General features: G+C 44.0%; 5 protein-coding genes across 7 annotated transcripts; 1 reads left to right on the forward strand and 4 right to left on the reverse strand.

The window, feature by feature from the left end:
- Window positions 1–11,029: 11,029 nt before the first annotated feature.
- Window positions 11,030–14,070, forward strand: igfals (insulin-like growth factor binding protein, acid labile subunit). The gene is made up of 2 exons (XM_018749684.2): window positions 11,030–11,053; window positions 12,019–14,070. Exon 2 carries the CDS (start codon window positions 12,051–12,053, stop codon window positions 13,848–13,850), a length of 1,800 nt encoding a protein of 599 aa, XP_018605200.1. The 5' UTR covers window positions 11,030–11,053; window positions 12,019–12,050; the 3' UTR covers window positions 13,851–14,070.
- A 17,250-nt stretch (window positions 14,071–31,320) lies between these two features.
- Window positions 31,321–162,694, reverse strand: LOC108932985 (BAI1-associated protein 3-like). Its single transcript, XM_018749756.2, has 34 exons — window positions 162,559–162,694; window positions 112,710–112,856; window positions 84,384–84,471; window positions 83,802–83,882; window positions 74,022–74,129; window positions 73,358–73,417; window positions 72,636–72,702; window positions 71,882–72,095; window positions 71,529–71,573; window positions 70,333–70,410; window positions 70,074–70,179; window positions 69,875–69,982; window positions 69,648–69,740; window positions 69,438–69,541; window positions 65,676–65,793; window positions 65,095–65,219; window positions 55,226–55,316; window positions 55,058–55,114; window positions 53,165–53,262; window positions 52,619–52,670; window positions 50,942–51,093; window positions 50,644–50,767; window positions 50,222–50,365; window positions 48,546–48,641; window positions 47,129–47,344; window positions 46,522–46,590; window positions 46,292–46,371; window positions 45,912–46,020; window positions 45,362–45,433; window positions 45,186–45,269; window positions 44,168–44,288; window positions 43,949–44,072; window positions 35,667–35,872; window positions 31,321–31,582 (listed from the first exon to the last, which is right to left on the reverse strand). Exons 2-34 carry the CDS (start codon window positions 112,841–112,843, stop codon window positions 31,479–31,481), a joined length of 3,528 nt encoding a protein of 1,175 aa, XP_018605272.2. The 5' UTR covers window positions 112,844–112,856; window positions 162,559–162,694; the 3' UTR covers window positions 31,321–31,478.
- Window positions 162,695–188,798: 26,104 nt separating this feature from the next.
- Window positions 188,799–208,530, reverse strand: LOC108932935 (SUMO-conjugating enzyme UBC9-B). Its single transcript, XM_018749658.1, has 7 exons — window positions 208,425–208,530; window positions 198,317–198,393; window positions 198,142–198,225; window positions 197,817–197,889; window positions 197,621–197,730; window positions 189,756–189,835; window positions 188,799–189,647 (listed from the first exon to the last, which is right to left on the reverse strand). The coding sequence occupies exons 2-7, from the start codon at window positions 198,380–198,382 to the stop codon at window positions 189,587–189,589; spliced, it is 474 nt and encodes a 157-aa protein (XP_018605174.1). The 5' UTR covers window positions 198,383–198,393; window positions 208,425–208,530; the 3' UTR covers window positions 188,799–189,586.
- Window positions 208,531–224,284: 15,754 nt separating this feature from the next.
- On the reverse strand, window positions 224,285–236,830 carry LOC114909069 (interleukin-21 receptor-like). Of its 3 annotated transcripts, XM_029252137.1 has the most exons (10): window positions 236,559–236,830; window positions 235,859–235,948; window positions 234,512–234,587; window positions 233,251–233,374; window positions 232,768–232,940; window positions 232,161–232,309; window positions 231,885–232,050; window positions 226,551–226,653; window positions 226,339–226,423; window positions 224,285–226,236 (listed from the first exon to the last, which is right to left on the reverse strand). In XM_029252137.1, exons 3-10 carry the CDS (start codon window positions 234,573–234,575, stop codon window positions 225,727–225,729), a joined length of 1,374 nt encoding a protein of 457 aa, XP_029107970.1. In that variant the 5' UTR covers window positions 234,576–234,587; window positions 235,859–235,948; window positions 236,559–236,830; the 3' UTR covers window positions 224,285–225,726. The 3 variants fall into 3 exon arrangements, with proteins under 3 accessions (XP_029107970.1, XP_029107969.1, XP_029107971.1); XM_029252136.1 differs by lacking the exon at window positions 235,859–235,948; XM_029252138.1 differs by lacking the exons at window positions 232,768–232,940; window positions 233,251–233,374; window positions 234,512–234,587; window positions 235,859–235,948; window positions 236,559–236,830 and having other exon boundaries at window positions 232,161–232,382.
- A 9,191-nt stretch (window positions 236,831–246,021) lies between these two features.
- Window positions 246,022–275,453, reverse strand: LOC108932978 (interleukin-21 receptor-like). The gene is made up of 9 exons (XM_018749735.1): window positions 275,329–275,453; window positions 274,075–274,173; window positions 273,283–273,391; window positions 271,671–271,858; window positions 271,297–271,442; window positions 270,459–270,621; window positions 269,146–269,227; window positions 251,117–251,210; window positions 246,022–247,040 (listed from the first exon to the last, which is right to left on the reverse strand). Exons 2-9 carry the CDS (start codon window positions 274,139–274,141, stop codon window positions 246,258–246,260), a joined length of 1,632 nt encoding a protein of 543 aa, XP_018605251.1. The 5' UTR covers window positions 274,142–274,173; window positions 275,329–275,453; the 3' UTR covers window positions 246,022–246,257.
- Between the last annotated feature and the right edge of the window lie 10,280 nt (window positions 275,454–285,733).

The raw sequence follows: 285,733 nt of genomic DNA on the forward strand, positions 1-285,733 counted from the left end.
AGAAAAACAGATACAAACAAAGAAGACAGTCGACTAATGGCTACCATAATAAAGTACTTTTATAGAGCTATAAGTATGCCTACTGGCCACCGGGGAAAGGAACAAAAACTCCCAACTGAAAGTTGAGGGAGAAAAAAAACCTCTGGGGGTCCACGGGCCAGTGGTTGCCCACCCCTCCTGGGCATTATAGATTAAGTAACTATTGTAAGACAGTTTAACAAGTAATAATGATATTGTTGCTAAATGGTATCTTGGATCCCCAGCTCAGCATGGAACATCTCGTTCATCAGGGCAGTTGGTCATCATCCTCAGTCAGCATGGGATTCGTCTGTCACCACCAGCCAGCCTCCTCAAGTCTTATGTAGCGAGGCAATGCTGAACAAGAAGAAGGAATCTGTAACTGTTAATCTCCTTGGATTTTCAAACACAACAGTCTCTAAAGTTTACATTTATTCACTCAGCAGAAGCTTTTGTCCAAAGTGACGTACATCTCAGCAAAAATATAATTTGTGCATTAAATTAAGAGAAAGAGACATGGCTGTGGACATGTGACTCTTAAGTAAACCTAGTTTGTTACCTTCCACTTGATAAACCGATGTTCATCGCTCGAGTAGGTGTATAAAACGCAGGATAGATGAATCCTGATAACCTCCTACCAATATTTTTTTTTTCAATATCATATACGATACGCAAACACACACACACACACACACACACATTTTCAGAACCGCTTGTCCCATACGGGGTCACGGGGAACCGGAGCCTACCCGGCAACACAGGGCGTAAGGCCTGAGGGGGAAGGGGACACACCCAGGACGGGACGCCAGTCCGTCGCAAAGTACCCCAAGCGGGACTCGAACCCCAGACCCACCGGACAGCAGGACTGCGGTCCAACCCACTGCGCCACCGCACCCCCTGCACCGATACGCAAACAATCACATACAATTCCAGAGTAGCGGCTGTATAAAGGCTAATCTGAGGATGCTCATGAAGTTACGGTGCATGAACATTTACAGCATACATGAGCTGAAGAGATCTTGAGCGAAATGGGTCCGGAAAAGGTGAGTTTTCAGACCCTTCTTCAATGTAGACAGAGTTCTGAGTGAGAGGGGAAGGTCATTCCACCACAACGGAGCCAGAACCGAGAACCTCCGTGCTTTACCTTTTGTGCACGGGACCGTCAAGCAAGCAGAAGTAGACAACCGAAGGGGTCTGGCTGGGGTGTAGCAGTTGATCAAGTCCTGTAAAATAGCTGGGAGCAGTTCTATTGATGCATTTGTAGACAATAACCAGGATCTTGAATTTGATTTGGGCAGCTATAGGAAGCCAGTGCAGAGAAATGAGTTGAGGAGATACTTGGGAATGCTTTGGCAAATCACACACAACTCGTGCAGCAGCATTCTGTAACAGCTGCAGAGGTTTGATAGCAGTAGCAGGAACGCCACACAGGAGAGAGCAGCAGTAGTCCAGACGAGAAGTCACCAGGGCCTGGGCAAGTAGTTGGGCAGAGTCAATTGTGAGATAGGGATGGATCCTATGAATATTATGCAGGATGTATTTGCAGGACTGGGTTGTGGCTTCAATGTGTTGAGAGAAGGACAGACTCGTGTCAATTGTTACTCTCAGACTCTTAGCAAAGGAGGTAGGCGAAATGAGTAAGTTGTCCAGTTTGATCAATAGATCATGACAGGAGGATAGGCCAGCTGGGAGGTGAAGAATCTTTGTTTTGGAGAGGTTGAGTTGGAGGTGGTGATCATACATCCATGAAGAGATGTCCTACAGGCAGGCAGCAATGCATGCGGAAATGTCTGATGCAGCAGGTGGGAAGGAGAGGAAGAGCTGGGTATCATCAGCATAGCAGTGGTATTTGAATCCATGGGAGGCTATGACTGGACCGAGGTGTAGATGGAGAAAAGAAGAGGACCCAATACCGAGCCCTGCGAAGCACCGGTTGAGAGAGGCAGAGGAGAAGAATGAGAGCTCCGCCAGACCACTTGGTAGGATCTGTCAGATAGGTAGGACTCAGACCATCTTAGTTCCGCACATTTGGTCCCAAGCTGACTAAGAGAGGAGAGTGAAATCCGGTGGTTGACTATGTTGAATGCTGCAGACAGATCGAGGAGGATGAGGACCGAGGAGAGGGAGGCGGCTCTAGCAGCTTGGAGAGCATCAGACAATGCCAGAAGGGCCGTCTCAGTGGAGTGATCAACTTTGAAACCAGACTGATAACCATTGAGGAGATGGTTCCGGGTGAGGAAATCAGACAGTTGATCATAGGCTGCCTGCTCTAGGGTTTTAGACAGGATAGAGAGGAGCAAGACCGGTTTGTAGTTTTCAACCAGATTTGGATCCAGGGAGGGTTTCTTTAACAGAGGTGAACCGAGAGCAGTTTTGAAGGCAGCTGGGAAACAGCCAGAGGAGAGCAAAGAGTTGATGATCTTAGAGATGAAGGTGGAGAGTTGCGAGGAAATATTCTGTAGGAGTGATGATGGGGTCGGATCAGGCGTGCAGGTGGTGGCTCTGCGCAAAGGTCAAAGATTTCAGATTTGGAGAGCGGCTTGAATTTGGAGAGGATAGCTTCGCAGGGAGGTCCAGTGCGAACCGGGCAGGGTGATGCTGAGAACTTATCAGTGATTGCTTTGACTTTGTCTCTGAAAAACAAAGCAAAGTCATCAGCAATGAGGGAAGAGGGAGGAGGAGGTGGCTGGGGACATAGAAGGGATGAGAAAGTGGCAATGAGTCTGTGTGGTTTTTTTAGATGCAGACTGTATTTTGTTGTGGTAGAAGGCGGTTTTAGCTGAAGAGACAGCAGAGTGAAAAGCAGCTGAGAGTGACTGGAAGGCATCCAGGTCCAATGGAGTCTTGGATTTACACCATCTTCGCTCTGCAGCCCGGAGTTTGGTCCTGTTAGCTCAGTTTCCTCAGACTGGTGTGAAAAACAAAAACGTCCACTGAGCGACAGTTTTGCGGACGGAAATGCCTTGTTGATGAGAGAAGTCAGAAGAGAATGACCAGGCAGGTTTGAGCTGACAGAAAGGCTACAGTAACTTAGATAACCACTCTTCACAACTGTGGTGAGTGAGCAGAAAAGCATCTCAGAATGACTAACACTTCGAGTCTTGAGGTGGATGGGCTACAATAGCAGAAAACCATGTCGGGTTCCACTCCTGTCAGCCAAGAACAGAAAGCTGAAGCTGCAGTGGGCACAGGCTCACCAAGACTGGACAGTTGAAGACTGGAAAAATGTAGCCTCATCTGATGAATCTCGATTTCTGCTGAGGCACACAGATGGCAGGGTCAGAATTTGGAATCAACAACATGAATCCATGAACCCAATCTGACTTGTGTGAACAGTCTAGGGTGGTGGTGTAATGCTGTGGGGAATGTTTTCTTGGCACACTTTGGGCCGGTTAATATCAATAAATCTTTGCTTGTATGCCACAGCTTATCTAAGTATTGTTGCTAACCATGTGTATCCTTTCATGGCCACAATTTACCCACCTTCTAATGGCTACTTCCAGCATGATAATGCACCATGTAACAAAGCAAAAGTCATCTCAAACTTGTTTCATGAATATGACATTGAGTTCAGTGTTCTTCAGTAGCCTTCCCAGTCACCAGATCTGATTCCAATAGAACACTTACATTTATTTATTTAGCAGATGCTTTTCTCCAAAGTGACTTCCAATTAAATCTATGTAGTGTTATCAGCCCACACACCATCCATCCATCCATCCATCTTCCTCCGCTTTATCCGGGGCCGGGTCGCGGGGGCAGCAGTCCGAGCAGAGTACTCCAGACTTCCCTCTCCCCGCACACCTCCTCCAGTTCCTCTGGGGGAACCCCAAGGCGTTCCCAGGCCAGCCGGGAGACATAGTCTCTCCAACGTGTCCTGGGTCTGCCCCGAGGCCTCCTCCCAGTGGGACAAGCCCGGAACACCTCCCCAGGGAGGCGTCCAGGAGGCATCCGGAACAGATGCCCGAGCCACCTCAACTGGCTCCTCTCGATGCGGAGGAGCAGCGGCTCTACTCCGAGCTCCTCCCGGGTGACTGAGCTCCTCACCCTATCCCTAAGGGTGCACCCAGGCATTCTGTAGAGGAAACTCATTTCTGCCGCTTGTATCCGCGATCTCATTCATTCGGTCATGATCCAGAGTTCATGACCATAGGTGAGGGTAGGAACGCAGATCAACCGGTAAATTGAGAGCTTCGCCTTACGACTCAGCTCCCTCTTCACCACAACAGACCGGTACAATGACCGCATTACTGCGGACGCCGCACCGATCCGCCTGTCAACCTGCCGCTCCATTTTTCCCTCACTCGTGAACAAGACCCCGAGATACTTAAACTCCTCCACTTGAGGGAGCAACTCCCCCCTAACCCGGAGGGGGCAATCCACCTTTTTCCGACTGAGAACCATGGCCTCGGATTTGGAGGTGCTGATTCTCATCCCCGCCGCTTCGCACTCGGCTGCAAACCTCCCCAGTGCACGCTGCAAGTCTTGACTTGATGAAGCCAACAGGACCACATCGTCCGCAAAAAGCAGAGACGAGATCTCGCGGCCACCAAAGCAGACACCCTCCGTTCCCTGACTGCGCCTAGAAATTCTGTCCATAAAGATAATGAACAGAATCGGTGACAAAGGGCAGCCCTGGCGGAGTCCAACATGCACCGGGAAAAGGTCTGACTTACTGCCGGCAATGCGAACCAAGCTCCTGCTCCGGTCATACAGGGAACGAACAGCCCGTAGCAACGAGCCCCGAACCCCATAATCCCGAAGTACCCCCCACAGGATGCCACGAGGGACACGGTCGAATGCCTTCTCCAGGTCCACAAAACACATATGGACTGGTTGGGCAAACTCCCACGAACCCTCCAGCACCCTAGTGAGGGTATAGAGCTGGTCCAGTGTTCCACGGCCAGGGCGAAAACCGCATTGCTCCTCCTGAATCCGAGGTTCGACTATCGGTCGGATTCTCCTTTCCAGTACCCTGGCATAGACTTTCCCAGGGAGGCTAAGGAGTGTGATCCCCCTGTAGTTGGAACACAATCTCCGGTCCCCCTTCTTAAAAAGAGGGACCACCACCCCGGTCTGCCAGTCCAGAGGCACCGTTCCCGAACTCCACGCGATGCTGCAGAGGCGTGTCAGCCAAGACAGCCCCACAACATCCAGAGACTTGAGAAACTCGGGGCGGATCTCATCCACCCCCGGAGCCTTGCCACCGAGGAGTTTTTTGACTACCTCAGCAACTTCAGCCAGGGTAATGGACGAGTCCCCCTCCAAGTCCCCAGCCTCAGCTTCCTCTACGGAAGGCGTGTCGGAGGGATTGAGGAGATCCTCAAAGTACTCCTTCCACCGCCCGAGAACATCCTCAGCTGAGGTCAGCAGCGCACCACTTCCACTGTAAACAGTGTTCGTGGAACACCGCTTCCCCCCTCTGAGTCGCCGGACGGTTTGCCAGAATCTCTTTGAGGCCGACCGAAAGTCTTCCTCCATGGCCTCACCGAACTCCTCCCAAGCCCGAGTTTTTGCCGCGGCGACTGCCAGAGCCGCGCTCCGTTTGGCCCGTCGGTACCCGTCAGCTACTTCAGGAGTCCCATGAGCCAGCCAGGCCCTATAGAACTCCTTCTTCAGACAGGCACCGGAGACCTTATGGCCGCAGCTCCGAACCGCCGCACCGACAATGGAGGAGCGGAACATAGTCCATTCGGACTCAATGTCCCCCACCTCCCTCGGGACCTGGTTGAAGCTCTGTCGGAGGTGGGAGTTGAAGACCTCTCTGACAGGGGCCTCCGCCAAACGTTCCCAACAGACCCTCACTATGCGTTTGGGCCTGCCAGGTCTATCCAGCTTTTTCCCCCGCCATCGAATCCAACTTACCACCAGGTGGTGATCAGTTGACAGCTCAGCCCCTCTCTTCACCCGAGTGTCCAAGACATATGGCCGAAGGTCAGAAGAAACGACTACAAAGTCGATCATCGACCTCCGACCTAGGGTGTCCTGGTGCCAAGTGCACTGGTGGACACCCTTATGCATGAACATGGTGTTCGTTATGGATAAACCGCGACTAGCACAGAAATCCAATAACAACTCACCGCTCGGGTTCAGATCAGGGAGGCCGTTCCTCCCAATCACGCCCCTCCAGGTATCACTGTCGCTGCCCACGTGGGCGTTAAAGTCCCCCAGCAGAACGACAGAGTCCCCAGTGGGAGCGCTTTCCAGCACGCCCCCCAAGGACTCTAAAAAGGCCGGGTACTCTACACTGCCGCTAGGCGCATAAGCACAAACGACAGTGAGAGACCGTTCCCTGACCCGAAGGCGTAGAGAGATGACCCTCTCATTCACCGGGGTAGACTCCAACACATGGCGGCTGAACTGGGGGGCTATTAATAAGCCCACACCAGCCCGCCGCCTCTCACCTTGGGCAACGCCAGAATAGTGGAGAGTCCACCCTCGATCGAGTAGAGTGGTTCCAGAACCCAAGCTGTGAGTGGAAGTGAGCCCGACTATATCTAGACGGTATCTCTCAACTTCCCGCACCAGCTCAGGCTCCTTCCCCGCCAGTGAGGTGACATTCCAAGTCCCAAAAACCAGAGTTGGCGCCCGAGGTTTGGGTCGGCCGGGCACTCGGCCCCGACCACCGCCCAACTCACAATGCACCGGCCCCTTACGGTTTCTCCGGCAGGTGGTGAGCCCACCGAAGAGCGGCTCCACGTTATGGCTTCGGGCTGAGCCCGGCCAGGCCCCGTGGGCATAGACCTGGCCACCAGGCGCTCGCATGCGAGCCCCCCCCCAGGCCTGGCTCCAGGGTGGGGCCCCGGTGACCCCATACCGGGCGGGGTAAACGGACGCCTTGCTTTTTCCTTCATAAGGGGTTTTTGAACCGTGCTTTGTCTCGTCTGTCATCCAGGACCTGTCTGCCATGGGAGACCCTACCAGGGGCATGTAGCCCCAGACAACATAGCTCCTGGACTCATTCAGGCACTCAAACCCCTCCACCACGATAAGGTGGCGGTTCACGGAGGAGTCAGCCCACACACATTATTCACCAAGGTGACTTACACTGCTAGATACATTACTTACCATGGGTTACTCATCCATACATCAGTAGAACACACTCTCTCGCTCACTCTCACGCTATGGGGGAACCTGACACGTTTGGGATGTTGTAGAACAGGAGATTCGCAGCATGAATGTTCATCTGACAAATCGGCAGAAATTGCATCATGCAATAATGTCAACATGGACCACAATATGAAAGGAAAGTTTTCACCATCTTATGAAACTATACCGTGAAGAATTAAGGCGTTTTTGAGAGCAAGGCATTCAGTATTATTATAGTGTTCCTAATAAAGTGCTCAGTGAGTGTATGTCGCTTTGGAGAAAAGAGTGCTAAGTGAATGCACACACACAAACACATACATTTGCTGAAACCACTCGTCCCAAGCGGATTCTCGGCTAACCGGAGCCTGACATGGCAGCACAGAGCATAAGACTGGAGGGGGAGGGAAGACACGCCAGTCCATCACAAGGCACCCCAAGCGGACTCGAACACCAGACCTGCCACAGAGCAGGACCCATCAGGGCCTGCTGTGCCACCAACGCCCCCCCCACACAGTCTGAAAACACGTGTCCTGAGCAGGCTCTCAGCAAGCCGGAGCCTAGCCCGGCAGCACAGGGCGTGGGGCTGGAGTGGTGAGGGGACACACCCAGGGCGGGACTCCAGTCCTTCGCAAGGCACTCCAAGCAGGACCCGAACCCCAGACCCACCACACAGCGGGACCCCATTAAATGAATACATGTACATGTAAATAGTGTAAAAATGTAGCACATTGAAATCAGACTGGGGTCTCTCACTGTCTCTTCAAATTCCTACTGAATTGCAATTGTTGAAAGATTCATCTTATGTAGTTACAATGATAGTCATCTTGTTATTGATCACAAACACAAGATACAAGCTATGAACACCGTAGGAAGGAGTTGGATAACATGGTGTAACACTCCTGTTTGGACTGCTTTACTGCAGTCTATCACTTAGTTGAATACACAGATGACATTTACTTTGCTACAGACAAAAAGTGAGGAAACATATGTGGAGAAAATACTACACACACACACATTGACTGAAAACGCTTGTCCCAAGTGGGGTTGCGGCGAGCTGGAGCCTAACCTGGCAACACAGGGTATAAGGCTGGAGGGGGAGGGGATGCCCAGGACGGGATGCCAGTCCATCGCAAGGCACCCCAAGAGGGACTCGAGCCCCAGGCCCACCAGAGAGCAGGCACAGGCCAAACCCGCTGTGCCGCTGCACCCCCCAGAAAATACTGTTATTAATAAAAAAAAAATTGGAAAAAAACATCTTTGAGAAATTGCAACGGAATCATTTGTAGCATGCCAGGCTAATGTAGATATTTTAAAAACTTTAATGTAAGGTGTTATGCAGCAAAATACTGTACATGTATTACAGTTTGGCTGGTTGCTCAGTAATGCCAGAAACAGCCCTTTTCAAAATGAGATTGGAAGTTTGTGATCTTCAGAAGTCACTGAAAAACATTAAATAACATTAAAGTAATGAAATGCAACACAGGAAAAACAAGAAATCACAATATTCAGAGTGAGCTGCAAAAGTCCAAATGTATTGTGACAACTATTTTCACAAAAAGCATAGGTTTTCCGTAGTACCCCCAAGGTTAGATAATTCATTGTAAATAATGGGATGCATAAAGCAAGTAAAAGGTACGAAAAAGTAATTTTGTTGAAAATCCTTTGTATAAAATAACTGCACTAATCTTCTCTCACGCCCACGGTCTTCCGCATGACGCCCACATCTGCCATAGAGGATGGATATAAAGGGACCGTGCCGGCATACCTGCTCACGGAACCTTGTCCAGAGCAACTGCATCTCCAGTGCGTCTACGTGACCAGTGTTCTCCTTCATCCCTCTCCCTCGTTCCTGCCACCTTCTGTCCTATCAGCAGACTCTGTGCTCTTTTCCCCCAACAGTTAAGCCTTTCCATTACAATGATAGATATTTATTTCACAAAACGATCAACTCAATTGCCATTTGTCCTGCTACTCAAACAGGAAGAGCAAAGGACAATGGCACACCACCGTGCAACACTGAGGTAATATTTAACTGAAAATTAGTTTTTTTGAGACACCGGGGACAAGTTCCACAAATGTGCATGCACTTCTGTAAAGTAACAGAATTCGTCCATAATCTCCTTCTATCGCATACCACACTTTGTGTACCTCCTGGTCCAGGCAATGGCAGTATCTTGCCTGGACTCCTTTACCGCTTGTCTGGTCTGCCAACATCTGCCATTAAGCCTCTTTAACAGTTCTGAATGTTCCTGCATGAGTTACCATGTGCCTCCCAGATATTCTGTACTGAGTTTTAATTAGTCTGTTAACAACATGCAAGAAAACATTTTAGAAATGATAATGCTCTTATAATTATCTGCCTAAAGGGGATTTGTTGCATTAATAAAAATATACAACCCTCTGTGAGTGTGTGTCTATTAACTTACTGTTTAAACACATGGCAGTACATGCACTGTATACAATATACTATACTGTATACAATAAAGTTGTTTGAATTTATGCCAGTGCTGGTTTGCAGTATAATAATAACGACTGAAATCATTTACAGAGGTAAATCTACCAGCATTTTCATATACCTATACTCTCAAAATAAGTGGAAACATTCATCTTTCTGAAGATTTAAACAGCTAGGTGTATTTGTTTTTATAGATAACACGAGGAAATCAAAAGTGCATTTAGGAATTAATGTTTAGAATTAATGATAATCTTTGAACTGTGGATTAATTTACATTAGTCAATATTTAAAAAAATACTATGCTTAAATTCTGTTTAAGATACCAAAAATCTTTACGTTTCTGTTGTTTCTGTTCTTTATTTTTTGATTTTCTGTTGTATGTTAACTGCATGCTTCCATTGTGAAGTTTAAAAACCACTCAACACGTTGTTTTCCTAGAATTTAATTTCAAAGTCCAATACTGTATCCTAGTGACAGCTGAAATTTGCAGGATAGTTCTCTGTGTAAATTAGAGAGGCTCCTAGAACATGACCAGCTCCTAGAAAGCCATGCACCGAAACAAGAGAGAAGAGCAGGAAGTGTTTGTTAGTAATTTCAATGGACACGACACTGATGTGTATGCACTCCCAGATTTGTTCTTTCACCTGCTCCAAGATAAGAAGTAAACATCACTGAAAATATTGCCTACAAATAATGTCGACCATTCAGCAAAACTCTATAGATCTATAGAGGTTACTCTTCAAAAACTGTTCTATCTTCTTAATTGAGAATTTCAGAAGTATATTTTCTTTTGCTCTGAAACAAATGCTCAGCCATGCCTGGGCTATGAAATTATGTTGTGTGGCATTGCTCACAGGTTTCTGAAAGTAAGCACTATTTATTTGGAAGAATGCTGCTGAAAGGGCAGCAGTTTATAGTTTCTTAAAAATATGATTGCTTGATCTTTTCACCAGTTTCATATGGAATTCCCAATTCAGCAATAGAGATATGACATTCATACTTGTGGCTTAATTCAAGGAGATCTAGGAAAGGTTACTGTTACCTGAAAAACTACAGCAAAACACTTTTCCATCTGAACATTTGACTGAGAAAAGTTTTGCAATCTATTTGCAAATTGTCCAGTTTTCTTTCTAGTGTTTCCATTTTTTTTTCATGTTGGTAAATATTTCAGTATTTAAGAAATCCCTTTTCTTGTAAAAATAAAATTTTTCCTGTTATAAACAAATAGCAATTACTAGCCATAACTAACTGTATACTTACATGCTCACATTTGAAATTACCTGGAAAGTTACCATTTAAGTGCAGACTTTATCATTTGGAGGAGGAAGCGAAAAGGTTAACCTTACAACAGTTACACTGTGGCCTATGGAACTAACTTCTTTTTTTGGCAGAACAAGGATAGCAGGCAAGGGCTGTTGGTTCTGTACATAAACCTCTGTACCTTCTATCCTGTCACTGTCTGCCAGATTCTGCTCCAAACTGCTGAAACTGCAGGTAAGAGATCATGCAGTTACAGCGGCAACGTTTGTGTGCGCGCAGAATGTTTGTTGTAAAATACTATTTCTGCTTTGATAAGCATGCAATAATTAATTCAAAAGAAATAGTATTGTTTTTGTATGGTCATTCATGAAATAACAATGTATTTAATAAACTGGCTCTAATTATACCTTTTTGAAAACACAACTATTAATAGAAAATTATGCTGAAAATGAAAATTGAAAATTTATAAGCATGTCAATCAGCATTATCAAGAACTGTGAGCAACCAGAGGAACCAAAAGTGGTTTTCTCTCTCATTTAACCTGGCTTAATTTTGTTTCCCCTCCTCCGACATGTGTTTTATAACAATCTATTACTGCTGTTTTGTCGAATGCTACATGTACTTTTGCGCTATGCTGCATTGAGTTCTCTGGAGCAACATACTGGAAGAGGCACTATGAAAACAAGTTCAATATAAATTAAGAAAACATTACTTATTTTATATGTTACATGATGTGGGAGTGACAGGGTGGCGCAACAGTAATATTTCCACCTCAGAATGCTTGAGCTGTTCGGGCATAGGTTTGTATCTGTATTTTCTCATTGTGTCAGTGTTGGTTTCCTCTGGGTGCTCCAGTTTTCTCTCACACTCTCAAAATATGGATCTCATTAATTGGTGATTCTAAATTACTCATTACTGTGCAAATGTGTGAGTGAACGTGTATGTCTGGCTACCCTGTGATGGACTGACATTCAGTTCAAGGTGTACCATCCACAGCCTTGACCCCCCTGCTTTCAGTAAAGGTTCTGGACTGCCTCAATTCTAACTTGTATATGCAGTTACTGATAATGAGTAACTGACTGATATGAAGTGCTAGATATAGTATCTGACAGTATCAAAATAATTATTTACAATGCATAAGAACAGCAGAGTATTGCTATCATGGTTCTTCACATGTAAAATTTATTTGATTATTGCAGAGCCTATACACCTGTCCTTTTCCTCATCTGGGATGATCTTCTCTGTGCTGACTCACTTGTGGGCATTGGGACTGCTTGGGGTGTCAACAGTTAGCACCCTGGAATCAGGAGGGTCCACTGAGCCTACCCCTTGCTCCAAAGGCTGTACCTGCCTGCATGATGATTACAGCGCAGAACTCAATGTGTACTGCAGTATGTGCAATCTCACTGAGGTACCCTCTGATGTGCCACTTTCCACACGCTCCCTGTGGCTAGATGGAAACCTATTTACCTCTCTGCCTGCTGGCTCCTTCAAAGATCTTAGCAATCTGGACTTCCTGAATCTGCAAAGTGGTCAGCTGGCCACAGTTGATGCCCAAGCTTTCAGAGGTCTGCACATGCTGGCACACCTACACCTGGAGCGCAATCGACTCCGTTCTCTACCACCTTCTGTCTTCCAGAACATGCCTAATTTAGCATCCCTTAGTCTTCATAACAATCAGCTATTACGTATTGAGGACAAGCTTTTTTCTAGCCTCTCCAATTTGTGGCTCCTCAATCTTGGTTGGAATCAACTAGTTGTGCTGCCTGAAATGGGTTTTCAGGATCTACATGGCCTCAGAGAGCTTGTTCTAGCAGGGAATCGGCTAGCTTATATACAACCACAACTATTCCAGGGCCTGACTGAGCTCAAGGAGCTAGACCTTACTGCAAACTCCCTAAAGGTCATCAAGGCTAATGTGTTCCTGAAATTGCCAAAACTGCAGAAGCTATACCTTGCCCAAAATCAGATTGTCACTGTAGCACCCAGAGCTTTTCTAGGTATGAAATCCCTCCGTTGGTTGGATCTTACTAACAACCGACTCACAGCATTACATGATGAGACATTTTTGGGCCTGCATAGCCTTCATGTTTTACGACTTTCCAACAATTCCGTTAGCAGCCTTAGACCAAGAACCTTTCGTGACCTTCAGTATCTTGAGGAGCTGCGTCTGAGTCACAACAAGATCCGTGTTCTTGGTGAAAGGATCTTTGAGGGTTTAGGTCACCTAGAGATGCTGGAGCTAGAAAACAACTTGGTAACTGAAGTACGTGGTGGCGCCTTTTTGGGGTTATCTCGTATAGCTGTAATAAATCTGTCTGGCAGCTGTTTTCAAAGTCTTCCAGATCAGGTTTTTAAAGGTCTTTCAAAGCTTCACAGCCTTCACTTAGATAAATGCTGTCTTATCAAAATATCGTCCCAAGCCTTCATGGGACTCACAGGTCTTCGACGTCTCTTCCTCCAACAAAATAATATATCTGTGGTGGAGCGCCAGAGCTTTATAGACCTCCAGGTTCTTCAGCAGCTTGACTTGAGGTTCAACAAGCTTGAGTTCCTATCTTCTCACACCTTCTATGGCCTGAGGAACCTTGACTATCTGCTTCTATCAGGCAATTTAATTCGTCAGATTACATTAGATGTGCTTCACCCACTGCAGCATATTTCTTGGTTAGATATCTCTGACAACCAGATTGAGTCCCTACAGAATGGCACGCTACAACTGCTGCCAAGGCTACGCTACCTGAATCTCAACAACAACGCTCTCAGCAGCCTTCCTGTTGAGTTCCCTGACAACCTGGACCAACTGTTACTGTTGGGAAATCGCTGGAGATGCGACTGTGTGGCAAAACCCCTCAGAGACTATATCCTTAGTAAGCCCCATGTTGTACCAAGACAAGTGGGGGTGCTGCCAGAGGGAGAGGAACCTCGCACACTTGTTAACATCTACAACAACATCACCTGTAGAATCCCACCCAGTCTGACTGGTATGGATTTGAGGGACATTCACAGTGAACATTTCCATGACTGCTGATTCCCCTAATGTCCCCTAATTTGGGTTTATGCCACAAAAAGTAAATATTTAATGAGTTCCTTGTTTCTATAAAAAATCTTCTAGCTATTTTACTGATACAGTTTCAAATAATTTAATTATTTTGAAGGATAAATATTTTTTTGCCAAACATTCTTGGGTAGTGTTTCTCCTGTATTTTACTTTTTTAATTCACCACAACCCTTGTTTACATTATGCTCATTCTTGCTGCCAAAATAATCGGACCCAGATGGAGGGTCCTGCATCCTCTGCAAAGTCCATTTCCACAAATGACTTCTTTAAGATCACATCATTTATAGACGTGTACATGTTTAATTGAGCTGGTTTGGATTTTCTATTTTATAGCTACAGATTTTATATTTAGAACTACTAATCTAAATATAAACTGAGGGCTTTGTGAAAGAATATCAAACATGGGACTTTGTCCTATGATTGGTTGGCATAAAAACACACTATGTTCAAATTTCTCATGCATTCAACTAATTCTAGTGCTATGCAAGTGCTCTAATTTATAAGTTTCAAAGGAACCTGGTAGAAGTATGTCTTGTTAGTTGTAATCATCAACATTACTCTGGTTATTGGCTGCACCGAATTATGAATATCATGCATTTGCTTGTGTACATTTTCTTTGTATAATATGAAATTCACTAGAAGTATAAATGTGTAGTTATTAAATATATATTATATATATATTACAACAAGAGTTTTGTCTTCTTATTGTTCTGTCTATTTACTATGCATGCAACACCAAGATTGCAGTTTACTAATCACTTTTAGTTTAGTAATTAATAATTGTGGCTTTTAAAATGCCTGCAAAGGAAAACCAGACTTAACTTGCTGTTTATATTTATTGGCATTAATAGAATACCATGTAAAATACTTAAATATACACATTATCTTTCCTCTTAAAGGGGGGTGCGATGGCACAGTGGGATTGGCCGGGTCCTGCTCTCTGTCAGTCTGGGGTTCAGGTTCTGCTTGGGGTGCCTTGTGACAGGTTTGTGTTCCGTCCTGGGTGTGTACCCTCCCCCTCCAGCCTTGCACCCTGTGTTGCTAGGTTAGGCTCCAGTTCACTGCAACCCTACTTGGGACAAGTGGTTTCAGACATTGTGTGTCTTTCCTCTTATTTCTAGCAACTTACTTGAAGACAAACATAAATTAATCTGCTCACAACAGGAATAAATGTCTGCCTGATGTTGACGATTTTCTCTGCCTTTCGCAAAATAAAATGGTGCAACCGCACTTAGGTCTGTCGCCTCCTTGCAACGACGACATAAGTTTCAGCCTCACCTTTGGACCTAGCGGTGCTGGACCGCCTAAAACAAGCGCTCTCGTCCCAGGGTGCACTGCTAGGCTCCCACGAGCAGACTTTGACTAGATTCACTGAAGCATTTCAGGGACTGTTTCAAGTTCTGCAGGAGAAGGGAGTAGTGGATCTGCACACAGAGGATCTCCCACAGCGGGAGCCACGGCAGCACTGGCACAACCTGCCCCACCTGTTTCGGCTCATGACCCACATCTAGCCACCCCAGAGTGCTACGATGGCTCTCCGGATCGGTGTCAGAGTTTCTTCTTGTAATGCAAGCTCATCTTTGCCAGCATGCCTCACGTGTACTAGACAGCTGAAAACAGGATCACCTACATCCTTGTGTTGCTGACTAGCCCGGCACTAGAGTGGGCTACAGCTGCATGGGAGAAACGCTCCCAGACCACCTATGGGGAGTTCAAGAAGCACTTGAAGGCAGTGATTGGCCTCTCCCTGTCGACCCGTGCCACCAGCGATTGTTTGATGTAGATCCAGCAGGGGAATCACTCAGTGGCTGACTACTCCCTTGAATTCTGGACCCTGGCGGAGCAGAGCGGCTGAAATGAGACATCCCTCCTGGTAAGTTTTTGGCATGGGCTGAGTCGCCAGATCCAGACCGAGCTCCAGTACTGAGGGGAGGACTGGACACTGAACCGATTCATTGAAACACTAGTGGCCATTGACAACCTGGCCCATGACCGAGAGCCCAGACCCTGACTGCCGTCACCAACTCCCTGTGTCTCTGGAGAAGCACTGGAGCCAATGCAGATCGGACACGGGCGTCTGACCCCTGAATAGAGGCTACTCCGTTTCCTACACCGCCTGTACGTGTACTGTGGCAGGTCACTTCCGAGCAGTCTGCCCAGCTCATCACGGACACAAATTAGTAGGTGTCACTGTATGGGCATGCAATTAGCACAACTCCCCAGAAGCAGGACACCCCGGTCTCAGTTAAATGCTCTCCCTTCTCTGAAAACAGTTCTGGTGACTCTCCATCCGAGAAGACATTTGGGACTACAGCAGTGCATGTGTCACATGTGCACAAGCAAAGACCCTGACCCAGAAACCAGCAGGACTCCTCGAACCCCTGCCGATCCCGGCCCGTCCCTGGTCCCATGTTTCCATCGACTTTCTCGTGGATTTTCCTCCATTGGAAGGTAAGACCACAGTGCTCATGGTAGTCGACAGGTTTTCCAAAGCACGCCGTCTTGTCCCTCTCCCCAAGCTCCCCACAGCCTTGGAGATAGCAGAACTGCTGTGCGATAATGTGTTTCGTCTCTATAACCTTCCAGAGGACATCACGTCGGACCGAGGACTCCAGTTCACTTCCCAGGTATGAAAGACTTTCTGGTAAAAGCTGGGTATCTCGTTAGTCTGACATCAGGCTATCACCCTCAGGCCGATGGGCAAGTAGAGAGGCTACAACAAGACATCGGTTGTTTCTTGCGGTGCTATTGTGGCTACAAACAACATCACAGTAGGTTCGGTACTCACCCTGGGCAGAATATGCCAACAACATATTGACCCACACGACCACGGGGCTCTCACCTTTCCAGTGTGCGCTGGGGTATCAACCCCTCCTTGATGCCCTGGCACCCCAGCTTGAGTGATGTACTGGCAGTGGATGCCTGGTATAAGGAAAGTGCGGAGACCTGGCGAGTAGTCCGAGACCATCTCCAACACCGCACCCATACGTACAGGCAACAAGCGGACCGACACCGGCATCTGCTCTCCTTTGTGCCAGGTCAGAGAATACAGCTGAAGCTGCCGACAAAGAAACTCAGCCCCCGGTATATCAGCCCGTTCAAGGTTCTCCGCCGTGTTACCCCGGTTTCCTACGGGCTTCAATTGCCACCACAGTTGTGAATGAACCTGACTTTCCATGTGTCCCTCTTGAAACCTCATGCAGTGTCCCTTCACTAATCGCCTGTGGCTGCGGCTCCGCCCCCGCCTGTTCAAGTCGACAGGGGGCCGGCTTATGCTGTCTGGGAATTCCTTGACTCCTGCCACAGGCGGGGGGAATCACAATACCTCTTAGACTGGGAGGGTATGGCCTGGAGGAGGAATGCTGGGTGCCAACGTGGGATGTGTTGGATCTTATCTTGTTTCTGATTTTCACAGGGACTACCCGGACTGGCCAGTGCTCAGGCCCAGGGATCGCCCCCTCAGGGTCTGTAGAGTGGCTGGTGCTGCTCGTACGGGGGAGGGTACTGTCATGCCCATGACCTCGCAACGAACCGATGCACCTGTGTCTGATCAGGGAGAAGGAGTATAAAAAAGATGGCATTGGACTGCCTAGACTGTGGAACCTCTTTGAGCCATCCACTCACCCACACCTGTACTCTCCTTTGCTATCACCCGTGTTCCTGACCCTGTATCCCTGTCCCGACGATTTCCTGGTGTTCTGACCTTTAGCTTCGTTTCCTGGACTACAACTTTGGATTCTCCCTTTGCTTTGACGTTTGCTCATTGGTGACCCCTGCCTGCTGTTGACGATTCTCTCTGCCTCTCAAATGAAACGGTGCAACCACACCTGGGTCTCATTGCAACCATGAGATAAATATCTTACAGTAGGGGTCAAACTAAATTCAATATCTATTTTTACAAAGATTATGATAAAAAAACTATTTTCAGAAATTAAAGGAAACCAACCAATATTTCATGTTAAGTCTACAAGTTATACCTTTGTATTACAAGAAAATTATGCTAATTAATCACTGTCCTGTGCACTTTATTTTTTTATTGATTTTACATTGGAGGGGGTGCGGTGGCGCAGTGGGTTGGACCGGGTCCTGCTCTCTGGTGGGTCTGGGATTTGAGTCCTGCTTGGGGTGCCTTGTGACAGACTGGCGTCCTGTCCTGGGTGTGTCCCCTCCCCCTCCAGCCTTATGCCCTGTGTTGCCATGTTAGGCTCTGGCTCCCCATGACCCTGTATGGGACAAGCGGTTCAGAAAGTGTGTGTGTGTGATTTTACATTTAACTTTCCATTTATTCATTTAGCAGACACTTTTCTCCAAAGCAACACACATCTCGTAGTGTACATGTGTTCTGGGAGAGGAATTGAGATAGATGATCACAGGCCGCCCATTTTAGGGTTTTAGAAAAGGGAGGAGGGAGACTTTTATATTATCATAATTAAGGTTATTATATTAAAATTTCAAGTTACTGAATACACACACACACACACATTTTCAGAACCGCTTGTCCCATACGAGGGTTGCGGGGAACCGGAGCCAACCCGGTAACACAGGGCGTAAGGCCAGAGGGGGAGGGGACACACCCAGGACGGGACGCCAGTCCGTTGCAAGGCACCCCAAGCGGGACTCGAACCCCAGACCCACTGGAGAGCAGGACCCGGTCCAACCCACTGCGCCACTGCGCCCCCCCCTGCTGAATATACAGTGGTTTGTAATAGTAAACGGGCGCCACTTCGTGAAGTGCATCAAAACATTGCGTGTCTACAGCGATTTGCCGGCTCATGGGCAGGGCGCGTGAGCCCGAGGTAGGACATACTTCCTTCTTTTCCTGTTAACAGTGTCTCTTTTGTTATTGTATTTGGCTTTAATATTTTTGATTTCGTGCCTTGTGACAGACCAGCATCCTGTCTTGGGTGTGTCCCCTCCCCCTCCAGCCCTACGCCCTGTGTTGCCGGGCTAGGCTCTGGCTCCCCGCAACCCCGTATGGGACAAGCGGTTCAGGCAGTGTGTGTGTATGTGTGTGTGTGTGTGTGTGTGTGTGTGTGTGTGTGTGTGTGTGTGTGTGTGTTTGTTTGATTTTACCCTCCGAACCAGGGCACCAAAACATAAATGTGATTCAGGTGATGGTGAATCATCCAAGAAAAACGATCACGATTGAAACTAAAGAGGAAATAATAAAGCGAAAGGTGAAATGCCAATGAACAATGGAAAAGTGAACATAAAATTTTCTTTAATGTTTTGCAAGCGTGTGCGTGCCGGCATGCACATACACGCGCACACACACACTGTCCCTCTGTCTCTCTGAGAGAGCACTCGGCTATAAAAGACAATTCTTCCCAGTTGCGGAATGTCGCTCCAGAACCCCCATGTTTTCAAACCTCCCTCGCTCTGCTATTCAAGCCCTATCCCTCATTGCTCCCCAGATCCGTTTCACATCTCTTTGATAACGACCGCCCACTTTGTTCCCTGACCATGATTTCGGATCATCACTGCTTTTCAGTTCGCCGATCAACCGACCATTTGCCCGTCTCCGACCACGAGAACATGTCTATTCCTTTGATTCTGAATAAACGATCCTGCACTTAGGTCCAGTCTCCTCCATGTCCTTGTCATGGTTTCCAAAGACAACACACCAGAGTCTTTGGGAGGTTTGCAAATGCAAGTAGGCTTTATTACAAAGTAACTAAGCTGAGTTGGTCTGCAGAGTAACTGCCAGAAAATTCACAAACAGCACCTTTTGTACAATTTCAGACTGATCAGACATTCCCTTTTTTGGTAATTCAGATCCCCCTTGGATCTGCGCCACTATCATCTTCACAGCTGCTTTGCTTAATGGTTCATCAGTCACAGTGGCATCTGCAATAGTCTGCCTAATTCTTGCTGGTGGCTTGGATTCTTTAACTGGGGTTAACAGGGGTTGAACCTCGGTGTAGTAAGTGGTAGGGAACAAACTAGGTTTGCTTGAGACTTTCATGTCTACAGCTATGTCTCCTTCTCTCAATGTAATGCATGAATTGTACTTCTGCTGAGATGTACGTCGCTTTGGACAAAAGCATCTACTAAATGAATAAATGTAAATGGGGTGCTATTTCCTCATATGCTGTTTGCATTACACCACTAATATGTTTCCAGCACCTGCCTTCAATGGATACTGTCACGCCCACGAACTCGGCGACAAGCAACACCGGCAGCCCAGACCTTAAGAAGCTGTGGAACCTTGTTTCAGCCTCGTTACTCACTCGTGCTCCTAGTAATTGCTCCTCGTCCTGCTCCTCGTGATTGACTCCCTGGTCTGCCTCGACTCCTTGCCTGTCTTTGAATTGTTCCTCTCGGATTCTCCCTTCGGACTACGTGCGCACATCGGTTACTCTTGCCTGCCTCCTTGACCATGTCTTACAGATCGCCCCTTAAACCAGCTTCCTCTGCTCCACGCTTGGGTTCGACGCACCCGCCCCGGGGAAACACTGTGACAGATCCCATTGTTTGTTCAATGGATTGCGTTGTCTATTCCTTGTTGAACATCACCCTCACCCCAGGGCACACACCCTGTTATCTTTGCTTTTGCCTGGGTCATTTTCAGGTCATGCACACAAATTACAGTAAATGAATTATCATAATTACACCTTATGGTATAATTACACTTAACGGATTAAAAATTAACTTGATGCATTACCATATCCTCAATTCATCTTCACAGTAATAACATTTATTAGTATCTCTTTCTATGTCTTTCTATTATAAATGCTGTAGTTATATGTATTATTATTACTATCATTATTAGTAGTAGTAGTAGTATTATTGTCCATCCAACCATCCATCCATCCATCCATCTTCCATCCCGCTTGTCCTAGTAGGGTCGCGGTGGCAGCAGGGAGAGCAGAGAGGCCCAGCCACCCCTGTCCCCCGCAACTTCCTCCAGCTCAGCCTGGGGGATCCCCAGCCGTTCCCAGGCCAACTGTGAGATATAGTCCCTCCAGCGGGTCCTGGGCCAACCTCAGGGCCTCATCCCAGTTGGCCGTGCCCGGTATACCTCCAAAGGGAGGTGCCCAGGGGGCATCCTTATCAGATGCCCGAACCACCTCAACTGGCTCCTCTCAGTGTGAAGGAGTAGCGGCTCTACTCTGAGTTCCTCCCGGATGTCCGAACTCCTCACCCTGTCACGAAGAGTGAGTCCCAACACCCTGTGGAGAAAATTCATTTCAGCCGTCTGTATCCGCGATCTTATTCTTTCAGTCATTACCCAAAGTTCATGACCAAAGCTGAGGGTAGAGACATAGATCGACCAGTAAATGGAGAGCTTCGCCTTATGGCTCAGCTCCCCTTTCACCACTACAGTCCAGTACAGCGACTGCATTACTGCTGCCGCTGCTCCCAGTCTGCAGCCGATCTCATGCTCCCTTCTCCCCTCACTTGTGAACAAGACCCCAAGATACTTGAATTCCTCCACCTGGGGCAAATTCTCTTCCCTTTATTTATTTTATTTATTTTGTTTTTGGAGAGGGGTGCGGTGGCACAGTGGGTTGGGCCACAGTGCTGCTCTCTGGTGGGCCTGGGGTTCGAATCCTGCTTGGGGTGCCTTGCGACGAACTGGAGTCCCGTCCTGGGTGTGTTCCCTCCCTCTCTGGCCTTATGCCCTGTGTTGCTGGGTAGGCTCCGGTTCCCTGTGACCCTGTATGGGACAAGCGGTTCTGAAAGTGTGTGTGTTTTTTATAGAGCGCTCTTCTCACACAGTGACACAGAGCGCTTTAACACAGACATAAGGCAAGAAAAAGATACAAACAAAGAAGACGGTCAACTAATGGCTACCATAATGAAGAACTTATTATAGAGCTACTGGCCACCGGGGAAAGGAACAAAAACTCCCAACTGAAAGTTGAGAGTTATACAGTCATACTTTGTAGTTCTAGTGACAATTCTCACAGCAGCATTTTGTCCAACTGTAGCCTGGATACAGTATGGTACGGACAACCCAACAGTAAAGCATTACAATAGTCCAGCCTGCTTGAAACAAAAGCATGAGCCAGTTTCTCAGCATCCCGTATACATAGGAATCACTGTAATTTAGCTATGTTTCTTAACTGAAGGAAGCATGACTTAGTCAAAGCATTTACATGAGATACAAATGACAGATTCCCTTCCAACAGGACACTCAAATCCTTGATGTAATCCGTACGCTTGAAGCTAATACCATTTGTTGTAGAGATTGGGATGATTATGTTGAGAGTTTTGGCTTCATCACCCACCACAAGTACTTCTGTTTCACTGGCATTTAGAAATAAAAAATTTTTACTCATCCATAATCTTATACTGGTAAAACAATTAGCAGGGGCGCGATGGTGTGGTGGCGCAGGGGGTTTGGCCAGGTCCAGCCATCTGATGGGTCTGTGGTTTGAGTCCCGTTGGGGGTGCCTTATGATGGACTGGTGTCCTGTCCTGGGTCTGTATCTTCCCCCTCCAGCCTTGCACCCTGTGTCGCTGGGTTAGGCTCCGGCTTGCCGTGGCCCTGCTTGGGACAAGCGTGTGTGTGTGACTAAAACTTAAAAAAAAAAAAAAATTAGCTAACGACACAACATGTGATGGATCATCAGGCTTAAACGATACATAAAGCTGTGTGTCATCGGCTTACTAATAGAAATTCACACTGTGTTTGTGAATAATGTCACCCAATGGTATCATATAGAATGAGAACAGTAATGGCCTCAACACATAGCCCTGTGGCACACCATATTGAACCATAATTGAGATGGAAGGGGTGCAGTCATCAGATTTCAGTACAAATTGTTCACAGTTAGCTAAATACGAGTCAAACGACTTCAGATCGGTACCGCTTTTTCCAACCAGGTTTTCAAGTCTATTCAGGATACTATGGTCTACAGTATCGAATGCAGCACTCAAGTCCAGTAACATAAGAATAGAGATCTGACCAGCATCAGAAGAGATTAAAATATCATTAACAACACATGTAAGCGCCGTTTCGGTGCTGTGACCAGTGCGGAAACCAGACTGAAATTTTTCAAATATATTATGATGATTAAAATATTTTACAATTTGGGAAGCTACGATTTTTTCTAGAATTTTGGATAAAAACGGTAGATTGGAGATAGTTTATAATTACATGGGTTATTACAATTCAGATCCGATTTCTTTAGTAATGACCTATTAACAATATTAACAATAGGGTCTGCAAGCACGGAAACTACGGCTTTCAGTAATTTAGTGGGGATTGGGTCTAAAGGACAGGTTGTACCTAATTTATAGAGCGAATTAGCACAATAATTTCCTCTACAGTTATTACATCAAAGCTACTGAGATGGTGTAGGGGAGGAGCTCGGAGTACAGCCGCTGCTCCTCCGCATTGAGAGGAGCCAGTTGAGGTGGCTCAGGCATCTGTTCTGGATGCCTCCTGAATGCCTCCCTGGTGAGGTGTTCCGGGCATGTCCCACTGGGAGGAGGCCTCGGGGCAGACCCAGGACACGTTGGAGAGACTATGTCTCCCACCTGGCCTGGGAATGCCTTGGGGTTTCCCCAGAGGAACTGGAGGAGGCGTGCGGGGAGAGGGAAGTCTGGGGGACTCTGCTTGGACTGCTGCCCCCGCGACCCGGCCCCGGATAAGTGGAGGAAGATGGATGGATGGATGGTAGCAGAAATACATTGTTTATCTTTGTGTTTACCAGTTAAGTAAGAGATGGTACTATAAACAGGAAGCAAGGGTTCTTCTGATTTTCAATTAACTTTGCATAGCATTTGGATCTGGCATGAAAAAGTGCTTTTTTATATTTTTTTAGACAATCAGACCAGGCTACATAATTAATAAACGTTATGTTGAACGCCATTTACACTCTAATTTACAACACACACACACATTTTCAGAACCGCTTGTCCCTTACGGGGTCACGGGGAACCGGAGCCTACCCGGCAACAGAGGGCGTAAGGCCGGAGGGGGAAGGGGACACACCCAGGACGGGACGCCAGTCCGCCGCAAGGCACCCCAAGCAGGACTTGAACCCCAGACCCACCGGAGAGCAGAACTGCGGTCCAACCCACTGCGCCACCGCACCCCCCTAATTTACAACATTCTAACTTTATTGCACAAGTTGATTTATTGAACCATGGTGAGTTTCTTACAGTTCGAATAAGTTAAAGTTTAGTTTTTGGTGGAGCCACAGAGTCTAGGGCGAATTTTACCACTTAATTATACTCAAAAGTCGTTTGATCAATATCTATGCTCGTTCTAAATTCAGAGCTTCTAATATAATCAACAATTTCAGCAGTAGTATTTTCATCAATATGCCGCATGATTTTTGGTCTTACTGTGGTTAGATAGCACCGGCAGGTATAGATCGAAGGTTAATAAGTAATGATTAAAAATAGCCACGTTTAAAGGAATAATATTTACATGATGAACATCTACGCCGTAGGTTATGACGAGACTGAGCGTATGGTTATGGGAATGAGTAGTTCCATTAACAACCTGAGTAAAACTGACGGAGTTTAAAAGAGACATGAAACTATTAGTGAGAGTATCCGACAACACGTCTATATGAATATTGAAATTACCCATCAAGATTATTTTGTCATGAGTAATGACTAAATCGGTTAAGTTACTAAATTCCTTGAAAAAAGAGGAGTACGTGCGGCAGGTGGACGGTAGATAAGGAATATAATTATATTTGGTTTTGACTTGAAATCTAGTTGTGGAACTTCAGATGAGCTAAAATTTTCTGGATTTGTAATCTATTTGTAATCTATTATTGAAGAGAACGCCGACTCCACCTCCACAACGTACAGAACAAGATTTATGGAAATAATCATATCCGTCCGGAGTGGCTTCTAACAATGCGATAAAAAGATTTACATATAATGTAAGTATAATATATATACAAAAGGCTATATGGGACATGTAATTTAACTGTAAACTAGAACAATAAAGCATTAAACACTGGAGAGCTAACTAGCTAGAGGAGCAGTAAAAAGTCATATAACTGTTTTAAGTATGTTTTGCTAAAGTGACATGTTCCTTGTACAAAGTAGCATTTGCTTTGTTCAGGTCAGTAGTGCAGACTTCTTTTATTTGCGTGGGGGAAAAAAAACAATAGGCTGTGTTAGGAGATGGGTGTGCAAATGGTATAGAGGTTCGTGCTGTTCAGAATTCTCACAGCCTGATGGAAGAAGCTGTTGCACAGTCTGGAAGAGGAGGTAAAGATACTTTATTATCTCCTTTCAGAAGGCAGAGGTTAACATTAGTCTGTTGTTAAGTCTGTTGACTTTGTGTTGTTCTGGGGAAAAAATGGACAGGAAAGCATGTTATGTGACCTATATATGCAGCACATAGGTTTCAGCAGGGGAGCACAGTGGTGCAGGGGGTTGGACCGGGTCCTGCTTTCTGGTGGGTTTGGGGTTCGAGTCCTGCTTGGGGAGCTTTGCGACAGACTGGCTTCCCGTCCTGGGTGTGTCCCCTCCCACTCCAGCCTTGCGCCTGTTTTGCCAGGTTAGGGTCCAGCTTGCCGCAACCCTGCTCGGCATAAGTAGTTTCAGACAGTGTATGAGTGTGTGGGTGTCTCCTGAGGGTGTACCTTTGAAAAATATTACTAATTTTTTCAGTGATAAAAGTTTTTACTCCACATTTGGCTTGTCTAAAATGATACAAACTGATCTGGGGATGAACTTTTCCTCAAAGCACTTTTCCTAAGTATTGCAGTTATTAAAACTTAAAAGACAAAGTAAACTGCATATTTTCCAGAATCACGGGGCAATAGCAAGTTTTCACCAGAACGTTTTCAGCAGCCTTCGAAAAATGTATTGAATTTACTACCTTGATAATGATCGGGATGATAGGATCCCTTTTGAATTGTTTGTTGTTTGGGAGTCCGTATAGGAGTCATTAGGGTGTAGTACAGCTGAGCTGGTGTTTGGACACCCTTTTAAAAGTCCTTTAAATCTATTAAAGAAAAATTTTCTGGATCATTATGTATTACCTAGAATTACACCACTTGAATTTTTAAGGTATCTTCAGCTTAAACTGCATAAGGCTTGTGAATAAAAGACATTCAAAAGCAGTCCAAAGCAAAAATGAAGCGGTGGTATGATGGAGAGTTTAAACTATATTCATTGAAACCAGGAGGCTAGGTCTTGCATTTGTGTCCAAATGCAGACTCTGCTTTGTCTACTTTAACTGGACACAAAGTGTTTTTTCGACCTTTGTGGATTCTGTTAACTAGTAACCTCAGGTTTTGCAGTTAAACCACATAATTGCCAGTGTGTAATATATTTTACAAAGAGGAATAGAATGAAGGGGAGCGCAATGGTGCAATGGGTTGGACCGGGTCCTGCTCTCCAGTGGGTCTGCGGTTCAAGTCCCGCTTGGGGTGCCTTGCGGCTTACTGGCGTCCCGTCCTGGGTGCGTCCCCTCTCCTTCTGGCCCTATGCCCTGTGTTGCCGGGTAGGCTCCGGTTCCCCGTGACCCCGTATGGGACAAGCGGTTCTGAAATTGTGTGTGAGTAGAATAAAATGCTTGCGAGACAAGAGAAAACTGGCTGCTGTAGTGACTAAGAAGTATAAGCTTCTTTGCTGCCAAGAAACAAAAGGAAACTATAACAAGAAGAGGTATAACCAGTGACTTCATAATACACTAACTTGACTATTAACAATATAATTTTTAACAGAGGGAAAAAAAAAAAAAAAAAAACCACAAAAAGACTGTGTAAGTCAATATTTGAATAATGCTTTTATTTTTTTTGTTTAATACAATACTACTTTCTGCAAGCTTCACAAGCAGGAAACATTCAACAATATTTATCTAAATTAACAGTTTGATGTTGTTGTGACAGAAAGCATTAACAGCTATAATTTCTTATTTTCTTTAAATATCACTAATTTTTTATGGTTAAGAGCAGATGTCTCAGTAATCTTTTTAAAGTAAAACTTTTACTCTGTGTGTATGTGTGTGTGTGCATACGTTCAGGACATTTATGCGGCATCCTTATTCTGAAATTAAATTAATTTACCACCCCATCAACCTTCATCACTTAATTTAGATGACAATTTTTCTCCAAAGTGATCTAATTGTTAAGCTGCGTACAATTATTTACAGATACAGCTGGGTAATTTTTATTGGATTAATTTTAGATAAGTACCTTTTTCAAGGGAATTACAGTTGACTTTCTAAGCCCTTTTGGGTTCAAAGGCAGCAGCTCTAACCACAACACTACAAGCTGCCCCTACACTCAACCTGCACTCAAGATACTAAAATTACAAAGTGAAAACAGGATTTGAGAAATGTCTGCAAATACATGAAGAAAAAAACTGAAACATTAATTTGACATTGGTATTCAGACTCTTTGGTATGGAAGTTTATTTAGCTCAGGTGAATCTCATTTCTATTGTTGATTTCTAAGATATTTATTGACCATATTTGGAGTCCACCTTTGGTGAATTTAATTGATTGGAAATAATTTGGAAAGGCACACACCTGTCCAGATAAGTTCTCATTTTTGACAATGTGTATAAGAGCAAATGTGTATCAAAACAAAAGCCAAGCCATGAGCTCAAAGGAATTGCGTGCAGATTTATAGACAGGACTGCGTTGAGGCACAGGTCTAAGGAAGGCTGCCAAAAAATTCCTGCAGCATTGAATGTTCTCCCTTCCTGGATCGGGGCTTTGTTGTGGCAGAAGGGCTTATGTGACCTAGGGATTTCTAGAGCTATATCGTCAGGAAGAGAAGCTCCTGATAGGGTCTCCCATGGCGACCAGGTCTGGAGTGAATATCCAAATTAATATGATCCAAAAAACTCCTATGGCAAATGGGAACAAGAGAGCCCCTGGTGGCCGGGCAGCCCATGAAACCTAGCCGGGCTCAGTCTGAAGGGGGGGCCATGTGAGCCCACCACCCGCAAGGTCCACCATGGGGGTCAGGTGCGATGCCTTTCAGGCTGCAGAAGGGGGCAGGGTGGTGCGTAGCATCACAGCCCCTCATGGTAGAAACTGGTTCTTGGCACGTGGAATGTAACCTCACTGGAAGGGAAGAACTTGTGCAGGAGGTTGAGCGATACCAACTAAATATACTGTAGTTGGGCTCATCTCCACTCACAGTGTTGGCTCTGGAACCAAACCCATCTCTCTCCTACTCAGGAGTTGCACAGGTTGAGAGGCTCTGGGTGGGTATGGGGATACTCACAAGCTGGCTGCCATACAGTTGGAGCTTGTCTTAGTGAACTAGAGGGTTGCCTCAATGCGACTTAAGGTCGCAGAGAGGAAAACTTTGATTGTTGTGTGTGCTTATTCAAACAGCACCTCAGAGTATTTGACCTTCTTGGAGAGAGTGGGTGGGGATAGGAACAGGGCACCACCTACAGACTCCATAGTCTTGCCAAGGAACTTCAAAGCTGCTGTCGGCAATGACTGGGAACTCTGGAGTGGGGTGATTAGCGAATAAGGGTTTGCCCAATCTAAGCCCGAATGGTGAAATATTATTGGACTTCTGTGCTAACCATGGTTTGTCCATAACAAACACAATGTTCAAACACAAAGATGCTCATAAGTGTACTTGGTACCAGAGCCTCTTGGGCCAAAGGTCAATGATCGACTTTGTAGTTGATTCAACTGACTTGATGCCACATGTTCTGGACACTGGTGAAGAGAGATGGTGAGCTGTCAACCGATCACCATCTGGTGGTGAGCTGGATCAGATGGTAGGGAAAACTGAAGGATAAACGCTATACACCCAACCATATAATGAAGGTGTGCTGGGAACAACTGTCAGAGGACCCTGTCCAGAATGATTTTAACTCCCACCTCCGTGAGAACTTCTCCCATGTCCTGGAGGAGGTTGGGGACATGGAGTCTGAATGGACTCTGTTCAAAATCTCCATTGTGGAAGCAGCCAGGCACAGCTGTGGCCAAAAACTTGTTGGTGCCAGTCACAGCAGCAACCCAAGAACCCACTGGTGGACACCAGTGGTGAGGGAAGCTGTCAAGCTGAAGAAGGAGATCTTTAAGGCCTGGTTAGCGCTGGGGACTCGTGACTCAGCAGATATGTACCAGCAGGCACTATCGGGGTATCACACTTGTCAGCCTCCCTGGGAAAGGCTATGTCAGGGTGCTGGAAAGGAGACTCTGGCCGATAGTTGAAACTCAGATTGAAGAGGAACAATGTGGAATCCATCCTTGCCGTGGAATAGTGGACAAGCTTTTTACCCTTTCACAAATAATTGAGGGGGTCATGGGAGTTCGCTAATCCAGTCTACATGTGTTAAGCGCTCTGTGTCACTGCGTGAGAAGAGCGCTCTATAAAAATAAATTGAATTGAATTGAATTTTGTGAACTTGGCGAAGGCCTTCAACTGTGTTCCCCGAGAAATTCTGTGGGAGGTGCTTCGGGAGTATGGGGTGCCGGGGCCACTACTGCGGACCATTCGGTCTCTGTTCACATGGATCAAGAGCTGTGTTCACATACTCTGCATTAAGTCAAGCCCATTCAGTGTGGATGTTTGACTCCACAAAGGTTGTGCCTTATCCCCACTCTTGTTTCTTTTTTTCATGGACAGGATTTCAAGGCGCAGCTGAGGTCAAGAGGGCGTTCTATGTGAGCCCGGAACATGATGTCTCTACTTTTTGCGGATGACGTTATCCTTTTGGCATCATCACATGGATGCCTCCAGCACGCACTGGAATGGTTTGCAGCTGAATGTGAAGCGGTTGGAGCAGTCCATGGTTCTCTCATGGAAAAGGATAGCGTGGCCCCTTCAGGTGAGGGGAGAGAATCTGCCCCAGGTGCCCCAGTTTAAGTATGTTGGGGTCTTATTCATGAGTGAGGACTAGAAGTGTGAGATTGGCTGCAGACTGGGAGCAGCGACAGCAGTTTGCAGTCGTGTGACCCTTAAGTATAGTTAGTTTGTTTCTTTCACCATATACACCAATTTTCATCACAGAAATAGCTGAGAGAGGCTGCTCCAGCTGCCTGGAGAGCATCAGACATTGCCAGGAGCGCCATCTTCATGGAGTCATCAACTCTGAATCCAGACTGCTATCCATCGACTAGATGGTTCCAGGTGAGGAATTCAGATAGTTGATCACAGGACGCGAAGTGAATTAAGAAGTGCAGTGCTTGTCGCATCATACCCAAGAAGACTTAAGAGTGTAATCACTGCAAAAGGAGCTTCAACTAAGTAGTAAGAAAGGATCTGACTACTTATTTCAATGTGATAGTTTTTTTTTTTTTTTAAATGTGCAAAAATGTATAAAATCCACTTTTCCCTTTGTCATTATGGGGTATTGCATGCTATATGAGGGAAAAATGAATTTAAATGATTTTAGCATAAGACTGCAACAAAAAATGTGAAAAAAGTCAAGGGGTTTGCATACTTTCTGAATGTGCTGTGAATATATACATATAAAAACCATCTTACACGACACAGATATCACACATTGCACCCTAAAACATCTGACAAAAAAAATCCTCTATTTAATAGGAATGAATACTATTTTAAAATTCCATTATTGATTCAGAATATTACATAACTGTTGATTGTTATTTTAGTGAATTTAAATAGTTTTGGTGGGGCTTTTCTTTATTGCATTGTTTCTGAGTTTTTGTTATCCTTACTATGTGAATTTTGGCACAGTGGCGCAGCAGATTGTGTTTCTGCTCCACAATGCCTGGCTGTTTGAAGTCTGAATAAAGCTCAATCTGTCTATATGGGTTTCCTCTGGGTGCTCTGGTTCCCTCCCACAATCAATGAGCATTAACTGGACAATCTCAGTTGGATATGTAACTGCATGAGTGGCTATTCTCGGATGGGCTGGCATCCTGATCAGGGTTTTCCCTTTCTTTGCCTTGCCCAAAGTAATTCTGGGATAGGGTCTAGACTGTTGTGACCCTAACTAGGACAAAGAGGCATGGAAAGTGAGCACTTCTGTTACTTATTTCGTTATCAGTTGCTTTGTGCCTATAATTATACCATTAATTACAAGTATGTTTTTTTTTCTGTTTTTCCTTGAGAGTTGATTTGCTGTTTAAGCCAAAATATATTTTTCAAATTCTGACAAAATAAAAAGGTAAACAAATAAATTCGGTATAACGCTGTTTTCTAAATGTGTACATGCATTCACGTTTACATGTAAAAACTGTATAATACAACTGTGCTGACTTCTTATGACAATTAAAAATAATAAAATTAAACACTTTGCCAACAGTTTTATAGTACTCCTCACATTTAACTGGAAAAAAGGTAACAAAACGAAATCAAGTCTAAGGACAAATACTTAAAACAGATAAAAACTTTGTTTACCAGTGGTCTCTGAAGAATGAAACAATGTATTATATATTAATTTTTAAATCAGTTAGTACGAAAAACAATACACACAACCAACCTTTTGAAGAACATACTTCTGACGCAATAAAATTTTAAAAAGCCAATTCACATATGGTATGTGATGATAAAAGTGTTGGTACAATATGATTAAAAAGAATTCATCTGAAGACTAAATGCTAGAAACATCTGAAAATACACATATAACATTTTTTTTCTTTCTTTGTAATTATTAAACAGTACAGGTAGAAAAGCAAGCAGATGTGCCACTAAATCACAGAGACATTCTGGTGAAAACAAATTACTCTTCTTCCATTGACTTTTCAATCTCCTTCACCCTTCTAGAGAACTCCTGGGCTCCATTGTCTCCAGTCCTTGCCTCTAGAATCTTCACAATAAGTTTCTCTGTATTTGTGGAAAAGACAGATTTAAAAGAAATACTGGGTGATGAAAACTATAGCAGAAAAGTAGAGAGTACCGTCACAAAAGGAAGCATCAAACTGCTTTTATTTTAAAAAGTAATAAGAGGTGTAGTCAATAAGTTATAAAACTGGTTCTGGTTACAAGCCATTGGTGAATGCATTTTACAAAGAATATTATAACAGCTCTATCTATAGCACCAAACCTTTGATTGCTCACACATCTTCAGGAGTTGCTCAGTGGGATTGAAATTAAAGTATGCATTGCACATCAGCAAAATGAAAAATGCCTACTTTTTAACACTGAGCCAACATCTAATTGGACCTGGCAAAACATGGAAGAATGCTGCTTCTACATCCAGCATGCTCTCCAGACATTTTGGCCTGCAATATTTGTTTCTTAAGTTCAAAGATGTGTTTTATTGCTGTTGTTCTTGCAACGCTATCCATCCATCCATCCATCCGTCCATCTTCCTCCGCTTTTATCCGGGGCCGGGTCGCGGGGGCAGCAGTCCGAGCAGAGTCCTCCAGACTTCCCTCTCCCCACACACCTCCTCCAGTTCCTCTGGGGAAACCCCAAGGCGTTCCCAGGCCAGCCGGGAGACATAGTCTCTCCAATGTGTCCTGGGTCTGCCCCGAGGCCTCCTTCCAGTGGGACAAGCCCGGAACACCTCCCCAGGGAGGCGTCCAGGAGGCATCCGGAACAGATGCCCGAGCCACCTCAACTGGCTCCTCTCGATGCGGAGGAGCAGCGGCTCTACTCCGAGCTCCTCCCGGGTGACTGAGCTCCTCACCCTATCCCTAAGGGTGCGCCCAGCCACTCTGCGGAGGAAACTCATTTCTGCCGCTTGTATCCGCGATCTCATTCTTTCGGTCATGATCCAGAGTTCATGACCATAGGTGAGGGTAGGAACGTAGATCGACCGGTAAATTGAGAGCTTCGCCTTACAACTCAGCTCCCTCTTCACCACAACAGACCGGTACAATGACCGCATTACTGCGGACGCCGCACCGATCCGTCTGTTAACCTGCTGCTCCAGTTTTCCCTCACTCGTGAACAAGACCCCGAGATACTTAAACTCCTCCACTTGAGGGAGCAACTCCCCCCTAACCCGAAGGGGGCAATCCACCTTTTTCCAACTGAGAACCATGGCCTCGGATTTGGAGGTGCTGATTCTCATCCCCGCCGCTTCACACTCGGCTGCAAACCTCCCCAGTGCACGCTGCAAGTCTTGACCTGATGAAGCCAACAGGACCACATCATCCGCAAAAAGCAGAGACGAGATCTCGCGGCCACCAAAACAGACACTCTCCGTTCCTTGACTGCGCCTAGAAATTCTGTCCATAAAGATAATGAACAGAATCGGTGACAAAGGGCAGCCCTGGCGGAGTCCAACATGCACCGGGAACAGGTCTGACTTACTGCCGGCAATGCGAACCAAGCTCCTGCTCCGGTCATACAGGGAACGAACAGCCCGTAGCAGCAAGCCCCGAACCCCATAATCCCGAAGTACCCCCCACAGGATGCCACGAGGGACACGGTCGAATGCCTTCTCCAGGTCCACAAAACACATATGGACTGGTTGGGCAAACTCCCACGAACCCTCCAGCACCCTAGTGAGGGTATAGAGCTGGTCCAGTGTTCCACGGCCAGGGCGAAAACCGCATTGCTCCTCCTGAATCCGAGGTTCGACTATCGGTCGGATTCTCCTTTCCAGTACCCTGGCATAGACTTTCCCAGGGAGGCTAAGGAGTGTGATCCCCCGGTAGTTGGAACACAATCTCCGGTCCCCCTTCTTAAAAAGAGGGACCACCACCCAGGTCTGCCAGTCCAGAGGCACCGTTCCCGAACTCCACGCGATGCTGCAGAGGCGTGTCAGCCAAGACAGCCCCACAACATCCAGAGACTTGAGAAACTCGGGGCGGATCTCATCCACCCCCGGAGCCTTGCCACCGAGGAGTTTTTTGACTACCTCAGCAACTTCAGCCAGGGTAATGGACGAGTCCCCCTCCAAGTCCCCAGCCTCAGCTTCCTCTACGGAAGGCGTGTCGGAGGGATTGAGGAGATCCTCAAAGTACTCCTTCCACCGCCCGAGGACATCCTCAGCTGAGGTCAGCAGCGCACCACTTCCACTGTAAACACTGTTGGCGGAACACCGCTTCCCCCCTCTGAGTCGCCGGACGGTTTGCCAGAATCTCTTTGAGGCTGACCGAAAGTCTTCCTCCATGGCCTCACTGAACTCCTCCCAAGCCCGAGTTTTTGCCGCGGCGACTGCCAGAGCCGCGCTCCATTTGGCCCGTCGGTACCTGTCAGCTACTTCAGGAGTCCCATGAGCCAGCCAGGCCCTATAGAACTCCTTCTTCAGCTTGACGGCATCCCTTACTTCCGGTGTCCACCACCGTGTTCGGGGATTGCCGCCGCGACAGGCGCCGGAGACCTTATGGCCGCAGCTCCGAACCGCCGCCCCGACAATGGAGGCGCGGAACATAGTCCATTCAGACTCAATGTCTCCCACCTCCCTCGGGACCTGGTTGATCTCTGTCGGAGGGGGGAGTTGAAGACCTCTCTGACAGGGGCCTCCGCCAAACGTTCCCAACAGACCCTCACTATGCGTTTGGGCCTGCCAGGTCTGTCCAGCTTTTTCCCCCGCCATCGAATCCAACTCACCACCAGGTGGTGATCAGTTGACAGCTCAGCCCCTCTCTTCACCCGAGCGTCCAAGACATATGGCCGAAGGTCAGAAGAAACGACTACAAAGTCGATCATCGACCTCTGACCTAGGGTGTCCTGGTGCCAAGTGCACTGATGGACACCCTTATGCATGAACATGGTGTTCGTTATGGATAAACCGCGACTAGCACAGAAATCCAATAACAACTCACCACTCGGGTTCAGATCAGGGAGGCCGTTCCTCCCAATCACGCCCCTCCAGGTATCACTGTCGCTGCCCACGTGGGCGTTAAAGTCCCCCAGTAGAACGACAGAGTCCCCAGTGGGAGCGCTTTCCAGCACGCCCCCCAGGGACTCTAAAAAGGCCGGGTACTCTACACTGCCGCTAGGCGCATAAGCACAAACGACAGTGAGAGACCGTTCCCTGACCCAAAGGCGTAGGGAGACGACCCTCTCATTCACCGGGGTAGACTCCAACACATGGCGGCTGAACTGGGGGGCTATTAATAAGCCCACACCAGCCTGCCGCCTCTCACCTTGGGCAACGCCAGAATAGTGGAGAGTCCACCCTCGATCGAGGAGAGTGGTTCCAGAACCCAAGCTGTGAGTGGAAGTGAGCCCGACTATATCTAGACGGTATCTCTCAACTTCCTGCACCAGCTCAGGCTCCTTCCCCGCCAGTGAGGTGACATTCCAAGTCCCAAAAACCAGAGTTGGCGCCCGAGGTTTGGGTCGGCTGGGCACTCGGCCCCGACCACTGCCCAAATCACAATGCACCGGCCCCCTACGGTTTCTCCGGCAGGTGGTGAGCCCACCGAGGAGCGGCTCCACGTCATGGCTTCGGGCTGAGCCCGGCCAGGCCCCGTGGGCATAGACCTGGCCACCAGGTGCTCGCATGCGAGCCCCCGCCCCAGGCCTGGCTCCAGGGTGGGGCCCCGGTGACCCCATACCGGGCGGGGTAAACGGACGCCTTGCTTTTTCCTTCATAAGGGGTTTTTGAACCGCGCTTTGTCTCGTCTGTCATCCAGGACCTGTCTGCCATGGGAGACCCTACCAGGGGCATATAGCCCCAGACAACATAGCTCCTGGACTCATTCAGGCACTCAAACCCCTCCACCATGGTAAGGTGGCGGTTCACGGAGGAGTCTTGCAACGCTAAACGCAATTTTGACAGATATTCGCCATGCATTCGCTCAAAATATTTTGCATACTTGATTCCAGAAATTATAAGCGAGGTTGCAGAAGTGCATTGTAGCTAAGGGAACTGATTTTTGAAGATGGGTGTGTATGAAACTACAATTACCATATTTTTTTGGTACTAGTGACCCCAATCTTGGAACTTTCTGACGGCACCTCATATTACTGTGGTTAGAATTGTATTGTCAAAGCCCTACTTTACCGCTAGGTTTGCTGCGAGTCAGGTGTAGGATGACAGGTGGTAAATTCTTGGCTGCACTAGATGTGCTGGGCCGGCCTGGCCAGCAGAAGTCACTGAGTGGCACTATGGCATCCCCAGCAAAATCATTTGTGGACAGCCAGTCATAGTCCATCACAGTGAAAGAGACGCAGGCACACCTGTGTCTGTACTGCTCCGGGCTGACATGGCTGTGGAAGGTGGAATACAGTGGAAGCCTTGGGAAGTGGAATACAGTGGAAGCCTACAAACTCTAGGGTGGTCTGCATGGAGGGAAAACTAGCAAAAATTTGCATGCACAAGCAAACAAAAGCAAAGACTGAGATCAGGTCATATGTTCATGAATTTAGGCTTTTGTCAAAATATAGAGAATTGTCATGCATCTCAACACAGTGCGGAACACCACACAGGGCAAGGCAGAATTCTGTTATGTTCTGTGGTTATCTGTCTTGGGTTAGTTAGTTTTTAGTACTGCCTTTGGTACTATTTAGTACTGCCTTCAGTATTTGCTATGCTGTGTTTTTGACTGAGTCACTTCTCTGGTAGACTGGTTGCTTTTTAACTAATTCTGGTCAGGGAAGGTGAAATTTTGAGCTTAGAGAGAGTTTAAAGAGACATCTACCACTTTGTGATTTGTATGGCAGCACGAGAGGATTTTTGATGTCCACTATTACTTTTCATGCTTATATTTTCTCTAGTGCTCTCTGATACTTATGTAGAGTGGTAGAAAAAATATTGTCAACCCTTTTGAATTAGGACAGTGAAATCTTGAAAAGCGAGCAGATAGCTTACAAATGGAAGACATTCAGCTACTCTTGTTATGAGCTGGCATCCTACAAAGATCAGTTCAAGGGTATGTCATACAAAGTGACAAAAAATCTTTCAGTGACACCAAAGGATCTTGCACTTGATAACATTGGTGTTCCTGAGTCTACCATAAGAAAAACACTGAACAAGAGTGATGCTCATGGAAGGTTATTGCAGAGGAAACCACTATTCTCCAAAAAAGCATTACTGACCATCTCAAATTTACTGAAGGCCATCTGGATGTTCAGTACTACTGAAAAATTTTCTATTTACTGATGAGGCAAAAACTGGCAAAATCTGCCTGTCCTTCAAGTGTTCCTCACCATCTGATCCAGCTCACCACCAGATGGTGATTGGTTGACAGCTCAGCACCTCTCTTCACCCGATTATCCAGAACATCTTCAAGTCAGATGAAATGACTACAAAGTCAATCACTGACCTTTGGCCCAAGGAGGTCTGGTACCAAGTACAGCAGGAAGGTAGAATCAGAGTTTGACTGCAATCAAAATGCACGTAGGCTGTGGCAGGGAATCCACACTTTAATAGATTATAAACCACAAATGCGGACATTGACAGGTGCCGCTGCGTCTCTCCCTGACAACTGAACGTGTTTTAAGGCCGTTTTGAGCTTGCGAACAAAGACCCCCCAGTGCGAGCTCCCTCAGCGCTGCATGACTCCAGTCTCACCGTCTCTGTGGCACAAATGAGAAAAACTTTTAGCTGAGTCAACACCCGCAAAGCTGCTGGTCTGGACGGAATTTCAGGGCGAGTTTTAAAAACATGAAGAGAGCAACTGGCTAGTCTTCACGGACATATTTAACACCTCCTTAAAAAGCTCAACTGTACCCACCTGCTTCAAAAACACCACCATTATCCCCGTTCCTAAGAAAAACAAAGTGAGCTTCCTTAATGACTATCACCCAGTGGCACTGACCCCGATTGCAATGAAAAGCTTTGAGAGGCTGGTGCTGGGACACATTAAGGACACCATCCCAGACACTTTGGACCCACTGCAGTTTTGACTACCGCCACAACAGATTCACTGAAGATGCAATATCACACACACTTCACACCACTCTGGCTCACCTTGACAATAAAAACTGCTATGCAAGGCCATTATTTGTGGACTATAGCTTGGTATTTAACACAGTCATCCTAACCAGGCTGATTCACAAATTACTAGGTCTGTGACTGAGTGCCACATAGTGCAACTGGATCCTGGATTTCCTCACCACCAGACCTCAGTGTGTGCGGATTGGCAGTAATACCTCCTCCCTATTGACCCTCAACACTGGCACTCCACAGGGAAGGGTCCTGAGCCAGGTGCTGTATTCTTTGTTCACACATGACTGTGTGGCCAGACACAGCTCCAACACCATCATAAAGTTTGCTGATGATACCACCATTGTGGGTCTGATCACCAACAATGATGAGACAGCCTACAGAGAGGAGGTGAGGCTCCTGGCAGAGTGGTGCCAGGACAACAACCTGTCTCTAAACGTCAGTAAAACTAAGGAGGTGGTTATTGATTTCAGGAAACAGAATACGGTTCACGCACCCATCTACATAGCAGGGGACATTGTAGAAAGGGTCAACAGCTTCAGATTCCTAGGGGTCACCCTTACTGCGAAACTCACATGGACTGAGCACACAGCATCAACCATCAAAAAGACCCATCAATGTCTCTACTTCCTCAGGTGTCTGAAGAAAGGCAAGATGTCCACTACAGTCCTCACCACTTTCTACAGGTGTGCTGTGGAGTCCATCCTCACAGGGTGTATTACATCCTGGTGTGGCAGCTGCTCCATACAGGACAAGAAAGCCCTACAGATGGTGGTCAAAACAGCTCAGGAAATCATCAGCACACAGCTAACAGCAGTACAGGATGGCACTTCTGCGTCCAGAGCAAGGCAGAGCTTCCAGAGCGAGGCAGAGCGTGGAGTCACATACCGGTTGCTGAGACGGTGTCTTTGGAAAGTATGGAGTCCCCGTTCGACGTAAGTTCTATCCGGAATGTGTCGTCTGACGGCATACCTGTGTGTTGTGTATCATGTAACATGTTTTGTTTGGTTGTACCTGCTGACATTGTAGAACACTTCATTTGCTCGAAATGCGTAACAAATAATGGCTTGGTGCGGAAGGTCCGCGATTTAGAACAGCACATTGAGAATTTGATTTCTCTACGAGAAACGGAGAGTTGGTTGGACTCAGTGTGTCCCGATGCCTCCGTAGTGTCGAACTCGGCGTCGACACTTACAGGGCCCAGTACAGCTAACGAGAAGCCAGGTACACCGGAGCGCTCTCATGGCGACTGGGTTACGGTTCGGAGTAAGAAGTCGAATAAAGCGAAGCCTAAGGCACGGGTTCCTGGTTTGGGTTCTCCTGTCCAAACCCAAAATAGATTTTCAGTTCACCTAATAATAATAATAATAATAATAATAATAATAATAATGTGCTCAATTTGGGGATTCGGCTGTCCGAAATTTTAAGGTTCGTGGGCCTGGGGATTGAAATGTAAATGTAAAGGTAAAGTGTTTCCCACGCGCACGTGTGTCTGACATGGCGGCTCGTGTCAGTTCTCTGGCCGATAATGCCGTGTCGACTATGATGGTGCATGTTGGTGGTAATGATACTCGTTATCAGCAGTCTGATGTGTTAAAGAGCCAATTTATTTCTATGTGTAACAAGGCCAGAAGGAAATGATGTAATCTAATAGTGTCTGGTCCTTTACCTAGACTCTTCATGGAGGATATAGTGTACAGTAAATTGGTGTCTTTTAACAGGTGGTTAGAGACGTGGTGCAGCTCTAATCGTATATCATTTGTTAATAACTGGGATGATTTCTGGGAAAGGCCCAGATTTTTCATGCGTGATGGTGTACACCTCAACTGGAGGGGTTCGTTTGTTTTATCCCAGAACTTGGCCTGCAAGTTGCAGGACTGACTCATGGTCCATGGATCATCTCCTTTAGCAGCTTTGTGTATTGATGGGTCTGTTGCTTGTTCTGATATCAGTAGTCATTTCTCATGTGATGTAGTTTCTTGTGCCTTGTCCAGTATGTGCCTAAAAATTTTAAATAAAAGCGTTAAGTGCAGTGAGGAGGCGTGGTGGCGCAGTGGGTTGGACCGGGTCCTGCTCTTCTGTGGGTCTGCGGTTCGAGTCCCGCTTGGGGTGCCTTGCGACGGGCTGGCGTCCCGTCCTGGGTGTGTCCCCTCTCCCTCTGGCCTTACGCCCTGTGTTACCGGGTAGGCTCCAGTTCCCCGTGACCCCGTATGGGACAAGCGGTTCTGAAAATGTGTGTGTGTGTGTGTGCGTTAAGTGCAGCCCAAACATACAAACTATCATAAGGCCACGGTGTTTAACTAGACTTAGTAATAGGAGCGTTTGCACCAGAAACCTAAAATACATTAAAACAAACATTCTCAACTTACCACCGAGGCTAAACTGTAATATAAAATGCTGTCTGTTAAATATTCGTTCACTAACAAGTAAAGCTGTCATAGTGAACAACTTAATATTAAGTTACAAGTCCGATTTATTCTTTCTTACCGAAACCTGGCTCGGTGAGTCCGATACAATTCTGCAAATAGAAGCTGCTCCAGACGGATATGATTATTTCCATAAATCTCATTCTGTGCATCGTGGAGGTTGAGTTGGCGTTCTTTTCAATAATAGATTACAAATAACACAGAGAAATCGTGATAATATCACCTCGTTTGAAGCTCTACAATTAAATTTCAACTCAAACCCCAATATAATTATATTCCTTATCTACTGTCCACTCTTTTCTCCAGGAATTTAGCAACTTCATAACCGATTTAGTTATTAATCATGACAAAATTATCCTGCTGGGCGATTTCAATATTCATGTAGACGTGTCGTCATATACTCTCGCTAATAGTATTCTGTCTCTTAAACTCCATCGGTTTTACCCAAGTTGTTACCGGTCATACTCATTCCCGTAACCATACACTCAATCCCGTCATAACCTGAGGCGTAGATGTTCATCATGTTGATATTATTCCTTTAAACGAGGCTATTTCTGATCATTATTTAGTAACCTTTGATCTACACCTGCCCGTGCTGTCGGAGAATAGTAAGACCAAAATCGTGCGGGATATTGATGACAATTCTACTGTTAAAATCATTAATCATATTAGAAGCTTGGATTTTGGAATGAGTATAGATATTGATCAAATGGCTTTAGATTATAATTCGGTGGTAAAGTTCGCCCTAGACTCTGCGGCTCCACCAAAAACTAAACTTATTCAAACTGTGAGAAACTCGCCACGGTTCAACGAATCAACTCGTGCAATAAAGGTAGAATGTTGTAAATTAGACTGTAAATGGCGTTCAACTAAACTAAACGTTTATTATGTAGCCTGGACCGATTGTCTAAAAAAATATAAAAAAAGCACTTTTTCATTCCAGAGCCAAATACTACGCAAAGTTAATTGATGAAACTCACGAGAACCCTCGCTTCCTGTTTAATACCATCGCTTACTTAACTGGTCAACACAAGATAAACAATGTATTTCTACTACCATTACTAATGATGAATTTATGTTGTTTTTCAGTAATAAATTAGAGAATATGAGCAAATCCATAGTGCCCTCTAGTTCAGTTTTAGCAAACATAAGCGCTTCTGACAATGATATTAATTGTCCGCACCATCTCAGTAACTTCGACGTAATAACTGTAGAGGAAATTACCGTGCTAATTCACTCTATGAAGAGTACTACCTGTCCTTTAGACCCAGTCCCCACTAAATTACTGAAAGCCGCAGTTTCCGTGCTTGCAGACACTATTTTTAATATTGTTAATACCTCGTTACTAAATGGCTGTGTTCCAAAAGCTCTTAAAATCGCCGTTATTAGACCCCTACTAAAGAAATTGGATTTGGACTGTAATAACCCATGTAATAATAGACTGATCTCCAATTTACCGTTTTTATCCAAAATTGCTGAAAAAATCGTAGCGTCCCAAATTGTAAAATATCTTAATCACCATAATATATCTGAAAAATTTCAGTCTGGTTTCCGCACTGGTTACAGCACTGAAACGGTGCTCACACGTGTTGTTAATGATATTCTCATTTCTTCTGATGCTGGTCAGATCTCTATTCTTATGTTACAAGACTTGAGTGCTGCGTTTGATACTGTAGACCATAGTATCCTACTGAGTAGACTTGGAAACCTGGTTGGACTAAGAGGTACTGTTTTGAAGTGGTTTGAATCGTATTTAGCTAACTGTAAACAATTTGTATTGAAATCTGACTACTGCACCCCCTCCATCTCTACTACAGTTCAGTATGGTGTGCCACAGGGCTCTGTGTTGGGTCCACTACTGTTCTCACTTTATATGCTACCACTGGGTGATATTATTCGCAAGCACAATGTTAATTTCCATTCGTATGCTGATGACACACAGCTTTATGTATCGTTCAAGCCTGATGATCCATCACATGTGGTGTCGTTAGCTAATTGCTTTACCAGTATAAAATTATGGATGAGTAATAATTTTTTTATCTCTAAATGCCAGTAAAACAGGGGTACCTGTGGTGGGTGGTGATGCTAAAACTCTCGACATAATCACACCAATCTTTACAACAAATGGTATTACCTTCAAGCGTCCGGATTGTGTCAAGGATTTGGATGTCCTGCTGGATGGAAAGCTGTCATTTGTATCGCATGTAAATGCTTTGACTAAGTCGTGCTTCCTTCAGTTAAGAAGCATAGCTAAAATGCAGCGATTCCTTTGTAGACGGGATTCTGAGAAACTGGTTCATGCTTTTATTTCCAGCAGGCTGGATTACTGTAATGCTTTATTGTCGGGTTGTCCGTACCAGACTGTATCCAGGCTACAGTTAGTACAAAATGCTGCTGCGAGAATTGTTACTAGAACTAGGAAGTCTGACCATATAACACTGGTACTTAAATCCTTGCATTGGCTCCCGGTCTCTTATAGAGTTGATTATAAAATCCTACTTTTGACCTATAAGGCAATACATGGCATTGCTCTGGCTTACCTGTGTGAGATCATTAATTTTTATATCCCAAGACGATATCTCTGTTCTTAGATGCAGGTTACCTTAAAGTACCTGTGATCAATAGGAGGTTGCGTCTTTAGTTATAGAGCACCTAAACTGTGAAACAGTCAGTAGGAGGTTGCGCCTTTAGTTATAGAGCACCTAAACTGTGGAACAGTCTACCAGTTACTGTCAGAAATGCCCCGTCTGTTTCTGTTTTCAAATCCCAACTAAAGACTAAAAATGTTCTCTCAGGCATTCCACCTCGTAATGTAATTCGACCTGCCTTTACAAAAATGCATTTTAAATTTACTTAAGTAACAAATTACTAACTCTCCTATCCTCTCGTTGAGCACTACCTCGCTACATAAGACCTGAGGAGGCCGGCCAGTGGTGACAGACGAATCCCGTGCTGACAGAGGATGATGTCCATCTACCGTGACGATCGAGACATTCCATGCCGAGTTGGGGATCCAAGATGCCATTCACCAACATTATAATTACTTGTTAAACACTGGCTTACAAATTGTTATTTTCTAGAATGCCCAGGAGGGGTGGGCTACCACTGGCCCGTGGACCCCCAGAGGTTTTTTCTCCCTCAGCCTTCAGTTGGGAGTTTTTGTTCCTTTCCCCGGTGGCCAGTAGGTATACTTATAGCTCTATAATAAGTTCTTCATTATGGTAGCCATTCGTTGACTGTCTTCTTTGTTTGTATCTGTTTTTCTTGCCTTATGTCTGTGTTAAAGCGCTCTGTGTCACTGTGTGAGAAGAGCGCTCTATAAAAAATAAAAAAATAATAATAATAATAATAAAAAGGAGTTTGGTTCCAGAGCCAACACCGTGAGTGGAGGTGAGCCCAGCTATATGTAGTTGGCATTTCTCAGCTTCCCGCACCAGTAGATTCAAAACTGAAAGTCCATATTTTCACAGCTCCATAAATTTGCACTATGCCATCTCAGGATCACCTTTGCATTTCCTGTCTGACTCAGCTGTATAGGCAGCTACTTGTCTAACACATGCTGGCAAAAAAGGTGGTATCGGAGAAACTCATTGTACTCTGACAATTACATTTGTATATAACATTTTGGTTTACTCTATGTTGTATGCCATTTTGAGGAAAAGTATGAAAAATATAATAATGTAAAATATCAGTTTTGCACAGCTAGGAAAGCCTCTTCGAGAACACTGAGCTTTTGTGGTGTGTGTTGCATTATGGGCACTTATTGGATTAGTATCTATCTTAAGCGTACTGCAGCAGGAGCAATGATGTAAACACATGTCCTTTGACTGCAAGGGGATACCTGTAATTAATAATCTACGTGCTGTTTTCTTTTGAAATGTATGCCCAGTTTTTTTTGTTGAAGTATTTTTTCCACAGAAGAATCTATACTGTATTTTTGCTCACATTGAGATGGGAGAAACTGTCACTCACAAGTAGAAGACTTCATCAAAGACAGGATGCAGGGTCTTGGTCTTCACTTGTGTGCGCTGGCTTTTGGCATTAGGGAAGAGGTGCAGAGGACAAAGCTCCACAATGACAAAAGGGTCACTTAGACCTGCCAGAAGGACCAAGAAGCATGACAGGTAAAGTTAGATGTCCAGGGTCATCAGGGCACCATGTTACACACAGACACCACACATGTACACTAACCGTTGGCATCCAGGGCAATGATGTCAGCTGCATGCAGAATCTCCACAGTCAGCCGCTGGTCAGTAGGCTCATAATAAAACTTGACACTGATCCGTCCAAACCTACTGTGCTTGAGTGTTTTCTACAAAGTAATTGTATAAACATAATGTTTCTGATAACAAGATTACACAATGCAGTTGGGGAGAATGACTGCCGATTTGTTATGCTGTTGGAAATATGTTGTAATGATTTGAAAAAAACTGATTTCATTTGATTCTGATTTTGATGATTTATCTAAAGCTGTCATCATGCCAGGGGGGTGCAGTGGCCCGGGGGTTGGACCAGGTCCTGCTCTCCGGTGGATCTAGGGTTTCAGTCCTGCTTGGGGTGCCTTGTGACGGACTGGCATCCTCTCCTGGGTGTGTCCCCTCCCCCTCCAGCCTTCCGCCCTGTGTTGCCGGGTTGGGCTCCAGCTCCCCGCGACCCCGTATAGGACAAGCGGTTCAGATGGTGTGTGTGTGTGTGTGTGTGTGTGTGTGTGTGTGTGTGTGTGTGTGTGTGTGTGTGTGTGTGTGTGTGTGTGTGTGTGTGTCATCATGCCTAATGTAAACATTGTTGGACTGAGACCTGCACTCCCAAGAGGGAAAGGTAGGTGGCTTCAGCCCTTCAAAATGTTCTTTTTTGTAACTTGAAAACTCTGGTAGTACTAATAGCAGTATTAACTCCAGTATTAATCTTGGTTGTTCATTTTTGCATGTTTCTGTGGTTTTTGAATTTCTATTCTCTGTCAAAATGTTTTGAGGGAACTTGATGGGAAGGGAGCTATACAAAAAAATATAATTAATTAATGGCATCAACTCCAAGAATATTAATATAACATTGACTAATGAGTACATTTATTAGTCTGTCCACTATGACCATGTACTCTTAAATTTAATAAGCTGGAACATTTAGCACTTAAAATCTCCACAAGAAGAAACATTGGATGTACTGCAACTCCCATACTAGGCTATGCATGATAGAGAGAGCCATTCTCTACCTGCTGTGAGATTTTTTCCAGAAAGTACTGTTCAATTAGGTCAGTAGATGAGCACTTATTTAGTCGTAGTTCTTCCTCCAGGGCCTGCAAAACACAGAGGAACTAAGTGAAGTGAGTCTGACTTGGCAAGAGATAAATGAAGAGTTTATACACAAATACCACCCTAGTATTTCTACCTTGAAGTCAGAATTGCAGAGGTCCTCCAAAGTCATCCATTCTCCTTCTGCATGGAAGAACTGTAGAAGGGCCTGCAAGATTAAAAAAGGTTTACTGACTATTTCTTGGGTACTTATCTTATGCAAAAAAAAAAAAAAACTACAGAAGCCTGCAGTTGTAAGAACATTTATATCACAATTATATCCATTATGACTTTTCCTGTGTATAGTCAATACCCCTATTTATGAAACGTTCTTAGCTTTTATGAATGATTTTTTTTCTCCAAAGTTGAATAAAAGAATTTGAATTATTAAATCACTGAACTGTAGTCATTTTAAGTAAAAGGTAAGAAGATTGTGGTCCTGCTGGAATATCTTTCAGTCAGTTCCTATCTAAAATTGCTTGAAGTAGAATCTTTATTATTGGTCTCCCATAAATGCTCTCGTAAATGGTAGCCCTGAATTAAGAACTCTTTAACTAAATGACATATATTATCTCAAAATAGTGTATGGCTAGAGAGAGCAAAACACTCAGTTCTTGAGAGACACGGTTGGTATGTCCTGTGCTGACCTCTACAGTGTATTGAAACCTTCCATAGAACTCCACTTGTACACCTCGGTTCTCTACAATGGTGTCAAAAATCATTCTAAGGAGTAGGGTCCACAAATCCTGCAGAACTCTAGGAATATAGAGGAATAAATACTATTAATACCCTGTCAAAGAAATACCATCCATACATATCCATTAATCATATGTAATATACAGTACATGCAGATACACATATATTAACATTTCAGTACTATAGACAATAGAAACATATTATGTTATGTTTTAAACCATATATACTGTTTATCATATAAACATAGAAAATATTATGTATATATGTATTGTATGGATTAAGTGTAACAAACATACATTATACACTTTAAAAAACTGCAAAAGTCACTTACCTGCTTAGATTTCCCTTTACAAGTGACCCACTGAGAATAATTAAATTGTCATTTAAGTACTTCATCAGGGGGGCTACAGCCTGAAGGAGAGAAAAACAATACTCTCTAAAAAGTATCCAGACTAAAATGAATAAGCTACAGACTTAGGTGAAGTATTGCGACATGCATGACTTGAAGAATCAGCTGGCTACATGATGTATGGAAAGGACATATCGAGTTAGCCAACTTACTTCATCATTTTGGATGGAGTCAGGAGAGAGGCTGATGTGCTGAATGTATCTCTTCAGATCTGAAAGCATCTGCCCAGACAAGTGTGTTGGCACAAGGGTACAGCATAAGCACTTGTTAGTCTTCAAATGTAGATTGTGGGCTGTAACCCTGGATCTTAATATGCCACAGCCATATTACATATGCTTACAATTTTACGTTTTACATATGATGTTAACTTCTTCAGTCACATATTAAATGCCATGGTTCATGCAGTGCCTCATTACTGAAACTACTCCCTCAAATTTGCAGAGGTTGTAATAAAATATTAAAAGAAAAGTGAAACACTTCCACTTCCTCTTTTCAAGATACTAAAACATGACAGATATATGTATCTGTATGACTTTCCCGGATATTAAATCTAGTATTCGGTGATGGTACCTCATGTTTTGGTTGCTATTTGTCACAAGTATAAAATGCAGGGGGCATCTCAGTATTCAAGAAAGCCTAATGTTCTCTGCAATATCTGTGTATAACTTTACTGAATATCATTGCTAGTATTTTTTTGTCCTCCCGCCACCCAATACCAAACAAGTTGTTAAGCCACTGCAATACTAATATTTACGCTACCTTGTCAGTAAGGCTTGTGATTATACGCTTGGCCTCTCTCTGCAGGTCCAGGTCAATGTTATACAGCTGGACACTGAGAGCCTTGTTGATCTGCTCTTTACCCTCAGCTCCACAAGAGTCTTCCATGGCTAACTGAAGGCCCCTCGAGTCCCAGTCCTGGGGCAAGTTGCCCAGAAACACTCGCACATGCTCAATGTTGTTCAGGGCAATACACAACTGATAGGTGGGACCAGAACACAGGAAAAGAGGGAGGTAGAACAACAAAGGAACACTGAATGGTGATCAAGCTGTAATAAATAATTAACAAAGATAAACTGAGCGCATATAAATTTACAATCATCTGACAGATGCTTTTCTTCAAAACAGCTTATAACTCAGAGTAAATAAGAGTAGAGCAGTTTCAATGCCTTTAGATAAAAGTATAATTTAGAGTCAAACTATCCATCCATCCATCCATCTTCCTCCGCTTTATCCGGGGCCGGGTCGCGGGGGCAGCAGTCCGAGCAGAGTCCTCCAGACTTCCCTCTCCCCGCACACCTCCTCCAGTTCCTCTGGGGGAACCCCAAGGCGTTCCCAGGCCAGCCGGGAGACATAGTCTCTCCACCGTGTCCTGGGTCTGCCCCGAGGCCTCCTTCCAGTGGGACAAGCCCGGAACACCTCCCCAGGGAGGCGTCCAGGAGGCCTCGCCCTCACCCTATCCCTAAGGGTGCGCCCAGCCACTCTGCGGAGGAAACTCATTTCTGCCGCTTGTATCCGCGATCTCATTCTTTCGGTCATGATCCAGAGTTCATGACCATAGGTGAGGGTAGGAACGTAGATCGACTGGTAAATTGAGAGCTTCGCCTTACGACTCAGCTCCCTCTTCACCACAACAGACCGGTACAATGACCGCATTACTGCGGACGCCGCACCGATCCGTCCATCAACCTGCCGCTCCATTTTTCCCTCACTCGTGAACAAGACCCCGAGATACTTAAACTCCTCCACGTGAGGGAGCAACTCCCCCCTAACCCGGAGGGGGCAATCCACCTTTTTCCGACTGAGAACCATGGCCTCGGATTTGGAGGTGCTGATTCTCATCCCCGCCGCTTCGCACTCGGCTGCAAACCTCCCCAGTGCACGCTGCAAGTCTTGACTTGATGAAGCCAACAGGACCACATCATCCGCAAAAAGCAGAGACGAGATCTCGCGGCCACCAAAACAGACACCCTCCGTTCCCTGACTGCGCCTAGAAATTCTGTCCATAAAGATAATGAACAGAATCGGTGACAATGGGCAGCCCTGGCGGAGTCCAACATGCACCGGGAACAGGTCAGAGTCAAACTATTTTAAAGAAATTTCGAGAAATCAATTTCACCTGAATCAATCATAAACACATATGCATTCTATTAGCCATAATACATTCTCAAAACATTACCTGGAGAATGAGGTTCTTGTGTTCCTGTCCTGGCTGATTTCTCTCAATTTTTCGTTTGATCAGCCCACAGTACCACACAGCAGCCCTGCAAAAATCCTGCAATCCAACAAGTACATTTATGTACAGGAAGTCAATCAGTCTGTCTGTCTGCCTCTCTATCATACTTATTTAAAACAACTGAGAACTGTACTGACCGCTGAGCTCTACGACCTGTTACAGACTTTAAACCATACTATCCTGTACAGAAATCTAATTTCCACCATTTTCACAAATCACTTTGTTCCTTCTGTCAGTACTCAGAGCTTGTGATTTTAGACTGAATGGAAAATTAAAAGGTTTGTCCAAAGACTCAGCTGCCACTTCGCCATAACTCTGTAACTCTGTACAGAATTTATAAGTCTGCAGTTTGTAAATCAAGCCATTGACCAGTTTTACAGTCTGTCTGCAGTCATTTTGTCAAAAGGACATCTAGGTAGTTAAACTCCTGCTGAGCTGGTGTAAACAATGTACAACAACGTACCTCATACCTGGTGAAAACCATAACCTCAGTTTTTGACAGTGATGGTCTAGATACAAATATGTTGAAGATCACATTTTTATGAGGCTAACATGACCCCATAATCTACAAACAAGAGTGATAAAATCCTGGCAAAATTATTGCTGACCCTTTCAAAGCCAACAAAGCTTATATAGAATAGACCTGCAAATTCCCATGACCTTCCAAATATTCTTGCAAAGAGTAAAGGTTTGGTTCACTGATAGCCAGAATAAAATCTTCATTGTTCCTCCTTAACCTGAGGCTGGAGGATTTCTCCACATTCTCCTCTTCAACACTCCAGGAAGGTTAAGAAACATGATCCCTTAATAGAACTCATCTTTTGGTCCTCCTTTTTGAAAATTTTTTCAAACAGTCTTAATGTAATATCCAGACTTCCACCCAATAACAAAGAGACATCTTCAATGACAAACTCTAACAAGACCTAGTTCTTTCAGCTTTCATCTACACCTGCAGCCCAATGGAATTCTTTCACTACTGAAGGAACTTTGGTCCAAGAGATGGACCTCAGCCCTTCCGACTGCTGCCTTTTTTAGCTTTATGTGTGCACATGCAATGGATTCTTGGATTGTTCTTTAACCTGATTACTTCTTTTACAGTTGGTTTTCACCAGTTGGTTGCTGTTGTACCCATATGTAATATTGAAATGGAATTCATATTTCCAATAGTTGCAGTTCTTGCACTATGCATCTTTAATAATCATTGTTTATTTTATTAATCAATTTAATGATGCCATATATTAAGCCTGTTTGATTATGAAATAAGTAGGATAACAGTCTACACTGTTATACAGTATACTGTACATACTGTATATACCATAGACAAAGATGTTAAGCAGCCCTAAAAAACATCTGGAAAAAAAAAAAACTTTCAGATGCTGTTATATAATAATAATTCAGGCTCCATTCATAATATTTTTTTATCTTTTTTTATTTTGTGGACATAAATCTCAATATCTTAATGATATTTAATCAATTTTTGACAAAATCTGCAGTAGAGCCAGTATGCTTCTTCCTAGAAAAATGTGTGGACCTTAGTCATGTATGGACTTTGCAGTAGGCTACCTGAAGGGAGCTATATATGAGCGCAAACATAGGAGGAGTACAGAGAAATCACTCACATCTGTCAGGTGTGTTACAAAGGTGAAGGTCTCCGCAGAGTCTGGCCAGGCCAGCTGTGTCCAGTACTCTCTGATTTGGTTGAAGCAAGCAGTGATGTCGATGGCAGAGGTACTGTGTTTGACCTGGCTATGGACTGGCAGTAGCTGCTCCAGCCAGAAACACATAGACTCAGCAACTTGGTCAGTCATCAGACAGGCTTTAAAGTCTGCAGCCTGACTTTAAACTACTGCCAAAATCAGGTGCAAATGAACAGTGATGAAGCGTTCTAAAACAGTAACTACTTCAAATCATCTTAGAAATAAAATGGTCCATTTCAGAGCATTATGATAATTTTTTTCACAAGCAGAAATTTTACCATTCACTTCCTCATTCACTTTGACCATTGCTTTGAGTTCCCACCCCTCCAAATGCACCCACTCACATGGTCCATCTCAACTGCTCTGCTGATTCTGTCACATGACTTCTCATGAACTATCTGCAGCCACTTGTGAATGGAAGTCTTGAACCACTCATGAAACTCTGTCAGAGCCAATGTCTTCGTGTCCCTGAAAGGATTTATTACACTAAAACTGCAAAGCAAAAGCTATGTGCATAATTGATCTTGGGAGATCCTGTGAAAGCCTGTTTTTCCATGCAAGCTTTCAAATAATGTGTAATTATATAGCTTTTAAATTAATGAATCATTACACTACGGTAGGAACGTATAATGCAGATCTCACCTGAGGGGTAAGAATTCACTGTACAGCCTGAGGGTCTTCAGGGATATGTAGAGCTCAATGAGGGTCTCCCCCATGGTCTGGGTTAGCCGGAAACCCTCCTGTTCTAGGGTCCAAGACACCTTCTCCATGGTCACTCTCACATCATTGGCCACCTCAGAATGCACAAGGAATAAAATGGGTTTACATTTATTCAGTTTAGCTGATGCTTTTTTCCAAAACAACTTACAATGTTAAGCTGGTAGTGTAGTGGTTAATGCTGCTACCTTTGGATTCAAAGGTTGCAGGTCTGATCCCTACCTCTGGCTGTAGTACCCTTGAGTAAGGTAGTTACTCTAAATTGCTCCAGTAAAATTACCCAGCTGTATGAATGGATAAGTAGTTGTAATGTTAACATTGTAAGTTGCTTTGGAGAAAAGCATCAAATAAATGAATAAATGTAAGCTATCAACAATTACTTATTCATTTACAGAGCTGGAAAATTTTACTGGAACGATTTAGGGCAAGTACCTTGCTCACAGATACTACAGCCAATGGTGGCAACCAAACCTGTGACCGTTTGGTCCAAAGACAGCAGCACAAACTATTACACTACCAGCTGTCCCATACAGATTTACAGAAGAAGACATAATTTGAATCTTACATAAGCTGTTCTGGAGAACGTAACATTCAGAAAAAGTCCAATTTTTATTTATGCTTTCACAGTTTACTTGTATACTTATACCCCCATTATTCCATCTCTCAAGATCTCCTTTTTCTCATATTCTGCTCAGGAACATTAATAACATTTTCTATTAATCAGTCCTGTTTTTAATTTATACAGTCTTCCACATTTGGTTTGGGGCTGCAACATTTGGTACAGCATGATAAACTGAGACTCCTTTAGAAAATTAAAAATTACAAACCTTTACTTTGTGTATTTATTAATAATTGTAAGTTGTAAAAAAAAAAAGAAGTTGCATATTAAAAATAATAAAATGAAAAAAATCATTCTTCATTCTTGTCACAATTCCAAAAACAGAATTGTGGAAAACTTATTATTTACAGGCCCATGCTTGCTACTACATTTACTTGGCAGATACTTCTCTCCAAAAAGACTTACAACAAACTTTATGTAGTATTGTCAGCCCACACCTTATTCACCAAGGTGACTTACACTGCTAGATACACTCACCCATATATCAGTGGAACATACATGCTCTATCACTCACACACTACGGGTGAACCTGAACAGTATCTCTTCAGACTGTGAGAGGAAACCCACCCAGACATGGTGAGAGCATGCAGACTCCACACAAACTGAGTGGAGATCAAACCCACATCCTCTCACACCACCAAGGCACTGTGAGATAGCAGCACTACTCGCTGTGCCACCCCTACACCCACACCACACAATTTTTTTATCTGGAAACAAACCAAGAAGGGAAAATTGCACAAAAGTTGAACATGTTACATATTACCATGTTCATCATTTAAATCATTGTTTAAGTGATTTTATGTTGAACTTGAGATGGAGTTGAAATTAACTGGAATTTTCTCATAAAAATTATGCAATAAGAAATTTCATTATCCTGTTTTTCAATATCTTGTCAGTTTTTCTTAACAAACTGGGACCATTTAATGGGGGATAAGTATATACTGAATTTATCTTATGAGGGTTAAAATGGGCTGAATTCTTACCAATTTTTCCAGCTGACAGTAAGATGCACTGAAGAAATCCACTCTAACGGAGCTGGGTTTACACAACAGAACACCGTTATTTTTTCCTTTCATGTACATCTAAGATTTATTGTAAAGTAGGTAAATGTAATTCTGTCAGTGTTCTACAATACTTAAAACCAACCATATGATATAAAAGCTTTTCATTTATATCAGGACATGTTAAAGGTTGATTTTTTGATTGAGTTCCGAGAATAGTAGAAATTAAGAGGTATAAATTCCTAGTAACAATACACACACACACATTTTCTGAACTGCTTATCCCATACAGGGTTGCAGGTAACCGGAGCTTAACCCGGCAACACAGGGAATAAAGCTGGATGGGGAGGGGACACACCCAGGACAGGACGCCAGTCCGTCGCAAGGCACCCCCAGCGGGACTCGAACCCCAGACCGACCAGAGAGCAGGACTCGGCCCAACCCACTGCACCACCGCACCTCCCTAGTAACAATAAAAAGGGCCATAATCACCAATCCCTTAGTCACAAGAATGTAACTTGAAAATACCTCAAGAATATTTTATTATAAATATTCTTTCCTTTCCGCACATCAGTACACACAGCATCCACTATCAGGACCAGCTGTCTCAGTTGCTGCTCCAACATCTGTAACAAAAGTCAGGGCAACTCTTGGTCAGGCAAGACATTAAAAAGCTGAAACTTCAAGAAACTACAGAAACCTTTAATGTATCTCTTAAATACCATCTAATAAATTTGTTTACATTGTTTACAGTATTATCATATGATTTCCTAAGTGGCTTGAATATACACTGCTCAAAAAAATTAAAGGAACACTTTGAAAACACATCAGATCTCAATGGGGAAAAAAATCATGCTGGATATCTATACTGATATGGACTAGGTAATGTGTTGGGAACAAAAGGATGCCACATCATTTGATGGAAATGAAAATTATCAACCTACAGAGGGCTGAATTCAAGGACACCCCAAAAATCAAAGTGAAAAAATGATGTGGCAGGCTAGTCCATTTTGCCGAAATTTCATTGCAGCAACTCAAAATGGTACTCAGTAGTTTGTATGGCTCCCACGTGCTTGTATGCATGCCTGACAACGTCGGGGCATGCTCCTAATGAGACGACGGATGGTGTCCTGGGGTATTCCCTCCCAGATCTGGACCAGGGCATCACTGAGCTCCTGGACAGTCTGAGGTGCAACCTGGCGGTGTCGGATGAACTGGAACATAATGTCCCAGAGGTGTTCTATTGGATTTAGGTCAGGCGAGCGTGGGGGCCATTCAATGGTATCAATTCCTTCATCCTCCAGGAACTGCTTGCATACTCTCACCACATGAGGCCGGGCATTGTCGTACACTAGGAGGAACCCAGGACCCACTGCACCAGCGTAGGGTCTGACAACGGGTCCAAGGATTTCATCCCGATACCTAATGGCAGTCAGGGTGCCATTGTCTAGCCTGTAGAGGTCTGTGTGTCCCTCCATGCATATGCCTTCCCAGACCATCACTGACCCACCACCAAACCGGTCATGCTGAACGATGTTACAGGCAGCATAACGTTCTCCACGGCTTCTCCAGACCCTTTCACGTCTGTCACATGTGCTCAGGGTGAACCTGCTCTCATTTGTGAAAAGCACAGGGCGCCAGTGGCGGACCTGCCAATTCTGGTGTTCTATGGCAAATGCCAATCGAGCTCCACGGTGCCGGGCAGTGAGCACAGGGCCCACTAGAGGACGTCGGGCCCTCAGGCCACCCTCATGAAGTCTGTTTCTGATTGTTTGGTCAGAGACATTCACACCAGTGGCCTGCTGCAGGTCATTTTGTAGGGCTGTGGCAGTGCTCATCCTGTTCCTCCTTGCACAAAGGAGCAGATACCGGTCCTGCTGATGGGTTAAGGACCTTTTACGGCCTTGTCCAGCTCTCCTAGAGTAACTGCCTGTCTCCTGGAATCTCCTCCATGCTCTTGAGACTGTTCTGGGAGACACAGCAAACCTTCTGGCAATGGCACGTATTGATGTGCCATCCTGGAGGAGTTGGACTGCCTGTGCAACCTCTGTAGGGTCCAGGTATCACCTCATGCTACCAGTAGTGACACTGACCTTAGCCAAATGCAAAACTAGTGAAAAACAGTCAGAAAAGATGAGGAGGGAAAAAATGTCAGTGGCCTCCACCTGTAAAACAATTCCTGTTTTGGAGGTCGTCTCATTGTTGCCCCTGTAGTGCACCTGTTGTTAATTTCATTAACACCAAAGCAGCTGAAACTGATTAACAACCCCCTCTGCTACTTAACTGAACAGATCAATATCCCAGGAGTTTAACTGACTTGATGCTATACTCTGATTAAAAAGTGTTCCTTTAATTTTTTTGAGCAGTATATTTATCAGACTTTCAGCTTATTTGTTGAACATTGCATTCATTGAAACTCACCCCTTCATCTAGTTCAGAATTTGAAATGATACCTTCATACCACTCCACAGTACTTTTCTGTTGAAGAAAAAGGAGCAAAAGCCTTAAAGTACAATACCAAAGGCCTGAGATGCAGAAAAAATAAAAATATGCATGCATGATGGTCAGTTGGTGTTTTGAATATAATACCTTTATGACAGTAGCAATCTCCAGAGGGAGTTCATTGCGACTGGGGCACACTGTTTTAAAAGCTTGCATGCCTCGAAGGTAATCCAAGCCCCTGTGTTAAAAACCAAACGGGAACACACAATAGCTATTACTGAGGTACAAAGAAAACCTCAAAAGAAGGCTATTACTATATTTTATTTTATTGTCCCAGGATTCAAATGCACAAAGTGACAATTTTGTTAAAAATGTTTTCATTTATAGTCATGGATAAAGGAAAAGTGCCACACTGTAACATGGTAGCATAGTTAAGTTTCCATATTGACAGCGAGGAATTGGGTTTCAGTGTCACATCTTGCTGTTGTACCCTTGAGTAAGTACTTACCCTGATTTTCTGTAAAAATTCTCAGCTGTCTAACAGAGTAAATCATTATGTGCTACTATGAAGAAAGTTCTGCCCCGAAAAACTAACATACATTTTTTTCAGAATGAACATCAATGCATGTCATCTAGTATGTGTCACGCCCTCAGCCATTAGCTCATTGGCGACGCCTGGAACCAATCACGGAGGAACGGTATAAGAAGGTGTGTCGAACTCTGTTCAAACCTGGAACCTCCCCAGAGCAACTACAGTGGCTCATCTGTACTTATTGATGACCTGTCTGCTTTTCCTGGCTGTGACCTGTGTTTCACGTTTTCTTCGATTACGATTCAGGTGTTCTCCCCGGTGACATTTGCCACGCGATCAACCTGTGTCTATCCCTGGATTTCCCTAGTTGCTTTTCCCTTTGGCTTTTCACTTCTGGCTATTCGCCGAAGATGAGCGCGCAATTGAGTCCGTCGCTCATTTCCATTCAGGTGGCAATGATGCACATAACAATATGAAGAAATCTGAATGGCTTTAACCTGTCCCACTTCAAATAGAACATAAATAAACTGACGAGACAGAGGAACTAGTATTGCACTGGTGTCAAGTCCTGAGATATCAAACAGCAAAGCAATTTGAGCTCCTGTTGGCATTTGCTTGTATTTACTTTGGCTTTTGATTTACAAGCATCTTTCTCAAGCTTTACATCTGAGAAATTTTAATATGCTGATATAGAATCAATAATTCAATCATTAATTGACTAATAGGAAATTCCTGTCAAATTCATGCTCCATGGATCAGAATCCTGGGTCTGCATGTTAGCGCATGTGGGAGAGTATTGTTGCTACTATGTTAGTTGTTTTCAATGGTAACAGAAATAAACATATTTACACTCTATTAAGCCTCCTCTTATCAGCAAAGCCATGCACCAATTATAAAATAATGGAACCAAACACAAAGAGTCCACATTTGTTATTAGTATTTGAATGTAAATAAATATTCCCTTCTAGATGTGAATATCACTGATTATCAATAACTGCTTACCATAATTGTTATAGCCTTGATGTACAGGCCTGTAATATTTTGTGGTTTTGGTGTGTATGTTGCTTTCTCTATGTAGAGGTAGAGCTGGGGTGACTAATTGACATCCAACTGGTATTGGCCAGCAGAAACAGAAGAAGGCTGATACGCCAAGTGGCTACCTGACCACCAAAAGGCTGACTCTACCAAATGCTAAGCATCAAGTATTCGTGATACCTCTGTCTCTGCGTTTTACATGACAACAGATATTGCCTTGATTCCTCCATTTTGAGAATCTGACGTAGATACACAGATACACACACGCACACATTGGCTGAAGCCACTTGTCCCGTGCGGGGGCGCAGCGAACAGGAGCCTAACCCGGCAACACAGGGCATAAGGCTGGAGGGGGAAGGGACACACCCTGGACGGGATGCCAGTCCGTCACACAAGGCACCCCAAGATGGACTCAAACCCCAAACCCGCGAGTGAGCGGGACCTAGGCCAAGCCTGCTGCAGCACCACGCCCCCCAGGAGATATACATTTTATAGCTTTTGAATGGGTAGCTGCAACACTGCGTTGGCTGAAAAAGACGTGGGTTTTGCTATTGCAACACAAATTAGTTTTCAAAATCCCAAGAAGTGTGTTTTTCATAGTAGAAGAAAGTCTTGACTATGATGTGATGAAAAGTTCAGTCCTCCAAGCGCATGAGTTGGTGTCAGAAATGTACAGGCAAAGGTTTTGGTCACATTCAGTTCAATTCAATTTATTTTTATAGAGTGCTCTTCTCACACAGTGACACAGAGCTCTTTAACACATGTGAAAACTGATCATCAAACTTTTGTTGAATATGCTTGTGAAAAGTTTTTTTTGAAAAATGGCATCATGTTTTGAAAGTGACAACATTTGAGCAACTTAAAGAGCTTGCCCTTCTAAAGGATTTTAAAAACTGTGAGAATGTATTGTGGTTAATTTGAATGAGTAAAATGTAACATGTTTGTCAGATGCTGTGGTATTAACAGATGAGTTTGTTTTAACTCACAGTTAAACACTCACAAAAAACAGTTTTTAGTTCTCCTTGTACCAGCAGAGACTTTTTTAAAGAAAGAAAGGAAGTTTTAAAACAGTTGTTAGGATGAGTAAAAGTGGTTTATCAATCGTTTAAAAGAGTAAAGGGTTGGTTCACAAGATAAGCGTGCCTGCTTTTGTCAGCCTGGTTGTTTAATTGCTAATTGTGATGTACACAACAAAAAGAAACACAAACCAATGAATGGCGCATTTGTGAAAACAGACTGTAAACGTGTTTCTTGTCTTAAAAGGCTATGTTTTACTGTCTGGGGGGAAAAAAGTTATGCAACTGTTATCATCCAGCAAGATAGGTGTTGGATGCTGGTAAGGTGCTGCATAGTCATGTATTCTTGCTAATTTATGGGACTTCAATGAACAAACATTTTGTGGGTCACATGTAGTTTTTTGCAGAACTGAACTCAGCCCCATGGCAGTTCCATTGAAGAATGTTCACTTGACCTCTGATCTGGTGTCTGGTTGTTATGCCCCAGACCAAACGACCAAACAACCACACCTCAGAGCAGTGGGACATTAAAAGGAGCCACGCCAACTCACTGGATCACAGAACCTTATAGTTTCTCACTGCTCTTGCCTGAGACCCTGCACGTACGCGTCGTCCCACTTTCTTCCTGGTTTTCCTTGCCCCTTTGTCCTTGTTGTTCTTAGTTCTCGAAAAGTCCAGGTTCCTGACCTCCTGCCTAGTTAAACGGATTCTGATTCTTGTCTCATCCCCTGGATGACATAAGCATTTTGGAAGGTCCCCGTCTGTCCCTGACCTCGATTTTGGATTGTCCCTTTGTTTTTTCTAGAAAACAAACATCCCCACTACTGGGTCCACAACCTCATCCTCGGTCTCCGGTCTGAGTTCCCTGACAGAAGGTTCCGCCTACCAATGTAGTCATTGGAGACTGAGCGCCTGTGAGTTACAATGGCTTTGCAGGAGAAGAGGTTCAGTTCACAGGACCAAACCCTGCGCCAGATTTCGGAGACCCTCCAGGGACTGGTGCAGGTACTCCAGCTGCGACAAGTTGTTGGGTCGGCTGAAACCGCCGCTGCGCCCACTGAGAGCACTGCAAGTCCTGTCCCGTGCCGGACATCATCAGCTGATGCCACATGTGCATCCACGATGGACCCCTGGCTAGCCACCCCTGAGAGGTATAATGGGCCTCCTGACAATTGCCAGGGGTTTCTGCTCCAATGCAAACTTGTGTTCTCCAGCTTACTTCACACTTTCCGAATTGATGACGGTAAAATCACCTATTTAATCACACTACTGACAGGACCTGCGCTTGCATGGGCCACTATTGTATGGAGAAAGCGAGTGCCCACTACATATGAGAGCTTCTGTAAACAGTTCAAAGTGGTGTTTGACCACTCGCTCTGGGCCTGCACTGAAGGCAACTGCCTCCTGATGACCCAGCAGGATGATGGCACAGTGGCAGCATATTCTTTGGAGTTCCAGACTTTGGCAGAGGAGAATGGCTGGAACTCTGCTGCCCTATTGGTCTGTTTCTGGTATAGCTTGCACCCTCGGGTTCAGGCAAAGCTGGCCTACCAAAGGGAGGACTGGTCTTTGGACCGCTTCATTGAGGCCACAGTCATGACTGACGACTTGGCCTGGGAATAGATGTTTCGTCCTCAGTTATCCTCGTCAGTGGCCATGGTTCCGGAAGCTTCATACTCCCTGCCCCTGGGACAGGGGCTCCTAACTCCAGACGAGGGACAGCGACGGCTGGAGGAACAGAGGGACTTCACTGGTGGAGGTTCCAGTTTTGGCCGGAGAAGACAGTGCTGCACGACCGCCCTCTCCAGAACCAGCTGACTGTGCCTATCCAAGTGTCCAGGGGAGGGAATCTAGTGAATACATGCGTGCTGATCGACTCAGGGGCCGCCAGTAGTTTCATGGACTCCACCTTCGCCTGTGAGCATGGTTTCCCCATACGGGACTGTGAGGTCACCTTATGGATAAGCGCACTCAACAGACAGCCACTAGGTACGGGAATTGTGGATTCACAAGCAGAACCAGTACAGGTACAAGTTGGGGCATCCCACAAGGAGGAACTCATCTTTTACCTGATCAGGTAACCCGATACTCCGATAATCCTGGGATTTTCCTGGGTGGTCAAACAAGACCCAGTTTTCTTGTGGACTCCCAGCAACCTTGTTGTATGGGGGCTGTGCTATGTGGAGACATGTTTGTCCCTACTGTGTCGAGGTACCTCCATAGAAAGCCCCGACACTGCACTTACTTTTGAGATTCCAAAAGAGTATCAGGACCTTGCTGAAGTTTTCGGCAAGAGCAAGGAGTCTGCTGTACCCCCCCATTAGCCTTGGGATTGTGCCACAGATCTCTTGCCGGGCACCACTCCCCCATGGGGACGCGTGTACCCCTTATCAACCTGTAGCATGCTGAGGCGGCGGGGGGAGAGGGTGGAGATGGGGACAAAGCAGCCGCAGCTGGGGTCAATCACTTACCCTATTTCTTCCCCTGTGCCCAGCAGCAAGAGCGAGAGATGGCAGAGGAGAGCCGAGGCCGAGAGACATGAGAACAGATGAGAACGATCACGATCATGACTACGACTACGAGCACGAGAACAAGAGTGAGCCCGACCCTGACCCCGAACCCAAGCCTGCGGACGACGCCACCAAGACCGGGCCAAGTCCCCATTGTACTCGTTCCCGGTTCCCCCTGTCCCCTCCCTTTCCTTCTCCCTGACGAGGGAATAAATAAAACCCACGTCACACAAATGAGCACCGTACCTGTCGTCCTGTCTCATCTGTTACACAACCACAAAGAAAAGGGGGCACTGGAGACCTTCAAAACCTTGAGAACTTGCAGGCGGCCTGATGTTTGAATCCACATCAAGCATGATGGGCATTGTTTTTCACACGGTTCCAATTCACCGTGTCCTACAGACCAGGTACAAAAAATGCCAAGGCTAACACCATTTCCTGCATGTTCGGTGAGGACCCCGGTCTAGAACCCCCATAGCGCATCTTACCTGAATGGTGTGTAGTCACTCCAGTGCGGTGTCAGTTCTTGCAGAAGCTGCGGGCAGCAGAGAAACATGAGCCTAGACCCGCAGAAAAATTATAAGGTAAGGAGTACGTCCGGGTCAACATGAGGCCTACCCTTCTCAAGTGGGTATACAACTCCCCGGCCGTTGGGCACCCGGTTCACCGCCAAACACTAGCCCTTCTGCAAGGGCAGTTCTGGCAGCCTTCTATCCGTGGGAACCTCCAGGAGTATGTGGCTCAAACCCCAAATCAGAAGCCCGCAGAGCTGCTACAGCCATTGCCGGTCCCCACGCACCCCTGGTCCCATGTGGCAATCGACTTTCTGGCCGACCTTACCCCGTCAGATGGGAACACCGTGGTCCTGACCATCGTAGATCGGTTCTTCAAGGCGTGCCGCCTGATTCCCCTTCCTCGGCTTCCCACAGTTCTGGAGACTGCAGTGGCCCTCTTCCAGTCCATCTTCCACCTCTTCGGTCTCCCAGAAGACATCGTGTCAGACAGAGGCCTATAGTTCATGTCGAGAGTGTGGAAGGCATTCTGGCGCTGGCTAGAGGGTCTTAGTGAGCCTGACCCCTGGGTACCACCCGCAGGCAAATGGTCAAGTGGAGAGAGTTCATTGGCAGGTTTCTGCACCGCTACTGTGGCCAGAAGCAGCAACAGTGGGCCTGGTTTTTGCCGTGGGTGGAATATGTACACAATCCCTGTCTCACTGCTCCATGGGCATCTCTCCTTTTCGGTGTATGTGTGCCCAGGGGTGGAGGGTACTGTCACGCCCTTGGATGTAACGACTGCACCTCCACCCCATTTCCTGCCATCGGACCAAACAACCTCACCTGCAAAGGAGCCACATCAACTCACCAGGTCGCAGAACAGTTACCAGTCCCACTTTTTCCAATGGCATCTAGGATCTGATGACGTGCCCGCGGTTGTCGCCTGGTACTGGATCAATGAGGAGACATGGCCTTCAGTTAAGGACCATCTCCAGTGCACCTCCCACAGGTATAGGCAACAGGCAGATCGTCACCACTGACACCTCTCTTTCCGTCCAGGGCAGTGGGTCTGGCTCTCCACCAGGGACCTTTGGTTGCGGCTTCCTTCAAAGAACCTCAGCCCACACTACATAGGGCCCTACCAAATCCTTTGCCAGATTACTCTGCTAACGTACCGCCTCCAGCTGCTCCCACACCTGTGAGTATGCTCCTCACTCCATGTGTCTCTAGTCAAGCCATACAGGACTTCTCAGCAGTACCTGCTGGATTGGGAGGAGTACAATTCGGAGGAGAGGTGCTGGGTGCTAGCTCGAGACATCCTGGACCCAAAGCTGATTTCAGATTATCACAGAGACCACCTTGACCGGCCGGCAACCTGGCCCAGGGGTGGAGGGTAGTGTCACGCCCTTGGATGTGACGACTGTACCTCCACCCCATTTACTGCCATTGGACCAAACGACCACACCTGCAAAGGAGCCACATCAACTCACCAGGTCGCAGAACAGTTTCTCACCGCTCTTGCCTGAGATCCTGCACGCACGAGTTGTACCTCCTTCTTCCTGGCCTTCCTTCCCCCTTTGCCTTTGTTGTTCCTAATTCCCAACCTCCTACCTAGTTCAACAGATTCTGATTCTTGTCTCATCCCCTGGACGACATAAGCACCCTGGAAGATCCCCACCTGTCTCTGACCTCGATTTTGGATTGTCGTCTTCTTTTTTTCTGGAAAATAAACATCCCCCCCAAATGGTACCACAACGTCATCATTGGTCTCCAATCTGAGTTTCCTGACACTGGCCATGTTTGTCTGGCTGTTTGATCCAAGTTTTCTGTTGAAGTTGTGGACTTTTATGGATTTTGATACTTTGGAATGCTGTGGCGGGAGGTAGTTTTTCCTCTACCAGAGGTTGTGGATGAGCCAGCAGAGGCAGATCCTGACCTGTTACAACAATAGTTTCTGGAAGTATTTCTGGCCTGTGTGTTGACACGGACACAGGGACAGAAATTTGATAAGATACTAGACATTGTCAACTTATTTGATCCTGATGAAATGTCTACTGTGCCAATCTTTTTGATGTCGTTGGGAAAATGAGACTACCAAGACTGGCAATGCTTTGCCCATTGCATATTCATTTTCTTCACCAGTGAGCCATGCAAAGCTGTGTGCAGCACAAAAGACGGACCCTTCCCTGAACAGTTACAGGTCTGCAGTGATGGTTATAGAGTAAACTGGTTAATATCCAGTGGGATTTTATCTTAATGAAGAAGTTAAACATAACACCTCTTACACTTTGTTTGGCTTAGACTTATATCTGATATGAAGCACTCTTAAGTCATACCATGTTTGCCAAGTTGTTGGCAAACCAAACCAAGTCAAGTCATTCATCCTGCACCACTACAACCCATTCCTGCTGTTGGTGAATCTTTTTAACACTTGATTCTTGATTGTCACTGAGTTGCCCCCCAAAAAAGTGGTAACCAATATTTGCTAACTACTGTCTGCCTCTGAGGGGGCGCAGTGGTGCAGTGGGTTGGACCAGGTCCTGCTCTCTGGTGGGTCTGGGGTTCAAGTCCTGCTTGGGGTGCCTTGTGATGGACTGGTGTCCCATCCTGGGTGTGTCCCCTCCAGCCTTATGCCCTGTGTTGCTGGGTTAGGCTCTAGCTCCCTGCGACCCCATAAGGGACAAGAGGTTCAGACACTGTGTGTGTGTGTGTTTGTGCCTCTGTTTACTTTCCTGAGACTATTTCTCTATGATCAATCCCTGCTAAAAAAATTCCAAGAGCCTTGATTAGGTTCTGTTCAACCTTTGATCTGCCCAAAACTGTATAGGCAGACTAGGGTGCAAATTTTGTCTCAACTTGTTTTACAACAGCTGTCAATTGGACACAAGGAGCTTTTGAGAGATTTCAGCAGTCGTTGAAGTCCTGTCTCTAAACTTTTTATCTTGAAACAAGAACAGAATGGAATGAGGGGTTGCCTTAGTTTCTATTTGCCTTATGTGAGGTAGTTTAGAAATCCCTTGGTTTAGCCCAGTTGAGTTTGTGTTTTGTACTTACTGTTTGTGGCCAATTTAAGCTTTTGAAAGAGCAATTCTTGGTAGCAGAGTCCAAACCTCAATGTAATATTTTGGACTATATGACTAAGTTCCAGGATTACACACGGTCTGTGATGCTTCTAGAGCTTTTGTCCTCTGCACATGAGAAAATGAAGATCTGTTTTGATAAGAAATGTCTTCAGAGACTTTAAGCCCCAAGGCCAAATTTTAGTGTTACTGCCATTTTCTGAGTCTTCTCTTGAAGCTAAATTTTTTAGTCTATATGTAGCGAAAGAGAAATTGATTACTACAGATTATGTAATTTATAAATCACAATGCGAAACAAAACTCAAAGTATGTCATATTAACATGCTAAAGCTGTATTTCATATGAATTGAGTGTATCAAATGTCAGTATGCGAAACAAAACCTGTTCTATCTGCCTCGGTTCATGAGGCCAGCCTTTCTGGTGACTTTGTGTCACAATCTCCTGCTGTAGTAGAGTGTGTAATTCAGAAATACTAGTGTTTTCACTCATGTATACAGCATCTTAATAAAAACCAACATGAAAATATATAAAAAAAACCTAGTTAATGACATCCAGCTGCTACTGGGCAGTAGAAGTGGAAGAAGGGTGATAAGCACATGGCTACCTGACCAGATAAAGGCTGACTCAACTAGAAAGATTTGTGGCGGTCTTGTTGGTGTTATCAATGAGCTGTGGGTGAACTTTATATTTTGTATGAGAATTTGGTTTAATCTATGTATGCAGTGGAAATAGTGTGACGGCTTTGTAAATGGTCTGTAAAAACCTCAAATGTGTATTGTATGTAATATACTGCATGTGCAAATACTTTATTGTAAATAAGTGTAAGCAATCAACTGCTTAAGGGGTAAATGTTTTAGTCAGGAGTCAGGTTAGACTGGTGTAGTTTTGCTTGTTTAATTTGATAGGGTACATAGTGTCACTGAGTAGGCTTCACTTTTGCTAGTTGTGTTTCTCTTCTGGTAATTATACTGTCTTAAAATCAGGCATCTCTAGTTCTGATCCTGGCAGGCATATGCACAAGCAGATGTAAGTTTTCTAGATTTTACAGCACTAAAACATGCATATATATAGAAAAACTAAATCAGTTCAATTAGAGAAACATTTAGTTGGAGGGTACAGTACATTGCTGGAGCAAAGAAATCTACTTATATTCAATTTATTTTTATAGAGCACTCTTCTCACCTAGTGACTCAACTAGACTACAGTTATATATACTGTACGTTGTACCACAATGGCCAAGCTTTGTAATTCCTACTTAAAACACACACACACACACACACACACACACACACACACATACACACACACCAATCATATTTTGAGGTCATAGCAATGAGCCTGTATCTTACCTCAACAGAAGCTCACAGCGTGTGATGGCTGTGCTGTTGGAGCATGAGAAAACCTTACGCAGCCTCTTCAGCAGTGACAAGCAATAATCAATGTGAAGTTGAAAGCTGTCTGCTAAGCTCCTCTCCTACACAAACCCAAAAAAATAAACAATCAAGATCTTTATAACTTCTGTTGGATGTCTTAAGGATTACCAAAAGTATACTTAAGGTATGGTTCAGAACATTTAAAAGCTTCTTTTGAAACAAAGCAATTTGATCCTAGAATACCTTTTGACAAAATACTTTCTTACTTTTACTAAAACTGGTATTTGGAAGACTTGCACTTTAATGTTATGCACCACATGAACGATTACTATGGTTTTGTGAATTATTAATACTCATTAAGAGGGACACTGTGAGTACCTTGAATACTGATGCTTATCTAACATTTCCAATAAGTAAACGTTTTGACTCTATGGACTAAGTTCAATGCATGCTTGGAATTTTGCTAGAAAATAACCCAAGGGGACATAGAATAAGAAACTAAGGGTTGGAAAGACAAGAGGGTCATGTACGTGCAAGGGGGATCCTGTGGGACATACCTCATTTCCTTCTACAGCTGATGAATCCCATTTAGTCTCTATGGCTTTCAAGAGTCCAAGCAATACGGCGTAACTTATCCTCTGCAAGCGGTGGTGCCTGCTGTAACACTTCCATCGTCTGCAGATAAGGGGAAGATGGAAATATATAATTTTTAAATAACTGCAGCTGTATGACATTAACTCAGATTTGTCAAACAACTACTCCATCTTTACATATCTTTCCAAGGTGTAGTAAAATAAAGGTTTGTTTTGGATATTTTTGTTTCCAAAAATGCTTGTTTTTGTGTACTGTTTTGGACTGTACAATCTGGATTTTGTATTAAGATGAACATTTTCAGGATTCAATTTCAATTCTTTCTTACTTTGTACTGCACAGTTTGTTTTGGAAGCTTTTCAACACCTTCTTGATTCAGGAGTTTGTAATTTTAGCATGTTGAATTTGATCTACTGAACATATTTCTGATTTTGTAGTTTGGTGTTCTGAACACACACACACACACACTTTCAGAACCGCTCGTCCCATATGGGGTCACGGGGAACCGGAGCCTACCCGGCAACACAGGGCGTAAGGCCAGAGGGGAAGGGGACACACCCAGGACGGGACGCCAGTCCGCCGCAAGGCACCCCAAGCAGGACTCGAACCCCAGACCCACCGAAGAGCAGGACTGCGGTCCAACCCACTGCGCCGTTCTGAACATTGAATGTGTAATATCCATTGTATGTATGGTAGATGCAGTGCACACTACTTTCTCACTCTGTGAATTGGCATTGGTGATCATTTGTTAGGTTGTTCATAATACTCACGACAATTATTTCACCTTCTTCATTAATTCCTAGTATGTTAACCTCGCATAATTTAATATAAATGCAAACGCATTCGGCTCCTCAGCGAGAAACAAAGTGATTTCTAGGTATCGATGCATTTCCTTGCACCATTGCATTTTGGTTTGACCTGTACTGACTTGTTGAGCTGATTATTGCAATGTAAAAGAAATTGAATGGGCCCCAGGAGGATAATAATACATTTAAAAATTAATTGTAAGAATCAAAATAAATTTGGATCTTTTAAGCGAACAACCATTTAAGATACACAAACTTTAAGTAAACTTAATTTTTCAATTTTTTCTTGCTCTGTGCATGTTGACTTTGGAGTCTGTGGAATGGTGACTAGCAGTTTCTCATCCATCTACTGATCCATTACCACTTTTCCAATGTTGGGCTATGGTGGTCTGGAGCACTGTGGAAGCATAAAGCATCAGCTAATCCATACCCTGGGCAAGATGCCAGTTCATAGCAGGGTATTCATTCACACACTCATTTGTCCATACATAGACATTGTTAGGGCAATTTAAAATCATCAATTCATTTGAAACACTTTTTCGGATTGTGGGAGGGGACTAAAGAACCCCAACATGACAGAGGGAGAATTATAACTGTAAATATATAAGATATTGTAGCAGACTGAAGCTCAGTCAAACCCTCATCTCCCTGACTGATGGCTCCACTGAAGAGAACTCAAAAGAACAATAATAAAGTGCACATGGAAAACTACTGAGGTCAGAAAGAATGGAGATAATTTTCAAAAAGTATGGTATGAAACATTTTTTGAAGTCCTGAGTGCTATTGGTCATTGTTTTTTTTTTGCTAGTTGTTTTTAATTGTTTCAACATCTGCAAAGCTTCTGGTCCGAACAGAATTTCAGGGCGAATTTTAAAAACATGAAGAGAGCAACTAGCTGCTGTCTTCACGGACATATTTAACACCTCCTTAAAAAGCTCAACTGTACCCACCTGTTTCAAAAACACCACCATTATCCGCGTTCCTAAGAAAAACAAAGTGAGCTGCCTTAATGACTATCGCCCAGTGGCACTGACCCCCATTGCAATGAAATGCTTTGAGAGGCTGGTGCTGGGACACATTAAGGACATCATCCCAGACGCTTTGGACCCACTGCAGTTTTGCCTACCACCACAACAGATCCACTGAAGATGCAATATCACACACCCTTCACACCACTCTGGCTCACCTAGACAATAAAAACTGCTACGCAAGGCTATTATTTGTGGACTATAGCTCGGAATTTAACACTGTCATCCCAACCAAGCTGATCCAGAAACTAGCTAGGGCTGGGACTGAGTGCCGCATTGTGCAATTGGATCCTGGATTTCCTCACCAACAGACCCCAGCATGTGCGAATTGGCAGAAATACCTCCTCCCCACTGATCCTCAACACTGGCACTCCACAGGGAAGCGTCCTGAGCCCGGTGCTGTATTCCTTGTTCACACATGACTGTGTGCAACACCATCATAAAGTTTGCTGATGGTTCCACCGTTGTGGGTCTGATCACCAAGAACGATGAGACGGCCAACAGAGAGGAGGTGAGGCTCCTGGCAGAGTGGTGCCAGGACAACAACCCATCTCTCAATGTCAGTAAAACCAAGGAGCTAGTGATTGACTTCAGGAAACAGGATACGGTCCATGCACCCATAGGAGGGGACATTGTAGAGAGGGTCAACAGCCTCAGATTCCTAGGGGTCACCCTCACTGTCAAACTCACGTGGACTGAGCACACAGCATCAACCAGCAAAAAGGCCCATCAACGCCTCCACTTCCTCAGGCGTCTGAAGAAAGCCAAGATGTCCATTACAATCCTCACCACTTTCTACAGGTGTGCTGTGGAGTCCGTCCTCACAGGGTGTATTACATCCTGGTATGGCAGCTGCTCCATACAGGACAAGAAAGCCCTACAGAGGGTGGTCAAAAAAGTTCAGGAAATCATCGGCACACAGCTACCAGCAGTCGAGGACACCTACACCACACTCTGCCTCAGAAAGACGATGCATATCATGAAAGATCATAGTCACCCCGCACTTGCACTCTTCTCTTCTCTGCCATCTACAAAGCAGCTCAAGTCTATTCGAACCCGCGCTGCTAGGTACAGAAACAGCTTTTACCCCAATGCAGTAAGAGTATACAACATTCACCAATGTAACTAGAGTTGGACTGCTCCACCCAAGTACATTGGTAAATTACACTATCACTTTAAGCATGCTCATTCCCACGTTCTGAGTTCTCTGGCTGTCTACTGGGATTATTGTTATTATTGTTACCGTTATTTATTTTTTTTGCTATTGCATTGCTCACTGTCATTGTCATTGTTCTGTTTTGTGCAGTATTTCTATTGTCTTTGTCCTTGTCCATAGTCTGTGGAGAAGCATTCAAAAAGAATTTCATGATACTTGTACATGGTACTTGTACCTATGACAATAAACTTGAAACTTAATTGTGATACTGGTCATTAAGTTTCTTGTTCTTTCATTCAAGAGCCAAAAGATTATTTGCTTTCTGTGAACTGTTTACATTGACTAATGGGTTTGAGTTTGTGTTAGTTTTATAAATGTGGGAAAAATTTCACTCTTTGCTACCTCATGCCTGGCCACTGCCCCGACTGAAAATAACTGCCTGTCTCACCTATTTATCAACTTAACTAAATTACATGTAAAACTGTTCAACTTGACACTCATTTGTTTTGTTTTGTTGGTGAGCTGTGTAAGCTGACCATTTTAAATCAGAGATGTCTGCATACAATAAAATTTTAATTAGAGGATATTAAGTAATAATGTGAGTTTTATTTTGTCAGAAATGCGATATATATGGTTTTTCATAGCAAGATTTCAATTGTCCATTATGCAGTTCGGTTCACGTTTAACAGTGAAAACAATTTCCCCGTAGAGATTTGCAGTAAACTCTTAATAACATACATTATAGCCTGCTGAAGTGGTGTCAGATCCAATTGCATGACATGATGGGAGAGCACAGTCCATGCAGGGAGAGAAACTTGCCCATCCCAGTTGTAATTTGCTGCCTGTTGAGAAAATGTATACATATTGTTAAACTGTCGCTATTATATCCTTTTAGTATGTACTGAAACTGGATTAGGAAAACTAAAACAAATGTGAACTACGGTTTACCTGGATCTCAGTATGTTCATACTCCAGAATCTGCCGTAAAATCTTCTCATGGATGGCCGTACACAGTTCTTTCTTACTTAATGTGGTGTCTCTCTGAATAAGGAAAGAAAACTATTTTAATATTAAGACTTCCCTAGATCTATGTTTTATAAAATGCATACGGTGACTTTTAATCAATACATATAATAAACCATAGTTTGCACTGGCCACCTGATCATTGTCAACACCTGAGTTGTAAAGAGCCTTAGGATGAGGTGGCACTCTCCCTGCACCTTGGAGGCTCTGGATCGGGGCTCCAGCTTGAACCATTTGTCAGACCCATTCACTGGAATGTCCTGGATCCAAAAACAGGAACGTTTTAACGTTCATTAAAATATATTCCACTGGCAGTCAGTTGCTTGTATTGCATTTTCAAAAAGTCCTCACATTAATGGGGATGTTGAGGCAGCCTAGGAAGTCATCTGTATTCTCTTCTGTTGCCGATGCTGCTGCACCATTGGCCCTGACGGATTTAGCAATTTGCTTAAAATATCTACAAAAAAGTAATAATGACGGTCTGAGAATCCACACTCACTTTTAATTCTACCACAATGATTAAACATGATCAGTAAGTTCGGGGAATCACTTTAATGAGATATAATTATTCCACTTTTTGCAAATACTCTTGTCAAGAAATAATTACTACCTGCCCATTCCCTTGAATCCACTGATTTCGTTGAGTTTCCTGCAGGCCTCGGCCACAGAAACATCATCATCATGATCCCTGGACAAACATGCAGTTTTTGGATCATCATTATCATCTGTGCTATTATATACAATGCAAGTGTCATTTCTCTTAATTGGAAGAATATTTAGTATTATAGCACGCCAGGCTGCGGCAAAAAGTGATATAAATCCTTATTTCAAAATAGTATTTTACAAGGACTGATTTTGTGGTGTAGAAGACAAACAGCAACATTCCTAGCTTTGCATAAAGTGTTCCTAACACACATAACTCAGACATGAATGCTGTGTAGATTTCATTTTGTTTGAATTTCTAAACTCATTTTAGCTCTAAATTAAAATCAACAAAAGGTTTAATAGTACAAATGCACAAATGCATCTCACAATTTTAACTCGTGAAGTTCTGTATAAAAACTGAATATAATGACCGTCATGAGCACCTCACCCACACCTGCCTCTCATCAAGGCGACACAGGATAAAAGGACCGAGATTCCACGCCTGTTTGCCGAGCCTCACTAGAGTGAGTGCTACTCCTGTGTGTCCAACAATTCCTGTCCTTCTGAAGTTCCTGATCTCCTGAACTTTGCTTCATCTTGTCGTTACGTCCCTTTGTCTGCCCCAAGAAACACCGAACGCACATCACCTGACCCATGCCTGTCCCTGACTGCTGCTCCACATCTTGCGCCTTGGCTTTGTCCATTAATAAACGGAACCCGTGATTGGATCCCATTCACCTCCTTCCCAGCTCCCATTATTCCAGCATGACAATGACATTTTAGTTAATATTTTTATAAGCTTTCAGTTGCATTAAAATTGAATTAAAAATAATTTAAAAATCACTGAAAACAAAAAACAAACTCCTGTCCCACCTCAGATGTTGACCAGTTCATCTCATCCATGACGTACCTGCAACTTTTCGACTTCATTATGCTCCCTTCTGTATCAGTGTTAATAATCTCTCCTTACTGGCACTATTAACACCAGCACTCACAAACACAAGATGCAAGTCTGGTCAATGCTGATGAAAGCTGAATTCTGTAGTTCCACAATATTACTCTAGGTTTACTTTGAGTGCTGAAGATGGGGGCTGGGCACAGATGTTGACATGTTGATCAAAGATGGTGCACAGTTGTTCAGTTCAAGTTGTCATATCTCACCAAATATCCAAATGTAGCAGATCACTGTAAACGTCATCAATCTCACTGCAAAAAATAAGTGGATATATAATCTAACAAGTCAATTTAGTATAAAAGTAATTTTTTGTAATACATCATCCACTATCCAGTAGCTTGTAAGTGACTTTTAAACAGGCTAAGAAAAATGTAATTCTTTAAGAAATTAAAATTTTAAATTACATCACAAATATGTAGCATTATTAGAGGGCAGATAATTAGTGCCAATCTTTTATTTAAAGCTCTAACTAACAGAAGTAATTGTATTTTATTGCAACCATAATGTTTTTGGGGATCTAGCTACTCATGACATTTAAAACCAATCCAGTATTACTCACAAAATAAAATGCTCATTCCAGACAGGATTGAGTGTCTGAGGTTTGACTTCTGTGACCTGAATGCACTTGGCTGCCAGCACCTCCCTGACACTGGGTCGCTTCTCAAGCTTGTCCTTCTTCTTGCGAAAACTGAACTTCCTCTCCTTCCTCTCCTCAATATCCCTGGGACTCTGTCCCAGCAAAATTCCAAGCATGCAGTAGGGGTCACTGTATCCTAAACGGTCCCAAGATACATAATATAACAATGTTTAACTTCTCTTTCCATTGCTCACTTACTTAACTTCAGCTTTATCAGATTTCGAGGGAAAATGAAAATGATTTCTTTAAGAACAAAATTCTGCAGTATTACCACTGAGATAATACAGTATGAAGCACAGACAACCTAATTTGTTTCCTCATTTGTAGAGGTTGGCATTTTCTTCTACATCTGTTGACCTTAATGAGGGATGCAACTAAGTCCAGTTCACATGAATTTTATTCATACATTTATGAAATATTCATTAACACAAAAAGCACGTTGACGCTGTCCCATCAGATAAATTCAAATGTCAGTTATCAGTCACCATATGGCATTACACACATAGCTGCAAGCTATGAGAGCAAAATGTCTCCATGCTCCTCTTACACTGTTGTTATAGATCAAATTGTTGACAGCTGATAATTTTCTTGTTTTACCATACTGGTATTCTTATGTTTATATAGTACATGCAGATAACCTAAGTTTTTCTGCTGGTAGATCCCTAAAACATCTCACCATTAGCATCTTTGGCCAGGAGATTTCTCCCTTTCATAACAGACACTCTCAATGAGAAACACGCTCTCTGTAATAAACACAGAACAGTAAGAAAGGATAAGACAAATCAGGGAATAATGACAGAACCATCATTTCTATCATAATTTCAATCTATGCCGAAAAAGACAGATGAAGCATTTATATAGCTGTATCTCCAATAAGGGTTAATTAGAATCTATTTGGACTGATCACTGAAATAGTTTCTAATAATTTCTCTGTGTCATAAATCTAACATGCATTTCTGCAATTTTAAATCAGACTTGCTGTGCCCATAAAAGTTAGCAACAGCAGTCACAGTATTTTCGTTCATTTGTCAGGCTTTTAAAACAGGATGATGGAGAGCAGGTGGGGTTTCTTTCAGCCTGACATTCACTGCACAAATAGTTACTTGTTACCACAAAAAGAAACTACTTCATATATGTCTTGCAGACTTTTTGAGCGTGTGAATAATAATAGTTGATGGCTTCATTATCCTTCATAGGGGACATTTGAACTTTTCTCTGTCAGTGTTTGAAAGAAACGAATGTCCAGCACAGAACAAAACTGCAAATAAGAACTCTTGATCATCTGGTAGCCCAAGAAACGATGAGTGTACACTCATGTAAAACAATAATCTGGACTGGCCCTATATATTATGAGGGAAAGGAGAAAACACAGAGAAACCAGCAGTGTGGAATCCTCACCTTTGATTCTTTCACTTTCTGCTGAATAATGTCCTTTTCTTCTACACCTATATCAAACACCTATGAGACCAAGAAAAAGAATTGTTCACTGCATAAGGATCATAAGCAAATGGACTGAACCACGTCCTTTTCATGAATAAAGTAGCTTACTCTTCATGTATCAGGGAACACAAAAATAATGTTGTCATTCCCAACACAACGAAAAGCCATGAAAAGAAAGAAAATTGCTATGTTCAACATCCGTGTGTCTGTAATCTACAGGTTGGGTGAGCAGCAGGCTGAAGAGCCATCTAAACATCTGAAGGCCTGCAGATGGCCCTCTGAACCCTGATGATAACTTTAGAGCTTACTTTATTCCTTCACGGTTTCTGAAACACATCTACACATTTCTCTAATGGCCCAAAATACCCAGTTTTTTATTTTGCTAGGCTCTTCTCATCTGTGTCCACACTAATGAGAACACAACGCCTGCAATCAGAACCAGATGCATTAAAGCATGCCTATTTTTTATTGTGTTTCAGAAATGTTTATTGTTACCCAGTGCACTGCTGTGAATAAATAACTTTGATTCTTTTAGGTTCTACTCAGAATACAATAAAAGAAAAGCTGCAGCCATTTCTTAAAGGGGAAGGCGAAGAAATCAGGTTAGAAAGAAAGCTGGTACCCTCTGTATATAACTGAATAGTTCTGCTTCATTGGTTACATGGTCCGGAGAGGGCATACCAGCCCTGTTCACCAGGGTGTAGACCACTTCTTCATACAAAAGATCCAGCTGGAAAAAATAAGGGTCACTGAAAACACACACACATAAAATACAGAAACATGCGGCAGAATAATCTCCTGGTATCTAAAAGTAATACAGTCCTGAAAATCTGTATTTCATTAAATACAATGGTACTTCTGGCCATTCTGCAGTCATTTTACTTACACAAATAGTATTTTGCTCTGCACAAACAATTAACCAGTCAGGAACAACTCATGGTAAGTACATTGATTTGGGGTGCTACACCAGGAGTGAGATTCAAACCTGGCCTTTCTGAATCCTTATACAAGTAAACAACAAATATGCAACTATTCACTTGCTTATTTAAATCAGCCAAAACAAAGCAGCATTTATAATATGAATATTCTTGCATAACGTAAATAAAGCTTCAATCTTACAATCAAATTTAACATAAAACTCTATGCAGTTCCTCTAATGTATAGTGCCTGTATTATTCACAAAGAGAAATACATATTCATTTTGTGGACTTTATTTTTCATATCATACTGTGTCAAATTATCAAAATGTTTCTATCTAAGCAATATCCAGTCTCACAGCTAATGCCTCTTTGATAGATACTAGATCCTGCAATTGATAAATGATTAGTAATAATGAAGAAATGAATAACAATAGGGAGGTGCAGTGGCATGGTGGGTTTGGCCTGTGTCTGCTCTCAGGCAGGTCTGGGGTTCGAGTCCAGCTTGGGGGACCTTGTGACGGACTGGTGACCTGTCCAGAGTATGTCCCCCTCTCCCCAGCCCTGCACCTTGTGTTGCTGGGTTAGGCTCAGGTTCACTGCGGGACAAGTGGTTTCGGACTGTGTGTGAATAGCAAGATAAAATTAAAAGATAAGCTAGATATAAACATTGTAGTGTAAGCATTGCCATACATAAAAAACTATTTATTTAAGCATTTGAATTAATATTATGTCACCTACTTTTCACATGGGAGCTAACTATTTTCTTTCAATAACAAGTACTGGTAATTTGACCCCTTCACAATAGGAATTTGCCAAACATGGTCATTTCACAGAACAAATTCATTTTTATGTTAGAAACAGGTGTATTTTCTTTCGCTTAAATATGAACTATAACATACATCCATAAAAACACTATCCTTATGACACACCCCATGGAAGTAGATCTAACCCAATAAAAGCATGAAAAGGCAAACCTGCACCTGATCACCATCAACAGGACACTATATCAGCTGAGTTTCTTAATAAGGTTGCAGACATTTCACACCAGAATTGTTACACAGGCTAAAGATTTTGGAAAACTGGAGACAGTCTTTATAAAATACAGCATCTAAAAAACCCACACAGACTCTTCGCTACCTTACATTAACATTTACATTTATTCATTTAGCTGATGCTTTTCTCCAAAGCAACATACATCTCCGAGATTTGTGCATTACATTAGAAGAAAGAGAGACATAGTTGCAGACGTGTTTCTTAAATAAAGTTAGTTTCTTTCAACTGTATGCATCAATGTTCATCACACAAGTAGCTGCATTTCTTCTGCTGCACGTTCTCATCCCTACTGTGTCCTCCGCTGCCACCTCCTCCTTCTTCTCTCACTGCTGATGACTTTGCTTTGTTTTTCAGAGACAAAGTCAATGCAATCATGAACAAGTTCTCAGCATCACCCTGCCCTGTTCGCGCTGAATTTCCCAGCGAAGACATGCTCTCCAAATTCCAGCCACTCCCACAGTCTGAAGTTTCCAACCTCTTGATATCACACAGACCCACTACCTTATTGGTAAGATCATCAACTCCTCACTCTCCTCTGGTTGCTTCCCATCTGCCTTCAAAACGGCTCTCATTTCACCTTGAAAAAAACCCTCTCTGGATCCTAATTTGGTCCAAAACTATAGGCCAGTTTCTCTCCTCCCCTTTCTGTCTAAAACTCTAGAATGAGCGGCCTGTGATAAACTTTCTGAATTCCTCACCCGGAACCATCTCCTTGATGGATATCAGTCTGGATTCAAAGTTGGTCACACCATGCAGACGGCATTCCTGGGATGTCTGATGCTCTCCAGGCAGGTACAGTCCCCTCCCTCTGCTCATCTTCCTCGATCTGTCTGCAGCATTCGACACTGTTGACCACCGGATTCTACTCTCCTCTCTTAGTCAGCTTTGGATCAAAGCAGCAGCACTAAGACGGTTTGAGTCCTACCTATCTGACGAATCCCATCAAGTGGTTTGGCGGAGCTCCCGTTCTTCTCCTCTGCCTCTCTCAACTAGTACCCCAAAGGGCTTGGTACTGGCTCCTCTGCCCTTCTCGATTTACACCTCCTCCCTTGGCCCTGTCATTGGCTCCCATGGATTCAAATACCACTGCTACACTCATGATACCCAGCCCTTCCTCTCCTTTCCACCTGGAACATCAGACATTTTTGCACGCACTGCTGCCTCCCTGTCAGCAAATCTCTGCATGGATGTTTGATCACCACCTAGAACTCAACCTCTCCAAAACAGAGATCCTACACCTCCAACCTGGTCTGTCTTCCTGTCATGATTTCTCGATCAAACGGGACAACTGATTCATTTTGCCTACCTTCTCAGCAGAGTCTGGGAGTGATGATTGACTCAAGTCTATCTTTCTCTCAGCACATCGAAGCTACAACCCAGACCTGCAGATACAACCTGCATAACATCTGTGGGATCCATCCTTACCTCATAACCGACTCTGCACAACTATTTGTCCAGGCCATTGTAACATCCCATCTTGACTACTGCCACTTCTCCTGTCTGACTTTCCTTCTATTACCATCAAACCTCTACAGCATATACAGAACGCTGCTGCCCAAGTTGTATTTGAATTGCTAAAGCGTTCACATGTATCTCCTCTACTTGTTTCTATGCACTGGCTTCCCATATCTGGCTGGATCAAATTTATGACCCTTGTTATGGCCTACAAATGCATCAGTAAAACTGCTCCCAGCTATCTAGAAGACTTGATCATTCGCTACACCCCAACCAAACTGCTATGCTCTTGCACATCTGGCCGCTTGGTGGTCCCATGCACGAAAGGTAAACCATGGAGGTTCTCAGTTCTGACTCCGTTGTGGTGGAACGACCTCCCCCCTCTTGCTCGGACAGCTGAATCTTTGTCCACATTTGAAGAGGGTCTTAAAAGTCATCTCTTCCAGACTCAGTTTGCCCATGATGTCTTAAGTTCAGGTAAGGTATAAATTGTTCATGATCGTACTCGGATCAATCCTTTATACAGCTACTCTTGCAATGTAAAGTAAATGTTTATATGCATCTCTCTAAAAAAAAAAAAACTAGTATGAAGGTGATTCAAAAACCCCTTATGAAGAAAAAATCAAGACTTTCGTTTACCCCGCCCGGTATGGGGTCACCGGGGCCCCACCCTGGAGCCAGGCCTGGGGGGGGGGGGCTCGCATGTGAGCGCCTGGTGGCCAGGTCTATGCCCACAGGGCCTGGCTGGGCTCAGCCCGAAGCCATGACATGGAGCTGCTCTTCGGTGGGCTCACCACCTGTTGGAGAGACCGTAAGGGGCCGGTGCATTGTGATTTGGGTGGTGGTCGGGGCCGAGTGCCCAGCCGACCGAAACCTCGGGCGCCAACTCTGGCTTTTGGGACTTGGAATGTCACCTCACTGGCGGGGAAGGAGCCTGAGCTGGTGCGGGAAGTTGAGAGATACCGTCTAGATATAGTCGGGCTCACTTCCACTCACAGCTTGGGTTCTGGAACCACTCTACTCGATCGAGGGTGGACTCTCCACTATTCTGGCGTTGCCCAGGGTGAGAGGCGGCGGGCGGGTGTGGGCTTATTAATAGCCCCCCAGTTCAGCCGCCATGTGTTGGAGTCTACCCCGGTGAATGAGAGGGTCATCTCCTTGCGCCTTCGGGTCAGGGAACGGTCTCTCACTGTCGTTTGTGCTTATGCGCCTAGTGGCAGTGTAGAGTACCCGGCCTTCTTGGAGTTCCTGGAGGGCGTGCTGGAAAGTGCTCCCACTGGGGACTCTGTTGTTCTACTGGGGGACTTTAACGCCCACGTGGGCAGCGACAGTGATACCTGGAGGGGCGTGATTGGGAGGAACGGCCTCCCTGATCTGAACCCGAGCGGTGAGTTGTTATTGGATTTCTGTGCTAGTCGCGGTTTATCCATAACGAACACCATGTTCATGCATAAGGGTGTCCATCAGTGCACTTGGCACCAGGACACCCTAGGTCGGAGGTCGATGATCGACTTTGTAGTCGTTTCTTCTGACCTTCGGCCATATGTCTTGGACACTCGGGTGAAGAGAGGGGCTGAGCTGTCAACTGATCACCACCTGGTGGTGAGTTGGATTCGATGGCGGGGGAAAAAGCTGGACAGACCTGGCAGGCCCAAACGCATAGTGAGGGTCTGTTGGGAACGTTTGGCGGAGGCCCCTGTCAGAGAGGTCTTCAACTCCTACCTCCGACAGAGCTTCAACCAGGTCCCGAGGGAGGTGGGGGACATCGAGTCTGAATGGACTATGTTCCGCGCCTCCATTGTCGGGGAGGCGATTCGGAGCTGCGGCCATAAGGTCTCCGGCGCCTGTCGCGGCGGCAATCCCCAAACACGGTGGTGGACACCGGAAGTAAGGGATGCTGTCAAGCTGAAGAAGGAGTTCTATAGGGCCTGGCTGGCTCATGGGACTCCTGAAGCAGCTGACGGGTACCGACGGGCCAAACGGAGCGCGGCTCTGGCAGTCGTCGCGGCAAAAACTCGGGCTTGGGAAGAGTTTGGTGAGGCCATGGAAGAAGACCTTCGGTCGGCCTCAAAGAGATTCTGGCAAACCGTCCGGCGACTCAGAAGGGAGAAGCAGTGTTCCGCCAACACTGTTTACAGTGGAAGTGGTTCGCTGCTGACCTCAACTGAGGATGTCCTCGGGCGGTGGAAGGAGTACTTTGAGGATCTCCTCAATCCCTCCGACACGCCTTCCGTAGAGGAAGCTGAGGCTGGGGACTTGGAGGGGGACTCGTCCATTACCCTGGCTGAAGTTGCTGAGGTAGTCAAAAAACTCCTCGGTGGCAAGGCTCCGGGGGTGGATGAGATCCGCCCCGAGTTTCTCAAGTCTCTGGATGTTGTGGGGCTGTCTTGGCTGACACGCCTCTGCAGCATCGCGTGGAGTTCAGGAACGGTGCCTCTGGACTGGCAGACCGGGGTGGTGGTCCCTCTTTTTAAGAAGGGGGACCAGAGATTGTGTTCCAACTACCAGGGGATCACACTCCTTAGCCTCCCTGGGAAAGTCTATGCCAGGGTACTGGAAAGGAGAATCCGACCGATGGTCGAACCTCGGATTCAGGAAGAACAATGCGGTTTTCGCCCTGGCCGTGGAACACTGGACCAGCTCTATACCCTCACTAGGGTGCTGGAGGGTTCATGGGAGTTTGCCCAACCAGTCCATATGTGTTTTGTGGACCTGGAGAAGGCATTCGACCGTGTCCCTCGTGGCATCCAATGGGAGGTACTTCGGGATTATGGGGTTCAGGGCTCGCTGCTACGGGCTGTTCGTTCCCTGTATGACCGGAGCAGGAGCTTGGTTTGCATTGCCGGCAGTAAGTCAGACCTGTTCCCGGTGCATGTTGGACTCCGCCAGGGCTGCCCTTTGTCACCGATTCTGTTCATTATCTTCATGGACAGAATTTCTAGGCGCAGCCAGGGAACGGAGGGTGTCTGTTTTGGTGGCCGCGAGATCTCGTCTCTGCTTTTTGTGGACGATGTGGTCCTGTTGGCTTCATCAAGTCAAGACTTGCAGCGTGCACTGGGGAGGTTTGCAGCCGAGTGCGAAGCGGCGGGGATGAGAATCAGCACCTCCAAATCCGAGGCCATGGTTCTCAGTTGGAAAAAGGTGGATTGCCCCCTCCGGGTTAGGGGGGAGTTGCTCCCTCAAGTGGAGGAGAAGGAGTTTGAGTATCTCGGGGTCTTGTTCACGAGTGAGGGAAAAATGGAGCGGCAGGTTGACAGACGGATCGGTGCGGCGTCCGCAGTAATGCGGTCATTGTACCGGTCTGTTGTGGTGAAGAGGGAGCTGAGTCGTAAGGCGAAGCTCTCAATTTACCGGTCGATCTACATTCCTACCCTCACCTATGGTCATGAACTCCGGATCATGACCGAAAGAATGAGATCACGGATACAAGCGGCAGAAATGAGCTTCCTCCGCAGAGTGGCTGGCCGCACCCTTAGGGATAGGGTGAGGAGCTCAGTCACCCGGGAGGAGCTCGGAGTAGAGCCGCTGCTCCTCCGCATCGAGAGGAGCCAGTTGAGGTGGCTCGGGCATCTGTTCCGGATGGCTCCTGGACGCCTCCCTGGGGAGGTGTTCCGGGCTTGTCCCACTGGGAGGAGGCCTCGGGGCAGACCCAGGACACGTTGGAGAGACTATGTCTCCCGGCTGGCCTGGGAACGCCTTGGGGTTCCCTCAGAGGAACTGGAGGAGGTGTGCGGGGAGAGGGAAGTCTGGAGGACTCTGCTCGGACTGCTGCCCCCGCGACTCGGCCCCGGATAAAAGCGTAGGAAGATGGATGGATGGATGGATGGATGAAGGTGATTAGGAATCGTTGATATTCTGGTAAAGTTTTATGCATCTACTTGTGTGATGACAATCGGTGCATATGGTGAAAGAAACAAATTGTACTTAAGAATCACACATCTGCAGCTATGTCTCGGTCCCCTAAGGTAATGCACAAATTGTATCTTCTATTAGATGTATATCGCTTTGGAGAAAAGCATCTGCTAAATGAATAAATGTAAATGTAATACCAGGACGAATGGTATATATCCCTGAAATCTGGATTTGTGAAATTCAGTATAATGGCAGAATGGTATACAGTATAAAATTATGCTTTCATTTAATGAAAGCAGATACTGGGGATTATTTCCTGTCCATAGAATTCAAACAATAGTGAAGTTCATGTTAAAGGATGTGGGTTTAAATCTGGCTCAGTCTGTGTACAGTTTGCATGTTATCCCCATATTAGCTTTGGTGACACAGTGGGACAGTGGATAGCACTGCTGCCTCACAGTTCGCTGGCTATGGGTTCAGACATGGCTGTAAATCCTGACACAGTCTTTGTGCAGTTTGCATTTTTTCCTCATGTTCATTTCGATTTGCTTGTTTCCTCCCAGAGTCCAAAGTCGTGTTTTGGTGAACTGTTGACTCCTAATTAACCGTAGTGTGTGTGACATTGCTCTAGTGTATAGAACGGTGAATGACTGTAGGATTTTTTTTGCAGTGTAGTATCTTACATTGTGTTATTCCATCCACCACACCCTTAATGAGGACATGTGAAACTATTCAGGACAGGAGGACATAAGGCACCGAACAACTGCCTTCCTGTCTTTGTCACTAGAGACAACCATCCTCTCTGCGCACACCAGCATCCTGAACCCTGTCCTCGCTCCTCACTCCTTTCCTCCCTGCTCCTCTGCCCTGCTCCAAAACTCCCACAGGACTGACCCATCACTTTATCCTTCATGACCACATCCTTGAAATCACATCCCTGAACAATGTGTGCCGATTGACCTGACCCTTTGCCTGTCCCCAAACACGATATTTGCCTTGTTCCTCCAGCTCACCATAAAGATCCTGTGCTTGGGTCCACCATCCTGCATGTCGGCTCTCTGTCCGTGAGAGAATATTTTTCCATTTAACATGGATCCAGCAGAGATCGAACACCTGCGACATGCCATCTCCACCCAAGGAGCGCTTCTCAACTCACATGAGCAGATGTTACAACAGCTGTCAGATTCCATGCAGGAGGTTCTGAGTTTGCTCCATGAGGAGCAAAACCTGGGAACCAAAGGGGTGGATGCTGCTGTCCCTGCAGCAACTCCTGCATCAGCGTCAGGCACCGCCACATTCCTGGCAATGGGCATTCAGCGTGCCACACCCATGCGCTATAACAGCAATCCGGAGAAGTGCCAGGGCTTCCTGCTGCAATGTGAACAGATTTTCTCCAGCCTGCTGCATGTTTACCACACAAATTACATCCGTGTGATCTACCTTGTGGCACTGCTGACTGGCCCAGCCCTAGAATGGCCTACGGCAGTTCAGAATCATCACATGCCCACACCTTATAATAATTCAAATAGCAATTCGAAGCAGTCTTTGACCACCGGAAAGATGGCCACAGTCGTCTGCTGACTCTGCAACAGGGCAGCTTGTCCGTTGCTGATAATGCTCTTCAGTTCTGGACCCTTGACACCGAGACCCAGTAGAATGGGGCGTGCTTTCAGTAAGGCCTGAACCCGTTAATCCAAGCCGAGCTAGCCTACTGAGCTGATGATGAGATCTTGGACCAGTTTATAGAGAATACCATTACCCTGCACAACATGACTCGATGCCCCTGGCAGGTCCCAGTGGACTCTGGACCTATTTTAGACACCCCAAAACCAATGCAGATTGGCCCAGGACACCTGACTCCAGCTGAGAGACAACAGCAGCTTCAGGAGGGCCTTTGCCTCTACTGAGGTTTTCTCGGCCACTTCCGGACAGCATTCCCTGGGCGACCCTCCACAGGAATCCCCAAGCACAGTAACAGGTCAGTGACCCCTCTTATCTGGCCTCACAGATCACAGTTCCGATTGTCCTGTGAGAGGGGTCAACTGGGAAACTGCACAAATGTTGTGGCTAGTTGTTTTTTGGACACAGCTTTTGCTAACTTGCACAGTATTCCCACCTGTGAATGTGATGTAACATTACAGCTCAGTGCACATGATGGGCAGCCACTGGGGAACGGAGCAATGGCGTTCCACACTGAGTCAGTGGGACTCCAGGTAGGGGCTTGTCACAAGGAGAACCTCTCTTTCTCCTCATTAAGTCCCCTGATGGCCCCGTTACCCTGGGGTGTACCTGGTTGGCTCAACACGACCTGGAATTATCCTGGAGCACTGGGGTGCTTGAGTCTTGGGGAGCTCAGTGTGCTGCCTCCTGTTTAGCACTGCCCTATAGAGCTATCTTTATTGAAAGCCATAAGTCTGCACAGCCTGCTGCCTCCTGTTTAGCACTGGTTTGTAGAGCCAGCTCTATTGAAAGCCTGAGTCTGCAGAGCCTCTGGTTGTGCTGGAGAATAATAAAAACCTCACGGAGGTCTTTAGTAAGACAAGAGCATCTGCCCTTCCCCCACATCGGCTGTGGGACTGTGCCATAGACTCCTCATGGGGATCTCTCCTCCAAGAGGCCTTGTTTCTCTATTGTCGCTACCCAAGCAGAGGGCCATTGAAGAATATGTAACTGAGGCACTGGCTTCAGGCATTATTGACCATCTACCTCACCGACTTCAGCTGCTGATTATTTTTATAGGGAAGCAAAATGGGGGTTTGTGCCATTGCATTGACTACCGTGATCTTAATGAAATAACAGTAAAATATCCACATCGCTTACCTTTGATCACTGTGGCATTAGAGCAAGTCCATGTAGCGTGGTTGTTCACTAAGTTGAGCCTGCGTACTGCTTATAACCTGATCCACATTAGAGAGGGTGGACGAATTGAAGACGGCTTTTAGCACCGCCCTGGGTCACTATGAATACCTGGTGATGCCATTTGGGTTAGCAAATGCCCCCTTTGTTCTCCAGGCTTTTGTGAACAATGTGTTGGGGGATTTAGTGAACAAATGCATCCTTTTAAAATTTAAAATAATATTAAAAAATGGTTACGGTGTGACTGCTGTAGGAGGTACTCTTACCTCACTCCTGCTCATTCTCTCTGGAACACAAACTTGCTCTAGACTCTCAGGTGGAGGGGCTACAGTACAGACATCCCCGGCCTGCAAGAAGAGAAATTTTTTTCTCATGCTGCATATCTGATGGTATTATACATGTCCACCAGATCACAACACAACAGAGAAAATCAACACAAGATCATGAGAGAGTACATTATTGACACTTTTTGTTCATATGAGCTTCATATGAGCAATAACACAACTTCTGGGAACCAATAACAATCACAGAGAGCAGCAACAGCTACATTGCTGACCTACAAGGTCACCTAATGAAATTTCAGCTCAAATCATTGCATTTTTGTACTATGTCCTTACTAGCATGTTATTTCAGGGAGCTTAACTGAGATAATACAAAAACAAGTTACAGTTACAGTAATAAACTAATAGCAAAGAAGTGCACTAAATATTTTGAAATCCATATTTGGGCTATGCCTGAATTTCTCATCAATTTTGTGCCTCAACCTTATTTTAGTTCATCCAATCTGTGTATTTTAACCCAGGCAGGCGTGGTATACCCATACATTTCAATAGATGTGATCAATTTACCTCAGCATCAACAGCACAATGCATGTCCTCCTGTTTATGGAGAATATTCTTCATACGCTCAAAGAACTCACCATTGCCTTCAGGGGTTCTGAAAAAACAAAGTAACACTCACCATATGGAAGTTTCAGAAACAGTAATGTAGTAAACTTTCTTTCTAACCATTTTGAAATTTTGTAAACCATAAGACACAGCCTACCCAGTAAGTATGTGGGTAATTCAGGGGAAGTAGCTTGCTGGCATTCAGACTTGATGGCAGATTATGATGTGCAACTCAAAGATTAGGGAATGTGATTAATTATTCTTATTTAAATAAATTTCCAAAATCCTAGTAAAAACAAAAAGGCTACAGTTGCAGACAGATATACATTTTACTACATTAACTACTTGTTCATGAAGTATTCCAGTTCTTGATGACAACAGTAAGTGAAATACCTGGTCTGAACACACACACACACACTTTCTGAACCGCTTGTCCCATACAGGGTTGCGGGGATCCGGAGCCCAACCCAGCAACTCAGGGCGTAAGGCTGGAGGGAGAGGGGACACACCCAGGACGGGACACCAGTCCATCGCAAGGCACCCCAAGCGGGACTCGAACCCCAGACCCACCAGAGAGCAGGACCCGGTCCAACCCACTGCACCACCGCGCCCCCGGTCTCAAAACATTTATTACAAAATTCCTTTAAAGCCAGTTAAAAATGATTAATAATCATTACAGTAATATTTTACAATAGACTCAACTTAGAAACTAAAAACTGACCAAACAGTTACTGAAAACTGACCAAAATTCAAAAGAGATGAAAGACATTACTTATTTAATTATTTCTTTTGATTTTTCCAGGAAATAATTATTTAAAAATTTAATGTTAAATTGCCTTCAGGAAGATTTTCTGAACTGTACACATATCCATGAAAGTCTTTTTCTGAATTTTTCTCATGCCTGAGAAGCTTTTGAATTGAGTGTATGTCTGAGAAACTTTTAAAAATCCAATGCGTGGTTGTAGAAGCAACTATGGAGCTGTTTCTAAAGTTTATTCACCATTCTATCTATCTATGTGTATATATATAAATTTAAAAACTGGAAAAAAAAAAAACTGTTTGTGTAAGTATTCATCCACCACATGTTAATATTTAGTAGAGCCGCAATAACAGCCTTACATCCTTAGGGGTAAATCTGAACCAGTTTTGCATGCCAACCAGGAGTGATTTTATCCTGTTCTTCCTGGAAGATTTTCTGCAAACCATTCGGGTTATTTGGATGGTGCTTCTAGGCTATAACTTTCTAAAGGTGCCGCCACACATTCTCAGTTTGGTTGAAATCAGGACTTTGAGTAGACCGCTTAAGGACATTCACTTTTTGTTTTTGAACCACTCCAGTGTTGCCTTAGTCTTGTGCTTGGGATTATTTTCTTCTTGTAAGGTGAACCTTCTCCAAAGCCTCAGTTTCTGAGCTGATTGCAACAGCTTCTCTACCAGTATTTGCCTGTATTTATTCCTGTCCATACTTCCATCTGTCACATGGAACCAAGGATGCGGGGACAGCTGGACCCAAGTGCAGGATCGTTTGTCTGGAACCAAGGGGTCAGGCGAGTTCTCATTGCTGGGGATGGGCGAAGAGTGGGGCAATCGGTGTTCAGAGTGGGAGCGAGGATCCATGGATATAGTCAGGAGACAAGGCGATTGGTCAGAAGCTGGGGAATGAAGAATAGGAGCTAGGAACGAAGAAGAATGGGACATAGGCGCAAAAGCAGACCTGGGTATTTTACGGCCCCCAGGCCACATCCGCCCCTTTGGCTGTCCCTGTCCGTCCCGCGGGAGATAAATCGGAAATTAGAACTCAAATGTAAATAAGTGTACGCCATGCACAGAATACAACTGCATTGCTTTTATTTTGAAAGCAACGGCAATTTTTTTTCAGTTTATGTATGTGTGTGTGTGCCGTAATAAAAAGGATTGAGGACTTCGGTCGCGGGAAATCTGAAGCTTCAGCTGCAAAACAAAGCGGACAATTTTGACTATTTCTCCTTGGCTTTGATGAGAGCTGCGATGTCCGCAACACAGCCCAGTTACTCGTCTTTGTATGTGGGATAACGAAGGAGAGTTTAAGATTACGGAGGAGCTTGCAGCAATGCAGTCAATGAAAGGGACGACGACAGGCAGGGAGTGATTTGTTCATGGAGGTAAAATGCATACTTGGACAAGCTGGGACTGAAATTGGACAAACTGGCAGGTGTTACAACGGATGGTTGTCCAAATCTGATGGGGAAAATGTTGGACATTTGAAGCAGATGCAGGATAAAGTGACTGAAATGAACCCAGAAATTGGTATTTTTACATTGTATTATATCAGGAGGTATTGTGTAAGTCAGTGCTAAAAATTACCAATGTTACCGATGTTGTAACTAAAATAGTTAAATTCATCAGGCATGAGCACTGAATCGGAGATAATTTGTTGCACTTTTCTTTATCCCGCTGCAGTGTGGATAATACACCCAGTGATGTTCAGCTCAAATTTATTGACCTGCAATCTGATACACTACTGGCAGAGCACTTTTAGTCAGTATCACTGCTGGATTTTTACTCTTTTCTCAAAGAGGAGAACTTTCCACACATGAGGAGGCATGCTCAGAAGATGTTTGTTCTCTTTGGATCTACCTACATATGTGAACAAACATTCTCAGTGATGAAGTTAAACAAATCCAGATACAGATCCTCTCTAACTCATGATCACCTGTCAGCTGTCCTTCACATATCCACCTCAGACATTCAACCAGACTTCAGTGCACTTCTTCATACCCAAGACAGACTGGAATTTTCTCACTGAACATGAAAAAAGAACCAAAAAACATCAAAAGCACTTATTGCTTTTTGTATAAAGTCAATTAATTGCTGGTCTTTAACATACAGCAAAGCATACACATTTTCAGTATTGTTTTTGTGAAGGTTAAAAGTATGTAAAAAATAAAATGAAATAGTGGTATAATGCTTTGCTTTTCTATTATTTTTTACTGCTACATTTAACCTACTCAACATTTTTGTACCCTTATCGTAACATGTATTCTTACGCATAGCAGCTAATCAAAACCATACAATTCACTGCTTTTTATGAAGCAATAAAATAGTATTGATCAGAATTAAGTTCAGCCTATTGGGTCGGCCCTCCACAACAGTCCCAGTTTCTCATTTGGCCCCTTGGAAAAATTAATTGCCCACCCTTGTGCAAAAGGGATGGTTGTCTCAGTGAGATTCCATGAGAGTGAAGGGGCTGAGGAGGGTCTTTTAAAGGAAAGTGCTTTGATTATTGTCTGGTGCTTGATCTGCGTCAGGTGCTGTCGATTGTGATGCAGGCATGGACGTGACACCATCAATCTAAACAAGATTCCCTGTCCTTGCAGTTGAAAAGCACCCCCACAACATTATGCTGTAAGCACTACCGTACTTCACTGTAGAGTTGGTGTTTTTTGAGGTTTGGGTAGTGCTAGGTTTGCACCATACATAGCGCTTTTAATTTTGGTCGAAAATCTCTATCTTAATTTCATCTGACTCCACCTTTTCCCACATCCTAGGTGGGTCCCTCTCATACATTGTGGCAAACTCCAGACGTACCTTTTTGTGGATATTCTTCAGTAATGACTTCCTTCTTGCCACCCTCCCTGATCAGCCAGTGTTAGGAAGAACACCTGATATTCTGGACTCATGAACATGTACCCTAGTTTCAACAACTGACTTACTGTATGTAGTCCCTTCAAAGTGGTGGATGGCATCTTTGTTGCTGCCCTTGCCAATTGACATCTTGCTTGGCAGCTAAGATTTGATGGACTACCTTCTTTACACAGCAACTGGGCGCTGTGATATACCTTCCACTTCCTGATGATGGATCTAATAGTGTTCACTGGGAAATGCAATTACTTTGATATTTTTCTAACAAACATTTGGATGTCATTATCTCAATTCTATGGTATGCTCTTCAGTCTTCATTTCTCTTCATTCTTCATCTAAGAACATCTGCAAATGACATGACTTGGTATTGGACTTCAAGTCCAAGGTGTACTGGGTGAACAGGAATGGAGCCGAGACTATCCTTTTAGAGGTCCCTGTGCTGCACATGTCTGTCTGAACTCCAGGTATCAATTATACGTCACATTTTCTAGATGTGTCTTCTCAACTTGACTGAAGAAATAGAAGTGAGATGCTTACTCTGAGGGGAGTAATTTCTTCTCCCTGACCTCTCAAAAATTTTCACTGTTGCCATGGTGATGTATTTTGCCTGCATATAACAGACCTTTAGAGATTTTCCTGAAATTTACCAGACTCTGGTGGAAATACACATAATATTGGGGCTTCAGCAAGGGGCAAATGCCCCACTTGACTCCTCAATCACATCATAAACTTTGCTACTGTACCAGAGGATCTTACTGGAGGAGTTTTCTAATGATGATTATTTGCAAAGTTATACTTTTTGTACATTTATATTCACAGTGTTTCCTTTTGGAATAAACTAATGAAGGTGTTAAAGAAGTTAATGTAAAGCAATGAGTTAAGTTTGCTTAATATCAAATAATCTGTTCACTGAAAATTAAGATGGTGGTCATGTGGCCTTCAGAGTTCAGAAAATCAATAATGTTTTACTTATCTGCTTGAACAAAACTGTGTGTAATGTATTTGTATGTACACTGCTACTGAGATTATTCCTCTCTACGTCCATCTTCGGATGTTACAGTAAAATATGTCTCTCAACACATTCAAGCCACAACTCGGACCTGGAGATACATCTTGCATAACATCCATAGGATTCGCCTTTATCTAACAACAGACTCTGTGTGACTCTTTTTTCAGGCCATGGTGATATCCTGCCTGGACAATTGCAACTCTCTCCTGTCTGGCCTTCCAGCCTCTGCCATCAAACCTCTACAGCTGATACAGCCCACTGCTGCACAAGCGTTCTAACATGTCACCCCTCCTCACCGCTCTGCACTGACTTCCTATAGCTGCTTGGACCAAATTTCAAGACTCTGGTTACGGCCTGCAAAGTATCAATGGATCTGCTCCCCGATATGTACAAGACCTGATCATCTGCTACACCCCAACCAGACTGCTACACTCCTCCACCTCTGCCCACTTGGTGGTCCAGCGGACAGAAGGTCCAAAACCAAAAGCACTAAGGTTTTCGGTTCTGAATGCAATGTGGTGGAATGACCCTCCTCTCAGTCAGAACTTCTGAATCTCTCTACATTTAACAAGGGTCTTAAAACTCACCACATCAACCGTGATCTCTTAAGTGCATGATAAGCATGCAAATGTTTATGTTCAATAATGTTGTGACCACAGCTGTTGAATAATGCGTGCATCTTTATGCAGCTAATCATGTGCTGACAATGTTTGTTAAAATTAAGTGATTAGAAATTGTCAGTTAATGAATAAAGCTTTATGCAGCTGCTTGTGTGATGTACATTGGTTCAAATGGTGGAGTGTGATAAATTAACTATGCTTTAGAATCATGTGCATCCAAATCTCTTTCTGTTAATGTAATACACTAATTGTATTTTTCTCTGAGATGTATGCCAATTTAGAGAAAAGCATCTCTTAAACAAATATATGTAAATGTAAATGTCCATTTCATGTCCGGACATTACACAACTGATAATTTCATACCTAAACAAAGAACCTGATTTACCATATGCAACTTGTAATAGTGGGATTATAGGCCTTCAAAATGTATTATATAGTTAACTGAAGCTGGCAATTTACTAGTATAAATTAATCTACTTTGGTTGGCAATCATCTGTGCAGCTTCAAGAGCAATATAAAAATACTTTGTCAACAACTGCAAAATTGTTGTTGAATGGATTGCGGGTGCAAACTGTATACAGAAAACTTTAATAGATTACTGACTAAATTTTTTGTTTCCACCATTTCTGTCTTTAAAATATATTTTGGTCATGGGTACAGCATAGCTGCAAAACACTGCTGAATGAATCAGCTTTTTGCTTTCAAACAGGCTGATTAAATCCTATATTATTTTCATTGATTAGCCTATACTGCGGAGCCAAATGTTACACACAATGTCACTTGAAAAATCCCAAGATGTATCCATACACTTAAATGCCCCAATACCAATGTGCAACATACACATATGCGAATTTCTCTCATAGAGAAATCACAGATATGCTGGACAAAATTCCCTCTTTCTAGAGAACTGTTGCCCAACTTGCTACCTTTTATTATTTTCAACTTATTTACTTGACAGACACTTTTTCTCCAAAGCAACTTCCAAAGAACTGTATGTAGTGTTATCAACCCACACACCTATTGACCATACATTTATTCCTTAGCTGACACTTTTCTCCAGAGTAACTTACAATGTTAAGGTTACAATTACTTACCCCTTTATACAGCTAGGTAATTTTACTGGAGCAATTCAGGTTAAGTACCTTCTCAAGAGTACTACAGCCAGAGGTAAAGCTTGAAGCTGCAACCTTTGGGTCCAAAGGACAGTTGCCCTAACCACTACACTACCAGCTGTCCCTACACTACTTTAAAAAGCGTCCATCATCCATATATCAGTGAAACATACACATGCCTCTCTGTCACTCACATACTATGGGTGAACATGAACAGGGTGTCTTTGACTGTGGGAGTAAACTCATGCAAACATGGTGAGAAACACAAGCTCCACACAGGACCGAGTGGTGATCAAACCCACCTCCTCTCGCACCACCCAGGCGCTGTGAGACACAGCAGCGCTACTTGCTGTGTTACTGTGCCACCCCATATTTCAGGAAAGCACTTCATATAGTCAAAGTCACACACACTTAAGGTGTTCCCAGCTTGAATGTTTAGATGTAAAATCAATGCAAAGTATGACAAACCATGTTTTTAAATATTATACAACAGAAACAGAAAACAAATGTGATTACGGACTTACCCAAATAGGCTATGTTATGCTCTGGTAAAGTTGATTGATTCTTGTTTCTTTTTCTGCACCCATTGCTGTTCATTCTGTTTCATTCTCTAATTTGTTTCTTAACTTTAACGTGACTGATTTGGTCAGGAATATCGTTTAGAAGTATGGTGGCTCTGCATTGTCAATTCTGTCTAGTACCACCAGAGAGCTCACGCAGTGTAAACAGGTAAAACACTAACAAACCAGGGTATTTTCTTATCATCACCAGTCCCATCAATGGCCCAAACACACAGCTAACTTCGCAAGACCAATATTTTAGGTCACCAGGTGCATACACACACACACACACACATTTTCTGAACTGCTTGTCCCATACGGGGTCGGGGGAACCGGAGCCTATCCGGCAACACAGGGCGTAAGGCCGGAGGGGGAGGGGACACACCCAAGACGGGACACCAGTCCGTCGCAAGGCACCCCAAGTGGGACTCAAACCCCAGACCCACTGGAGAGCAGGACGTGGTCCAACCCACTGCGCCACCGCACCCTTCACCATGTGCATTTAATGTAAATTATATTTTGTTCATTAGCCTTCTGCTTGTATGTCAGTATCTGCCAAGGCTACATTTGTAATTTCTTTGCTCTCTGGCATGACTCATTCAACTTCTTCTTTTCAGCCATATTGTGCACAGCAGCACCATTCCAATTTGTTCATTGCAACAACCTGAGTTTCTAACTCAATCCAAGTTAGTGTTTTTGTGGATTCAGGGTGGGCTGATAATTTTATGGATTAACTAAACATAAAATCATGGGGTTTTCATGTGGGTACAGAAAAAGGTTCAGACAGTGACTCTATTAAAGGCTTTGCAGTGGTTTAGGGTCTTTGCTAACGTTTACCAGAAATTGTAGCATCCAGATGGGAGTCTGACATGGACGTGCATTCCTGTTATGTCCGAACATGGACAAAAAGTAAAATGATCCCACATGCAGAGTGTATTTATAAGTTTACAGTGAAAACTGTAATGTACCGGGTAGAGGTGAAACAATGAAGGTGGGACAAGGAGAAACAGTGTATATGCACAAAGGTGAAAACTGAAACGTAAATCTGTGAGTAAGACTTGAACACGGAGGCATGACGAAATACCGGACTGGAACATGAGACCAGGACTGGAGAACAAGAGGCAGGATGGGCACTAGGGACTAGAACATAAACACCGATAGAACAAACTGAAGAAACAGGGAACTAATGATTGTTAAGAGAGCACAATAGAAATGCTGATTAAGAATTCACAATCTATCCTCTGCCGCTTTAACCTTTTATATCTCAGCAACTACCAGATTGTGAACAGGTGCATGGGTCTGGGCTAGCGGCACTGAGTGGCACCTCCTCTGGCCCACAGGGGTATTATCCCTGTGGGTCCTGACAGAAATGTGCTGTATATGTAGCTTTACTTCAGTACACACAGTACATTACGCTTTATCGAAAAGACAGATACAGAGCCTTTTCACAAGGATACAGATAAATAAATGGCAAACACCAACATCATTTCTTAAATGTATAACAAACAAACACACACATGCTTTCCGAACTGCTTGTCCCATGCGGGGTCGTGGGGAACCGGAGCCTACCCGGTAACACACGGAGTAAGGGACACACCCAGGATGGGACACCAGTCTGCCGCAAGGCACCCCAAGCAAGACTTGAACCCCAGACCCACCAGAGAGGAGGACCTGGTCCAATCCACTGCGCCACCGCACCCCCGCAAAACAAACAGTTAAATGAATAAAAGTATTCTGTCCTCAGTGCGTGTCTAACGCAAATCGACAGATAGCTAACAAGCTTCCAGAGAAAGTCAGAGGCTGGAGTAAGCTGAATGCCTTTACTGTTGTCTTCCTTCTCATGAAAGTACAGTCTTTTTGTAAAACTAAAACAATACAAAGCGACACTAATTACTTAAACACTATTTACATATCGTACATACAAATACCCGCAGATACACAAATAATGTCTACACTATTAACATAACGTAAATATTACATTCACGCTACTATAATTTACTAAAATGTAAATGCAACTTACAAGCGATGCTTTCCAAGGCACAAACAAGGAGGGAAGGCGCTGGAGCCGCAAGTGAACGCATGGCACACATCGACTGAAAAACACTTCCCTGATTCTTAAACCATATCTATGCCTGTGTCACATGGCGCATCCATCCAATAATGTAACAGTACGAAATAACGTAAAGAATAACGTTACTCTCCTAAATGACCGCTAGGTGGCAGAAACCCAAAACAAATCTAAAATATCTCACAGAACAGTACCACTCCCCGCCTGGTATTAAATAAATACCCACTATCTAGAACAAGCACTTCTTCAGCACTCCTGAGTAGGACTGTCTCAGAGACAGGCCTCAGAAAGGTCTTAGCTGACCCAGATCTTGCGACCTTGAGTTCCACCTTTCTGACCTTCCCATCCTGGTCGGGGAAGGTTCTTGTCACCAAGGCCATGGGCCACTCATTCTGCTTCGCCTGGCTATCCTTAAGCAGGACCAAGTCGCCGTCTTTAAGATTAGGCCGTGCATCCTGCCACTTGGCCCGGCTTCTTTGCAGAGTCGGAAGGTACTCGCGCCTCCATCTGCTCCAAAAGGTGTTAGCTAAATGTTGCACCTGCCTCCACTGTTGACGGTGGAGATCTTTGGCGTCAAAGTGCCTGGAGGTGGAGGGTACGTACACAACCTTTGTGTTAGGAGAGAAGCAGGAGTCAAAAGAAAAGGCGACTCTGATCTGAAGAGATAGGTGAGAGGGGCCTAGCATTAATGATTGCAGTGACTTCTGCCATCAAAGTAGACAATGCCTCATGCGTGAGGCGAGAAAGACTTGTCTGCTTGAGCATAGAGTCAAGTATGCGTCTGGTGATACCGATCATCCGCTCCCAGACTCCTCCCATGTGGGAGGAATGAGGGGGGTTAAAGACCCAGGAACAACCTTCTTCTCCCAAGTACCTCCTGATGTTGGGCTGATCAGGATCGGTAAGAAGTAACTGCAACTCCTTGCAGGCACCTGTAAAGTTGGTTCCACAGTCAGAACGGATTTGTTTAGCAGGTCCCCGCAAGGCAAAGAATCGTCGCAAGGCATTGATGAAACTTGAAGTATCCATCGCCTCAATGAGCTCTATGTGCACCGCACGGATGCTCATACAGGTAAAGAGTACTGCCCAGCGCTTGCTATTGGCCTGTCCTCCACGAGTTCGCTTGTGGTAACAGTCCAGGGCCAAACACGTCAATACCCACATAGGTGAATGGTGGCTCTGTGCTCAGGCGATCAGGCGGTAAGTCTGCCATCTTCTGTGCAGTCATTCTTCACAAAGCTTGTTACACATGATACATTATGTACGATATTGTTGATGCACTTCCTGGCTCCGATAATCCAAATCCTGCTGCGCGCACAGACCCTTCTGTGAAGACACGACCTTGGTGCTTAACCTTCTCATGGTAATGCCTCGCAAGCAGTCTGGCAATGTGACTGTGGCCAGGAATGATGAGAGGGAATTTCTCGCTTCTGTCAAATGCTGATTGACTGAGCCTACCCCCAAGTCTTAGAAGACCTTCTTCATCCACACAAGGGTTCAACTTCCTCAGTGGGCTGTCTTTGGGATGTTCTTTCCCTCAACCAGGCAGGTGAACTCGTTATTATACGTCTCTCTTTGCACACACCTGATGATCAGAGTTTTCTGCCTTTGCCAGCTCTTCGGCTGTGGGAGGTCTTTTACACTGATGCCAACCATTGCATGTCTCATGCTTAGCTTCTCCCGCATTTCTTTGGAATGAATGATATGTGACAAGAAAAGCTATAGCTCTCACCAGAGACTTCCAGGAAGAAAACCGCACAAAGCGATGGGATCCTAGATCAGGTGGAGAAACAGTTGTGACATGAGAACGAACCTCAATGTCAGAATCTGGGTTAACTAGTTCATATGACTCCTCCTTTAAGGTGGATACTCCTGCAGGAAGAGAAAGGAATGGGGGTCCTGTGAGCCATGTTGAGGTAGCTATCTCAGCTGTGGACAGAGATCGAGTTGCCTGGTCTGCTGGGTTCTGAGTGCTACAGACGTAGCACCACTGATCGGGCTTGGTGAACCTCAGGATGCGCTGTACTCTGTTGCAAACATACACGTAGAACCGTCTGGTCCTGTTATATATGTATCCCAAAACAACCTTGCTGTCTGTGTAGAACTGCAAGGTATCGAGGCTAATGTCCAACTCACTCTGAATCAGCTCTGCCATTTCCACTGCCAACACAGCAGCTCCGAGCTCCAGTCGTGGGATGGTGTGCACGGACAGAGGTGCAAGTTTCGTTTTCCCCAAAACGAATCCCACGTGGCACTTTCCGTCACCGCCAATCACCTTGAGGTAAGCCACAGCGGCAATGGCCTTCACAGAGGCATCTGAGAAAACTGCAGCTTTTCTTTGAGCAGTGGCAAACGTTGCATTGGTGTAGCGTCTTGGTATCTTGAACTTACTCAGATCTTGCAAGGAGTCTGTCCATATTCTCCATTCTGCTTCCTTGTCCTCTGGCAGAGGGCTATCCCAGTCAAGAGCTTCGCTGTTGGTGAGCTCTCGCAGCAGGAACTTCCCTCAGATGACGACTGGTGCGACAAATCCGAGAGGGTCAAACAGGCTGTGGCTAAGACACCCCTACGGGTGAAAGGTTTCTCTGCTGGCACCACTCTAAAGGTGAAAACATCCTGTTTGAGATCCCAGCTTAACCCTAAGCTGCGTTGGATGAGAGATGAGTTGTCATCAAAGTCTACGTTCTGCAGGTCCCTTGCATGGTCGTCTGGATGGAAGGCCTTCAGGACATCAGGGTGGTTTGATGCTATCTTATGAAGCCGCAAATTGGAGATAGCAAGCATGTCCTGTGCTCTTCTCAGGAGGTCAATAGCATCGGCCGCTGTTGGGAGTGACTTGAGACCATCGTTGACGTAGAAGTTATGTTCCACAAAATCTTTGACATCCATACCGTACTCATTTGCTCCGTGCTGAGCTGCTCGACGAAGACCATAGATGGCTACGGCTGGAGATGGGCTGTTGCCGAATACGTGAACTTTCATTCGGTACTCGACAATCTCTTTGTTGAGGTCGTTGTCCTTGAACCACAAAAACCGAAGAAAGTCTCTGTGATCTTCCCTGACGATAAAACTGTGAAACATCTGCTCGATGTCCCTTATCACAGCCACTGCCTCTTTTCGGAAGTGCAGCAAGACTCCCAGTAGGCTGTTGTTGAGATCTGGCCCAGTAAGTAGCATGTCATTCAGACAGACGCCACAATGCTGTGCACTGGAGTCGAAGACAACTCTGATCTGACTTGGCTTGCGAGGATGGTACACGCCGAAGATGGGTAAGTACCATCGTTCCTCTCCCTCAAGCAGTGATGGAGCTAGCTCGGCTTGATCGTGATCGAAGATCTTGTGCATGAAGTTCACAAAGTGAGCTTTCATCTCAGGTTTTTTCTCTAAGATACGACAAAGAGATTTGAGGCGAGTAAGAGCTTGGTCCCGATTGTTTGGGAGCCGCTGCCGAGGGGATCGAAAAGGAAGTGGTGCCACCCAGCTATTGGTATCGTCCATAAACATCTCTTTGGCCATGACCTGTAGAAAGAGTCTATCTTCAATGGAGAGACCAATTTTGTTATCGTCCTTGGTTCTCCGAAAGATCATACTGCCAAGGTTGCAGTCCTCAAGCATTGCAGTGTCGTGTGCGAGTCCATGCAAAGGGTTGCAATGCTGGGTCTCGACGTCAAACCTCTCCTTGACCTGGAGGTGATTAGGACATGGAGTAAAAAAAGATGGACGTCCGTTTTCCAGAATGTTGGTCCGGAAAGAAGTTACAGGACCTGGCTTGTGTGCTGAGCCCAGGCAAACATTGCCTATAACTACCCAACCAAAGTCTAATCTCTGAGCATAGGGCGCATTGTTTGGACCATTGCGTTGCTCTCTGACTTTGTGAACCTGCAGGATGTCACGCCCTAGAAGCAACAGTATCTGGGCTTCTGGATCTAGCTGTGGTATTCTGTGAGCAATGGGCTTAAGATGACTGTGGTGCTGTGCGACTTCTGGAGTCGGAATCTCTGACCGATCATCTGGCATGTGATTGCACTCAATGAGTGTGGGGAGCACGACACTTGTCTTACCATCCAATGATTCCGCCATGAATCCTGTGGCTCTCCTGCCAAATGTCTCGGTGATTCCTGAGCATGTGCGGAGAGTATATGGCGAGTGTGACCCACCGATGTGGAAGAGGTTAAAGAATTCAGATTTTGCCAATGATCTATTACTCTGGTCGTCCAGAATAACATAGACTTTAATGGCCTTTCCTTGGTGTCCAATGGGATAGATCTTCACCAAACAGATTTTAGAGCAAGATCTAGATCCTTTAGCTTCATCACAGACCTCTGTGCACGTCGAGGTGACCACGGACTGAGAAGGCTCTTGTTCACCCTCCCCGCCATGCTCTGAGGAGGGGTCTGCTACATTCCACGGAGGCGGTCCAGGGTGAAGCGCAGAAATGTGAGCATCACTATCACATTCTTTACACTTTAAAGCTGCCTTACAGTTTTTAGCCAGGTGAGTAGTAGAAGAACAGCATCTGAAACAGATATTGTGTTCCTTAAGAAAGGTCTTGCGCTCTTCAAGTAGTTTGCTCCGAAAACCTCTGCACTTTTTTAGAGGATGAGGTTTCTTGTGAATAGGACATTGTCTGTCGACGTCACTCAGCTTCCCACTTGAGCCATCTTGCTGAGAAGCCTGTTGATGTGATGCGACTTCAGTCTTGTGAGCAGAAACCTGAGTCTTGAAATATCCCGATCTCCTCTCTCCTCGTTCGTGTTTTGGTGATCCTGATGAAAACCTGTAGGAACTGTCTGGCGGAGTGGTAGAGACTGTTGAAGAGTAAAGCTAGGGTCATTCCTTCTGCGTGCTTCACTACATACAAAGTTCGTGAAGAATGAAAATGGAGGAAATGAAACACTGTACTCTTCTTTGTATAATGAGCCTTGAACTAACCACCTCTCTGAAGACCAGGTGGCAACTTTTCCACTATGGGGTTGACGCCCTTGCGTGTCGAGGTAGAGGAGAGCCCAGGCAAATAGCCTTCAGACTTAGCAGACTCTAGCTCCCTAAGCATCTCCTAATTCCCTGAGCTTTAAGGGATCCTTGTGACTGACTTTAGGAAAACTCTCTATCCTGTCAAAAAGAGCTCTTTCAATTACTTCGGGGGACCATAGCACTCCTCTAGGCGTTCCCAGGCCATCTTCAATCCTGTAGAAGGGCTGGCAACATGCACGGAATGGACTCGCATTACATGCTGAGACTGTGGGCCTAACCATTTTGTTAAGAGGTTGAGCTCCTCGCTAGCAGTTAAGTTTAGCCCTCCAATGGCGTTGCAGAATGAAGACCTCCATGCCCAATGATTTTCTGGTCGATCGTTGAACTTGATGAGACCAGAATTCACAAGCTCTCGGCGTACCAGGTAAGTTGCGATGTCACTCATACCAGTCCTGTCGTCCTGCAGCTGGAATGAGGTTCTGTTGAAAGAGGGAGGCTGCAAATGAGCAGAAGGTACTGACGCTTGGGATGGTGATGAACGCAGGCGTTGGTCCTTCAGGTAGCTGTACCCTGTGGTTGTAGTTGTCCCTCGTGATGTGTTGACAAGCCACTGGTGTTGACCTCTCAGGCTGCCTTGCTGCATGTTTAGGTAATGTGTGAGGAGCTCCGCTGTGATCGGGAGTCTGCTTCTGCGCACCTAATGTAGCTTCGGGTTTGGTGTTGGGCAAAGGAGATGGTGAAAATGGCTGAAGCATTGGGGGTTCTGTATCACTATCAGATAGCTGGGAATGTTGTTTGACATAGTCGCGGGTACGCTGCATGGCAACATGAGCTGTTGCATGGTAACTCCTGCCGTCCTCTCGACCCTCCATCTCTGCTGCTGCCTCAAAGACTTCAGCTTCTGCTACAGCTACTGCAACTTCTTTCTCCTGCGCCAGTGCTGACAGCTCGGCAGCTATGCGTGCTTCATGGACTTTCAACTCCGCCTCGCGCTGAATGAAGGCTGCATGAGCGCGTGCAGCTTCAACTTTGGCGCGAGCTCTGACTGCAGCTAAGCTGGCTGAGGAAGATTCAGATGAGGTAGAACGTTGTGATTTTGTTTCATACACATTGTCCCATCGTGAAATGCCCTCATCGGCAATGGACAACCGTTCCAGTTCGGTTACTGGGGTGTGCGACATCATGAGCTGCGTCTCCCTTGCTTTCCCGTTACTGTAGTGCCCGCTGTGAAGTCGCTTTTTTACTATTCTGTCCTCAGTGCGTGTCTAACGCAAATCGACAGATAGCTAACAAGCTTCCAGAGAAAGTCAGAGGCTGGAGTAAAGCTGAATGCCTTTACTGTTGTCTTCCTTCTCATGAAAGTACAGTCTTTTTTGTAAAACTAAAACAATACAAAGCGACACTAATTACTAAACACTATTTACATATCGTTACATACAAATACCCGCAGATACACAAATAATGTCTACACTATTAACATAACGTAAATATTACATTCACGCTACTATAATTTACTAAAAATGTAAATGCAACTTACAAGCGATGCTTTCCAAGGCACAAACAAGGAGGGAAGGCGCTGGAGCCGCAAGTGACCGCATGGCACACATCGACTGAAAACACTTCCCGATTCTTAAACCATATCTATGCCTGTGTCACATGGCGCATCCATCCAATAATGTAACAGTACGAAATAACGTTACTCTCCTAAATGACCGCTAGGTGGCAGAAACCCAAAACAAATCTAAAAATATCTCACAGAACAGTACAAAAAGCTTAAATAAAATTAAGAATTAAAGTCATAAATGACTTCATATTGACAAAGTTATTATGTAGTAACAATGTAAAAGAAGAGAAAAAAGAATGAAGATTGATTCCAAAAAAGAGAACATAACTATGGACAACTGACACATAAATGGGATTGACTTAGGCCAGCTAACCATCCACCCCAACTGTCCAAAAGTCTACTAACAGCATTAAAGTAACTGACAGGTGTAAGCTGCATAGCTGCAGTGCCCCCGATAGCTTTGTGTGTGTGTGTGATGTGTGATCCTTCAAAAAGACTCATATGGACTTCCAAGATGCTCAGAGGTAGAGCTCAAAGGACCGTTCACCTCAATTTCAATTCTGGAACACCCTGACCCTTCTTTACTATTTCAGGTGAAAGTCAATGCCTCAGAAGTAGAAATCAGGCAGCTCAGGTGAATAGCATAACGGAAATCACTGAATCGAAAGGTTCTGGGCATCATTTTTGCCCCAAAAGAATAAAATGACTGACTGGAGAGGGCAGCATGATTTGAGACCCTGTAGCAATGAATTAACTAAGCTCTAGGCATCTTGACATTACCTGCTCAACGCAGTTGATTGTTGGGAGATTTTGATAGCCAACTCTTGCACATGATTGCATGGAGTGCAGAAAGTCCTGTAAAGTTCATGTCCAAGCAAAATCTTCTCAGCAATTGCCTGCAGGACTGCTAGGGAACTGTCTTGTGGCTAAACTACCATTCTCGTTATGATAGCCAAGTTTTCTGAATCCTACAGGCTGATATCCTTCACAGTACAGGAGACAACAGAAGCTCTGTTCCAACATTTGTTTCCCCTTTCCCTGAGAAGAGTACACACAGATGTACACGTAAACTCCTGAAGCATACAACACATTTCTTGTCCCATACAGCAGTATGAACTGTAAAAACTATTTTTTCCACAGTGAGGAGATTCCTCTCTAGAGTGAGCGATAAAGAGCGACCAGCAACTGTTTGAAAGTTGTTTGCACATTGTTCTGATTCCCCTCTGCCAATAGCACACCCAGGTTAAAAACATTAACAAGAATAAATCCTGATTTTACTCAAAAACAATAAATTGGTGCCCTCGTTTAGGCACAATTAGGAAGGTGCCATAATTGTGCCAAAAGTAGGGAAAAAAGCAAATAGACATCTATGCACAACATGCCTCTACAACATCTTCTTGAATAATTTCCCACCATGTAAGAAGCACGCACGCACACTTTCAGAACCGCCTGTCCTATACGGGGTCGCGGGGGAACCGGAGCCTACCCGGCAACACAGGGCATAAGGCCGGAGGGGACACACCCAGGATGGGACGCCAGTCCGTCGCAAGGCACCCCAAGCGGGACTCGAACCCCAGACCCACCGGAGAGCAGGACTGCGGTCCAACCCACTTCGTCACCACACCCCCATGTAAGAAGCACTGCATGGACAAACTATGAAGGACATGCTGGCCTTGCTCACCAAATGCCATACCAGTGCAGCAGGAACTTCCCTGATGCAATTATCCAAGTTCAATCCAAAACATGTAGACTGGATTAGCAAACTTCCATACCCCCTCAATTATTTGTGAGAGGATAAAGAGCTGGTCCACTGTTCCATGGCCAGGATGGTAACCGCATTGTTCCTCTTCAGTCTGAGGTCCCACTATCGGCCTGAGCCTCCTTTCCACCACCCTGACATAGACTTTACCAGGGAGGCTAAGAAGTGCGATACTCCGAGAGTTGGCACACACTGGCTTGTCTCCTTTCTTAAAACTAAGAACCACCACCCCAGTTTGCCAATTCAAAGGCACTGTCCCTGAGGTCCATGCAACATTGCAGAGGTGTGTCAGCCATGACAGCCCCACAACATCTAGGGCCTTAAGCAGTTCTGGGAGAATCTCTTCCGCCCCCGGTGCATTTTCACTGCGGAGCTTTCCAACTACCTCAGTGAATTCCACCACGGAAATGGACTCTGATACCCAGACGCCTCTGGCCCTGAATCCTGTAAGGGAGGCATATTTCTTGGGTTTAGGAGTTCCTCACAGTGCTCCTTCCACCTCCCGACAATGTCCTCATTTGAGGTCAGAGTTTCTCCCCCTTTGCTGAGCGCAGCTTGAGAGAAGCTCTTCCAATCCCTCCTGAGCCACCGGATGATTCTCCTTAACTTCTTTGAGGCTGACCAAAAGTCATTTTCCATGGCTTCTCCAAACTCCTCCCAAGCTCTGGATTTTGTTTCTGCAACTGCAGCTGCTGCCGCTTTTCTGCCTGCTGCTACCTATCTGCTGAGTCAGGGCTAACCAGGCCTTAAAGGCATCCTTCTTCAGCTTGACAGCTTCCCTTACCACCAGTGTCCACCAGCAGGTTCTTGGGTTGCTGCTGCGACTGGCACCAACAAGCTTCTGGCCACAGCTGTGCCTGGCTGCTTCCATAATGGAAGTTTTGAACAGGGTCCATTCAGACTCCATGTCCCCTACCTCCACCGGGACATGGGAGAAGTTCTCGTGGGGGTGCGAGTTCAAATCATTCCAGACAGGGTCCTCTGAAAGTTATTCCCAGCACAGCCTCTGTAGCGTCCAAACGGGAGTCCGACACAGATGCGCGTTGCTATTACGTCCGAACACGGACGAAACGTAAAATGACCTCACATGCAGGGTGATGTTAAAAGTGCACTGTGCGTACTGTAAGACACTCAGTGGAAATGAAACAGGAAACACGAGACCAGGAAACACACACGGTGTTTGAACTACGGTGAACAGTGAAATGCTACTCTGTGAGTACGACTGCAACCCAGAGACGTGACGAAATACTGGACTGGAACACTGGACCAGGACTGGAGAACAAAAGGCATGAACTGACAGGACGGGCACTCGGGACTGGAACATGAACACCTAGGAAACAGACTGAAGGAACAAAAGACTACTAATCGCCAAGAGAGCACAATTGAACCTCTGACTAAGAATCTGCAATCGGTTCTGCTCCGCTGGCTCCTTTTATACCGCCGTGTCCTATGAGACTGTGAGCTGATACGTGGCTGTTCCCTAGCGGCACTGAGTGGCGCCGCCTCTGACCAGGAGAGGCAGTGACCCCGTGGGACGTGACACCATCACTATGCGCTTAGGTCTACCGGGTCTATCTGTCAGTTTTCCCCGCCATCTGATCCAGCTCACGGCCAGATGGTGAACGGTTGACAGCTTAGCACCTCTCTTCACCCGAGTGTCCAGAACACATTGCCTCAAGTCAGATGAAACAACTACAAAGTCAATTACTGACCTTTGGCCCATGAAGCTCTGCTACCAAGTTGTGAGAAATAAATGGCTCTCGTGTCTCTTCTCTACCTCGATCACCCTGTCCTCCCTGTCCTTTGGTGTGTGTTGGACCTGTTAAGAATGTGCGTGTAAGTTGAAGTTCCTGTTTAACTTTGCTCTCTTTGTTTATGTTCAAGGGTAAACGGACGCGACTGAAATATCCCATATCCCCCCTGTATCCTCTCTATATGTATAACCAATCATAGTGTTCTGTTGCTTAACATTACTGTCACAGACTGAGCTGTGACAGGCAAGTTGGTTGCAAGGAATCAGTAAGATGCCGGCAAAGTACCATCAATGAAATGCTGAATCTTGTTGCTGTTGCCTGTCACATGCATTTTACCTTGTATTGTTATATTGCTTGTTCTGGTTTAGTATTCCATTTAACACTTTTTGTTTAAACTAGATTGGGTGCCGGGAAAGGCCTACCGGTATCTGTCTGTTTGTCATTAACTAATAATATTTCTTTTATGAAGGTATGGCAGGTATATGTAACTGGTTGTGGAGAGTGAATGTATTTATTGTTTTTAGAAGATCATTTCTGTAGACTTTTTCCTTACCATGTAGCTGTCTGGTATTCTGTTGTGTTTGGTGCCTTGTGTTGTAAACCAGATGGAGTGAACTATTTGGGGTATATCTAGGTGGGAGTCCTTGGGCACAACCAACTAGGCAGGGGTGTTTTATTGTGTAGTGTGATAAATGTTTTTATAAGTTGTAATGTAGGGATATTTATAGTAGAAAATGTTTTGTATTGTTTGTATGTTTTAGTATTTATGTTGGATGTAATTTTTGGGGAAATGTACTTTGGAATAGTTGAGGCTGTTATGGTATAACCAGAAGGGCGGAGTTATTGTTATATAAGTTTGTATTAGGGCACTAGTGGGGAGGGTGAATTGATGCAAACATATGTAGACACTCTCATGCAGTAAACAGGAGAGCTATGCATTAATGTTGATACAAGGGGTTAAGCCCATGGCTCATAGGCCTCATGTTCTTTGTAACTTAATGTTTGTTTTGTACTTGGTTGGGGGTTAATGTGTTTTGAGGAAAACTTTTTAGTAAAAGAAAATAAACCTTTTTGGTCCAACTACTTCAATTCTCCACTGCTGCTTCCATCTGTCGTCCATACTCTCACAATTACCTTTTGTGGTTTTGTCCCTAGATCCCGACTCACTTTCTAAACCAATGAGAACTTATTTCTTTGTTCTGCAAAATAGTATATAATCTTTGTGCACATGCAATAAACTTGAGGAGGATTTGGAACGAAACACGCTGCTTGTTCTTGTGTCCTACTCCACACACACACATTTTCAGAACCGCTTGTCCCTTACAGGGTCACGGGGAACCGGAGCCTACCCGGTAACACAGGGCGTTAGGCCGGAGGGGGAGGGGACACACCCAGGACGGGACGCCAGTCCGTCGCAAGGCACCCCAAGCGGGACTCGAACCCCAGACCCACCGGAGAGCAGGACCCGGTCCAACCCACTGCGCCACCGCACCCCCGAGTGTGTCCTACTCCACCCAGTGATAATTGGTCTGTGGTGTCCGGACGGCTCTGAGGTGGCAGGAGGCTGAGATAGAAATTAAAATAATTTTTAATCTAACACAAGTACACTTAGGAACATCCTTATGTTCAAACATGGTGTTTGTTATGGACAAACCATGGATAGCACAGAAGTCCAATAACATTTCAAGTGGTTCATGACAAGTGGTTTCAGACAATGAGTGGGTGTGTCATGTAGACAGTAAGCTCACTAGTTCTGAAGACACCTTGTATTCTCCACTATTGTTTCATTCAGTGAGAAGAAAATTATTATGAAAAATCAAGAAATACGGCATTCACCTCAAAGATGTTGCTAAAGGTGTTGCCTTATGCTTAAAGGACCTCGTCTGAGTTTGAGTCAGAGGTCCAATTACACACAGCTTTTTAATGGTAATTATTATGATGGCACTACACCTCATCTCTGACTAATAGCTTTTTAAAATTTTATTTTGTGCTTGTGGCATGCCCAGGCGCACGGAAAGGGGGGAGGGGAGAAGAAAGGATTTGCCATACCTGGGGCTAATAACAACCAGTATTTCAAACCCTGTGTGTAACAGTGAGAGGCAGAAACGGAGAACGAAGGCAGATGCACGCATTTGGAGCATGAAACACAGACAACCTCGCCCAACCCCGACGGCACCTCAAGACCCCCTCTTGTTGTACAACTTCCTGGTTCTCCCCTTTCCTCTACTCCCTTCCCAGTGACCTAATCCATTGTCTGTGTCAAGTGAAAATAAAGGACGTATGAGCATGCACCTGGAGTCTCTGGCGTCATGTGTGTCACAGTGCTATTTTGCATTGCATTTCTGTCAGAATCACATATAATATGATTGTAACAAAGTCAGTAACAAGTTAACACAAGTTGTTATAACATAAAGTCAGTTCAGTCTGTGGGTGTCTGGGGTGTGCCCTACAAAGATTCAAGAATGTGCCGTGGACCACTGCAACCCAGACAAATGACTAAGTAAAGTGTCTGAGTTAGTGAGCTTTCTTATGTTTCAGACTAACAGGGTTCTCCTTACTGATAAATGCTTGCTCCACTTCAGGTTTATGACAGACTACACCCTATCTTGTTGATACAGGATGCTACACTTGGTTCTGTACACCTATCAAAGGACACTAGTCTGTTGTATAGTAGCCTAACATACATACATTCAAATACTATGGGGAGTCAAGTGTCACCACTATTCAATTTAACTTGAATCAAGTATCACTGGATGGTGGGAGAAAATGGGGCACCTGGAGAAAACCCATCTAAACATGGGTGGGCGTACACTTCACACAGACTAAACTGAGAATGAAGCAACAGTACCACTCAAAGTTTGGACACACCTAAAGATGTTTTTAATAACTGTAGCATCTGGATGAGAGTCCAATACAGACGCATGTTGCTATAACATCCACACACGGAAGAAAAGTTTGACCCCACGTGCAGGGTGTATTTGTAAGTGCACAGTGCAAACTGTAAAGTACAGTGCAGTGGTGAAACAATGAAAGTGTGACAAGGAGACACACAGTGTATTCACACAAAGGTAAAAAGTTAAATGCGAATCTGTGAGTGGGACTTGAACACGGAGGCGTGACGCAATACCGGACTGGAACACTGGACCTGGACAGGAGCACTGGACCTGGACAGGAGCACAAAAGGTACGAGTATACAGGACAGACACTCGGGACTGGAACATAAACAGCTATGGGAGAAGACCTGGGAAACAGATAACTGAAGTTCACCAAGAGATCACAATGAAACACTAATTAAGAATCCGCCATCTACCCTCAGTAATTTTTTCTTTTTATACCTCATTAACCATCAGCTTGTGAACAGGTGCATTGGTCTGGACTACTGGCACTGAGTGGTGCATCCTCTGGCCCGTAGGGGTATTGTCCCTGTAGGTCATGACAATAACCTTAAAGACTTTGTTATCTAAAGGCTTGTGCTTAAATGATTGATTTTTGTTTCTAAGACAAATATACAGTGCTGTGAAAAAGTATTTGCCCCCGCCCTGATTTTTTTTTTTTTTTTTTTGCATATGTCACAGTTAAATGATTGAGATCATCAAACAAATTTTAATATTACACAAAGATAACCCAAATAAATACAAAATGCAGTTTTTAAATGATGATTTCATTTATTAAGGGAAAAAAGCTGTCCAAACCTACCTGGCCCTATTTGAAAAAGTAATTCCCCCCCCCCCTTTGTTAAATCATGAATGAACTGTGATTAACCACATTTTTTGGAAAGCTGAGTTAAATTTCACTTGCCACACCAGGCCTGATTACTGCCAGAGCTGTTGAATCAAGAAATCACTTAAACAGAACCTGTCTGACAAAGTGAAGCACGCTAAAAGATCTCAAAAAGCAACACATCATGCTGCGATCTAAAGAAATTCAAGAACAGATGAGAAACAAAGTAATTGACATGTATCAGTCTGGAAAGGGTTACAAAGCCATTTCTAAGGCTTTGGGACTCCAGCGAACCACGGTGAGAGCCATTATCCACAAATGGAGAAAACTTGGAACAGTGGTGAACCTTCCCAGGAGTGGCCGGCCTACCAAAATTACTCCAAGAGTGCAATGATGACTCATCCAGGAGCTCATAAAACAACTCAGAACAACATCTAAAGAACTGCAGGCCTCACTAGCCTCAGTTAAGGCAGTGTTCATGATTCAACAATAAGAAAGTGACTGGGCAAAAATGGCATCCATGGTAGAGTTCCAAGGCGAAAGCCACTGCTGACCAAAAAGAACACAAAGGCTCGTCTCACATTTGCCAAAAAACATCTTGATTATCCCCAAGACTTTTGGGCAAATACCCTGTGGACTGATGAGACAAAAGTTGAACTTTTTGGAAGGTGTGCATCCTGTTACATCTGGTGTAAAACTAACACAGCATTTCATAAAAAGAACATTATACCAACAGTCAAACATGGTGGTGGTAGTGTGATGGTCTGGGGCTGCTTTGCAGCTTCAGGACCTGGACGACTTGCCATAATTGATGGAACCATGAATTCTGCGCTCTACCAGAAAATCCTGAAGGAGAATGTCCGGCCATCAGTTCGTGACCTCAAGCTCAAGAGCACTTGGGTTATGCAGCAGGAGAATGATCCGAAATACACCAGCAAGTCCACCTCTGAATGCCTCAAAAAAAAAAACAAAATTAAGGTTTTGGAGTGGCCTAGTCAAAGTCCGGACTTAAATCCAATTGAGATACTGTGGCATGACCTTAAACAAGCAGTTCATGCTCGAAAACCCTCCAATGTGGCTGAATTAAAACAATTCTGCAAAGAAGAGTGGGCCAAAATTCCTCCACAGCGATGTGAAAGACTCATTGCCAGTTATCGCAAACATGTGATTGCAGTTGTTGCTGCCAATGGTGGCACAACCAGTTCTTAGGTTTAGGGGGCAATTACTTTCTCACATAGGGCCAGGTAGGTTTGGACAGTTTTTTTCCCTTGAACAAGGAGGTGTGACGAAATACCGGACTGGAACACTGGACCTGGACAGGAACACTGGATCTGGACAGGAACACAAAAGGTACGAGTAGACAGGACAGGCACTCCGGACTGGAACATAAACACCTATGGGACAAGACCTAGGAAACAGGTTACTAAAGTTCACCAAGAGATCACAATGAAACACTGATTAAGGATCCATGATCTGTCCTCAGTTTTTTGTTCCTTTTATATATTACTAACCATCAGCTTATGAACAGGTGCATGAGTCTAGACTGGTGGCACTGAGTGGTGCCTCTTCTGGCCTGAAGGGGTATTGTCCCTGTGGGTTGTGACAGTAAATTTAAAGACTTTTGTATCTAAAGGCTTGTGCTTAAATTATTTATTTTTCTTTCTAAGACAAATATAAATAGTCAGCTGATTCATATGTATTGTCTTGATTAGAGTGCTCGCAAACAGGAATCATTGAACTCAAATGCAGGTGTTTATTCAGTGACCGAAAATCAAAGGGACAGGCAGAATCGAGGTCAGGGAGAGGCAGTAATCTTCCGAGGAACAAATGTCTTTACCGGGGCAAACCAGAGTCTGAAATCCAAGAACTGCCAAAGCGAAAGTCAGAAAGCCAAAAAAACACAATCCGAGGGAGGCGAGGGGGAAACAAGGGACCAGAGACAAGGGGAGTCGAAGGAACAAGGAGACACGAAGCATGGCTTGACGCAGAGGGCAGCGGTCACTCTTCCATGAGCTGGTGTGGCTGGATCGCCCTTTTGTACTTCGTCTCCTTGATGCGCTGCAGGTGTGTTTGTCCCGTCCGATGCCGGGGGTGTGACAGTATGCCCCCTCCCACTTGAGCGGCTCCTGCCGCTCTACCTCCCCAGGAGGGGCGGCCCCTGAGCCTTGGGGTGGGCCAGTCAGGGTGAGCCCTATGGAAGTCTGAAATGAGAACAGGGTCCAACACATCCCTCGCAGGTACCCAACACTGTTCCTCAGGGCCGTGGCCCTCCCAATCAACGAGGTATTGTAACCCCCTAAGCCGTCTCTGGAAGCCTAGCAGAGCTTGGACATTGGAACAAGGATGGGCTCCAGGGTTTGAAAAACGAAACGTGAAAGGAAGGACAGATACGCATATGCGGAGGCAGTTGAAGTCTGTAGGTGACCGGGTTGAGATGATGGAGGACTTTGAATGTGCTGATGTACCTGGGCTGAGTTTCTTGGTGGGCAGTTGCAGTTTGAGGTCTCGAGTGGACAACCAGACTCGTTGGCCGGACACAAAGGAGAGGGTGTGCCTGACAGCAATTTTCTTGTTGCTTGATCCAATGGGTACTTTTCAAGAGATGGTTCCACACCACCAGACTGTACTGCTCTCCCGGTACCAGACGTCCGTGATTGGGATGTCACTGGCCTTAGGGTGCCAAGGGAACAGTGGCGGTTGGTAGCCCAGAATGCATTGAAAGAGTGAGAGACCCATACCTGAGTGCAGTAAAGCACTGCATGCATACTCTGCCCACGGGAGGTACCTGGACCATTGGTGTTGTTGCTGTCTGCAGTAGGTATGTAGGAAATGGCTGATGTCTTCTTGGAGCCTCTCCACCTGTCTGTTAGCCTGCGGGTGATACCTGGACATGAGGCTGACCAAGACCCCTAGTTTCCGCCAGAAAGCACTCCAGACCTGCAAGGTGAACTGAGAACCCCAATCAGAGACGATGTCCTCTGGAAGCCCGTACAAACGGAACACATGCTGGAATAGGGCTTCGGCTGTCTCCAGAGGCATGGGAAGCTTAGGCAGAGGAACAAGGTGGTAGGCCTTTGAGAATCTATCAATCACTGTTAGTACAACGGTCTTACCGTTAGACTTTGGGAGATCAATTAGGAAATCCACCGCATGTGGGAACAGGGGCACATTGGCACCAGAAGGGGTTTGAACAACCCTTCGGGATTTTGGTTTGAGGACTTGGCTTGGGGGCAGGTCTCACAGGCATTGACGTATTCCCACACATCCTCTTGGATGGCTGGGCACCAGAACCAGCCTTGCAAAAGGGCCAACGTACACCAGTGGCCTGGATGTCCTGCTGCTGTGGAATCATGGGCCCACTGAAGCAGTGTAGCTCGCATGCTCACGTGGACATACTCCTTTCCGGACGGATGGTGTGCGGGTTCTGGTTCAGCATCTTGGGCGGGCCAGAAGTCGTGGAAGAAGTCCCAGCAATTAGCACCTATACACAATGTCTGGGAAGAATGGGTTCTGACGGATCGGATGGTGGTCCTTTGTTGTCGCTGTCGTACACCCGGAACAGTGCGTCAGCCTTGGTGTTCTTGGACCCTGGTCATGGTGAAGTTGAAACGGGTAACAAACAATGTCCAGCAAGTCTATCTGGGGTTCAGATGGCAAGCTAACTGCAGGTACTCCGGGTTTCGGTGGTCTGTTAACACCAAGAAGGGATGCGCAGCCCCCTCCAACCAGTGTTGCTACTCCTCAAGTGACAGCTTAATGGCCAACAACTCCCGGTTGCTGATGTCATAACTGCGTTCAGCCTGTGACAGCTTTCTTGAGAAATTTCATCCGGCGATGAGGACGATGAGCGGCGCCGCAACAGTACTGCACCCCCAGATGAATCACTTATAAAAATTCGCAAACCCCAGGAATTGCTGCAAGGCTTTTACTGCCTTGGGATGGGGCCATTCTGTGACCAGCCAGACCTTGTCGGGGTACATGGCCACCCCCTCATGACTTAGGATGAACCTGAGAACGGAAACACTGTCCTGATGGAACAAGCACTTCTCCCCCTTGATACAGAATTATGATGTAACAACTGCTTCAGTACCTCCCGTACATGCCTGACATTCTGCTCTTTCGACTGTGAATAGATGAGGATGTCACCTAAATACACCAGGACACAGACGTTGACCAAATCCCACAAGACATGATTTACGAAGGCTTGGAAGACACTGGGTGCATTGGCCAGGCCGAAAGGCATAACCAGGTATTTAATGGCCTAGGGAAGTACTGAATGCTGTCTTTCACTCATCCCCCCCTCCTGATCCGGACCAGATTATAGGCACTATGGAGATTGAGTTTGGTCAAGATGCGGGCCGCATGAACCTGTTCTAAGGCAGTGGTAATCAAAGGCAACGGATGGAGATCTTTTACCGAGATTTTTTTCAAGCCCTGGTAATCTATGCAAGGGTGCAGGCCCCGTCCTTCTTACTTATAAAGAAGAACCCTGAGGAGGCCGGGGAGGTGGAAGGCTTAATGAGACAATGTATAGTTAGAAAATGTTTTCTGACCTAAACCTAACAGAGGTGGCTTGTGATGAGTTTGACCACAGAGAGAATGAAAAGGCATCGTCAAGGCAACTTCATAATTTTGATAATAAAAAAAGCCCTTCTGTGAGATGGTGTGTTCACACTTTTGACCAGCACTGCATGCCCAATTGCAGAGCCTAAGCACTGTGAGGGAGCGGTGTTACCTGCTGTACAAATTAATTGTTTTATATCATTAGAAGTACACACACACATTTTCGGAACCGCTTGTCCCATACGGGGTCGCGGGGAACTGGAGCCTACCCGGCAACACAGGGCATAAGGCAGGAGGGGGAGGGGGACACACCCAGGACGGGACACCAGTCCGCGCAAGGCACCCCAAGCGGGACTCGAACCCCAGACCCACTGGAGAGCAGGACCTGGTCCAACCCACTGCGCCACTGTGCCACCACGCCCCCCTATCGTTAGAAGTAATTAGAGGTAAATGATTGAACAAGTATAACGTTTTTGTCTCATTTGATGAACTGAGTTCTCTTTATCTAGTTTTAGGAATTGCATAAAAAATCTTAACTGGCATCTCGCCCTGTGTTTGCCGGATAGGCTCCGGCACGCCACAACCCTGCTCAGGACAAGCGGTTATTGACATTTGATGGATGGATGGATGGATAAAAATCTTATCATGTTTCACGTCATATTTATGCAGAAATAGAGAAAATTCTAAAAGGTTCACAAGCTTTCAGGCACTACGTTATGAAACTTATGGTTCAAGCATCCTGAGAAAAGCAATACTCAGTAAAATGCATTGTGAACTGATGTGGTACACTGCTGTCTGTGGTAGTGCTTGAGCATACAGAGATTATCGCTCCATCATTTACCACCCCAGTGTGGACAAGCATAATTCCGACCTATTAAGCTCCACAGATTTCACTGCAGTGTGGCATCAGATTTATACTGCGCAGTGAGCCTGCAGAGGTTCAGTCTGTATGCACAAACTTACCTGCGGGCTGCAGTATCAGGGCTATACACCAGAGGGCTGTTTGGCTGTGCTGTAGGCTCCCTCCTTACTCTTAGGGACTGACTTCTCTGCACTTTCCGTATCACACTGCTTTTCAACTCCAGCAGTGTTGACATGCTGATTAGTTTCCTGGGACAGAAAAGAGGGATCATGAGAGTAAGAATCCGATTGTTTCTCACAACAAAAGTAGTAGAGAAATGAAGCTAAAATTGAAAACAGAGATGGACTTTTCAAAGTCACTTATTTTGACTGTGAAAAATCACACATGAATAAGTATACATTAATGAGCATCTATTATCAATAAGTATAATTTCTACAACTTACATAGTTTCACTTTGCTATGGCACAGATCCTTTATAGGGAAACAGGATCAGTAGAACCTACAGGGTACCTGCACCACAATGAAAAAAATCATGGGCAGTTTCACAAATATTTCAGAATGACTTCTTTTAAAAATGTGAGTTCATCTGTGTACTGATTTCACAATGCATTCTGACTAATGTATTTTAGGTTGTTTTACTGTATGTGAATTTTTTACATAATTTATTCCAGGCTGAAGAACACATCACGTCTGTTAAAGGCGTGCAGCATTAGATATCGTATAAGCGGAGGAACCATCGATGTGCAGCGAAGAGTGGTTGCTCCATTCTCTCCTGAAGTTAACAACCATCTGTTTTGTTTTGTCCACATTCAGGCCTGCTACACAGATGCAACACCTGGGGGGTGTTGGAGATGCTGCGACTGAGGTCACTCAGTCAGGAAATCTAGGACCCAGTTACAGAGAGAGGTGTTCAGGCCTACCAGAATCAGCTTTCCAATCAGGTGCTGAGGGATGAATGCTGAACTGAAATCTATGAACAGTATTCGAATGTACATGTCCCTTTTGTCCAGATGTCTGAGGACCAGGCAGCATTGTTTGTTGAGCGGTTAGGACAATAAGCAAACTGCAGGGGGTGCAGTGAGGGGGGGCAGCAGGGTCTTGATGTGCCTCATGATGCACATCAAAGCACTTTATGATGATGGCTGTGAGTGCAACAGGGCGGTAGTTATTGAGGCAAAACACAGAAGACTTCTTCGGAACAGGGACGATGGTGGTGGCCTTGAAGTACATTGGAACGACGGCGCTGCTCAGAGGGATGTTGAAGATGTCAGTGAGAAAATCTACCAGCTGGTCTGCACATCCTCTGAGCGCTCTGCCAGGAATGTTATCTGGTCGGCTGCATTGCAGTGGTTTAACAGATTTAGAAAATTGCTTGCATTTATTTCTGTGTATTTGTTTATTCACAAATACATTAAAATAACACATCAGTATTCATTTTCTGACAGTTCATGTGACATTGTCTCTGGGGGTTCGAGCAGTATCTTCATCTGTCCCTCGCATCTACTGTTTTTCCTGCATAACACATTTTGCCACATTAATGGTTGGAATCTGCTCTAGTTTGGTACAGGTTTCATATGATACTACTTTATTGGCAGGCTTCATTAGAGGTGGGGGCTACAGCCCAGAAGATCATTCCAAAATTAATAACTATATGCTCTGCAATGAATTACTATATGCTCTGCATTGCTGATTTTAGCACAAGATTTCCATGCAAATTTCAACCTCTTCAGCACCATTAAATCAGTAAATACAACAGCAGCAAGGTGTAATATTAAGGCCACAGCAGAGTGCTTGCCTCCCATAATATTTCTGTTACATAGAAATTTGCTAAACTCATACTTTACCGGTTTAAACTGTAAATATTCAGTTCTGGCACTCGGAGCAACTGGTGCCCATAGCAAAGGAGGTATGAGTACCACCTGGTTTAACCTAGCCTGTGGTCACAGTATGTCTGCCAAGGGAAAAATGGTATATTCAACTAAGTCTGTGCTGTGAGCCTGTGAGAGTTCAGATGCCTGAAAACAGCTACCTGCTAAGATGATTAGGTCACTATGGTAACAGCTGGATGTGAGAAGAATTAACCAGGTATATAAAGTTCTTCAAGGCTATGTAAACACCAACCAGAAAGAATTATTATACCAGACTTTGTGGACTATTCTGGCCACATAAGAGGTCTGAAGTTTTGATCTTATGTTCATTTTAGAAAATTATATATGCAGACAGTTCCAAATTATTACATTTACTGTCACTACTTTTAGATGCAAAAGAACATTCTGCTGTTTTCTCAAAATGCGCAGTTGTATGTATCTGGATCCACTGTTTGCATATTTTATGAATGTATATACTGTACCACAAAATGAGCGATTAAAATTATATGGTGCACAAAAACAGTCATATGCCTGGTCAATTAAAAAATAAATGTGGAGATGGCTATAGGAATTGTAAGACTTCTTCCAGCATACCTTTCTAAAATTAATATAAACAGCTATCAAGGGCAGGAGGCGTCCCATCTAGAGTGTGCCCCCTTCCCCCTCAGCCTTGCGTCCTGTGTTGTTGGGCTAGGCTTGGGTTTGCCGTGACTCCACTTGGGACAAGTGGTTGTAGACATTGTCTGTGTGTGTGTTGTTATCAAGGGAGAAATACAAATGTCTTATTTTTCTAAACAAGACTTTGAATGTGTAGATTATCCTGTAATAGTCTGAAATGTGAATATAATTTGTCTCTGAGACCATAGGTAATACTCGTTTTAGCTTTTGTTATATCAGTGAACAGAATGCAAGAATGTATGCAGAAGTGAAAGGACGTGTTCATTTTTCCAGTTCAATATTAGCCAAATTATTTTTTATTAGAGTTGATTAGTGGTTCATGAGAGCAAGAGAGACATGGCAGTGTTGTGGCTGGATTAGGCTCAATTCAACACAGGCTGATGAAGATGGCATTGAAATGGCATCACATTCAAGGACCTCATTCTAGATTATGACTGATTTCAGTTTAAAAATAACATTGAGGAGAAACATCTGAATGACACGTAATTAATTACGAGATAATTACAAACTCTACTATCTCTGTTGTCGCATGCTTCTGAAATTGGCAGTGCAGTGCATCAAGTCTAGTGTCCAGAAAGGACTCATCAGAGCCTTCATAGATGACCTGACAGTGACTATACCATTTGTTAAAGATACGACTGGATTTTGCAGGGAGTAGGATGAGTTTCAAGCCAGCAAAGTCCAGTTCTTTGGTGCTGAGGAAGGGAGAGTTTTCTGATAACTTTCACTTTATCATAGGGAACACAGTGATTTCATTAATTCTGGATAAGCCAGTAAAGACTTAAAGGGAAACTGTTTCATATCAGCTTGATGGATACAGCAGCAATTTATGTATCTTGCAAAGATTTGGAGGGGGGCTAGCATGGGAATGTAAGGTCTCTTAGGCAATGCTCTGGTGAGCAGAGCCCCACCATATTAAGTTTTTGATCCAGGCAATATATTATATGCTGCTTGTCCATCCCACCTGTACAGCTGAGGAAAAAACTTGAAGAGCGCAACATTGGAGCACATCCTCAGCAGCTGCTAGGTGGGAGTGTTACTGATGGCACCATGACCAGGTGGTCAAGTGGTGACACACACATGTGTTACTGTAACATCTAAATATATACATAACAGATGATATACTTAAGTGCAGGTGAATAAAGTGGATATACAAGTACACAGTGACATTTAGGAAATTAAATGTTATGAAGAACACCAAACAAAGAGACACCTAGAGTGTTCTCACACAGACCATAACTGGAACCAAACTTGTACACACAAACGTGACTTGGACACGGCTGGGACTCGGGTAGCACTAATGGACCCAGAGTGACACCCCATGTGTTCTTGAGTGTTTTTCACAGGGATTCTGGTAACTTCATGCCAAAAGGACTTATATGAGGTTTCTTTCTTACATATCTCTTAAAAAATGTCATCCTGTACAGCAAAAAAATAACTATAATGGCTGTGGGAAATGTACACTCACAGAGAACTTTATTAGGAACACAATACTAATACAGGGTAGGGCCTCCTATTTCTCTCAAAACAGCCTCAATTGTTCATGGCATGGATTCCACAAGATTTTGGAAACATTCCTTTTATATTCCGGTATGTTGACATGACTGCATCACACAGTTTCTGGAGATTTTAAATGTATAACTTAACTTGTAATGCATTTATTTATCTGATTATTTTCCTGCAAATTTACTGAGCATTGATATTGTAGCGTGGGGGGTGCAGTAGAGTGGCGGGCTTGGCTGGGTCCTGCTCTCTGGTGGGTCTGGGGTTCAAGTCCTGCTTGGGGTGCCTTGCAATGGATTGGCATCCCATCCTGCATGTGTCACCTTCCCCTCCAGCCTTGTGCTCTGTGTTGCCAGATTAGGTTTTGGTTTGCCGCGACGCTGCTCGGAACAAGTGGTTTCAGACTGTGTGGGTGTGTGTGTGTGTGCGTGTGATATTGTAGCACATGCCACTCTGGGTCTGGATGGGGCAAAGCAGGAGGCATGGAAACTGTTCATTATGAATGTTTATTGGAACACCGGCACACAGCCAGAGGTATCAGCGAGTACCAATGAAAATACTGCTCTCGATTTGAGGAGCATTTTTCCTCAAGGACCTACATTCAAGATACACAGGAAAAGATGTTATACCCCATGCATTTTTTCAACGGTTGCACACAAGGACCCAGTCCACCCACCACCCTAAAACCACAGAGAACAACACCCAGCATCGTCAACATACATCTTCATGCCCCAAAACCAAGACACTTAACTGACTTATACCCACCCACCAAACCGAAACTAATCCTACCAACAAAATCCAAAGCAATTAACTGAATTTAACGCACCAACAAATAACTAACTTAAGTCTAACTGACTAATAGAAAACACCAAGCCACACCCACCAGCAAAACACCTAAAGCAAGCCTAACCCAACAAAACCAGTCATCCAGCCAACCCACTAACAATAACCAACCGCCAAACCAAAGCCAACAAATCCAAACCTACAGACCAAGGCACAACCACCAACAGAAACCAACCAAGCTTACGTCCACCAATACAAAAACTAATAAACAAACCAGACAGACCAGGTCTAACACATCAACTCAGAACTATCCACCCATACCACCAGCAAACCAAGCCTAACAACCAACCATCAAACCACACCCACCCACAAAAACCAAACCAAGTCTAACCCACACACACAAAAACCAACAAACCACACCCACCAACAAAACCAAACCAACAAAACACATCTGATCTACCACCAAACCAAAGCTAACCACCAACACAAAAAACACCATCAACCAACCCCAACAAAGCCAAATCAACAGACCAAGCCTAACTCACCAACCAAACCAACAAACCACACCAGCTGGGCACCAACATGAGTATTTCATTGAGGTTATCAAGTGGGCACCTCCTTTCATTGGTGTTTTGTTGAATTAGGCCCACGACACCTCCGGAAGGCTCAACAGTGCAATCCAGCATCCCAGAAGCACCCCCTTCCACACACAATCACCAACTAAAGCAAGAATAATCTATATATATTTTCCCTTTTTCCAGTTAATACCTTAAATACGTGGGTGTTTATATAGATAATTTGTTATGTTGGTATTCTTACATAAACAGTCTGTGTTCTAGATTGCAGCAGAGACTACATTTTTAGCAAAGGTTAAAAGTATTTGGGGTAAACCAGAAGATTCTGTTTCTGTTTTATCAGCCTGTTTTTGAGAGCTTGATAAGATATGGTATTACAGCATGGTATGGAAACTTGACTGTCCGATCAAAATCGAAACTTGCACTACTACATACTGCTCTAAAAATTATAGGGTAGGAAGAGAAACGGCCCATACAGGAGTTATACGAGGTATCTATTTTAAAACAAGCTAAAAAAATTGCTGGTGATAACACATATATTTTACAAAAGAATTTTAACATGTTACCCTCAGGGAGACGATTTAGGATTCTGATGTGTAAATCAAATAGTTATAAAAATTCTTTTGTGCCAACTGCGGTTAAATTATTGAATAGAGAATTCCAAGACTGAGATTTTAGACTGGGATACAGTAGGTTTTTAATATATTTTGATTGTTGTTTTATTTCTTATTTTATGTATGTTATGGTATGTATTGTTTTATGTGAGTCCAATGTTGTCACTGGCCGTGTCATGGTTGTCCAAGACAAATTTCGCAGAAATGGGACAATAAAGTATATTCTATTCTATTCTTTTCTATTCTACCTAGCCAGTTACAATCACTATTTCAACCAAACTGTGATATTTTTTTCCAAATATCTCAGATATCATTTTAATAGACAGTAAACCACATTGCCCCAGCATCTGATCTCCATGAAAATATCAAAATCTGTTTTGCTTCTAATCATCTACAGAAGCAATATCTGCACATAATTACTCTTTAATATACTGTAGGTGTGTATTTATTGTCGTTATTATCATTATTTACAGTATTATCATATATTACCAAAACCATGCAGATTGTTTAAACTCAGTATTTATTTAAAATGTGACTAATTATTTAGCTATACGTGTGTGTTATTGAAATTGTAATTTATCTTTGCTGTGTCTCTTTCTTTTAGTTTTATCCTATTCGAGTTGTCACGTTCACACCACCAAGCCAAACAACTGCACCTGCTGTGCATCAGAGCGATCAGAGATAAAGGAAGCCACGCCAATGCACAAAGTTGCGGAATCTCATTGAGCCCACTGGATCTCCTACAACAATCAGCAAAACCCACTTATCTCTTTGTCCATACAGTCCCTCCCTGTCCTTTGCCCTTCATCCCCTGGTCCCTGTCTTCTCGGTTCCCGATTTTCTGCTTCGTCTGATGAACTTTGATTTCCATCTCGTCCAAAGAACAACGTCTGCGCCTTGAATGACCTTTGCCTGTCCCCGACTACGATTCTTACCTGTTTCTTTGTCCAATCCTTCCAACATAAAAGAACCCGCAATTGGGTTCTCACCTACTCCTCGGCCTCCTGTCTTCGTTCCTGACACCAGTCTGCATCATATATTGAATTTATGGAACACAGTGAATTCATCATTTGGCCAATACCTGTGGTTAGAAAGAGTTTATCTGTCTCTTTCAACAACAAGGTATTCTTAATTAGGCAGGCAAAGTAGAACGTCCACGGCTACCAGCTGAGTAACACCACCCGACTATTCCCAACTATAGAATCGATACTCTCAAGGAATGATAGAATCCCTATTTGAGCTCTATCCTGAGCGTGTCGTCAAAAGCTGCACTGATGTGTTGTATGTTCTATAAAATGTATCGCTGTCATGGTTTCATGTGGGTTCAGGACTCAAGTGCAAATTTTTTTTCAGAGGGGCGGAACTGGAACACAGCAGCGAGATGAAACCATACAGCAGGACACACACAAGATAGAGGTTACAGGAGTCCGACGCGGGGAATGGGTCTGAAGATCGAGGGACAGGGTTCCTGACACAAAGGATGGTCGAGGTCCAAATCGCAGTTCGAAGTTCGAGGATGTGATCGAAGAGCCATGGTCATGGTCCGAAATGAGAGAAGTCATGATCAAAAGATTCATGGTTCAAAAGGCAAAAATCTAGATCCAAAAAGCCATGGTGAGGTTTGAAAAGAGGGAAGTTTATAGATCAAGGAGTAAAGTCAGAGCAGTGGACAGTAAGCGACCAACTTAGGTCCCATTCTTGCTCGGTGGAAGGACAAGGCAGAGGCAGGCGAGAGAAACAATTTGCAGTGTGGTTTTTGGATTCGGCATGGTACTGAACAATGTAATCAAAGCAAAGCAACCGAGCAGCTCACCTTGCTACGCGCATGGAAGCTCTATCGGTCCCTTTGGTAGTCAGCAGAGTAGTTAAGGCCTGGTAGTCAGTCTGCAAGGTCTATCTGTGACTCCATAAGTATGTCCTCCACTTTTTGATAGCCCACACATATGCCAAAGCCTCTTTCTCAACAATGGAATACTTTCGTTCAGCTGGGGTGAGTGTTCTAAATAAAAAAAACAACAGCATGTTCATGACCATCAGCGTGTATCTATGAGAAGACAGCACCCAATCCATAATCAGAGCATCAGTGGAGACGACAGCTGCCAGGTCAGGGTCAAACAGTGGTAAAGCAGGACTGTTCACAAGAAGTTGTTTGACTGCAGCCAAGCTGTTTTGAGCTACTTCAGACCAGCAAAATCCACTGTCATTGCGCTGGCATGCATGCAAAGATGCCACTAGAGAAGCCAAATTGGGAATGAATTTGTTGTACCAAGAGAGGAGACCCAGCAGAGAATACAACGGAACAGCATCCGCTGCCGCAGAGACATTGATTATTGCAGAGAGAAGTTCCTGGTCTGGCCGAATACCCTGTGCAGTCACTATGTGTCCAAAGAATCTCAAGCTCTGCTTCCTGAAGTGACACTTTGACTCATTCTGCAGCAATCCAGCGCCTTTGAGACGTTGCAGCACATCCTTCAGCACTTGATCATGCTCCTCCAGAGAGCATCCCAAGACGATAATGTCATCCAAATAGTTTGCATTTACATTCCAGAGTCCCCTAAGAATGACATCCATTATCTTCTGAAACGCGAACGGAGGCAGAAGCAAAGCCATAAGGTACCTGAGAGAACCTGAAAAGACCCTAGTGTATAATGAAGGCTGTAAGGTCCCTGCTGTCTTCATGGAGAGGTACCTGGTGATATGCACTATCTAAGTCTATGGTCGAAAACACAGTCGCACCTCGCAGTAGTGTCATCATCTCTTCCACATGCGGCAAAGGGTAGCTATCCACTATAATTGCCTTATTGGGCCCTCACAAATCCACACACATACGAATTGCCCCCGTTTCCTGCTGGACCACAATTGGAGAAATGCACAGAGAGGAATCAATTCTTTCAATAATGTCTGAATGCAGAAGTCAGTGAAGTTCTGCAGAAACAGCATCCCGCACAGAGAAATGCAAGCAATGCCATTTGTGCCTGACAGGAGGCACAGAGTCAGAAATTTAAACCTTATGAGTGAAGTTTCTCACACAGCTCAGTACAGTATACTGTGATGAAAGGGGGAAAGGGCGCAAACCGGAGCAGAGTGTGGTGGCGGCAGCACTGTGTATCCGTCAAATCAAAGATGAAGTCCTTTAATCAAGTCCATGCCTAGCAAAGCTGTGCCATCATCAACAATAAAGAAGTGAGCAGAACAAGTAAGGCCATATTTAGACACCTTTGCAGGGTAAACAGCCTAGGAGTGAAATTGGTACACGTGAATAAGCAAATGGATAGTAGCAGGCTGTAAGGGCACAGTGTGAAAATGCAACTCATACATTTGTTTCAGTAAAATGGACACTGAGGAAACAGAGTCAACTGTAAGTCGAAGAGACACAGGTGTAGCAGTAGGTGAGACATTTATAACCACATCACACAGCAGATGGGCTACTGGTCCAGGCAGGTGGAAAATACAGACCTCCAGTAATTCAACCGCATGCACTGAATGGCAAACTCACAAAAATATCCAACCTTACTGCAGTTCCTACATTTAGAAATCATCACCAGTATTAGGGCATGTATAAAACTGTCTCTGACGTTCTGTTCTGAGGCAGTGCAGGAACAAAGCCCATTTTCTTGCTTCCAGCCAGGAATGTCAGTCGCATGAATGACTAACATGTTGTCATGCTGTGTGCAGGGGATCAGGAGAGCAGACTTAAGTACTAATGCTAACTTGCTTTCTTTGTATAACACACGGTTGCACCCATTGCTTCATGATGGCGCCGCGAACGGCTGCCTCGGTGTGGAGCTCCACAGTTGTTTTACTGTTTTTGTTAGTTTGCCCTGTCTTTAGTTATACTCCGACAATCAGTTTTACCAGGGAAGAACTGCTGAACATTCGGCAGTACACACCACCCGACATTTTACCGGTTTTCGACTTTTCTGACGTTTTGCTGGACATTGTAGTCGGAGGTGCAGCGGCGCTACTCAAGCACTCCAAGACGCGCAAGCGTGGAAAACGAGCCGGCGCGCTTGCCAAGCTCCGAAAGCGCAACAGCGCTGCCTAGTATCCATCTGGCGAACCTCCGCTCCTTACCCAACAAAATGGACGAACTTTTCCTCCTGTCCCAAAAAAACAAGGACTTCTTAAACTCTGCTGCTCTGTGTTTCACGGAAACCTGGCTGAATGAAGCCATCCCGGACAGCGCGCTACATCTGCCGGGCTTCCAGCTGTTCAGAGCGGATCGCGACGCGGAATCAGCGGGGAAATCACGTGGCGGTAGGACATGCTTCTACATCAACGGAAAGATGGTGTACAGATGTGACAGCGTTGAAGAAGATGTGCTGTCCCGACCTAGAAGCGCTCTTCATCAACTGCAAGCCTTTCTACTCGCCGCGGGAGTTTTCCTCGTTCATCCTCGTAAGTGTTTACATTCCACCACAAGCGTGTGTGAACGCAGCGCTGCAACAGCTGGGCGACCAGATCACTGACACAGAGCAACAACACCCGGACTCTGTTATAATCATTCTCGGGGACTTTAATAAAGCAAATCTCTCCCGTGAACTGCCAAAATACAGACAGCATATTACATGTCCCACCAGAGGACAGTGATATTTGGACCACTGCTACACCACAGTAAAGGATGCATATCACTCTGTTCCACGGGCAGCTTTGGGGCTCTCTGATCACTGCCTGGTTCATCTTATACCCACCTACAGGCAGAAACTGAAATCAGCTAAACCTGTAATAAGGACTGTTAAAAGATGGACTGAGGAAGCAGAGCAGGACTTACAAGCCTGCTTCGAGTGCACCGATTGGAGGTGTTTTTGAGGCTGCTGCTAGCGATCTAGATGAGCTCACAGACTCTGTAACATCATATGTCAGTTTCTGCGAGGATATGTGCATCCCTACCAGGACTCGTTTAACATACAACAATGACAAACCGTGGTTCACTGCAAAACTCAGACAGCTTCGTCAGGCCAAGAAGACGCCTACAAGAAGGGGGACGGAGTCTTGTATAAACAGGCCAAAAACACACTGGCAAAGGAGATCAGAGTGGCTAAGAGAAACTACTCTGAAAAGCTGAAGAAACAGTTTCCAGCCAACGATCCTGCATCAGTGTGGAAAGGCCTGAAAGACATCACAAATTACAAGACACCACCCCCCGGCACCATGTCAACTCAACAACTAGCTGACGATTTGAATGAGTTTTATTGCAGGTTTGATAAACCCTGTCTCACACCCTACACCCATTCAAACCCTCTCTCCACGAATCAATTAACACCTCCAGTAACCCCCACCTTCCCCCCTCCTGCACCTTTGATCTGTGAAGAGGAGGTGCGTCGGGTCTTTGTCAAACAGAAGACAAGGAAAGCACCAGGCCCAGACGGTGTCTCATTGGCCTGCCTAAAAACCTGTGCTGACCAGCTGGCCCCTATCTTCACAAAGATCTTCAACAGATCACTGGAGATGTGCGAAGTTCCTTCCTGCTTCAAACGCTCCACCATCATCCCCATTCCAAAGAAACCCAAAATCACAGGACTTAATGACTACAGACCTGTCGCCTTAACGTCTGTGGTCATGAAGTCACTTGAAAAACTGGTGTTGGACTACCTGAAGGACATCGCTGGACCCCCTGCAGTTTGCTTATCGAGCAAACAGGTCTGTGGATGATGCAGTCAACATGGGACTGCACTACATTCTACAACATCTGGACAAACCAGGGACTTATGCGAGAATCCTGTTCGTGGACTTCAGCTCAGCCTTCAACACCGTCATCCCACACCTCCTCCTGTCCAAATTAACCCAACTCTCTGTGCCCGCCTCCATCTGTCGGTGGATCACCAACTTTCTGACAGACAGGCAGCAGATAGTGAGGCTGGGAAAATTCTCATCCAATACTCGCACGATCAGTACTGGCGCCCCCCAGGGATGTGTGCTCTCCCCACTGCTCTTCTCCCTGTACACCAACAACTGCACCGCAGAAGACCCCTCTGTCAAACTCCTGAAGTTTGCAGACGACACCACACTCATCGGCCTCATCCGAAATGGCGACGAGTCTGCTTACAGACAGGAGGTCCAAGAGCTGGCTGTCTGGTGCAGTCATCACAACCTGGAGCTGAACACGCTCAAAACAGTGGAGATGATCGTAGACTTCAGGAGAAACACCTCAGCATTATCCCCACTCACCATCATGAACAACACTGTGGCAACAGTGGAGTCATTCAGGCTCCTGGGCACCACCATCTCACAGGACCTGAAGTGGGAGCCCCACATAGACTCCATTGTGAAGAAGGCCCAGCAGAGGTTGTACTTCATTCGCCAGCTGAGGAAGTTCAACCTGCCACAGGAGCTACTGATGCAATTCTACTCTGCAGTCATTGAGTCCGTCCTCTGCACCTCTATAACTGTCTGGTTCGGCTCAGCTACGAAGTCAGACATCAGAAGACTGCAGCGGATAGTTCGGACTGCTGGAAGAATCATCGGCACATCCCCCCCAGCTCTCCAAGAACTGCACTCGTCCAGAGTCAGTAAAAGGGCTAGCAAAATCATTGTAGACCCCTCACATCCAGGCCACTTCCTCTTCGAACCCTTGCCATCTGGCCGGCGCTACAGAGCACTGAGTACCAGGACAGCCAGGCATAAGAAAAGTTTCTTTCCTCAGGTCATCTACCTCATGAACACCTAAATCTCTCCCCTAGAGAGTAAACCGTGCAATACATAATGCTGTTTATATTTATAACTATTTATCACATATCTCTTACTCACACTCCCTTGCATTTGTATCTAGTGACTATTTTTGTATATTGGGTACTTTATATTTTTAAATATTTTTTATCCCTTGCTCACATACTCTATCTTCTCACCTGTCTTGTCACTGTCATTCTGTCTGTGCTGTGGTAGTTCCTGTCACCAAGACAAATTCCTTGTATGTGCGAACATACTTGGCAATAAAGCTCGTTCTGATTCTGATTCTGATTCTGAGAACAGAGCAGAGCAGAGCAGTCAGCCTTGGAAGACAGGTGAGGAAAACATCTCTCAGTTGGAGGCTCCGCAGCCAGGTGTGTCAGAGTGGGTGCTTTTATACTGCGTCTCCAGGGTCGTCACCGGGGGGGGCGTTGAGGTGGTCGTTACGCATGCGGTTGCTAGACGCGCAGTCATCGGGCGCGCCAGGAGTGTCAATACCAGTGAGAGTGCCCCCCTCCCTATGGGCGGCTGGGCACCCAACACTGTTCCTCCGGGCCATAACCTTCCCAGTCAACCAGGAACTGCAGGCCCCCTCGCTGTCAACAGGAATCAAGGAGTGCCCGAACAGCATAGACCAAGTCCCCATCAACCGCCACCGACTCGGTTGGAGGGCTCGGCGTGACATCAGCAGTTGCCTAGAGAACAGAGGACTTGCAGGATTTCAGCAAGGAAACATCGAAGCTGGGATGGACCCATAAGTCCGGGGAAACTGGAGCCCATAAGACATGGGTGCGACCTGACAAAGGACCTCAAAGGGGTCGATGAAACGGGGGCTTAGCTTCTTTAAGAGATGGTGTAGTCTCAGGTGCCGGTTGAACAGCCACACTTTCTGCCCTGTCTGGAAGGTAATGGGACACCGGTGGCGGTGCGCCTATTGCTTGTAGCAGACGGTGCTATGTCGGAGATGAGCCTTGGTGGCACACCATGTCTCCCTACTGGCCTGGTGCCAGGTGTCAACTGCGGGTACGTTGCTCGGGCCGGGGCACCAAGGGAACAGAGCAGGTTGGTACCCTAAAACATATTGGAACGGTGACATACCTGTGGAGGAGTGGGTCAAGGCATTGTGGGCATACTCAGCCCAGGGCAGGTACCGGCCCCACTCGTAGTGTTGATGGGTATAGTAGCTGCGGAGGAAGCGACTAGTATCCCACTGCAGTCGTTTCACCTGCCCGTTGGACTGGGGTGGTAGCCAGAGGTGAGGCTCACCAAGACCCCAGGTTTTGCCCAGAATGCCTTCCACACTCACGAGATGATTTGGGGTCAGACACAATGTCTTCAGACAGACCGTATAGGTGGAAAACCCGTTGGAATAGTGCCTCCGCCATCTCCAGGGCCGTGGGCAATCGTGGTAAAGGGATCAGGTGGCAGGCTTTGGAAAATCGGTCAATCAAGGTGGGATCTCTGGGGGGAGATCCACCAGAAAGTCCACTGCTACATGAGACTAAGGCCGTGAGGGTACTGACAGCAGTTCCAGCAAGCCAGTAGGTCTCTGTGTTGGAGATCCAGCTTGGGAGTAGATTGTGCAGGCCTCTACATACTCCTGGATGTCCTCCGGCATGGAGGGCCACCAGAATCTCCCTTGGAGGAGGGACAATGTTCAGCGCATGCCAGGGTGACCATCCGTGGGAGAATCGTGGGCCCACTGCAGGAGCGTTGGTCGCATTTTCAGGGGCACATACTCCTTACCTTTCGGTGCCACGGGTGAACTGGGCTCGGCTGCTTGTGCGTCCCGGAGGTCCAGAAAGAAGTGCCAGCGTACTAGGGCCACAACACAGTGCTTGGGTAGGATTGGCACTGGGCGTTCGGTCGGAGTGCCAGTGACAAACAGCCGTGAGAAGGTGTCAGCCTTCGTGTTCTTAGAACCCGGTCGATACGATACCTGTGAAATCAAACCTGGTAAAGAACAAGGCCCGTCAGGCCTGGTGTGGGTTCAGATGGCGTGCTTTCTGAAGATACTCTAGATGATGATACATGATGGTGCCGCGAATGGCCGCCTCGGTGTGGAGCTCCACAGTTGTTTTACTGTTTTTGTTAGTTTGCCCTGTCTTTAGTTATACTCCGACAATCAGTTTTACCAGGGAAGAACTGCTAAACATTCGGCAATACACACCACCCAGCATTTTACCGGTTTTCGACTTTTCTGACGTTTTGCTGGACATTGTAGTCGGAGGTGCAGCGGCGCTACTCAAGCGCTCCAAGACGCGCAAGCGTGGAAAGCGAGCCGGCGCGCTAGTCAAGCTCTGAAAGCGCGGCTTTAGAACAGCGCTGCCTAGTATCCATCTGGCGAACCTCCGCTCCTTACCCAACAAAATGGACGAACTTTTCCTCCTGTCCCAAAGAAACAAGGACTTCTTAAACTCTGCTGCTCTGTGTTTCACGGAAACCTGGCTGAATGAAGCCATCCCGGACGGCGTGCTACATCTGCCGGGCTTCCAGCTGTTCAGAGCGGATCGCGACGCGGAATCAGCGGGGAAACCACGTGGTGGTGGGACATGCTTCTACAACAACGAAAGGTGGTGTACAGATGTAACAGCGTTGAAGAAGATGTGCTGTCCCGACCTAGAAGCGCTCTTCATCAACTGCAAGCCTTTCTACTCGCCGCGGGAGTTTTCCTCGTTCATCCTCGTAAGTGTTTACATTCCACCACAAGCGTGCGTGAACGCAATGCTGCAACAGCTGGGCGACCAGATCACAGACACAGAGCAACAACACCCGGACTCTGTTATAATCATTCTCGGGGACTTTAATAAAGCAAATCTCTCCCGTGAACTGCCAAAATACAGACAGCATATTACATGTCCCATCAGAGACAGTAATATACTGGACCACTGCTACACCACAGTAAAGGATGCATATCACTCTGCTCCACGGGCAGCTTTGGGGCCCTCTGATCACTGCCTGGTTCATCTTATACCCACCTACAGGCAGAAACTGAAATCAGCTAAACCTGTAATAAGGACTGTTAAAAGATGGACTGGGGAAGCAGAGCAGGACTTACAAGCCTGCTTTGAGTGCACTGATTGGAGTGTTTCTGAGGCTGCTGCTACCAATCTGGATGAGCTCACAGACTCTGTAACATCATATGTCAGTTTCTGCGAGGATATGTGCATCCCTACCAGGACTCGTTTAACATACAACAATGACAAACCATGGTTCACTGCAAAACTCAGACAGCTTCGTCAGGCCAAAGAAGACGCCTACAAGAACGGGGGCGGAGTCTTGTATAAACAGGCCAAAAACAAACTGGCAAAGAAGATCAGAGTGGCTAAGAGACAGTTTTCAGCCAACAATCCTGCATCAGTGTGGAAACGCCTGAAAGACATCACAAATTACAAGACACCACCCCCCAGCACCGTGTCAACTCAACAACTAGCCGACGATTTGAATGAGTTTTATTGCAGGTTTGATAAACCCTGTCTCACACCCCACACCCATTCAGACCCTCTCTCCATGAATCAATTAACACCTCCAGTAACCCCCACCTTCCCCCCTCCTGCACCTTTGATCTGTGAAGAGGAGGTGCGTCGGGTCTTCGTCAAACAGAAGACAAGGAAAGCACCAGGCCCAGACGGTGTCTCACCAGCCTGCCTAAAAACCTGTGCTGACCAGCTGGCCCCTATCTTCACAAAGATCTTCAACAGATCACTGGAGATGTGCGAAGTTCCTTCCTGCTTCAAACGCTCCACCATCATCCCCATCCCAAAGAAACCCAAAATCACAGGACTTAATGACTACAGACCTGTCGCCTTAACGTCTGTGGTCATGCAGTCACTTGAAAAACTGGTGTTGGACTACCTGAAAGACATCACTGGACCCTTGCTGGACCCCCTGCAGTTTGCTGATCGAGCAAACAGGTCTGTGGATGATGCAGTCAACATGGGACTGCACTACATTCTACAACATCTGGACAAACCAGGGACTTATGCAAGAATCCTGTTCGTGGACTTCAGCTCAGCCTTCAACACCATCATCCCACACCTCCTCCTGTCCAAATTAACCCAACTCTCTGTGCCCACCTCCATCTGTCGGTGGATCACCAACTTTCTGACAGACAGCCAGAAAATAGTGAGGCTGGGAAAATTCTCATCCAATACTCACACAATCAGTACTGGCACACCCCAGGGATGTGTGCTTTCCCCACTGCTCTTCTCCCTGTACACCGACTGCACCGCTAAAGACCCCTCTGTCAAACTCCTGAAGTTTGCAGACGACACCACACTCATTGGCCTTATCCGGGATGGTAATGAGTCTGCTTACAGACAGGAGGTCCAAGAGCTGGCTGTCTGGTGCAGTCATAACAACCTGGAGCTGAACACGCTCAAAACAGTGGAGATGATCGTAGACTTCAGGAGAAACACCTCAGCATTATCCCCACTCACCATCATGAACAACACTGTGGCAACAGTGGAGTCATTCAGGCTCCTGGGCACCACCATCTCACAGGACCTGAAGTGGGAGCCCCACATAGACTCCATTGTGAAGAAGGCCCAGCAGAGGTTGTCCTTCATTCGCCAGCTGAGGAAGTTCAACCTGCCACAGGAGCTACTGATGCAATTCTACTCCGCAGTCATTGAGTCTATCTTCTGCACCGCTATAACTGTCTGGTTCGGCTCAGCTACGAAGTCAGACATCAGAAGACTACAGCAGATAGTTCGGACTGCTGGAAGAATCATCGGCACATCCCCCCCAGCTCTCCAAGAACTGCACTCGTCCAGAGTCAGTAAAAGGGCTAGCAAAATCATTCTAGACCCCTCACATCCAGGCCACTTCCTCTTCGAACCCTTGCCATCTGGCCGGCGCTACAGAGCACTGAGCACCAGGACAGCCAGGCATAAGAAAAGTTTCTTTCCTCAGGCCATCTACCTCATGAACACCTAAATCTCTCCCCTAGAGAGTAAACCAGTGCAATACATAATGCTATTTATATTTATATTTATAACTTTTTATCACATCATATCTCTTCTCACACTCCCTTGCATTTGTAACTAGTGACTATTTTTGTATATAATATTGGGTACTGTATATTTTTATATATTTTTCATCCCTTATTCACATACTGTATCTTCTCATCTGTCTTGTCACTGTCATTCTGTCTGTGCTGTGGAAGTTTCTGCCAAGACAAATTCCTTGTATGTGTGAACATACTTGGCAATAAAGCTTGTTCTGACTCTGATTCTGATTCTGATTATGGTGGTCAGTTAGTACCAGGAAGGGGTGCGAGGCCCCTTCTAACCAGTGCCTCCATTCTTCCAGGGCTAATGTAATGGTTAAGAGCTCTTGATTTCCAATATAATAATTCCATTCAGCTTTCGTGAGAAGTATGCACAGGGGTTCTACCAGTTGATGACATTATTCATAAGCATAATGTAAGTTTTCACTCATATACTGCATGAGAAGAGCACTCTATAAAAATAAATTAAATATGAATTTATTTACCTGATACTTTTTTTCAAAGCAACTTATGATGTTAAGGTATTTACAATCCTTTACCCATTTATACAGCTGGGTAATTTTACTGGAGCAATTTTAGGGTAAGTACTTGAATCAAGGGTACTACAGGCAGAGGTGGGACTTGAACAAGCAACCACTGCACTACAAGCTAGATACAGGTTAAAAATTCACATCGCATGTTGTGTCATTAACCAATTGTTTAAAAATTGTGAATGAATAATTTTTTATCTTTATGCCAGAAAAACCATGGTATGTCTGGTGGGTGATGGTGCTGCAATGTTTGACATAACCACATCAGTCTACACCACTTTCAGTCTGAGCTTCAAGTGTATGGAATGCGATAAGGATTTTGGTGTTTTGTTGGATGGAAACCTGCCATTTGTGTCTCATGCCACTTTATTGACTGGATCGTACTTCCTTCAGCAGAGAAATATAGCTAAATTAAGACAATTTTTATGTAGGAAGGATGTCCAAAAACTAGTTGATATCTTTGATTTGAGAAGGATGTAATTCTCTGTTCCCAGGCTGTGTGTAATATGTGACAGCTATTACAGAATGCTATTTCCAAAACTGTTACAAGAATTAAGAAGTGTGACCACATAATACCTGTTCTTAAATCACTGCCTTGGCTTCCAGTAAGTGTAAAGTAGATTACAAAATATGATTTGAAGTATAAGGCAGTAAATGGCACTGCTCCAACTTACCTTGGTAAGATTGATTCTTATATTCCAGAAAGTTGTGTACATTCATTGGATGTACTGTAGGTTACCTGAAATTACCTGTGATTAATAAGACCTCAGTAGGAGACACTTTGGAATAGTCTGCCAGATGTTCAAAGAGAATGCCACCATCTGTTTCAGCCTTTGAATCAAGCCTCAAGACTTATCTGTTTGCTCTGGCATTTCCATAACTGATGTGATTCCTTTTCATCGTGGCCAGTTTTCTTACTTATAGTACACAAGCATGCACGCAGACATGCACACTTGCTGAAGCCGCTTGTCCCAGGCAGGGTCGTGGCAAACCAGAGCCTAACCTGGCAACACAGGACGTTGGAACACACCCAGGACAGGACATCAGTCCATCACAAGGCACCCCACATGGGACTCAAACCCCAGACCCACCAGAGAGCAGGACCTGGCCAAGTCTGCTGCACCACCACACCCCCTTACTTACAGCTTTAACATTTAATGCAGTTACAGTGTTGTAGTAATTTAATCTATAGTTAACCTTGTATTTGCCTTATGTCTCCTGATCCTTTGTTCACTACTGTGTCTCTGTGTGAGGAGTGCTCTTTAAAAATAAACTGAATTGAATAGCGATAACTTTCTTTTCAAAGTGCTTTGACATAATAGCTATCATATTAAAGACATTGTTAGACACATTTCAATTATTTTGTCACCATGTAATAATAGTTTTGTTAAATGTCTTTTTCTCCTATACCATTTGTTAAAATATGTTAAGATTGATATGAATTATATAACTTTATATTAACTGTGCATCAGAAAAGACTTCTGGAAACCTTTGAGAAGTAAGCTTGACCCCTCTAGTGTAAAACAGACTGCTCTGTTGTAGAGTGTATGCATGACCAGGGGTTTGACTAGTGGTCATTCTTAAGACATAACTGAAAGCTTCAACTGACTCTCATCCAGAGGAACAGTGGCCTTACTCCACCACTCTTCTGAGTTCTTCACCCTGTCACAGAGAGAGCCCAGGATTCTGCAGAAATACTTAATTTCAGCTACTTGTAGTTCGAAGTCATTCTTTGTCATTTTTAACAGACAATGTACCAATCTGCTGTTAGGTCACCCTTTTTCCATAATTTGTGAATAAAACTCCAAGGTACATAATCTCCTATATTAGGGGTAGCTGTTCCATGCAGGGGCAGCCCAGTATTTTCTGGGGGAAGACCATGACCTCAGACTTAGAGCTGGTGAGTTTCATATACACCACAAAAGTGTATGCCAAAAGTAGCAGATGGAGAAAGCTGAAAGGATAACATAATCTGTTATCAGCATAGGTGCTGCCCTTGGTGTCCCCCAAAATGGACATCCTCTGAGCCTCAGCTGAACCTTGATATCCTACAAATCATAAACAGCTGTGAAGGCAAAATACAACCTTGCCAGAACCTGACACCCAAACCAAACAGATGTAGCTTAATACCAAGAATATAGACACAGCACTCACACTGTGCATTAGCCAGAAGTTATCCTTTTTCAGAGTAACAGGTTCCCCCCACTCCTGCTCTCCTAGGGTTTCCACTATGGATTGGCACAAACTGCCCTCAAACTACAGTTTTTAATCAGCTGCCTTCACAATTGTGGTCTTAAACATGTTCTGACTCGATGTGCCCATCATTGCTTCGGACAAGGGAGGCGTTCTTGTGGAAATGGGAGCTGAATTTATTTTTACACTGAATTGTATACCAGTCATTGTTATAAAACACTCGCAGAATGTTTTGGTCTCCCAGAGTTGTCCAGCCATCACCTACTTGTTGAATCCAAATTAGCATGTGGTGATCAGCTGACAGCTTTGCTGCCTGCTTAACCTGAGTGTTCAGAACGTATGGCCTCAAGTCGGATGACACAAAGTCAATTTTTGGCCAAGATACCCTAGTTATGACCCTCCTTGTGACTGGTACAGGAATACTTGAGAGATCATTGCTCCAATTTAGCAAGTCGTTCTTCCCAATCATGCCTGTCCTGGTATTTCCATCATTCCCAAGGTGAGTGTTGAACCACTCTGGTTGGAATACTGAGTCCGTAATGTGGCACTATCTCTAAGTAGGCTGAAACCTATGAACAGCTATTTGGTGCATAGAATCATGTGAAAAAGAAAGTACACCCTCTTTGAATTGTATGGTTTTATGTATCAGGACATAATAAAAAATCATCTGGTCCTTAGCAGGTCTTAATCACGTAAATACAACCTCAGATGAACAACACATGACATATTTCACCGTGTCATGATTTATTTAACAAAAATAAAGCCAAAATGGAGAAGCCATGTGTGAAAAACTAAGTACACCCTTATTGCCTCCATAGGAATTAAGAGGGTAAGTAGCAGGCAGGTGCTGCTAATCAAATGTCTCTGATTAATTGATCAGCAGCAAGTGTGACCACCTCTATAAAAGCAGAAGTTTTGGCAGTTTGCTGGTCTGGAGCATTCAGGTGTGTGGTAACACAATGCCAAGGAGGAAAGACATCAGCAATGATTTTAAAGAAGCAATTGTTGCTGCCAATCGATCTGGGAAAGGTCATAAGGCCATTTCCAAACAATTTAAAATCCATCATTCTACAGTGAGGAAGATTATTCACAAGTGGAAAACATTCAAGACAGTTGCCAATCTTCTCAGGAGTGGACGTCCCAGCAAATTCACCCCAAGGCCAGACCGTGCAAAGCTCAGAGAAATTGCAAAAAAACCCAAGAGTTACATCTCAGACTCTACAGGCCTCAGTTAGCATGTTAAAGTTCATGACAGTACAATTAGAAAAAGACTGAACAAGTATGGTTTGTTTGGAAGGGTTGCCAGGAGAAAGTTGCTTCTCTCTCAAAAGAACATGGCAGCATGGCTTAGGTTTGCAAAGTTGCATCGGAACAAACCACAAGACTTCTGGAACAATGTCCTTTGGACAGACGAGACCAAAGTGGAGATGTTTGGCCATAATGCACAGTGCCATGTTTGGCGAAAACCAAATGCAGCATATCAGCACAAACACCTCACACCAACTGTCAAACACGGTTGTGTAGGGGTGATGATTTGGGCTTGTTTTGCAGCCACAGGACCTGGGCACCTTGCAGTCAATGAGTCAACCATAAACTCCTCTGTATACCAAAGTATTCTGGAGTCAAATGTGAGGCCCTCTGTCCAATAGCTGAAGCTTGGCCGAAACTGGGTCATGCAACAGGACTATGATCCTAAGCACACCAGCAAATCTACAACAGTATGGCTGAAAAAGAAAAGAATCAAGGTGTTGCAATGGCCCAGTCAAAGTCCAGACCTCAACCCAATTGAAATGCTGTGGCGGGACCTTAAGTGCATAAACAAATGTCCGCAAACCTCAATGAACTGAAGCAACGTTGTAAAGAAGAGTGGGCCAAAATTCCTCCACAACGATTTCAGAGACTGATAAAGTCATACAGAAAATGATTACTTCAAGTTATTGCTGCTAAAGGTGGTTCTAGAAGCTATTGAATCATAAAGTGTACTTAGTTTTTCACACATAGCTTCTCCATTTTGGCTTTATTTTTGTTACATCATGACACTGAAATATGTCATGTGTTGTTGTTCATCTGAGGTTGTATTTACCTGATTAAGACCTGCTAAGGACCAGATGATTTTTCATTACGTCCTGATACGTACAACTACAGAATTCAAAGAGAGTGTACTTTCTTTTTCACATGACTGTATGCGTAAAGCAAAACAATCACAACCACATTCTCCTCCACCTGGAAGAATTTCAAAAGCATGTCCCTCAGCCTATGGCTTACGAGTACCTCCCCAGGGCCTTTCACGAGGAGGAGCTTCAGAGTAGGACAGAAGGTCACTCAAAGGCAAAAATTTTGATTTCAGAGGTCACACTATATGCAGAGGTGACACCAGCAATATCATACAAGTACTTTTCCACTTTCTACATGAGTTCAGTCTTACTCACCACAGAGTTGACATTCTGCATTCCCAGAGCCATTATTCACTTCCAGGGTCCAGTCTGCCTTGGTACATACTGCCAATACCTGCAACTTAGATAAAACTGCACCCAATTCCCACCCTTCACTCTGCAGCTGGTGTGCCCACAAAATGGCACCATACCTCCATTTTAGACTGACCTGACAAGATTATGTGGGTCAACCAGCTACAAGGTATTTGCCAGTAAATGCCACCCCCAAGCCTGGCTCCAGGGGTGGGTCCTAGTATCCCAAATAAAAGAAGGGAACGCTGATTTTTATGTGTAGCCATGAAGGTCTTTCCACGGACTGTGCAAAAAACACACAAAGCAGGGCACTAGTAGCTTACACTGGATGCAAACTGGAAAAACAACCTGATGCTCTGTAGAAACACACCCTGTAAAATATGCTGAGCATAAAAAATGTTTCAAATACTTTTCAAATTTATTAAACCATTGTGGCCAGTTGTGGCATGGACGCAGCCTCATGAGTTGGAGAGAAGTGCCGGACAGATTTAATGCTGAAACACAAAGCCAAACCGAGGAACACAGCCCTTGTACTGGGCAAAAAAGGCAAATAAAACAACAGAAAAGTGACCCACACAGCACAAACCATGCTTCATTCTAAGGAGCCCTCCCTGTTCCTTTCCACTATCCCCTGCTCAAAGCCTTCAGGCCAGTTGCGATAAAGGCCTTCATGATTACCCTCAGTTGGCTGCAGCTGGGCACTATTCTATTTTTTCAGAACAGGGGCTGATTGTTTTCTAGGAGCTAGAAGTTTTTCATTTATTAGATCCCACCTGCTAACATAATTTTTAGTGTTACATTACATTCATAATGTACATGTATTGTACCATAAGGTATAAATCAAGCAAAGTAAATCAAAAGCAGTAGAAGTAGGATGCAACAACAAACTCCTCAACGCTGCAGAAAACACATGCAGTTATTCATATACAGTTATGTACCAGTACAGTATTTTCTACATAAATACATTTTCTAACGCCGGGTTAGGCTCTGGTTTGTCGTGACCCCGTGTGTGTGTGTGTGTGTGTGTGTGTGTGTGTGTGTGTGTGTGTGTGTGTGAGTGTATTTTATAACTATCAAAGACAGAACATTTAAAAAAATTAAAATCTTAAATTTCAGGTTAAAACATATCTTTCTGTGGGTTATTTTTCTGTGCCTTATGCTGAGGGTAACAAAGGAGGACACACATCTGAAAAACAATAACCCTTTCAATGGGAACAAACTGTAATAGTAGGAACAACATTTACATTATGTTTGGATTTATTGATTTAGAAGACCCATTTCTCCAAAGTGATGTGAAGCTCAAAATAAACAAAAGTGGATTTCAGTGGGAGAAACTACTTACCCAAGGGAAACACTTGCAAACACAGAATGAGAGCAAATCAATACCCCACATAGTTTGAGTGAGATACGAACGTACATCCATACAGCCCTGGCACTACGAAACCAGCATCTGCTGCACTGCCATGACACATTAACACTGTACAATTCAAAATGAGTAACATGCTTGAGGGTGCCACAGTGGGAATGGGATTCAAACTCAGATCTTTTCAGTGCAAGGCTGTAACCACTACACTACCTACTGGCCCTGAACATTAACTTTCAGCAGCAATCCATAAACCTCTATTAACACACACCCAAGCAGGGTCACAGCAAAACAGAGCCTCACCTGCCAACACAAGGAACAAGGCTGGAGGAGGAGGGGACACACCCAAGACAGGACACCCATCAGCCACAAGGCACCCCAAGCAGGACTCGAACCCCAGACACACCACAGAGCAGGACCCGACCAAGCCCACTGCACCACCACATCCCCTAGCACTTAATTTTTTTTTTCTTAATTACAGAACTAAACTAAGTCACAGAGACTGCATAAGTATACCAAGACAATGCAAACATAGGAACATAATACAACTTGGAGGCAAAGGGTTCAAATATTTAGCAGGGGTGGTCATACAGCAACAGGGGGTGCGGTGGTGCAGTGGTGCTGTGGGTTGGGCCGGGTCCTGCTCTCTAGTGGGTCTGGGGTTCGAGTCCCGCTTGGGGTACCTTGGGATGGACTGGCGTCCTATCCTGGGTGTGTCCCCTCCCTCTCTGGCCTTACGCCCTGTGTTGCTGGGTAGGCTCTGGTTCCCCATGACTCCGTATGGGACAAGCGATTCAGAGAATGTGTGTGTGTGGTCATATAGCACTGTCAAAGAAGTTCCAAACCTTTCAAAGTTCATTTAAGTTATCATATACTTCTGTAGTAGAAGAAAGTTAGACACTTAAGTCAACTACATACATATTTGTGAAGTGCATTTCTGGGCTCAATCAGGGTTAAAAAAAAAAACCAAACTTCTTGTTAAAGTTCAGTAAAATATTTGATGGAATGTCACTAAACTAAGCTTGTATCCTACCATATACCGCGAATAAATGTATTACAGTGTCTATAGAAGCCTCTTATTCAAAACACAGCTGAGATATCCCTGAAAAATCCTATGAAGTTGTACAAAATTAGGGTAACGTTTTGTTTCTACAGCCTCAACTTTAAATTTAGTTTAGTTCAGCATGACAGCACACACACACACAGTTTCAGAACCGCTTGTCCCTTACGGGGTCACGGGGAACCGGAGCCTACCCGGCAACACAGGGCGTAAGGCCGGAGGGGGAAGGGGACGCACCCAGGACGGGACGCCAGTCCGTCACAAGGCACCCCAAGCGGGACTCGAACCCCAGACCCACCGGAGAGTAGGACTGCGGTCCAACCCACTGCACCACCGCATCCCCTTCAGCATGACAGCATTGATTTGCAAATTAACTTTGCATAATGCCAATCAAATTATAACATTGATTTGGTCAGACATCGCCATAATGCTTATTTTGTTAGGTATCTCATTTTCTTGCCTCCTCCTTTCACTGGTCTACTTTTCTGAAAAAATCATGTACAAAATATTGGGTTCTTTGTCATCCTTGGAGGAAGAAAAGGCAAAGCCTGTCAATTATATCTTTTAGTATAAGGGGAGAAAAAAATAAACCTACAGTCATGTGAAAAACTAAGTACACCCAATGGAAAATTTAGCCTTTTTCAACATATTTGGACATGTAGACATTTGATCTTCATTTAAACAGTTTCTGTAGATAAAGGGTTGTGCTGCAGCGGGCTTGGCCGGGTTCTGCTCTCTGATGGGTCTGGGGTTCAAATCCTGCTTAGGGTGCCTTGTGACGGACTGGTTTCCTGTCCTGGGTGTGTCCTCTCCAGCCTTGCGCCCTGTGCTGCCGGGTTAGGCTCTGGCTTGCCACGACCTCGCTTGGATCAAGCGGTTTCGGCCTGTGTGTGTATAGAGGTGATATACTTGAACAAAAACAATGAAAATTTGATTTTTCAATCATTTATTCAACAAAAAAATTTAACTGATGTAATAATCCTATGTCGAAAAGTAACTACGACTCAGGCCTCAGAAGCTGATATTGCCCCCTTTAGCAGAAATAACTTCTTGTAGCCGTTTTGTATAACTGTCTACCAATCTTTGACATTGACTTGAAATTTCTGACGAATTTTTGACTGTTTAAATGAAAACCAAATGTCCACATGTCCAAATATGTTGAATAAGGCAAAATTTTCCATGGGGTGTACTTACTTTTTCACATGAATGTATGTTTATTGTGGGGGTGCGGTGGTGCAGTGGGTTGGACCTCAGTCCTGCTCTCTGGTGGGTCTGGGGTTCGAGTCCCGCTTGGGGTGCCTTGCGACGGACTGGCGTCCTGTCCTGGGTGTGTCCCCTCCCCCTCTGGCCTTCTGCCCTGTGTTACCGGGTAGGCTCTGGTTCCCCGTGACCCTGTATGGGACAAGCGGTTCTGTAAATGTGTGTGTGTGTGTGTGTATGTTTATTTTTCAAACCCCCCTACAACATTTCAATGGGATTTAAATCTGGGCTTTGAGGAGGCCATTCCATAACCCTCCATTCCTTTTTTTGAGGTATTCCTTGGTAGAGTTACTGGTATGCTTAGGATCATTGTCCTGCTGAAAGGGCAATTTCCGATTTAGCTTAAAATTTTGGACAGATGGCTTCACATTTTCTTCAAGCACTCTCTGATATGATGTAGAATTCATAGTTGAATCTATGATTGCAAGTCAACCAGGCCCTGAGGCAGCGAAGCAACCCGTAACCATAACATTTCCACCACCATCCTTTACAGTTGATGTGAGGTTCTTCTCCTCAAATGCTGTCTTTGGTTTGTGCCAAACATGTTTTCTGGTACTGTGGACAAACAACTATCTTTCATTCATCTGTCCAGAGCACATTGTTCCAGATGTCCTGGTCTTTGCCTAGGCAAACTTTAGTTTCGCCTTGATGTTTTTGAGAGAGAAAAAATGAGATTGACTATATACTTGTCGACATAAGGCGCCTCTTGCAGGATGACTCGGTTGTACGGCATTTCAACACCGGTAGTGATCACCAATTGGTCAGGGTGAAAGCTTTTAATGAAAGGGTCGCGAGACAAGTCCTATGAATAACAAAGAGGAGACAGCTGCCCAGGATGTCTGATGAAACCAGATGGAAGTACTTCATCTTCAGGCTTGATTGCAGCCAACAAGAGGACTGCAATCAAACTACGAAGGGCTATCGTACAAGCAGAGACAAAGTGTCAAGTTTGCAGAGGTGGCAAGGCCAAAGGAGAAAATGGGACGGATCTCACAAGAAATGAAAAACGAAAAGGGTAATAGACAAATGACAAAATATGAAAATAAACCAAATAGATCATCTTGAGTACTTGATGTTATCCAGGCTGATAAGACAAAAGCTTAAAGAACTTCCATTTAGCAAAACTCCTGAAGACAGTGGAATCACATGGAAGCCTCAAAAAATGCAAAAGAGAGCAAGCGCTGCATAAGCAACATACCCTTAAGCGAGCAGACGGAACCGCAGCTACAAGCAAAGCAACAATGGCAAAAGTCTGTGAGGAATTTTACACGGAGCTGTTTCGATCACGAGTCAATGTCCCGCCCTGCAGTCTGCATGGTCAAACAGAAGTAGTGCCACTAGTTCTGATCAGGGAAGTATGAAATGTGCTACATCAGATGAAGAATGGCATGGCCCCTGAAAAGGATGGTATAACAACAGAAATAATTGAAGCAGGAGGGGAGATGCTTTGGAAAGCTCTTGCAGAGAGATTCAGCCATTACCTTGAAAGACGGCAAATACCAGCAAGTTGGAAGGAGTTGAACACCATTCTGTTGCACAACAATGGCGATCGTGACAACCTGCCTCTTGTCTCACGTGTACAAACTTTTCACTAAGGTGATAGCAAACAGGCTGTGCAGAGACCAGGACAAATACCAACCAAGAGAGCAGGCAGGGTTTTGAAGATCCTGCAGTACAATAGACCATATCTTCACCCTCCGTCAACTCCTGGAGTGTTTGAGGGAATACAAACTGCCCCTATGTCTGGCCTTTGTTGATTACGAGAAAGTGTTTGACAGCGTCAAGCTAAACGCAATCCTACAAGCCTTAGCTGAACAGGGCATCAATAAGCAGCCCATCCAACTACTGCAGGAGGTGAATGTGGAATGCACAATGGTTCTAACTCTGCTTGATACCCCAATCCGCATTTGTGTGCAAAAAGGAGTAAAACAGGGTGATACCATCTCTCCCAAGCTATTCACTGCCTGCCTCGAGATGGTTATCAGCAGGACGAGGCTCTGGGATTGAGATCAACGGAAAACTAAATCATATCCGATTCTCAGATGACATCGTGCTGATTGCTCAAAGTCCCAAACAGCTACAGAAAATGCAACATGAACTGGATAGGAAAAGCAGAGAGGTTGGGTTGAAACTGAACTGCTCCAAAATGAAATACATGGGATCGGACACCTTAAGAAAGCTGCAAATAACGGCTGGAGAAAAAATCAAAGAGGTGGACCTTACATCTATCTAGGACAAGAAGTGAATATGCGCTAAGAATTAGGAGGCAAACTTGGAAGGAAAATCAGCTGGGTGGTGCGCGTTCAACTCCATCAAAGAAGTTCTCACAGCAGGTGTCAACAAGATAACACGTGTAAACATCAATAATTCCATGGTCACACCAGCCATGCTGTCATCATTGGCATCCATCAGTCTAGAAAGACCATGGAATTGCGCCTTGGTTTTGTCCATTTCACGGTGGTTTGCATCGCCGGCCATGACTGTGAAGGCCCAATCGAGAGTGACAAGTTGCAACAGATGTGCTGGGTGTCGTTCATATGTTCCACTTGAAGCCTGACCTTCCTGTGTCTTTGCCTCTCCTCAGCCTGTAGTCGCAGCTTCTGTTCGCCACGTCCCAGACCTTGATGAAGTTCCCGCCTCCAGCTGCAACGATCAGTTGCCAGCTCCTCCCAGCCGTTCACATTAATGTCAAGCTCTCTCAAATCCTTTTTGCACACATCCTTGAAGCGCAAATGACGCCGTCCGGTTGGATGTACACCAAAGGCCAGTTCCCCACACAGGATGTCTTTCGGGATCCTTCCATCTGACGGACGTGCCCTAGCCACCGTAGCCTGCGTTGCCTGAGGATGGTCTGCATGCCTGGCAATCCAGCCTGATTAAGGACGTCACTGTTAGTAACTTTGTCCTTCCACGAGATCTGGAGGATGCGTCTGAGACAACGCAGGTGGAATGTGTTCAATCTTTTCTCCTGGTAGGCACACAAAGTCCACGTTTCACTTCCGTAGAGCAGAACTCCAAGAACGCAAGCACAGTAAACTTTGATCTTAGTACGCCTGGAAAGCATGCCATTCATCCACACTCTCCTGCTGAGACTGGACAGAGTCGTGGCGGCTTTTCCTATTCTTTTATTGAGCTCAGGCTCCAGTGACATGGTATCTGTGATGGTCGACCCAAGGTAATTGAATGCGTGAACGACCTCAAGAGTGTAGTTGCCGATGGAGATTGATGGAGGTTGAGGGGTACTTTGACCCATAACATTGGTTTTCCCCAAGCTTATTTTGAGACCAAAGGCCTCAACTGTGCGAGAGAAGCAATCCATCAGCCGCTGAAGCGCTTCCTGTGTGTGTGACACCAGAGCAGCGTCATCAGCAAACAGCATATCACGGATGAAAACCTTCCGTACCTTCGACTGGGCTTAAGCCTCGCGAGGTTAAACAGCTTCCCGTCACATCGGGTGTGTAAGTAAACCCCCTCTGTGGAATTTCCGAAGGCTTGCTTCAGCAGCACTGCGAAGAAGATCCCAAAAGAGTTGGAGTGAGCACGCATCCCTGCTTGACACCACTTTTGATGCTAAAAGCGTCAGACGTCGATCCATTGAAACGGACTGTGCCCTGCATATCAGCATGGAAGGATTGAATCAGCTTAAGTAGCTTAGGCGGACAGCCGATTTTGCCGAGAACCTGGAAAAGCCCACTTCTGCTGACGGTATCAAATGCCTTGGTCAGATCGATGAAAGCGACGTACAAGGGTTTCCTTTGCTCTCTACACTTTTCCTGCAGCTGCCTCAAGGAGAAGATCATATCAACGGTTGATCGTCCGGCACGGAAGCCGCATTGTGATTCCGGGTAGATCCGCTCTGCAATTTTTTGAAGCCTTCTGAGGACAACTTGAGCAAAGAGTTTCCCAGTAACGCTGAGGATTGAGATGCCGCGATAGTTGTTACAGTCACTTCGGTCTCCCGTGTTCTTGTAGAAAGTTACAATTGTGGCATCTCGCATATCCTGTGGTACCACACCTTCTTCCCAGCACTGACACAGTAACTCATGGAGGGGTAGCAGAAGAGTGTCTCTCGCACACTTGATGACTTCTGGCGGTATGCCGTCCTGTCCTGGAGCTTTACCAGCAACTAGGTGGTTGATGGCGTTCTTGAGTTCCTCCACTGTGGGCAGGTCATCCAGCTCACTCATGAGTGGCAACTGTTCAATGGCTCCAAGAGCGGTGTCTGACACTGTGCTCTCGAGGTCATACAGTTCGGAGAAATATTCCAGCCAGCGCTCCATCTGTTTGGTTTTGTCGGTTATAATATCACCTGACTTGGACTCCAGAGGAGCTTTCTTATTCTACCTGGGACCGATAGCTTGCTTGATGCCATCATACATCTCCCGGAGATGACTGAAGCTGGCATGGATCTGAATCTTGTTACACAAGTTGAGCCAGTAGTTGTTCGCACACCGCCTGGCTGTTCGCTGAACTTCTGCTCTGGCTGCTCTCAGCGCTCTCTTGGTGTTCTCGCAGGGTGATCGTTTGTGTTCCAGAAAGACAGCACGTTTCTTCTCAACAGCTGGAATCATCACGTCACAGTACTCCTCAAACCAATCGTTCACTTTCCTAGACTTCCTCCCGAAAACTGCCAAGGCCGTGTCGCGAATTGTGTCCCTTAGGTGATCCCACTTCGAGGTGACGCTTTCTGTAACGCATCTGGTGGGTAGCGTTTTCTCAAGGCAGTCACGGAATATCTTTGCCGTCTCTACATGCAGTGCCTTGTTTCCATCGATGCGGGGCTTCCCATATGGTTTCGAACGATGTAACTGCATGGGCATCAGCTTAACTTTTGAACACACAAGCGAGTGATCCGTGTCGCAGTCAGCGCTCTGGAAGCTGCGTGTAAAGAAGACATTGTTCAAGTTTGCACGCCTAGTGATCACCAAGTCCAGCTGGTGCAAGTACTTCGAGCGTGGATGTCTCCAGGAAACCCTGTGCTGTGGTTTTATGTTGAAGAAGGTGTTAGTAATGCATAGGTTGTGATATGTGCAGAGTTCCAGAAGGCGCTGTCCGTTTTCATTCATTTTTCCCACACCGAAATAGCCTAAGCATGAGGGCCAAGAATCCCGATTAGCTCCTACTCTTGCATTAAAATCACCCAGAAGGTATACTTGCTCATTTGCAGGTATGCGTTCCAGGACGGCATGTAGATCGTCGTAAAACCGGTCTTTTGTTTCGGGCGAAGCACCGAGGGTTGGTGCATAGGCGCTAACTAGGTGAGCACAGCCGGCACAGGTTTGTAGCTTGATGCAAAGTATCCGTTCTGATCCACTCGGACATAGTTCCACCAGTTGCAAGAGACCGTTTCTGATAGCGAAACCCACCCCGTGTTCTCTTGGTTCACCGTCTGATTTTCCTTGCCAGAGAAATGTGTAGTCAGCCTCCATAAGGGATCCTGACGCAGCTAGCCTTGTCTCCTGCAGTGCGGCAACGTCAACACGAACCCTCTTCAGTTCATTGTTGATTACGGCAGTCTTCCGTGCGTCACTCACATTTTGTAGATTATCAGTCAGGCCAGTTAGCATAGACCGTACATTCCAGCAGGCAAGCCTAAAGACCTCCCTGTTTTTCTTGGTTATCTTTTTGCCTGGTGCTTTAATTTCAGTCCATGCTGCATGGCAGCAAAACATGAGCATTAGCAAAAGAAGAGAAGCAAAAGTTGTCAGTTGCCGGAAGGGCGATGGAAAGCGGAACTGTTGCCAAGATATGCCTAGACCACATAACCAACAAAGCGCTGAGAGAATGCAGCAGAGTAAAGGACATTGTAGTAGAATACCGGTGGAATAAGATGAGACGGAGAGGACACAAAGCGCAGACAGTGGACAACTACTGAAGCACACTCCTAGCTGAGTGGTACCCAAAACATTGAAAACGACCACCCGGACGACCTCCAAGGAGATGGGAAGACAATCTCATAAGATGGGAAGGCCATCTGTGGAGGAGAAAAGCAAGGAGAAGGGACAAATGGAGAGCGTGTTGTGATCGGCACAGTTGATCCAGGGTTCCAGGGAAAGGCTTCCTCCCGGCACACCTCCCATGCAAATGAAAGCAGTCTTTCTCTGATGGTAGATGCATGCACGTTGACACCAACAGTTGCAAGAATTACCTGCAGATCCTGGGATGAAATCTGAGGGTTCTTAGAGACTTTTTTAAACATCCTACAGTAAGCTCTTAAGCTTAATGTCCCCATCACTCTTGTGGTTGTTCTTTATCACTCTCCTGGCCCTCTCAGCGGCTTCTTGGATGACCTTAACATCTTGTTGAGATATCCATCAAGGGGACAATGCTCTGGTGATCCTCCTGGGTGACATCAACCTGCATGTCGACGACATTCATGCAAGCGGCCTCCTGCTGCTTCTACAGTCCTTCGATCTCTCCCTGTCCCAATCCCCTGCTACTCACAAAGGAGGGAATTGTCTTGACTTTGTATTTTCCCGCAGCTGTGGATGTCCCGTCCTCTCTGTCAATCCGCTGCTTGTCTCTGACCACTTCTTCATTTCCTTTCAACCCTCCCTCACCACTAATTCCTTGCCTCTTTCTACACCTGTTGTCACCTTCTCCCGCAACATAAAATCTCTCTCACCTTCCTGCTTTGCCTCTGCTACGCTGCCCGCTGTCCCATCTGCTGCATAATTCTCAGATCTATCAACAGACAATGCCACTAACATTTTCCTCTCTGCCCTATCTTCCATCCTTGACTCTCTCTGTCCACTGTCTTCTAGACCAGCACGCCCCACTACCACCCCATAGCTGTCTGATGCGTTACGAGCTAACAGGACCAAACTCCGGTCTGCAGAGCGAAGATGGCGTAAATCCAAGACTCGCTTGGACCTGGATGCCTACCAGTCACTCTTAACTACTTTTCACTCTGCTGTCTCTTCAGCTAAAACCTCCTTCTACCCAAACAAAATACAGTCTGCAACTAAAAAAAACACACAGACTCTTTGCCACCTTCTCATCCCTTCTGTGTCCTCTGCCACCTCCTCCTCCCTCTTCTCTCATTGCTGATGACTTTGCTTTGTTTTTCAGACAAAGTCAAAGCAATCACTGACAAGTTCTCAGCATCACCCTGCCCGGTTTGTGCTGGACCTCCCTGCGAAGCGATCCTCTCCAAATTCAAGTTGCTCTCTGAATGTTAAATCTCTGACCTTCTGATATCGCGCAGAGCCACCACCTACTCGCTTGATCCGATCCTATCGTCACTCCTACAGAACATTTCCCCGCAACTCTCCACCTTCATCTCTAAGATTATCAACTTCTCACTCTCCTCTGGCTGTTTCCCAGCTGCCTTCAAAACCGCTCTCATTTCACCTCTGTTAAAGAAACCCTCCCTGGATCCAAATCTGGTCCAAAACTACAGACCGGTCTCCCTCCTTTCCTTCCTGTCTAAAACTCTAGAGCCGGCAGCCTGTGATCAACTGTCTGATTTCCTCACCCAGAACCATCTCCTCAATAGTTATCAGTCTGGTTTCAAAGTTAGTCACTCCACTGAGATGGCCCTTCTGGAGGTGTCTGATGCTTTCCAAGCCGCTAGAGCTGCCTCCCTCTCCTCGGTCCTCATCTTCCTCAATTTGTCTGCAGTGTTTGACACAGTCAACCACCAGATTCTACTCTCCTCTCTTAGTCAGGTTGGGATCAAAGTAGCAGCACTAAGATGGTTTGAGTCCTAGTTATTTGACAGATCCTATCAAGTGGTCTGGCAGAGCTCTCTTTCTTCTCCTCTGCCTCTCTCAACCGGTGTCGCGCAGCACTTGGTATTGGGTCCTCTTCTCTTCTCGATCTACACCTCCTCCCTCAGTACGGTCATAGCCTCCCATGGATTCAAATACCACTTCTATGCTGATGATACCCAGCTCTTCCTCTCCTTTCCAGCTGGTGCATCAGACATTTCCGCATGCATTGCTGCCTGCCTGTCGGACATCTCTTCATGGATGTCTGATCACCACCTCCAACTAAACCTCTCCAAAACATATTCTTCACCTCCCAGCTGGCCTGTCCGTCTCTCTCTCAACACATCGAAGCCGCAACTCAGTCCTGCAGATGCATCCTGCATAATATTTGTAGGATCCATCCCTACCTCACAATTGACTCTGCCCAACTACTTGTCCAGGCCATGGTGACTTCCAGTCTGGACTACTGCAACTCTCTCCTGTGTGGCCTTCCTGCTCCTGCCATCAAACCTCTGCAGCTATTATAGAATGCTGATGCACGAGTTGTGTTTGATTTGCCAAAGCATTCCCACGTATCTCCTTGACTCACTTTTCTGCGCTGGCTTTCTATAGCTGCCCAAGTCAAATTCAAGACCCTGGTTATTGTCTACAAATGCATCAATAGAACTGTTCCCAGCTATTTACAGGACTTTACAATCAACTGCTACATCCCAGCCGGACCCCTTTGCTTGTCTACTTCTGCTCGCTTGGTGGTCCCGTGCACAAAAGGTAAAGCACGTAGGTTCTCAGTTCTGGCTCTGTTTTGGTGGAATGACCTTCCCCTCTCACTCAGAACTCTGTCTACATTGAAGAAGGGTTTGAAAACTCACCTTTTCCGGACCCATTTCTCCCAAGCTCCCTCCAGCTCATTTATGGTGTAAATGTTCATGCACCGTAACTTCATGAGCATCCCCAGATATGCCTTTCTACAGCTGCTACTCCGGCACTGTATGTGATTGTGTATGTAATTTAAAAAAAAAAAAATTGATAAGAGGTTATCAGGATTCATCTATCCAGCATTTTATACACTTACTCAAACAAAGACTATTGATGCATCAAGTGGAAGGTAACAAACTAGTTTACTCAAGAGTCACATGTCTGCAGCCATGTCTTTTTCTCTTAATGTAATGCACAAATTGTATTTTTGCTGAGATGTATGTCGCTTTGGACAAAAGTGTCTGCTAAATGAATAAATGTAAATGTAAGATGAATTTGCTGGGTCACAGCGAACCGGAGCCTAACCCGGAAAAACAGGGCACAGGGCTGGAGGGGGAGGGAACACAACCAGGATGGGGCACCAGTTCATCCCAAGGCACCCCAAGCAGGACTAGAACCCCAGACCCACCAGAGAGCAGGACCCAGCCAAGCCCGCCATGCCACCGCGTCCCCATCACAGTGGAATAATTGATTTCAGATAATTTAGAGATATTTTAAAATCCCTTGCCAGACTTTTGGGCACCCACAATCTTCTTTCTGAAGGTCTCAGAGCTTCTTTGATTAAGTCATGATGACACCACACAATTCAGTAACAAAGTGCAAACCACACCCTAGATGTCTAAGGTTTAAGGAACACAAGTTCGTCCAGAATACTCCCTAAAAATGTTCAAATCACTGGCACTTCATCTGGTACACCTGATTCTCATTTTGTGCATTTGAAGGTGTGTAGAGGTGTACATGTAACAAGTCTGTATTTTTGCTTATTTCAATTAGAAAAAGGACTACATAATGTCTGAGGAAGCCACCTCAATGCTGCAGGACTGCTTTGGTAACACAGACTGGGATTTGTTTGCAGAGGGAACAGACCTTGAGGAATATGCTGAAATAGTACTGGGATATATAAACTTTTGCACGGGAAATGTGTTAACACAAAGAACATTATTCAGGGAGCAGGATGCAGCTTTCAGGTCAGGTGACAAGCCTACAGTAAAGCACAGGGGAAACTCAAGAAAGGAATCGAGAAAGCAAAGAACAAGTACAAACAGCGTATTTAGGATGAATTTGACAACAACCACCCCTGTAGTATGTGGAACGCCATCAAGGCACTAACTAACAAGACCACCAATCTACTGCCCAGAGATGATGCAAAACTGCCTGATGCTCTAAACCAGTATTTTCACGCTTCGATACTCAGTGCAGAGGGTCTGTTCAACCCATCAACCCACCTGCAGGAGAGTCAACACTGGTTGTACAGCACCACCAGGACAAGGACTACCCTGAAGAAAGTTAATGTAGGCAAGGCGGCAGGCCCAGATGGAGAGCCTGGCCGGGTACTGAAAGTATGTGCCAACCAACTTATAGAAGTGTTTACTAAAATATTCAACCTCTCATTACAACAAGCTGCATTTGCAACATTACATTTACATTTATTCATTTAGTAGATGCTTTTATCCAAAGCAACGAACATCTCAGCAACATGCCTTAAATCCTCCACCATCATCCCAGTGCCAAAGAAACCAACTGTGAAGTGTGTGAATGACTATCACCCAGTGGCCTCCTTTGTCTTAGAGGTGTTAAGGACAAGGTTGTTGTTCTCTGAGATAAAGGAGATGATTCTGGACTTCAGGAGAACAAAGGCAATAGACCACCCCCCCTCTACATACAAGGAGAAGGAGTGGAAAGCGTGGAAAGCCTAAAGTTCAACATCTCATACCTTGTCAAAAAGTTCCAACCTGGAACACCTCATACCTGGTCAAAAAGGCCCAACAATGACTCTCCTTCCTCGTGAAGCTGAAACAAGCGCAGCTCCCACAAAAACTCCTGCTAAATTTCTACAGGATCGCCATTGAGAGGATCCTGACCAACTGTGCTGTTGTGTGGTATGCCAGCTGTACAGCCACCGAGCGGAAAGATCTGCATTGTGTGGTGAAGGCGTCCCAGCGCATTGTTGGAATGGAGCTCCCCAACTTGGACACAATCTATGCTAGCCAACAGAGAAAGAAGGCTGGCAGTATCATCAAAGACATCACACACCCCAGTCACTCCCTATTTCGCCCTCTGCCATCTGGCAAATGGTTCAGCACTATAAAAGCCCGCACCAGCAGACTGAGGATCTGCTTCTTTCCCAGAGCTGTGGTCTCCATCACACCTTTGGGCAAGGAGGCTGATCACAAAGCCTCCCAAGGATGGTAAGGATTGAAGACTCCAAAGATTTTCAGAGCAATTCTTATTTATTCCGTCCTAATTCATATTTATTTATATTTATTTATTTACTTCTTAGGGGGTGCGGTGGCGCAGTGGGTTGGACCGCAGTCCTGCTCTTCGGTGGGTCTGGGGTTCGAGTCCCGCTTGGGGTGCCTTGTGACGGACTGGCGTCCCCTCCTGGGTGTGTCCCCTTCCCCCTCTGGCCTTACGCCCTGTGTTGCCGGGTAGGCTCCGGTTCCCCGTGAGGGACGAGCAGTTCTGAAAATGTGTGTATTTACTTCTTGGTTTTTTTGTATTGAGTGTTCTTTGTGCTGCTGTTCTTCTGAGAGTTGCCAAATGTCATTGTATTGTATACAGTGACAATAAAGTGTCTTATAATCGGAGTTTGAGGTGTCATTTGTTCAAGTATATCACCTTCATATATAGGCAGTGATTAAATGAAGATTTACATTTACATTTATTTACTTAGCAGATGCTTTTCTCCGAAGCAACTTACAATGGATACTATGTAGTGTTACTAGCCCACACACCTTATTCACCAAGGTGATTTACACTGCTAGAGACACTACTTACAATGGGTTACTCATCCATACATCAGTGGAACACACTCTCTATCACTCACACACGATGGGTGAACCTGAACAGCATGTCTTTGGACTGTGGGAAGAAAATGGAGCACCTGGAGGAAACCCACGGAGACATGGGGAGAACAGGCCAACACCACACAGACTGAGCGGGGATCAAACCCACCTCCTCTTACACCACCCGGGCACTGTGAAACAGCAGCACTACCTATTGTGCCATTATGCAGACAAAAGGCCTGCATGTCCAAATTTGTTTAAAAAGGCAAAATTTTCTATGGGGTCTACTTACTTTTTCACATGACTGTATTATAAAAAAACATTAATATAAAATGGCGGTGCGGTGGCGCAGTGGGTGGGCCTTTAATCCTTCTCTTCGGTGGGTCTGGGGTTCGAGTCCCGCTTGGGGTGCCTCGCGGCAGACTGGCGTCCCGTCCTGGGTGTGTCCTCTTACGCCCTGTGTTGCCGGGTAGGCTCCGGTTCCCCGTGACCCCGTATGGGACAAGCGGTTCTGAAAGTGTGTGTGTGCATTAATACAAAATAAGAATTGTGTTATTAGTAGTATAACACTTAAAGAATAACTAAATATTTGTTAGTAAGGCTACACTGCGCTTTTACCTGTATAGCATGTGCATGATCTAGAGTGCAAAAGTATATATATATATATATATATATATATATATATATATGTATATATACACTCCTCAAAAAAATTAAAGGAACACTTTTTAATCAGAGTAATGCATCAAGTCAATTAAACTCCTGGGATATTGATCTGGTCAGTTAAGTAGCAGGGGGGGGTGTTAATCAGTTTCAGCTGCTTTGGTGTTAATGAAATTAACAACAGGTGCACTAGAGGGGCAACAATGAGACGACCCCCAAAACAGGAATGGTTTTACAGGTGGAGGCCACTGACATTTTTTTCCCTCCTCATCTTTTCTGACTGTTTTTCACTAGTTTTGCATTTGGCTAGGGTCAGTGTCACTACTGGTAGCATGAGGCGATACCTGGACCCTACAGAGGTTGCACAGGCAGTCCAACTCCTCCAGGATGGCACATCAATACGTGCCATTGCCAGAAGGTTTGCTGTGTCTCCCAGCACAGTCTCAAGAGCATGGATGAGATTCCAGGAGACAGGCAGTTACTCTAGGGGAGCTGGACAGGGCCGTAGAAAGTCCTTAACCCATCAGCAGGACCGGCATCTGCTCCTTTGTGCAAGGAGGAACAGGATGAGCACTGCCAGAGCCCTACAAAATGACCTGCAGCAGGCCACTGGTGTGAATGTCTGACCAAACAATCAGAAACAGACTTCATGAGGGTGGCCTGAGGGTCCAACATTCTCTAGTGGGCCCTGTGCTCACTGCCCGGCACCGTGGAGCTTGATTGGCATTTGCCATAGAACACCAGAATTGGCAGGTCCGCCACTGGCACCCTGTGCTTTTCACAAATGAGAGCAGGTTCACCCTGAGGACATGTGACAGACGTGAAAGGGTCTGGAGAAGCCGTAGAGAACGTTATGCTGCCTGTAACATCGTTCAGCATGACCGGTTTGGTGGTGGGTCAGTGATGGTCTGGGGAGGCATATGCATGGAGGGACGCACAGACCTCTACAGGCTAGACAATGGCACCCTGACTGCCATTAGGTATCGGGATGAAATCCTTGGACCCATTGTCAGACCCTACGTTGGTGCAGTGGGTCCTTGGGTTCCTCTTGGTGCACGAGAATGCCCAGCCTCATGTGGCGAGAGTATGCAGGCATTTCCTGGAGGATGAAGGAACTGATACCATTGAATGGCCCCCACGCTCGCCTGACCTAAATACAATAGAACACCTCTGGGACATTATGTTTCGGTCCATCCGACACCGCCAGGTTGCGCCTCATACTGTCCAGGAGCTCAGTGATGCCCTGGTCCAGATCTGGGAGGGAATGCCCCAGGACACCATCCGTTGTCTAATTAGGAGCATGCCGCAACACTGTCAGGCATGCATACAAGCACGTGGGGGCCATACAAAAGCCACAAGGCACCCCAAGCAGGACTTGAACCCCAGACCCCCCCATACAACAAGCACAGGCCAAACCCACTGCACCATCACACCCTTTGTAGTGAAAAACTAAGCTAGCTTTATTTATTTATATTATAAACTATCATGACCCAAGTTCTCAAATTGTTTGTATTTTATTTTTAGAGGCCTTTTAAAATGGCTGTTATTACACCCCCACTAAAGAAATGGATTTTAATAACGATCTGGACTGTAATAACCCATGTAATTATAGACCCCTCTCCAATCTACCGCTTTAATCCAAAATTCTAGAAAAGATCGTAGCTTCCCAAATTGTAAAATCACCATCTTAATCACCATGATAAATTTGAAAAATTTCAGTCTGGTTTCCACACTGCTCACAGCACTGAAATGGTGCTCACACATGTTGTCAGTGATATTCTCATCTCTTCTGATGCTGGTCAGATCTTTATTCTTGTGTTGCCGGACTTGAAACTCCGCCGAGGGATTCCTTCGGGGTCCCCTGCCGGACCCAAGCCCGGATAAAGGAGGAGGGTTGGGCATGGGGCTAGCGACCCCATCCCATAAAAAACCCACACCGCTACAGAAACGTCAACAAGTACTCAAGACATCTCAGACATCTCGGCCTTGGGCAAAGATGGACTTCCAGCTGGAAGTCTTATGACGCGGAGTGGTGAAAGCCAGAAGCATCTGGAAGCTGCTCAGTCGATCACCATCCTTTCAACCAAGGCCACCCTTAACATCAGGACGTGGAATGTGAGGACCATGTACGAAGCTGGAAAGGCGGCACAGGTGGCCGCAGAAATGAGGGCATGCAGACTTGCCATCTTGGGAATCAGCGAGTCACGGTGGACTGGCTCAGGCCAGAAGAGGCTATCATCAGGAGAAATGCTGCTGTTTTCAGGACACGAGGAAGACAACGCCCCCCACAGCCAAGGTGTGGCTCTGATGTTAAATAAGACAGCCCAGAGAGCTTTCACCGGATGGGAGGCCCATGGACCACGCATCATCACAGGAACCTTTAGAACTAAGATGAGAAGGATTAACATGAATGTGGTGCAGTGCTACGCCCCAACTAATGACAGCGATAAAGAGCAGAAGGAGGAATTCTACGACAGACTGCAGACCGTCATCCAGAGTTTGCCAGGAAGAGAAATCACCATTGTCATGGGAGACCTCAATGCCAAGATTGGCAGCGACAACAGGGGCTATGAGGAGATTATGGGGCAGCAAGGACTAGGTGAGATGAATGACAATGGAGAAAGATTTGTCAACCTATGTGCCACAAGCAACCTGGTCATTGGCAGAAGTATCTTCCCTCATCGAAGGATTCATAAGGCAACCTGGGTTTCACCAGATCTATCTACAGAGAACCAGATAGACCATGTGTGCATCACAAGGAGGTTCCGGAGATCCCTGCAGGACGTACGCGCCAAGCAAGGAGCAGATGTTGCCTCAGACTATCACCTCCTTGTGGCTCGCCTCAGGCTCAAGCTAAAGAAGGCATGGACAGGACAGACAAACCAGCGCCAGAGATACAACACCGCCCTTCTCAAGGAGGCGACAAAGTTAGAGGAATACAGACTAACCCTCATCAACAAGTTCCAGGTTCTGCAGGAACTTCTGGATGAGGAGACTATTGACGTGAAATGGAAGGCAGTGAAGGAGGCAATGATAACAACATGCCAGGAAGTACTAGGCCCCAGGAAACACAGCCACAAGGAGTGGATCTCAGTAGAGACCATGAAGAAGATACAGGAAAGGAAGGAAAAGAGGATAGCTCTTAACAACAGCCGTACATGGGCCGAGAAAGCCAGAGCACAGGAAGCATACAGGGAGGCCAACAAAAGTACAAAGACGAGCATCAAGATTGACAAAAAGAAATACTTTGACTCTCTGGCTACTGAGGCTGAAGAAGCAGCTCGACAAGGGAATATGAAAGATCTATACACCACTACAAAAAAGCTGTCTGGAAAGTTCAACAAACTAGAAAGGCCTATAAAGGACAAGGAGGGAAGGACCATCACTGGAGATGAGGGACAGAAGAAAAGATGGGTAGAACACTTTGAAGAGCTGCTTAATAGACCAGCCCCTCAGGACCCACCAGACTTCCAGCCAGCTGCTGTAGACCTGCCTATCGATTGCAGGGAGCCCACCAGGGAGGAGATCCGTAAGGCTATCAAACTACTGAAAATTGGCAAGGCAGCTGGACCTGACAACATTCTAGCAGAGGCATTGAAAGCTGACATCGAAACCACAGTGGAGATGCTATACCCCCTTTTCAAGAAAATCTGGGAGGAAGAACTTGTCCCGACAGAATGGAAGGAGGGATACCTCATCAAGCTACCCAAGAAAGGCGACCTCAGCAGCTGCTCCAACTATAGAGGCATAACACTCTTGTCGGTTCCAGGCAAGGTTTTTAATAGGATCCTCATCAACAGAATGAAGGACACAGTTGACCAACAGCTCCGAGTCCAGCAGGCAGGATTCCGGAAAGAGCGATCCTGCACAGATCAAAAAGCCACGCTGCGTATTATATTGGAGCAGTCAATAGAATGGAACTCACCACTCTACATAAACTTCACTGACTATGAGAAAGCCTTTGACAGTGTAGACAGAGACACCCTGTGGAAGCTGATGAGACATTACGGAATACCAGAGAAGTTTACCAACATCATCAGGAACTCCTACGACGGGATGACCTGCAGGGTGGTGCATGGTCAGCAGCTCACTAGCGCTTTCCAGGTGCGAACAGGAGTTAGACAAGGATGTCTCCTGTCACCATTTTTGTTCCTGCTTGATTGATTAGGTGATGAAGACCTCCACAGCTGAGAAGCGACTTGGGATCCAATGGACACCTTGGGAACAGTTGGATGACTTGGATTTTGCAGATGACCTCGCCCTTCTCTCACATACCCACCAACAAATGCAGGAGAAGACCAGCACTGTGGTAGAGAACTCAGCACGAGTAGGTCTCATCATCCACAAAGGGGGAAGAGTAAGATACTGAGGATCAATGCAGGCAAGGATTCTCCAATCACACTTGACGGTGAAGCGTTAGAAGAGGTGGACAACTTATCCTACCTAGGCAGCATAATCGACAAGCAGGGTGGGACAGATGTTGACGTCAGAGTCAGAATAGGCAAGGCAAGGGCAGCTTTCCTGCAACTGAAGAACGTGTGGGGGTCAAGAGTGCTGACAGTTAAGACCAAGACCCGAATTTTCAACTCCAACGTAAAGTCAGTCCTACTTTACGGAGCAGAGACCTGGAGGACCACCGTCAGCACCACAAGAAAGATACAGACATTCATCAACAACTGTTTGCGACAGATTCTCAGGATCCACTGGTCCGTGATCATCAGCAACCAAGAGCTATGGCAGAGATCAGGACAACAACCAGTAGAAGATGATATCCTGCAAAGACGCTGGCGATGGATCGGCCATACTCTGCGAAAGCCAGCTTCAAACACTACAAGAAGATCCCTCACGTGGAACCCCCAAGGCAAGAGGAAGCGAGGCCGGCCAAAAAACACATGGTGACGCCACCTGGATGCAGAAGCCAAGAGGATGGGCCACACCTGGGGAAAACTGGAAAAACTGGCCCAGGACAGAGATGCCTGGAGAGCCGTTGTTGACAGCCTATGCCCCAAGAGGGGTAGTAGGCATTAGTAGTTAGTAGTAGTAGTTATTTTTAGAACTATAAGTACTTTTTCAGCCATTTCTAAGAAATATATGACAATCAAAAATGCTTTAAAAACATTTGCATTGCCAAGAGCTATGCTTTTGAGATCTTACATTTATTCATTTAGCCAATGCTTTTCTCCAAAGCAACTTACCACTGTAGTCTACCTAGAGCTACTTACCCATTTGTACAACTGGGTAGTATTACTGGAGCAATTCAGGGTAAGTACCTTGCTCAAAGGAACAACCACTGGAGATGAGATTCAAACCTGTGACCTTACGGTCCAAAGGCAGCAGTGCTATCCACTACATTATCAGCTATCCTCATGTATAAAATGTTTTGTAGCCACTTGATGAAACCATGGGTTTCCAAACTTGATCTCAGGAACCCGGAACAGCTGACCTGTGTGCTATGTTGATACTAACAATACTCATAATGGAAAATGAACCTGCTTGATGTCACGTCCCACGGGGTCACTGCCCCTCCTGGTCAGAGGCGGCGCCACTCAGTGCCGCTAGTTAACGCTTACCTATCACCTCACAGTCTTGTAGGACATGGAGGTATAAAAGGAGCCAGCGGAGCAGAACTACTTGCGGATTCTTAATTAGCGGTTCTATTCTGCTCTCTTGGCGATTCGTAGTCTCTTGTTCCCACAATCTGTTTCCTAGGTGTGCATGTTCCAGTCCCGAGTGCCCGTCCCGTCAGTTCCTGCCTCTTGTTCTTCAGTCCTGGTCCATCGTTCCTGTCCGGTATTTCGTCACGTCTCGGGGTTGCGGTCATACTCACAGATTAGCGTTTCACTGTTCACCGTAGTTCAAACACCGTGTGTGTTTCCTGGTCTCGTGTTTCCTGTTTCACTTCCACCGAGTGTCTTACAATACGCACAGTACACTTCTAACATCACACTGCACGTGAAGTCATTTTATATTTCGTCTGTGTTTGGACGTAATAGCAACGCGCGTCCGTGTCGGACTCCCGTCCGGACGCTACAGAAGAATCCGCCAGCTAATATGACTTCAGCAGAATGGCGTGAACTGGCGGATCTGACAGAGGCGAACCAAGAACAACTCCTGGTTTGCACAAATGCCGCTAGCCGCCTCACGGATCACTTGGAGCGGTTGACACGACTCCTCAGTCGCTGTGGGCATGGCGCCGATCCGACCAGTTCACAAACGCATTATGATTGGCAGACATGTCTTCTTGATCATCTTGATGCCCCCTCGGGTCCTCGCGCTGAGCCTGCGGTTGCCCTATGTGACAGTGAGCCGGCTAAAGCACGCAACCTTGTCAGCTGTGCAGGGCTCGAAGAACAGTGCGTCAGGCAGGGAGCAATACGACTCAGTAACGGGCGTTTGACAGTGGAGGAAAGGAGGCGCCGTTTTCTGCAACGCTTGTGCTTTTACTGTGGAGCTGCGGATCACGTTCAGGTTTCCTGTCCAGTGCGGCCACCCCGTGGATCCCAACGGACCGACTTACTGGTGAGTGATGTATCTCTCCATACCTCCCTGTTGACATTTCCAGTTACAGCATCCTGGGGTTTCCAGCGGCAGGAGACAAAAGCTATGGTAGACAGTGGCGCTGCAGGGAATTTCATGGATCATGATATTGCCGCATCCTGGGGCTTGCCCTGTGCCCCATGCTCCAAACCCCTGGCTATTAAAGCTATTGATGGCGCTCCAATCGGGTCGGGGCGTGTAGAGCAGCACACAGAGCCCGTTACTATGCAGGTAGGGCCACTCCATAAGGAACAGATATGGTTCTATCTGATTAAGTCCCCTGATCACCCCATTATTCTGGGATATCCTTGGTTACTCGCCCATGACCCTATTATCTCTTGGAGTGAGGGGAAACTGCTGTCTTGGGGAAAGCAGTGTCCCAAACACCTGGAGACGTCTTGTAACTCCACATCCATAGAGAGTCCTAATGCAGATCTGCCCCTGCAGATTCCAAGGGAGTACGCAGATCTAGTGGCGGTGTTTAGCAAACACAAGGCTGCAGAACTGCCCCCTCATAGACCTTGGGATTGTGCTATAGATCTTTTTTCTGGCACTACACCCCCTAGGGGGCGGGTATACCCTCTTTCTCAACCTGAACATCAGGCAATGGAGGCTTATATAATGGAGGCACTAGAAGCCGGACTAATCCGGCCGTCTACTTCTCCAACTTCTGCTGGCTTTTTCTTTGTTGAGAAAAAAGACGGGGGTTTGCGCCCGTGTATTGATTATCGGGGGCTAAATGCCATTACTGTGAAGTACCCGCATCCCTTGCCTCTTATCACGTCGGCCCTCGAACAGGTTTCCGGTGCTACCATCTTTACGAAACTGGACCTTAGGAGCGCATATAACCTGATTCGCGTTAGGGAAGGGGATGAGTGGAAGACCGCCTTTAGCACCGCCCTAGGCCATTATGAGTATCTGGTCATGCCTTTTGGCCTGGCGAATGCACCTTCCGTATTCCAGGCTTTTGTTAATGAAGTACTCAGAGAGCTAATTAATCGCTCAGTATTGGTGTATCTGGATGATATTCTGATCTTTTCTCGGTCCCGTGAGGAGCATATTGTACATGTCAGGGAGGTGTTGCAAAAGCTAGCAGCGCATAAGCTGTACGTGAAAGGGGAGAAGTGCCAGTTCCATGTGCAATCTGTGGATTTCCTGGGGTACATCCTAACACCCAATGGGGTCACGATGGATCCACAGAAGGTCTCGGCAGTTCTGTCATGGCCCCAGCCAAAGACAGTAAAGGACCTGCAACGATTCCTAGGTTTTGCGAATTTCTACAGGCGCTTCATAAGGAACTTCAGTTCCGTTGCAGCCCCGTTGACTGCTCTGTTAAAAGGAGCCCCTAGGCGCCTGACCTGGACCCCTGAGGCTAGTCAGGCCTTTGAAGACCTAAAGAAGCGTTTTACTTCTGCCCCAATTCTGAAGCACCCTGATCCCAAACTGCCCTTTATTGTGGAAGCTGATGCTTCTGAGGCAGGGGTAGGGGCAGTGCTCTCACAGCGCCAGGGAAATCCCTTGAAGCTCTATCCATGTGCGTATTTTTCACACAAAATGTCGCCTACTGAAAAGAATTATGATGTAGGAAACAGGGAGCTCTTAGCCATAAAGATGGCCTTGGAAGAGTGGAGACATTGGTTAGAGGGGGCTACGCACCCATTTTTAGTGTTAACTGATCACCGGAACCTGGAGTATCTGCAGAAGGCAAAGAGGCTCAATTCCAGACAGGCGCGGTGGGCCATGTTCTTTACCAGGTTCCGTTTCACGGTGACCTATCGTCCTGGCTCCAAGAACGGCAAGGCCGATGCCCTGTCCCGCTTGTTCGAGGTATCGCCTCAGCTCTCCCCACCAGACACCATCTTGTCCCCGACGCAGTTTGTGGCTCCTATCCGTTGGGCTTTATTGGACGATATCCAAGCAGCCCAACATCAAGAACCCGGTCGCAACGAGCAGCCCCAAGACAAAGAATACGTCCCGTCCACCGTTCGGTCCGAGCTCCTACACTGGGCCCATGATGGTCCAAGTACAGGACACCCAGGGGTCAACCGAACCTTGAAGCTTCTCTCTGAACGCTTCTGGTGGCCATCCATGAAACAGGACGTACGAGACTTCGTCCTTGCCTGCACCACGTGTGCCCAGGCCAAAGTCCCACGGCAGCTGCCAGCAGGGCTTCTGGAACCACTCCCGATTCCCAACCGTCCATGGTCCCATATAGCGGTGGACTTCCTTACTGATCTTCCGTATTCTGATGGAAACACCACCATATTGGTCGTCATAGATCGCTTTTCCAAAGCCTGTCGACTGATCCCTCTGAAAGGTCTTCCCACAGCCCTGGAGACCGCGGAACTGCTGTTCCAACATGTCTTCCGGCTGTATGGCCTGCCAGAGGATGTCGTCTCGGACAGGGGACCCCAGTTCACCTCAAGGGTCTGGAAGGCCTTCTTTGCCCGCTTAGGAGTCTCAGTTAGCCTCTCCTCTGGTTACCATCCACAGTCTAATGGGCAAGTGGAACGCCTCAACCAGGAGATTGGACGTTATCTGCGGAGTTACTGTGCTCAGAATCAAGCAGATTGGAGCAGATACCTCCCCTGGGCAGAGTACGCCCAGAACTCCCTGGTCCATTCGTCCACAGACTTAACTCCTTTCCAGTGTGTGCTCGGTTACCAGCCTCCGCTGTTCCCGTGGACGATGGAGACCAGTGACCAATGATGTGAGACCAATAAAATCAAGATTATCTGGCACACACCACCATCTGATTATCATTAACTGTTTTTTTTCTCAGCCAATACAAGAAAAAAAAAGCAGAGGAGACTTTCAGGGAAAAGCTGCAGGGCTCAGGGCCATAAACCATTACTCTAAGAGTGCTGAATCCCCATCCCCAAGACCCCATCTGTTTCATGAAGCGCTTTACACAGGGCAGGCAGCTCCTGGTTCCCCATTTCTCAAGGTTTGTGTTGAGCAGCTATGCAGTTTTCCTGAATGTGTGTTCAGCCTGAGCCTGGAAAGAGACCTGATGATATGGATAATGGTCTGGTTTAAGAACCATCGAATTTCAGGTAACCATCGAATTTCAATGACTGCTGGTCAGTTGCTGCGTCACATCATGAAGACTCTAAAAAGAGTGCTTTTGGCACACTTCAAACACCTCTCAAGTTTGCCTAGCATGACCACACTGGAATGGACACCTGATGATCAGAACCTGCTCCCATGTGGACAAGACAGGCAGTGCTATGAGGGTAATTTTATATATATCTGTATATATTTATATTTCTCCAGTGTGTTTAATGATCATACAGCCAAAGCTATTGGGAGAGAACTTTGTCAATGCAATCTGATCCATTCATTGTGTCTTCAATTGTTACACATGACCGTGAGCGGCACAGAACACTCAAGGAGCAATATCGGCTCCCTTCCTGTTCATCTGACTGTAGGTACAGCACTGAGTTGTGACATTTGCAGAATTTGTCACCCAAGCAATATTTGGGTGTATCAGGGATGACCAGGAAGTAAAGTACAGAGGCTTGGTTTAAACCTCAGGTTTAAAGTATGAGAATATTCATAAAAATAATAACATTAAAAGGCAAGCTAGAAATAATTTTTGTTGCAAATATTAATTACTTTGGGGCTACTGTCATGCAAAAAAATACCCTGTATTTTGCCACTTTAATTAAGTTTAGATGGCGTTTTTTTTTGTCCAGGAACTTTTTTCTCCCATAAAATTCGATCCCTTTGGCATTTCGCAGAAGGAATATGAAGGAGGCTTGGTACTTGTTGTTAGACAGGTACACAAACCGTTATGTAAAAACAAACACTGTCGTGTCGAGATAATTTCGAGTTGCTAGGCTAGTGCATCGATCGTATGCGGAAACAAATAGTTACTTATATTTAGCTATTATGTTGTTGTTGCTGCTGTTGTTGTGTTGCTGTTGTTGATAAGGACGTCAAAATTATCACGCAGTTTCTACCGTGATGAATTCTTACGTGTTAGAGCCCTTAATGAACACTAGCCTAGGCATGAACCATACTTGTGCAAACTGTTTATTATTAATTGTTATTTTTAAAGGTCATGACGCTGTGTTTAGTGATTATATGAAAAAAGAGCCTATCGGCGCGCCCTTAATAATAATAATAATAATAATAATAATAATAATAATAATGGTCTAGATGTAAAGTGACTAATATGTAAAGAAAAAAAAACAAGTAGTTAGTATTTTCGGTTCACCCGTTTACAGTAAAGCAATTCATGATGAATCATGTCACCGAAGCATTAGTTATTAGACATTTTGAATTGTAGGAATGACCTAGCCTAGTACCCGTAAGAAAACTGGCTGTTTTATTGCTCAATTCTTCAAAGTACAAGGTGCTTGAGGGAGACAGCCATGATGTTCGATTGGTATTGCACGTTATACACCTAAGACAGAACATTCGTCACAATTCGTCTGTGATTGTTGACGCTGCTGCGAATTACAAACAATGCACCGGGAAGTCAACGGAGGAAAACTGTCTTAATGCGTATCTATTCATCAACAGCAGGACAAAATACAAACAGTAATCAACAGGTTTCCCCCACAGAGTCGTATCTACAAGTCTAATCGCAAACATGCAAAGTTTTTTTTTATATATACATTTAATCCCCATAATAGAGTGAACGAAAACAAACTGACTGTGAAGCATTTTAAATTAGAGAGATTTCAAGACTGAAGCTCACCTGCTGCAGACTTCTCATTCACTTGCTTACAACAGGTTTTCTTCATTCAGTCGTGGCGAAGCGTCACAGTAACCTGTATTTCAGTTAAAATGTCCAAGTATTGCAATAAACGGTTGTTTATTTTATGAGATGACAGTACCTTTCGGTTCTCGAGACCTTTTCTTGTTCATTGGCTCCGTCCGAGCTCTTTCCATATATGGTCAGCGGAAGTGCCGGGACAGTTCGCGCGCCTGATGCTGTTGCTGAGGAACATCCAAATCTGTCCTCAGACGAGACGAGTTCGGGTGACCTCGTTCGTCTCTAAAACTTATACCCTCGTCTACTGGTGTGTTCTTCCGTGTTGAAAAATTATAGAAACTAATATGAAAATGTATATGATAAAACAGGCCTATCGTTTATTTTAAAAATATTTACATGTACATGTATTCTTTAGCAGACGCTTCGCTTGTCAACAAATGACGTACATCTCAAAAAACAGTACAAAAATGCATTACACTAAAAGGAAAAATCTGGATGATGGAAGGCAGTGCAATGTATGGAGTAGATAGGTCATCTGGAGAGAAGTGAGTCTGAAAGAGATTCAATTCAATTTATTTTTATAGAGCACTCACTGAGTGACACATACTACTGAACAAAGGATCAGAGATAAAGTACAAATAAAAAGTTAGATAATATACATAATCATGGGGATTCTACATATAAGGAGATTTTTGAGTCAATTTAGGGGGCCGTGGTGGCGCAGTGGGTTGGACCGGGTCCTGCTCTCCAGTGGGTCTGGGATTTGAGCCCTGCTGAGGGTGCCTTGTGACTGGTGTCCCATCCTGGGTGTGTCCCTCCTCCAGCTCTTTGCCCTGTGTTGCTGGGTTAGGCTCTAGCTCCCCGCAGCCCCGTATGGGACAAGCGGTTTCAGATGGTGTGTGTGTGTGTGAACTTACACAGCTATTTGCTAGTTTCATGGTGGCTTCCTCTGGGCTCATAATGTGGAAACAATTCTCAGCAAGAAAGAAAGGGTTAATAACTAATGACATAATGAGACTGGAGAATTCATACTAAAAGAAAACAACAAAGGAAGCTGGAATAATATTAGTTATTGATATGAGACAGAGTATTCCAAAGTTTTGATGCTCTATGCCCTCTTACTGAGATCTTATTGATCACAGGTACTTTATGGTCACCTGCATCTGATGAACAAAGACAGCGCTCTGGAACTTAAGAATGAAAAATCTCACTAAGGTAAGCCACAACAATGTCATATACTGCCTTACAAGCCAAGCGTGAGATTTTATAATTTATTGTAAACTTAACCAGAAGCCAATGCGGTGAGTTAAGAACCGGTATTATATGGCTGTACTTCCTAGTCCTTGTAACAATTTTTGCCTGCTGCATTCTGTATTTGCTGTAATCTAGATTCAGTCTAGTGTGAACAGCACAATAACAGAGCATTACAATGGTCCAACCTGGTTGAAACAAAAGCATAAACCAGTTTCTCAGCATCCGGCCTAAATAAAAATCACCTTTGTCATCTTTCATTATAAATCACATGTCATAGGTTGTGGACTACCAGTAAATGAGTCAAATGAAATATACAGCTTTCATAACATAAATATCCTTATAGTAGCATAAGAGACCCTTAATAAAAAATCTAAACGATTTAGGCTGACATCACGTGACTTGGATCAAAGATACTATATAAATTCCTGCATCACTTTAGAAACCCACAATTTTGATTCTTTTCTCCCCTACTGATTCTAAAAAGCTACAATTTACAAACAGATTTTATAATGTCTTCCTTCATGGATGGCAAGGAAATATACCAGTTTTTTCAACAACACTCTCTCAGAAAGGTAATGCTGCTAAAGAAAGAGCCAAGGAAAATAAATTAACTTGGGCTTACAGTGTGGAGTGGTTGCTATGGACACATCCAAAGCAATGGCTGTGTCTGCTTCAGCTTTTTCTTCTTGTCACACCAGTTCATCATCAAATAGCTTGTACCATGGATGAAAAAGATCTGATAAAATGAGCATTATGAAAGATGACCAAATGAACTTTGTTTAACCAAATGAGCACTATGGAACTTTAGATGTTTACCTTGAACAATTGAGGTTTGAATCTTACCACCTGCTATAATACCCTTGTACAAAGTACTTACCCTAAATTGTTCCAGTAAAAAAAATGATGCAGTTCTATAAATTGGTGATTCATTGTAATTTAGCATGCAAACAGTGTAAGTCTTCAAACATAACCATGTGCAGATTTACCAAGAAAGTTCACCTTTGGCTCTTATTAGAACATTGTTTAGAATCAGATTGGTTTACTCAGTCTGCTGGCATCACCTGTATGAATAAGAATGTCCCATCATAGAACTGCATGGAAGACTGCAACCCCTACAACAGACTGGTAGAACCTGCAAGGATCTGCATGACCCTAAGGACCCAAGTCTCTTCAGAAAGTAAAGGCAATTCTGGTCTTTGTTGAACAGATCCTCAGTGTTGGTTCACCTTTCCAGTCTGTTGTACAAGCACAGCCCCAGATACAAGTAGGTCTTCACCACCTTCACTTTCTATCCACCAATTGTCATTGCACAGAGTGGATTTTTGGAAATGGTTCTGTTTAAACCACTTTACCGAGCCTCCATACTTTACTTCCTGGTCATCCCTGATACACCCAAATATTGCTTGAAGCACAGCTTCTACAGGTGTCATGACTCGATATTGCACCTACAGTCAGATGAACAGGAAGGGAACCGATATTGCCCCTTGAGTGTTCTGTGCCACTCACAGTCATGTGTGAGTCACAGCCTGGAGCCACACAGACTGTGGCCTACCAGTAAGGTAGTCTATAATCCAAGACACAATGGATGGATCAGATTGCATTGACTGAAACTTCTCTCACAATAGCCTTGGCTGGATGATGTTAAACACACACACACACACACACACACACACACACACACACACACACACATTTTCTGAACTGCTTGTCCCATACAGGGTCGCGGGGAACCGGAGCCAACCCGGCAACACAGGGCGCAAGGCTGGAGGGGGAGGGGACACACCCAGGACGGGACGCCAGTCCGTCGCAAGGCACCCCAAGCGGGACTCAAACCCCAGACCCACCGGAGAGCAGGACCCGGTCCAACCCGCTGCGCCACCGCGCCCCCCACATGTTAAACACACTGGAGAAATTAAGAAAAAGACCCTCATAGTGCTGCCTGTCTTGTCCACATGGGAGTACATTTCCATACATTTATTCATTTAGCAGATGCTTTCGCCAAAGCAACATACATCTCATAAAAAATACAATTTGTGCATTACATTAGGCGAAAGAGACATAGCTGCAGATGTGTGATTCTTAAGTACAGTTAGTTTGTTTCCTTCACCATATGCACCAATGTTCATCGCAGTAAGTTCATCAGCAAGTAGCTGAATAAAACTTTACCAGAATATCACCGATTCCTAATCACCTTCCTAGTAATTTTTTTTTTTTTTTGAAGTACATATAATCATTTAGGGGGCCGTGGTGGCGCAACGGGCTTGGCTGAGTCCTGCTCACTGGTAGGTCTGGGGTTCCAGTCCCGCTTGGGGTGCCTTGTGACAGACTGGCGTCCTGTCCCAGATGTATCCCCTCCCCCTTCAGCCTTACGCCCTGTTTTGCCAGGTTAGGCACCGGCTCACTACGAACCCACTTGGGACAAGCGGTTTCAGCAAACGTGTGTGTGTGTGTGTAAACATTTATGTTACATTGCAGGAGTAGCTGTGTAAAGGATTGACTGGGACATGCATGATCATGAACATTTATACCTTACATGAACTTAAGAGGACATGGCATCCTGTCCGGGGTGTGTCCCCTCCCCCTTTAGCCTTGCGTCCTGTGTTGCCAGGTAAGGCTCTGGCTCGCCACAACCCCGCTCGGGACAAGTGGTTGTAGACTGTGTGTGTGTGTGTGTGTGTGTGTGTGTGTGAGAAGAGATCATGGGCCAAGTGAGTCTGAAAGACGTGAGTTTTCAGACCCTTTTTAAATGTGGACAAAGATTCAGCAGTTCTGAGTGAGAGGGCGAGGTTGTTCCACCACAACGAAGTCAGAACCAAGAACCTCTGTGCTTTACCTTTTATGCATGAGACCACCAAGCTGGCAGATGTGCAAGAGCGTAGCAGTTTGGTTGGGGTGTAGCAGATGATCAAGTCTTGTAGATAGCTGGGAGCAGTTCTACTGATGCATTTATAGGCCATAAGCAGGGTCTTGTGTTTGATCCAGGCAGCTATGGGAAGCCAACGCAGAGAAACGAGTAGAGGAGATACATGGGAATGCTTCAGCAAGTCAAACACAACTCGGGCAGCAGCAGTCTGTATCAGCTGTAGAGGTCTGATGACAGTAGCGGGAAGGCCACACAAGAGAGAGTTGCAGTAGTCTAGACAGGATGTCACCATGGCCTGCACAAGTAGTTGGGTAGAGTCAGTTGTGAGGTAAGGATGGATCCCACAAATGATGAGATAATGATGGTGTGCCAGATGAGCTTGCTTTTCTCTTCAAGCAAGTTCATTTTCCATTATGAGTACACACACACACAGGCTGAATCCGCTTGGATAGTGCTGCTGTATTTGGACCCAGAGGCTGCAGGTTTCAATCTCATCTCTGGCTCTACTAGCGTTCAGCAAGGTACTTACTGTCATGGTTTCCCCACAGAGAGAAGTGATAGACCCAATTTCAGGTGCTCAAGTGTTTATTCAATGGGGCAGGTGAAATCTCATGGTCCAAAAAACAGGCAAAGGGTCACTGATGAGCAAATGTGGTTTCAGGGAAGTTCCAAAAGACAGTCAGGAAACCAGTCATGAGTCAGAAAACCGGGGAGAAGATGACACAGAGGCAGACAAACAAAGGAACAGGGAACACAAAGGCCACCTCAGAGATCATGTTTGTATGAAGTGATCATAGTATGCTGAACAGTAGGTTCCATGATCTGTTGCGTCCAGAGCAGCCCTTTATACTCCCATTCCTTGATCAGCCGCAGGTGTCTCTGGTTGTGTGCGAGTAGGGGGCATGACACTTACGCTGAATTGCTACAGCAAAATTACCCAGCTGTACAAACAAGTAGCTGTCGGTAGACTAACATTGTAAGTTGCTTTGAAGAAAAGCATCAGCTAAATGAATAAAGTTCTCAGAAACATAGTTCCTGACAATGCAAATGTTTTTAAAGCAATATTGTTTTTTGATGTAGTCGATATTTCGTAGAAACTGCTGAAAAACTGTTCATAGTTCTAAAACAGATGTAATGAATGAACCTTTTCAGTAATCTCTAGTCTTTTATTAACATGCCTGACAGGGGATGAAACAAACATCAAAGTAGTTATGAACAGACATATTTTGTCATTATGCACCACACTTAATGTTTAAAGCACTACCATTGTAATTTGTTAGCACTGGCTTGCTTATTTTTTTGTGTTTGTCATTTTTAAAACATACTGCAAGCACAATAATACAAATTACAATGTAAATTGCAGTAATATCCAAAACATAGCAAGTGTCACGCCCCCCACGGCAGCACAACAGAGAACACCTGCCATGACTCATTAAACACAGGTATAAGAAGGGAATGCGGAACACAGCATGGTGCGGAACCTTGTTCAGCCTTATTGATCACTCGCCCTGCTCCCCGATCCTCGCCCTGCTCCTCGCCCTGCTCCTCGTCTTCGACTCACTGGTTTGCCTGATCACTCGCCTGTTTCTTGGATTACAGTTCTTGGATTTGCCCCTTTGGATTCTGTTTTTACATCGGTGACCCTTTGCCTGTTCACTGACTATGTCTACTGAACCGCCACTTGACCAAGCTTCCTGTGCCCCGCACTTGGGTCCGACGCAACCGTGCCGGGGGGATAGCATGACAGCAAGGAGTCACAACATACATACAGATTGATAATTTGACCCCTGACACACCCCTGTTTTTGGATATAAACTTTACCTTTAAATGTTCTCTTTTAATATCACAACACCTGCAGAATGATTACTGCAAAACGATAACCAAACACCACTGCCATATTGATTCTTCCAGAAATTTAAATCTGAAGAAGTGTGCATCTCTTGTAAATAATAATATTCTGCATTAAACTTTTTACAGTACAGAAAAGAACCTTTTGAATTGCCAGATCACAAATACTGCTGACATTGAGAACAAATTGGCAAAGACATAAAATAACCTTTAACAAGATTTTTCCCCTTATATAATTAACTACTATTTAACATGGGAGAAGAAAAGCAACCATTATGCAATTCTGAAGAGAAAAGCCCAGAAACATCTGTTATACTTTGATTAATATAAAAATAACATTCAAACCATAAATATATATTTAATTTTTACATCTTTTATAAAGGAACATTATAATAATACTTATCAAGCAGACACACACACTGTCTGAACCGCTTGTCCCATACAGGGTTGCGGGGAGCCAGAGCCTAACCCGGGAGCGCAGTGTGTAAGGCTGGAGGGGGAGGGGACATACCCAGAACGGGATGCCAGTCCGTCACAAGGCACCCCAAGCGGGACTTGAACCCCAGAACCACTAGAGAGCAGGATCCAGTCCAACCCAGTTCAACTCAGTCCAAACCACTGCACCCCCCATCAAGCAGAGTAAGTCTTAATTATTTCTTTTTACTGCTTTCACATCGGTTTACCTTTGGCACCATTGATGACTGTTCTTCCATCCACAAAGTAGGCCTTGCGCTTTTTCTCCCCAGCATCTCTCATCTGGAGCCACAGCAGGCTCTGCATTGCAACATTCAGTGTGCTCAAGTCCTCTGTGAACCTCAGATACTCTGACTTTTGTTTTTTAAATATATTCCTCCTGATGATGTGCTCTCTCATTTATTTTCCTTCTAGAGAATCACCACGATGTTATTCTGCATTTCAAGCAGAGATGACTCCTGTTTCATCTCCTTCATGCAAGGTTTTTCTGATGCATCAGGCTGAGTGTCACTGTTGGGCGGCTGCTCTACCTGTGGATTGCCTGTCTCCTCTTGCTGTCGAGAGTGAACAAACACTCTGATTCAAGGGGTGCTTTAGCACCGTTGCTTGCACCAATTGATGAGTTCTTCTCTTTCCTCAAAACCGCCATGTTTTCAAAGAGATTTGTTTTCACTTGTTTGCACCAGCACTGTAATTGGTGTTAGTGTCAATCCTGGAACAGAAAGTTTACTTTCACAGTTCATCTCAGAGAAAAAAATACTATCAGATAACGTAGTTTGTGATAATCAGAATCAGAATCAGAACGAGCTTTATTGCCAAGTATGTTCGCACATACAAGGAATTTGTCTTGGTGACAGGAACTACCACAGCACAGACAGAATGACAGTGACAAGACAGAAGGGAAGATAGAGTATGTGAGCAAGGGATAAAAAATATTTAAAAATATAAAGTATCCAATATACAAAAATAGTCACTAGATACAAATGCAAGGGAGTGTGAGTAAGAGATATGTGATAAATAGCTATAAATATAAATAGCATTATGTATTGCACGGTTTACTCTCTAGGGGAGAGATTTAGGTGTTCATGAGGTAGATGGCCTGAGGAAAGAAACTTTTCTTATGCCTGGCTGTCCTGGTGCTCAGTGCTCTGTAGTGCCGGCCAGATGGCAAGGGTTCGAAGAGGATGTGGCCTGGATGTGAGGGGTCTAGAATGATTTTGCTAGCCCTTTTACTGACTCTGGACGAGTGCAGTTCTTGGAGAGCTGGGGGGGATGTGCCGATGATTCTTCCAGCAGTCCGAACTATCCGCTGTAGTCTTCTGATGTCTGACTTCGTAGCTGAGCCGAACCAGACAGTTATAGAGGTGCAGAGGACAGACTCAATGACTGCGGAGTAGAATTGCATCAGTAGCTCCTGTGGCAGGTTGAACTTCCTCAGCTGGCGAATGAAGTACAACCTCTGCTGGGCCTTCTTCATAATGGAGTCTATGTGGGGCTCCCATTTCAGGTCCTGTGAGATGGTGGTGCCCAGGAACCTGAATGACTCCACTGTTGCCACAGTGTTGTTCATGATGGTGAGTGGGGGTAATGCTGAGGTGTTTCTCCTGAAGTCTACGATCATCTACACCGTTTTGAGCGTGTTCAGCTCCAGGTTGTTATGACTGCACCAGACAGCCAGCTCTTGGACCTCCTGTCTGTAAGCAGACTCGTCGCCATTCCAGATGAGGCCGATGAGTGTGGTGTTGTCTGCAAACTTCAGGAGTTTGACAGAGGGGTCCTTAGCGGTGCAGTCGTTGGTGTACAGGGAGAAGAGCAGTGGGGAGAGCACACATCCCTGGGGGGCTCCAGTACTGATTGTGCGAGTATTGGATGAGAATTTTCCCAGCCTCACTAGCTGCTGCCTGTCTGTCAGAAAGTTGGTGATCCACTGACAGATGGAGGTGGGCACAGAGAGTTGGGTTAATTTGGACAGGAGGAGGTGTGGGATGATGGTGTTGAAGGCTGAGCTGAAGTCCACGAACAGGATTCTCGCATAAGTCCCTGGTTTGTCCAGATGTTGCTGGATGTAGTGCAGTCCCATGTTGACTGCATCATCCACAGACCTGTTTGCTCGGTAAGCAAACTGCAGGGGGTCCAGCAAGGGTCCAGTGATGTCTTTCAGGTAGGCCAACACCAGTTTTTCGAGTGACTTCATGACCACAGACGTTAGGGCGACAGGTCTGTAGACAGGGAATGATGTAAAAACACTCAAGAAATTCACATATAAACTGAGTAAAATTTAACAGACATCCAAATAAAAATTCTCCCTTCACAAATATGCTGGGGAAAAAGCCCCCAATATTTTCAGTGCTTTGTAGAAGACATGAGACCAGGTTACCATCTTGTCATCCCCCCCACCTCACTGCCAAATAATCTATACAAGTCTTCCTCTGCCTTATGGAGGTAGTTCCTGAAAAACTCTTTTAAGCTGAATTCTCCAAACTTAAATACGTAATTACCATTATTCTCAATGGTAAAAATTCATATGCATACCTGAATTAAAAAATGGAAACCTATTTATGCTAAAATGTCATCACATCCCATTAAAATGGATACTGTTACCTCAGTAGTAAACATTAGTTATCATAACATAACAAGGCAGTTTTCCTTCATGAATTACTTCATGATACTGAATGCTTGTCTATCTGTGTCATTCTCCTCTACCCATTTCTCTGCACTGGCTTCCTATAGCTGCCTGAATCAAATTCAAGACCCTGGTTATTGGCTACAAATGCATCAATAGAACTGCTCCCAGCTATTTACAGGACTTGATCAACTGCTACACCCCAGCCAGACCCCTTCGCTCGTCTACTTCTGCTCGCTTGGTGGTCCTGCGCACGAAAGGTAAAGCACGTAGGTTCTCGGTTCTGCCTCTGTTTTGGTGGAATGACCTTCCCCTCTCACTCAGAACTGCAGAAACCCTGTCTACATTGAAGAAGGATCTGAAAACTCACCTTTTCCAGACCCACTTCATCCAAGATCTCTCCAGCTCATTTACGGTGTAATTGTTCATGCACCGTAACTTCATGAGCATCCCCAGATATAGCCTTTATTCAGCCACTACTCCGGCATTGTTTTTGCTTGTTTGTGTATCTTATAATATTTAAAAAAAAGATGGTGGGAGGGTATCAGGATTTTGTCTATCCTGTGTTTTATGTACATACTTGAACAATGACCCTCGGTGCAACAAGTGGTAGGTAACAAACTAGGTTTACTTGAGACTTAGATGTCTGCAGCTATGTCCCTTTATCATCATCTGAACCGTTTGTCCCATACAGGGTCGCAGGGAGCTGGAGCCTAACCTAGCAACACAGGGCGTAAGGCTGGAGGGGGAGGGGACACACCCAGGACGGGATGTCAGTCCGTCGCAAGGCACCCCAAGCGGGACTCGAACCCCAGACCCACCAGAGAGCAGGACCTGGTCCAACCCACTGCGCCACCGCACCCCCTCTCTTTCTGTTTATATAATGCGTAAATTGTGCTTTTGCTGAGATGTACGTCGCTTTGGACAAAAGCGTCTGCTAAATGAATAAATGTAAATGTAAATGTGTTGGGTTGTCTTTCATAGCTATTATGTACCATACACACTTGTTATGTTATGATTGTAACATCTTGTATTGCTATTATCTTTAAGTGCCTTTGGTAACAAATGTTATCAGTTTTGTAGATAGCGTATTTTGTAGATCATCTATTGCCTGTCGGGTGGTGTCATTCATTCAGAGGGAAGAGAATGAACGTATGGACTCGGAAGAGTAACTTGCAAATCTGTGTTTTAAATGGTTTCGATCTGCTTTTGTTGTGCGTCTTTGGTGGCATCAGCAGTATGTGTAATATATTTTATGTTTATCTATAGATTTATTTATTTTATTTTTATTTTTATAGAGCGCGCTGTTCTCACGCAGTGACATAGAGCGCTTTAACACAGGCATACAGCAAGAAAAACTGATACAAACAAAGAAGACAGTCAACGAATGGCTACCATAATGAAGAACTTATTATAGAGCTATAAGTATACCTACTGGCCACTGGGAAAAGGAACAAAAGCGCCCAGCTGAAGGTTGAGGGAGAAAAAAATCTCTGGGGGTCCACGGGCCAATGGTTGCCCACCCCTCCTGGGCATTCTAGAAAATAACAATTTGTAAGCCAGTGTGTAACAAGTAATTATAATGTTGGTAAATGGCATTTTGGATCCCCAGCTCAGCATGGAACGTCTCGATCGTCATGGCAGATGGACATCATCCTCTGTCAGCACGGGATTTGTCTGTCACCACTGGCCGGCCTTCTCAGGTCTTATGTAGCGAAGTAGTGCTCAACTGCTCAATGAGAAGATAGGACAGTTAGTAATTTGTTACTTAAGTAAATTTAAAATGCATTTTTATAAAAGTGATAAAACAACAAACGAGGCAGGTCAAATTACATTACGAGGTGGAATGCCTGAGTGAACATGTAAGTCTTGATTTGAAAACAGAAAGAGACGGGGCATTTCTGACAGTAATTGGTAGACTATTCCACAGTTTAGGTGCTCTATAACTAAAGGCCCGACCTCCTACTGAGGTCTTATTGATCACATGTACTTTAAGGTAACCTGCATCTAATGAATGGAGATATGGTCCTGGGATATAAAAATTAATGATCTCACAAAGGTAAGCCAGAGCAATGCCATGTATTACCTTATAGGTCAAAAGTAGGATTTTATAATCAACTCTATAAGAGATCGGGAGCCAATGCAAGGATTTAAGTACCGGTGTTGTATGGTCAAACTTCCTAGTTCTAGTAACAATTCTCGCAGTAGCATTTTGTACTAACTGTAGCCTGGATACAGTCTGGTACGGACAACCCGACAATAAAGCATTATAGTAATCCAGCCTGCTGGAAACAAAAGCATAAACCAGTTTCTCAGAATCCCGTTTACAAAGGAATCGCCGCATTTTAGCTATGCTTCTTAACTGAAGGAAGCACGACTAAGTCAAATGCACTTATGCACTTATGATTAGATGCACTTATGGTTAATTTTGTGACAATTTACAAAAGACTGTGTTTTACTAAAAGTTTAAGTATCTTGGGGTCTTGTTCACGAGTGAAGGGAGAAGGGAGCGTGAGATCAGTCTCAGACTGGGAGCAGTGGCAGCAGTAATGCGGTTGCTGTACCGGACTGTAGTGTTGAAGGGGGAGCTGAGCCATAAGGCAAAACTCTCCATTTTCCAGTCGATCTATGTCCCTACCCTCACCTATGGTCATGAACTCTGGGTAATGACTGAAAGAATAAGATCGCGGATACAAGCGGCTGAAATGAGTTTCCTCCACAGGGTGTTGGGACTCACTCTCCGTGATAAGGTGAGGAGTTCAGACATCCGGGAGGAACTCAGAGTAGAGCCGCTACTCCTTCACATTGAGTTGAGCCAGTTGAGGTGGTTCGGGCATCTGATAAGGATGCCCCCTGGACGCCTCCCTTTGGAGGTATACCAGGCACGGCCAACTGGGACGAGGCCCCGAGGTCGGCCCAGGACCTGCTGGAGGGATTACATCTCACAGTTGGCCTGAGAATGGCTGGGGATCCCCCAGGTTGGGCCTCTCTGCTCTCCCTGCTGCCACCGCGACCCTTTTAGGACAAATGGGACAGAAAATGATGGAAGAGGATGGTATGCAAGTTATTTTACAATATCTACAATTGTATAAAAAAATTACATGAAACTGGAGTAAATAAGGGCTTAACAAAACTGAAATTGTTACCTGGAAGGTTCCTGGAGATATCACGTTCATTTGTAGATCAAACGATGGTGAGTTTCAGACACTTAAGAAATCATTTTGACCTACTCAGTATGGACTTATGCAAGTACCTACAATTACATCATTTTATTACCACCCTAGAAAAGGAGAAAAGACTACAGACAGAATTAACTTAAGTTGAAAAAAGCTGATTACACCAAACAACTCCAGGGGCTGGATCTCTACTATTTTATCAAGTGTCTTATGATGCATTAAGGAAGACATAGGAGCAACACCTTGACTTTTAGTGATGTTCAATGGCCATCTACAACAGCAATGAATAGTTTGAAATCTCCCAGGAATTGCCATGTTTCTTGAAAGAAATGATACTTTTTTAGCAAGGTATCATTGAATTGATTTAAAAATATGGCAAAGACATCATTACTAATGTTGCAAATGGCTATTACAGCTTGAATGTGCTGATTTATAATGTATTACTCACATATTAGTGCAAAGCCCCATTTTCAGCAACCATTACTCCAGTGTCATAATGGTAAACTGTAATCATAATAGCTGTAACAGTAGACAAACCTTTGTAACCTTTGGCATGTAATCACACACACACACACACACACACACACACACACACACACACACACACATTGTACGAAACCACATGTCCCAAGTGGGGCTGCGGCAAGCTGGAGCCTAACTCGGCAATACAGGGTACAAGGCTGGAGGGGGAGGGGACACACCCAGGATGGGACGCCAGTCTGTTGGAAGGTACCCCAAGCAGGACGCAAACCCCAGACCCACCAGAGAGCAAGATCCAGCCAAGCCCTCTGCGCCACCCCGCCCCCCGGCATGTAATTATACCTTTGATATATTGTAACATTTTGGCTTTGAGCCCTTGCTTTATGTATGTACACATGTAGCAGACCCACCCGAGTGATGGCCAAGACTTGACTGATGATGGTTTAGTTGATTTATTGAAACTAAACTTGACAACCTCCACCAACGTAAGAGCTGGTGTAAAAAAAAAAAAAAAGAGAAAGCACAAATATTTAGCATTTAGCTTCCGTTCAGTTCTTCAGCAATATTATAATTATCAGAGTACGTTAAACACAGAGCCGTAACATAACCATCTCATTTCCACGGATAAAACAAGTACAATTACATCAAAAAAAAAAAAAGAAGAAAACATTTACAACAATATACATGTACAAACCTTGTGCCTCTTCGGAGGGTTGCGAATCCTTATATTAAACAAATTATTTAGTTCTTGCAGCACGCAGCTAACCACAAGCTGGGATAAGTTATATCTGCGCGCCAACCGCATTAACTAACTCGTCAATCTAAGCGCAGGGCTCTTGGGAATACAAGACCGTGTCAAAATAAAAGCCCCCTTATAATGACCGTATGCCATTGCAATTATATGACAAAATAAAAGTACAAATACAAAAGGAAAAATTTAGCAAAGGTATTCACAAAGGGAGGGGGGTGCGGTGGCGCAGTGGGTTGGACCGCAGTCCTGCTCTTCGGTGGGTCTGGGGTTCAAGTCCCGCTTGGGGTGCCTTGCGGCAGACTGGCGTCCTGTCCTGGGTGTGTCCCCTTCCCCCTCCGGCCTTACGCCCTGTGTTGCCGGGTAGGCTCCGGTTCCCCGTGACCCCGTAAGGGACAAGCGGTTCTGAAAATGTGTGTGTGTGTGTGTATTCACAAAGGAAGACAAGTTTTAAACATCAACTGGGGTCCTTTACAACACATTTTAATGATGTCTAAGTATGCTGTAACCCAGTGCTGTTAATTAATTAATTAATTAATTTGAGCCCTAGAATTATTAAAATGTTCCCAGGTTAGGAGAAAATCACAAGAAGGGATGTTTTCCTTTGAAATTATTCGAGGACCTTGAGCAATTTGAATAGTGTACAGTGTTACCTGGCCACACCGATGCTCCCACTGCTACAGCAACTTGCTGTATCCTCCTCTGTAAACGCCTCCATTTTATTTCAACCTCTGCATGGGACTCTTGAACTGCTAGTCTGCTGAGAAGAAGGCCTATGCCTTGCACCTCTCACTTGACCTCTTGGCCCTGACAGAAACTTGAGTCACCCTAGAAAATATAGCCATACCTGCAGCACTCTTAACCAACTACTTGTTCTCCTAAACCCTTTGTCCCTCTGGCAGAGGTGGGGGCACTGGCCTGCTCATCTGTCCCCACTGGGAATATTCTGTTCGCCCTCTCTACCTACCTGATCTGTCCTACTTTGAATTTCAAACTGTCTTTATCACCTACCTGGTCTTCCTGGCCTCAGCATCTTGTTGAGCTCTCCCCCAGGGGACAACGTCCCATTGATTCTCCTTAGTGATTTCATCATGCATGTCAATGACATTCGTGCAAGCAGTCTTCTGTCACTCTTGCAGTCCTTTGACCCCCCCTACACCCCAGTCTTCTAACTACTCACAAGACTGGCAATCATCATTGATGCTGTTTTCTCTACAAACTGATGATCCTGTCCTCTATATTAGTGCATGTCTCTGATAATTTTTCATCTCTTTCCAGCTCTGTATCACAGCTGCTAACCCCTCTTCTGCACAATCTGTTACTTTCCACCTCAAATTTTAACATTTATTCATTTAGCTGATGCTTTCTCCAAAGAAACTTAGTACTGTTGAAGTACTTACAATTTTGTACCCATTTATACAGCTGGGTAATTTTTTTGGAGCAATTTGGACTACCAGCTGTATTCAACCTAAAATCTCTATTGCCCTTTTCCCACTCCTCTGTCATGCTAACCTTTCTCCCATCTGCTGCTCAGTTCTAAGTGCTATCCACAGACAATGTTACCAATATCTTCCTCTTAACTATATTCTCTTCTCTAGACTCTCCCTGTCCTCTAACATCCAAGATCCATTTCTGCCCCATGTTTACCAGATGTACTACATGCCAAAAGGGCTAAACTCCGAACTGAAGAACGATGATGATGGAAATCAAAGTCTCTCATAGACCTGGCAGTTTGCAAAGATCATCTAGTGAATTTTGACTCCACTCTATCCTTAGCAAAAACCTTCTTCAACAACAAACTAAAGTCTGCAATCACCAATCTCAAACAGAGTCTTAACCACCTTCTCTTCTCTACTCTGCCCTCCTCCTCCTCCACCCTCTCTCACTTTTGACAATTTTGCTTTGAACTGTAGAAATAAATTCAACTCCATCATGGACAAGTTCTTGACATCCATCTGCCCCAAAAATCACAGTCTCCTAGCAAAATCACTTTCTTTACATTTAAATCCCTATCAGAAGGAGAAATCTCCTACCTCATGCTATCACACAAAGCCACTATCTCCTCCCTTGATAGCATTCCTTCACCTCTCCTATATTTCTCCGCAACTCTTCTGTCTCCACAGTCATCAGCTTCTTGCTATCTTCTTTTTACATCCCATCTACCTTCAAAACTGCTCTCATCTTGCTGCTATTAAAGAATCCCTCTCTGGAGAGGGACATAGTCCAGACCTACACACTAATCTCTTTCCTCACTTTTCTGTCAAAAACTCTGGAACAGGCAATTAATAGCTAGCTACAGTTAGGCCCATAAGTATTTGGACAGCAACAGTTTTCATCATTTTGGCTCCACAGTTGATTTGAAATGAAACAATCAAGATATCCTTTAAGTGTAGACTTCCGGATGGTATGGTTGGTGAAGTTGGTTTGGTCGGTAGGTGGGTTTGCTGGTTTGATTTGTTGATTTGGTTGGTGGGTCTGTTGGTTTGGTTTGGTTGGTGGGTTTGTTGGTTTGGTTGGTGGGTGTATTGGTTTGGTTGGTGGGTCTATTGGTTTGCTTTGGTTGGTGGGTTTGTTGGTTTGGTTTGGTTAATGGGTTTGGTTGGTGAAGTTGGTTGGTGGGTCTGTTGGTTTGTTTAGTGGGTTTGGTTTGTTAGTTTGGTTTGATTGATGGATCTCTTGGTTTGGTTTCCTGGTTTGGTTGGTAGGTTTGTTGGTTTGTTTTGTTGGTTTGGTAGGTGGGTTGGTTGGTTTAGGTGGTGGGTTTGGAAAAGGTAGCTAAGCTTCTTGGTCTCGGGTCATGAAGATGTCTGTTGGCTACACTGGATGTTCTCTAAGAAGTGCCCACTTGACAACGTCAATGAAGTACTCATGTCGGTATCCTGATGGTTTAGTTGGTTGGTGTGCTTGTTGTTTGGTTGGTGGATTTGCTGGTTTGGATGGTGGGTTTGTTGGTTTGGTTTGTTGGTTTGATTGGTGGGTCTGTTGGTTTGGTTTGTTGGTTTGGTTGGTGGGTTTGGAAAAGGTAGCTAAGTTTCTTGGTCTCGGGTCATGGAGATGCCTGTTGACTACACTGGATGTTCTCTGTGGCTTCATGTTGGTTGGACTGGGTCTTTGTGTACAGCTGTTGATAAATACGCATGGCGTATAAGATCTTGTCCTATGTATCTTGAATGAATGTAATGGATTTCTCAAAAATATTGTATGAACTGTGTAGGAATTAAAACCATTTTTATACATTGCCCCCAATTTTAAGGACTCAAAAGTAACTGGACAAACTATACACACACACACACACACACACAGCCTGAAGCCACTCGATCCAAGCGGGGTTGTGGTGAACCGGAGCCTAACCTGGCAACACAGGGTGTAAGGCTGGAGGGGGTGGGGACAAACCCTGGACGGGACACTGGTCCGCTACAAGGCACCCCAAGTAGGACTTGAACCCCAGACCCACCAAAAAGCAGGACTAGGAGAAGCCCACTGTGCCACTGCGCCCGCCCTCCTGGACAAACTAACATAACCATAAATTAAATTGTCATTTTTAATACTTTGTTGCAAATACTTAGCAGTCAATGATTGCCTGAAGTCTGGAACCCGTAGACATCACCAGATTTAGGGTTTCTGCCCTGGTGATGCTTTGCCAGGCCCCTCTGTAACAGCAGGCAGAACCTGAGGGGTCGTGCCCCTTTCAGCCTCCTTCTGACAAGATGAAAAGAGGATCATAGTGCTTCCAGTCCCTGTCCATGAAGGGCAGGCCTTTCACCAGGTTACAAGACCCTGGCTGGGTCTACACGTGGAGAATGAATGGCTGCGAGTATGTATGCATTTTAGAATGACATGAAAGTACACTCCTGTCTGTGTCTGATCCTTATTTTTGTTTATTATTATTTTTTAAAAAAAGATCATAGCTTCCAGATTTGTAAAATATCTTAACCATCATAACATATTTGAAAAACTTCAGTTTGGTTTTTACCCTGGTCATAGCACTGAAACAGTGCTCACCAGTGTTGTTAATAATATTCTCATCTCCTCTGATGCTGGTCATATCTCTGTTGTTATGTTACTGGTCATCAGTGCTGCATTTGATACTACTGACCATAGTATCCTATTGAGTAGTTTTGATAACCTGGTTGGATTAAGGGATACTGTTCTGCAGTTGTTCCATTCATATTTAACTAAGCGTAAACAATATGTATTGAAACTTGATAACTGTGTCCCTTCGTTCTTGTCTGTGGTTCAGTAGGGTGCACCACAGGGCTCTATGTTGGGTCCATTATTGTTCTCACTTTATATGTTACCATTGGGTTATATTATTCGCAAACATAATTTAAGTTTTCCTAACATGTCTACACTGACTAGGTCGTGTTTCCTTTAGTTGAGAAACATAGCTAAACTAAGGTGATTCCTATGTAGGCAAGATGCTGAGAAACTGGTTTATGCTTTTGTTTCAAGAAGGCTGGACTGCTGTCATGCTTTATTATCAAGCTGTCCATACCAGACTGTATCCAGGTTACAGTTGGTACAAAATGGTGCTGCCAGAATTGTTGCTAGAACTAAGAAGTACGACCATACAATCTTCTTTGGAATCCATCAGTCTAGAAAGACCATGGAATTGCGCCTTGGTTTTGTCCGCTTCACGGTGGTTTGCATCGCTGGCCATGACTGTGAAGGCCCAATCGAGAGTGACAATCCTTGCCGCAGTTGCAACAGATGTGCTGGGTGCCGTTCATATGTTCCACTTGAAGCCTGACTTTCCTGCGTCTTCGCCTCTCCTCAGCCTGTAGTCGCAGCTTTTGTTTGCCACGTCCCAGACCTTGATGAAGTTCCCGCCTCCAGCTGCAACGATCAGTTGCCAGCTCCTCCCAGCCGTTCACATTAATGTCAAGCTCTCTCAAATCCTTTTTGCACACATCCTTGAAGCGCAAATGACGCCGTCCGGTTGGATGTACACCAAAGGCCAGTTCCCCACGCAGGATGTCTTTCGGGATCCTTCCATCTGACGGACGTGCCCTAGCCACCGTAGCCTGCTTTGCCTGAGGATGGTCTGCATGCTTGGCAATCCAGCCTGATTAAGGACATCACTGTTAGTAACTTTGTCCTTCCACGAGATCTGGAGGATGCGTCTGAGGCAACGCAGGTGGAATGTGTTCAATCTTTTCTCCTGGTGGGCACACAAAGTCCACGTTTCACTTCCGTAGAGCAGAACTCCAAGAACGCAAGCACAGTATACTTTGATCTTAGTACGCCTGGAAAGCATGCCATTCATCCACACTCTCCTGCTGAGACTGGACAGAGTCATGGCGGCTTTTCCTATTCTTTTATTGAGCTCAGGCTCCAGTGACATGGTATCTGTGATGGTCGACCCAAGGTAATTGAATGCGTGAACGACCTCAAGAGTGTAGTTGCCGATGGAGATTGATGGAGGTTGAGGGGTACTTTGTCCCATAACATTGGTTTTCTCCAAACTTATTTGGAGACCAAAGGCCCCAACTGTGCGAGAGAAGCAATCCATCAGCCGCTGAAGCGCTTCCTGTGTGTGTGACACCAGAGCAGCGTCATCAGCAAACAGCATATCACGGATGAAAACCTTCCGTACCTTCGACTGGGCTTAAGCCTCGCGAGGTTAAACAGCTTCCCGTCACATCGGGTGTGTAAGTAAACCCCCTCTGTGGAATTTCCGAAGGCTTGCTTCAGCAGCACTGCGAAGAAGATCCCAAAAAGAGTTGGAGTGAGCACGCATCCCTGCTTGACACCACTTTTGATGCTAAAAGCGTCAGACGTCGATCCATTGAAACGGACTGTGCCCTGCATATCAGCATGGAAGGATTGAATCAGCTTAAGTAGCTTAGGCGGACAGCCGATTTTGCCGAGAACCTGGAAAAGCCCACTTCTGCTGACGGTATCAAACGCCTTGGTCAGATCGATGAAAGCGACGTACAAGGGTTTCCTTTGCTCTCTACACTTTTCCTGCAGCTGCCTCAAGGAGAAGATCATATCAACGGTTGATCGTCCGGCACGGAAGCCGCATTGTGATTCCGGGTAGATCCGCTCTGCAATTTTTTGAAGCCTTCTGAGGACAACTTGAGCAAAGAGTTTCCCAGTAACGCTGAGGATTGAGATGCCGCGATAGTTGTTACAGTCACTTCGGTCTCCCGTGTTCTTGTAGAAAGTTACAATTGTGGCATCTCGCATATCCTGTGGTACCACACCTTCTTCCCAGCACTGACACAGTAACTCATGGAGGGGTAGCAGAAGAGTGTCTCTCGCACACTTGATGACTTCTGGCGGTATGCCGTCCTGTCCTGGAGCTTTACCAGCAACTAGGTGGTTGATGGCGTTCTTGAGTTCCTCCACTGTGGGCAGGTCATCCAGCTCACTCATGAGTGGCAACTGTTCAATGGCTCCAAGAGCGGTGTCTGACACTGTGCTCTCGAGGTCATACAGTTCGGAGAAATATTCCAGCCAGCGCTCCATCTGTTTGGTTTTGTCGGTTATAATATCACCTGACTTGGACTCCAGAGGAGCTTTCTTATTCTACCTGGGACCGATAGCTTGCTTGATGCCATCATACATCTCCCGGAGATGACTGAAGCTGGCATGGATCTGAATCTTGTTACACAAGTTGAGCCAGTAGTTGTTCGCACACCGCCTGGCTGTTCGCTGAACTTCTGCTCTGGCTGCTCTCAGCGCTCTCTTGGTGTTCTCGCAGGGTGATCGTTTGTGTTCCAGAAAGACGGCACGTTTCTTCTCAACAGCTGGAATCATCACGTCAGAGTACTCCTCAAACCAATCGTTCACTTTCCTAGACTTCCTCCCGAAAACTGCCAAGGCCGTGTCGCGAATTGTGTCCCTTAGGTGATCCCACTTCGAGGTGACGCTTTCTGTAACGCATCTGGTGGGTAGCGTTTTCTCAAGGCAGTCACGGAATATCTTTGCCGTCTCTACATGCAGTGCTTTGTTTCCATCGATGCGGGGCTTCCCATATGGTTTCGAACGATGTAACTGCATGGGCATCAGCTTAACTTTTGAACACACAAGCGAGTGATCCGTGTCGCAGTCAGCGCTCTGGAAGCTGCGTGTAAAGAAGACATTGTTCAAGTTTGCACGCCTAGTGATCACCAAGTCCAGCTGGTGCAAGTACTTCGAGCGTGGATGTCTCCAGGAAACCCTGTGCTGTGGTTTTATGTTGAAGAAGGTGTTAGTAATGCATAGGTTGTGATATGTGCAGAGTTCCAGAAGGCGCTGTCCGTTTTCATTCATTTTTCCCACACCGAAATAGCCTAAGCATGAGGGCCAAGAATCCCGATTAGCTCCTACTCTTGCATTAAAATCACCCAGAAGGTATACTTGCTCATTTGCAGGTATGCGTTCCAGGACGGCATGGAGATCGTCGTAAAACCGGTCTTTTGTTTCGGGCGAAGCACCGAGGGTTGGTGCATAGGCGCTAACTAGGTGAGCACAGCTGGCACAGGTTTGTAGCTTGATGCACAGTATCCGTTCTGATCCACTCGGACATAGTTCCACCAGTTGCAAGAGACCGTTTCTGATAGCGAAACCCACCCCGTGTTCTCTTGGTTCACCGTCTGATTTTCCTTGCCAGAGAAATGTGTAGTCAGCCTCCATAAGGGATCCTGACGCAGCTAGCCTTGTCTCCTGCAGTGCGGCAATGTCAACACGAACCCTCTTCAGTTCATTGTTGATTACGGCAGTCTTCCGTGCGTCACTCACATTTTGTAGATTATCAGTCAGGCCAGTTAGCATAGACCGTACATTCCAGCAGGCAAGCCTAAAGACCTCCCTGTTTTTCTTGGTTATCTTTTTGCCTGGTGCTTTAATTTCAGTCCACTTGTTGGGTTGAAAGCCTTAAGCCCCACGCACCCAGTGAGGAAGGTGAACTGTGGCGGGACAGCACCTTATTGGCCGGGGGCTGCCCAGCTTGAGACGGGCGGTAGCTATCCAGTGAGACGCGATGATCTCTCCCACCGTCGGAGACAATCCCTGGCGTTCATTCTCTACACCAATCGAGTAAGAACTTGTAACCGGTATCTATTGTCTCCCGTGTTGTTTCGTTGGAGTGACCTCTCCAAGGCGTAAACCTGGGCAATGATTTCAGGGGTCCTGAGATGCCCAATCATCAGAACCCCCCCCCTCAGCCGAGTTGGCATGTTCCAAAGGAGAGCAATGCAATACGTTTGATGCCAGTCTGACTGCAGGAGCTGCCGGTAGGGTGTCAAGGACATCCATCCGCCTTTGGGGCTCCACTCCAGATTTTCTGTTTGGGTTTACTCCCATAGCATTACAGAGACCGCCTTCTTGACCGTTGGACCGTTGGACCTTTCGTGGGTCTCATCCGCTCAGTCCGCCGAAATCCGTCTTCGCATGCTTAGGTGAAAATCCCCTAACTCACCGAGGGTTTGAGGGCCATCGGCTACCCTCACCTGGTTTAGCCGGCCTGTCGAAGCCGTTGCCCGGGGTGTGGCCGCTGTCGCAATACAATACGACCATACAATACCGGTACTTAAATTGCTACATTGGCTCCTGGTTACGCTTAGAGTTGATTATAAAATCCTACTTCTCACCTGTAAGGCACTAAATGGCATTGCTCTAGTTTACTTTTGTGAGAATATTGATTCTTATATTACAAAATGGTGTCTTCGTTCAATGGATGCAGGTTAACTTAAAGTACCTCTGATCAATAAGATCTAAGTAGGAGGCCATTCCTTTAGCTATAGAGCACCGAAACGGTGGAATAATGTACCACTGAATGTCAGGAATGCTCATCTGTCTCAGTCTTTAAATCCTGGATAAAGACTTGCGTGTGCACTCTGGCATATCGCTAAGCAGTGTAATTCCAGCTGGTTGTGCTTTTTTCTTCTGTATTAACATCTATTATCTCTTTAGGTCATCATTTACTGACAATTTTTTTCTTGTTGAGCATTATTTCCTCTATAATAAGACCTGAGGAGGTCGGCCAGCTGTGATACCAGCACCCTATGCTGATTGAAGGTGTTGACCACCGACCATGATAGATGAGATGTACTTTTATGAACACTGACATTAAATTAACACTCAGCTGCAATGTTATGATTAGTTGTAAATTGACTTCAAAGTCTTGTTTAATCTAGAATGCCCAAAAGGGGTGGGCAGCCACTGGCATTTGGATCCCCAGGGGTTATTTTTTCTCCATCAACTTTCACTTGGGAAGTTTTGATCCTTTCCTCTGTGGCCAGTAGGCATACTTATAGCTTTAATAGCTGCATGGATAACGTATTACCCTAGTATATAGTCAACTATCATGTTTGACTTATGCTTTTGTTCAGTGCTCTGTGTCACTATGTGAAAGGAGCACTCTATAAAAAATGAACTGAATTGAATTTTTCTGTTACGGAAACGTATCCTGGTATAGCCCTTAATTCATGGTGAACCTGCCTCATTTTTTAATAAAAAAGACAGAGGGTGAGGTGTTTGTAGGTTGCCAACGTATGTTGCATCTTTGTCAGTCTTTATTATGGTATTTAGTGCATGTATGTCATCTTTTGCTAACAAACTTTATTACATTTACATACATTATTTATTAATTTACTTTTATTTAGTGAGTGATAAGTGTTAGGTTTCCCCAACAATTACTTTGAAAAATAAGAAAGTATTCAAGTGAGAATTTAACTGTTATTATTAGTTTTGGAAAAGGGGGCAGTGATGATGCAGTAAGTTTTGGCTGGATCCCGCTCTCTGGTGGGTCTGGGGTTTGAGACCTGTTTGCGATGCACTGCGACAGGCTGGCGTCCCATCCTGGGTGTGTCCCTGCCCTCTTCAGCCTTACACCCTGTGTTGCCAGGTTAGGCTCTGGCTCGCCACAACCCTGCTCGGGACAAGCGGGTTCAGACAGTGTGTGTGTGTGTGTGTGTGTGTGTGTGTGTGTGTGTGTGTGTGTGTGTGTGTATTAGTTCTGGAGTATAACCTGGGAAAAGATTTCAATTTAAGTTTCATGAGGTTGAGTTTTTGTTTTGTGTTAAAAGGTCTGTGCCTGCTGAAAATTTGATCTGTCAGAGCCAAAATGCCAAGGAGGGCACTCCATCACAACGGAGCCAGAACCAAGAACCTCTGTGCTTTACTTTTTGTGCGCGGAACCACCAAGTGAGCACAAATAGACAAGCAAAGGGGTCTGGTTGTGGTGTAGTGGTTGATCAAGTCTTGTAGATAGCTGGGAGCAGTTCTATTAATGCATTTGTAGGCAATAACCAGGCTCTTGAATTTGATTCAGGCAGCTGTAGGAAGCCAGTGCATAGAAATGAGTAGAGGAGATATATGAGAACGTTTTGGCAAATCAAACACAACTTGTGCAGCAGCATTCTCGATCAGCTACAGAGGTTTGATGGCAGTAGCAGGAAGGCCACACAGGAGAGTGTTGCAGTAGTCCATATGGGATGTCACCATGGCCTGGACAAGTAGTGAGGCAGAGTCACTTGTGAGGTAGGGTTATTCTAACACTACATTTTTCAATGTGATTAGATCAGTCAGATGTGTTGATTTTTGTCCCTTCTTCAGCAACAACCCTGCTCACGAAGGAACAGAAGTGAAGGCAGAATTCCAAGGAAAAACAATTTAAATGTTTGTTACCCTCAGAGGGGGTGTGGTGGCGCAGTGGGTTGGACCGCAGTCCTACTCTCCGGTGGGTCTGGGGTTTGAGTCCTGCTTGGGGTGCCTTGTGACGGACTGGCGTCCCGTCCTGGGTGCGTCCCCTTCCCCTTACGCCCTGTGTTGCCGGGTAGGCTCCGGTTCCCCGTGACCCCGTAAGGGACAAGCGGTTCTGAAAATGTGTGTGTGTGTGTGTGTGTGTGTGTGTGTGTGTGTGTGTGTGTGTGTGTGTGTGTGTGTGTGTGTGTGTGTGTGTGTTACCCTCAGAACTGTCAGAGCAAAGTTTAAAGGCATTTACCCAAATTGTTCTTGGTGGGTATGGCAGCACAGTGGGTTTAGCCCAACCTGCTCTGTGGTGGGTCTGAGGTTCAAGTCCTGCTTGGGGTGCCTTGTGGTAGACTGGTATCCCATTCTGGGTGTCCCCCCTTGCGCCCCGAGTTGCCGAGTTAGGCTCTAGCTTACTGCAGCCCCACTTGAAACAAGCTATTTTAGGCAGCGTGTGCTCTTGTGAGGAGTATGCTAGCCAACTGTAACTTGCATGTTGCTAAAGCCAGAACCAAGTGTCTGAAGTGTTAAAATGTAGTTACAACTACACATTTGAAATATTGCTACTGCCACAAACAACAAGTAGAACTGAGCTTCAGAATTAACTAACATTTAAAAATGTATGAGCTGTTTGCCTCGTAACCAGTGGTCCACAACTGCAAAACAGATTTAAGGTTAACTGCTTCCATTTGGGGGGCGGGGTGCGGTAGCGCAGTGGGTTGGACAGTCCTGCTCTCCGGTGGGTCTGGGGTTCGAGTCCCGCTTGGGGTGCTTTGCGACGACTGGCGTCCCGTTCTGGGTGTGTCCCCTCCCCCTCCGGCCTTACGCCCTGTGTTGCCGGGTAGGCTCCCGTTCCCCGCAACCCTGGGTGGGACAAGCGGTTCTGAAAGTGTGTGTGCTTCCTTTTGGTGAATCTTTTCATTTCACTTTAATATACATGTTGGGTGCAAATTTTAACCGACAGCATTATCAAATTTGAGTAAAAAATCTGAAGTCTTGCCATTTACTGTAATACTAAATGTAACTTCTGAAATCTTTCAGCAAACTTACCTGATCTGATGTACAAGTAGCCTTGTAACCCCTCTGCCATACATAGAAGTATCAAGACTAAAAAATTACCAGCTCCTCCCATTTGATCTAGTAGTCTGGTTATTTGTCAGTTATCTGACCTAAAAGTAGTCACTTAAAGTTAAGAACAAGCTGCTTAGACCAATCTTTGGTATTTATCTGCTTAGTCTAATTGGCCCTTCTTACATTAGATGAGGAATTCAAGATATTTTCCGTATGATTTAAAACTGTTTTGAAGCCCTTAGTGCTAGGGGTTCAAAACATTTAAAAACGATTTCAATAAAATTAACTTGACCTTCAATTAGATTTTGCCCCGAGACTGAAAGTAATGTTAATGACTGTGCACCTCAGTCCATATACCCTTATTCCAGGGGCAGACAAGTGGGTTTGTTACATTTTCCAATTCAGGATACACATCTGTGAGCATCAGGGACTGCTAAGGTCCATGAAGCAAGGACACACCTGTGATGCAGTCCATCACATTCCTTTATACACTGGCCTTTATTCCTAGAGCACAACATGCTGTGCCACTTCCTCCAACAGAAATCCCATAGCAATAGCAGAGGTGATGATTCCAGGGAATTTCCAGGGCTCATGGACTCCCAGTCACAAGTCATGCACAGGATAAGTCCACTTTTCCCCTAGCAAACTGGCTAGCAGGAATTAAACACTGGGGTCAATCAAGACATTCAGTTGGCAGAGAAGGCAGGGAAAACAACCAGGTATCAAATGACCCTCCACATTATAACACTATTATTATGAAACACTGAACATATAATTTTAAAGGAAAAAAGTTAACCAAAATTTTTTTTAACAGCAATGTACCCTTCAGCAGCAATTTATCAGTCACTGGTACTGATGGGCCTCTTTCTGAAAAGAGAACATATTTCAAGTACAAATTCAGTAATTACTGCACAACAATCTGCCCCTGCTATTGAGAATATAATTAACAAGGCCCCCCAATACAGTACGTCGCTGGTAGTGATACCTAAACCACATGACACATCATCATATAAACATTTTTATTTACTCTAAAACACTTACATGAACAAAACGCCATATAAACACAAGAGTCTGATGCAAAAATAAGCAAACATACTTCTGATTTGATTCACTGTGGCTATTTTCCCTATTTTGTAGAACATACTCAAAATGGCCAAGGCAGCAAAACATATGAAAAACATGCTGAATACAAGACTTGCATCAGATATGGAAAGATATCTAGAGACTAGTGTGCTCATAGAAAGTATAAAAAGTTTATAATTTTACAGCAGTTGAAATACTGACATTAAAGAGCAAGTTTTACATCATTAAAACAATGAAAAACACAAAGACTGATGGAATAGACCCTGTGTGTTTGAAGGGGAAGCCAAGTTAGCAATGAAAGGAAGAAAGCCAGCCAAAATATGCATTGGAAATTAAATTGAAAAATTTTCAGTTAGCTTTGTGTGTAGCCATAGCCCTGCCCTGTGCCAGATCACTAGCACCTACAGACAACTAAAATAGATAAAAGCCATGTACCTTCCACCCCACCTCTACAGAAGAATCTGCACTGTATGAGTTTGTATATGAACGTCATAGGTCAGCTCAAAACAAAAAGCCTCCTTATATCACAAAAGGCCACTGTCAGAACAAGGAGTGTATACATGTAGGTAAAGGCAAATGGCACTACATACAGTATATTAAATAAGTCCTGCATAAAATGTGTATATGGAAAATGTTTGTAGAACAGGGGGGAAGTAGAGGTGGGGAAATCCTTGTCCAAATTCTTCTATTCCATGTCAAAATCTTGAGGCTTACGGCGAAAACTTTTTGGCTTGTGCTCGAACCCTTTTTTCATATTCTACTCTGTTTTGACTGAAAGGGAAGGAAAAAAATTAGACAAGCTAGATTTAAATGGGGGGGGGGGGGGGGGATCCATTTTGGCAAGTGAATGATGAAATGAATAGCAGCCAAAAGACTTACCAGTAAATTGTATAGGCTTCTGCTTGGGCAGGATCCTGGATATTTGGCTCGTTAAGAAGTTCCTGGATTCCTAATAAGATCTATGTGAATAAGAAAAACAGCAGAGACCACAGTCACAGGGGAGGGGGAATGAAATAAAACATACCTTTGTAATGTGACTTTTTATTGTACAATTGTATTTATTTTCAATTGAAACTGTTTGTGTTCTCTAGCCCCCAAAAAATCTCTATCTGGACCGTACCTTGTCGTGGTGTAGAAGCTTGCGTACCTCTAAACTCAAAAACTATTCTGACTGGAGCTGTAGTCCTGGCAGGTTCAACCTTGCTAGACTGGTCTTGAGAGAGAGAGAGAGAGAGAGAGACCAGACTAAACTAGTCCACTAGCCATAGCCATCCAGGCTGGGGGCTGGGCATGGGGCTAGCAACTGCACCCTGTAAAACCACCTTTGTTATGGAAACTAAGATTAATGCAAATTCCAAGATGGGCCCTGATGTGGATCTGAGCCCGTTACATGGCAGGATGACCACTCCTAATGAAAGCCTCTTGCAGGAAGTCAGAAGTGTAAAAGTCAGTCTAGTCAGGCCGTCTAGGAACACGGAATGTTCACACTACGTATGAGGCATCACCAACAGCCCAAGTCCTCAGTGAAATTGAGAGATCTGATCTGGACATTCTCGGTAGTAGTGAATGTCACTGGACTCGCACTGGTCACAAGGTGACCAGCAATGGCAGTTATTCTACACTCTAGGTATGCAGAAAATCCCATATGCATTGTCACCCTCATGGTCTCATAGTCAAAAGCAAACACTTTGCTCGAATGGAAACCCATTAGCGACACAATGAGAGCTTGCTTCAACTCCAAGTACTGTAAATTTACCATCACACAGTTCTATGCACCAACAAATGAAGAGGAAGACAAGGATGGCTGGTATGAAGCATTACAAGCAAAAGTCACTAAATTCCCCCAAGACAACCTGTTGTTGATTGTGGGTGATTTAAACGCCAAGGTTGGAGCAGATAATACCAACTGCAAAAGAGCTATGTGGAGACATGACTGCGGAATATTAAACGGAAAATACCAGGTTGAATTATGTCTGGCTAATGTTGTGGGGAATGAGGGTTCTCCCAACCACACAACTTCTAAAAGCTCACCTGGAAGTCATCTAATGGTCATACAACCAACCAGACTGATCATGTGGTCAGCAGGAAATGGCACACATCTCGCCAAGATGCTTGAGTTTGTCCCAGCACCGATGACAAGCAGTTTGAGTGTGTGTGTGCTTTTAACGATTTATAAAACTCTTACCGTAACTAACTTTTTGCAAAAGGAATGCTTAGAAACCTAAAATATGCTCTCTCTCATTGACACTAATGCAAGACATTAAATAACCATCAAATATTTTTGTGAAACATCCAAGTGCCTAAGACTTTTGCACCATGCTGTACGTAGAGATGGCTGCAAGCAATTTAGGCTACATAATAGAGGAATAAGGAACGGTTAACACGTGGAACATGGGAGAAAATTGAAGAAAGGAAACAACTAAAAGCCAAGCACCAAATCATTAAACTTCAACAACACATACAACTAGCCTATGAAGTTTTTTCTTTATTTTTAAAAAAATAAAAAAAGCACACCAGCTATTGATACCAAGCTGAGACAACAGGAAGGTTTCAGGAAATGAGGGGGTGCATAGAATGCATTTTTACTTTGTTGAGTGGGTTGTAAGATCTTAGATCATATGGAGTTCTTCCAAAAATTATCACCTTGATATGGTTGTTTTACCAACATTTTCAGTGCAGTACTATTCTTCATGGCACCCTAACAGAGTGTTTCCTGGTTGAGTAAGGTATACAACAAGGCTATGTCATCTTCCCCATCCTCTTCCTAGTTACCATCAACTGCATCATGTGAAATATGTCAGAAAAATCCACATGCATGCAGTTGACCCTACTGTCCCAGTTAGAAGTCCTTGACTGAGCCGATGACCTTGCTGTCCTCTAAACATGTCCATCTACAGAAAGCATTTTATCTTCTGACCTGAACAGTCCTCAGACTGAACAGATACAGCAAACAAACTGGCCTGAACACCAGCCCTCCCAAAACTAAAGTGATGTGCATCAATCCAGCAACTGATGCAACAGTCACAGTAAATGGTGAGCCTTTTGAGATTGTAGAGGAATTTCGTTATCTTGGAAGCACCATCAGTATTGATAATGCATCCAGCAAGGACACCAGGGACAGATTAGGGAAAACTCGCAGTGCCTTTGCTAGACTTCAGCCCATATGGACATCAAAGGAGTACGGTCTACAAATCAACATGGAGTCTTTTGTTGTACAGCACAGAATGCTGGGGGAGTAACACAAAGTGACATGAAATCACTCAATGTCTTCCAAAATTTGATGTCTGAAAAGAATTTCTGGGATATTCTGGCCTAAAAAGACCTGAAATGATGAGTGATAAATGAAGATGAAATTCCAGAGTGTGGAACTTAAGTATTTTGGCTATCGTTATTTATTGTTATTGGCATTACAGTAATACCTCGCCCTACATTGTTTCGACTTGCATCAATTTCGACTTTGTCGTTTTTTTGTTAAATAAATATGGAAAAATACAATTAGTCTTCAGTCGGCTGACGCGACTTTACGTCGGTCAGCCGAAAATATTAAAAATTAACAACTTAAAAATAATTTAAAAACAATTAAGTGTAACAAATAAAAATATTAAAATATATTGTAATCTATAAAATCAATTATAAGCTTAAAGACAAAAAATATTGTCTTATTTACCTGCCGTTCGGTGCCGATAACGTAGTGTTTCGCCGCGTGGCATCGTTGTTGTTTGCCGCTAGTCGATTCAAACTTGTCTTTGTGCTATTCAGTGTTTCGTTTGCGTTGCATCTATGACCAATATTTGCCCCCATGGCTACGAAGAAATTCCCCCCCCCCCTTCTTCTTTACTTTAGCATTAATTGAAGTGTATACACTTAAGGGGAATGCTTATTGGGGGTTTATAGGGGGTCTAAATTGTTTTTTTTTTTTTCTTGGGGGTTTTTCCATTTGCTGTCGTTTTTCGACTTAAGTCGCACCCTTTGGAACCAATTAACGACACAGGGCAAGGTATTACTGTATTTATTTTATTTTTGTCCAGTACTATCTATTGTTTTTGTCCACAGTCTGTGGAGAAGCACTCAAACAAGAATTTCATAGTACTTTGTATATGGTACTTGTACTTAAACCTTGAACTTGAAATGTTGGCACTTGATATGGCTAGGGCATGGACCAAGATCATATCCCAAAAGTAGTGCTCAGATGGACCCCACCTGGAAAGAGGAAACAAGGATGCCCAAAAACAAGATGACAGAGGACAACATCTAAAACTAAAGGAGATGAAACTCACCTGGGGCAAGGCACAACATGATGCCAAACACCAGATTAGGTGGAAGAAAATCATCTCAGCCTTATGCCCCAGCTGGGACGGAGACAACTAAGAGCCCCCAAAGTCACACCCATTTATATGTATATAAAATATCATCAAATCTCATTACAGGCAGTCCCTGTATTACGAATGAGTTCTGTGTCCTCACGTGTTGGCTGGTGGGTGGGGCACATGAGCGGGGCATGCGATCCCAAGGTAGGACAGACTTCCTTCTTTGCCTGTTAACAGTCTCGTATTACTGTATTTGGCTTTAAATTTTTTGTTTTTGCCCTTCTAACCATGGCACCAAAGTGTAAATATGATGCATGCACAAAAAAGGAAACGATCATGATTGAAACCGAGTAAATAATAAAGCGAAATGCGAAATGCCAAAAACAATAGAAAAGTGAACATTAAACTTTCTTTAATGTTTTCCACACACACGCACTCTCGCTGAGAAAGCACTCTGCCACAAAAGACACACCAAGGACGGGAAAACACTGAATATTGTATCTGTATTAATTCAACATACAGTGCAAAAGCAGAACCAAAATAAAAAGTGTATGAAAACTATGCAAACCAGTTCAGACCAGCTGAACAAACCTGGCGTCTCACAGTATGAGGCTGTGCAGTGCTATCAGAGTTTGACCACCCCGGTGTGTCAAGCATTTGTAAGTTCTCCCTGTGATCACAGAGGTTTCCTCCAACAAACATTACTCAAGTGAACTTATTACCTTGTTGATTATATGCCTTGTTCACACTTTAATCCCCCACCCCACTTGAAATAAAACACAGGGAAAGATGTTCAACCCTTCATGCCAAAAATCAAGGGGGCTAGACACAAACCAACCACGCCACCAGTACTCCATCCCTCCCAAAACCCCCACATACCCCTTAACCCCCCCCAACAGTTCCCTTCACTTAAAAAAAAAAAAAAAAAAAAAAAAAAATAAATAAATAAATAAATAAATAAAATAAAAAATAAATGAAAGTCAGCCTACATCATGGGCAAGCACCATCCTCCTTGCCGGGAGTCACCGCGAGCGCTTCGTTGGGGCTGTCAAGTGGGCACCTTCCTTCATTGATGTTTCATTGAATTGAGCCCATGACACCTCCAGAAGGCTCAACGGTGAGATCTAGCATCCCAGACCCACCCCCCTCCATGCCCGCAGTGCCATCCCAGCAACTCCACCCACCAAAGGACCTCCCACCCCAGCCATACATTAACCAACACACCACATGGAGGTGACCAAAAAAGAAAAAGAAAAAAAAAAAAAAAAAACTCAAACCATTTGATGTTTACATAAGCAAGTACTCCCTGCTCAAGTATGCTTCCCCCAAACATTCTGCTGCTTCCTCATCCACAACCACTGACTGAATCTTTCTGCAACCTCTGACAAGCTTTAAATCGCTGCTCTTAACAACTGACCCCTGAAACCAAAATCCAACGTAGCAACGTGGTTGATTTTGCCACAAACCCTCTTGCACCAATCTCCACTGCCAGCCTCGCTCCCTCACCTCACCAGCCAACTCAGTGTACTTTAGTTTCTTCCTCTCAAAGGCATCTTCGAAGAGTATCGTTAACTCAATGAAGTACACTATCTGTTCTAACCCCTTCACTGCATAGTCATGATGCAGTGAGGGGGTTAGAAAAATAACGCCAAAAAGGAGAGCGTAAGCAGAGATGCTGACCAAACATGCCCACACCAGGATGACCACCTGACATGCTGCAGCATGTATGCGTCACCTATGGGAATAAAGGAGCTTTTGAAGTTCAGCAGTTGCAGTTGTCCAAGCTAAGCAATGTCAGACATGAGGAAACACAACATAAATTATTTATAAATAGTTTTCAGTAACAGTAGTGGAAGGGAGATAAACATACAGGCCAAAAGGGTGGCAAGGTGGTGCAGAAAACAAGTGCTGTTTCACAGTGCAAGAGGACATGGGTTCCATTTTCTGCTCACAGAACATGTGGCATTCACATGTTCTCTTGCATGTGTGGGTTTCCTCTTGGGGTGCTGGTTTCCTGACAATATCCAAAGATGTGTTTTCAAGTAAATTAGCAAGACTAAATTGCCCGTTGTACAAGATATACCTTAATTTGGTACATCAATGAATGATTTACTGTAGGGTATGTTGCACTGCAAGTCAGCTTCGATGACAATGTGTCAGCTAAATACTAAGTAGTATTGTATTTTACTTTGAGAACACACACACACACACAGTCTGAGACCGCTCATCCCAAGCAGGGTCAGGGCGAACCAGAGCCTAACCCAGCAACACAGGGCGCAAGGCTGGAGAGGGAAGGGATATACCCGGGAGGGGGACACCAGTCCGCCACAAGGCATCCCAAGCAGGACTTGAACCCCAGACCCACCAGAGCAGGACCCGGCCACACCTGCTGTGCCACTGCGCCCCTCCATGCTTCGGAGAACAGTAAATATCAAATGCAACAAACCATACTGAATCAGTATAGGTGAATAAAGTCAACTTCTGATTGCTTTCCTCACTCTGCCAGTCATTGTCTCAGTTATTTTTAAAAAAAAAAAAAAAAAAAAGGCACACACCAGCTACTGATACCAAGATTTACAAAACATGCTGGCAGCAGACAAATTCAATTTGGCCTGTTTGAAACAAGTTTGACAATCTTGATCAAGAGTGATTTTGGGATACAGCTTTAAACAAATTTAATAAACTCTTGGTAAAAATTTAAATAGGAAAGTTTAAAGGTGACTTTGAATACAATAATAATCCTTTCACCCAGTTTTTTTTAAAACCTGGCACAGACATATTGTCCTCCCAACCCCATTTGCAGCAAAAGTTGAGCAAACTATATGCATATAAAAAAAATACAAGCCTGCCAGACTTTTATCATCCTTCAAGTCCACAAATATCACATTTCTCCACATTTTAGTTAAAGAGGGGAGAATGTTACATACCAAGAAAGAGGAGAGCATGCTACATACCACATACCAAGTTATATCACAAGACAAAATAAAAGCAAGAAAGATATATATTTGGTAGCATCTACCTGCCAGTATTAAAATGCAGTTTGCTATATCGCTGTCAGTTTTTCCACCCTAAAACATATCTGATACTGACTCAAAGCCTGAAGCCCAAGACAACAAGCCATTTCACCACTTTAGATATGGGGATATAACAATGACCACCTTAGCCACAGCTTGGATAAAGGCTGCTTCAAATCACTCTGGTCAGTACATACAGTCCCATTTCATAATTTGTAAAAGGTATAGTGAACAAAAACTGGTATATTAACAGTGATCCCGATATACATGCCACTGTTCAAGCACAACCTTTAGACTGTCCAACTTAAGGGACCACCTGATGCAAGCAGACATTTACAAATAAGCCATCATACACACATCTCATATCAGAAGAGAACTTTCAATGCCGAAGTCTGCTGCAGTGCCATGATCATGGTGAGCCCAAACACCACACTAAAATATATTAAAAGAATATTACCTGCCTTTGAGCAGATGTGCTCTTTTTTATATTGTTGGTTTAAGTTGTGTTATTTAGGAAAAACGGAAAAGTTTCCAAGTATTACTAAACACAAACATTCTATTAGGAACAAAAGTTGAGAAGTCCATTGTAGCCAGATATTTCAGTAACATGGGACATGATGCTGGTGATTTTGTTTCAGTAATTAGCAAAGTTAAAAGGATGCTGACCCATCTGCTACAGAGGGAAGTATATCCACTTTTAATACCATTTCAACAAATGGGGGTTAATGAGGAGATGTCAGTTTTTTTTTTTTTTTTTTGTTATTTTATTAAAAAAAAAAAAAAAAAAAAAAAAATTGTTTTTCAGTTTATCAGTAATCCCTTGACTGGTTCAATCACTCTGGTGATTTATAGCCTCTCTCGGTTGCCCCTACTTTGTGATACTTTAATTACTGGCACCATTATGTTTACAACTGACACACTGTCCTTGTTTCCTACATTTTAGACTACCATTCAATTATTGGCTTCGGTTTAACAATTATGACATCATACTAGCATGTCTGATATATTGTCTTCACCTAACATATATGGTTGTTCATGAAGGGTAACAAATTGTGTTATGCAAATTAGGAGTTATGGTTTTCAGAAAGTCTGAGAATGCTGTCAGGTCACTTTAAATTTTTTACGTATTTCATTATGCAATATGAGATTCAGGCAGTTTTTTTTTTTTTTTTAGGAACAAATTAGACTGGTTAACAGGATAATGTAAGGGTAATGCATTCTAGCTGGCAAATGAGTTTTTCCTTCCCCATCTTGGAATTACACCATGAATGCAAAGATTTAACACCATTGCCTCACTCTTGGGAAGTTGTAAGCAACTCACCACTTAACATAGAAGACCACACCAAGACATTTGTGTTAAACTCAAACTTAAACAGCACAGGAGGCAGATGTTCAACATCTAAGTCAAATATTGATTGCTAACCTGTTTGATAGTGATGGCTGGCCTCCAGTCCTTATCTTCCTCCAAAATTGATAGGCAGACTGTGCCAGAGGGATACACATTGGGGTGGAAGAGTGGGGGTTCAAATTTACCTGAGGGCAAGAGGGGGGGGAATCCTTTCAACAGTTGCTATAATCTATACCCTACTATTTTATGTAACCTTTGAAGGTGAACTTACACTTAGGAGGAGAGGAAGGATAATCATCCTTGAACAGCATTCGCAGTTTAAACAAACCACCTTCCCAGGGGGTCTGAAGAGAAAAGGATTGAAATAATCTTCTCCCACACCAAGCCCAATTCAGGACATAGATCAATATTGAAAATACGACTTATCACGAGATTCCTGAGCACCAATCCATTACCATGAAAACTTGCAGTTTCAGAAGGCAGAGAAACAGATTAAAAAGACAAAAATTTCAAGCCACCCAAGACATAGAAGATGCACAGATCTATAAACCAACCTACTTCCTACTTTGACCAACATCAGGTAAATTGATACTTACTCCTTTCTTTCCAGGAATGGCACACTCCCAATTCATCAGATTCATTGTGCCATCTGGATTTTTTGTTGGCACTGCCACAAAACCCTAAACAGAAAGACAATATATACTTTAAACTGACTAGCTCATCAGCATAATTTAAAAAAAAAAAAAAAAACCCCATAGGCCAAAATCTTACAAATGGGTGGTCTTTTCGCCAGGCCTTCCGCTCCTGTGCAAGTCTGCTTAGGGCTATCCCGGACATGACTTAGATCCCTGAAAGGAAAGGAAACTGGTGTTGAGTGACAAAATAAAACAAGTTCTCTCAAGCACGGGTAAGTGATTTTACTAGTACATTTTGGCATTTTAGTGCCAAGATTCAGCCACTTCTATTCTGACATTGGAAACCAAGTTGCCAGTTCCAACTAAGAGCAAACATACAGTTCAAACAATGCCAAGTACTTACCACCATACTCAAACAACAGTAAATATTTCATGATGAAATACACAGTACATCCATCCCTAAACAAGTGTAGCATAAAAATTCTCTTCAGTTAGCAAATCTTGTGAAGGAGCTTTTAGGTAGTATGGCTTGAGGAACTATACCATGTGAGGGGTCACCCTGTCGATAGCAGCAAGGGACCCACATCAATGGGGAAAAAAATTTTTGTCTTTATACCAGCTTGCATTAGGCCTGAAGCAGACTATTAAGTAGCTTGCTTTCTCTAAAAACTACTTGAATTAATGTAATACAAGCATCTTGCTTTTGTAATGATTCTTATTGTCTGCACTTATTTTCAATCACTTCCCTTCATTGAACAGTTTTATGCCAGTTTGCAAGGTCGCATGAGGGTCATTCTGGAACTCGTTGGAATAGATTTTGAAAATGAACCACCAGATGAAATTACATGAAATGGTGTTCCCATATCAACTCTCTACACTTACTGTGGAAGAAAAATGTATAAAATGCTACTGTACTAAAGACTATTTATATTGAAAGAAAAAAAGCTTTTGTTGGACCTCTGTGTACAACCAAGAGTGTAAGCAGTAGAAACTAGAGGGAAAGCAGATAAAATGCAGCATTCAAGTGTTACATAGAAGCAATTTTAAACATGTTGATCTTGTCACTGGATCTGAAGGGTCAAGAACATCTGATATCCTGGGTTTTTTTTTTTTTTTTTAGGCAGAGGTTTTACATGTTGGATGGGATCAAAAGTAAGCCTTTTGTAGTCTAAGCTTCTTTTATGAGAATTCATTTCACAAGCAAGTTTTTAAGAAATTCATTTTAAAAAAATTCACTCCAGTCTGTATATGATCAGCATGACAGAAATCCCTTGTTGTGAATGTAAACTTTTAATCCATGGGGTTAAGCAGTTTATTTAATATCTTTCCATCATTTCATAGTTGCTTACAGACAATTTGGACAAAACTGGTCTGATAAGAACATCTAGATTAAGTCAAATATTACACGGAACCAATAAGGGACTTATCATTGTATAGAGAATTGATGGCGTTAACCAACAAAAAGGGTAGTATTGGATTAAGGAAATACTTTGAAAATCACCTGTCTGTATTAACTCTTCTCCTGCTAGTGAAATACTTTTGTTCATCAAATTTTAAGATGCTATGGGGGGGGGGGGGGGGGGTGCGCTAAATTAATAAATGTGTGTTAATGTCAGCAATCAGGAAGGCTCTGGAGCAAGACAATTACTAAGCTTTTCAGATGGAAACAGACTGGCAAACTGTCTCTTGCCTTGTTCAGCTTGTGGGCATTTTGAGCCCCTTTGGAGGAATTTACAGCACAGTGTAAAGAAAGTAAAACTAGTAACTGCCAGTTAAATCTGGGTGTTTGTTCTTATCTCAGACTGTTTTTACACCATACATCGCAGAGAGTTCACAAAAACAAACATGAGATATAAAACCCTAACTAATTTAGACAGTGCAAGTTGTCTACACTTTAAGGTAAATGTACAACTGTGCATCAACTCATAGCTTGAGGAATTACATGGAGGATCACTTTACTAATGGACTGAATAGCCAGTGACTTTTACATCTACAGCTTCTTCACTTCAGCTTTTAAAAAAATTTAAGACAGCACTTACTATTCTCAAATCACTCTTGTTGGCATATGTAATTGTAATTGGTACTGGTATGCTGGCTCTGTTTATAAACTAAAGATAGTCCATCCATGAAACAAGATTATATTGGGGGCCCACAGTGACTGTTCCTCTGAAAACCTGGTGTCCATGACAGTACGTATGCTAAACGTGTGTATATACACACAGTTTTATTATAAGCCGCTTTAAACACAAATTTTAAAAGATGTAAAGTTTGTGGTGTTTTGCAGTGCTGCTGCAAGAGGCAGGCAATTAGGGGCAGTGATTGATCCGATTGACTAGCATGTAACGCAAAACGAAAGGCCTACATGCAAGACTCGTCTGAAGAGGCATTTGCAAGTGTTTGCACACACAGGCATAAATAATGTGTATGAATTTACACATTAAAAACATTTGTATTTCCCTTTTTGTATCTCAACATTTGGGGGGGGGGGGGAAACCCACACACACACACACACACACACACACCATTCCACTGTTCTGCAGATGGAAAGTACTTCTCAAACATTTGTGAGAATGAAGTTAAGTCAGAGACTTACTCAAAGTAAGTAACTTTAGTTTCTGTTAAACTCCCCTTCAACATAGTTATAAATCTTTCTGTAACTTAGTTATGCAGCAAAGAGGTGGTTATTACTCAGAGAACAAAAGCACAGACTGTATATGCTTCAACTTAATCAGAAATAGTACCAAACTGTGGAAGTAACGTACAGTGATTTCTGTTCCAAGGAACCATTTAAATAGGACAAAAATTTTAAAATGTTCTTGTATGTTCACATAAGAGTACCAAAGTACCATCTGATGGGCTACAATCATTATCGTGAACAAGTCTGAGGGCCACGTGTTTAAAATAAGAATTACTATCTAAATTGATAAATTTGTGGAGTGCAGCAGCAGTAGTGAGTAAATTACCTTTTTTAATGATAGATCTATATATGAGAATTGACTCAAAGACACTGACACTTTCTATAAAAAAAGTTAAAGAAATTAAATTAACTTTTCCAGGATGGATACACCTGAATATCAACATGCTGCAATGGTAATCTTGCAATAGACTGGCATGGTGTCCAGGATGCACCCTGCTTAGATTTTTTTTGTGTTATTCTTCTGGAATAGACTCTAGACAACTGACATTTCACTTGTTGAATTTTTAAGAATAAATTGATTTAAAGGATGTTTCAAAAAGTTTCATCAAGTACAAAATGCCCATCTGTGTCTCCTGCTACTGGTGAGAAGAGGAGGAAGGCAATTATTCGAGGACAAACTCAAGATAATTGCCCAGCATGAAGGCGGCAATCCCATAATGGCCATTGCACATGAACTTTGTCTTCCGCAATCTATGACCTTGACCATCTTAAAGGATAAGAAGCAATTATGTACGGTAGGTGTATTAAATATATTTGACTCATGATGGGATTATGTTCCAATAAATCCGTCATAATTCGGGGACCGTCTGCAGACTGAAGCCTGCATCCAACTGTCCCCCACAATCTCTGCCACTTTCCACATGACCGATGAAGTTGTGCCTTATGATACAACTAATTCTGCCAGATTATCATTCACATATCACATGCCAGAACAGCAAAGGCACATTTCAACCCCATTATAAAACAAACCTTCAAAAACCAGATTATCACACCACTTAAAATTTGCAATAAATATGTCTAGACATTAATAACCACTTATCCAAAGCAATGTTGCAGTGGTCCAGAGCCCATCCCAGACACATGGAGTTATACCCTAGACTGGATGCTAGTATACATATACACTGCTCAAAAAAAATTAAAGGAACACTTTTTAAATCAGAGTATAGCATCAAGTCAATTAAACTCCTGGGATATTGATCTGGTCAGTTAAGTAGCAGAGGGGGTTGTTAATCAATTTCAGATGCTTTGGTGTTAATGAAATTAACAACAACAGGTGCACTAGAGGGGCAACAATGAGACGACCCCCAAAACAGGAATGGTTTTACAGGTGGAGGCCACTGACATTTTTTCCCCTCCTCATCTTTTCTGACTGTTTTTCACTAGTTTTGCATTTGGCTAGGGTCAGTGTCACTACTGGTAGCATGAGGCGATACCTGGACCCTACAGAGGTTGCACAGGCAGTCCAACTCCTCCAGGATGGCACATCAATACGTGCCATTACCAGAAGGTTTGCTGTATCTTCCAGCACAGTCTCAAGAGCATGGAGGAGATTCCAGGAGACAGGCAGTTACTCTAGGAGAGCTGGACAAGGCCGTAGAAGGTCCTTAACCCATCAGCAGGACCGGTATCTGCTCCTTTGTGCAAGGAGGAACAGGATGAGCACTGCCAGAGCCCTACAAAATGACCTGCAGCAGGCCACTGGCATGAATGTTTCTGATTGTTTGGTCAGAGACAGACTTCATGAGGGTGGCCTGAGGGCCCAACGTCCTCTAGTGGGCCCTGTGCTCACTGCCCGGCACCGTGGAGCTCGATTGGCATTTGCCATAGAACACCAGAATTGGCAGGTCCACCACTGGCACCCTGTGCTTTTCACAAATGAGAGCAGGTTCACCCTGAGGACATGTGACAGACGTGAAAGGGTCTGGAGAAGCCGTGGAGAACGTTATGCTGCCTGTAACATCGTTCAGCATGACCGGTTTGGTGGTGGGTCAGTGATGGTCTGGGGAGGCATATGCATGGAGGGACACACAGACCTCTACAGGCTAGACAATGGCACCCTAACTGCCATTAGTTATCGGAATGAAATCCTTGGACCCATTGTCAGACCCTACGCTGGTGCAGTGGGTCCTGGGTTCCTCCTGGTGCATGACAATGCCCGGACTCATGCGGCAAGGGTATGCAAGCAGTTCCTGGAGGATGAAGGAATTGATACCATTGAATGGCCCCCACGCTCGCCTGACCTAAATCCAATAGAACACCTCTGGGACATTATGTTTCGGTCCATCCGATGCTGCCAGGTTGCACCTCAGACTGTCCAGGAGCTCAGTGATGCCCTGGTCCCGATCTGGGAGAGAATACCCCAGGACACCATCCGTCGTCTTATTAGGAGCATGTCCCGACGTTGTCAGGAATGCATACAAGCACGTGGGGGCCATACAAACTACTGAGTACGATTTTGAGTTGCTGCAATGAAATTTCAGCAAAATGGACTAGCCTGCCACATCATTTTTTCCACTTTGATTTTTGGGGTGTCCTTGAATTCAGCCCTCTGTAGGTTGATAATTTTCATTTCCATCAAATGATGTGGCATCCTTTTGTTCCTAACACATTACCTAGTCCATATCAGTATAGATATCCAGCATGATTTTTTCCCCCATTGAGATCTGATGTGTTTTCAAAGTGTTCCTTTAATTTTTTTGAGCAGTGTATATAAAAACATTGTCACACACAAAACAGGTACAGTCAACAAATCACCTGAAAGATTTATGTGGACTGTTGGAAGACACCCTGAAGAAACCCATGGAGGGAACATGACTCCAGAGATTGATCTGGATATACCCACATCCAGGCCCACAGTATGAGGCACCTGTTTTGCCACTGTGCAGACTATGAAAAACTGATAAAATTTAAGTGAAAGGGACTGAAAAATAAAGTAGACAGGTGTGTGGCATACAACCATTGCCCTGGTAACACCACTGTTTGCGATCAAAACATCACCAGTAATCAAACTTGTCCACTAACCACATGCCTTATCCTATGAAGCCCTACAACTAGTATACATCTACTTAAACAGCTGGGAAACGGACATTCAGTGTTATCTGAAGGCATTATCAGCATGTTTGACACCTCTGCTTTGATGACTGACCATCTACATCTAAACCTTTCCATCAGCCATCCTATTGCAGGTCCATCCTCCCACACAAATCATTTCATCTACTTGACCAGCCAAGACATTACAAATAACTATCAACTGGAGACTGCTTCTTCCAGCCCAATGAAGTCTTAAGATGATCATGGCGAAAGCTCTTCTACATTTGCACAATATGCCTCCATTTCATATCACATCCAGTTTCTGATGGTGATTATGGCAAGATTAATTCGATTTATTACTCTATATATTGCTGTTCTCAACAAAGTGACAAACAAAGAGAGCAGAGCAAAAATGACAGTGAAAGACAGCAAACAGAGAATGCAGTTTGCTAGTGGACTGACCAGGATTAAACCATGTGACAACTGAGCAAAGCAAAAGAAAATTCTAGGGCAAGGAACAAGGACAAAAATATAGCTCTGGGGATCCAAGTGCCAGTGGCAGCCTGGCCCCAACATCTCCCAGCTTCTGCCATCAAGCCTCTACAACTGACAGTCACAACACAAGTTGCTCAACCTGACAAAATCATCCCATATCTGCCCTCCTCACTGGATTCATGCAGCTGCCTGCATCAGGTGCACAACTAGTTACAGCCTTGTAGACTGTTAAAGGATCAGCAGAGGACCAGCTCACCCAAGAAGACTAGCTCACTCCCTGCACCTCAAGGAACATCAATAATGCAATTTTGTTAGGGGTCTTCTGACAAGTCAGTGAAAGACCCTTTTTAAGAACCAAGTTCACATTTTGCTGTCGCATAAACTGTTCTACTAGTAAAATTTACTTTAAAATGTGAAACCACTCCAATGGAATTCCTTTAATGCCAAACTATACAAGACAGGAAAGTACAATCCAACAGATGACACTGCCAAATGCTGCAGACAGGTCAGGCAGCATAAGGATTGAGGAAAGGGGGCCACTCTAAACAACTCGAAAGCATCTGATACTGCAAGGAGAGCAATCTCTGTGGAATAGTTGACTGAATACTAACAGATAAGAATCAAGCCCTACCCATTCTAGTCAGAAAACAGACTAAAGGTTGTAAGCATGGGTTCCAGAGCTTTTGAGAGAGGAGTCTAATTCTGAACTGAGTTGGGGTCCAAAGAGTTTCTTCAACCACAGTGAGATGAGGGTAGTTTTGAAGGCAAAACAGCAAGCAGAAAGTGAGTAATGAGCAACTGACGAAAATAAAAATAATTTGGAAGGAAATGGCCCACAGGAAAGTACACAAAAGGGATGGGAAAAGGGAGTGGGTCTGCTAGAGCAGGAGGTAGCACATTTCACTTTCCAATAGAAATATATAGAATGAGGCTTTGCTGGAACATGAAACGGCTGGTTTAGGTGGATGGCAAACCTTGCCAGTGATTAAACTATCTGAGAACAAGGTAAAATTGTCAGCAGTCCAACAAAAAAAAAAAAAAAAAAAAAAAGGGGGACTTGTGGATTGTACATTGCAGACTATAGTTTATTTTGTAAGAAGGTAACTTTTGGAAATACAGTGAAAAGATGCAAGAACTCCTTATAAACTAAGCCAGTGGGTTTTTGATTTCCACCATTGCCATTCAGCAGTAAAGAGTTTGGTGCTGTTAGCACAGAATAAACCTGATTACCACAAGCTGGATTTGTGCTGCAATGGTCTAAAATTTAGAAGACAGACAATCTAGAGAGGAGCGTAGGGCTGAAAGAAATACACTGCTGGAATCATCTGTGGACAAGTGAACTATCGAATGAATGGAAGGGAGGCTAGTACAGCAGTAATTTTAAGTTATGACAGAATATTAGATTGCAAAGAGGCGGAAGGGGGTTTGTAATTGTGATAGAAGATGAAGAAATGGCAAAAAACATGAAGGAGAGTGACACAGTACAGCAAAGCCAAAGTCCCCAGAAAAGACATGGTTAAGATTACCACTTGCCTTATGAGCAGCAGAGGACAGAGAGAGGTCAAAGGAAAGTACAAATGGCAGACAACTGGTTGTATGAATGTCTGTGACAGGTTGCAGTCATCCAGAAGGATCAGTGGAGTGTTGTTCACCAGGAGGAACTTCACAAGGAATCAAGGTCCTCCAGAAAGCAGCCAGGAGGGCAGCAGAAGATAATCATTAATTGCGTGGTTAGAGGAGCAACAAACACAGAACTCAAAAGAAAACAGACCAGAAAGATTGTGAAAAAAACCAAACAACCCAACCGGGGAGAAATGAGTTAGCTTGTGCCTCCACCTCTGCTCAAGGGACAAGGGGTGAGAGTGAAGGAGTTGTTGGTGGAGAGGGCTATGGGAATGGCTACATTTTCTTGTATGATCCAGATTTCACTCAGGGCCAGCAAGTACAATGAGAGGTGGACGCATTGGCTGGGATGAAGTGATCAGTTTTCTTCACAGCAGACTGGCAGCTCCAAAAACACATAATGAATTGAAACAGGATGAAACAATTGAGAGAAAGATGCACCAGATGACTGCTGAAGTAAAAGTGTTCAGGCCAGCAATGACTGAATGTTTGGTCTGGGTGCCACAGAAAACAGTTTCCTTTTTGAGCACTATTCCTCAGAACACAATATGGACAGTATAGTGCGGAAAGCAGTCGCACAGTAGCAACAGGCTCCTTCAGTGGACTCCTGCAGACACACTCCTTTGTATTTGCAACACAAGGACGCTACTACATGTAAATTAGTCGGCATCCTATTGCAGCAATTGACATGAGCTGAACTGAAACTTTTACATGATTAGTAAGTAAACAAAAAAGGAGTGGTATGAGTATTTTAAATCCCAGTCACACACAGCACACCACATTATCAGATTACATAGACTGACAAAGTTGCAAGTAAGTAAATAAAACGCAAAAGAGATGAACTAAGACAGTACAGGGCCTAAAAGAATTGGGGGGGGATGTGTCATTTGTTAAATATTAAACCTTTTTCCAAATGTTCAACACCATTTGTTAGTCAAAAGTATTTCAACTGTCACATTTGGGTTACTAGAATCTTTAAAAATCAACTTAAAGAAAATTTTCTACCACTTTACTCTGCAAAGTATGAGCAACAGCACTGCCAAGGCCAAACAACCAACCAAAAAAAAAAAAAAAAAAATTCAAAACATTTTGGACACAAAGTTGTACACCTGAGTCTCTTAAATTAAGATATGCTGAATTTATTCATGGAATACAGACAAACTGGAAAAATTCATAGAACATTTTAATGCAATTTTTACTTAAAACTAGCTTAGTGCAAAGAATGCCAGACTTTGAATGTAGCACACCTTGTTGCTAGCTTACTTGCATACTAAGTAGTTTCTAACGGTGTGGTGACAATGACAGAACACCATACAAAATTTGGCAGTGAAAACAATTTAATGAAATTTAAAGATTTATCAGATTAAAGGTTTTCTGCTTAACATCCCCTGGCAATCTAGATTTAACACTAGATTTTCTTATACTTTGAAATGTTAAAGCCAGAGTGCTCAGCTTGGCATAGACTAGAGTGGTACTGGGGTGTCACCTTAAAACCTGTCAGAAGGTAAAATGCACGTGTGTACAAGACAGAGGCTCTGGGTCATCTTCTCGAGTCAAGGCCAACTGCAACATAATCACACATGAATTCTAACCAGCTTCCTTCAAAAAAAAAAAATTCAGAAGAGAATTTAATTCAACAGAACAGAGTTTGTAGGCCCATCAGCCAGAAGGGACCTGGCGGATTCTTAAGTATGTCCGAGAATGGTTGCCTTAACAAACTTTCCAGACCACATTGTGAAACACACAGTTACTGAACCATAAATTCACGAACCGTTTCTATGCTGTAGGCAAAAGAAGTTTAACTAGCAAAATAATTGGGACGCCCCAGACCATTCAATTTCGTTTTCACCATGGCATATTCTCAGAAAATAAGGGAAAAAAATGGGGACGAAGGATTGGAACGAACAAAATGTAGCGGAAGCTGCGGCTGCTTTTGTCCACCATCTATTAACATAATATATCTAGACACTATCATGTCAACCTGAACGGTTTAATTTAAGATCTCCTATGACTAACATCGGATCGGGATTACAGACGAGAAGACAAGTCTAAGCGCCGAGGATGGATCGGGAGCTCCAACGAGCCCTGCGCCAGGCTGCTTAGCCAGGGAGCGCGATGACGGGCACCGCACACTCCAGGACTCCTCACTTTTGACGGCTGCTTGTCAGGCCACCTTTAATTAAAACCCATAACTAAACTACCATAACTGAACCCCACTTTCGAGCAGGCAGGACAAAGAAGCAGGCATAACGCAGTCGTTCGAGCAAGCCAACCCGTGTTTGCTAGACTAGCTAGCAAGAAGAAAAAATAAACAGCAGGCAGCGCAAACTCACAATCATGGAAGAAATACTTAGCAAAGCCTCTAAACAAAAATACCTGAATACTAAGATGTGCTTACCTTAATTATGACTGAAACTTTGGAATCGTTTATAAACCGCTTGCTTTTCCTGCGGCAATTCTCTATAACTCGATACAGACCTTAGCTAAGTTTCCCTCCTGGAAGGGGGGGGGGAAAAAAAAAAAAAAAAAAAAAAAAAATAGTATTTCTCCCAGGCTAAATAGGTCCACTTGTTCACCCAGGAGTGCCTGAAAGGAATTTTAAAAATGAGATAAAAGAGTTCCATTTTTATTTATGAAGTATTCTTTTTTAATTTTTGCTATATATACCCTTCTTCACATACACAAAAATCACTGTATTTATTTTGTAACGTATAATAAAACGGTAAATACTAAGCACTACATACATAATAAAAAGTAAAACTAAATTAAGACAACACTTTATGAATTTAAAAAATATATATTTACAAGTTTAGTTTGAAATAATTCTTACAAAATGTAATGTTTCCTTACAGGCAGTATTTACGACAGCCATGAATTTAAAGGGACCGCGATCTGACTGTTACGGGGTGTGTGAAAAATGTACACTAAACACACATTTTCGGAACCGCTTGTCCCATACGGGGTCGCGGGGAACATGCCGATTTGACATTTTCTGCCATTATTTCAGGTAAATTTACAATAATATATAAACAGTAGGGGATGTGGTGGCGCAGTGGGTTGGACCGGGTCCTGCTCTCCGGCAGGTCTGGGGTTCAAGTCCCGCTTGGGGTGCCTTGCGACGTACTGTACACTAAACGATTCTTAAATAATAACTAGTTTTTAAATAGACTTTTTACGTTTTAAAAAAAGTATCTTTTCAAAGTTGCAATGTTCCATTAATGGCTATAAATGACGGTGACCACCAACCGCATTTTAACAAGTGGAAACTGATCGGTCAGTGTGAGTGCAGGAAAACGACAGTCGCCACCGTAATAAAACCACCCTCCCTCTCCGCCCCGTATGTTTTTTTTTTTCCTTCTCGGAAACTACTGAATATCCAGCACAATGCTACACACGCTTTGAGAGCTACACGGTAACAGAGAAGAGAAACAGTAAAACGGGAAAAAATGTCACTGGTGAGCAATTCGTGCATCTGACTAAATTCTCAAATACCTGCAGTTGTTTAATTCTTGTTGCAATATTCCGAATTTTGTAAAGCTGTAGCCTAGGACTCCGTGAATGTAAAAGACTACTATACTATAGTATAGTCTAGTCTATCTGTTACTGCATGGCATGCACAGTGCACTAATACACATGCACTTTTTCTATATCTTTTGACAAAAATTGCTATATATTTCTTAATACAGAAAACAACTTAGACAATGAATTCATGTCGATATAGAAGTCCTGATGAAAAATTCATTTTAAATGTTGTTAAAAAATAGGGGGCGCGGTGGCACAGTGGGTTGGACTGGGTCCTGCTCTCTGGTGGGTCTGGGGTTTGAGTCCTGCTTGGGGTGCCTTGCGAGGGACTGGCATCCTATCCTGGGTGTGTCCCTTCCCCCTCCAGCCTTACGCCTTGTGTTGCCAGGTTAGGCTCTGCCTCCCTGGCTTTGGCCTACCTGAAGGACATCACTGGACCCTTGGTTGACCCCCTGCAGTTTGCTTATCGAGCAAGCAGGTCTGTGGATGATGCAGTCAACATGGGACTGCACTACATCCTGCAACATCTGGACAAACCAGGGACTTATGTAAGGATCCTGTTCGTGGACTTCAGTTCGGCCTTCGACACCATCATCCCACACCTCCTCCTGTCCAAATTAACCCAACTCTCTGTGCCCACCTCCATCTGTCAGTGGATCACCAACTTTCTGACAGACAGGCAGCAGCTAGTGAGGCTGGGAAAATGTTCATCCAATACTTGCACGATTAGTACTGGCGCCCCCCAGGGATGTGTGCTCTCCCCACTGCTCTTCTCCCTGTACACCAACGACTGCACTGCAAAAGACCCCTCTGTCAAGCTCCTGAAGTTCACAGATGACACCACACTCATTGGCCTCATCCTGGATGGTGATGAGTCTCCTTACAGACAGGAGGTCAAAGAGCTAGCTGTCTGGTGCAGTCATTACAACCTGGAGCTGAACACGCTCAAAACAGTGGAGATGATCGTAGACTTCAGGAGAAACACCTCAGCATTATCCCCACTCACCATCATGAACAGCACTGTGGCAACAGTGGAGTCATTCAGGTTCCTGGGCACCACCATCTCACAGGACCTGAAGTGGGAGCTCTACATAGACTCCATTGTGAAGAAGGCCCAGCAGAGGTTGTACTTCCTTCACCATCTGAGGAAGTTCAACCTGCCACAGGAGCTACTGATGCAATTCTACTCTGCAGTCATCGAGTCTGTCCTCTGCACTTCTATAACTGTCTGGTTCGGCTTAGCTACGAAATCAGACACCAGAAGATTACAGCAGATAGTTCGGACTGCTGGAAGAATCATCGGCACACCCCCCCTGGCTCTCCAAGAACTGTACTCATCCAGAGTCAGTAAAAGCACTAGCAAAATCATTCTAGACCCCTCACATCTAGGCCACTTCCTCTTTGAACCTTTGCCATCTGGCCAGCGCTACAGAGTACTGAGCACCACGACAGCCAGGCACAAGAAAAGTTTCTTTCCTCAGGCCATCTACCTCATGAACAGCTAAATCCCCCCTAGAGAGTAAACCAGTGCAATACACAATGCTATTTATAATTATATCTATTTATCACATCATATCTTTTACTCACATTCCCTTGCATTTGTATAGAACATACCTGTACATACATATAATGTCTAGTGACTACACACACACATTTTCAGAACCGCTTGTCCCTTACGGGGTCACGGAGCCTACCCGGCAACACAGGGCGTAAGGCCGGAGGGGGAAGGGGACACACCCAGGACGGGATGCCAGTCCGCCGCAAGGCACCCCAAGCGGGACTTGAACCCCAGACCCACCGAAGAGCAGGACTGCGGTCCAACCCACTGCGCCACCGCACCCCCTACTGTCTAGTGACTATTTTTTTGTATATTGTGTACTTTATATTTTTATATATTTTAATCCTTTATTCACATATTCTATCTTCTCATCTGTGTCTTGTCACTGTCACTCTGTCTGTGCTGTGGAAGTTTCTGTCACCAAGACAAATTCCTTGTATGTGTGAACATACTTGGCAGTAAAGCTTGTTCTGATTCTGATTCTACAAGTCCGATCTTCTCTTTCTTGGCAAAACCTGACTCGGTGAGTCCGATTTGATCCTGCTAATGGAATCCACTCCAGATGGATATAATCATTTCCATAAATCTCTTTCTGTACGTTATGGAGGTGGAGTCAGTGCTCTTTTCAATAATAGATTACAAATAACACAGAAATAGTGATAATTTTGTTTTGTTTGAAATTCCTGAGCTAGATTTAAAGTCGAAACCCAAGGTAATTATATTCCTTATCTACCGTCCACCTGGATCGTACTCCTCTTCTCTTGAGGAATTTAGTAACTTTATAACTGATTTAGTCATTACTCATGACAAAATTATGTTAATGGTGATTTCAATATTCATGTAGACATGTCGTTGAAATCTCTTGCTAGTAGTTTTGTTTTTCTTAAATTCCGTCAGTCCTACTCATTCCCGTACCCATACGCTCAATCCCATCAGCGTAGGTGTTCGTCATGTAAATATTATTCCTTTAAACAAGACTGTTCCCAGTCATTACTTAGTAACCTTTGATCTATACCTGCCAGTGCCATCTGTCGACAGTAGAACCAAAATCTTGCAACCTATTGGTGAAAATACTGTTGCTAAAAATGATCGCTTACATTAGAAACTCTGATTTTGGAATGAGAGCAGACGTTGATCAGATGGCTTTTGAATATAATTCAGTGGTGAAATTCACCTTAGATTCTGCAGCTCCACCAAAAACTGAACTTATTCAAACTGTAAAAAACTCACCGTGGTTCAACGAATCAGTTCGTGCGTTTATTATGTAGCCTTGTCAGATTGTCTAAAAAAATTATATAAAAGCACTTTTTCATGCCAGATCCGAATACTACGTAAAGTTAATTGATGGAAATCAAAAAACCCTTGTTTTTTGTTTAATATCATCTCTTACTTAACTGGTAAACACAAAGATAAACAATGCATTTCTGCTTCCATTATTAATGATGAATTTATGTTGTTTTTCAATAATAAATTAGAGAATATCCGGGCATCCATCATGCCCTCTAGTTCAGTCTTAGCCAGTGTAAGCAGTTCTGACGATGATAATATTAGTTGCTATCCGCACCGTTTCAGTACCTTTGATGTAATAACTGTAGAGAAAATTAACATGCTAATTTGCTCTATTAAAGGTACTACTTCTCCTTTAGACCAAATCCCCACTAAATTACTGAAAGCAGCAGTTTCGGTGCTCACGGAACCTATTGTTAATATAGTAAATACGTCATTACAGTAATGTGTACAGTGGTCTAATAACGGCACTTTAAAAGCTTTCTGAACACAACCACTAAGTAATGATTATTGGACTGGCAGCTCTGGTTCCCACAAGAAACATGACAACCTCTCTAAGGCCAGACACCATGGTATGGTCTGCAGCAGTTAGAACAGTGATAGTGATTCAGCTGACTATCTCATTTGAGAAAGGCTGGTGACTTAAGAGATAATGATGGAGATATTCAGAGCGTGTTGTCAAATACAAGGAACTCCACTCCTCACTTCTAGTGTAAGGCTGTTTGTGAGACTCTTTATCTATGGCATTCAATTTTTTTTTTCTTTTTTTTAAATAAACACTTGTACCTCAACTTACCTACACAACTAAGTTGGTTTGAAATTTTGAACTGTTTGTAAGTCTGGTCACTGTGGTGACCAGCAGCTGCAGTAACAATAAGAGGTCCAGTTCTGAGTCACCTGTCAGGAATCTACACACCTGTTCTGAATTGCAGCACAAGCTATAGTAAGCAAGCAGGAGGCTGGAGCAGTTGTGCATCCTTGATAAGTATTCAGCATTACTAGTGGATGCTGAGTGACTGTCATTCTCTTACCTGTTTCCAAGCCTCTATACTGATTCTGGTGTTCTTGTCGACTTACTGTATTTCTGTTTCTGGTCCTGTGCTTCAGTCTAGTCATCACGCTGCTATGTTCAAGTCCTGCTCTTGTCCCTGCTGCAGAGCTCCCCCTATATTTGGAGTGGGATTATGCAATGCACTTACTGACAGGCACTAAACCCTCTAGGATATACAGTATAGAGCTCCCTATCCATCCGAGAGCAACGGAATATAGAAATCTATTTTTTTGAGGCTCTGGCTACTGGCATTATTTTCCCGTTTACCCCACCTACACTTGCATCCTTTTTTGTAGAAAAGAATGATGAGGGCCTATGACATTGCACTGATTACCAAATTGTGAATGAAATTACTATAAAATACCCACACCGCTTACTGTTTGTCACCGCAGCATCGGAACAAGTACACAGGACCCATCATCAGTCTGTCCAATTTCAATAAACAGTGGTCCTGAGCAGGGTCACAGTGAACCAGACTCTATCCTGGAATCACTGGGTGCAAGGCTGTGGGAGGTACACCTTGGATGGAATGCCAGTCTAGGGTAGCCACACATGCACTGTCACTCACCCATTCACACACTATGGGTAATTTAGTCAACACTTCACATGAACTGCATATCTTTGGCTGGAAACTGGAGGACCCAGAGAACACCCATGCAGACAACATGCAAACTCCACACAGACTGAGCAGGGATTGAACCCATGTACTCTTGCACCAGTCAACTGTTGAGAGGCAGGAGTGCTCCTCACTGCAACACAGTGTCACCATTTTTACCAAAAGATATCCAAAGTGTTTTCAACTTGTTTTGGATTAGGGAAGGGGACGAACAGAAAATGGCTTTTAGCATTGTTTCTGGCGAGTACGAATATTTAGTTGTGGTGTTTGGTCTGATGAACATGCAATCCATACCTGCCTTTCTTAATGCAGCCCTAGGGACCTTCTCAATTGTTTCCTGGTAAATCCTGGTGTATCCTGGTAAATCTTAATGAGACACTGATCTTTTCTTGTTCTTAGGAAGAATAAATGGTACATGTAAGGCAAGTGTTCGTGTTTTCTTTCAAATGGTTTGTATTTATTAGGAGAGAAAGTGTCCTCTTTGGGGTTTGTACTCATTTGACCACGGCTGGTTCTTGGTCCCAACTGTAAATGTAAAAACTGCAGATCTTCCTAGGATTTACTAAATTTAATTGTAATTTTATTAGAGGATTTTGCAGAATTGCAGCCCCTTTGAGTGCCTTGTTACGAGGCAGTTAGTCACTTAGTTGGGCATTAAGTGAATTGGAACTCAAGCTAAAACCACCTTCTTCCACAACAAAATACAGACTGCCATTAACAAACTACAGACGGCCCTGGATGCCTATGTGGAGAACAGCAACATAATGAAAAACATTTGCTGAATCACTGCCCCACATATACGCCCACACCAGTGGATTTGACGAACATCGACAAAACAGATATTAAACTTTGGCTACATGAAACCAGTTTTATAGCTGAAAGCTTGCCCTATGTCGCTAAAGAGCTGTTTTTGATCATACGATAAATAAATAAATAAACCACATAGACTCCTTGCCACCTTTTCATTCCTACTCTGCCCTCAACCACCTCCTCCTCCATCTTCTTTCACTGCTGATGATTTTGCTTTGTTTTTCAGAGATAGAGCCAACAGAATTAAGTACAAGTTCTCGGTATCTGCCTGCCCTGATCATGCTGGACCTACCTGCAAAGTCACGCTTTCCTAATTCAAGCCTTTATCAGACACTGAAATTTCCAACCTCCTGCTCTCACAGAGCCACCACCTGCTCGCTTGATCCAGTCCCATCGACATCCCTACAGACCATCTCCCTTCAGCTCTCCACCTTCATCTCCAAGATCATCAACCCTTCACTCTCCTCTGGCTGCTTTTGATCTGCCTTCAGAACATTCTGCGTCGCATACATAGGATCCGTCCCTATCTAACAACAGACTGCACAACTACTTATCCAGGCCATGGTGATATCCTGCCTGGACTACTGCAATTCTCTCCTGTCTGGACTTCCAGCAACTTTCATCAAACTTCTACAGCTGATACAAAATGCTGCAGCCCAAGTTGTTTGACTGAAGCATTGCCAGGTATCATCCCTCCTCGTCTCTCTGCATTGGCTTCCTATAGCTGCCCATATCAAATTCAAGACTTTAGTTATGACCCATAAAAGCAAAAATGGAACTGCTCCTGAATATCTACAAGACCTGATAATCTGCTATGCCCAAACGAGACTGTTGTGCTCCTCAACCTTGGACCGCTTAGTGGTCCCACGCACAAAAGGTCCAAAAGCAAAAGCACAAGGGTTTTCAATTCTGGCTCCGATGTGGTGGAATGACCTCCCCCTCTCACTAAAAACTGCTGAATCCCTGTCTACATTTAAGAAGGGTCTTAAAACTCACATCGTCTTCGCTCACTTCTCCCATGATCGCTGGAGTCTATTTAATGTGGAAATGTTTATGTTCTGTCACTTTGAGATCATAACTGTTGAATAATGGATAAACTTTCATGCAGCTACTTATGCTATGCCATCCATCCATCCATCCTCCACCCTGCTTGTCCTAATTGGGTCGCGGTGGCAACAGGGAGAGCAGAGAGGCCCAACTGCCCCTGTCCCCCGCAATTTCCTCCAGCTCAACCTGGGGGATCCCCAGCCGTTCCCAGGCCAACTGTGAGATATAATCCCTCCAGCGAGTCCTTGCCTGACCTCGGGGCCTCACCCCAGTTGGCTGTGCCCGGGATACCTCCAAAGGGAGGCGCCCAGGGGGCATCCTTATCAGATGCCTGAACCACCTCAACTGGCTCCTATCAATGTGGAGGAGTAGCGGCTCTACTCTGAGTTCTTCCCAGATGTCCGAACTCCTCACCCTGTCACGGAGAGTGAGTCCCAACACCCTGTGGAGAAAACTCATTTTGGCCGCTTGTATCCGCGATCTTATTCTTTTGGTCATTACCCAAAGTTCATGACCATACCCTTCTCCCCTCACTCGTGAACAAGACCCTAGGATACTTGAATTCCTCCACCTGGGGCAAATTCTCTTCCCTTACCTGGAGGGGGCATGCCATCCTTTTCCGTGAGAGAACCATGGACTCAGACTTTGAGGTGCTGATCCTCATCCCAACCGCTTCACACTTAGCTGCAAACCGTTTCAGTGCGTGTTGGAGGCAACCCTGTGACGGAGCCAAAAGGACAACATCATCTGCAAAGAGCAGAGATGTCACCTTCCGACTCCCACACAGAATGCCCTCCTGGCCTTGACTGCTCCTTGATATCCTGTCCATGAAAACCACAAACAGGAGTGGAGACAAGGCACAACCTTGGTGGAGTCCAACACCCACATTGAACAGGCTTGATTTAATGCCGAGTATGCGGACACAGCTTTCACTTCGCATGCACAGAGACCGAATGGCCTGCAGTAGTGGCCCCAGTACCCCATACTCCCTAAGCACTTCCCACAGAATTTCCCAGGGAACATGGTCATAGGCCTTCTCCAGCTCCACAAAACACATGCCCCTTCAATTATCTGTGAGAGGGTAAAAAGCTGGTCCACTGTTCCACGGCCAGGGCGGAATCCACATTGTTCCTCTTCAATGTGAGGTTCAACTATCGGCCGGAGCCTCTTCTCCAGCAGCCCGGCATAGACTTTCCCAGGGAGGCTGAGAAGCGTGATACCCCGATAGTTGGTACACACTCTCCGGTCCCCTTTCTTAAAAATTGGGACCACCACCCCAGTTTGCCAGTCCAAAGGCACTGTCCCAGAGGTCCATGCAACATTGCAGAGGCGTGTCAACCATGACAGCCCTGCAACATCCAGGGCCTTAAGCATTTCCAGGCGGATCTCATCCACCCCCGGTGCTTTGTCACTGTAGAGCTTACCAACTACCTCAGTGACTTCCACTAGGGAAATGGACTCTGACAACCCGAAAGCCTCAGGCCCTAACTCACTTGGGTTTAAGAGTTCTTCAAAGTGCTCCTTCCACCTCCTGACAATGTCCTCATCAAAGGTCAGAGTTTCTCCACTCCTGCTGAACACAGCCTGAGCGAAACTCCTCCGACCCCTTCTGAGCTGCCGGATGGTTCTCCAGAACCTGTTTGAAGCCAACCGATAGTCGTTTTCCATGGCCTTTCCAAACTCCTCCCATGCCCTGGATTTTGCTTCTGCAGCTGCAGCTGCTACTGCCTTTTTTGCCTGCCGGTACCTGTGTGCTGAGTCAGGAGTCCCCAGAGCCAGCCAGGCCCTAAAGGCCTCCTTCTTCAGCTTAACGGCTTTCCTCACCACCGGTGTCCACCAGCGGGTTCTCGGGTTGCCACCCTGGCTGCTTCCACAATGGAGGTTTTGAACAGGGTCCATTCAGACTCCATGTCCCCTACCTCCTCCAGGACATGGGAGAAGCTCTCGTGGAGGTGCGAGTTAAAATCATTCCGGACAAGGTCCTCCAACAGTCCTTCCCAGCACACCCTTATTAAACGTCTGGGCCTACCAGGTTTGTCCATCAGTTTTCCCTACCATCTGATCCAACTCACCCCCAGATGGTGATCGGTTGACAGCTCATCACCTCTCTTCACCCGAGTGTCCAGAACATGTGGCGTCAAGTCAGATGAAACGGCTACAAAGTCAATCATTGACCTTTGGCCCAAGGAGCTCTGGTACCAAGTACACTTATGAGCATCCTTGTGTTTGAACGTGGTGTTTGTTATGGACAAACCATGGCTAGCACAGAAGTCCAACAACATTTCACCATTCGGGTTTAGATCGAGCAGGTTGTTCTTCCCAGTCACCCCCCACCAGATTTCCTAGTCATTGCCAACGTGAGCATTGAAGTCCCCCAGCAGGACTATGGAGTCTGTAGGTGGAGCCCTGTCCAGAACCCCACTCACCCTCTTCAAGAAGGCCGAATACTCTGAAATGCTGTTTGGTGCATAAGCACACACAACAGTCAAAGTTTTCCTCTCTGCGACCCTAAGTTGCATTGAGGCGACCCACTCGTCCACCGGGGCAAACTCCAACTCTATGGCAGCCAGCCGGAGGCTTGTGAGTATCCCCACACCCACCCGGCGCCTCTCACCCTGTGCAATTCCTGAGAAGGAGAGAGACCACCTCCTATTAAGGAGTTTGGTTCCAAAGCCGACACTGCGAGTGGAGGTGAGTCCAACTATGTCTAGTTGGTATTTCTCAACCTCCTGCACCAGTTCTGGCTCCTTCCCCCTGCAGTGAAGTAACATTCCACGTACCAAGAGCCAGTTTCTGTTGCGAGGGGCCGTGATGCCATGCACCACCCTGCCCCCTCCCACTGCCTGATACACATTGCACCTGACCCCCACGATGGACCTTGCAGGTGGTGGGCCCACATGGCCCCCCCATGATGCCTTTTCGGGCTGAGCCCGGCCGGGTTATGTGGGCTGCCTGGCCACCAGGCGCTCGCCTAGGAACACTACCCCCAGGCCTGGCTCCAGGGATAGGTCCCAGTGACCCTATTCTGGGCAGGGTAAATGTTTTTCTGTTTCCATTTTTCATAGGGGTTTTTTGGATCCTGTTGGTCTGGATCTTCACTCCAGACCTGTTCGCCTTGGGAGACCCTACCAGGAGCATAGTGCTCCCGACGACATAGCTCTGGAGATCCCTAGATCACACAAGCCCTTCCGCCATCCCAAGGCCCCAATCCAGGAAGGGTACTTATGCTATGTAAATATTTTATTTAAAAAACCCTTTATGCAGTTACTCGTACATTGGTTTTTATGAGGGAAAGTAACTAACTGTGCTTTAGAATCATGCATCTGCATCTAAGTCTCTCTTTCTGCAGATGTAATGCAGACATTCTGTTTTATTTGAGATGTATGTTGCTTTGCAGCAAAGTGTCTGCTAAATGAAAAAAAAATGTAAATGTGAATGCTGCTAGATCAGGGGTGTCCAAAGTTTTTTTGGTGAGGGCCAAATACAGAAAAATAAGCAAAGGCCCGGGCCACACACAAGAGGTGACATATTGACACATGATTACTGTGTGTATTTCTAACTCACTTCTTTAAAGAAATATTCATTTTCCCACCGTGTTTGAAATCTTCTACACTCACTTGCTATCTTGCGTTTCTTCGGTGCTGCCATTTCTGGTGACTCGTGGTAAATATTTTTCTTTGCTTAATTTTGTTTAGTGGAGAAGCACCTTTTCTGTGACTGGCTCCATCTAGTGTTGAAACTGAGAAGTGCAACAGAGTTGAGCTCAAGCGCCATGTGCGGGCCATATTCAATTATATTTTCAGAATTTGCTGCGGGCCAATAAAAACTGACCCGCGGGCCGCAGTTGGCCCGCGGGCCGTAGTTTGGACACCCCTGTGCTAGATGAACTCAAAGTGACACCCCTTGTGGTCAGTCTGAGTATTACTCCCAGGGATCACAACACCTGGGGCCAAGAACAATGAGACCGATACCCTTTCCTGGATTTATGAGAGAACACTGCAATCACTCACCCCTGACACAATGTTTCTGGCTTCATTCTTTTTATCTGTTCATTAGAGGTTTAAAGAAGGAGAATGCAGTGTCAAGATCCTGAATCTTCAGGCAAACCAGTAAACAAAGGATATGTCCCTGAATCTCTGACATTCCCTGTGTTACACTGGGTTCATGATTCACCCTGTACCAGACACCCAGAACTGCATAAGGCTACATATTCTTTCTCAGTAGTTCTGGTGGCCAACATTACAAGAGGATGCCCAGGACTTCCTGGCCACCTGTGAGTTGTGTGCAACCTAAGGTCGCACGATAATAACCAGCAGAACAACTGGAGCCTCTTCCAATGCACATTTAACTGAGGTCCAAAGTGTCCTTAGACATTCTAGAAGACCTGCTTAATTCATAAGGTAATGTTGCCATTCTTGTAGTGGTTGACCAATTCTCCAAGACACATTGTCTCATTCCTCTATAATGATTGCATATGGACTTTGAGACAGAGCGTCTAGAGCGGTTTGTCAGCTTGTGCGCACGTGAGCCAAAGGTAGGGCAAAGATTTCCTTATTTTCAGTCAGACCATGTTGCTGTTAACGGTGTCGTGTGTTACTGTATTTGGCTTTAATTTTTTTTTCTTTTTTTGTTTGTACCCTTGTATCCATGGCACCAAAGTGTAAATGTGGTGCAAATAATGGTGATGCATCAAAGAAAAGTAAAACGATCACAGTTGAAACTAAAGTGGAAATAATAAACCGATTGGAAAAAGGTGAAATGCCAACAACCATTACATTTATCTGAGGCAGTTCTCCAAAGTGACTTATGATGTTAAGGTATGATTTTCTACCCATTTATACAGCTAGGTAATTTTTACTGGAGTAATTTATAGGAAATACCTTGCTCAAGGATACTACAGCCAGGGGTGAGGCTCAAACCTCCAATCTTTGGGTCTAAAGGTAGTTGCTTTAACCACTACACTACCAACTGTCCCTATGTTGTTAAGGTTTCTTTAATGTTTTTTATACCGACACACACACACACACACACACACACACACACACACACACACACACACACACACACACACACACACACACACACTTTCCTCCTCTCTCTATTATAAATAATGTAGTAACATTATCTCCTGCTATGTTTTTCTTTATTATTAATACTGTAGTTATATTTATTTTTCTTTTTATTATTATTATTATTATTATTATTATTATTATTATTATTACAATGTATTATTATGTAAACGATGTTTTAGTGGATCTGGAAGTGTTTAATGTAATTTTATGCATAGAAAGGTGCACTATATACTAAGACAAACATTTGACTGACTGATGTTAGATTCAAACAGTACCCAACTGTTCCGACTTACGTACAAATCCAACTTGAAGACAGACTTAGGAACGGAACTCGTTGGTAATCAGGGGACTGCCTGTAAAACTACAGTTTTTCTTGATCGATTTGACACATTACTCCAAACTCCGGTCACTGCTCTCAAAACAATTAACACAGCCAGTTGAACACTTCATTCATTGTCCTAAATAGATTGTAAGTTCTTGTCAGTCTCATACTAGTTTCAAATGACATGCATACTTTTCCCAAAACACTGTGCACAAAATTCTGCAATGTTTGCACAACAGTTCATACAGCCAACCAGAACTGTAATATATGAGGAAAAAAGCAATTGCATAACTTTCATTGGTTTAACAGAAATCACAAACATTTATGTACCTTTTGCTAGACACAACAAGCAAAACTCTGTCATTTGTTCAATGCGCAGTTGCACATGGTATGTTCTCAATGAGCCCCAAATTGATATCTGCTGATTTAGTAATACACACAACACAGGAAATGCAAATTTCCTAATTGCTTACACAATTATCACCATCCCTACAATTATAAAAGGGGAAATGAAAAAAAAGACAAAAAATAAGAACAAGAATGAGAATGCGAAAAGGAAGATGTGTAAGAGTAAGAGGAGGTGGAAAGGGTAGAGGAAGACAGTGTGGAAAAGATAGAAGGAGATGAAGATGTAGGAAGAGGAGTAGAAGGAGAAGAAATAGGTAGAGTGGAGGGCAATGGTGTAGTGGAAAGAGCAAGAGAAGAAAATGTAACAAGACATGAGCAGAGAGGAAGGGGGCAGCAGGGTGGAAGAGGAGGGAGGAGAGGCAGAAGGATTAGGTATAGATGGGTTTCAAATGAAATGAGGGCCACCCTAATTGACCATATCATAAATCATGGTCTCTCCTTTAGAGAAGCTGGGCAGAGAGTTCAGCCCAATGTAAACAGATCCACAGTGGCTTCAATTATCTGCACATTTCAAAGTGAAAACCGGTAAGTAACCATGCCATTGCACTTCTATGGTTAGAATGTAGTACTCTAGTTCTGCTATAAATGTTTGTACTCATCCAAGCATTCTTCAGAATAGAAGTTCAACAACATTCAGGTGGATGAACAAGACTCTTTTCAGTTGAACAAGAGCATGCCATTGTTGACATGGTGGTCCAGAACAATACAATCCGGCTCAAAGAAATCCAGCAAAGAATAATACACGACAACCAAGTATTCCAGAATATTCAGTAATGCAGTCCTGCCACAATTGATTATGTTGTAAGGAGAAATGCCATCTGGATGAAGTAAGTATACAAAGTACCCTTTGAGAGGAACTCTATCAGAGTGGAGGAGTTGCGATTCCAGTTTGCTCAAGTATGTGTAAGTCTCACAATTATTGCACTTTTATCAGAAATACAAAGATTGTTTTCCTGGATGTTATGTGTCTATATACTATTCCACTCTAAGTGGGAAAAATTCAGGTGTCTCTGGGCATAGTGCTGTGTCAAAGTGGGAACCTGGACTGCTCTACAGCACTAACAGTATAAACTTTGCAATCAATACCATTACTCTAGAAAACACTAACTTTATTGTGTTCTTTCTACTCTAGAGGATTTTGGAGTTGGTCAGCAGTGCTACTCATTTTGAGTACCTGTATAGTGATGAAGCTGGCTTCAGTCTTTTAACAAAAAAAGAAGAGGGAGGAATGTGACTGTGGCATGATGGCCAATGTCCCTGGACAACAGGGAGGCAACATCACCATGTCTGCTGTAATTTCAACTGCTGGTGTTGTGGCATACAATGCTGTCTTGGGGCCATACAATGCTGAAAGGATGCTCCCAAAATTTTTTTTTTTACACTCCCTCAATGAAATCCTCTTCCCCCAGGTTAACCAGAAGCAAATTGTCCCAAACAACAAAATTTCACTCAATGTGCCACTCCACCATTCGGCATTGGTGCAGGAGTGGTTTGAGCATCACCCACACTTCAAGATGGTGCTCCTTCCACCATATTCTCCTTTCCTGAATCCAACTGAGGAGTTTTTCTCCTGTTGGAGATGGAAAGTATATAATCACAACCCTTACACTCAAGTCTTCAAGCAATGGAAGAGGCCTGTGGAAATGCTGAGGCAGCAGCTTGTCAAGCATGGATTCAACATTCACAGCTTTTTCTTTGCCACAATGCTCACAAGAATATATGCTGTGATGTAGATGAAATTCTCTGGCCAGATGTGAATGAGAGGCATGATCAATAAAGTTCAGTGACTACAGTGCATATATAGATTTTTTTTTTTTTTTTTTTTTTTTTTTTTTTTTTTCTCCCCCCCCCGGCTAGCTCATTGCTATACATCAGAACTCCTTACTAGAGAACATTGCAATAAATGTGCATTTGCATTCATGTATTTTTGTATGTACATCAGAGTACATTATACAATCAATAGAGCACACACTTATACTTTTGCTGTTACTATTTAATTTTAGTAAATGCGTTAGAAGAAAAGGCAGTACTTTATGCGGTGGAATTGAATTGTTTGGTTAAGGTAAGTGTGTTTAGTTGCTGTGTTAATTGTTTTGAGAGCAGTTACATTCATCTAGCGAAATGTGTCAAAACGATTGAGGAAAAACTAATTCAGGGAAGTAGGTTTTTTGGAACATTAGTCAGGTCACTTCTACAATCCTCCACCAGAGGGCAGTGAAGCACAAAAATTACAACCACAGTTGTAGGCTTCCTCACTTACACACCCACTGTCATTAACTCCTCATCCAAGAAGTGGTCAAGGTGCAGTAATCCACAGCTTCTCCTGGAAATGCAGGGTGCGAGGCTAGTCATGGTTCAACTGTTCCAGCTTGCATAAAAATCTGACTTAAAGATAGATTTAGGAAAGGAACTCATTCATAATGTGGGGACTGCCTGTATGACAACAAAAAACAAAATCCACAAGCTGTATAATTTGGAAAAAATTGCAATTTCTGAATATTTGTACCAAACAATTTGAATAATTCTGATAGTGATTCAGAGAAGAAATCAATGAAATAGCAGGCTTAATACTTAACAGAAGTATCAGAAATGGAAAGACATTTATTAAATCAGCTTACTTGCCCTTAATAGATTTTGATCACATGTAGCCATGACAGCATGAGGGAAGGGTGGGACAAGCCACACAGACTTGAACATTTTGCTTGACTAATTGCCCTTTAAACATTCCCCAGCTGTGAAAACATGTTGACAGACTGAGAGAGAGTGAGACCAGACAAGATGAAAGACGCCGTCTCTAAACCTGTAAAAAAGATGCCAGTCACGCCCACACTGTCATGTCCCCACCATCATTTACCAGTCAACATATACTGTAACAATTACCAGTAAATGACTGCAATTTTCCTTCTCCCTCCATGTATGCCATTCATCCTGCAACCAACCAAACACAGCATGCTGTGCCACATATTGAAGAACAAATGCATACTGTATGGCTACATCAGCATACCTTGTATAGTAACTGACTGCAGAAATAAAGCTCACTGTCTTACCCAACAGGACAGCTAGAATACCATGCAAAATATATCAGTAGAAATATACCTTAAAGTCCTGTGTCACAATATGCTATAAAAATGCAATAAATGTACTTTTAGAAGGCATCCCTATTGCATATTTATTTGTTCTTGAGCACTGATTTCAGTGTCTGAGGTTCTTGCACAGGTCTTCTTAAACTCACTTGGTTACCTCTTCCTTTGCAGGAAACTGCATGACCACAGCACTGTATTTTCAAATAAAATGCTTTGTAAATAGTGCAGAACTTTGTTCATGTGAGGAAAAAGTGCCATATTTACAATATAATGTCTTACTTTTTTACTTAGAATACGAACTTCGTCTGGCTGTCTAATGCTTTGTTTTGAAAAAAGTTAATGAGAGGGAAAAAGTTATGTAAACAATGAATCAGCCTAACACGACATTTGGTAAGGCTGTAATAGCACCAAACTGTCTTTATAATTTCAACAGTTGAGTTCAATGACATTTATTTGTATAGAATGCATATGGTTAACACATGTCCACTTGTTTATTACCTATTTAACCTAGAATACCCATCTTTGTGATAAAATAAGTAACAAAGAACTAACAAAGGATAGCAAATATGTATGTTTGTTAGAAATAATGTTAACCTAGGCTTCTAAAATGTGATATTACCATAATAAACTTTTACTTCTCAATAGCAAATATCCAGCCAGTCGAGATTTTTTTAATAGGACAGAACACCTTATTCACACATGAATGCCATCTCACTCATTGGAAATCTTAATTCCAATTTCCCTCCTTCCAACTTCCCTCTTTCCTAAAGGTTCAAATACTTTTTCCAACCTCCACCTTGAGAATTTACACAATGTTCAATAAGACGTAACAGTGTACAGTTATGCACAGTGTACAGTTATATCTGCTCTGCAGCAGAACAGATCCATATCACTACAGTCATATAGATTTCTGACAAATGGGATTTAGTGATCGTTCTTGGCGCTAAGGTCCACCTGTGAGCTCAAGGGACAGTGAAACACCAGTGGTTTCCTGGAGGAATTTGTTAATGTAATGGCTGGGAATAGGCCAATTTGAGTATCAGCAAGAGTGCAGTAATTATCTTGGTAGCCTTGGCTCCATGGCTCCTCTGATGCAACCTCATGGGTCCCACTGCTGGCCAAGCTGGGGCTGAGGTGTTCACAGCCAGAGTCATCCTCACTGGGCCCTCCCATTTCCAGAGACTCGCTGTTGAGTGTTTCTGTAACACTAGCCTTTCCAGAAGGTAGCACAGGGCTCTCTATAAAGTTGTTCTTGTCTTCGACGGCCCAGTTCTTTCCAAGATGGCTGATATAAGGAACGTGGCATTTGGTCAAGTGATGTGTACAGGGCTGGAAATTCTCTTCATGAGGTTTAGCTTCAATCAAAGTATCTATTTTCAAGAGCTCATCCATCTTGAATGTTTCTCCCATGTAGCTTGGATACAAAAGCCAGTTCTGCATGGAAATGAAATTAATTTTTTTAAATAAATGCTTTTGTAAATATGAAATTACAATGAAATGTAGGAGTATCAAGTGCCCAAAAATGATAAACCCTACCTTGAAGTTTCCTTTGTACATGGTATAGAGTGGCTGAAAATACGGAGCAGGTGTTGGTATCTTTGAGAATGCTTTGATTTTCAGACTGCAACGTATTAAAAATTATGAAATGTCAGTTGTATAAATATTTTTCAGTTAATCAGAAAAGGGAAAGGATATGTAATTTCTCCAGGACCATTTTCACCACATTTGAACATGTAAATAGTAATTACCTTCCAGTAAGCCGAAAGAGCAGAAGCAACAAGACACTGGCTACAACACACACCAAGTAGGTAATCCCTCCAAAAATTAAGAATGGCCTGGGTTTCTGAAGACCTAAAAGAAAAAAAAAAACATTTAATATTTTAAACATGGTTTCATTTGTCTAACATCCTGTACTAGTTTCAAGGAAGTGCCACTGTCTAAACAGCTACTACAGATGGCAAAACAAAGGATATTTTCTGCAGGGTGTTGTTGCTAAACAAAAGTATGACTGTTATGGATATATGTTATCTTTACAGGAGGGGGTGCGGTGGCGCAGTGGGTTGGACCGCAGTCCTACTCTCCGGTGGGTCTGGGGTTCGAGTCCCGCTTGGGGTGCCTTGTGACGGACTGGCGTCCCGTCCTGGGTGCGTCCCCTTCCCCCTCCGGCCTTACGCCCTGTGTTGCCGGGTAGGCTCCGGTTCCCCGTGACCCCGTAAGGGACAAGCGGTTCTGAAAATGTGTGTGTGTGTGTGTGTGTTATCTTTACAGGTGGTCCTTGACTTATGGCGAAATTCTGTTCCAACAGCCTTGTCATAAGCTAACTTCACCATAAGCTGCAAACCCCCTTAGGCTGAATTTATATAAATCTTTTCAATATAAGCAATTAACATGACTGAATGCTATACAAAAGGGATATTTTATGTTTTTATACTAATTTCAGATGTTATTTGTATTAAAATAATTGTAATACAGGATATTCATATGAATATACACATTGGCTGAACCACTTGTCCCATAAGGGGTCGCAAGGAGCTGGAGCCTACCCCGGCAACACAGGGCGTAAGGCTGAAGGGGGAGGGGACACAAGTCCATCACAAGGCACCCCAAGTGGGAGTCAAATCCCAGACCCACTAGAGAGCAGGACTCAGTCCAACCCACTGCGCCACCACACCCCATATGAATAGAGTGTAGTATTATAATTACATTTCCATGCTGTACTATTATTTTCAATTTCATTTTCATTTCAAATGTCCTTTTTTTGTTTTGTTTCCTTTTATGCTCCACCAGAAGACTCACTTTTCATTTGCTAGGCATTCTAAAAAAAGTAACTTGAATGGAATCACAAAGGAAATGTTCAGTAAATAAAGTTTTTTCTAAATAAAAGACAATCATTGATAGACACTCAGTCAATAAGAAATATAACGCCTTATGGCAGCATGTCTAGCTATGTTGTCATACAACAGGCGGAGTGGTCATCATTATACATCATGACCTAATGCTGGGACTCAAAAATCAGATAATAAGATAAATAGGATGACCATTGTATGCCCAGTTTGTTGTAAACTGAATATTTCAGAAGTCAGGGAGTACCTGTATTTTGGCTCACATTTTACAAAGAAGTCAACAGTCTAACAGGAAAGAACTGCAGTTTTTAAAAGTACATAATTCATCAAAAGACAGTGACATGGTTAAGGTCACTGTATCTGTATTTTCCTTATTTTATAATTTGTTTCCTGTAACTGAGGAAAATCCCCTTATGACTATTAAATCAAGGATCTCGTTCACCCCGCCCGGTATGGGGTCACCGGGGCCCCACCCTGGAGCCAGGCCTGGGGAGGGGGCTCGCATGCGAGCGCCTGGTGGCCAGGTCTATGCCCACGGGGCCTGGCCAGGCTTAGCCCGAAGCCATGACGTGGAGCCGCTCTTCGGTGGGCTCACCACCTGCCAAAGAGGGCATAAGGGGCCGGTGCGTTGTGATTTGGGCAGTGGTCGGGGCCGAGTGCCCGGCCGACCCAAACCTCGGGTGCCAACTCTGGCTTTTGGGACTTGGAATGTCACCTCACTGGCGGGGAAGGAGCCTGAGCTAGTGCAGGAGGTTGAGAGATACCGTCTAGATATAGTCGGGCTCACTTCCACTCACAGCTTGGGTTCTGGAACCACTCTTCTCGACCAAGGGTGGACTCTCCACTATTCTGGCGTTGCCCAGGGTGAGAGGCGGCTGGCTGGTGTGGGCTTATTAATAGCCCCCCAGTTCAGCCGCCATGTGTTGGAGTCTACCCCGGTGAATGAGAGGGTCGTCTCCCTACGCCTTCGGGTCAGGGAACGGTCTCTCACTGTCGTTTGTGCTTATGCACCTAGCGGCAGTGTAGAGTACCCGGCCTTTTTAGAGTCCCTGGGGGGCGTGCTGGAAAGTGCTCCCACTGGGGACTCTGTCATTCTACTGGGGGACTTTAACGCCCACGTGGGCAGCGACAGTGATACCTGGAGGGGCGTGATTGGGAGGAACGGCCTCCCTGATCTGAACCCGAGTGGTGAGTTGTTATTGGATTTCTGTGCTAGTCACGGTTTGTCCATAACGAACACCATGTTCATGCATAAGGGTGTCCATCAGTGCACTTGGCACCAGGACATCCTAGGTTGGAGGTCGATGATCGACTTTGTAGTCGTTTCTTCTGATCTTCGGCCATATGTCTTGGACACTCGGGTGAAGAGAGGGGCTGAGCTGTCAACTGATCACCACCTGGTGGTGAGTTGGATTCGATGGCGGGGGAAAAAGCTGGACAGACCTGGCAGGCCCAAACGCATAGTGAGGGTCTGTTGGGAACGTTTGGCGGAGGCCCCTGTCAGAGAGGTCTTCAACTCCCACCTCCGACAGAGCTTCAACCAGGTCCTGAGGGAGACTGGGGACATTGAGTCCGAATGGACTATGTTCCACACCTCCATTGTCGGGGCGGCGGTTCGGAGCTGCGGCTCATAAGGTCTCCGGTGCCTGTCGCGGCGGCAATCCCCGAACACGGTGGTGGACACCGGAGGTAAGGGATTCCGTCAAGCTGAAGAAGGAGTTCTGTTGGGCCTGGCTGGCTCATGGGACTCCTGAAGCAGCTGACGGGTACCGGCGGGCCAGACGGAGCGCGGCTCTGGCAGTCGCCGCGGCAAAAACTCGGGCTTGGGAAGAGTTTGGTGAGGCCATGGAGGAAGACTTTCGGTTGGCCTCAAAGAGATTCTGGCAAACCGTCCGGCGACTCAGAAGGGAGAAGCAGTGTTCTGCCAACACTGTTTACAGTGGAAGTGGTGCACTGCTGACCTCAACTGAGGATGTCCTCAGGCGGTGGAAGGAGTACTTTGAGGATCTCCTCAATCCCTCCGACACGCCTTCCGTAGAGGAAGCTGAGGCTGGGGACTCGGAGGGGGACTCGTCCATTACCCTGGCTGAAGTTGCTGAGGTAGTCAAAAAACTCCTCGGTGGCAAGGCTCTGGGGGTGGATGAGATCCGCCCCGAGTTTCTCAAGTCTCTGAATGTTGGCTGTCTTGGCTGACATGCCTCTGCAGCATTGCATGGAGTTCGGGGACGGTGCCTCTGGACTGGCAGACCGGGGTGGTGGTCCCTCTTCTTAAGAAGGGGGACCGGAGATTGTGTTCCAACTACCGGGGGATCACACTCCTTAGCCTCCCTGGGAAAGTCTATGCCGGGGTACTGGAGAGAAGAATCCGACTGATGGTCGAACCTCGGATACAGGAGGAGCAATGCGGTTTTCGCCCTGGCTGTGGAACACTGGACCAGCTCTATACCCTCACTAGGGTGTTGGAGGGTTCGTGGGAGTTTGCCCAACCAGTCCATATGTGTTTTGTGGACTTGGAGAAGGCATTCGACCGTGTCCCTCGTGGCATCCTGTAGGGGGTACTTCGGGATTATGGGGTTCAGGGCTCGTTGTTACGGGTTGTTCGTTCCCTGTACGACTGGAGCAGGAGCTTGGTTCGCATTGCAGGCAGTAAATCAGACCTGTTCCCGGTGCATGTTGGACTCCGCCAGGGCTGCCCTTTGTCACCGATTCTGTTCATTATCTTTATGGACAGAATTTCTAGGCGCAGCCAGGGAACGGAGGGTGTCTGTTTTGGTAGCTGCAGGATCTCGTCTCTGCTTTTTGCAGATGATGTGGTCCTGTTGGCTTCATCGAATCAAGACTTACAGCGTGCATTGGAGAGGTTTGCAGCTGAGTGTGAAGGGGCGGGGATGAGAATCAGCACCTCCAAATCCAAGGCCATGGTTCTCAGTCGGAAAAAGGTGGATTGCCCCCTCCGGGTTAGGGGGGAGTTGCTCCCTCAAGTGGAGGAGTTTAAGTATCTCGGGGTCTTGTTCACGAGTGAGGGAAAAATGGAGTGGTAGGTTGACAGACGAATCGGTGCTGCATCCGCAGTAATGCGGTCATTGTACCGGTCTGTTGTGGTGAAGAAGGAGCTGAGTCGTAAGGCGAAGCTCTCAATTTACCGGTTGATCTGCGTTCCTACCCTCACCTATGGTCATGAACTCTGGATCATGACCGAATGAATGAGATCGCGGATACAAGCGGCAGAAATGAGTTTCCTCTACAGAATGCCTGGGTGCACCCTTAGGGATAGGGTGAGGAGCTCAGTCACACGGGAGGAGCTCGGAGTAGAGCCGCTGCTCCTCCGCATCGAGAGGAAGCAGTTGAGGTGGCTCGGGCATCTGTTCCGGATGCCTCCTGGACGCCTCCCTGGGGAGGTGTTCCGGGCATGTCCCACTGGGAGGAGGCCTCGGGGCAGACCCAGGACACGTTGGAGAGACTACGTCTCCCAGCTGGCCTGGGAACGCCTTGGGGTTCACCCAGAGGAGCTGGAGGAGGTTTGCGGGGAGAGGGAAGTCTGGGGGGCTCTGCTTAGACTACTGCCCCCGCGACCCGGTCCCGGATAAGTGGAGGAAGATGGATGGATGGATGGATGGATGGATGGATGGATGGATGTAACTGAGGGGGGTGCGGTGGTGCAGTGGGTTGGACCAGGTCCTGCTCTCCAGTGGGTGCCTTGTGACGGACTGGCGTCCCGTCCTGGGTGTGTCCCCTCCAGCCTTACGCCCTGAGTTGCCGGGTTAGGCTCCAGTTCTCCGCGGCCCCGTATGGGACAAGCAGTTCAGAAAATGTGTGTGTGTGTTTTTCCTGTAACTTGGCTGTAAACAGCAAATCATTAAAACTAGAGAAGCCACAAATGATTTATCTTTAAATTTCATTAAATATATACCACACACACACACACATTTTCAGAACCGCTTGTCCCATACGGGGTCGCGGGGAACCGGAGCCTACCCGGCAACACAGGGCGTAAGGCCGGAGGGGGAAGGGGACACACCCAGGACGGGACGCCAGTCCATCGCAAGGCACCCCAAGCGGGACTCGAACCCCAGACCCACCGGAAAGCAGGACTGTGGTCCAACCCACCGCGCCACCCTGAATACATACTAAATATATTAAATATGGTATAGTGAATATATTAAAAGCAGAAACAAATTGTCCGTAGTTCACATTTATCAAATAATGAATGAATTCAGTTCCGGTAGATATTTCATTTACCTTTTCTTTCTTTAGTTCTCCATTGCACTGTGTTACTCCAGTCACTCCAGTATCCTTTGTAAGGGCTCATTGGACTAGAGCGCACTTTTCCAACATATTCAGTGTTAGGATCAAGGTTTCCATCTTCAATATAATATGTATTGTTCATTGGGTGATACGTTTTTGACTAAATTAATACATGTGAAGAAGTCATGTTTAGTTTGTGTCAAATGTATTCTTAGGTAGCATTTTACAATAAATTTAGAAAGTAGTACAGTAAATTAAAATAATCCTTACATTGTTTGGGTCTCCATTCTTGTACAACAAGAGCATGTACTTTAAAGATTGAAAAATATAGTTGTCTTTGTCATATCCACAGTCCCACATGAAATGATAGTGTCCAGAATTCAAAAACACAGTGAGATTCCTTGGAGTAGTTGGTTTAACTTGTGAAAAGAATTCAAAAGGTTAAAATTATTGAGGAAACCCTTGTGATGCCTATCATACCTTTTGTTTTCACAGAAGTATTTCCACACACACACACACACATTTTCAGAACCGCTTGTCCCATACGGGGTCACGGGGAACCAGAGCCTACCTGGTAACACAGGGCGTAAGGCCGGAGGGGGAGGGGACACACCCAGGACGGGACGCCAGTCCATCGCAAGGCACCCCAAGCGGGAGTCGAACCCCAGACCCACCGGAGAGCAGGACTGTGGTTCAACCCACTGCGCCACCGCACCCCAGAAGTATTTCCAATCACTCTAAATTTTTTCCACTACCATTGTTGTCATATCAGTATTCATTTATCCATTTTTTATGATGCAAGTAATTCTATATTTTTATATTAATAAAAATAATATTCTTAATGTCATTAAAACTTAATAAGGATTAAAAGACCTACTGTGATCCTTTGGAATATAATTTGTATAAATCACAGTCTGATTTGGTTTTCCATTCCACATGGTGTAAAGAGTTACACGAAATTCAGAATATTCTGAAAATGCCAGTTTATCTCCATAAATTATGCACCTGTACTTTTCTTTAACATTTCTTAGTAAACATTGAAAACTTGTGCTGTGGAAGAAAACATAATGGTATATTTCACCAACAAGTTAATTACATATGCAAAGTCCAAGCATGTTTTTGTTGCATTTTAACTTAATCCAGTAATTACATTTGAATAAATTTAACTCTATATTGTAGTTTAGGAGCATTTTATAAACCTTGGGCATAATATGGTCTATTCCATAGAATTCTTTGTCAAAGAAATAACTTGATGATCTACCAGTGAAACTGTTGTTGCAATGTTTGTTCTAAGTAGGATATTTTTTTTCATGAAATTAGATGACAGAAATAAGAGAAACAGAAAACAGTCTTGATTAACCTAATGCCAATGGAGAAAAATTCCAAACTTGTATTCTTCATGCTGGAGGCCTCTGTTTTGATGTTCATTTCACAGTTTATTGTGTGACTGTAATCATTCACACAAAGTAGTCCATTATTCTGAGCTATGATAGGAAAAAACAGCACAATTCAGGTCATAGAGCTTCCTATTACAATTACTCAATGTTAAAGTTACACATAGTAATAGTGTGTGAATGTATGCTTGTGTGTGCGTGCGTGCGTGCGTGCGTGCGTGCGCGTGTGTGAGAGGGAGAGCAAGAGACAGAGAGAGAGATCTTTTCAGGATAAATTTTAGGTACACCAGTTTTAGGAGTTAACACATCAACACAGTGAAGTTCAAAAGAGATTCTGTTAAAAAAGTTGACAATGTCACAGATTATTTTGCAAAAAAAGGCAAATAACAATTTTATATCACACACACACACATTTTCAGAATCACTTGTCCCATACGGGGTCACGGGGAACCGGAGCCTACCCGGTAACACAGGGCGTAAGGCCGGAGGGGGAGGGGACACACCCAGGACGGGACGCCAGTCCGTCGCAAGGCACCCCCAGCGGGACTCGAACCCCAGACCCACGGGAGAGTAGGACTGCGGTCCAACCCACTGCGCCACCGCACCCCGCTGATTTTATATCACATCAAGATATATTAACAGGAATAATTTAGAACATGCATATACAGTACTGTGCAAAAGTCTTAGGCATTTAGAAGTTTCACAAAAATATTTGTTTTAGACAGTTATTTAATGTCTTCTGCATTAGTGTCAATGGGAAAGAGCATATTTTAGATTTCCAAGCATTCCTTTTGCAAAAATATATAGTATTACAGCAAGAGTTTTGTATGTCGTTAAAAACGAAAGTACATACACACACTGTCTGAGACTTCCCGTCCTGAGCAGGGTCGCGGCAAACTGGAGCATAATCCAGCAATATAGGGTGCAAGGCTGGACGGGAGGGAACACACTCAGGATGAGATGCCAGTCCATCACAAGGCACCCCAAGCGGGACTCAACCCCCAGACCTGCCAGAGTATGGGACCCAGCCAAGCCCACCGCGACCCTGCTTGGGACAAGCGGTTGTTGACGATGGATGGTTACTAAGCTTTGTAGGAAGTTTATTAATTAAGAGCATTATTTTTGAAAGCATTCTCACTTTACAGCTTTTTTCCCCAACCAAGTGCCTAAAACTTTTCCACAGTTCTGTATGTACAGTATACACATATGAAACTTAAATATGCCAACCTCTCACTTGAATGAGCCCTATTTGAAATTTGATGATCCAGATAATGGAAAGCAGAAGTTTCATAATGGGTGGTGCCTGCAGGGAGAAAGATGAGAATACAAAAATCCTTCTATTAAGCATGTAAACTGTAATTGCTATTGAAATTTAATCTGATATCTATGGGGGGACAGTTGAAAATTCAAACACATTTGTGTTCTGAAGAAGATCAAAGTAATACTTCAGATATACTTGAAATCAACAATGTGCATCATGGTAGCAGGTATTGACAGACCCAGGTTGGAATACCTGGTACTAATGTTGTATTTTAAAGCTTCTTTACCAAAAAAATCACTCAAGCAAAAATTACTCAGCTGTTTTAATGAGTAAATGATTCTAAGAAGGATAAATATACAAACCTACCCTTCTAATTTGCCTTGGAGAAAAGTGTCAGCCAAATGAACATATGTAAAATAACGTATACTTTCTGTGGACTCTTGCAAAACACACAGTATCATTATTTGATTTTCTAAAACATATTAAACAGATTGTATTACAAATATTACTGTACTGATAGGACACGGTGACATAGTAGGTGCTGCTTGTGTCTCGCAACTCTTGTGCTGTGGGTTTCAATATAACATAATCTGTGTGGAATTTGCATGTTCTCATAATATTTGGGTTTCCTTCCATAGTTTTTTAGGTGAACTGGTGACTATAAATTATGAGTGCATATGTGAATTAATAACTTCGTGTGTTTGCCTTGCAATGAACTGTTATCCTGTTCAGGGAGTACCCTGCCTCACACCCTGTGCTGCTGAGATAGGCTCTGATCCAATACAACCCAGCATTGCAGCAAGTAGTTCCTGACAACGAAAGAATTACATTTTATTTCTGGAAATGCATTGAATTGTTCAGTTTTACACTGGACTGTCCAAAAAAAGTAATCCTTTTCTATAAGCATTCAGAGCTGACGTATAAATGACTCTTTATGCTGGAGATACTGTAAAGTTATGTTTTTTGGGGTTTCGATCACAAGAATGGAGTTTAGTGGTTGGGATGAAAGTTTAAAACAACAGGATGTTGGAATGATGGTTGTTTTTATTATCCAACAAATTCTGTGGTCATTCTGTCTAACTGCCACCTCACTGAAGGGGCTAATTGTTGTGAAGTATTTTAGGAGCTTTACTAGTTTAATCTCCAAACTTGAGCACATCTTTCCACCCTTAAACACTGTGTACGTTTTCATGGCGTAGTGGAGATCGGAGCTGTCCAAGGGAAGTGCTGAAACCTTACACTTCATATACATTTATTTGATGCTTTTTTTTGCCAAAACAACTCCCCATGTTATGCCACCTTTAATTGCTTACCTATTTATACAGCAGGGTAAATTCTACTGAGCCAGTTTTGGGTATGTACCTTCTTCAAGGGTACTACAGCAGGGGATTTGAATTTACAACCTACAAACCCAAACCCAAAGGAAGCATTTGTAAGCAGTACTATCAGCTGTCCAGACTTTAACTTAGGTTTCCTTCCTCATAATTTTCTACACAGCAGCAATGTAATCCATTTACTGTGATTCAAGTGTTCAGTTTCATACAGTGAAATTGTGAACAGAGTACTATTGATGCTAAAATTATGAAATGTCAGTTTTTCATACCTGCCAGAAATATTTATTTTCTTTCACTTTCTGTATGTTGTCTATAACGATTACAATAAACAGGGTACTGAACCATGCCAGATGGGTACACATGAAATAAAAGTTAAGTAAACACAAATATATACATTTAGATATGAATGTAAAGTATCAGTACGATCTTAATATTCTTAACAAAGAATAAAAGCCATATACTTGTCCATAATAGTACCAGTCATTGTAATAGACACAAAATAAATGATGGAAAAGTATAAAAAAGTAAATTAAATTACACCATATATATTTCTGTAAACATATAAACACACAAACATGAGTAACGGAATAATTTTACTTTGCGTACATTAACAATATAAAGTTCAATCATTTATAAGGTCTATATAAAATACATATAAACATTTTACACGACACGCTACCTTGTGAGAATCGATGTGGATCGTGCGCAGCCCACGAGGAATGAATGAAAAGTTCAAGGCGTAAGGTTTGTAATGACTGTGAAAAGTGTGTGTGTGCGCGTGTTTGTGTGATGAAAGAAACTTCCTGCCTCCGAATGTGTGGTTTCACCACGTCCTACTCTAAAATAAAATAGCACTCATATGAATTGTGAAATATTTAAACAATCCAAAGTTTTAATATCTCCTTAACAAAGTGAAACATTTCTTACCAATTTCCTCTAACAGAATCAATAAATCACAATTCACCTTTTTTAAAAATTGGTCTTTTTTTTTTTACATCATACTATTGGCTATGACCCCCCCCTTGGTTACACACACACTTTCTGAACCGCTTGTCCCATACGGGGTGGTCGCGGGGAACTGGAGCCTAACCCGGCAACTCAGGGTGTAGGGCTGGAGGGGGAGGGGACACACTCAGGACAGGATGCCAGACTGTCGCAAGGCACCCCAAGTGGGACTCGAGCCCCAGACCCACTGGAGAGCAGGACCCGGTCCAGCCCACTGCGCCCCTCCCCTTTGCTTACGGAACACCCAAAATTCTGCATGGCATGGATTCAGCAAGGTACTAGAAACACACACACACACTTTCAGAACCGTTTGTCCCATACGGGGTCACGGAGAACCGGAGCCTACCCAGTAACAGAGGGCGTAAGGCCAGAGGGGGAGGGGACACACCCAGGACAGGACGCCAGTCCGTCGCAAGGCACCCCAAGCGGGACTCAAACCGCAGAGCCACTGAAGAGCAGGACCCGGTCCAACCCACTGTGCCACCCATACTAGAAACATTCCTTAGAAATTCTGGTCCATGTTGACATGATTGCAAATGTCATCTGCATGTTTATTCTGCAAATCTCCCTTTCTACCATGTCCTAGAGGTTCTCTATTTGATTCAGTTCTGGTGAGTGAGGAGGCCATTGAAGTACACTGTCATTGTCATTGTCATGTTGATGGAACCAGTTTGAGATGACTTGTGCATTATGACATGGTGCCATTTTATAATGTGGGTAAATTGTGGCCATAAAACGATGCAAATAGGCTGTGATCAATAACTGAGGGTTCCTTATGTATTGGCTATTAGTGGACGCAATGTGTGGCAAGAAACATCCCTACACCATTACATCACCACTAGAAATGAATATAAATAAATGAATAGAAATAGAGACTCATCAGACCAGGCAATGGTTTTTGGTGAGCCTGTCCCACTGTAGCCTCAGATTCCTGTTTTTAGCTAAGAGGATTGGAACCTGATGTGGTCTTCTGCTATTGTAGCACATCAACCTCAAGTTTCAATGTGTTGTGCATCTATAGATGCATTTCTAGTCACCACTATTGTAAAGATTGGTTATTTGAGGTACTGCAGCTTTCTTGTGAGCTCAAACTATTATTCTCTTTTGACATCTCATCAGCAAAGGTTTTCCACCCACAGAACTGTCAATCACTGGATTTTTTTTTTTTTGCATAATGCTATGACAACTCTACAGATATTTGTGTATGAGCCTCCCAGGAGATCAGCATTTTATGAAATGCTCAAACATCCTCATATGGCCCCAACAACCCTGCCATGGTCTTAGTCACTTAGATTACAATTTTTTTCCCATTGTGGTACTTCTTTTGAACATTAAGTGAAGCTCTTGACCTGTGTCTGCATGATTTTATGCATGATTGTCTGATTGGATACAAGCATGAATAAGCAGGTGTACCGGTGTTCCTGAAAAAACTGGCCAGTGAATATCTACTTCCACCTAATAGTACTTTCACTCTATCCATATTTACCCTCATGTGCTAGAAAAACAAATACTATAAATGCCTAGATTTCTGTATGAAGACCAGAAATGGCAAATGTTGGGTCAGTCACTGACCTAACTGACTACACTTACACATTTCTTGTATACACTAGAGAGTTTATTCAGAAACATAATAAAGGTGTTATACTTTCTTTTTTCTGTAGGAAGTTTAACAGGGATGGACAGAATTAATACTTTTTTTTTTCCTTTTTTGCAGATAACCAGTTTTTTCCTCAATTTATTCATATAACATTCTGAAATTTTTCTGTCATCAACACATGCAAGCATAACAACCCTGAATCTACAGTACCAGCAGACAGAGAACAGCTGCTGTCACCAATTTCTCCAGCTTCCAGCAACAGAACAAAGGCACTGGAAGTTTGTTGTGTTATAATGAATGAAGGCAAAAGCGAAGATATGAATGATAGAAAACACACTGGTTCACTGAACTAACATGAATTTCAATATGCTCAAAGAAATTCTAAATTCACACACAAAAACATTACCTAGACTATCCAGACCCAGATAGTTTTATATCTCAAACCACTTGTGATCCTACATCATTCAAAGCCCAAGAGCCTGTGCTGCAAAAGCATCTTAGTTCTTATGTATTCAACATGAGACTTCAAGCACTTTTCTCTAGCATCTGTAATTCTTCTCACAATAAACTACCAGATTTAGTTCTAAAGATGATGTCAGATGAAATCTAAAATTGTGAAGACTCCTGTCATTTCTGTTTAAAACAAATGCATGACTGTGTGTATTCTCAAATACAGTTAATTGCCAATCTGTGTTCAGAAAACTGAAACCCACACTAATTCTAAAATGAAATTTAAAATTTCTCATAGGAAAGAATGCCAGTAGTGGTGTCACTTTTTGAGAGAAGATGTCCATAACCATTATGTTACCTGCTATTTTCTAAAAAGATATACACAAAAGTGTGACACACAAAGGTTAAAGAAGTATCATATCAGACTCATTCATAGCTGAACGTGTTGCTTCTAGTGCTTTCATGCTCAAAAGCAATGTTTCCAAAACCAACAACTGTCTGGCCAAGTTAGATAAACAGAAAGAAAATGGTTTGTCAGTCTCAAAAGAAGTAAAAACCAACACCAAAAAAACACAACCATGTCTTTTACCCCTAACCAGATCCAGCTTTCCATTTCTAAACCTCACACAAAAACAAAAATCGTGTTTTTTTTCACTCTGCAGTTCCGATTTTTTAATAATCACTGCCTAGGCATAGGTGCTGGCATGGTAGCACACAGCGTAGTGCTGCTGCTGAACAGCATATGAGCAGCATGAGAGGGTGTGGGTTTGGTCCCTGCTCAGTCTGTGTAATGTTAATGTGTTCTCCCTGTGTCTGTATAGGTTTCCTCCCACAGTCCAAAGACATGCCGGTGAGGTTCCTCCATAGTGTGTGAGTGACAGAGAAAGTGTGTTCCATTAATGTATGGAGGGGTGACCCATTGTAAGTAGTGTATCTACCAGTGTAAGTAACCTTGGTGAATGAGATGTGTGGGCTGGTAACACTACAGAGAATTCATTGGAAGTTGCTTTGGAGAAAACCATCTCCTAAAAAAATAAATGCGTGGACCGGGGAGGGCTCCAACTTGCTATAAAAAATCTTAAATGAGTTTTTCAATTTATTTTTGTAGAGTGCTCTTCTCACACAGTGGCAGAGCTTAACAGCGCTTAGCAAAGGCATAAGACAGACAGATAGTTGGCTTTATAATAAATTACTACAGTATCCATGCAGTTATTAAAGCTATAAATATGCCTACTGGCCACAGAGGAAAGGAACAAAAAACTCTGAACCAAAAGGCAAGGAAGAAAATAAAAACCTCAGGGAGTCAAAGTGCCAGGGGCTGCCCACCCCTCCTGGGCATTCTATGTTAAAAAAGGTTTAAGTCAGTTTACAATGTTACTAACGATAACATTGTAGGTAAGCTTTTGAAGGACAGCGGTCTACAGCAGGCATTCTATTGTGCTGTACAGAGTGGCCTGAAAGTATGTGAACTCTGATACAATGGTAATTATTCTTGTATAAAATATTAAAGATAAAATCTAAATCAGAAATCTTAAGGTAAATGTACAAAATAAAAGCATGATTATGCTTATGATTTACACACCTGCTCCTACAAACATATCTGATTTAACCAGTTCAGCATTGGATTCACTTATTTTTGCTCCTACACTGCTTCTGTTTTTCAAATACATGCTGGAGTTCCTCTAAACGAACATATGGAATTGATCATTACACACCTATTATGTCAGATGAGAAAGACTGGTTCTGATTAAATTCAACAATTTTGTAGTAAAACTAAGGGATATAAGGGCATCAGATACTTTCAAGCATCACTATATACTTTATTCGTATATTCGTTGTACATAGTAAGAAAAAGAAACTTGTAGCACTGAGTACAAAACACAGATGACCCAGTCTGAATGCAGTCTCAAAACGAAAAAAAAAAGCAATGAATAAAGACTTATGAAACACACACACACACACACACACACACACATTTTCAGAACCGCTTGTCCCATATGGGGTCACGGGGAACCAGAGCCTACCTGGCAACACAGGGCGTAAGGCCAGAGGGGGAGGGGACACACCCAGGACGGGACGCCAGTCCGCCACAAGGCACCCCAAGCGGGACTCGAACCCCAGACCCACCGGAGAGCAGGACTGCGCTACCGCACCCCCCTGACTTATGAAACACTATGCTGAATTTTGTGGACACAAACAAAAATTTGAGTCGTTAAAGTTTCATACTGGTGAAGTGAAGGGATTGGATCTGAACCTAACCTGAGCTGTATCAAGTGATAACTGGACAAATTCTTGCAAATGTTATCATATTTTACTCTCAATTATGCCTTCCAAACAAGAAACCTCAGCATAGATCACAAATTATTGTAAACTGTAGTGCTATACTTTCCTGTAAAACACTGAAAATGAAGAACTGTGAAAAACAATACAACATGATTAAGAAAACATTTTAAAAATTAATTAAAAATTTTCATAATAAGAGTTTTCCCTCCAAAAGTTCATATTTTCAGTGATTTTCATTAACTGCTTATCCTGGTCAGGGTTGTGGTGGTTTGGAGCCTGTCATGGAATCACTAGGTGTAAGGTCTAGGTTGGGGTTTCAACATGGATAGGACACTAATCCATCACAGGATAGTGACTCACACACACTCACACTCAAGTTCACAAGTCCAACAAACAAACTGTGATTCAGTGGCTAAGACTGGTTAAGAATGTGTATGATTCATGATTACTTAGAACATTTCACTTTGCAAAGCAGTCCTGTAGGGCAAGGTAGGGGGAAATTAATAGAGTATTAAAAACAAGGAAAATCAAAGCTCAACAAAACTAAGTGTTACTAAATTTGAAGGAAGAGTTCAGCCATGTATGGGCAAAGATCTGCCCGGGACATAAAATAAGAGCAAAAAAAAGAAAGAAAAATAGCCCAACAGAACAAATTTCCAAACAAGCAATAGAACAAAGATCCATGTCAAAGTGGCTTTATTGTCATTTAATGTTTGAGTCTTAGTGAAATTCAGATTTAAAAAAATTACTATTTTTATGATGATTAAGTCTGAAGATATCTGCAGAGATAAATGGCAGAACGTGTAGAAAGTTCCAAAGTTACAAAGTTTCAAACTGTGCATGCTACAAATTAGGTTCATTCAGTTTTTTTAGTTCATGCTAAACCTTAGATATACCAGAGCTTTCAGGTTTTGAATAAAATATTACATATTGAATTTCAGAAAATAATGCGCCATAGGAAGGGTCAGTATATTTTTGTCAGACACTGCTCATGCAGTAATATTTTGATGAAGATTTTGGTTTTTTTATACTTTTTGGATAATACTTACAGAATGCAGCTGAGATATTCTTTGGATGTTTGCTACTGCTATTTTTTAAAGTAGTATTTATAATTCTCACTTTTGTCATGAAATGTAATGGAAATCCAATACAAAAGTCATCTATGTTTCAACCTTTAACATTTTGTGTACAGAGATAAGAGGTGATGACTGTTCTTTTCCTGTAACAACAATTCTTGAAACTTGATAAGCACAGCAGTAACGACTGATTTTACAAAATCACAAAACACCAGATGAGAGAGCACAGTGTTTTATATCATCAGAGGACATGGGGAAAGTCCCAAGGCTGCATACAGAAGATCTGGTTCTGGTAAATTTTTGTTGGGGGCTGGTAGAGCCGTCACCTTTGTCTGTACTGAAGGTACGTTTTTAAGTTCTTTCCTGCTGAATGCAAGTATAAATATGATTAAAATCACATTTAATTACTGTAAGTAGGTACAGGTGACTAAAAAAAGCACACAGTTCCTGGAATTTTCTGGCCAATAATCAGTTTTTTACAGACTAGTGACTTTGGAACTATTATCATAAAGGATTAAAAACGATTAAATAATTTCAGACACACGAGCTTGGTAATTTTACAAGATGTGGTTTGCAGTTACTCATTTAGCTGACGCTTTTTCCCAAAGCAACTTACAGTGTTAAGGTTACAGTTATTAGGAGCATACCATAATAATGATTTAAAAAAAAAAGGAACTCATACCACTGGGCAATTTCACAGTTAATATCTTACTCAAGGGTACTACAGCCAGAAGTGGGGACTGAACCTGCAACCTTAAGATACTCCACTCGGGAGGAAACCAGAACACCTGAAGGAAGCCCATGCAGACATGGGGAGGACATGCAAACCCCCCACAGACTGAGTGCAAGTTTTGAGATTTATCACCGTTAGACAGAAACAGAAGTATAAGAATAATTTTAAACACGTATTTCTTCTTCTTAATACTACTACTACTACTACTAATAATAATAATAATAATAATCTTATTTTCTTAATAAATAAAACTGTAAAACTGGCAAATGAAAACCTTGATACCTGACTAATTTCTAGGAGTGAAAAATTAAGGTTTTTGAATTGCACCCACATACCACCGGGTCATTTTTGACCATTTATGTGTTCTAGTGAGGGGAGTGTAGTGGTGCAGTGGGTTGGACCGGGTCCTGCTCTCCAGGGGGTCTGTGGCTCATGTCCCACTTGGGGTGCCTTACGACGGACTGGTGTCCCGTCCTGGGTGTGTCCCCTACTCCCCCAGCCTTACGCCCTGTGTTGCCGGGTTAGGCTCCAGCTCCCTGCAACCCCATATGGGACAAGTGGTTCAGACAACGTGTTCTAGTTAATGGAATGCCGGAGCTGAAAAACAGGAACACAAAACATGCCATGGCAGGAGAGTGCACTTGGGCTACAAGTTGTTAAATTGAATTGAACTAAATTGAATCAGCCCACGCACCTTATTCACCAAAGTGACTTATACTGCTAGATACACTACTTACAAGGGGTCACTCATCCATCCATCAGTGGAACACACTCTCTCTGTCACTCACACACTATGGATGAACCTGAAGAGCATGTCTTTGGACTGTGGGGAAAACTGAAGCACGCAAAGAAAACCCACACAGACATGGGGAGAACATGCAAACTCCTATATAAACTACTATTATTATCTCCTTCTTTAAGATGCTTCACATCTAACAAAAAGTTACATAAATATTACCTTTCAACTTTAACAATTAACTTTAATGATTAAAAATATTCTGATCTTTCTAAATGCAACACATCTTGATTCTTGCCTGTTGAAAAACATCCACATTATGTAAAGGTCAGTAAGATATTTTCATTTATTCACTTAGCAGATGCTTTTCTCCAAAGCAACTTACAATTGATACTTTATAGTGTTACTAGCCCACACACCTTATTCACCAAGGTGAGTTACACTGCTAGATACACTACTAACAATGGGTCACTCATCCATACATCAGTGAAACACACTCTTTCTGTGTCACTCAAACACTATGGGGAACCTGAACAGCATGTCTTTGGACTGTGGGAGGAAACCCACATAGACACAGGGAAAACATGCAAACTCCACACAGAGTGAGCAGGGAGCAAACCATGTTCTCTCACACCACTCAGGCACTGTGAGGCCTCACTGCTACTCACTGTGCCACTGTGCTGCCCTGTGTTATTAGTTAATATTAACTAATATTAACACAAGAGACACAACAGCCTAAACATTTCTCCATTTAAGTCAACATTGTTTAAAAGTGCCAATACATAAGGAACCCTCAGTTATTTATAGTGTAATTTCTATATACTGTACACCAACAACAATAATAATAGCCTACATTTGTAGGACTGCTTCTATAATTTTTTAAAATTTATTGTGGAAGGACATTTGGTTACAGATGGTTCCAAACACCTTCACCATCCACTTAATGGATATAATTCCTTTTGCAAAACTTAAGCAAATTTTTGTTCAGGAGACACCATGCTGCCTTTGATTTAAGCAGGCAAAATCATTGTGCCTTCCCATGCTGTCTAGCAGTCACCCATTTTCCACCCAAACAAGACACAAAAGTAAAAATTGCCATATCATTATGGTACTTGTAACTGACATTCACACATCATTTTGTAACAATGAAATCAGAGGAGTTTTTAATGCAGCTGAAAGGTGGGGATGGATAGCAGTCAGAATGCATGTTGGTTTAAAGTGACCAGACTTGTATTACACCAGTTTCAGATGATACTGTGTTAACTTAAAACCACCACTTTTTTCCCTTGTTTTCCCAAATTGTGAGCATACAGTGCATGGATAGACAAACATCACTAAGTTCTATGTGCTTTAAAACTTGACACTGCTGGAAAAAAAGATTTTTATTATAGCTTTCTGTATTTTATGTTAGTATGTTAATCAATTATAAAACAAAAAAGTTAATGTGCCATACAAGTAAAAGAAGTTACAAGTAATGTAACACTTACATTAGGTTTCTCCAACAAACTACTCACAATACTTTATTCATTGAACCAGCAGGGCATTTTTACTGGATCAATTCACTGTGAATTACTTAGGGACACTGCAGCAAGAAAAGGGTTCTGACAAGGAATCTCACCATCACAAGGCACTACAATTAACCCATTACGGGTGTTTATTCATCCTTGTTATTCATTAACCTCTTGTGTGACTATTCTTCCGCACTATTTCCCACATAGTTACTTGACCACACAGCCATCTTTATATTTGTTAATTTGAACAAATATACCATAATGTGGTATATCCTGATCTAAACTGTATGGTTTGTTGAAGTACATTTTTGAAAACTGGATGTCTTTTAAATAGATGATGAGTATAATTTATTAGTAAACATAAAGGGATAAAAACAGTTTTGCAGTAACATTTTTTTGTTTTAAACAGGGTAGGGAAGTTTGTAATTCTAGAAAAAGGTAAAATAGTACACAGACATTCACAAAGATTGATTGCTTCATACTCAAAGTTTAAAAAATGGCCTGCTTCTCTAGTAGCCAACAGCTCTGCTTGACTGATTCAGCACTAAGAAGATCATTTCTGCTACTGACACCACCTGGGACCTACAGGGAGACAGTACTTACAACTAAGTATGTAAGATTTATGGAAAAGTGAATGTGCATGGAGAGAAAGACAGGAAAACATTTGCAATGGTGAAATATCAAGTCAGTTACAATTGAAGGTATTTTTGCATTAAAACAGTTATTTTATATTAAGTAAATAGCTGTGGATGCAATTATACCCCTATACTAAATGGTTAATATATAAAATATTAATTAACACATATAAGCACTTCCTGAACTGCCAGTTAAGGTTTTCTGTAAACTACCGCTCAGCATAACAGAAGGATCCTAGAAAGTTGGCTTTATAGAAATCCTTTGTGAACCCTTCAGCTGATGTGTATAAATGCAGTCCTGTCATGATCATGATTCAGGATTGTTCAAGCCAGCTTGTAAGTACCTTAGCCCTCAGCCTATGGAAACCCCCTGTGTACAGGCTGTGGGACCATATGTCACCCACTGCCTAATGTAATTACTTTGGGGTTTTCCCACCTCAGCAAGCACCACTTTGTTCCCATTCAGTTCGGAATCCACAGGGCTGGTACAGTCAGAGTCCAAGAAGCCACTGTCAATTGTGTCGAGGTCTAGCTCTAGATGAGGATAGGCATCATTAGAACAGAAGGACTCCAGGGACAACCTTTCTGCTTCCTGGTCAACTCCACCTAGCTGCCAATCAAGGTTGTAAAGCCCAAACGATGCATGCTGGTCCAGTGCTGGCTCGTGGTCAGCATGTTGGCATTCAGAGATCATTTTGTCTTGTAATAGTTCCATGTCCATGTCCAGAACTTTTTGTTCTTGACAAACCAGGTCATCTCCTTCACAGTCTGTAAAGTAAGGAAAGAAGCATCCGTTGGGCTGGGAGTTACCATAGGACTTCCCCAAAATGCCTGAAGCAGTGCTCTCCTCTCCAGACACGGTTACAGTGTGAATGGAGATATGGCTGTTCAAGTGTGTTGTGTCGTGGATGCTGTTTCCCAAGAGATGCTTGGAGGAACTATGGGAGGAAAGGCTGAGAACAGAGCTGGTGCCTGGGTCTTGACTTTCCCTGCTGCCTCGGCGGCCGCCAAATTCACTCTTTCCCTCGCTGGGCTTCTCAGGAGGCTCCAGTTGCTTCTCTTTTGCTACTTGTACCACCACATTCTTCTCAAGAAGGTCAAACTGGCTTAGTGTAAAAGTAGGGCCCACCCATCTCTATAAGAGAGCACAAGTAAGATAATGATTATAGTAACAGCCCCCCTTGCTTGATCATTTAAATATATACCAAAAGGTTATATATACACACATACACATTTTCAGAACCGCTTGTCCCATACGGGGTCACGGGGAACCGGAGCCTACCCGGCAACACAGGGCGTAAGGCTGGAGAGAGGGAGGGGACACACCCAGGACGGGACGCCAGCCCGTCGCAAGGCACCCCAAGCGGGACTTGAACCCCAGACCCACCAGAGAGCAGGACTGCGGTCCAACCCACTGCAAGAGGCAAACAAATTAACCCAATTTATTAAACCTTCATCCCCTAAGTTTCTAAACATTCAACTTCCCTTCAACTTCAGAAGTCACCTTCAAAATCTGGGAGAGGAGCTGGTGACCACCTACCAGCACTATAGGGAGAGATACAGTCTCTTTGAGAAAGTACAAAATTTCACTGAGTTTTCATCATTAGTCATGTGTTTAGAGCTCTGTTTCAGGACAGAACCAGTAAGAGAACGAAAAAAGTACTGTTAGATGTTTGTCAGTGTTCTATCTCCACTTAACATCCTGCTCTTTGCTTCTGCAACCTTCTGCATTTGTTGTACTGTTTCTGCAAGCAAGATCACATCAACTACTTCAGAGTGCATGATCTTCTCAAAAGAACATCATATCTGATCAGCAGATTCTAATCTTTACATTCAACCTTTTAGAGACGGTGAACCACAGTTGTTCTTGGTAACGAAAAGTCATACACTGACATATACAGCAGAGCTTTTGAGTTTTCTCATGACCTTGTCTGAATGATTACTTTGCTTTCTGGTGAGCAAACAGTTATATCTGACATTTTAATTTAATAAAAAGGGTAGCCCCAAGCAACAGTGACTGCAAAGCAATCTATGAATGCTTTAGTTCTTCTGGAAGAATTTGGCGCAATCCCATTAATTTGCATGCATTTTCAAGACATGCATGATGTTTTATATTGATATGATTATAGACAGTCTTAGCTTAAAGAGTCACAGAAAAAACATCAGAGGAAACGATGATGATGTAGTTTGGCATAACTTACGCTGCTACAGTTTTACCTAAGCTGTATATGAACATATATATTTCCTACTTTAAATATTTTACACTTGTAAACACAGTAAATTTAGGTAGCTGTAGATTTTCTGTGTTAGAGACAGCCACTTGGTGCACTTTTAAGATTGCAATCTAAGAGGCATAGGATGGCTTTTATAACAGCTTGTAATGATGAACATTTGATAAAATTGTACGGGATCAGCAACCAAACTGCAGATGGAGCTCGTATGTTGTGATACTAATCTACTTCAAAAGGTATTTCCTCTGCCATGTTTTGTCTTTTAGGGTAATTGATACATTAATAGTCATTAAATGTGGTGCAAACAGAACACTACTCACATGCCAACTAATTATGTGTGCATGAGCAGCAGGTAATGTAGCAAATAGCTTCTGCTGTAGTACACTTGAGCTAGGTACTTAAACAGAATTGCTTCAGTAAAAATGACCCAGCTATATAAATAGGTAAATAATTGTGTAGCTTAACATTGTAAGTTGCTTTGGAAAAAAGCATGAGCTAAATGAATACATGTAAATGAATTATCCCCATCAGGTTAATAGGGAGGCCTTTCATTGACAGGGACTAAAATGTATGTCATGATCAATGAAAGGTCCAACCAACCAATTTCAACAACCACTTTTCCCGAGCAAGGCTGCAGCAACCTAGAGCCTACCCAGCAACACAGGGTACAAGGCCAAAGGAGAAGGGGACACATCTAGGACAGGACACCAGTCCATTGTAAGGCACCCAAGGCAGGGCTTAAATCCAAGACCTACTACACAGCAGCCACCAGCCAAACCCACCATGCCACCACACCTCGTAAGACAAAAGATGAATACTACAAAAAATGGATTACATTTACATGTATTCATTAAGCGGACACTTTTCTCCAAAGTGACATACATCTCATAGAAATAAAAAACTTAGGGTTAGGGTTATTTCACTCTCTATGACAGCCAAATAGTTTGAACAGTGGAGGATAAGTCTGATGAAAAGTGCTCTACAAGAACAACAGTGAGCGGTCTCAGCGTAGTGCCAAATCTAACTTCATCAAAACTTTGTGTGCAAAACCTCAGATATGCTCTCCATTGCTGCTCCCCAACTACCCTGACCAGGATTGAGCAGTTACACACAAGTATGACCCAAAAGGACTATTAACTGAAATAACTGCCAGAGATGCAGACGGAAGGAATACTTATTAAATGATTACGTTTCAGATTTAATGTTTTTTGTTACATTTTGGAAGGGGTGCGGTGGCGCAGTGGGTTGAACCATAGTCCTGCTCTCCGGTGGGTCTGGGGTTTGAGTCCCTCTTGGGGTGCCTTGTGATGGACTGGTGTCCTGTCCTGGGTCTGTCCCCTCCCACTCCGGCCTTACGCCCTGTGTTACCGGGTAGGCTCTGGTTCCCTGTGACCCCGTATGGGACAAGTGGTTCTGAAAATGTGTGTGTCTGTGTGTGTGTGTGTGTGTGTGTGTGTGTGTGTGTGTGTGTGTGTGTGTGTGTGTGTGTGTGTTACATTTTGGTTTACTGTTATCTTTCTGTTTTGAGGGGATTCTTTGTAAGTGTGTGACTCACAAAAAAAAATCCAGTTCTAAAAACAAAATATCTAGGCTTTGAGGATATGTGAAAAAAATAAGGGATCTGAACACATTTTCAAGGCAATGTCTTATCACTCCTTATTAATGACCTCTTGTTATGGCCAACATGAACATACAGTATACTGAAACAATTTTCTCTAAATATTTAGTAACAAGGGGTGTGGTGGCACAGTGGGTTGGACTGCAGTCCTGCTCTCCGGTGGGTCTGGGGTTCAAGTCCTGCTTGGGGTGCCTTGTGGTGGACTGGCGTCCCGTCCTGGGTGTGTCCCCTTCCCCCTCTGGCCTTACGCCCTGTGTTGCCGGGTAGGCTCCGGTTCCCCGTGACCCCGTAAGGGACAAGCGGTTCTGAAAATGTGTGTGTGTGTATTTAGTAACAAGAGGGGGGTGCGGTGGCGCAGTGGGTTGGACTGGGTAGTGCTCTCCGGTGGGTCTGAAGTTCAAGTACTGCTTGGGGTGCCTTGCGATGGACTGGTGTCCCGTCCTGGATGTGTCCCCTCCCCCTCCACCCTTACACCCTGTGTTACCAGGTGGGCTCCGCGACCCCGTACGGGACAAGCGGTTCTGCAAATGTGTGTGTATTTAGTAACAGGGGGGGGTGCAGTGGGTTGGACCGGGTCCTGCTCTCCAGTAGGTCTGGGGTTCGAGTCCCGCTTGGGGTGCCTTGTGACGGATTGGCATCCTGTCCTGGGTGTGTCCCCTCCCCCTCCAGCCTCATGTCCTGAGTTGCCGGGTTAGGCTCTGGTTCCCCATGACCCTGTATGGGACAAGCGGTTCAGAAAGTGTGTGTGGGTGTGTATTTAGTAACAATAACTGGCCCTCTTTATATTTTCTTAATTCACTAGAGTATCTGTCAAATTACCTGAGATTATAAACCAACCAATTCCAATAACTGCTTGTCCCGAGCAGGGGGGCAGTGAGCTGGAGCTTTTCCCGGAGATATTGGGCTCAAGGCTGAAGTGGTGGGGATGGAGGTGGGCACACCGTGGACAGGATGCCTGTCGATTGCAAGTCCCCAACTAGGCGAAGGTATTAGAGCAAAGGGAAAGCGCCTTGCTCAAGGGCACTACAGCGAGAGACATGGATTGAACTGGTATCCTTTGGAGTCAAAGGCAGCCACTCCAACCATGATACCACCAGCCACACGAGATTATAAACAACATTAGATAAGATTGTTAACAGCAAAAACTACATGTGCACTTCAAATGCTGCTTAATAGCACTTTCAATCTAGAAGATGGGTGCTCCAAGAAAACAAACTTTCACTGACACGTCACTTCTTCTTTTCTTTCTTTAGCGGGGTATATGTTTCCAGTCTGACTGTTCATTTGCATAGATTTCCTGAGAGGCTAAGAAAAAAGTAGTAAGTGAGGTGTCAACCTAGGAGCAGGATTTGGTGGCTGTACCTGAAAATCCCCATTGTAGGTGTGATACAAGGGTTTGAAGAAGTCCTCTGGGCTCGGAACATATCGACACAGCTGCAACCACTTCAACCATCCCCTGTGGAAAGAGGAGGGATGCAGAGGAAACCAAAGTTCAGTTTCACACAGGAAAAGAGAAAGACAGTGTATCATTCTGAAGTGCTACTACTGAACAGAGAGGGAAGAGCTGTCACAGAGCTTCCATAACTATCAGCGCAAGAACTTACTTATTTTAGCTCAACGGAAAAACTGACTGAAAATGAACAGAAGTTAATAGCAAAACCTGAAAGTATGAACAAAGAGCAGGGACTAACCCTAGACTTATATCAAACTATGTTTAGCCATCCATGTGATCAGATAAGAGGGTGTCACTGAAAAATGTGTATTTCTGTTTTCACATTGTATTATAAGTGGCACATTACATACACTGTATAGCATAACATTACATAACACACAGGCAGCGCGGTGGCACAACGAGTAGTGCCGCTGTTTCAGCACTACTGTTGCTGCTGTTGCTGTTGATTCAGATCATCACCAACTACAGGACAACATCATCTGTCTGCAACAGTGATGCCTTCCTTCCAGATACGCTGAACAATTTCTACACTCGGTTTAAGGCGCAGAATGACATGGCGACGAGAAAGACCAGTCCTCCTCCCAACGACCAGGTGCTGTGCTTTACCATGGCTAATGTGAGGAAAACTCTATGCAGTAAACCCACTGAAGGCTGCTGCACCAGACAAAATTCCTGGAAGAGTGCTCAGAGGATGTGCAGACCAGCTGGTAGATGTTATCACTGACATCTTCAAATATCTCCCTGAACAGCACCATTGTTCAATGGTGGTGCTTCAAGGCCACCACCATTGTCCCCATGCAGAAGAAGTCTTCTGTGCCTTGCCCCAGTGACTACCATCCCGTTGCACTTACACCCATCATCATGAAGTGCTTTGAGAGGCTTCTCATGAGGCACATCAAGATCCTGCCGCCCCCCCCCCCCCCCACTGGACCCCCCTGCAGTTTCACCCCAAGCACTCAACAGATGATGCCATCACCACCACCCTCCATCTGGCCCTCACACATCTGGACAAAAAGGACACCATGCATCCATCTTCTGTCCCACTTGTCCTAAAAGGGTCATGGTGGCAGCAGGGAGAGCAGAGAGGCCCAGCCGTCCCTGTCCCCCGCAAACTTCCTCCAGCTCAACCTGGGGGATCCCCAGCCATTCCCAGGCTAACTGTGAGATATAATCCCTCCAGCAGGTCCTGGGCAGACCTCAGGGCCTTGTCCCAGTTGGCCGTGTCAGGTATACCTCCAAAAGGAGGCGCCCAGGGGGCATCGTTATCAGATGCCCGAACCACCTCAACTGGCTCCTCTCAATATGAAGGAGTAGCGGCTCTACTCTGAGTTCCTCCCGGATGTCCGAACTCCTCACCCTGTCACGGAGAGTGAGTCCCAGCATTCTTCGGAGAAAACTAATTTCGGCCGCTTGTATCCGCGATCTTATTCTTTCGGTCATCACCCAGAGTTGATGACCATAGGTAAGGGTAGGGACGTAGATCAACCGGTGAGTGGAGAGCTTTGCCTTATGGCTCAGCTCCCCCTTCACCACTACAGTCCGGTACAGCGACCGCATTACTGCTGCTGCTGCTCCCAGTCTATGGCCGATCTCACGCTCCCTTCTTCCCTCACTCGTGAACAAGACCCCAAGATACTTGAACTCCTCCACCTGGGGCAAAAACTTTCCCCTTACCGGGAGACAAAAAGGACACCTACATTCAAATGCTGTTCATAGACTTCAGTTCAGCATTGAAAACAATCATCCCTCAGCTCCCGAGTGGAAAGTTGAGTCTGCTAAGTCTGAACACCTCCCATCTGCAACTGGATTCTAGACTTCTTGACTGAGATACCTCAGTCAGTCTAGATCAGGAGCAGAATCTCCAACATCACCACACTGAGCACTGGGAACCCCCAGGGCTGTGTGCTCAGTCCACTGCTGTTCACTCTGCTGACTCATGACTGTGTAGCAATGGACAGCTCGAACCACATCATCAAGTTTGCGCGATGACCGCGGTGGGCCTCATCAGCAAGAACAACAAGTCAGCATACAGAGAGGAGGCACAGCAGCTAACTGACTGGTGCAGAGCCAGCAACTTGTCCCTGGATGTGGACAAAACAAAAGAGATGGTTGTTGACTTCAGGAGAGCATGGCGCAACCACTCTCCGCTGAACATCAACGGCTCCTCCATGGAGATTGTCAAGAGCACCAAATTCCTTGGTGTTCACCTGGCAAAAAACCTCACCTGGTCTCTCAACACCAGCTCCATCTCCAAGAAAGCTCAGCAGTGTCTCTACTTCCTGTGTAGGTTGAAAAAGGCCCATCTCCCACTCCCCATCCCTAACACATTTCACAGAGGGACTATCGAGAGCATCCTGAGCAGTTGCCTGGTTTGGTTATTTCACCATTTCGGATTGCAAGACCTTGCAGCGGATAACGAGGACAGCTGAGAAGATCATCTCTTCCCTCCATCATGGACCACTACACGCTGCATCTGCAAAGCCACCAGCATTGCGGATGACCCCATGCACCCCTCACACAAACTCTTTACCCTCCAGCCATCTGGCAAAAGGTACTGAAGCATTCGGGCCTCACAGCTGGTCTGTATAGCAGTTTCTTCCCCCAAGCCATCAGACTCCTCAATACCCAGGGACTGGAATGACACTGGAACTATTCACGTGTTTTAGTAATTATTGTCCTGTTTTAGTAATTGTAATTGTCTAGCACTGTTTTCACAAGCCTTGCACACGTGTACTTTATGTAGTCTGTGTAGTCTGTGTTGGTTACTTTGTGTTGTTTTCTGTAGCACCATGGTCCTGGACGAACATTGTTTCGTTTCACTGTGTACTGTACCACCTGTATATGATTGAAATGACAATATAACCTCTCCTGACTCTTGTTTTACAGTGCCTGGGTGGTGCGAGAGGACATGGGTTCGATCCCCCCTCAGTCTGAGTCTGCATGGGTTTCCTCTGGGTGCTCCGGTTTCCTCCCACAGTCCAAAGACATGCTGTTCAGGTTCACCCATAGTGTGAGTGATAGAATATAATCCACTGATGTATGGATGAGTGACCCGTTGTAAGTAGTGTATCTAGCACTCTAAGTCACCTCGGTGAATAAGGTATATGGGCCCATAACACTACACAGAGTTCACTGAAAGTCACTTTGGAGAAAGTGTCTAAATAAATGTAAATAGCACAACATAAATATGCCCGGTGAGAGGTTTACAGGTGTTTACTGTTTTTGTTTTTTTTGTTATGACTATCACTTTTTCCTTTTTATGTCATGGGTTATGACACATAGATTCAAGGTATTTTACATTTAACATTGCATTGTAAATGACTATGGTAAACAAGCTGTAGGTGCCACAGTGTGAAAAGAGCGTGCTTTACAAATAAATTGAATTGAACTGATTGAATTGAAATCATGGAAACATTTTCCTCTATGAAAGCAGGTGGCAGTGCCCAAAAAAAAGATATGGTACGAAGACCCATGACTGAAGCCGACATTAATGATATCCATCTTGTAACTTAAATAACAAATTACATACTTATAGATAAAATGTATTTTAAATCCACTTTGTGTCAGAAGACACCTGTAAAAAGGGGGCCCAGCAATTACTGTGCACCTATTGTCAACATCTGTTGCTCATCAGTTGCCTAGTTACCAAAAGGCCGTGATGTTTACATGTTTCTTTGTCTTTCAGGATGTATGTATACAGTTCTCTTACCCATTACTCATTCTTGATAGATGCTGTTCCACGTTGTTCAGTTTTTTAAATCACAAACTGTATTTTAACAGGCAATTGCACAAATGCTGCAAACTCTGTTTCAAAACTGATAACACAACATTTCAAAACTTTACACAGTAAAATTCAAGGGAACAGCAAGTTGCAAATATATTTGAACACATTCAAAGGGTACAACAAAGATTTTGTTAAATATTACTGAGACTATGAGAGAAGGAAATAAAAAACAAAGTTGTGTGGAGTTGAATGTGGTGGGAGCAAATTGTCTCAGGGTTGTCTCAACCCAGGGCGGAGGTGAATGTGAGGGGAGTGAGTCAAGTGGATTTAGAATACATACAACCCAGGGTGGAACACAAAAAGCAGAACAAAGAAGAACAGAACTAAGTCAGCGACAGTGAGAAAAACAAGTTCCGCCCAGGGAGTGGTTAAAGAGTGACTCTCTTGTAAGTATAAGATAAGTATTTCCTTCACAATCAAAAAGGTGTAGTCAATAGTTAGATAAGATAGTAAGTAACAAGCCAATGAAATGATGTATCGCGTAGCTAGGTTGGACGCTTGAGGAACTATATATATTGGTAGTAAGATGCTTTCTTCTATCTTGAGTGCTTTGTTTGAGTTATACTGAATTCCTTCCACAAGACAAACTGCTGACTTATGTTATGTAAAAAGCCAAACACATTTGATTCCCATCTCAACTGAAAACCTGCCAGATACTGAGGGATTTTCGTTTCTTGCACCATCTATAATACTGTCAGAAGAGGACACAGTTAAGGTGATACCTTTTTGGGTACTTAACATGGACCAATCAACAAATGCAGGAGTGGGTGAAGGATAAATGGCTGTATAATTGACAAGAAAAGGGAGAAGAGTATTCATCTGTCTAAGCAGTATGCATGACTTTCAGAGAGTCATGGACCTGGAGGCCAGTCTGACAGCCCATGAAATCATCTACAGTATGTGGATGTTCCAGGTCAGGGGAGTGGCAATGTCACTACATGTGCAGCTATGTATATTTAATGGGTTACTGGTAGCATAGGTACCAAATTGGGCCATAAAATGCAGTGTGTCTCATTTCATACCTGGATGAACTGTATTACTGTAAAAGTTTGTGCCTTATCAGGAAAGGGGTCAAGTGAGGCCCAGTATGCAAACATTTGTGATTACACGGGACATTGGCCGTTCACCATTGCTATGTAGTCACAGACTGGTTTGCAGCCAATCAAAGGTTAGTTTCCCTCTTCTTTCCATATTATTAAGCATTCTATTCTATATTCCTACAGAGGAATTCCTTTCCTCAATGTGATGGAATTTGTATAATCACTGTCCACATGATCAGATGTCCATCCTGGAAGAAATAGATTCCAGATGCTTGGACACAACACTGAAGACTGTTAGCAATGGATGTGGCATGCAAAGAGATTCGTTCACCAGTATATTAGGAGAGGACATAAGAAGAGATGTACATGAGAAGATGTGGCTAAATGCAGAAGACCAGGTAAACTACAATTTTCTAAATTTCTCAAAAAAATCAGTATATTTTTAAAAGATTCAGGCAAAATCCACAACATCTACCTTCTTTTACAAACTATAGTAACTCTAATAACTCTTTTTTCAAACTTCTAAGAACACTGCTCAATGTCATGACCCCTGGTTACAATACCCTGAATGACCACAAGTGGTCACAGTCAAATTTAAATATACTGTATGTCACACACTTGCACCTTGTTAGAACACACTTTAAAGTAAGGAGGTCCAAATGCAATGGTTGCAGAATCTCACTGAGTCATCTCAGTCTTCCTCCTTGGATCACCATCACTTATCCTTGGACAAGAACCAGGATGCTGGACCTTTAACTTTGCTTTCAAACCACAACCTCCATGCTTCACACCATGATCAAGACTCCTTGGATCATACTTCTCAAACTATCTCTCATTGAATTAAAGTAATTCATTTAGCTGACACTTTTCTCCAAAGCAACTTACAGCATCAATTTGCCTACAATTATTTACCCATCTATATAGCTGGGTAATTTCACGGAAGCAATTTAGAATAAATACTTTGCCCAAGGGTACTACAGCTGGAGATCAAACCAGTGAGCTTTGGGTCTACAGGCAGCAGTTCTAACCACTACACTACCAGCTGTCCCCTAACCACCTTAGACCCATGCCTACCTCCTGTGTGTCATTCCCCATGGCCAGCTTCCCCAAGTCTGGACACTGATCCTTTCTCATATCCCCACACGGAGCTTCAGTTCCCTGGTGTCCTTCTGCACTGTATTACCGGAAGATCTCTGCACTTGCGTTCAGAGAAATAATAACTCATGGGGGAGAACATCACACTCAGCATTAAACACTAAAATCGTTAATGTAAATAGCTTTCAGCTTAATAGAATATTGGGAGGCTGGCTAGTTGTAAGCAAACTGTCATACTTGCTTCCAATATCACCTCACTAGTGTCAATCATCTGCTGCAAAATGCAACGTTAAATCAGTGAATTATGAGTTGTTTATGGGTTATTAGTGTTTTGATGGGGCTTCAAGGTGGAACAAAAAGAACAAGGGTAGCACTGAGCTGTCTGATCAGGGGTGTTCTGTATGGGGGTGTACACACTGGATTCAATGCCAGCCCATCACAGTGTAACTATACATACACACCCATTTGGATACTATGGACAATTTAGCATCAGCAATTCACCCGAACTACGTGTCTTTGGAATTGTAGAGGAAACTAAAACACTCAGAGGAAACCCACACAGACACAGGGTGAACATAAAAACTCCATACAGACTTGAATTTGAACCTACTTCGAAATTACCTAGGTGCTGTGAGGCAACTGTGATTCTTGTAGATCTTTTGCTTTGATGTTAACATATGCTTTGTTATCTTTAAAATTTGATGTGAATGTAAAAAAAAAAAACACAGTAAAATACATGGAACTCAACAAAACACATATTGACAGCAATTATTTATTATTTCATGTGGCATATGTATTTCCTTCGACCCAAAACTTTTCTCTGGAATCACTGATTTTAGAAACAATCTAGTGATTCTAAATAATTCAGAAATCATAAAATCAGCTGAAAATATCATACTTACTAAGACATTTTGTATTTTTTCTTATTATTTAAGCACTGATTACAATGACCCAGTGTTATTATACAATGTTGGAGTGGATGAAATTTTTCTTGTTCAGGTTGGCATCAAGTATTTTACATATGTTAAAGCATTTTAAAGTATTTATATATGTTAAAACATTTTGTAAGCAAAATGTGCTATTTTGCTAATGTGATAAAAGTGTTTTGCATTAGCTGTCTTGAAAATGTGAACTTTGTTTTAGGAATTGCAATTAAGAAAAACTTAAATCTGTTTTGCTGTACTTTACATGGCCATTGAATTTATTTGTTTCCAATTTTTATGAAAACTATACTATAAAATGTACGCAATGTATCAAAACAGATTTACTGTAATTATTATGTGGGACATCAAGTGAAATAGTGAGTAGCACTGCTATTTCACAGTACCTGGTGGTGTGAGAGGGTATCAGTTTGATCCCCACTCTGTGTGGAGATTGCATGTATTCCTTGGGCTTGTGTGGGTTTCTTCCAGGTGCTCTGGTTTCCCCCCAGAGTCTGGGAATTAATACTCACACACACACATACACACGGGCTGAAACCGCTTGTCCCAAACAGGGTTGTGGTGAGCCAGAGTCTAACCTGGCATTGTGTAGGGCTGGAAGAGAAGAGAACACACCCAGGACAGAACGCCAGTCCGTCACAAGGCACCCCAAGCGGGACTCAAACCCCAGACCTACCTTAGAGCAGGACCCAGCCAAGCCTACTGCGCCACCATGTACCCCACACAAATCATGACTGACAAAGACATTTAGTATTTTGTTTCCTATTATTTAAACACTCATTACATTACAATAGCTGTATTTCCCAGTGTTGGAATGGATGAAATATTGGCTTCTGAGGACAGTGTAAATATTCTGAGTGTGTTAGGGCATTTTACAGGTAAAATGTGTTATTTTGCTAATCTGATTAATTATTTAGTGGGGTGCATTAGTTTTAAAAATGTGAATTTTGTTTTGTTTTTTAAAAATGTGAATTTTGTTTTGTTTTTTAAAAATGTGAATTTTATTTTAGAAATTCTCTTTATTGTTTTGTACCTGTACCTAAACCACCTTCTCTTGATGTAATGCATAAAATGTACTTTTGCTGAAATGTACGCCGCTTTGGACAAAACCTTCTGCTAAATGAATAAACGTAAACGTAAATGGTAACATTTTTTTTATGACTACAGTACAGTTAAAAAATAGTGAACTAATACAGCAGTTTTGCTGTATTCCTGTCTTCTTTAGTCAAAGATTGTTACAGCAAGAAATAGAAAACAATGGTTGCTCTGCCACAATACCTTTGCAGTTTAGTGATTATGCCATGAGGACAATTACTCTCCTCCCTAGCCCTACAATAGGAATCCTGAGATCCAACATGGTTCCCTGACCTAATGTTGATTGCTTTTTGAACTCCAGCCACCATTTGCTCCCCATTGCTTCATGGTGATGTACACCACCTCTCTGCTGTCTGGGAGGACTATGGCATATGGAATGGTGAAGTGGCACCAACAATCATCCATTTTTATGGATCTGCCAGAGATGACCTACACCCTCTGACCAGAAGGGAAATTGGAACAGACAGGTTTAGGTTTAATACAATCTCTCTCATCCTGCTCATCACTCAGTCACATTCAAAAGAGTACGAGCTTGTTGATTCTGAAATTCCCTCATCTTGTTTGTGCACTTCTCACCTAGATCTGCATATGATCACATGCAGGAAGTCAAACTTCAAGAGATTCTGGATAACAAAGCACCAAACAATCATCCCTCTTCTGTTAACGTCACTGAAGCCCCCCCTTCCCCAGTGTATCACAAGCTGTCTGAGGTCTTCAGTAAGTAGTAAATAGTACATCATCCAACAGTGCCATAAATCTGCTGTCTGGAACTTTTCTTCCTCGAGGACACTTGTACTCACTTTCTGCACCAGAAACCAGAGCCATACAGCAAGACATATCTGAGATGCTATAAAAGCAATTCATCTATTCTTCCTCCTCTCCAGCCACCTTAGGTTTCTGTTTTGTTAAGAAGGAAGATGGCACCCGCAACTTTGCATTGATTCACAAGATCTGAATGCCAGTTTGGTTAAGAACAGATACCCTGTTCCTTCAATGTAAACAGCTTTTGAGGTCCTAACACAGGCCACCATGTTTCCAAACTGGGTCTGTGCAACACTTTGTACCTGGTGAAGATTTGAGAGGGGAGTGAATGGTAAGCCACGTTTAGACATTACTAGTAGCCACTATGAATATCGGATTAGTGAACACTCCCTCTGTGTTCCAGTCTCTGATCAATGATGTGCTCCAGGAAATGAGAAATAGGTTGCCTTATGTGTATCAGTGACATCCTTATTTATTCACCCGACATTTGGGGAGCATTTTGTTACATTAGACAGGTCTTAACTCACCTTTTGCAAAACAACCTTTATATGAAACTACATAAGTGTCAGTACCACACAACCCACATTCTTTTCAGGCTACATAATCTAGGGTAGTCAGCTGGGAAAATATGAAACCCAGACTATGGGCCATATGGATGGATGGACATTATGAAAGCTTTTTGAACAAAGGTTTTTCAATGGGGCCTCTTGCTGGACAGAACTCTTGAATTTCTGATAACCATTTATAATCCAGGATGTAAAATACTACACCACCTTTGCCATTCCACATCATCCTTGATCCCATCTTGGAGTGCATTTCATCACAGGACTATCAAATTTATGACATGATACAGAGATTTTGGGAGTTGTCAAATTCTCCAAAACCTGCTATTACTTTCAAATGCATGAAGAGCCTTCTGTTAAAGAAATATCTTAAATCCTCCTCCACCAGATGTTTCAAATTTGTGAACTCCTTGCAGATGTAGTTCCAGATTCCAGCTCAGGTCCCTGGCATGAAAAGCTTTTGTTACAATGCTAGGAGTTACAGGAATCCTCTTCTCTGGATTTCACCCATGATGCAATGCGTAAACTGAGAGAGAAAATCAGAAACTGTAGCCACCCAACCTGGTTCCTGTCTGACCACCTATGGAATATGCTCATACTTCATTGCAAAATGCATCAACTGTCCCCTTCTGAATACCATTTTGCTTATCACCCCCTTCTTTCATGAGAAGGAAATCAAGGTTGGACTCTCATCTCAGAAACTCAAACAAAAGGAGCCCGTGATGCGTACGGAGCAGTGCTGGTCACCAGAAGCGGAGGAAAAGCTTCAGGAGTGCCTTGGCTTGATTCTGTGGAGTGGGCCATGTTCAGAAACTCATCTTCCGATCTGGATGAGTACGCCACAGTGGTCACGAGCCTCATTCGGTACTGTAAGTCAGTATATCTAATTAAACAGCTTGCTTATTTAACCAGAAACCGTAAATTACCCTCAAAATCCGAAATAACGTCCATGCACGTACCTGCGTGTTTCAGTCCGGAGACACGGACGCGTACAAGAAATGTAAGTACGAGCTCCAGAAAGCATCACCAGCAAGAAACAGGAATACAGGAACGTAGAATCAGAGTTTAACTGCACTCAAGACGCGTGTAGGCTGTGGCAGGGAATCCAAACTTTCACGGATTATGAACTGCAGATGCGGACAAACAGGTGCTGGTGCGTCTCTCCCTGACAAACTGAACGCGTTTTACGGCCATTTTGAGCTTGCAAACAACAATCCTCCAGTATGAGCTCCCACAGCACTGCATGACTCCAGTTTTACCGTCTCTCCGCGGCAGATGAGAGAAAAACTTTTAACCGATACAACATTTGCAATGGTGCTTTCAGGACATGTTTTAAAAACATCATGCAGTGAGCAACTGGCTGCTGTCTTCACGGACATATTTAACACCTCCTTGAAAAGCTGACTGTATCCACCTGCTTCAAAAACACCACCATATCCCTGTTTGGAAGAAAAACAAAATGAGCTGCCTTAATGACTATCACCCAGTGGCACTGACCCCCACTGTAATGAAATGCTTTGAGAGGATGGTGCTGGGACACATTAGGACACCATCCTCGACACTTTGGACCCACTGCAGTTTTTCCTACCGCCACAACAGATCCACTGAAGATGCAATATCACACACACTTCACACCACTCTGGCTCACCTGGACAATAAAAACTGCTATGCAAGGCTATTATTTGTGGAATATAGCTCGGCATTTAACACAGTCATCCCAACCAGGCTGATTCACAAACTATTAGGTCTGGGACTGAGTGTCACATTGTGCAATTGGGTCCTGGATTTCTTCACCAACAGATCCCACTGTGTGCGGATTGTCAGAAATACCTCCTTCCCACTTATCCTCAACACTGGCACTCCACAGGGAAGTGTCCTGAGCCTGGTGCTGTATTCGTTGTTCACACATGACTGTGTGGCCAGTTACAGCTCTAACACTATCATAAAGTTTGCTGACGATACCAGCATTTTGGGTCTGATCACCAACAATGATGAGACAGGCTACAGAGAGGAGGTGAGGCTCCTGGCAGAGTGGTGCCAGGACAACAACCTGTCTCTCAATGTCAGTAAAACTAAGTAGCTAGTGATTGACTTCAGGAAACAGGATACAGGTCATACACCCTTTTACATCAGAGGGGACGTTGTAGGGAGGGTCAACAGGTTCAGATTCCTAGGGGTCACCCTCACTGCAAAATTTAAATGGACTGAGCACACAGCATCAACCAGCAAAAAAGGCCCATCAACGTCTTCACTTTCTCAGGTGTCTGAAGAAAGCCAGGATGTCCACTACGGTCCTCACCACTTTCTATAGGTCTGTCCTCACAAAATGCATTACATCCTGGTGTGGTAGCTGCTCTACACAGGATAAGAAAGCCCTACATAGGGTGGTTAAAACAGCTCAGAAAATCATTGTAAAAACAGCTACCAGCAGTACAGGACATCTACATCACACACTGCTTCAGGTGGCACGGTGAATAGCACTGCTGGCTAACAGGGCTTCGGTGATGCAAGAGAATGTGGGTTTGATCCCTGCTCAGTCTGTGTGGCGTTTGCATGTTCTCCCCGTGACTGTGTGGGTTTCTTCCGGGTACTCCAGTTTCCTCCCACAGTCCAAAGACATGCTGTTCAGGCTTCCCCCATAGTGTGTGAGAGACACAGAGTGTGTTTCACTGATGTATGACCCATTTTAAGTAGTGTAAATCACCCTGGTGAATAAGGTGTGTGGGCTAGTAACACTACATAGTATGCATTGTAAGTTGCTTTGGAGAAAAGTGTCTGATAAGTGAATAAATGTCAGTGCTTCAGAAAGTGAATCATAAAAGATCGGGGGCACTTTTCTTTACACTCACTAATGTGCCACTTTTTTTTGCAACTAGAATGTGCACTGATCCCTCCAAGCACATCACTTGCATTGTCACTTTTAAGTATTCTGGCTATTTATTGTCATTGGCATTATTTATTGCTTTTTTTGTGTGTAGTACTGTCTATTGTGTTGTCTATAGTCTGTGAAGAAGCATTCAAGCAAGAATCTTATAGTACTTTGTACATGGTACTTTACTTGTGACTGACACACTGACACACACACACACACACACACACACACTTTCTGAACCGCTTGTCCCATTCGGGGTTGCGGGGAGCCACAGCCTAACCTGGCAACACAGGGCATAAGACTGGAGGGGGAGGGGACACACCAAGGACAGGACACCAGTCTGTCGCAAGGCACTCCTAGCGGGACTCGAACCCCAGACCCACCAGAGAGCAGGACCCAGTCCAACCCACTGTGCCACCACACCCCCTTACTTGTGACAATAAACCTTACATTGAATTTAATTGAATCTTTGTAAGCATTCATTCAATACTTTAGATAGACCTGGAGCACACTTGGAAAGTCCTATTACAGGCATTAGCACAGTACTGACAGGCATCAGTATTTCTCATCACTATTCCAACCAGGTTGTCCAGTCTGACTTCCCAGCCAGGTCTTGGCCCCTTCATCCTCACTCCTGTTAACGAGGGCCAAAATACATTGGGCCTTTCAAGATCATCAAACACATCAGTACAATCACCTATTGCCTGCTACTGTCCAGACCCACAAGAATTTGCCCTACTTTTGTACTGGGACCACAGCTCTTTAATTTACAGCCATTGTCAGCTCTTGATAGAAGCTGTTCCTTGGTTCTTTGCTGTTATTATCTCTAATACCATATTCACGTTGCTTTGTTAAGATCTAGTTGTTTGGAATTCACTTTCACAACTTTGTTTTGAACATCTTTGTTGACATTAAAGTTCATTTAAGCTTCTGTTGGAAGTTCCAACCTGTATTTCTCAGTGTGGGTCCTGAAAAATCCTTTTTGTAACTGAAGACATTTACAACATACAGAGCTACAAGTAAGAGTTTTTGGCCATGTCTCTTCTGGAATTTTTTTTACTCCATCCATCCATCCATCCATCCATCCATCCATCCATCCATCCAAGCCCAGACACCTGTCCCACGCAACTTCCTCCAGTTCACCTCAGGGGTTCCCTGGCCATTCCCAACTGGGAGATGCAATTTTTTTAACTAAAAAAATTAAACACAAAGCACCAGTTAAAGTTTAACCTCATGTGGTGTGGTGGGTTGCATTATGTTTTCCATACACACATTGAAAGCTGTTATACTGCTGAAGATGATTCTACATTATGTACAAGAGTGTGGCAATTGCCCACTGTAGTACATTTACTCATTTAACTGATTATTTTCTCCAAAGCAACTTATAATGTTAAGCTATCTACAAGTAATTAACCATTTAGACAATGCTGCACACCTGGACAATTTTTACTGATGCAGATTAGAGTAAGTACCTCACTCAAGGGTACTACAGCAATAAGTGAGATTCAAACCAACAATCTTTGCATCCAAAGGCAGCAAGCTGTAACTACTACACTGTTAGCTGCTTCAGAACTTGAAAAAGGGGTATCTTAACTGTCTAGTCTACAGATAAGAAAATTTCTTTACTATTTTATTATCATTTACACATGGTATTATCAAAGTTAGGAAATTTTTCAGAGAAACATGAGTCATTGAATATTAATGGGAACAGAACATTTTGCTTAATACTGGAGGGTTGCTTAAGAACCTGGTGTTTTGTAATGGAAAAACAAAGAAAAACAGGGTCTAATGTTCCAATTTCATGGTCAATCTAATCGTTTTTTTAACTATAGGCTTTTATAAAAACCTTATGGCTATGAAATAGATATTTGGAGTTCAGGAAAAAAAAAATCAGACAACTTGGGGTCATTTCCTCTTTTTTTGTCAATATTTAGCTGAAAAATCATTTTTTTGTTTGCTATGTAGGACTGGGAATGAATGAGGATGTCATTTACTTTCCACAGCATTACACATCTTATTGTCCATATATATTATTACAGTTCGTTCTAAGATAGAGAAGGTACAACTTCAAATTCTTAGTCTCACTACAATGCTGACTGTCTCTTCACACTAAGAACAAGTCTCCATTACATTGTATGCACCATGTTCAACATTTGTACAGTCTGATATAAATGTCTCCACCATAATTAACCTACAAAGTAAAAATCTGGAATCATGCAACATTAGCAAAATGCACTTCCACTCAAACACATGGAAATGGGTTAAATATACGTACAACCAATATATTTTTTGTCACAAGCCCTGGGAGTGAAATCTCCAAAGGCAACCAGAGGCACTATTTAAGATCCATCTACCTATTGATGAGTGATGCATTGTAAGTAGTGTGTCTAGCAGTGTAAGTCACCTTGGTGAATAAGGTGTGTGGGCTAATAACATTATATAGAGTTCACTGGAAGTCGCTTTGAGCTTAGCCTAGCAGCACAGGGTGTAAGGCTGGAGGGGAGGGGACACACCCCAGACAAGGTGTCAGCCCACTGCAAGGCACCCCAAGCAAGACTTGAGCCCCAGACCCACTGCAGAGCAGGCTCCACCCAAATACACTGTGCCACCACACCCTCTCTTCAAAAAACACTGCAGTTGATTTGGTAAAACATGAAATATCTTGTCTTTATATATATATATATATATATATATATTTTTTTTTAATACATCTCAAAGTACAGTAACAAATCACTTGATTATGTATTTATTAGTGTTTTCCATACTGTCCCAGGTTTTTTGGAATTGGAGTTGTATTATTTATGATACATTGAAACTAATGCTCTCATCCAGGAATCTCCTAATAAAGTTTTTTAAACCTAATTATTTCAAGCTACACCTGAAAACTATTCAGCATGTAAAGAGCAGCTATTTCAGTAAGAAAAACATGTTAAAAATATGTCATGCCCCCTACTTCCACTGTCTTACTTCCTGGAATCCTTAGTCATAACCTGTCCTGTGTTGGCTCACAGGGCTTTTTCAGCTCTTTAGCTAAAAAGGAACTTGGCACCTGGATTCCACCTAGACCCTGCCTTGAATGCTACATCACTGGAACCAACCATGCCCACCTTCACTGACTGACCCAACTATGGAAGTCCCAGAACCCGTGCAGCTGGAAAGGGGATGCCTGAGTTCTACTAAAAGAGTGAACACTACAGGGGGCACTGTGCTTCTATTGCAGGAACCCAGTCCACTTCTGTGCATCATGCCCCCCTGCATTGAATGGCCATCAGACCCAGACAGGACATTCAGGATAGAGACCCTCTTAAATCTGCCTCCTAGTTACAGTTTCTTGTAAGAGCTTATTGTTGTTGCAATCGCTAGCTGTTCAGGTGTTTGTGGATTCTGCTACAAACAACTTCATGGCTGTCTGTAGTGTCAATAGCGCATAGTATACTGATAAGAAACTGTGGATTCTCCCTTCACATTAACTTTCTAGATAGTAAGCCTCTTGAGACCCCTTGAGGGTTAGTGGAAGGAAACCCTCTCTTTTTTTTCTTAATCTCCAGATAATCTCATAATATTGGGGTATCCATGGCTGTCTACACATCACCCTGTCTTTGTATGGAGTACCAAATAACATCCTGCATAACATTCGTAGGATCCGTCCCTACCTCACTACTGACTCCACCCAACTACCTGTCCAGGCCATGGTGACTTCCCATCTGGACTACTGCAACTCTCTTCTGTGTGGTCTTCCTGCTAATGCCACCAAACCCCTGCAGCTTCTACAGAATGCTGCTGCACGAGTTGTGTTTGATTTGCCAAAGCGCTCCCATGTATCTCCTCTACTCATCTCTTTGCACTGGCTTCTTATAGCTGCCCGTATCAAATCCAAAACCCTGGTTACTGTGTACAAATGCATAAATAGAACTGCCCCCGGCTATTTACAGGACTTGATCAACTGGTACACCCCAGCCAGGCCCCTTCGCTCGTCTACTTCTGCTCGCTTGGTGGTCTCGCGCATGAAAGGCAAAGCTCAGAGGTTCTCGGTTCTGGGTCCGTTGTGGTGGAATGACCTTCCCCTGTCACTCAGAACTGCGGAAACTGGCGTCCCGTCCTGCGTGTCTCCCCTCCCCCTCCAGCCCTACACCCTGTGTTGACAGGTAAGGCTCCAGCTCCCCGCGACCCCGTATAGGACAAGCGGTTCAGACAATGTGTGGTGTGGGTATTGGGATTTGTCTGTGTCTTATGCACGTACCTCGATGTAGCAAGTGGTAAGGAACAAACTAGGTTTGCCTGAGACTTTCATGTCTGCAGCTATGTCTCCTTCTCTCAATGTAGTGCATAAATTGTACTTTTGCTGAGATGTACATCGCTTTGGACAAAATTGTTTGCTAAATGAATAAATGTAAATGTAAATGTAGTTGTTTGTCAGAGTCCCTCTTGGCAGCTTTTGGGCTTTCTACTGAAGTACCTTGCCAATTCAGTGCTAGTTCTGGCTGATTATTGGGATTTAACTGTGGTCTTTAATAAACCCAAGGCAGCTGCCCTACCTCCATATCATGAGAACGACTATAGTATTGACCTCACATCCAAGGTTACGCTCCCTAAGGGATGGTTCTATGCTCTTTCAAGGATCAAGAAAAAAATTATGTGATCTAATGTACCTAGATGACCTGATGTTTTTTCTTGACCCTTGGAAGGACATACTGAACATGTTTGTCCAATAATCATTTTAAGATCTGACAGTGGGGTACAGGTAAAATGGGAGAAATGTCATTTCAGGTATTTCACTGGCCACAACCCCAAATGATGAAACAACTTTTTAGCTTTGGAAGAATGGAGACAGGGAGTCACTCACCAATTCAGTTAACTGACTCTAAAAACCCAGAATATCTAAAGAAGGCAAAAGACTGAACCATTGTGAGGCACCATGTACATTTTTTCGACCCATTAAATTCAGTTTCATACTGGCTTGATTCTAATAACTGCAAGGTGGACATACTTTCCAGATTGTACACCAACTGCACTGAACAGACCTCTCTTGAGACACTCCTTCTGGTGTCCTGTTTCATGGCACCAAATCAAATTGTTGTTATTGTACTCAGAGCACATCTCCACTCCATAATTCCTCTTTAAACTTTCTTCAGTAGAATAAAGTCAATCCAGATCCTGTGACCAAGCCTTAAAGTTGCTGTGTTACCATGTTGGTTCTCAAACCCATCACCATATACTGTATCTACTTCCCAGTGTCTGCAGTCCTGAAGCCCAGTCATATACAGCATCAAAAGTTATCAACCGTCTTGCGTTAGCATATTACTTTCAGTATAAAGTGTGGTTGCAGCAGGACCTTCTAAGAAGTTTCTGAAGCAGCCAGACTTGATGCAAGCTCAAGCCTTGCACAGGCTGCTGTTCTGAATTGTTTACATTACTTGTGGTTTTTATGTGTAGGAAGCAATGTAACTGAAAGACATACAAAAGACAAGACAAAGACATTTTGACACACATTTTCAACAACATATGCAGGGAAACCTTGAATTCATTTAAAATGAAGTGCAATGTGGTCTATTCTTATATGACCCACATGTCAGAGGTCTGCTGATAAGGCAGTCTTTAGAGTGTCTTCTTGGAATGGTTCTTGTGACTGTAACAGTTAATAACAAATACTATTGGTTTTTGAGGTGAAAAAACTGAAACCTCATCAGTACAACATCAGAAAATTACACACTTTCTACATTTATGTTACACTGTATGTATGCTAACAGATACTGACAGGTAACAATCCACAAACTACTGATACTTACATAATTCCAAAGTAGCATAGCAGTAAACAGGGCACCGATGAGAGCAATAAGAAAAGGAATGTAGAGGGTTCTTGCTTTTTGCCTAGAAAAAATTTTGCAATTTCCATTTATTCATTCAATGCACATTTTCATAGAAAACAACTAAAAAGTTAATAATGTACAAGTAAAGTACAGTATGTGCCCTAAACAAAAAGTAAACAGCACAAAAATGGCATAAGTCTTCAGAACTACTGAATCTCTACATTTAAAAAGGATCTCAAAACTCACTTCTCCACTGTTCTCATAAGTGCTTGATACATGTGTACATCTTTATGTGTTTATTTTTAATAAGATTTTAATAACTGAAAAAGCCTATATGCAACTACTTGTGTAATTAATACTTAACTATTTTCTGTTGGATTCCTGACCCATGATCACTTTGTTTCAACACAGTTGTGCAGTATCAGTGAAAGAATAACTGCCAAGTGTCCTTCCTCCTTCACCCACCGCAACTCACAAATAGTTGTCATCACTTGGTGAGTACAATGACAGTTCATTATTGTGAATTTCCTTGTTTGTTTATTATCAATTGTTGTCTGCACTTAGTTTTTAACAAAAAAATTATTGTTAAATCAATATTATTGAATGTTTGTTACTGCCTACTGGATATAAGGACAACAGAATTCATACCCACACATTGCCTGAAGCTGCTTGTTCTGAGAAGGGTTGTGGTGGGCTGGAGCCCAACCCAGCAGCACAGGGTGGAGGGCTGGAGGGGGAAGGGACACACATACAAGACATGGTCCCAGTCCGTCACAAGGCACCCCAGGCAGGACATGAACCCCAGACCTGCCAGAGAGCAGGACCCGGCCAAACCCGCTGTGCCGCTGCGCCGTCGCACCCCCCCAACAGAATTCATTTCCGAAACATAGCTATTAATGATCTCATTAATTGTTTGAAAATCAAATGTTTTAGATCATGCTTAAATTGTGACTTGATTGTTATTTATGTCTAGTGTCTTAGTATGGGGAAAATGGTTGGTGATTAATTTTATACTTATCCAATTACTGTACTCAACCTGTTTCTCTACCTGTACAGCACTTTCATGGCCCTCTATATGTGTGTTTCTTCTCACAATCTAAGTATACATTTATTTCAGATAAATTGGTGACAGTTTTTGTGAATGCCTTATGCTCCCTGGTATTGGCTATGACATACTTTGACACAATCCTGGACATGTGATTTCTGAATACATACATCAAAGTTTGTATTTAAAATTTCTATATAGAAACCAAAAGATTACCAATACTTTATGACCTCAGGTTTATACTCACTCTTGGTTTTCCATTTCATGATTGGGCTCCATTCACTCCATGATGCCTGGAATTCCGATGGATTTACTGTGACCTGGACATCAGCCACATACTCTTTCTCAGGTTTCAAGTTATCATAGGGAATCTCAAGGTACTGTCTATCCTCTTTTATAGTGTGAAAGTCCTGAAACACATAAAAATTCAGTTAATTAAAGTGAAAGTGTATATACTTTGTTTATTGAATCATCAAGTTTTAAGGGCTTATTCTGCAACAATAAGATGACTTAATACCCCTGAAATTCTTTGTCTATTAAGCAATTACATTTCTAAGAAAGGCTTTATCCATTATGCTGATATCCTGATGGAAAGCTGTCCTCTGAATTTTACTTGCTATAGCTTTAATTCATTAAATAAAGACTACTGAAGTGATTGCCCAGCACAATGGCACACCTAGTAGCACAGCTGCCTCTCAGTACTTGGGTGGTGCTAGAGAACACAGGTTTGATCTTTGCTCAGCCAGCCTGTGCAGTTTGCATTTTCTCCCTGTTTCTTTGTGGTTTTCCGCAGGCTGTTCTAGTTTCCTTTCAAAGACATGCAGCTCAGGTGGTTTGGTGATGGTAAATTGCCTCTAGTGTGTGCATGTGTGGCTATTCTGCAATGGAGCGTCTTGTCCAAGGTGTACCCTCCCCCAAAGGCTTGTGCCCAGTGCTTTTGGGATAGGCACCAGTTTACCACAGCCCTGTCAGGACAAGCAGTTATTGAAATTGAATAGATGGATGGAGATCCTTGCTAAAATCTTTTGAAATAATAGTATTTGTTACTCATAAAATGACCTGCTGAAAAGCTCCATATGTTTTACCTCCAAAGGTTCATCCTTTGTCCTCACACGAACCCTGTACCACAAAAATGTTTTCAAGTACATGCTCACATCTTCCATTTCCCAAGATATATTATAACCACTGTTATCCTCTGTCACTTGCACACTGAAAGGAGCTTCTGGCTTTACTGTGGGTAACAAAAATTAAATAAGAATTAAACAATTTTCTGCATTTAAGGAGAATGAACCCCTAACGCAATGGTGTCATTTAAAATTACAAAGTCAGAACTGAAAGTAATAATCTCATTTTCTGAATTACAACCACATTCCCAGCTCTGTTGAGAAAGTACTGAAGTTAAAAACATGAATTATTAATGATAAAGTGCAATTTCTGTAATGCGTAAATTTGAACTTACTGTGTTTATGCAGCATAAAATAAATGGAATCACTATATTCTTTGCTATCTTCAGCATTAGTGTTATTCACCCATGCTGTGCAATTGGCATCAATGTTAACTATTAGGTCAAAGTTGTCCATTGCAGTTTTGCACCAGCGCTGTGGGGGTACAATCTCACAACTTCCATTCCCATTCTCAGACTCATTCCTTTCAAAAGAACACAAATATTCTTAGAGGACACACAAAAATCACACAATAAATAAATAGCAGCAGTACAGCAGCAAATATGTTAGTGGTTAATTACTTATGTGAAGCCTGTCATCTCAAGTCCTATCTCAAATCTCAGGCCCTGCTGATGTAGCCTTGAGAAACATACTTAACCTGAATTCCTGCAGTAAAATAAAAATCAGTTTAAATGACCAGGATTATAAGTACATTTGAGTTAAAATGTTTTCAGGACTGAAAATTAGTCATTTCATTTCTCAGCTATACCCCCACACACACATACTGGGTCATTGTGTTACGAATGCTGAAATTATTATTTTTTTTGTAACATATAAACGTACTTCCATTTCTGTATTTATTTAAAATAAGAATTATTTTTTTGGTTGACACACAATGACCTTTGATAAGACCAGTGGTTCATGAAAATGAAATCAATAAAACACCTGTAAATTGAGGGATGTCTGCATTATTAAGCTTTTTCGACTGTGATATGGTGGTTGGATGTGCGAACTAATCAACTTACGAACAATCCAAATTCTATTCATAAATTGAAAACAATTTGCTACATTTTTTTCTAGCACAGTTATACAGTAGTATGCATTAGTTAACTAAATGTGGTAATTTATTATCTGAAGTATGTGTGTAATGTAATTGTGCATTTAGAAAAGTTTTTGAAGGGTTCTGTCTTGTTATTCATTTAGTCATAGTATCATATATCATTAAGGGTACCTTTTTGACTCTCAGTAGCAGTTTTTAGGAGATTCCCTTAAAAACAAATGTTAAAAGAACTGTACAAACAGCATCAAACTATTAATTATCATTGATGATGGAATTTTTTTAAACTTTCATTTACTAGAATACACAAAGTTATAGATTATGTTTTTTAAAATACTATTACTTTGTGTAATGCTTAAACTGATTATTATGATTAAAACTGGTGGATTCACCTACTGTCTTTTTGCAACAGAAACCATTAAAAATAGCGAGTCAGCATCACTCTGACCACATATGAAACAATAAGATTTAACTGTGTTCATATTGGCATTCCTGGAAACTATTTCCAGACAAAAATGACTTACCAAGATTACATATGGAATTTGCCTGATTTATTGATATAGCAATGTGACCATTTTACTGTGCTCATGTGTCTGCATTGTAACCATTTTCAACTCAAAATACATCTATAACTATATAATAGTTATTTTTAAAAATTGTTAAAAATTATTCATTTATTCATAGTTTAAGGGTCATGTACTTCATACATTGAATTTACACACAGCTTTGCAGTGCCAACCATTATTCATAAGACGTAAAAATTTTTTCTAACAGAGATGCGCTAAAATTACATGTTGCCTTGATGAACTGAAGTAATAAAACGGCAGAACAGAAACACCCACATCACGTACCAGCATTCTGCTATGAGTGTATAGGGGGACAAGAGGGCCTGTGCAGAACACGAACAGTTCAGTGAGGACATGTAGTCCGTGGTGCAGGTGATATTGCACACACATGCAGCTGCAAGAAAGGGGGTAATGGTGATGGTCAATGCATGCTGGTGTTTTCTCTTGTTTCTGCTTGTTCTTAACTTTGAAATTAAATGAATTATTGCAGGGGGTGCGGTGGCGCAGTGGGTTGAACCACAGTCCTGCTCTCGGGTGGGTCTGGGGTTCAAGTCCCGCTTGGGGTGCCTTGCGACGGACTGGCGTCCTGTCCTGGGTGTGTCCCCTCCCCCTCTGGCCTTACGCCCTGTATTACCGGGTTAGGCTCCGGTTCCCTGTGACCCCGTATGGGACAAGCGGTTCTGAAAATGTGTGTGTGTGAATTATTGCATCGTACACCTACTTACAATCATTATAAAACCCAGACAATACAAATGGCAAAAGAACACACATCGTGTGAAACCGCTCATCCCACACAGGGTTGTGGAGAGCCAGAGCTTAACTAGGCAACACAGGGCGCAAGACTGGAGGGAAAGGGGACACACTCAGGACAGGACGCCAGTCTGTCGCAAGGCACCCCAAGTGGGACTCGAACCCCAGACCCACCGGAAAGCAGGACCCGGTCCAACCCGCGGCACCACCACACCCCCCACAAATAACAAAAGTAATCAAGTGAAATTTTACTTAAACAAAATAACAGCAAGTTCTTGTCTTGTGACATCAGGAAAAACTTTTAAGAATTCATCCAAAAGTACCTACTGTATTGAATCAGGCCAAAGAGAAAATATGTAATCAGGGTAGATTGTTGCAAATCCATTATAGGCATCAAGATGGATGAAGAAGTGCTGTTGATGAAACCTTAGATGGAGAAGAAAACAGATAGTATTCCTTTAATGTGTTCATGGTAATTAACTTGCAACGTACAGTTTGTGACCCATCAATCACTTTCAAAGTTTTATAATTATTCATCTGACATCTTTATTCAGACCAGCTTAATTTGTATACTAAGATAATTACATTTACGATCAATACAAGGCAACGATGCCAGGTTGCTACTGATCATTCAGATCTTCTAATTGGTAGCTGACCACAAACTGACAGTTAACTAAGGCCAGAAAAAACATACTGTGCTGAGTGACATCACTGAACTTTTTGACTAATTTAATTAAATTTGTAAACTACTTGCTATGTAATACTTGGCAGCAACTGTTTGCTTATTTTTTCCCGTATTCATTTACCATTCAAGACAAAATCATCTTTCAAGTACATGAGAATAAAATAGTATCAGCAATAATTACATAGGTAATTAATACTGTGCTTTTTTTATTATTTTGCCATTATGACAGTTCTTTCCAGTTGGCCTTTTGATTCTTATCAATTCTTATTATTTTCTCAGTTTCTTGTATTCACCACATAGTTTCTTCATTATCTTTGCTTTTAATCAGAAAACTTGTCTTCAAAAGTAACATTTCTATGTCATTCCCTTACCTGACAAAATAATCCCAAAAAGGTCAACCATGGACAGAGCTTTTAAGCAAATACAAACTGACTTACATGATCTATTAAATGAAACGTATAATAATGCTTGCATCTTTAAGTTGTGATGGAAACATAAATAAAAGTTAACTTTAATAAGACATATTTGTTGGAAATTAGGAATTTTAAAGATGATCTTGAGCATGATTTTAATGTGTAGTGGACAATTTTTGAAATGCACCTTCAAAGAAAATAAGAGCATTTTACTTTGCTGATTTGAGCAAATAGAATACAGGTGATCACATACGCTCATAATAAGAAGATCAAGAAAAGGCAAAACATTCTTTCTTTCTCTGTCTTTAACACTGCAAAACATCTACATTTACATGTATTCATTTGGCAGATGCTTATCTACAATATTTCTAGTAAAGTACATTGTCCTCAAAAGAATTAATTTACTATATATTTACGGTGGCTGTATTTAACATGACCACTGTTGATCTAAAAAGATATTTAGAACAATAGTAACATACATACCTTGGTTTGTCCTGAATATAGATCAGTTTGTGGTGGTTATGTGCATTATTCGCTGGGTTGGAATGAAAAGCACATTCTGCTCGGGATCTTCAGTGTTCCCCCATGACGCAGTGATGCTATGTCTGTCTGGCATCTTGGAACTAAGGCTGCTGCGTCACCAAGGATGTGGTTTGGAGGCCAACACGCAAAACAGAGTCAGGTCCTGCCCCCCCCACACACACACACTTCTGTTTTTACACGACAACTAGTCATTTGTGCCTGTGAAAGCAGTGGGTGACAATGTGCGTTAAAAGGTCATGATCTTTACATTGAGTTTAAATGCAGAAATGGGATGGAGTTCTTTAACTCCCATTTCAGTAAAACTCACCAGACATATTGGGTTATGCAACTACAGCGTGACTTATTTGCGAGGAAATGTTAAATTATTGGTTTATATCTTTGATGAGATTTACTTTCTCGACTCTTCATAAGGGGTGTCACATCACATTGTTTTTCTTGGTGAAACTGTTTAATTATGCTGTTCTTTCTTTTGTTAAGATGTATTCTCCCCCCACCCATTTTTTGGTTATTGTAGGCCTATCCCTTGCAAAGAGCACTTCTCAGTGTTTGAAGCACTGGTCAAGAGGGAGGTGAGCTGTTCATGTTGTTCCCTTAAGTATATCTCAAGGATAAAGGAAACAACGCCTTATATTTTAAACTTCAGTATTGTATATGTATGTATACGTCTACCAGTACTGTGGATTTTTTTGTTTTTTTAAATAAATAATGGAGCTAGCTAGCTATTTCAATTTTGTCCTGTGCTACCCACGTGATAGGTTGTTGCAAGCTGCATATCACGACAGTTCCGTTCATGTTATTGTTCTGATAACAGATGTGTTGGATGTTCAGAAAAGTTATAAATACATTTACCTTAATTCATGGAGCCAGCACTTTTCAGAGCAACTCACAGCTACCTACAAATGTTTACCATTTATACAACTGGGTATTTTTTATGACAGTACTGAAGGGTAAATACCTTGCCCAAAGGGACTCTGATAATAGCTGAGATCCAAACTGGCAACCTTCTAAGTGAAAGGCAGCAGTTTTAGCCAGTAGGCCATTAGCTGTACCAGTAAGAACTGATGTTCGATATTGTGCTTACTTTTTGGAGCTGCCGCATGCGAACAGTGTCTAGCTGCCACCAAGCTATGTGAAAAGTGTTTGCAAGTTACAGCGGTTAAACAAAAGAGGCATTTGTGTGAAGGACACAGTCACCTGGAGTTTGTAGTATAAGTTGTCTGAACCGACATTATTCTGTTTTCTTTGCTTATCTAGGGAGCCCAGTGCAAAGTTCACTGGTGTATGAAAGACAGTTTTTTCTTAAAAATAGATGTTGATAGTTAAATTTGAGGACGTAAAGAAGTATTTTCTAATGCTGAAACTTTTTTAATTGTCTCCCTACAGAGCATATTGTTGCCCATAATTTTTGAACCAAAATTTCTAGGACCAAATGCTTTTAATATTAGGGTCTCATCAACCATCATATGGTGCACCTATTCCACACCAAAACCACACAGGCTGACAGGCTGCTGTATTTGTACAAGGTCATAACTGTGTAACCACTTTGTGGTGTGACTGAGTGTCAATGAAACAGGAACAAAAAAACTTTCTCAGAGAATGATGCTGAGAAAGTGACAACAAAAAAAAAGTAACATAACTATTTGAACACTTGAAACAAACAGCTGAGAAAAAATGTATTGAAATTGTGGGTAACGATTACTCATTTAACTAACACTTTTCTCCAAAGCAACTTACAATGATAAGCTTATAACTATTTACCAATTTTTACAGCTGGGCAATTGACTAGATTATGCAGCAGCACTACAGCTGGAGGTTGGATTTCAACTCCTGACCTTTGGGTCCAATAACCACTACACTACCAAGTGGAACAAATTGAAAGGAAGCATCAGGAAATAACACTAGATGTTGCCTTTTCTGTTTTGCACATAAAAAAAAAACATTTACAGTAACATTTACATTGCATTTACAATTATTCATCTAGCAGATGCTTTTCTCTGAAGCGAAAATACAATTTGAGCATTATATTAGGAGAAAAAGACATAGCTGCAGACATGTGATTCTTAGGTAAACCAAGTTTGTTACTTTCCACTAGATGCACCAATGTTCATCGATGGAGTAGGTGCATAAAACGCAGGATGAATGAATCCTGATAACCTTCCTACATTTATTTTTTTTTTTTAAATAAGGTACACAAACACTGAACATGGTAACATTGTTTCCTAATTCTCCACCCCTCACAAGCCCAGAACCACAAGTTACACAAATCTGTAATTATTAGAGCAGAGGGCCCTCTGACAATATGCTGCTGGTTATATTTCCACCAACTGGATTTATTGAAATTGAATGGACTGATGGATGTATGGATGGATGGATGCCTTTGTAAACTAAAATCAGAACCAGCAACTCTTATTTGAGTGAGTGGGTGCACTGAATGACAGTTTAAGTGAGACTTTGAATTTTGCACAAAACTCAAAATTAGAAAAGCTAGACCTTTTTAAAATCATTCAGTCAAGTATCTCCGATTTTCAATAAGAATAATTTTAATCCTTTTACCACAGTTAGTGCTCAGGCCATGTTTCTAGAATGTGTAGCGCTAACAGAAACAGCAATAAACAGGGTTGCTATAACATCATATTTTATTAAGTGAAAATACAAATAAATTTGGACAAGAATGAACTTTTATTGATTAGGGATTTTTACTGTAACAACATACTGTAACAACATGTAACATATGAGAAACACATGCTGCACCTACACGTGGCTTATGGGTCACACTGAAGCCTCCATGCGTGTGAAGGAAAGATACACCAATTGCACATGCCTGGTTGCACCCATCCTCACACACAACATGGTCTACAGCTCACAGTCTTGTTTACTACACTTACAGTTTAATTAGCAGACGCTTTTCAAAAAAAAAAAAAGATGTACATCCAAAGCGACGTATATCTCAGAGAAAAATACAATGAGTGCATTACATCAACAGAAAGACAGACACATGGCTGTAGAGTACAGTCAATTTGTCACATTCCACCATATGAACCAGTATACATCACACAAGTATGTTTATAAAGGTTCATCCATTATTAAGCAATTATTAAATTATTATTCATGGTAGACCCCCAGGATCAAGCCTAGCGACCGCACCTGTGGCTTGTTAATCCGGCGAGGTATAAAGGGAGCTCCGTAACTGAATAGAGCAGCGGTTTTGCGGTTTCAGCGTAAACTTCTTGCTCCTTCGTCCTGCTTCGTGTTCTGATCTCCTGGCTCCTGACCCTCACGTGTTTTGCCAGCTCCTGAGACTTGCTTCTCCCGTGTATCGACGTCTGAGCCTTTAACGACTTTCCCCTGTCCCTGACCATTGTTTTCATCTGCCCCAACGTTCCCCTCCTAAAATAAAGCCGACCCACACTTGGATCCATTACCTTACCTCCTGCTTTCAGTCCTCTTGTCTGACAATTCAAAGAATTAATAAACATTTACTCATTTATCATGCCCTTAGAAGATCAGGAGAGAAGTGAATCAGAACAAGGTGAGTTTTGAGACCTCCTTAAATGTTGAGAGAGATTTAGCAGTTCTGATGGAAAGGGAGAGTAAATTCCACCACATCTGTCCCACAATCAAAAACATTCTGACTTTTTATTTTGCACCTTTTGTGCATAGGACCACCAAGTAGGTAAAGGTGAAGAAGCAAAGCAGCCTGGTTGGAGTAGCGGGTGATCAGGTGTTGTGGATGACAGGCAGGAGATCCGTTGAGGGTTTTGTAGGCCGTAACCAGAGTCTTCTAGATCAAAAACACGACTCACGGAGCAGCATTCTGTAACAGCTGGAAAGTTTCTATGCAAGAGATTGAAAGACCAGACAGGAGAGAGTTGCAGCAGTCCATGCAGGATATTATCATGGCCTGGACCAGGAGTTTATCCAGGATGTATCTGCAGGAGTGACATTGTGTATGCAGACAGCAGCATCTAATTAACTACTTTAGTATGGTGTAACTGAAAGCACACTGAGGAATCAGGGGCTTAAATAGGGGAATCATGGCAACATGGTGTTTTGTTAACAATTACTAGGTATATGTATTGTGCCATGGTCACCAGTACAGTCAATAGGTGTAGATGTTGAATGTGTATGACATTCCATATATGGTAACAGAAATCTATTATTACAGTGGGATATTTATGTATTCTGTGTGTGTGTGTGTGTGTGTGTGTGTGTGCTGTGTGTTCTGTTTTGTATATTTCATATATGTATATGATGTCTTTCTCCATGCCACACTATGTGTGGTATATACCTGTCATCACAACTTTATTTAACCTTTAAAATTATTGTTTTTTTTTCCTAATTTTGCTAGCTTCTTTATCCCAGCAACATTTTATAGCATCTTGCGCTACTGAAGGGGCCTTCTTTGGAGCAAGCACAATTGTGAATTGTAAATACTTGTGGTTAGCATACTGTAGCAGAACGATAATCAAAATAGTTGTGCAACCGCAGAGGGGTGAGGGACTTTAAGGAGGTATGCACCTGCTGGGGGGGTGTACAAGGGTGACTTAAGGGTTAGGTTCTTAAGAAAAGAGATTCATTGAAAAAGAAAAAGAAATGCCATGTTTCACTGTTAGCCTGAGGCCCATTTTGATGCATTAAATAATATCACAAAACAATTTGTTTTTCGTTGAAGGTACTTTTAAAAACATTTATCTGCTAAGAGACAGTAGTTTCACTGCCTGTTAAGGGAATAATATAAGATGTTTTGCAAGTTTCCATTGCATTTCAGGCTCCTTCATACATAATATGCCGCAATGTGACTTTCACTTACACTGTTGTTACACTGTTACACAATCACTTCATAACCCCCATCACCTGGAACAGGAGTGGTGGGTCGCATAGCGGTTAGAGCTATTGTCTTTGGGTCCAACAGTTGCAGGTTTGATCCCCAATGCTGGCTGTAGTACCCTTGAGCAAGGCACTTACCTTAAAATTGCTCCAGTAAATTTACCCAGTTGCCTAATGGGTAAATAATTGTAACCTTAATACTGTAAGTCCCTTTGGAGAAAAACATCAAATAAATGTGTCAGAATGCATTAATTACTTCTAGTCATTTGTTAAAACATGAGAAGTAAAGATATAACAAAGACTCAGATTTATTACCAAAAAGGGCCTTAAATCCCTGCTGATATTTTTCAATAAACTTTTTAAATGTTTAGTAACACAATGTAGTTTACCCTGAATAACAATTGAACTTTCTCTGCAGTAAAGAAAATTTCATACATTTCTGTTAATCTTCATTTACAAAACACAAAAATCATTCTTGTACTTAATTTCATAAACCAAGTTTGAGCAATGGACAATTTTACATTACTTATTAAATGTTTACTGCTTCATATATATAATTTTACACATAACTTTTTGACCGGTGTGGTAAAACTTTTTTAGTGCTAAACAAGAAAACAAGAAGTATAATTATAACAATGACTCATTTTAAGACTGATGTCCTCCTTTTGAGCTCTGATTGTTATCTACTGCAACCTTTTCGTTATGAAGAAGTGTGAGCAACACATCAGCAAGGGTGCAAGAGTATGCTTTTGCAGAAACTGAACTTGAGGGGAAAACTAAAAAATGCACATCAAAGCATATTTACCAGACTATACTGTATACAGCAAGTTGTTTGTTTATCATGTGACACAGTTCTTTTCTCCAGTGTCAAATTGATTTCAGTCTAACTATACTTTGTAGGCAGTGTCATCTTTGATAAAACTAAGTTCTTAAGAAAAAGGAAGATTTATAAATTATTTAAAATTAATTGCAATCACCCCCCCCCCCCGGTTTACTATTTTCAGTGCAGTGTGTTTTGGAAAAATGCTGAGTTCCGAGAAGTAGGCCTCTGAGATTCTCAGTGGTTTTGCTGCTAAGTCACTCAACTGTTTCATTTCAAAGAACAGAGGTTCTGCGAAGTTTGAAAAATCTTCCCAAAGCTTACCTTACAGGTATGAAATCAGAGATTAAGCTGTTTAGAACCTAAGTAATTGGGATGGATGAAAATGATATATGAAAAGCCTTAAATGTATCATATGTTTCACAACCTGTTTTTACTGTGACCTAAACAGGGGAAAGATGCTTAACAGCATTTAGTGAGCATGTGGTTGATCACAGTAGTATAAATCTCAATGAGTGTAGTCCATAATTTCTAATCATATTTTTGGCATTTTGTGCCTAGTTTACAAGATATTGTGTGTGAGAACAGTATAGTATGTTCTTTGTTTACTCTCAGTGAACACAAATTAATTAAACTAGCATATATGAAGTCAAATTTTAACTGCAAATAATTCCAACCGTAGTATCATTGAGAACAGAAGAATGAAAACGTGTGAAATCTTTGTACGTCCACTCCTATACAGAATCCGGGGACTTGCACAGTGAAAAATCACTAACAGCTTGTGAAAATACAGTACTGTGCAAAAGTCTTAGGTACTTAGATGTTTCACAAAAATATTTTTTAGATGGTTATTTAATGTCTTCCGTATTAGTGTCAATGGGAAAGAGCATATTTTATATTTCCAAGCATTCCTTTTGCAAAAAGTTACATTATTACAGTAAAGGTTTTGTATGTTGTTAAATAAAGAAAGTGCACACACACACAGACACACAGTCTGAAATTGCTTATCCCAATCGGGGTCACAGCAAACCGGAGCCTAACCCAGCAACACAGGACACAAGGCTGGAAGGGGAGGGGATACACCCAGGATGGGACACCAGTCCATTGCAAGGCACCCCAAGCAGGACTCCCCAGACCTGCCAGAGAGCAGAACCCAGCCAAGCCCACTGCACCAAGCAATTGTTGACGATGGATGGTAACTAAGATTTGTAGGAAGTTTATTAATTAAGTGCATTTTTTTTGGACGCATTCTAACCTTACCGCTTTTTTTCCCCAAGAGCATAAAACTTTTGCACAGTACTGCATACACAATAAAATCTCAATTATCAAACCTAAATGGGATGTATAGGTTATTATATAATAGAAAATTCTGGATAATGGGGGGTATAAAATGATTTATTCAACACACACATTTCCAGAACCGCTTGTCCCATACAGGGTCACGGGGAACCGGAGCCTACCCGGTAACACAGGGCGTAAGGCCGGAGGGGGAGGGGACACACCCAGGACGGGACGCCAGTCCGTCGCAAGGCACCCCAAGCGGGACTCGAACCGCAGACCCACTGAAGAGCAGGACCCGGTTTAACCCACTGCACCACCGCGTCCCCACACACATTTTCAGAACCGCTTGTCCCATACGGGGTCACGGAGCCTACCCGGTAACACAGGGCGTAAGGCCGAAAGGGGAGGGGGACACACCCAGGACGGGACGCCAGTCCGCCACAAGGCACCCCAAGCGGGACTCGAACCCCAGACCCACCGGAGAACAGAACTGTGGTCCAACCCACTGCGCCACCGCACCCCCTGATTTATTCAACAGTATAAGTGAAATATGATACAGAACAATTGTTAATTATTTGTTTGACAAATGATCGACTGAAGTTTTTTTTTTTCCAGACTTGTTTCTCTTCCTTGCAGCAAGGTCTCTTTGAGCTCTGAGTAACAACACAAAATAACAAACAAAATTCAGATGTAATTTTTTGTACAGACTTACCTTTGTCTGATTTCTTTAAGCCTTCAGGTTTTTGTTCAGCTGGGGAAAAGAAAAAAAAACACAACTTCTTTTTTTTTCCCCATTTACACCTTGGATGTTCCTGAAAGAGGGGGTGTGATGGTGCAGCGGCACAGTGGGTTTGACTGGGTCCTTTTCTCCAGTGGGTCTCAGGTTTAAGTCCTGCTTGGGGTGTCCTGTGACGTACTGGCGTCCCCCTTCCAGACTTACGCCCTGTGCTGCCAGGTTAGGCTCCAGCTCCCTGCAACCCTGCATGGGATAAACACTTTCAGGTGTTGTTCCTGAAACAAATTATACTTTTGTACAAGAAAGTTCTATTGGAAGAATAAAACAGTAACAGTATGTACTGTAGAAGCATAAATCACTAGCGCAGATAAGCAAGAGAAGCTATATCAGTGGCCACCATGTGACACTCTGAAAGAAAAAGCTGCAACGGATTGAGCAAAACAGTTTTAATGTGGGTGTGCTGGGGTGTAGTGGCACAGCAGGCTTGGCTGAGAACAGCTGTGTAGTGGGTCTGGAGTTCAAGTCCTGCTTGGGATGCCTTATAGTGGACTGGTGTCCTGTCTGATGTGTGTCATCTCCTCCATCCTTGTGCCCTGTGTTGCTGAGTTAGCCTCTGGCTTGCTGCAACCCCACTCAGGACAGGTGGTTGTAGCTGTTGTGTGTGAGTATGGATCTGCATGCAACGTACCACTACACAGCATGTAGCATGCACATTGGTAAAGTAAGATGTCACATAAGTGAAGCTAGGAAATATATTGTACCAATTTCTCATACAATGAATAAAGACATGATAGAGTAAAACCACACACTCAACTCTGCATACACAACTCCTATCCAAATTTGTCAGGACAGCAAAGACTAATTACTCTGACAATTTCAACAAATCATAGCTATGAGTTAATGTCCATTTAACATCACATCTTGAAACAGCAGATCCAACAGTGTTATTAATTCACTTAATTGATGCTTTTCTAGGGGTGTGGTGGCGCAGTGGGTTGGACCGGGTCCTGCTCTCTGGTGGGTCTGGGGTTCGAGTCCTGCTTGGGGTGCCATGTGATGGACTTTTGTCCTGTCCTGGGTGTGCCCCCCACCCCTCCCCTTCCCTCCAGCCATGTGCCCTGTGTTGCTGGGTTAGGCTCTGGCTTGCTGTGACTCTACTTGGGACAAGCAGTTTCTGTGCTTGTGTGTGTGAGATAAACTATTAACTCAGTTACTTAAACTCTTGTGATGTGGACAGTTCTTTCACAGAGCAGGACTGAAGTGATTCAAGGTGTCTTTGAAACTTGTGCTTTTCTTTTTGCTATTTACAGAAACAGTGACTGGTGAGGGATTTGACACTGCCACTGATGAATGAAACAACAGATTATTCAATATTATGGGTTATTTCAGGGGATGCAGTGGCGTAGCGGGCTAGGCTGGATCCTGCTCTCTGGTGGGTCTAGGGTTTGAGCCCTGCTTGGAGTGCCTTTTGGCGGACTGGCGTCCTGTCCTGAGTGTGACCCCTCCCCCCTCCAGCCTTGTACCCTGTGTTGCCAGGCTAGGCTCCGGTTCACCACGACCCCACTCAGGACAAGCGGTTTTCGGACAGTGTGTGTGTGTGTGTTTGTGTGTGTATGTGTGTGTGATTATTACAATTGGATAATTGGACAATCATGAAAATCAACAATAATAATTTAGCTGCTTTATTTGCAACTTGTGTTAGTATTTATCACATTCATATGATAGGGTAAATTTTATTTTGTTAATTTAGGGAAATCCCTTCTGGGATTGGAGCCTTGTCATAGTGGAAGGGCTTGCGTGATCTAGGGATCTCCAGAGCTATATTGAAGGGAGCAGTATACTCCTGGTAGGGTCTCCCATGAGTATTTAGTACCAGAACTCCTTGGGCTAAAAGTCACTGACTGACTTTGTAGTCATTTCATCTGACTTGAGGCCACATGTTCTGGACACGCGAGTGGAGAGAGGTGCTGAGTTGTCACCCGATCACCATCTGGTGGTGAACTGGATCAGATGGCAGGGAAAACTGACAGACAGACAGACCTGCTAGACCCAAGCATATAATGAGGGTGTGCTGGAAAACGACTGCCAGAGCACCCTGTCTGGAATGTTTTTAACTCCCACCTCTGTGAGAACTTCTGCCATGTCCTGGAGGAGGTAGGGCACATGGTGTCTGAATGGACCCTGTTCAAAACCTCTACTGTGGAAGCATCCAGGCGCAGCTGTAGCCAAAAGCTTGTTGGCACCAGTCATGGCGGCATCCCAAGAACCCACTGGTGGACACCAGTTGTGAGGGAAGCCGTCAAGCTGAAGAAGGAGCCCTTTAGGGCCTGATTAGCTCTGGGGAATCCTGACTCAGCAGATAGGTACTGACAGGCAAAAAAGGCAGCAGTGGCTGCGATTGCAGAAGCAAAATCTGAAGCATGGGAGGAGTTTGGAGAGGCCATGGAAAATTACTTTTAGTCAGCCTCAAAGATGTTCTGGAGAATCATCCCGTGGCTCAGGAGGGGTTGGAGGAGCTTCGCTAAAGCTGTGCTCAACAAAGGTGGAGAAACTCTGACCTCAAGGACATTGTTTGGAGGTGGAAGGAGCAGTTTGAGGAACTCCTAAACCCAGGAAATATGCCTTCCTTACAGGAGTCAGGGCTGGAGGCTTTCAGGGTATCAGAGTCCATTTCCCTGGTG

The sequence above is a fragment of the Scleropages formosus genome, chromosome 5 (genome assembly GCF_900964775.1).
Source record: "Scleropages formosus chromosome 5, fSclFor1.1, whole genome shotgun sequence".
In the NCBI taxonomy this organism is placed as follows: domain Eukaryota; kingdom Metazoa; phylum Chordata; class Actinopteri; order Osteoglossiformes; family Osteoglossidae; genus Scleropages; species Scleropages formosus.

What these genes read in the sequence shown, in the direction of transcription:
- igfals (XM_018749684.2), top strand. Translation starts at nt 12,051, where the DNA reads ATGATCTTCTCTGTGCTGACTCACTTGTGGGCATTGGGACTGCTTGGG.
- LOC108932985 (XM_018749756.2), bottom strand. Translation starts at nt 112,843, where the DNA reads ATGTCAACACTGCTGGAGTTGAAAAGCAGTGTGATACGGAAAGTGCAG. An exon ending in CGCTGTGAGCTTCTGTTGAG is followed by an intron (nt 55,317 to 65,094) that starts GTAAGATACAGG and finishes TTTTTAACACAG; the next exon opens with GGGCTTGGATTACCTTCGAG. An exon ending in AGATTGCTACTGTCATAAAG is followed by an intron (nt 55,115 to 55,225) that starts GTATTATATTCA and finishes TTTCTTCAACAG; the next exon opens with AAAAGTACTGTGGAGTGGTA.
- LOC108932935 (XM_018749658.1), bottom strand. Translation starts at nt 198,382, where the DNA reads ATGTCCGGGATAGCCCTAAGCAGACTTGCACAGGAGCGGAAGGCCTGG. An exon ending in GGCGAAAAGACCACCCATTT is followed by an intron (nt 198,226 to 198,316) that starts GTAAGATTTTGG and finishes CTTTCTGTTTAG; the next exon opens with GGTTTTGTGGCAGTGCCAAC. An exon ending in CCATTCCTGGAAAGAAAGGA is followed by an intron (nt 197,890 to 198,141) that starts GTAAGTATCAAT and finishes TTTTCTCTTCAG; the next exon opens with ACCCCCTGGGAAGGTGGTTT.
- LOC114909069 (XM_029252136.1), bottom strand. Translation starts at nt 234,575, where the DNA reads ATGAAACTTCTGCTTTCCATTATCTGGATCATCAAATTTCAAATAGGG. An exon ending in AGGGCTCATTCAAGTGAGAG is followed by an intron (nt 233,375 to 234,511) that starts GTTGGCATATTT and finishes TTCCTATCATAG; the next exon opens with CTCAGAATAATGGACTACTT. An exon ending in GAGAACTAAAGAAAGAAAAG is followed by an intron (nt 226,654 to 231,884) that starts GTAAATGAAATA and finishes TTTTTCTTTTAG; the next exon opens with GTCTTCAGAAACCCAGGCCA.
- LOC108932978 (XM_018749735.1), bottom strand. Translation starts at nt 274,141, where the DNA reads ATGCCTATAATGGATTTGCAACAATCTACCCTGATTACATATTTTCTC. An exon ending in CTATGCTACTTTGGAATTAT is followed by an intron (nt 251,211 to 269,145) that starts GTAAGTATCAGT and finishes CTCTTTCCACAG; the next exon opens with GGGATGGTTGAAGTGGTTGC. An exon ending in CCTACAATGGGGATTTTCAG is followed by an intron (nt 247,041 to 251,116) that starts GTACAGCCACCA and finishes GCTCTCTTATAG; the next exon opens with AGATGGGTGGGCCCTACTTT.